The sequence below is a fragment of the Equus asinus genome, chromosome X, assembly GCF_041296235.1.
Source record: "Equus asinus isolate D_3611 breed Donkey chromosome X, EquAss-T2T_v2, whole genome shotgun sequence".
NCBI lineage: Eukaryota > Metazoa > Chordata > Mammalia > Perissodactyla > Equidae > Equus > Equus asinus.
Genome location: NC_091820.1, coordinates 11,952,331 through 12,240,688, shown reverse-complemented (window position 1 = coordinate 12,240,688; position 288,358 = coordinate 11,952,331). Strand labels below are relative to the sequence as shown.

The 288,358-nt window shown below is 40.3% G+C and overlaps 3 protein-coding genes across 17 annotated transcripts; 1 reads left to right on the top strand and 2 right to left on the bottom strand.

Moving 5' to 3' along the window:
- Positions 1 to 138,941: 138,941 nt before the first annotated feature.
- Positions 138,942 to 205,858, top strand: AP1S2 (adaptor related protein complex 1 subunit sigma 2). Of its 12 annotated transcripts, XR_011499958.1 has the most exons (7): positions 178,892 to 179,045; positions 181,207 to 181,385; positions 187,612 to 187,720; positions 188,338 to 188,475; positions 190,630 to 190,672; positions 192,581 to 192,675; positions 204,311 to 205,858. XR_011499958.1 is itself a non-coding variant. In XM_070503335.1 (6 exons), the coding sequence occupies exons 2-5, from the start codon at positions 181,207 to 181,209 to the stop codon at positions 190,663 to 190,665; spliced, it is 462 nt and encodes a 153-aa protein (XP_070359436.1). In that variant the 5' UTR covers positions 138,942 to 139,090; the 3' UTR covers positions 190,666 to 190,672; positions 200,190 to 203,458. The 12 variants fall into 12 exon arrangements, 7 of the variants coding, with proteins under 7 accessions (XP_070359436.1, XP_070359435.1, XP_070359437.1 ...); XR_011499957.1 differs by lacking the exons at positions 178,892 to 179,045; positions 190,630 to 190,672 and adding an exon at positions 138,942 to 139,090; XM_070503335.1 differs by lacking the exons at positions 178,892 to 179,045; positions 192,581 to 192,675; positions 204,311 to 205,858 and adding exons at positions 138,942 to 139,090; positions 200,190 to 203,458.
- A 1,686-nt stretch (positions 205,859 to 207,544) lies between these two features.
- ZRSR2 (zinc finger CCCH-type, RNA binding motif and serine/arginine rich 2) lies at positions 207,545 to 239,445 on the bottom strand. Of its 3 annotated transcripts, none has more exons than XM_070501824.1 (11): positions 239,270 to 239,445; positions 238,454 to 238,533; positions 236,081 to 236,159; positions 230,853 to 230,961; positions 230,561 to 230,647; positions 227,729 to 227,767; positions 226,997 to 227,115; positions 215,355 to 215,568; positions 211,472 to 211,527; positions 210,604 to 210,713; positions 207,545 to 208,517 (listed from the first exon to the last, which is right to left on the bottom strand). In XM_070501824.1, exons 1-11 carry the CDS (start codon positions 239,428 to 239,430, stop codon positions 208,021 to 208,023), a joined length of 1,551 nt encoding a protein of 516 aa, XP_070357925.1. In that variant the 5' UTR covers positions 239,431 to 239,445; the 3' UTR covers positions 207,545 to 208,020. The 3 variants fall into 3 exon arrangements, with proteins under 3 accessions (XP_070357925.1, XP_014713139.1, XP_070357924.1); XM_014857653.3 differs by having other exon boundaries at positions 238,935 to 239,403; XM_070501823.1 differs by lacking the exon at positions 227,729 to 227,767 and having other exon boundaries at positions 238,935 to 239,338.
- A 3,894-nt stretch (positions 239,446 to 243,339) lies between these two features.
- On the bottom strand, positions 243,340 to 282,091 carry LOC106841575 (carbonic anhydrase 5B, mitochondrial). 2 transcript variants are annotated; one of them, XM_070501825.1, is made up of 8 exons: positions 281,910 to 282,091; positions 271,580 to 271,774; positions 260,221 to 260,418; positions 253,305 to 253,423; positions 252,147 to 252,242; positions 250,218 to 250,280; positions 249,050 to 249,205; positions 243,340 to 245,876 (listed from the first exon to the last, which is right to left on the bottom strand). In XM_070501825.1, the coding sequence occupies exons 2-8, from the start codon at positions 271,719 to 271,721 to the stop codon at positions 245,697 to 245,699; spliced, it is 954 nt and encodes a 317-aa protein (XP_070357926.1). In that variant the 5' UTR covers positions 271,722 to 271,774; positions 281,910 to 282,091; the 3' UTR covers positions 243,340 to 245,696. The 2 variants fall into 2 exon arrangements, with proteins under 2 accessions (XP_070357926.1, XP_070357927.1); XM_070501826.1 differs by having other exon boundaries at positions 281,935 to 282,045.
- Positions 282,092 to 288,358: the final 6,267 nt, after the last annotated feature.

Below are 288,358 nucleotides of genomic sequence, written 5' to 3'. Positions count from 1 at the left end.
AGCAAGTGTTGAAAGTTGCTGTTTAAGAATAGTCACTAGAGCATCATTTATAATAAAAAATGGGTAAAAACTGAAATGTCCATCAATAGGCAGGCACCTGCTAATTATAAGGTACTCATAATCTAAAAGTACACTCCGCTTGAATGCAAAAGCAGAATTTAGGGGATAAAGAAGCAATCTGACCAGTCCAGATTCCCATATTTTAGTGATGGTATCATTCTCTACGGCAGCAGTTAGCAAACTTTTTCTGTAAAAGGATAGAAAATACATATTTTAGGCTTTGAAGGCATATGGTCTCTATCACAGAAACTACTCAACTCTGCCATTGTAGTGTGAAAGCAGGCACAGATAATAAATAAATAAACAGGTATAGCCGTGTTCCAATAAAATGTTATTTACAAACACAGGCAGCTGTGGCCCTCAGCTGCAGTTCGTCTAGCTCTGCCCTATAGAATAAGGAGATCTTTATAAGTCCTGGTTCTGCAATCAGTTAGTCTTGGGCAACTTATTTTTTCTATCCTATTTCACCTCATTGTAACAACTAAATAGCATATGTGAATACAAATGAACTACTAAATGATGTAAAAATATAGCCTGCTTTTACCATTTCCAAGTGTTTCTACTGTTGTTACATTTATTTCACACCAGCCTTGTGACCTGCCTCTGAAGGTAAGTATTTGATATGCTTTTATCTGTCTGAGAAGCCTGTTAAACATTCATAAACCATTCTACACAACGCTGGTCTTTGTTCACAGTCTTGTAACCATGAGTTTTATCAAAGTCTATTTAAAAGTCCTCCTCTTTGGATCATTCCCGGATTATTCCCATTTTTATAATTTGTAGGGCTGTGCAGTCACACAGATCCCTATGCCTAGAAGGACTCCATGCTTGGTGTTGAGGAGGAAAAATCATTTCCCCTCTACCCTTCTAGGTTCGTGGTTGAGACCTCCCTGTAATAAGACAGATTAACAGGAGAAAAACAAACAGAAGTTTAATAACATGTACACCTCCTGTACACATGGGAGAGACCCAGCAACTCCCTGAAATGGCCCAAGACACCACCTTAAATACCATCTCCAGCTAATGAGAAAAGAAGATGTTGGGGGGGCGGGGGCAGTTATGGGAGGTGACCAGGAAAAGCATAGTAAACAAGGGTAAGGTTGTTATGCAGATTTAAGTCCTGCCTTCTCCATTGATAAGAGTTTCTAGAGATTTGGTCATCCTTCTATTCTTGGTACAGAGGGAGACACCGTTACAAATGGAGATTCCCCTTATAAATGTAAATGTCTCTTACAAAAGGGCAACTTCTACTCAGTTTCCGAGTAACTGTTTCCTGTGTCTGCTGTTTATTGAAAATAACCAGCTGAAGATAATCCTTATGCCAAAGAGGCATGTTTTGGGGTGGCAAGTACTGCTCTCCTTCATTGGTTTAATGTTCTGCTGTTGTTGTCCTGAAATTCTTAATAATTTTTTAATAAGGGCCCCTGCATTTTCACAAATCATGTAGCTAGTCCTGCTCTTATACACCAGGAAGAAAAATTAACTTTCCAGTTCACATTTACAAACAGCTTCAAGCCACACAAAATGTTTGACAGCAAGAAAACTTAAACGACATTTATTCCTAGGTATAGCCCCACAGAAATGTTTACGATATCTTTCATCTCTTGAGTCTAGTCTGCCTGAAGATTAAAAGGAAGAAAGCTCTTGACATTATGTTAGGTTTATGGACCCCCTCAAATTGGCAGAAATAAAATAGCAGAGTTACAGAGATGAGCAACTGTAAATATTAGGGGTATTTTTGTCCTCTTACTGGAAATATAAAAATACTTGATCCATAAAGGTAATCTTAATAGATATTTTTCAGTGTTATGATAGTATTGAGAATTTAAAACCAAGTCATAATTATCTACCACTTGCATATGGAGGGGAGCAGAATTTGCCACTGCAAAATGTGTCTCTTTGGCTCGAGGATTATTTTGGGCTAATTATTTTTAAGAAACAAAAGACTCAGGAAGAAACTTTGACCTTTCCCCTAACCGCCTAAGAGAATTAAGATAGAAGGCCTGTTCTGGGAAGGAGCTATGATCATAGATAACTCTAGTATAATATGAACTAGGTATGGTAGACAGGGAGGAACCTAGCAAGGCCCGTTTGATCAAAGTCCTCTCTGTGTCCCATTGTGTCTAGATGACCCAACAAACATCTAGTTACCAAACATTAATTCTTTTCATCTTCCTATAAATTGCCACCTTTCCCTTTGAAGGCCCAGGCTCCTGCCCCGTTCTCCTTAGTCCAGAATGACATATATACCTCATTTTGCCTGACAGTCTTTGGAATTTTTCATGCTTATGTGAATTCCCCATGCATACCTATTAAATTTGATTTTCTCCTGTTAACCTGCTTTCTGTCATTTTAATTATTCAACCAGCCATAAGAACCAAGAGGGGAAGGGGGGAATTTTCCCCACTCCTTCACATAGTTATAAATAACAATTATTTTGTGGCCAAAATGCAAATGCATACTTTCAGAGTACTACATTAAACACTTACAAGAAATTCACCCTGCTATTTACACAGAAGGCAAGAGTGTGCTGGTACGAATGCTTCAGTACTCTACTGATAGTGTCTGGCACACAGAAGAGGATCGGTTGACTGTGTTTGCCCAGAAAGCAAGTGCAAACAATGATTGGTTCTATCTTAGAAGAAGAGAGGAAGCTGCTGGTGGGACACAGGCATTGCCTAAGAGCCACAGCAAGGGCTCAGTGGCTTCCCCTTGATTTCCAAATCACACTGACCAGTTTCCAGCACTCTACAATTAGGTATTCAAAATTAAACAGACAACTGCATGTTTTTTATTTTTTTTAAGGGGGGGCTACTCTTTGTTTTATTTACAATGGGGATACAACATTCTTCTTTTGAAGAAAGCATATTTAGATACAATGAACAATCCACTTTTTGTAAGTAAGTAGTTTACAAGTCAAGGCAAGACAAAACAATATGACTTCAAGACTGTCTTACTCAATAACAAAAGCTATTTCAAGTTAAGTTTCCACAGTCAGTAGGCCAATATTCACTAGTAATGTAGCCCTAGAAATGTTACCCCAAGATTCACCCCTGTCTATTGATGTCCCAAAGAAAAGAATACTCTAACCTAATTACAGGTACTGTACATACACATATACATACGTATAAATGCACACATATATGCACATATATACACACATTCATAGAATACACACACACACACACAAAGTAGCTGTGAATATTTTAATTTTTCCTGACTATGTTATGTAAAAACCATTGCTCAGTCATGGCTCTTTCTTTACAATTTATAATATTCCCACTGCTTGCCATGTGTATATTCCAAGTAGCATTTCTAAAGTTTATATGGGTGTTTCCCTTCTTCCTATTCCAGAATTTTCACCATTTACCTTAAAAATGTTAACTCTTCGGGGCTGGCCCCGTGGCCGAGTGGTTAAGTTCGTGTGCTCCGCTGCAGGCGGCCCAGTGTTTCGTTGGTTCGAATCCTGGGCGCGGACATGGCACTGCTCATCAGACCACGCTGAGGCAGCGTCCCACATGCCACAACTAGAAGGACCCACAACGAAGAATACACAACTATGTACCGGGGGGGCTTTGGGGAGAAAAAGGAAAAAATAAAATCTTTAAAAAAAAAAAAAAAAATGTTAACTCTTCCTGAATTCACAAATAACGTCCATTTAACTGATAAAAAGCCTTTAGCTGACACAGGTAGTCTAGAAATTCCTTTTGTACAGCTTTGGATATGGAGGAAGGACTCCCAGCAAATGGATTCAAATCAGTTTTGAATACTTAAAATTTTAGAAAATATTGGAGCATTTAGGTCTTAAGATGGATTCATCTCATCATTTATTTTAGAAATCCAAGTTTCTATGTATCTCATGACTTCCTATGCTAATGACAGGACTTTTATCTTTCAGGAAAAAAGCTGGTAAAAATGAATCACTTTCATCTTGAGTCTTTGTGGGGAGTCCCTACTTTCTGAAAAGTCACTTTTATCTGGCATTTTCTCACCTAAACTTTCCATTAACATCTACAGTGCATCATGCTCATTATAATATGTAGCTTCTGAGTCTTCAAAAAAAATTTATTTTGTGTTAGTGTTTAGTATTTTATTAGGTTCTAGGTTTTGAAAATTACTACTCCATGTATGCTATACCAGAATTCTTGATAATGTAGCACACATTTGCTAATCATGCCAGATAATGCAGTGTTCCATTCCAGTTAAAAATTACACAAGACAGGGCCAGCCCCAGTGGCCTAGTGGTTAAGTTTGGCGTGCTCTGCTTCAGTGGCCTGGGTTCAGTTCCTGGGCGCAGACCTATACCACTTGTCTGTTAGTAGCCATGATGCAGTGGCAGCTCACATATGGAAAAAAAGAGGAAATTGGCAACAGATGTTAGCTCAGGGTGAATCTTCCTCAGCAAAAAAAAAAAAGAAAACAAAAAGAAATTGCGCAAGACAAATACTCATTTTCATCATTTATGATCAACGGTAAGTTACATAAGCTACATTTTTTTTTGCCTCTGGCTCAAAATTAATTTTAGTGGATGGGAAGCTGATCCATTTCTTTAAATATACCTATATATAGTACAGAATCTATATGAAGAAAACTTTAAAACTCTACTACAGAGCACACACACACACAAAAGAGAGAATTAAAATCAACTTTCAAATATCTCTATTTTTTCAATAGAGTCAATATCTTAAAAATATCAATTCTCTCTACTTCTATCAGAAATGAAAGCATGCCAAAATGACTATAATGAAAAGAGTTTGATTCTGGCATTTAATAGAAAGATCAATGTAAGAAAATAGAATATAGACAGAGAGTAAAACAATTCAAGGATTTAGTAAATCATAGGAGTAACAGTTTATATCAGTGGAGAATATGGATTATTCAATAAATTATATTAGAACAACAAAATATCTGTCTGGGGAAAAAATTAAATGAATGCATTTCTCAGTCCTTACAACAAAAATAAATTCAAGATATATTAAAGATTTAAATTTAATAAAAATTAAACCAAATATACAAGAAAGCTCGAAGTAGTCATTTTAAAAAGCATAATCTTGAGCCCTCAGATGAGGGAAACAACAGAAAGAGTAAACAAATGGGACTTCATCAGACTAAAGAGCTTCTTCAAGGCAAGGGAAAACAGGATTGAAACAAAAAAACAGCCCACTAATTGGGAAAAAATATTTACAAGTTATTTATCTGACAAAGGGTTAATCTCCATAATATATAAAGAACTCACACAGCTCAACAACAAAAAATAAAACAACCCAATCACAAAATGGGCAGGGGACATGAACAGACATTTCTCCAAAGAAGATATATGGATGGCCAATAGACACATGAAAAGATGCTCATCATCACTAATCATCAGGGAAAAGCAAATCAAAACTACACTAAGATATCACCTTACACCTGTTAGAATGGCAAAAATATCCAAAACCAAGAGCGACAAGTGTTGGAGAGGCTGTGGTGAAAAAGGAACCCTCATACACTGTTGGTGGGAATGCAAACTGGTGCAGCCACTATGGAAAACAGTATGGAGATTTCTCAAAAAGTTAAAAATAGAAATACCTTATGACCCAGCCATCCCACTACTGGGTATCTATCCTAAGAACCTGAAATCAGCAATTCCAAAAGTCCCATGCACCCCTATGTTCATCGCAGCATTATTCACAATAGCCAAGTCATGGAACCAACCTAAGTGCCCAGCAACTGATGACTGGATTAAGAAGATATGGTACATATATACAATGGAATACTACTCAGCCATAACAAATGACAAAGTCGTCCCCTTCACAACAACATGGATAGACCTTGAGGGTATTATGTTGAGTGAAATAAGCCAGACAGAGAAAGATGAACTCTGTATGACTCCACTCATAGGTGGTAGTTAACAAATGGACAAAGAGAACTGATAGGTGGTTACCAGGGGGAAGGGGGTTGGGGTGGGGGGAGGGCACTAGGGGTGAAGTGGTGCACCTACAACATGACTAATAATGATGTACAACTGTAATTTCACAAGGTTGTTAACTATCATAATCTTAATTTAAAAAACAAGTATAATCTTGAGTACAAATGGCTTTTCTAATTAAGATGCAAAACCCAGCTGTCATAAAACAGTGGCTCTCAACCTTGGCTACACATTAGAATCATGTGAGGAACTTGTGAAAAGTTTCACTCCTTCAACTCCACTCGGAACAAAATGAATCAGAACCTCAAGTCTCTATTTTCGTTTCGGTTTTTGTTTGGTTGATTGATTGATTGATTTTTTTCTTTATTTTGATTGATTTTTTTCTCTCTTGGTGATTTTGATACAAGGTTAATCTTGAGAACAACTGCCATAAAAATAAAACCTTCAGATTATCTCTTATATCACGCTGGAAATTATCTCAGATATTCTTTGCCAAGAGTGGCCCAACTGCCATTTTTACTGTGCAGCTGCCACACTGCACTCTCCTCTCATAGAGGCTTGCTGCCTTCTTGGCCTTCACTCAGAAATGAAAGGACAGATCCTTTCCACTCCCAGAATGTTGACAAACTTTTAAGGGTCCATTAGTAGGGATGCTGGCAAGAAACAGAAGACATGCTCAAATTGTGTAATTTGAGAAGAGTTTGATAAAGAGATTGTATACAGATGGAACGATTCATATCTTAATTGTGGTGGAAATTACATGAATCTACACATACGATAAAACTTTATACGACTATAAAAAAAAATGAGTGAGGGGCCAGCCCCGTAGCTGAATGGTTATGTTCACACACTCTGCTGTGGTGGCCCAGGGTTTCGCCAGTTTGGCTCCTGGGCACGGACGTGGCACTGCTCGTCAGGCCACGTTGAGGCGGCGTCCCACATGCCACAACTAGAAGGACCTGCAACTAAGATATACAACTGTGTACTGGGGGGATTTGGGGAGATAAAGCAGAAAAAAAAAAAGAGATTGGCCACAGTTGTTAGCTCAGGTGCCAATCTTTAAAAAAATAAAGAAATGAGTGGATGTGAAAACTGACGAAATCTGAGTAAGGTCTATAAAAGTCTAGTCAATAGTATTGCACCAATGTAAATTTCCTTATTTTGATACTCTTACACATATAAGATGTTATCATTGAGTGAAATTGGGCAAGGGTACACAGAACCTTTTTGTACTATTTTTGCAAGCTTTTGTAAGTCTATAATTATTTCAAAATAAAAAGTTAAAAAAAGAGACAGATTGGATATACCAAGATGTGAGTGTAGAGGAAGAAAATCACACAACGGATGTTGTAGCAACCCAGAACTCAACAACTGGGCCCAGTTTCCCACTCTTAGGCCTGAAATAACAAGAAGAGTTATAAGAAGAGAGAGACAGAGAAAGCACTCACAAACACAAGCTGTATGGAAAGGACTATCCGACAGGTGCTTTGACCTTGAGACAAGGGATGCCAAGTGGGCCAAGACGTGGAGTTCATTAAAACTGGGACCTGGCTCATTGTCTGAGATTGAGCAAAATTAGTTTGGGGGCCTGAGAGAAACTGTAAAGTTTGGAACAACCACTGGAAGGGAATTTAGGAGGCAAGGAAAGATTTTATAGGGAGCCAACCTGAGATAAGTAAATAATTATCAAACACATTTGTTATCACATTTTAAGCAATGTTAAATAAATTCCAGCAGCATTATATAATTGTATTAGCTGGGAATCTTCAGAGAAACAGAACCAATAGGGGGTATATATACTTATATTTATATATGTATTTATTATAAAGAACTGGATCATGTGATTATGGAGGTTGAGAAGTTCTAAGATCTGTAGCCAGCAAACTGGAGACCCAGGAGAGCCAATGTGTAGTTCTAGTCTGAGTCCAAAGGCCTGAGAACCAGGAGAGCTGACGGTGTAAGTTCCAGTCTGAAAGCTGGCAGACTCAAGACTCAAAAAAGCTGATGTTTCAAGTATGAAGTCTGGAAAAGACCTCCCAGCTCAAAAGAGTTGGTCAGGACGACTTTCCTCTTGTGGGAGAGTCAGCTTCTTCATTCTATTCAGACTCAACTGATTGGATGAGGCCCACCCACATTAGGGAATGCAATCTGCTTTGGTTGGTCTGCCAATGCAACTGTTAACCTCATCCAGACACACCTAGAATAATGTTTGACCAAATATCTGGGCACCCTGTGGCCCAAAGTGACCCATATAATTATCTATCACAGTTATGGACATACAAGTTTTTCTTACCCAGGAGTAACTCATCAGAATAGATAGCTGAATGCCCTGTATTTTGTTTCACTCATAGGGAGATATTAGGGATAATAAAATCCTTGGGTATTGTTACTGGAAGAGTCAGATGATATTTTAGATAAAATATTGTTTTATTTCACACATGCTGGCCATGCTTTCCATAAGAGCTGAAAATTAATTGACTTCAAATATATTTTGCCTTGAGTAATAACTTGGAAATGTGTTCACTGGCCTAAGAAGCTCATCTATGCTTTGGGTTGGCCCCAGTAGGACTGACCTCGCATGTGCACATTACGTTCTATCAGTGATCAACCTGATATAAACCACACAGGGCTCTTAATCCAAGAAGTGGTGACTCAGAGCGATAACACTCTGGACACTTACATTGCCTATGCCTTTGTAAACCAAATGTTACTTAATTTTTTTATAAGAGTGGGTAGCTGACCTTGAATCCCATTGTGCCTGCCACAAACTACAGCCAAGATATAACTTTTGATGCTACCGTCACTTTCCCATTCAAGAGCCTATTGGTTTCCTCCTGGGTTGTCCATTGGCAGGGAACCCAGGCTGAGACCACGCACTTAAGATATTGCTCTTTGGTATAAAAAAAAGCCAGGTGTCTACTGTATGCATGGAAAATATCTCTTTTCATGCATTTGTTCATTTAGTCAATCTATACTTATTGAGCACCAACTAGGTGCCTGGAACCATGGCATGCTGTTATCTGATGTAAGAGCACTTCTAGGCAGAGGGAGCAAGTACTGGGAAGCCAGACCATGTAGGACCCCCTTGCAGCCCATAAGTATTCAGAGTGAGATAAGAAATCATATTCAATTATCTTTTTACCAAAAAAAAAAGTTTTTCATTTTAAAAGCAAAACATAAAAAGATTAAATTATTTTTAAGATAATAGATATTTAGAGAAAGTTATACATGAACTGAAGAAACTTACAATGGTCTCCATCTGTGTCCAACACATCCTAAGGTGACTCCCAATGAGTCACACCCTTTTATAACCCACCCCCAACCCATGGAGCATGAGTGGGAAATGTCACTTGCTTCTTACCCACTGAATATGGCAAATGTGCTTGGATGTCACTTTCATGACTTCTCTATGTTACATAAGATTTTATCTTAGCAGACTGGAGAGAGAGAGACACTCCTGCCGGCCTTGAAAAAGCAGTCATGTTATGAACTACCTATGGAGAGGCCCGTGTGGCAGGGAACTGTGGGAGGCCTGTAGAAACTGAAGGCAGTCTCCAGCAGCTGGCAGCCAGTAAGAAGCTGAGGACCTCAGCCCTACAACCACAAAGACCTGAATTCTGCCAACAATACATGAGTTTGGAATAGGGCGCCAAACTCCCGATGAGACTGCAGTGCCAGCTGACGCCTTGATTGCAGCTTAGTGAGACTGAGCAGAGGACCCAGCTAGGTAGGACTTGGACTATTGACCCATGGAAACTGCGAGATGATAAATGCAGGTGGTTTTAAGTCAGTATGTTTGTGGTATTTTGTTATGCAGCAATAGAAAACTAATATACATTATCACATTGGTTTTCTCCTCAAGCTTAAATACGACCTTTTTTTTTTCCTTTTTTTGACTTTCCCGGAGCCAGTTCTCTTTTGGGGCTTATGAGCTCAGGAACACTGGGCAGTTCAGCATCGAAAACCAAGTTTCCTGGTGAATATTTCTACTGCCTCAAAATAGTGTCATCAGGGACATTGATGAGGGGCGTGCGAGGCACAGCATCTAGGTTTCAGCATTCTTCTATGAGAAAGATCTTTTCTTTCCTAACTTCATGCTCTCTGTTTTTATGGCTCTCTTGGTTTTCTTAGAGGAACTAATGTTTGAAATCACCTATGTTGATGCTAAGTAAATAGGCCTGGACTGGAGTTTATCTAATACATCGTTTGACACAGAACAGGCACATAATAGCCCCAGTGTGAAGCACAGAATTTTCTAAGAGGTAAAAAAACCCAAAACACTGAGACAAATCCGATTGCCCATAAATCATGTGCTGCGGTGACAATCCAGTCAAAGGGAGATATGGTGGAGGATCAAGACTGTAATAATAGGAGGGGGGAGGAGGGGTTGTAGTGGACACTGCCCTGCCCAGATCCTTGGTATTGGCTGGGGCATCAGTCCTCTAGTTGTTGTGATTGTCAGCTGCTAATAGGTCACAGCTGCCCTCTTCTGGAATTGGTTTTGGTCAAGAGGAAACTGACTTACCCAGGAGGTTTTACACACACACACACACACAAACATACACAGATACACACACACAAAGGAGAGGCAGTTCACGGCTAATGACTGTCTGTTGACTGACAAAGACATTAAAAAAAGCCAGCTCCCTTGCTTCCATATGGGAGCACACTGTGATGCTATTCACGTTCCAGAGCTCTCCATCGGATCAGGCGGAGGCTGGTCTTCAGCTGAGATCACACTTAGCTTTTTCCTGCCTTCCTCATTCACCCTCAGGAAATCTCTTGCACAAGAATCACCATCTCAAGTTCCGTTTCCCAGGAACATAATCTGTGACAGGGGAGCTTCTTGGATGTTGGCAACGTTCCTTTTTTTTTCTCATTTAACAGCTTTATTGAGATATAATTCACATACCATACAAGTCTCATATGTGAAGTGTATAATTCAGTATTTTTATCATATTCATAGGGTTGTGCAACCATCACCACAATTTCACTTTAAACATTTTCTTCCCCCCTAAAAAAAAACCTCATACCAATTAGCTGTCATTCCTCATTCCCCAACACCCTGCGCCACTCAGCTCTAAGCAACCACTAATCTACTTTTTATCTCTATGGATTTGTCTGTTCTGGACATTACACATAAATGGAATCATACAATATGTGATCTTTTGTGATTAGCTTCTTCCACTTAGCATAATATTGTCAAGGTTGATCCACGTTGTAGCATGTATCAGCACGTCATTTCTTTTTGGTGTTCAGTAAGATTCTATTCTATGCATATACCATATTTTATTTATCCATTCATCAGATAATAGACATTTGGGTTGTTTCCACTTTTTGCTTATTATGAATAATACTGCTATGAATATTCATGTACAAGTTTCTTTGTGTGGACATAAGTTCTTGTTTCTCTTGCATAGATACTTAGGAGTGGAATTGCTAAGTCATATGGTAACTTACGTTAAATTTTTTGAGGAATTCAAACTTTTTTCCAAAGTGGCTGCACCATTTTACATTCCCACCTGCAATATATGAGGGTTCAAATTTCTCCATGTCCTCACCAACATTTGCTATTGTCCACTTTTTAAATTATAGCCATCCTAGTGGGAGTGAAGTAGTAACTCACTGTGGTTTGATCTGCATTCCCTAATGACTAATGATGTTGAGCATCTTTTATGTGCTTATTAGCCATTTGCGTATCTTCTTTGGAGAAATGTCTTCTCAAGTCCTTGTCATATTTTAATTATTCTCTCTTTTTATTATTTAGTTGTAAGTGTCCTTTATATATTCTAGATATAAATTCCTTATCAGATAAATGATTTGTAAATATTTTTTACCATTCTATGGGTTGTCTTTTTTTGGGGTCGGGGGAGGAAGATTGGCCCTGAGCTAACATCCATTGCCAATCTTCCTCTTTTTGCTTGAGGAAGATTGTCCCTGAGCCACTCTTCCTCTGTTTTATATGTGGGACGCTGCCGAAGCATGGCCTGATGAGCAGTGTGTAGGTCCGTGTCCAGATCCAAACCTGCGACCCCAGGCTGCTGAAGCAGAGTGTGCAAACTTAACCACTATGCCACCGGGCCAGCCCCAAGAAGTTATCTTTTTTTCTTGATGATATTGTTTAATGTTCCATTTCTTGACCCAGGTGTAGTTACATGGGTGTATTCACTTTGTGACAATTTATAAAACTGTGCACTTTTGTTTTCATTATAATTTAATAACAAAGGGTTTTTATTCTCTTATTATCAACGTAAGATTGTAATCCATTTCTACTCTGGTTCCTGATGGGGTTCAGAACATACTACCACAAATTATGGCACCTTGGCATACTGCATATTTTAAGCTGAAGGAATTGAGAACAGGCATGTGCAGGAAGAACTTTCTGGCCTTCCCCTGGAGCAAGTCATAAGACTCTCAGGTGAGAGGTACCCTCCCTATAACCAAAAGAAAGGAGCATCCTTATCTTTGAAGACAAAGAGACACAGAGAGGAATCTGAACAAAGAGGCCTTGCTAAGTTTCCCCCAGTTTACTACCCTTAGCTCATACTCTGTCCTATCATATCTTCCCATGACTTTCTACTCTTCATCAAAGCTAGCATAAAAACACTCAGGTTTGGGACCAGCCTGGTGGCATAGTGGTTAAGTTTGCGTGCTCTGGGGTTTGCAGGTTCAGATCCCAGGTGTGGACCTAGCACTGCTCATCAGGCCATGCTGTGTTGGCATCCTACATAAAATAGAGGAAGATTGGCACAGATGTTAGCTCAGCGACAATCCTCCTCAAGCGAAAAGAGGAAGATTAGGGGCCAGCCCCGTGGCAGAGTGGTTAAGTTCATGCACTCCACTTTGGCAGCCCAGGGTTTCACCAGTTCAGATCCTGGGCGCAGATGTGGCACCACTCATCAAGCCATGTTGAGGTGGCATCCCACATAGCACAACCAGAAGGACCTACAACTAGAATATACAGCTATATACTTGGGAGTGGGGGCCTGCTTCAGGGAGAAGAAAAAGGAAAAAAAAATGAGAAGATTGGCAACAGATGTTAGCTCAGGGCCAATCTTCCTCACACACACAAAAAAACCACTCAGGTTTAACCATTTCTTTAAGTCTTAATTTCCTTATGGAGGCTCCTGTGTCACATAAAACTTATATTAAATAAATGTGCACGCTTTTCTCCTGTTAATCTGTCTTTGTCAGCCTGATTTTCAGACCCAGCTAGGGACCCTAAGAAGATCGAGGAAAACTTTTTTCTCCCCTACATTCCCTTAACTCACGTCAAAAATGATGAGGATTATTTTAGGCTGGTTACTTTTAAAACTGCAGATGAGAAGGGGGGCTGGTTACCTTTAATAAAAGCAACTCTGAGGAGCAGGGTTTGCTTGCCCTTTGTTGGGAAACATTTACATTTGTAAGGGAAACCTCCATCTGTAAAGATGCCTCCTCTCTGTGCCAGGAAGAAGGGGGTTGACCTTATCTCTAGAAACTCTTAATCAATGCCAAAGGCAAGAACTTAAGTTGTTTACTGTCTGGCAACCTCATGTAACTGATCCCACCCAACATCCTCCTTTGTCTTTAGCTGAAGATAATATTTAAGCGGTGGCTTCTGCCATTTACTTAATCCGGTTCTATTCTTATCTAAAAGTTATAGGACCACCCAATAAGGAGACCCTACAAGCACTGATACCATTTTAACAACTTTTTTACATATTCTTTCCTTTGTCTTATAAAGAGATAACTCACATACCTATGCCTTAAATTTAGCCTTACTCTCCACCCAACTTTGCAGCAGCAGCAGCTCCCCATGCCAGCAGCAGCTCTGACTGCCCCTGGGTCCTGTCCCCACGCAGAAGCAGCTCTGACTGCCCATGGGTCCTGTCCTCATGCTATTCCACACTATTCTCTAAATAAAAGAGCACTACTGCCAGATCTTGAGAGTCCAAGAAATCTTTCTTTCGACTCCTCGGCTCACTGACCCCACATCAAAAAAGATCAGGCAAACATCATGGAAGATTCTCATAGATCACTTCATGTATATCCTTCATTCTAGAGGCAAAGAAATCTTAGAGTAACTGAGTGGTGGTTTTATTACCATCACCACATCCTATATTTCAACCTTGCCTGATTTATACCAAGTCACCCCAATATATTACCAAAATCCATTCCAATATCGCTCTTCCTTGTCAACGTACGTGAGTGACCAAATTCCATAAATTAAATGATTTGCAACCTCATTTTGCAGGGCAGGAGGCAACTTTCTCAGAGACCTTATATTCTCTGTGGCCTTTTATATTATCCAGGCTTTTCTCCTCCTCTGATTTATTTGTTCAAAAGCTACCTACTTAGTTTCTATATGTGCCAAGCAGTACGCAAATCACAAGATATTCAGTGATGAGCAAAACAGACATAGCTTCCAGTGTGATGATATTAAACGACAAATTGCACATTGAGAGTATTATTTGAAAGTGTGGTAAGGGTTAGGAAGAAAGTGTACAGGATACTTTGAGAAACAAGGACTCCGAAGTTAGATTTGGGAGTCAGGAAAAGCCTCTCTAAAAAAACAGCATTTAACCCTTGCCCAGGAAGAGTTAGAGATAGCCCAGCAGAGTTGAGGATTTTCCAGAATGAAAAAAGAGCCTGTAAGAAGGCCTTGAGGCAAGAAGAACCTACAGCCTCAGATGAACTGAAGGATTAGTCTGTCTAGAATTGCATTGTTCAATATGATAGCCACTAGTCATGTGTGACTATAGGACACTCAAAATGTGGATACAAGAAAAATTTGAAAGAATGCCTTATTGATATTGACAAATTTTGAGTTGCTTTTTTATTTACACAATACTCCTTTGAATTAAATGCTAATATTCTGAGTTGATACAAGAGTTAGTGAATTTACTTGACGGGAACAGATGTAGTTTTGAGACTGATGTACTTTTGCTCAAAAGTCAAATCAATTCTTCTAAAACAAATAAACCAGTTTTGTCAATGTGGATGTTGATACTAAAGAGAAATTAATTTTTTGTTACTTGATTCAATTACTGGAAATTTTCAAGTATTCTTGGAACAACTTGGATACGTGAATCTCCTTTTTCAACAGTAAGTTTTATGAACTCTAAAGACTGAAGGGATTAACAGCCCACCAAAGTGGTATGAAAGTTACTTTAAACTGAAAACATCTGAGCAATCAGCAGCCACAGAAAGAAATATTGCTTAAACTTAAGCAGAGCCTCCAAAAAATACAGCTGCCATTGACCTCTCCTACTCTGAGGGAGTGTCTTGACTGGTAAAAGACTGACCCTTAGCACCAGGAAGTGCAAATTCAGCTGTCCATTAGCATCAAAAATCCTAATAGACCCTTCTATACTCTCCCACTGAAGCCCTAAACAACCACCCTCTTTTGTTACGTTGATACACAAACATCTACCTCTAGGTATTCAGTGAATTAGTCATTACTGAGTGCTCAACTCCCACTAAACTTTGTCTTTTCTCCTGTTAATCCATTTATTGTCAGTTAATTCATAGGCCCCAAGCACTGGACCCAAGTTGGAGGAAGAAAAAGCATTTCCTCCCAATGATGAGGATTTTTAGGCTGCTTAATTTTAAAATGGCTTATGATGAGGATTTTTAGGCTGGTTAGTTTTAAAACTACAGATGAGATTCAGGCTCCAAGGAGAGAAATTTGTTTTGCCCCTTTGTTGGGAAACATTTACATTTCTAAGGGAAACCTCTATCTGTGAAGATGCCTCCCTCTCTGTGCCAGGAAGAGGGGGGGATGGTCTTATCTCTAGAAGCTCTTAATGGGGAAGGCAAGAACTTAAGTTGGTTGCTGTCTGGCAATCTCATGTAACTGGTTTAGGGTGGTGGCGTCTAACCTTTCTAACCTTTACTTAATCCGATTTGATTCTTGTCTAAAAGTCATGGGATCACCCAATGACCAGACCCCACCTGCACTGATACCATGTTAACTTTTTTTCATGTTCTTTCCTTTGTCTTGTAAAGAGATGAATCATATACCTATGCCTTAAATTTAGCCCTAACCCTCAACTCGGGGCAGCAGCAGGAGCTCTGACTGCCCGTGGGTCCTGTCCCCACGCAGCAGCTCTGCCTGCCCATGGGTCCTGTCCCCATGCCAGCGGGGGCAGCAGCAGCGGCTCTGCCTGCCCATGGGCTCTGTCCCCATGCCAGCGGGGGCAGCAGAAGCGGCGGCAGCAGAAGCTCTGACTGCCCATGGGTCCTGTCCTCATGCTATTCTATACTATTCTCTAAATAAAAGAGCACTACTGCCAGATCTTAAGAGTCTAAAGAAATCTTTCTTTCGACTCCTCGGCTCACCGACCCCGCATCACCAACAGTTTTGGCAACTGAGGATGGGATAATTGGGAGACTACAGCGGAGATCCCATGACCAACCCAGTAAAGGTAAACTTTCTTTACCAGTAAGACTCCCTCCCAGATCTCTGCTCAGGATCCAGTCAAGTGAGGGCAAGCAAGAGCCTCTCCTTGTCTTTTTTAGAAGAGATTTTCCAAAATTTAGATTTACAAGAGAAAACTGAGGTTAGAACTAGTTTTTTGGACGCTGTGACTCTTGTTATAGATAGCTATTGTATCCTCTTTTCAGTAAGATCTGTCTGGCTGCAGTTTGGAGAATGGCCTGGATGAAAGCAAAGATGGGAGAACAGTGAGCATGCTCTTTCTACAACTCAGGGCATGTGCGGATGCTCCACATCTCTGAGACAGAAAATCTCCTTAGGGCCTTGGGTTTTCAAGAAAGACCATGCCCATCACAGCCATCAGAGTTTGCCGCCGTGAAGAGCACCCTAATTCACCACCGAGGTCTCTGAATCCTCAAACACTTCAGTGATGCCCACTTGTGTGCACTTGTTATCAGAGTGCACCTCATTGATCTAGTCCAGTTGTATTCAAAATTTGTTTAGTACTAGGCCTCAACAAAACAGAATGGCTCTGGTTGGAGTTGGGGTAGGGATTCAGAGCCCCAACCACTCACCCCACCCTTTCTAGTAGAAGCCTTTGGGAAGTTCTTCAGAGCCCAGTTTGAAAACCACTACAATATAGTGAATATTTTACAACTACCATGGCTACGATCTGTAGCAGTGGCCTGTACAAAATGACTGTGGATGGGGGCCGGCCCTGTCGCATAGTGGTTAATTTTGGCATGCTCCACCTTGGCAGCCTGGGTTTGTGGGTTCAGATCCCAGGTGTGGACCTACACCATTCATCAGCCATGCTGTGGTGGCAACCCACATAGAAAACAGAGGAAGATTGGCACAGATGTTAGCTCAGGGCAAATCTTCCCAGCAAAAAACCCCACAAAAACAAAAGCAAAATGAGTGTGGATGACCACAAATAGGCAAAAGACATCGTCTAAAATATTTAGAGGAAAGGTGCAGGTGAGGAGTAGGGTCAGTTCAGTAGGAATATCAAGGATGTTCCTTGACCCCAGCTCTCCCTCCATCTGAGCTTGGCTCCAGATCTTTAAGAGCTTTCCTACTAAACCTATTTAGAACAGCAAAATTACGAACATCCAAAATATCTAACAACAGGGATTAAAAAAATGTTCACTATAGATATGCATATTAACTATATATTACTTTTAAAATTTACAATAGAAAGTTAAGTGAAAAGGGCAGGTACACAAATTTTATGTGCATTCTGAAGGACTGGGTAAAATATGTGTGTATAAATCTGAACAGAGACAAAAACAAAATTCACAAAGGTGAACCAGATTGTTTTGTACTATGGTGATTTACGAGGAGTTATTTTTTATTTTTAATAACATTTCCCTTAATATTATGTTATCTTTTAATCAAAAAAGCCTCAAAAATTCTTTTTTGGAAGATAAATTGTAAAAATAAAAAGATAAAATGCAAAAGAAAGTATGTTATAAGAGCAAAAAGCTTTTCTGAAGTGTCAAGGAGAGGAAAAGGTTCTTTCCCTCATGGTACCATCAGCATCACTAAGATGGAAAATCAAAAGTTGTTTCCAGGAACAACTGTTGGAGCCATGGTGATCCGAGCCAGAAATTTCATAAGTGCTTTCTCAAGCCATTATACAGAGGAGTTATGAGTATAAAAGACAACTTTGCAAGTGATGTGTTCTGCATGTTTCAGAATACCCATAAAGTTAGTTCCCTAAATCACTACAGTTTGTAGAAGACTTCGCCATACTCAAACATTCGTGTTATTTTCTAACACAGATTTTTTTTTAAGCTTCATTTTGAAATAGTCTCAACTGGCTTATTGAGTCTCCTGAGTGTCTCCTTTTAAGATTCTATATATTACTTGCTGGGAATCTAGCCAAGGTTGAAGAAATTTTTTATTTTTATTTTTGTTTTTTGCTAATAATCAATATCCTTAAACTTGAGAGGAAGCCTTAGGAAAGTGGGTGGCCCATCAGGTTCCCAAAGATAATAATACTCACAGCCACCAGATGGGCATTGTTCTGCTTAATTTAGGAAGAGATAGGAGAAAGCCTGGCGGGGAGTGGGGGGGGGGGGAGTGAATTGAAAGATCAAAAGAATGAATATGACAATCTCAAATTATTAACACCCTCCATTTTGAAAGTAAAAAGGCCATTTTTTTTAAACCAATGGATCAGTGGATTAACATCCGAACTAATTTGAGAGAAAAAAGGAACTTTTGCAAACCACTCCTCTTCTACACAGTTCTGTAGCTGAGAAGGTTTTCAAAGCCAGAGTCCCCAAAGCAAGAACTAAGGAGCCAGGGATGATGAACATATAAGAAATAGCTCCCATCAGGCAAAGGAGAAGAGTCTGGAAGTCCAGAAAAAGGAGTAGAATGCCACAGTTGGGTCTTCCTGTTTGTATGGGTGGAATAGCGACATTTGATGGATAAATAGAAAACCATAAGGGGACTTTGGAAGTCTAGGTAGATATTTGCTCATTCTGGTTGGCTTCACAAGATGACACAGAACTTAACACATCGACAGTATCAACAACATCAATAGACTTTTATTAATGAATCATTCTAGGAATAAGTCCCCCCCGCCACCACCCTTTATTTCCTAGACACCATGATGAGATAATTTCATGAATTCATGAGTAGCTATGTAGTGGTGGCTAAACGAGGCTCTTGACTGGTGGCTCATAAAAGTATATTTGCTTCTGTCTCAGTTGTCTCAAGATGATGTAGGCATTCACACTGGCTATTAGTCAAGACTCTTTTTGTTGCAAAAAACTAAAATCCAAGTCAAACTCTCATAAACAAAGAAAGGGATTTATTAACTCATCTAGGTAAGAAGGTTCTTAGGATAGCTCACAGAACTGAATGAGGATATACAAAAGCCCACACCAAGGTGGGTTGTCCAAGCCAGGGGATATAAAGCAAGGGTTGAGAGTTACAGAGTCAAAGAACCAAGGATGATGAAATGAGAAGGAATGTGTCCCAATAGGCAAATGAGAAGACTCTGGAAGAAGTCCAAACTGAAAAGCTAGAACCAGGAACTCTGGCTTTCTATCTATCCCTCATCTCTGCTGATCTCTGCTTCTACTTGTGTGTTGGCCTCATTCTCTCCTACTAGAAGCAATCTTGCTATACATGGTAAATTAAATACTTTTCAACAGTTCCTGGCATACATCCTAACACGAAATCCAAGAGGAAGAGTTATCCCCCATGCACATACACTTTGAACCTAGAAAATTCTACAGAAAACTCTAATTGGCCTAGCTGAGGTCACATGCTTATCTCCTGGACCAATCACTTTGGCCACTGTGTCAAATGCTTATTCTTGTGGCAAGGGAGGACAAGGTACTGTGATAGAAAATCCTACCAGAATGCATGGAGTGGGGGTGAGGGCAGAAATTCTGCAAGGGGAAGAGAATGTTGAACCAGAAAAGGAATATGAAAGGATCATGGGCCGATGAGAATAATAGCTACCTGAGTCCTTATACATCTTTCATCCTCCTTATTATCAAAGAATGATTGTTCTTGAAGGCAAGTCACATTCAACTATTGTCAACAGTGGTGCAAAACCATTTACCTAATGATGTCATTTATTTACAAACACAGCCAAACTCTAATTTTTTAAAGAGGAAAACTGAAGGTATTAGTTAAAATGTAATACGGCTTAGTATTTTCACATAGTCATCAGAACTGCAGTGGTGGTGCAGAAGAATTGAACCACAATATTTCAAAGTTGATTGAGACCTCTCTTCCAACCCCTCATGTTACAGGAGAGGAAGCTGGGGTTCTGGGGAGTTCTGTGTCCAGACAACTCCCAAGGCTTGCAAGGAAAGAGGCCAGGATCAGAACACAGATCTTCTGTCATTCAGCCCACTATTTCCATTGGAGAGAGCAGTATCTAAATACAAATAACAACACATTTTCCACTTTTAAAATGGAAGAATGTAGAATGTTACTTTTTTCCATAAAGAATGTTTGTTTATTCGTGGAAAATTTTATTTTCTACCCAATGTAACTTCTTCAGTATGACACTGATTGCATATTCAATCAAAGTATGCTAGTGGAGCTCCTTTCAATCACCAAAACGTACCTCATTAAAAATAAGAGAACTGAACTAAAAAATATTACTATAAGAAGACCATAAAAAAAGTTTTGAAAGAAAGAAGATGTGATAGATAGAAGTTTACATGATTTTCAATTAGCTTAAAGTACACAATTTCCAAAAAACAGTTTTATTTATATTTAAACTTTCTCATGATTTTTTAATAAGGCAAATACGTAATAAATTTAAATCATACAACCAAGTGTACACATTGACTAAAGAAAGTCTAACAAAATATTGCTCTTCTGTGACCAAGAAGAATAGAATATAGAAGGCAAAATATTTGTTTTCCTGAAACTTGAGTAAGAGTCACCTTAGGTCTATTTATTTAATGTAACTTTTTAGATAAGGCTATTTTTTTAAAAAAGATTTTTAATATTTCAGGCACTATTTCTGACATAGTGAAATTAGTTTGAAGTTAATAATGGTCCAATTTATTCTTGCATCAATCAAAAGGCCTCCGTAATTCAATTCAATAAATATTTTTTTGAATTTCCTCTATGTGTGAGGTCTTTTAAGGGATAAAAAGATAAAGCCCCCACTCATGCATCCAATCAACATATATTAAGCGTCATCTCTGTGCCAGGCACTGAGATAGGAATAGAGGATGAAAAAATGCGTATGTGTAATCTACTATTGGGGAGGAAAAATTATTTTTCCTACTACCCTTCTAGGTTCTCCAGCTGGGACCCTGTAAATGGGCCTGACAAAAGAAAGATTAACAAGAGAAAAGCATACAAATTTATTTAATAGAAGTTTTATATGACATGAGAACTTTCATAAGGAAATGAAGACCCAAAGAAACAGTTAAATCTGAGTATTTTTATACTAGGTTTGATGAACAGTGGGAAAGATGTGACAGGACAAAAGGGCAGGAGCTAAGGGGAGTAAACTGGGGGAAACTCAGCAGGGCCTCTTCCTTCAGATTCCTCTCAGCATCCCTCCATCTATGGAGAGGAGGATGATCCTTTCCTAGGGTATGGAGAGGGCACCTCTCACATGAGGGTCTTATGATGTGCCTCAGAGTAGAAGGTGGAGGTCAGAGGGTCCTCCTTGTACCTACCATTTCTCAAATTCCTTCAGCTTAAAATATTCAGTATGCCAAGGTGCCATAGTTTGTGGTAGCATGTTCTGAATTCCATCATTTACTTTCAAGGAACCTCTAAGTCAAGTCCAAGGGGGCAGACAAGGGAACAGAAACTCAGTGAAACGCCCTTAAGAGAACAGAGAGGCAGAGAAGAAAGACCCTAACTCTACCTCATTGTGTCAGGGGAAGCCTCCCAAGGTTTGAGACCAGCTGAGTCCCAAACAGGGATTCCTGAAGCAGACATCATGGCATTCCACCCACATCTGTTGGTCATCAACCTATGCAGATGGTCTCTTTGTGCACGTACCTGGACTTTCTGCTTCAAGGCCTTCTCTCTCCATAAGAACAAGCTTGGCCCTCACACCAGATAGGTAGGTGATTACAAGGGAGTTACAGCTGTGAGAAGCAGCCCTCAACCAGTGGAGAACGGGAGCTGGTGGATAAATATCCCAACTTCTTCACCCTTGGATGGGATAATGCTTTGGAAGCCTCCTGAGGGATAGAGCCCAGTGGTCCACGGGATTAGCATGCTCATTAATACATCTCATATTAGCTCCTTCCTTTCCTATCTCACTTCCCTATGCCCCTACCAATGCTTCACAGGATTCTCCCAAATAAACCACTTGTACTCAAATCCTTGCCTCATGGCCTCCTTCCGGGGAGCCCAACCTAAGAAAACATACAAAGCGACTGGAAAATCTATTCATGGGCTAAATAAATGGTAGTGATTTTAAGCCACTAAGTTTTGGGGTGTATCATCATGCAATAAAATTTAACTGATACAAGCCAAAAAATAAAAAGAACTGAGAAGGAACGATGCTTGAGGTAGGAGGAAAATCAATACAGCAGTGTTTCTCAAACTTTGCCTTGGATCAGAATCACCTAGAAAGCTTGTTAAAACACAGATTGCTGGGCCCAGCACCCAGAGTTTCGATTCGGTCCATCTAGGTTAAGGTTCAAGAATTTTCATTTCTAACAACGTCCCAAATGATGTGGTTGCTGCTGGTCCAGGGACTACACTTTGAGAATCACTGCAGTCAGTTCATAGAAGTCAAAAGAGAAAGTGTTTCCAGAATACAGCAGTTTTCAATTCTTTAAAATGCTACTGAGAGACCTAGCGAAACGAAGACCAAACAATAATGATCGGATTTCATAAATTATGACCAATAGTGACTCTGACAATAGCAGTTTCAGTGAGGTGGTGGGTCTGGAAGTCAGTTTGGAGTGAGCTGAGGAGAGAATGGGAGGTGAGGAAGTGAAAACAGCACATAGAGACAGCTCTTACAACAAAAATGCTGGGAATGAGGAGTAAAGGGAGACATAGGGTCAAGAAGGTTTTAATTGGGGGGAAATTGAGGATACCAGAGTGCGTTTCTAAGCTTATAGTAGAAATCCAGTGGAGAAGAAAAAAGTGATGTAGGAAAGAGAAAGGATAATGGCAGAAGCAGGGTCCTTGGGGTTGGAGCCAGAGCACCTTTGATAGAAGAAGGCATATAACTTCCACTATAGCAGGGTGAAAGATGGCAAATATGGAAAAGATGGTTTCCTGTCTAGTGACTTCAGTTTTCTCAGTTAAGTATGAGATGTCATCAGCTGAGGGTGAGGGATGGGAAAGGGGGACAGGAGCATTAGGGGAAAAGATAGGAGACTGTAATCTCTTGAATGGGAAACAGACCTACTTTCTCCTTGAGGTGAAAGTGTCCATCAAATGAATGTCACTTAGGGATGAAGATATAGGACACTGACTTGGGACATTTATTGCATGCAAACAATTTGCACACCTTGTGCCCGGACAAAAATGGAATTGAGAACACATGTTAGTGGATCAGAACGCAATAATTTTCCAGTTTTGTTTTGCTTTGAAAAGATTCTGGATGTTTTCTAGGAATGCATGAGAAGTATTACAATGAAGCATGGCTGGGCATTATTTATAACAATATGGGATGATTTCTGGAATATACAAAGGTGAAATTGCAGTCTACTGTGTCCCGTGACTGCACCAGCACTGCAGTTGCAACTGCACTACGAATTTTCATTTTAGAAAGAACAGGCTTTCAGTGTGGGCTTTAATAGAATTCTAAAATCTAAGTCTTAGTAATCTGTGAAATATGAGTATTATGAAGATGGTCTTATAAAAATTACCCATCCAAAACTGTTTGCATGAGAGCTGCTTAAACGTAATGACTGGTATATTTTTCACTGGTTGATTTTTATATTTGCTTTACTTTTATTTTATTACTTGGAGAATATTGTGTTTTCTGGTTGTCCCTGATTGACTTTTTTAGTTTGCTGAAGATTTTAAGAGTGCTAGGTGAGATATTGCATATTTTTTAAAAAGCTACTGATGAGACTAAAGTCAATTTAGAAATTAATAAATGTATACTCAGACTCATGAAAAAGTTCTTCTTGTCACTAGTCTGATCTAAGTGATTTGACTATTTCTAAGGATGAGTAGGACAGAGGTCAGTCCTTTTGCACTGGAGACCTCCTATGAAGCCAACATTTTTTTTTACGCCCCATTCCATTGGTTAGGGCCTTTACATCTTGCCTTCCAAAAGCAATCCAGAGCTTCTTTGAAGTGAGGTGGTACCAAGTCCTGTATGTGGTACAAGAGATGGGATTTGTGGAAAGAGAGAAACCAGATGAGCTGGAAGGCCCCTTGTTACAATAACCACAGTTTCCAAATAGGGTTTCTAAGGAAGTATAGGAGAGCACTATAGAACTGGTCATTTGAGATAGAAAAAATAAAAATGAGAGGTAGGCATGCTCTCACAACTTCCCCTTTGGAGCACTTATCCCAATTATAATCAATTAAGCAATTGTGCAGTTATTTGTTTAATGTGTGTCATGCCCCTCTGACCGAAAGGTCTATGATGGCAGGATGACGTGTTTTGCTCACCACTGTATTCCCCAGGACCTAGGACAGTGCCTGGCATATAGTAGATATGCAATAAACTTAAAAGGATCAGCAGTGAAGCTATTCTGATATAAAAAGGTACAGAAGATGGCCACGCAGACCACCAAATGAGAAACAAACAGTGGTGCTTGGAAGGAGAAGGCTGGAAATGCACTAATTGTCTTGAGCCATTAAAACTCAAATATCTAGAGCAGGATTTTCACAATGCCCAAAACTCATATTTTCCCCAACTATCATAATTGTCATTGTCTATTTATTTATGGGGATATCTTCTGTGGTCCAGGATGATTTGGCCTTTGGGTACCTTGGTGCTCCTCTTTGGAGGAAGGCCCATGTTCCCCTTTTTCAGAATGCCATGCTATGGAGTGAGAAGTTACAGAAAGGGTTTAAATGGGAGAATGGCCTGATGAGATTTGGGTTGTTAAGAAATCACCCTGGGTAACACATGGAGTATGGAGGAGGGACTTGGAACCAGAATTCTCACTCTCCTTTCCACCCAGTCTCTGTTTTCCTAGTTCTAAGCTTTTGCTCATCTTATCCCCTATACCTAAAATGCCTGTATTTGTTAGTAAATAGGTTTGGTTGTATGTAGTGGGTTACACAAGGAGTTTCCTTCTTTCTCATGAACTAGTCCAGAGGTAGGAGGTCCAGGGATAGTGGCAGAGCTCCTCTGTGAGGGCATTCAACAACCAGATCCCTTCCAGCTATCTGCTCCGACACCCTGTGTTGTCCTTATCTTAATGGTCTAAGATGATTTGACACCACGATCACATTCTAGTCAATAAGATGGAGGAAGGTGGGTCGGGGAGTGGATAAGGACATACTTCTTTCCTTTTATGGATGGGTTTCTGTCTTTCTGGCCATCTCATTAGCCAAAACTTAATCACATGACCACATCTAGCAACCACGGAGGCTGGGAGAAATGTAGTCTTCATTCTGAGAGGCCATGTGATTGGCTAAATGGGACGGGTAGCTTCTATTCCTTTGACAGGGGAGACTGAATATTGAGTGACAAGGAGCCGGCTCTGCCACACTATCTTCTTTTCCCTCCAAAACTATCAAAATCCTTTCTACCTCCAGAGTCTGGTCTAACTCAAATTTCACACCTCCATGAAGCAACGGGAGTAGGGGTGGGGAGTGGGGGATGGAGAAGGCAGGGACTAGACAGCCAGGGAATAATGAGCTTGTTTTCACTGAAACTGACTTTAAGGCATTGGAAGGCATGAGTCAGAGATCTAAAGTCAGGATTCTGAGGACAGTAAAACAAAAATCAAACAGCGAATTTTGAACTCCTTTAAACATAACGCGTAATCTTAAGGGGTTTTTTTTGTTTTTTTGCTGAGGGAGATTCCCCCTGAGCTAACATCTGTGCCAGTCTTCCTCTATTTTTTAGTATGTGAGCTGCCAGCACAGCATGGCCACTAAAGGAGCAGTGTAGGTCTGCACCTGGGAACTGAACCCGGCCTGCCGAAGCAGAGTGTGCTGAACTTAACAACTAGGCCACTGGGGCTGGCCCTTAAGTTTTTTGAGAAGCCTGTCCCCACTTCTACTGATGAGTGACAGCACTAAGGTGTGGCTTTGCCTAAGACATTCTCTAAAAGTGCCCTCAAGCTCCAAAAGCCCATGAGCCCTAGTTTATGAAATAGGGAAACCTCGAAGAACTCTGATCTGACACAGGTCAAAGCGTGTTGGTCACGACGAAAAAAAAAAAAGGCCCAAGTTTTAAGAAAAGATGCATTTTAAACAAGGAATTTTTACAGAGAACCCATCTCCACCAACCCTAGATGTCACTTGTTCCATCCTCTCACTAGGAGTCCTTCAACTTTCTCCCACTTGTGGTTTTCCTTTTGTTCCTAAGATTGGAAACCAGCTGTTACCTCCTGTTCGGCCTCTGGTTCCCATGTTCCATTTCCCAGTCCTCTAGGGGAAGCCAGGCAGCTGCCTAGATATTCGTAAATTCTAGGTGGACACACAGGCAAACCTCATGGTAACCCTCAGATCAATTGCTTTTTGTATATTTTAGGACTGATTTGAAACACCACTAAATACCCTTATAGCTAATCAACACTATAAAAAATCTTCATTAGTCACTACGATCAAATAACATTTAGTGAATTAGTTACTTAGAGAGGGTTTAAAAAAATTAAAATGTTCCCTATGTTTCTTCCAAGTCAGACAGAAATTGATAATGCAGTATTCTCACAAAACTCATATTATTTTAAATAAACAATCATTTTTTTAAATAATGACTTGTTTAGGATAGTTATAGGGAAGAATAAGGCCAAGCGAAGGGAGACAGACCCTGGGAGCTGCAAGAAGGTGGTCCCATTGGATCCACGAAGAGGAATGGCAGAGAGAAAGGGCTTGGGAGTAAAAAATATCCCAGTTTGTTTCTAAGCAATCAGAGGTTGTGATAGCAGATTTTAATATAAGGCTAGGATGATACTACATTGCCTCCTCTGAGCCTATACCCAAACATATGCAAATGCTGACCCTTTATATCTAGGCTTGTAGTCCTGTCTCTAGAATCTCGATGTCAGCCTTGCCTGACTAAGAGGAGATGTTGACTAAAACTGTGGACATAGGGGCAGAGGGAGGGTTGAGTGGGGCTGTGGGCCAAGTATTCCATAACTAAAACCAAAGAAGAATGAGATGATTCAAGTAGGACCAAGTGAAATATAAGTAAGTGTCAGAGCTCATGAAATAAGCAATCTGAAAAAATTCAAAATAAAGAAAAACAGAAACTTCCTATTGTTAAATAGCTGTATCTCAGAAATATACTGGTTGCTGATCTGGGCAACGAGAATGATTATCTTTGTTTAAGGACAATGGGGGCTGAGTTTTGGACAGTGACTACAGGCTAATTTATAAGAGAAGACATCTCAGAAGAACAGACAGTTTACATGGTACATTTATCTCCCTCTTTTAGAATTGAAGAGAATTTACTTATACAAATTTGTATATGTTGGTGGAGGTTCTGGGGCTGGTTGAGTTGTTTACTAGAATGGCCAGTTTGGAGTGGAGGAGTGGGTAGCATATGTAAGGCAGAGCCAAGGACTGGATAATCGAAAGAGTAAATATCACAGCTGCCTAACTTGCCAAGTGCAATTTATAAAGCAGGCAGGTGGCTAGAGTCTTCTCTCAGCCACCACGCCCTACAAGAGGGGGTCCAAGTTGTGCTTATTCGCCTCAGTGGTTCTGGCCCTCTAGGTTCATGGACTTCATCCCCCTTTATGTGTCTTGATTTCTCTTAGCCCCCTGGACCAGCTGATTCCTCCCCACTTAGGATTAGGATCCCATGAGTCCTATTAGCAAAGTCCTGGTCAATGTACTAAAACTATGGACAACTGTGTTTTTCACTTGCATTTTTAGCGACTCAGCTCACTGAAAAATATCCTTTTGGTGCTATGTGAAAAGTAAACATTACAAGAGAGTGAACTTCTTTGTGCTGTTCCTTATCTCTCAACCCAAACTCCCTCCATTAGTTCCCCTTAATCCTAGAGAAATAAGAATTGAATACTATACTTTAATTCCGTGCAATACGAATTGTATTAATTTGGGAGCGGGGCAGCTCCCTAAAGGCCACGAGTAAGGACATAGGGGCTTACATAAGGACATGACATTTAAATTTTAGTGTCACATAACATTCAGTGCAGTCTAGAATGATAACCCAAATGTCATAGAGACAAGATTCATAGTTTCTTCAAGCGAGAAAGAACCCTGAAAATTTTTCAAATCAACCTCAACAACACCACTGTCATTTTACAATGTGTTACTTACTTGAATCATTAGACTTTCATTCATTATAAGAAGCATTATGAAGAGGTAAACTTTTCTAAGCTGTTACACAATTAATAAACTTCACAATAAGAATACAGTAATATTAGAAATTCATGAGAAGAAAAAATACCATAAAGGACTGTTCAGTATCACAAGATGTGCTGAGTGACAAGGAAGAGAATTACTAATAAGACTACATTATGCTCACTTTAGCAAAAAAAAAAAAACCCTCATAGTTTAAACTTCCTTCTTCCTTTCATCTGTGAGGAAAGAAAATTTAATATACTCGGGTACCTTTTGTCCCGTGTGTGTGCTGAAGATTACAAACTTAACGCTGAAGGTATTCTATAGAGGAAAAGTTTACATATGCAATTTTAAAGTAATTCAGTAGATTATTTCCATATAGAATAACTAGAAGTAGAAGAGAAAGTGGAATTTCAATAAAGTAGGACTGATCAGATTTGACCTTTTTTTGGAGGGGAAGTGAAATTGAACACGTAACCTCGGCAGGCCTGGAGCTATGGGCATCTTAAAAGGCAATGTGTGTATGTGTTGAGAAAAATTTTAAACTATTAAGTCACTACTTTAAAACAATTCCCAAGAGCTGCTTTCTCATGCTGAGCTTCAAATACTACTTTAAATAGACACAAAAAGAACACAGTGCTTTTGTGAAAAGCAAGGTGATTTATGCTCAAATTGTAAAAGAAATCCGAGAAGGGAGGTGTACTGCCTATTCTGGCATACATGGACACTGTGACCCCAGCATGAGCCTCTGAGTGTCTCTCTGGGTCTCCATTCCTTCATCATGATAGAAGGAGGTTAAATTAAATTAAACTAAATTAAATTAAAAGAAAAGTCTGGGGACCAATTTTTTCTTTAGACACTTTTATTTCATAAAATAAAAGCCAAGTGGCTTGAGGAAATTATGTTTATTGAAGAATTTATGTACAATATTATTTAAATTCTTTAATAAATAGTTTTCATTTAAGTCAGTTGGCTCAGTGACACATATGGGCTGTGTGTATGTGTGTGTGTGTGTTTGTGTGTGTCAATAGCCACTTCATATATCCAGTTGCTCAGATCTGAGCCTTGGGGTCATTCAAGACTGGCCCCTCTGCTTTCCTCATCCCCGCAGTCAATTCTTCAATGAGTCACAGCAGCTCTGCCTTCAAAGCAGCTCCCATGTCCGACCACTTCTCACTGCTGCCACTGCCAACATCATTGTCCAAGACCATCAACTCTCCCTTGACTGCCAGAGCCTCCTAACCGGTTTTCCACTTTCCCTTCCTACAGCCCCCTGGTCTGTTCTCCACAGAGCAATCTTAGAGAACTTTGTTAAACCAAATCAAACCGTGTCACTCTGCTGCTCATAACCCTCCAATGGCTTTCCCTGTCAAACTCAGAACAAAATCCAAACTCCTTCCAGAGGCTGAGTGGTTTTACATAATTTGGACCATGCCTTTCTCTCTGACTCTCTCATTCTGCTCTGGACACTCCACACTCACACCTGTCTTCATCCTGGTCTCTGCAAGTGCCAAGCATCATGCCTTCAGAGACGCTGTCCCTGACCACTTTGCCAAAAACAGCCACCAGGTACCCACTCAGGGTCCACCTCTTCCTGCCTTTTTTTTTTCATAACATTTATCACTACCTCACCTTCTATTCATTATTATAATTACATATAAAATATGTTATAAATTATATATAATATATATTTATAATTATTTTTCTTCTCATGAATTTATAATATTACTATATTCTTAATTATAAACTTTATTAATTGTGTGATAGCTTAGAAAAGTCTACCTATTTACAATGTTTTTGAACATGAATAAAAGTTTAACGGTTCCAATAAGAGTTTAAAGTAGATGATAGGTCTCAGTTTTCTCTTACCTTCAAAATGTCAGTGGTGAGGTTGGTTTAAAAGTCTTCATTGTCTGTCCTCACTAGAATGCAAGTTCTATGAGGGCACAGACTTTGCTGTGTTCATTCCTATATCCCCAGCTCATACAACAGTGTCTGGCACGAAGAGAATGCTTCATGAGCATTAGCAGAATTAATTAATGAATTAACAGGTGAATGTGTATATACTTACATATACACTGACCCTGGGGCAGCTGGAAAATCTGGGTTCACTACCTCTGGCCACATCCATTTCCCATGTTACATACAAACGCTACCCTTTCCTAGTTTTACATGATGTGAAAATGGACTCCCCCCAAGTAAAGAAACCATTAAAACACAGTGGCAAGGGCCCTGTCATGAGAAGTGCATACTGGGATCCATGGGAACATCAATGGCAGATATATAACCCAGACTTGGACTGGTATGGAAAGAAGAAGAGATGGGGTTAGGGAATCTTCTGAGAGGAGGTGGTACCTCAGCAAGCCAGGTGAGGCAAAGCAGAAAGCAAATTCTAGCATATATGAGAGAGAGAAAGCAGACAAGTTGACGACCAAGTTGTTCAGCTGGGTGGTGATGTCTCCCCCAAAACCAAGAGTACATGAAGAGAAACAGGTTTGAAGGGAAAGATGAGGAGTTCAGTTTTGATCATCGTTCTTGCCTTTGCACAATGTACCAGTTCAATGGCATAATTGATCAGTGCTCTAGCCAGCAACAAATCTGGAGAATAAAACCCAACAAAAATATTTCTTAGTTTCTCATGTGGTAGGCCCATGAGTCATCCATCCTGTAACCTCTGTGGCTTGGCACAATGCCTGCCACATAATAACTGTTTAATTTCTTTAATTGAATTACATTGACTCCTCTGATATATCCATTTTCATAGCCATTTTGGTAAAGTTTTAATTAATTCCAGGTTGACAACTCGGTATCTCTTTTCCCTCCCTCTCTTTAGAGGCCTCTAATAACATTCTGAGCTTCTCTTCTCAAGTTTCTACACATTCTTCTACACATTTTTACCTCCATGTCAACAAGCACCTTCCTTGCATAGCATATGCTTCATAAATACATATTTTTCTAAGAATATTTATTCTCTTCTGATTCAAACATGTGCTAAGTACAAAGATCTGGCTATAGAATAGGAATCAGTAAACGTTTTTCTGTAAAGGGCCATACAGTCTCTGTCAGAACTACACAACTCTGTCATTGCAGCACAAAAGCAGCCACAGAAAACACAGAAACATATAAAAATATATGGCTGTGTTCCAATAAAACTTTATTTACAAAAACAAGCAGCAGGCTATATTTGACCCTCAGGCCATAGTTTGCCAACCTCTGCTATAGAGTCATGTAAATACAAATATATACTACATACAAATAAACACATGTAAATAATATATAGATATGCACAAGTCATAAAACTAATCTTCAGAAATTTTGAGGAAGAAAAATGATCAAGATCATGTTCTTACAAGATTGACTGAAATAAAACCTTTTCCAAACTACATTACATTCATTTCTCTTTTATATTTAACAACATCAGATTCAAAGCACACTCCAGGAGAAAAGATCAGGGCATCATTTCTGACTCCTCACTGTCGGCATTTCTGATGTTATTGACAAGTGTTCTCCTTTCAAAAAACTACAGCCCCAATAATTCCTTTCATCTCCATTTTCATGGAGAAAGTTAATACCCAATTAAAATGCCAACTCAATTAAAGATGAACATCTCAAGTCAGTATTGACACCATTGAAAAAAATAGGTAAACTCTCAGATTTGAATGATTTTTATAGTTTTTAAAGAAACCAAAATCTAATGTTATTTGTGATGTTGCCCACCAACCAGGGAGACAGGACTGGGTTGCTTGGATCTGTCTCTCTCTGTGCTAAAAAAAGGAGCTTAATGATCTGGTCAGGAGCCACTGAAACTTAGTATTGATTTTCCGTGCTCAATTTCTCTCCTAAGTCTTGGTCTTTCGCTTGAAGGTAATTTCATTACCATCAGGAAGCTTGGGCAACCCGGAATGAACAGCAGGAAGCTAAGTTTTGTAAAAGGATTCCACGTCCTACTTCCATTTGCTGGCTTAGACAGGCTGGTTTCCTCAGTTAGAACATGGTGCTTCATCCTCCTCTGGAGCAATATTGTTTTGACCATACACAGTGCTTTGAAGAATTGAAAATTACCTCTAATAGCAAAAAATTAAATGAATATCTATGGGCAAATTGATGAAATTTCAGATCTTGCTTTCCAGTTTTTTAACAGCCTTCTCTCTATTTAAGTATTTTATTTGTTGATAACAGAGACTCTTCCCAACTATTGGAAGAAACTAATTGGTTCAATGACAATTCAATCTCCTTGTTTTTGTGTGGTAGCAACTCTTGAGCAACCACACTATTGATCACATTTCTCCTATAAGAAGATTGGAAATTGGAGGGATGGGCCCAGTAAGAGAGTGGGTTTTAGGAAAGAGACAGCAAATATCAGAACAGGAAACTTGAGTTGCCCAATTCCTTCTGGATTTTCAATGTGACTTTATTAATTTTGTTGGTAGTAGTAGATATGAATTCCTAGGTTATTAGACAAACCCGTATTCAAATTAGAATGCAGAAAAAAATTTAAAAGATTATTATGAGTGATGATTTATCAAATATACTCCTGATTTTTAAAAAAAATATGCAGTGTTAGTGAACATTAACCAAGTACTCTCATACGCTGCTGGGAGTGAATATGGATACAATTTTTTCAAGGGGTAGTTGGGCAATATGAGTCAGGAGCCTTAAAATTATTCAGGTCTTTTGATGTAGTAATTAGTCCCACTTCTAGGAATTTATACTAAACAAAGTAATCAGAGATAAATAAAAAGATTTCTGTAAAAATACGGTCTTCAAAGGGAAAAAATGAAAATGCCCAACCAAGGCAAATTGTTAGATAACTTAAGGTAAATTCATATGGAATATTCATTCATTATTCTTTCAACAAATATTTATTAAGCACCTGTTATGTGCCAAGGACTTTTCAGATACTGGGGAAAACAAAAGTGAGCAAGATAAAAAGGATCCCTGCCCTCACGGAAAAATGAGAAAAATAACAAAAGACAAGTAAATAAGTAAATGAATAATGATAATTTCACAAGGTGGTAAGTGCTAAGAAGAAAAGAAAAAACCAAAACATGATGTGCTGGAGGCATTAGAAAGCAAAGAAATATCTTTTCATAATATGTTTAGTAGTAAAAGTTAGAATACAACACATCAAGATCCCAATTATATAAAATCATACATTTAAAATATCCTTGACAAAAATGTTTTAAACGTAAATAAAAATTATCCCTGGGTTGTGGGATTATGGATATCGTCTTAGGCAGGATAGGTTAGGTCCTACTGCAGCAACAGATAACTTTACTGTTTCACGGGCTTTAAACAGCAAAAGTTTATTCTTGGTCGTGCAGGTTCTGTTGGTGGTTGTGGGTGACTCTCTTGGATGGCCATCCTCCATCTGAAGGCTCAGTGTTGCATGGCAATATCACTGAGGCAAGGGTAGAGAGAGGTGGGGATTCCGACACTGGCAATTAAATGCTCTTACCTACCAGTGACACATGAACTTCTACTCACATTTCATTGGCCAGTGCAAGTCACACGACTGCCTAACTTCAAGGGGGTGGGGAAATACTATCCGTCCATCCATGTGCCTGGAAGGAGAGGAGAAGTAGTGACTGGCACACAGAGTAACATGGACCATGAGTATTTTTTACTTTCTTTTTATACTTTTTAATATTTTGCATATTGTCTTTAGTGAATATGTATATGTTTATAACTAAGAAAGAAAAAGGTTTTCTTTGAAAGTAGATTATTCTGTGACTAGGTAATTCCTTGTGCGACACTGTCCTCAAACCTTGAAACCCAACTCACACCTCTAAGCAAGAAGGGGTAACCTGGGGCTTTCTGATCAATTCCATCAAGTTCTCAGAGGTGATAAGGAATTAAGCATTTACTGGGTGCCCCTTTCCTTGAAAAGCTTAGATATGCCTACAGTTATTAAATATAATATGGTTGTAATGACACGATTGGAAAAGGTCACAATGTGATAATTTCTAAATGTGGAGCCCTGTTCTCTGTAGGTGAGCCTTTCTGTGTCAGTCTTGACTATGCAATTAAACATTCTGGCAGAAGGGGAGAAACTAAAACACCTCTGGCCTATAGTCAGCCAGTTCTAGATGAAAAGGAAGTGAGGGCAGAACCTCTTCCCAGCATGCAGCACAGTTCTGTGTACTTGTTCACGGCAGGGGCTTAATCCCTTTTGGTTAAACTGAGTTGAGAAAATTAAAGCATCACAAGGAACAGACACTGGGCAAGAAACTGTTTGCTTGTTTTACAGCAGTGGTTCTCAACTGTGGTTTTGCTGCCAGGGGACAACTGACAAAATCTGGAGACATTTTTGGTTGTCACAACTTGTAGAGGGCAGGGGCCAGGGAGGATGCAGCTGACATCTAGTGGGTAGAGGCCAGGGATGCTGCTGAACATCTTACAATGCATAGGACAGTACCCCCTGCGACACACACACACACACACACACACACACAGAGCAAAGACTCATTCTGCCCCAAATGCTAACAGTGATGACATTAAGAAAGTCTGCTTTAGGTCAGGTCCACAGCTGTTGGCTGAGAGCATCTCAGAGATCCAAGATCACCCCAGAAACTAAAGTTTTCTGCTCACTTATCCATCAACCAACACAGAATCCACTCAGCCTCCCGGATTCTCACTATATTCCCACTAACTTTCTGCAATGGGGTGGGGTGGCTTTGCCTCCCCCTCTTCCCTTAGCATTAAGGAATCTATACACGTTGATGTCATAATATCCGTCTACATGGAAGCCTGGTGTTGACGTGCAGCATTAGTCATTAAATCTCATAGAAGCTCATCAGCGCCTCCAGCCAAACCTTCCTCTTTGTTCTGGTTTAAATAAAGCCTTTCTTCAAGAGCTCTCCTAAAAGCAATCCAATGAGATGCTACAAAGTATGACAAATCTAATTACTTTCCACATTCTTGCCTATTATTTGGAAAAACCAATCCCCCCTAAGCCACTGAGGTTATTCAGAAAACATGCCAAGGTGACCACATTAAAGGAGGCGGAATCTTAATGAAGGTCCTGACACCCACGAAGTACTAATGAGAGGGCAGGGTTGGCCTCTGAGACAAGAGTCTCAAGCGTGCCCAGAATATTAACAGCCATTCTTTATCCTGAGGCAAATGGCTCTCTCACAACAACAGAGATGATCCACTAATGCCTGATTCAGATGCTCTGTCACAGAATGAATCAGCAGGGCCCTTAATAAGCACCAGAGTAGTATACAACATGAACAGTACTAGTTTTCAACGTGGACTCTGTCTTTATGGAGGCAGTTTTCTTCTGGCTCAGAAGCTGATATGTGGTCCACCGTGCTGATGTTTTCTACCTCTCAGCAAGCAAAGTTCATTAACCTGGGTGGGCAAGGAGCATCAGGGATACTATGGAAGCCACAGAGGAGGGACAGAGGAGGGAGTCTTGATGGATGGTGCTTCTCCCTGTGCGGTCCAATTCTCTTACCCAAGACATGAATGGTAATGCTGAAGACAAGTGCATTCATTTTTCTATGGTGCATAACAAATTACCACTAACTTAGCGGCTTAGAACAACATACATTTATTATCCCACAGTTTTCATGGGTCCTTAGCTGGGTCCTCTGCAATCAAGGTGTTGGTGGGGACAGTGGTCTCATATGAGACTCAAGGACTTCTTCCATGCTCTTTCACGTTGTTGACAGAATTCAGGTCCTTGTGCTCAGAGGACCGAGCCTCTCAACTCCTGGAGGCCACTCCTTTCCATAAGTTGTTCCCAATATGGCTGCTTGCTTCCTCAAGGCCAGCAGGAGAGAGTCTCTCCTGCTTCAAGTCTCTTCTTTCATGGAAGGTCTGGACCCTCTTCATAGGGCTCCGCTGGTTAGGTCAAGCCCACTCTGGATGATCTCCCTTTTGATTAACTCAAAGACAACTGCTTAGGGACCTTCATTACATCTGCAAAATCCCTTCGCCTTTGCCATATTCGATTGGTTAGAAGCAAGTCACAGGTTCTACCCATACTCAAGGGGAGAGGATTACATCAAGGTGTGGATTCCAGGGGGTGGGAATCATGGGAAGCGTCTTAGAGTTCTGCCTCCCACAACAAGCTTCGGAATGTTGAAGCTGACAGCACTGACTGAGAAAGAGAGTGAATATGTTGGATGTCACAGTTCATATCCTATCCAATAGGATGAGCAATGGAATAATAAGTCAAAAGTAGTGAAAAGAGGGCCAGCCTGGTGGCGTGGTGGTTAGGTTTGCACACTTCACTTCAGCAGCCTGGGGTTCACAGGTTCAGATCCCAGGTGTGGACCTACATGTTGCTCATCAAGCCACACTGTGGCAGCATCCCACATACAAAAACTAGAGGAAGATTGGCACAGATGTTAGCTCAGGGTCAATCTTCCTCAAGCAAAGAGAGGAATATTGACAACAGATGTTAGTTCAGGGCCAAGCTTTCTCAAGAAAAAAAAAAAAAAGTAGCAAAAAGAGGGGCCAGCCCCATGGCCTAGTGGTTAAGTTCAGCATGCTCCACTTTAGTGGCCTGGGTACAGTTCCTGGGGGTGGACCTATACCACTTGTGGGCAGTCGTGCTGTGGCAGTGACCCCCATACAAAACAGAGGAAGATTGGCACAGATGTTGGCTCAGGGTGAAGCTTCCTCAAGCAAAAAGAGGAGGATTGGGAAAAGACGTTAGCTCAGGCTGAATCTTCCTCAACAACAACAACAACAAAAAAAAGTAGCAAAAAGAGACTTGAGACCCATACTTAGCTTTTAACATAGGAGAACTGCCTTAAAAGCAGTTCCTGTAAAAAGACCTGGAGGTGTTAATTGTTTATAAGCACAGTAAGTAATGTTTGTATAATGTGATTGTTTAAAAAGCTCAAAATGCAATTTATAGAGTAATAATAAATATACAGTGTCCATATCAATAAAGAAAATATAAACAGTGGTCTTGGTACCACATGTGCCAAAACACATTTGGAAAATTTTTGACATTTTAAGCTGAACATTGCTGAAATAAAACTTTGAAATCAAATCACATGAAAAATGCTTGAAGGAACTATGGATGTTTATAAAAGAAACTGAAGAGGAAACAAGGTTACAGCCATGTAAGAGTTGAGGAAACAGAAACAAGACTCATGGATGAGCATTACAAGGAAACATATTTCCCTTCAGTATAAGAAATACAGTTCTAATATTTAGAGTTGTACACAAAGGAAGTTACTCACAGGGAAGGGAACTCATATTCAAGGTATTCCCATTCGTGGGTGCTCTTGATTCCTCCCCCACCTCCATTAATTATGTCATTTTCACCTTTATCTTTACCCAACCTCATCTTCCCATTGGTGATCATGCATAGGTTTCTTCCATAACATACACAAAGCAAACTTCCTCAGCCTCGCATTCCTCAAGCTACTGCCTCTTTCTCCCACCTTCTTTGAAGCCTGACTTTCTGAGAGAGTGGTATGCACTTGTGATCTGCCCTCCATAGCCTTCACTCCTCTGTCAGTCCACCTAGTCTGGCTTCTGCCCCCACCAAGCCACCCAAACTGATCTTTGCAATGTCACTGTGGATAAATGCTCTCTGCAATTTCTCTTGCATGGCACTCGACCACATCCTCCTTTTTGAAATCACCTCTTTCCTTGGTTTCTCTGACATGACACTCTCTTGCCACCTCTCTGACATTTCTAGCCACTTTTCTAAGCCTCCTTTGTGGTCTCTCTCATATCTCATGCACACCGATGCTCATGGATGCTCCACCAGGCTCTGTCTTGAGGCTACTCCATCCTCATTCTATACGGTATCTTTTGCTGTTCTAGTGACTCCTACTGTTCCGCCATTTATACATTGTGAGACTGTATTGTCAGTGTAGCTCTCTTCTGAAACCCACGCCCTTATCTCCAAAGACCAAGTGAAGGGCTTCACTGGGAAACCTCGGAGTCACCTGAAACTCAGTGTAGCCAAACTTGAACTCAGAATCTCCCACCTCAGCCCACCCCAAACCCTCCTCCTTCAGGTTCCCCACTTCAAAGGATGGTTGGCAGGATGTCATCCTGGTCCCCATCCTCATCCTTACCAGTTCTCCTTATTCCATTGGTCTGCAAGTCCTGAAGGCCCTCTCCAGACTCATCTAATTTTCTCCATTCCCATTGACACTATCTTGATTCAAACCATCAACTTCTGCTTGGATTAGTGCAATAGATTTGATTCTAAATTTGATTTGGTATCCAGCTCTATTATACCACTAGTGGGTCCCTGGGGCAGCAGTCATCCCTCCAAATTCATTCATTTTCTCCCACTTCATGGGCACATGGTCACTCTAAATAGAGTCAGAGACTCTGGATCTCTAAATGGCCATGAGGAAGGCCACTGTCTAATCGCCTGATTGGACCATAATGTGAGCGAGAAATAAGCATTTTATTGTTTACAGTCCCTTGGATTTGGGAATTGTTTGTTACAGGAGTCAGCCTGCATTATTAACACAACTATCCACTTCGGAACTATTAGGTGAAAGAGAAATACACTCCTGTAGTCTTTAAGTCAGTGTATTTGAGCTCTCTTTGTTACATAAGCTTAGCTTTACACTAATATACCTCTGGGACAGGATCGGATCCTCTATGTACCCATCCCGTCTCAGCACTTACTGCACTGAAATTCTTTTGTCTATACTCCCTCATTAGCTAGTAGATAGCAAGGGCTATGCCTCTACACAATTGTATCCACAATATCCAGCATCCCAATCCCCAGCATCAGTATCATCATTAACTTCACTAATATTTATGGAATGATTATCATGGACCACGGACTGTTCTAGTAGCACATATATGTTTCTTCGTGTATTCCTCAAAACAACCTGGTGAGAATAGGTACTTTTATTTCCCCCATTTTATAGAGGTGGAAACTGGGAAACTGAGGCCCAGAGAGACTAAGAACTCTCCCCATGTTTACACACCTAGTAAGTGAAAAACCAAGATACGGACCTACAAGCTTCACCAGTTCACTACATGTTTTAGGGGGATCTTAAATCTTTCTTGAATTAACAAACTAAATTGATTAAGCAAATTCTAGTTGATTGGCTGCAGAAGGTATTTTTGCCGTGGGTAACAGATTGGACTACAGAAGTATTTCTCAATTGTCTTTGGTGAAGGCCTTTTTAAAATTTCCTATCAACTGTGGTTTGATATTTTTGTATAATACAATATCACGTACTTGGCTTTCACAGCAATATCAAATACAATAAAAGTTTCTAAACACTTACTTTCCATTTCTGCACTTGGTTGTCACGATCCAGTAAGAGATTATGGACTGGCACCAGTCTGTGAACCACACTTTGCATTCCGTTGCACTACAGGACCCTCAGGGGTCCCTTCCATCTCTAAGATTATGTATTCTATAGCATCATAAACAAGACCCAAAGGGGAAAAGTCTTCTTTGGGAGTTTACAATGGTAAACTCTCGAGCCAGTGGGAATTATCTACTCTAAACCTATCAACCAGCAGAGTGGTATGTGCTAAGTGCTGTGATGAGCAAACCACACACACATCCAAAAAGATGCAGAGCACGTGTTCCTCAGTCTTACAGAGCATAAATCTAGCATGGTGCATTTGACTAATACCCCCAAAATGTAAAAGAGAGAAGAGTGTGGTCCGAATATGTCCTATAAGAATATACAGACAGAAGACCTCATTCAGGTGCAATTATTAGGGGATATTTCAAATTGGAATGTTATTCAACAGTTTTTTAAAAATTGAAACTTGCTCATACATGCTGAAATTGAAATATGTTCAAGAGATTTAAGTGAAAAAAAGCAGCTAAACGATAGCTAACCTGTGTAAATCGCTATTGCCAATTATATATTCAATGAGGAATTTGTATTTGGAACACACAAAGAAGTGTTACAATTCGTTTATGAAAAGATAAATAACCCAATTTAAAAACTGGCAAAGGATCTAAATAGACATTTCTCCAAAGAAGATAAAAAAATGGCCTATAAGCACATGAAAATATGCTCAACATTGTTAGTCATTAGGGAAATGCAAATCCAAATTACAATGAGATTCCACTTCACACCCTTTAGGGTGGATATAATCAAAAAGACAGACGATAACGAGGGGAGAAATTGGAACTCTCATATGTTGCTGGCAGGAATGTAAAATGGTACAGCCCCTTTAGAAAACAGTTTGGCAGTTCCTCAAAATGTTAAACACAGAGTTACCACATGACTCAGCAATTCTACTCCTAGATATACACACAAGAGAAATTAAAACATACATCCACACAAATGTTCATAGCAGCATTATTCATAATTGCCCAAAAGTAGAAACAACCCTAATGTCCATCAATGGACAAACAAAATGTGGTTTATCCATATGATGGAACATTATTCAACAATAAAAAGAAATGAAGTACCGATACATGCTACAACATGGATGAATCTTGCAAACATTATGCTAAATGAAAGAAGCCACTGACAAAGGATTGCATATTGTATGATCCCATTTATATGAAATGTCCAGAATAGGCAAATCTATAGACACAGAAAATAGATTAGTGGTTGCCAGGGGCTGAGAGGAAGAAGGGAATAGGCAGTGACTGCTAATGGGTGCAGGGTTTCTTTTTGGGGTGATGAAGATGTTCTAAAATTAGATTTTGGTGGTGGTTGCACCTCTGTGAGTATATTAAAAACCATTGAATTGTATATATTAAATGGGATAAGCAAGAGGGATTATTAACCTGTTAAAATAGTTTCTATGTTTTTATGCAACTCTAAACTTAAAGCCATGGCCCATTGTTCACTAACTCTACCAGCATTACAAAAAGTAAAGGATTAAGAGCGACAGCAAGTTTATCTGCATAGGCACAGCTTAGTGAAATGCCCCAGGTGAAGAATTAGTACAACAGGTTGATGCAAGACAGTGTTTGATTAAAACAACAACTTGCCCTTTAAAATACAAGTTCCTCTCCTGCCTCTGAGAATTAACAGCTATTCAGCTATTTGCATTTCTGAAACTGAAGTGTTTTGGAAGTTCCTAAGTGTGAGATATATAAAATATCTCTGGAAAATCCATTGGAAAAGAGCCGTTCCCTAAAGTCTTATACCCAGAGTTCACTCCAAGTAGGCAAGAGGTTGAACAGGCAAGATGACCATCCCTTGAATGCATGACTTATCCACTCCAGGTCTCTGTACGCCCTGGAAACCAGGACATGGTCTTCAATTTCCAGTTTGAAATAATTGCAAATTTAGAGAAAATTTACAAAAATAGTAAAAATATCTTCCATGTACCCATTATCAATATCCATATTCACTAATTTTAATAATTCGTCACATTTGCTTTATCATATTCTCTCTCTCTCTCTACACGCACACGCACACACACACACACACACACTTTTCTTCCTGAACCTTTTGCAGACAGCATGCACACTTACCCCTTAATCCTTCAGTGTGGATTTCCTATATATCCTAACATATTCCCTACTTATCCCAACATATAATCTTACATAATCACAATACAGTTGTTGAAATTGGAAAATTTAGCATTGATGCAGTATTTTCATCCAATCTACAGTCCATGTTCCAATTTTATGATTGTTCCAACAATGTACTTTATACCAATTTTTTCCTAGTACAGGATCCAGTCCAGGATCACACGTTGCATTTAGCAGTCATGTATATTTAGTATTCTTCAATATGGAACAGTTCCGAAGGCTTTTATTTTTATTTTTTGTCTTTCATCATTATTTTCATTTCTTTCATTGTTTTTAAAGAGTATGGGCCAGTTATTTTATAGAATGTCCCTTGAGATGGGTTTGTCTAATGTTTTCTCATGATTCGATTCAGGTAATGCACATCTGGCTCGAATATTACACAAGTGATGTTGTGTCTTTCTCAGGGTCTCATTTTGAGAGGCACATAATGTCCATTTGGCCTTATTGGTGATGTTGATTTCCGTCATTTGGTTAAAGTCTGGTTCCTTCACTGTATAGATTTTCCTTTTGTAACCTATAAGAAGTAATTAATGAGGAGATACTTTGAGACTATGTAAATATCCTGTTCCTCATTAAGCTCCCTTCCTCCTTGATTTAGCAGGAGACTTTAAAATAAGCCTCACAATTAAAAATAATAGTCTCAAAGCACTTGACATTACCGAAATTGTCTTCTTGCTACATGTTTATGTTGAGGTTGTCTTAGATTATAGACCCAGGTAGGCAGGAACTGGCCTATGAAGCTTACTTGGTACAGAATGCAGTCGTGATATGTGTTCATAAAGAGTGGAAAAAAATTCTTAGCAGCAGTGAAAGATGAACTTAGATTGGATATTTCAAACATGATACATCCATTCTATGGAATGCTATGCAACAGCTTTAAAAATGGAAATAGTTTCATATATACTGAATGAAATATCTCAAAGAAACCTTTAAGTGAAAAGAGCAGGATATATAAAAGTATGCACAGTATAATCCCATCTACGTTTTTTAAAACTATATTTGTACTTTTACATATTAATGTATGCAAATTTATAGAACTAGCCTGGAAGAATACATGCCAAACTATTGACAGTAATTACCTCTCTGGAGGCAAATGGAAAATTGGAGAGGCGGTGGTGCCTGGTCTGCGAGGAATAAGACATTCACGTTTTAGTCTAGACACCTCTGTTTTTAGAACAGGAATGTATTTATGTTTTACTAAAATATATATGTTTTTAAAACATATATTTGCTAAAAAATGCTACATTAGCATTATTTCCAAGATTTCCTTTTTCGACAGTCTGATTACTAGTCATGTGAATAAAAGGCCTTGCAGATAAATGAAATCTCCTATGTCTCCATCTCACTAATATATACATGATACACATATGTTATATGTATATTGGGATGTGTATATTTATGTATACGTGATATGTATGTTGTGCTCTTAAAAAATTAAAAACTGAAAGGTCCTTTTCTACCATTCCTCAAAATTCCCAACTTTTGCACTTGGTGGTTATTTAACCTGTAGAGATTTGAGTTAATCATATTGAACTTGTCAATACTCTAGCAAACCAATAATGTAATTAGCTTCCAAGGACATTTACTGAACAGACCTCAGACTTCAGCTCGGGAAAGTAGAGATGTGAGACAGTGAAAAGTGAACACAGTCTCTCTAGGTCTTTTTTATTGTGATTTATATGGAGAGTGTCACATAGCACTTTACTTAGATGCTATTTTTCAACTTGTTATTTATGGAAATTTAAAAAATATACGAAAGTAGACTGTACTTCAATGTATCCATCACCCAGTTTTAATAATTATCAAATCACAGTTAATTTTGTTTCATCTCCCCATCACCACCATCACCACCACTGTTGGGGGACAATTCTCCATGGGTCTCTTGTGTTTCTGCACATCTTGTGAGCAGAGGCACTAACTGCCTTGTTATAGACGATCTTTTCAAGGATGTCTGTATACCAAACACTCCTGGATGATAAATATAGTATCTCTCTTCAGAGTAGGAGCAGACTTGTTTACTGACGTGTATAACAAAGATAATGCCTCCTTCCAGGGCCAGGTCAGGCAGGTTTGCTTATTGCGCATTATAAAAGTTTCAGGTTCCCTAAGCTCAGGGGTCCACAGCTGTGATGCAAACCCACTATTTGCATAACATCCACCTGGGCCACTTCACATTGCTCCATGAGACTTGGAAAGCAAGAGAGATCTGATGTGAGTATGAACTCATGCTGTTTGCTGTTTGGTGAATAATAAAGCCCTTTTTCTCTGACCCAAGGGTTTCACGTCTTCTGCCAATGTCCATGAAATTTTGGCAGACTAACGTGTGAGCTTGAGAGGAGGGTAAAATCTACCTTCAAAGTTCCTGATGCCCACTTCCTCTCTCTCATATTATTTTAAACAAATCCCAGACATTACATTATTTCACCCATAAATATTTTGGTAGGTAGAAACTATTTTGAATATTCTTTGAAACCATTATAATCAAAGATGATGGAACTTAATTCCACACAAGTATTTATGTACATATACCAACACCCCAGGGATCAACTTTGATAACTACAGGACCATGATCCCTTCCTCCAAAGAAACTCTTGGGATTAAATATATTTCAAAACCCAGACTCTTCATATTTTAAAAAAGTCATAGAGAACATAAACTATATATTAAATAACATATGCATGGGGCCTGGGGCAGCACGCAGTAAGCAAACATTGATATTTTTGCCATGAAGCATGAATATTCACACAAAGTAGGATAAAGAGAGACTATAAATAACCTCTCTTAAGTTCAGCTCAAGTTTTGTCACCAAATAAGTTACAAAAAATCTTTAGCTTGTCAGAGTTTGAGGATTTTCAGAAATGCATATAAGGAACTATGGACCTGAACCTCTTTAATCAAGTTCAAGATTTAGGCCCTCAGCATCCTTATAAGGAGAACCATTTAAAAAAAAACTTTTCACAGACCTTTTATTAACAAGTTTGGCCTCTTTCAAAAATAGACAGGGCCAGGAAGAGCCAAGATGGCGCCGTGAGTAGTCCTCTTTGTCTCTCGCCCTTCGAGTCTACAATTATTTGGACACTTATCGCTTGACAAAGGATATCCAGACAGCATCTCAGGACGTCTGAGACACCCACGCGACTATACATCGGAAGGCGGATGGACTTTCCTCCGGGAGGATGTGAAAATAGGTGAAAACTCTCCGACCCCGACGGGCAGCCTAGTACCCACAAGCGGCTTTCTTCCAACGGACGCCCCCAGAGGATCCACACACATCTAGGGCAGGAGCGAGAACACAACAGAGGAGCGACGGTGGAAACAGGTGACCAGAACCCTACCTAAACCCCCTGCAATTACTCCTAAACGCAGAGGGAAACTTTGGAGTTGCACACCTGAGCCCGCGGGGAGAGTCTCTCCCCGCCATTGGCGGGGAGACCCAGCCTGGTGCTCGGGGCGCCCGGAGGGTCCCAGAGAGAGACACGGAGGGCACGGAGATCTCCCAGCTGCCGTTGCCCGCCCCGTGGGACTAGGGATTGCCGGAGATCTCGGAGAGGACCGGGGCCGGGGGAATTTTCAAAGGCCGGTTCTGCGACCCGGAGGGGAAGCGCCGGAGCTCCGCCCGGGCAGCAGACAAAACTCTCTGTCTGCCGTTAGCAGAGGGGCCACGCTGAGCATTCACGGCTCCGGGAGAGGCCCGGAGAGAATCCCAGAGGGCGGGGCGACCCCCAGCTGCCGTTGCCCGCCCCGTGGGGCTAGGGATTGCCAGAGATCTCGGAGAGGACAGGGGCTGGGGGAACTTTCAAAGGCCGGTCCTGCGACCCGGAGGGGAAGCGCCGGAGCTCCGCCAGGCAGCAGACAAAACTCTCTGTCTGCCATTAGCAGAGGGGCCACACCCAGCATTCAGGGCTCCCGGCAGAGACCCGGAGAGAAGCCCTGAGGGAGGGGCGACCCCCAGCTGCCGTTGCCCGCCCCGTGGGACTAGGGATTGCCAGAGATCTCGGAGAGGACCGGGGCTGGGGGAACTTTCAAAGGCCGGTTTTGCGACCCGGAGGGGAAGCGCCAGACCTCCGCAGGGGCAGCAGACAAAACTGTCTGCCGTTAGCAGAGGGGCCACGCTGAGCATTCACGGCTCTGGGAGAGGCCCGGAGAGAATCCCAGAGGGCGGGGCGACCCCCAGCTGCCGTTGCCCGCCCCGTGGGGCTAGGGATTGCCAGAGATCTCGGAGAGGACCGGGGTGGGGGGAACTTTCAAAGGCCGGTTCTGCGACCCGGAGGGGAAGTGCCGGAGCTCCGCCCGGGCAGCAGACAAAACTCTCTGTCTGCCGTTAGCAGAGGGGCCACGCTGAGCATTCACGGCTCCGGGAGAGGCCCGGAGAGAATCCCAGAGGGCGGGGCGACCCCCAGCTGCCGTTGCCCACCCCGTGAGGCTAGGGATTGCCGGAGATCTCAGAGAGGACTGGGGCTGGAGAGAGTTCCAGAGACCCAGCTTAGTAGCCTAGGGGGAAACCCTACAGGCTCACAGCAGCCTTAGGGAAAGCCTCTGCACAGCACCAGTAGAAGGCACCCAGCCGCCAGCCACAAGGCTGGAAGACCCCAGGGCAAAAGCAGCATAGCTAGGTGTACTAACCACAGACTGTAGAAGATGCCAATAGCTCTCCTGCGACCCATAGAGGACAAGTGAGATTTGGTGGGTGCCAACAGCAACGGAGCGACAAATATAAGTGATCCCACCCCTGGCCGCTGGAAAAGCCCATAACACCGTTGCAGACCCCAAGGAGAGAGCACATCTAGGTGGGCTGCAACAGTAGGCACCTGCAGCCTGAAGCCCCCCTGTGACGGCCCCCACGGCAGAGGAGGGAATCCAAAGGGCCACTGTGGCTACGAAGAGGGGCCCAGGCCCAGTTAGCAACTACGGACAGGGTTCCTGGTTGGTGAAATATAAACAGCTGCTCCTCCCACCGCAGCAGCTGAAACAAGTGAAAGGAGCAACTAAACTCTATCTCCATGCGGAGGCACAAATCAACAACATCAAGCAATATGAAAAAATACATTAAATCTCCAGAACAGAAAGAAAGCAACAAATACACAGAAAACAATCCCAAAGAAAATGAGATATATAACCTAAATGACGATGACTTCAAAACAGCCATCATTAAGATTCTCAATGAGTTAAGAGAGAATTCTGACTGACAACTCAACGAGTTCAGGAGCTATGTCACAAAAGAGTTTGATACGATAAAGAAGAACCAAACAGAAATATTGGAAATGAAGAACACAATAGAGGAGATTAAGAAAAATCTAGGTGCTCTGAACAGTAGGGCCAATAATATGGAGGAAAGAATTAGCAATTTGGAAGATGGCAATATAGAATTGTTGCAGGCAGAGGAGGAGAGAGAAGCAAGACTTAAAAGAAATGAAGAAACTCTCCGAGAATTATCAGACACAATTAGGAGATGTAACGTAAGGATTATAGGTATACCAGAGGGAGAAGAGAAGGAGAAAGGGGCAGAAAACCTATTCAAAGAAATAATGGCTGAGAACTTCCCAAATCTGGTGAGGGAGATGGATCTTCAGGTGACAGAAGCCAATAGATCTCCAAACTTTATCAATGCAAGAAGACCAACTCCACGGCATATAGTAGTGAAGCTAGCAAAAGTCAACGACAAGGAGAAAATATTAAGGACAGCCAGGCAAAAGAAACTAACCTACAAAGGAACCCCCATCAGGCTATCAGCAGATTTCTCAGCAGAAACTTTACAGGCTAGAAGAGAGTGGAATGATATATTCAAAAATCTGAAGGACAAAAATCTACAGCCGAGAATTCTCTACCCAGCGAAAATATCCTTCAAATACGATGGAGAAATAAAAACTTTCCCAGATAAACAAAAATTAAGGGAGTTCATTGCCACAAAACCTCCTCTTCAGGAAATCCTCAGGAAAACCCTCATTCCTGAAAAATCCAAAAAAGGAAAGGGGCTACAAAACCAAGAGCAGAGGAGATAAGTAGAAGGACAACAACAGAGAGTAGCAGCTCTACATCAGAACAGATTAAACCATGGGACGAGAAACAAAGGAAACTGAAGAAAACCGGAAAACAAGACACAAAATGGGAGTGGTAGCCCCCCACGTCTCAATAATCACTCTAAATGTAAATGGATTGAACTCCCCAATCAAAAGACACAGAGTGGCAGGATGGATCAAAGAACAAGATCCAACAATATGCTGCCTCCAGGAAACACACCTCAGCCCCAAAGACAAACACAGACTCAGAGTGAAGGGATGGAGAACAATACTCCAAGCTAATAATGAACAAAAGAAAGCAGGTGTCGCGATACTAATATCAGACAAGGTAGATTTCAAAGCAAAACAGATAAAGAAAGATAAAGAGGGACAGTATATAATGATAAAAGGGACTCTCCACCAAGAAGACATAACACTTATAAATATATACGCACCCAACACAGGAGCACCAAAATTTGTAAAGCAACTCTTAATAGAACTAAAAGAAGACATCAACAACAATACAATAATAGTAGGGGACCTCAACACACCATTAACACCAATGGACAGAACATCCAGACAGAAAATCAACAAGGAAATAATAGAATTAAATGAAAAATTAGACCAGATGGACTTAATAGATATATATAGAACACTTCATCCAAAAACAGCAGGTTACACATTCTTCTCAAGTGCACATGGAACATTCTCAAGGATTGACCATATTTTGGGAACCAAAGCAAACATCAATAAATACAAGAGAGTTGAAATAATATCAAGCATCTTTTCTGATCATAACGCTATTAAACTAGAAATCAACTACAAGAAAAAAGCAGAGAAAGGTGCAAAAATGTGGAGACTAAACAACACGCTTCTCAACAAACAATGGATCATTGAAGAAATTAAAGAAGAAATCAAATATTATCTGGAGACAAATGAAAATGAGAACACGACATACCAAATCATTTGGGATGCAGCAAAAGCAGTCCTAAGAGGGAAATTCATCGCAATACAGGCTCACCTCACTAAACAAGAAAAAGCTCACGTAAGCAACCTCAAACGACACCTAACGGAACTAGAAAAAGAAGAACAAACAAAGCCCAGAGTCAGTAGAAGGAGGGAAATAATAAAAATAAGAGCAGAAATAAACGATATTGAAACAAAAAAGACAATAGAAAGGATCAATGAAACAAAGAGTTGGTTCTTCGAAAGAATTAACAAAATTGACAAACCCCTAGCCAGACTCACCAAGAAAAGAAGAGAGAAAGCGCAAATTAATAAAATCAGGAATGACAGAGGAGAAATCACAACAGATACCAATGAAATACAAGAGATCATAAGAGAATACTATGAAAAACTATATGCCAACAAATTGAACAACTTGGAAGAAATGGACAAATTCCTAGACTCCTACAATCTCCCCAAACTGAATCAGGAAGAAATGGAGAATCTGAATAGACCAATCACAAGTAAGGAAATAGAAACGGTAATCAAAAACCTCCCCAAAAACAAGAGTCCAGGACCAGACGGCTTCTCTGGAGAATTCTACCAAACATTCAAAGAAGACTTAATACCTATTCTCCTCAAACTGTTCCAGAAAATTGAGAAAGATGGAGAACTCCCTAACACATTCTATGAAGCCAACATCACTCTGATCCCCAAACCTGACAAGGACAACACAAAGAAGGAGAACTACAGGCCGATATCACTGATGAACATAGATGCAAAAATCCTCAACAAAATTTTGGCAAACCGATTACAGCAATACATCAAAAAGATTATACACCATGATCAAGTGGGATTTATACCAGGGACACAGGGATGGTTCAACATCCGCAAGTCAATCAACGTGATACACTACATCAACAAAATGAAAAACAAAAACCACATGATCATCTCAATAGACGCAGAGAAAGCATTCGACAAGATCCAACACCCATTTATGATAAAAACCCTCAGTAAAATGGGTATAGAAGGAAAGTACCTCAACATAATAAAGGCCATATATGATAGACCCACAGCCAACATCATACTCAATGGACAAAAGCTGAAAGCCATCCCTCTGAGGACAGGAACAAGACAAGGGTGCCCACTTTCACCACTCCTATTCAACATAGTACTGGAGGTGCTGGCCAGAGCAATTCGGCAGGAAAAAAAAATAAAAGGAATCCAAATAGGTAACGAAGAAGTAAAACTCGCGTTGTTTGCAGACGACATGATCTTATACATAGAAAACCCCAAAGAATCCACAGAAAAACTATTAGAAATAATCAACAACTACAGCAAAGTAGCAGGGTATAAAATTAACGTGCATAAATCAGTAGCATTTCTATACACTAACAATAAACTAACAGAAAAAGAACTCAAGAACTCTATCCCATTCACAATCGCAACGAAAAGAATAAAATACCTTGGGATAAACTTAACCAAGGAAGTGAAGGATCTATACAATGAAAACTACAAGACTTTCTTGAAAGAAATAGGCGATGACATAAAGAGATGGAAAAACATTCCTTGCACATGGATTGGAAGAATAAACATAGTTAAAATGTCCATACTGCCTAAAGCAATATACAGATTCAATGCTATCCCAATCAGAATCCCAAGAACATTCTTCACAGAAATTGAACAAACAATCCTAAAATTCATATGGGGGAACAAAAGACCACGAATTGCTAAAGCAATCCTGAGCAAGAAAAACAAAGCCGGCAGAATCACAATCCCCGATTTCAAAACATACTACAAAGCTACAGTGATCAAAACAGCATGGTACTGGTACAAAAACAGGTCCACAGATCAATGGAACAGAATTGAAAGCCCAGAGATAAAACCACACATCTATGGACAGCTAATCTTCGACAAAGGAGCAGAGGGCCTACAATGGAGAAAAGAAAGTCTCTTCAACAAATGGTGCTGGGAAAACTGGACAGCCACATGCAAAAGATTGAAAATCGACCATTCTTTTTCACCACACACCAAAATAAACTCAAAATGGATCAAAGACCTAAAGATTAGGCCTGAGACAATAAGTCTTTTGGAAGAGAATATAGGCAGTACACTCTTTGACATCAGTTTCAAAAGAATCTTTTCGGACACTGTAACTCCTCAGTTGAGGGAAACAATAGAAAGAATAAACAAATGGGACTTCATCAGACTAAAGAGCTTCTTCAAGGCAAGGGAAAAAAGAATTGAAACAAAAAAACAGCTCACTAATTGGGAAAAAATATTTACAAGCCACTTATCCGACAAAGGGTTAATCTCCATAATATACAAAGAACTCACACTGCTTAACAACAAAAAAACAAACAACCCGATCAAAAAATGGGCAGAGGACATGAACAGACATTTCTCAAAAGAAGATATGAATATGGCCAATAGACACATGAAAAGATGTTCATCATCGCTAATCATCAGGGAAATGCAAATCAAAACTACACTAAGATATCACCTTACCCCCGTTAGATTGGCAAAAACATCCAAAACCAAGAACGACAAATGTTGGAGAGGTTGTGGAGAAAGAGGAACCCTCATACACTGTTGGTGGGAATGCAAACTGGTACAGCCACTATGGAAAACAGTATGGAGATTTCTCAAAAAGTTAAAAATAGAAATACCCTATGACCCAGCCATCCCATTACTGGGTATCTATCCTAAGAACCTGATATCAGATATCTCAAGAGTCCGTTGCACCCCTATGTTCATCGCAGCATTATTTACAATAGCCAAGACGTGGAACCAGCCTACATGCCCAGAAACTGATGATTGGATAAAGAAGATGTGGTATATATACACAATGGAATACTACTCAGCCATAAAAAAAGACGAAATTGGCCCATTCACAACAATGTGGATGGACCTCGAGGGCATTACGTTAAGCGAAATAAGTCAGTCAGAGAAAGACGAACTCTATATGACTCCACTCATAGGTGGAAATTAGTATATTGAGAAGGAGATCTGATCGGTGGTTACCAGGGAAAAGGGGGGGTGGGGGGAGGGTACGGAGGGGGAAGTGGTGTACCCACAACATGACTAACAAAAATGTACAACTGAAATTTCACAAGCTTGTAATCCATCATAACATTAATAAAAAAAAAAAAAAATAGACAGGGCCAAAATGAAGCTCTTTAATGCATTGATAAGATTTCAAGTCACATGTACTCATTTGACTATATTAGTGATGTGTGACATTTTATCATGTTTCCATTTTGTAAGCGTTAAACATTTCTAAGCTCTTCTGATCAAAGTGGAAAATGAATGATCAAGTCATTTGATGAACTCAGATACAAAAAAGGTCATGTATAAAAATTAGAAGGCAGGATGTTTAACCAAGGATGAATAAAAAAGGGGCCTGGACCAGAACAAATCATGTCCGGAAGGTTAGCGGTTATTTACAGCTGTGTTCACCCACCAAGAGGAACAAGGCTCACAGTCTGTACACAAATCATGTTCATGTAAGACAGAGAAAGAAGGATGCCCAGGAAGCCTTTTCCTTCTGTTCTCCTGCCAAGCAGAGGGATGTATAGGCTGGTAAACCCGAAGCTGACACGGATGAGTTTAGAACAGATGAGAACATGGTCCCAGAACACTTAACTGCTCTAAATAATATCTACCTCTTCAGCTTTGAAGGATTGCATCTCTGAGTAGGGGGAAGGAATGTCACATTATTTATTGAGTGTCTACTATGTATCTGACAATTTGCTAGGTGCTTCTCGTACTGTTATCCTAATAGAATTAAGGAAAGTAAAGTTCAGGGAGATTGAACAATCCGAATGAATGAATGAATGAATGAATGACTTTATGCGGAAAAGTATTTGTTACATTTGCTAGGTGCCAGATATGAATTTCAATACATATATGAATGATACAGGACTCCAACCTTCAGGAAGTTCCCAATTTAGTAGGAGAGACAGGTATATAAGCATATAATTATAGTGCAAGTTCATATGTGTGGCTGTTGTGGCTCAGAATTTAAAAATCAGACTGTCACTTAGAAAAACTGCATTGTGGGGAAAAAGAAGGAAAATTTTTTACTGATCAAAGAAAATTTTTTACCCATCCTAGTTTCTGAAAATATTGAAATTAAAGGCTTTCTTTTATATTCAAATAGAAAGTAAGATGCCTTCTGAGAACTGCCTTATGGTCAACAGGGAAGAAGGTCTTTACCCTCCAGGAGGCAAGGAAATGTTGGATCTTATGCTATAATCAGGCAAATTCAAAAATCTATAGAAAGGAGTGTTAATAGCTGTGGGAATGTAGAGAATCAGAAAGTCAATATCATGCCCTTTTTCATGAGCTCTCCTAGCTCATCTTATTTATCCACTCATTTCAAGGATTGATAGCAAGCTAATCAACCTATCGTTTGAAGAATGTTCCCCCTTATTGGAAAAGAGAAAGACCATTTGCCCAGCTCTCACCACCTGGAAGCTCTCCTAACATTGCATATTTCTCAAAGATTCCAGACAATAATTTCATTTACTGGGTCTCTTGCTAGGCTTGGCACAAAGAATGCAGGTTTTGGGTTCATATGTTGGTTCTGTCACTCTCTCCAAACTAAAGTTTCTTCCTAGCATACAGAATTTTTTTTTATACAACCTAACATTTAAAAAACCAAAAACCTAAATAGGAGACGATGACTTGACAGAGTAGAGAACTCATCAATCATTAAATAATGGCATCCCATAGTCATTATTTGAAAGAATGTGAAACTGAATGATGCTAAAAACAATTAAATTCAGAAATAAATACATGCTCCTGTCACAAGAAAGGAGGGATATTTGTGAAAATGTAATTGGGGTGACAGCAAAAGCAAAAAATAAGATAATTAAAAGGAAAACAATGCAATTATAATCTACAGTCAGGCACAGCTCCCTCCCCAAATCACTATGAATAATTTACTGCTGCTACCTTAGATTCTGGCCTTAAAATCAGGTGGAATAGGTACCAGTTTTTCTACCAGTCTGGATGCTGACCCCAAGTCTCCTCCTACACTCCCCTCTGGAGAGGAAACACATAAGTAGGCTCTGATGGGTGAGAGGAGGAAGACATCCTATCAAGGTTGGCCTGGTGGAGCCTCCTGTGGCCAGAAGCCACCCGGAATGGACCAAGTTCCTGGGGTTAGAGAAATAGCACAGAGTAGGAGAGGGACTTCAACCATGTTCCTAATGACAAAACATGCATTTCTCAGTTTCATCAAAGACCAGTCATGAAGTCAGATAAATCCAGCCCAACTAATTTCTTTTTTTTAATTGTAAATTTTTTTCTTTGTGTATTTTCTTTATTGAGTTAATGATAGGTTACAATCTTGTGAAATTTCAGTTGTACATTAATGTTTGTCATTCATGTTGTAGGTGCACCACTTCACCATTTGTGCCCACCCCCACCCCACCTTTCCCCTGGTATCCACTAAACTGTTCTTAGTCCATAATTTTAAATTCCTCATATGAGTGGAGTCATACAGAGATTATCCTTCTCTCACTGGCTTATTTCACTGAACATAATTCCCTCAAGGTCCATCCATGTTATTGCAAATGGAATGATTTTGTTCTGTTTTACAGCTGAGTAGTATTCCATCATACATATGTACCACATCTTCTTTATCCATTCGTCTGTTGATGGGCACTTAGGTTGCTTCCATGTCTTGGAGATTGTAAATAATGCTGCAATGAATATTGGGGTGCATAGGACTTTTGGGATTGCTGACTTCAAGCTCTTTGGATAAATACCCAGTAGTGGGATGGCTGGATCGTATGGTAGTTCTATTTTTAAGTTTTTGAGGAATCTCCATACTGTTTTCCGTAGTGACTGCACCAGTTTGCATTCCCACCAGCAGTGTATGAGGGTTCCTTTTTCTCCACAACCTCTCCAACATTTGTTACTATTAGTTTTAGATATTTTTGTCATTCTAATGGGTGTAAGGTGATATCTTAGTGTAGTTTTGATTTGCATTTCCCTGATGATCAGCAATGATGAGCATCTTTTCATGTGCCTATTGGCCATCCGTATATCATCTTTGGAGAAATGTCTGTTCATGTCTCCAGCACATTTTTTGATTGGGTTGTTTGATTTTTTGTTGTTGAGCTGTGTGAGTTCTTTATATATTATGGATATTAAGCCTTTGTCAGATATATGACTTGCAAATATTTTTTCCCAGTTAGTGGGTTGTTTTTTTGTTTCAATCCTGTTTTCATTTGCCTTGAAGAAGCTCTTTAGTCTGATGAAGTCCCGTTTGTTTATTCTTTCTATTGTTTCCCTTCTCTGAGAAGGCAGGGTGTCCAAAAAGATCCTTTTAATACTGATGTCAAAGAGTGTACTGCCTACATTTTCTTCTAGAAGCATTATGGTTTCAGGTCTCACCTTTAGGTCTTTGATCCATTTTGAGTTTATTTTGGTGAATGGTAAAAAAGAATGGTCAATTTTCATTCTTTTACATGTGGCTTTCCAGTTTTCCCAGCACCATTTGTTGAAAGTACTTTCTTTTCTCCATTGTAGGCCCTCAGCTCCTTTGTCAAAGATAAGCTGTCCATAGATGTGTGGTTTTATTTCTGGGCTTTCAATTCTGTTCCATTGATCTGTGCACCTGTTTTTGTACCAGTACCATGCTGTTTTGATTACTGTAGCTTTGTAGTATGTTTTGAAGTCAGGGATTGTGATGCCTCCCGTTTTGTTCTTTTTTCTCAGGATTGCTTTAGAAACTCGGGGTCTTTTGTTGCGCCATATGAATTTTAGGATTCTTTGTTCTAATTCTGTAAAGAATGTCATTGGGATTCTGACTGGGACGGTGTTGAATCTGTAGATTGCTTTAGGTAGAACGGACATTTTAACTATGTTTATTCTTCCAATCCATGTACATGGAATGTCTTTCCATCTCCTTATGTCATCATCCAATTCTCTCAGAAAGGCCTTGTAATTTTCATTATATAGGTCCTTCACTTCCTTAGTTAAATTTATCCCAAGGTATTTTATTCTTTTTGTTGCGATTGTGAATGGTACTGTGTTCTTGAGTTCTTTTTCTGTTAGTTCGTTATTGGAGTATAGAAATGCTACTGATTTATGCAAATTGATTTTGTACCCTGCAACTTTGCTGTAGTTGTTGATTACTTCTAAGAGTTTTCCAATGGATTCTTTGGGGTTTTCTATATATAAGATCATGTTGTCTGCAAACAGCGAGAGTTTCACTTCTTCCCTCCCTATTTGGATTCCTTTTATTCCTTTTTCTTGCCTGATTGCTCTGGCCAGGACCTCCAGCACTATGTTAAATAAGAGTGGTGATAGAGGGCATCCTTGTCTCGTTCCTGTTTTCAGGGGGATGGCGTTCAGTCTTCGCCCATTGAGTATGACGTTGGCTATGGGTTTGTCGTATATGGCCTTTATTATGTTGAGGTAGTTTCCTTCTATGCCCATTTTGTTCAGAGTTTTTATCATAAATGGCTGTTGGATCTTGTCAAATGCCTTCTCTGCATCTATTGAGATGATCATGTGGTTTTTATTCCTCAGTTTGTTGATGTGGTGGATCACGTTGATTGATTTGCGGATGTTGAACCATCCCTGTGTCCCTGGTAAGAATCCCACCTGATCATGATGTATGATCCTTTTGATGAATTGCTGAATTCTGGTTGCCAAAGTTTTGTTTAGAATTTTTGCATCTATGTTCATCAGTGATATTGGCCTGTAGTTCTCTTTTTTTGTGGTGTCCTTGTCAGGTTTTGGTATCAGCGTGATGTTGGCCTCATAGAATGTGTTAGGAAGTGTTCCATCTTCCCTAATTTTTCAGCCCAACTAATTTCTAAGGAGACAAGAGCAGTTTCCAAAGATTATCTTTACTAAGTCTCCTCTACTTTTCTCTGTATTTATACGATCAGCAAAATCTGGATTTCATTAATCCCAAGTAAGCAACATTTCTCCTTTACACAGGCTCTTCTTCCTCTCACCACCCTCCGCATAGAGAATTCTTCCTCATTGCTCACTTCCCTGAATAACTTTTAGTAACTATCGGTAAATCTTCATGACACCCACTCTACCACTATCCTCCAAAAACACGATTAAAGTATTTGTATTATGAAATTTTCCACAATGATTTTTGTCTCCATGCTTACTTCCTTCACTAACCTCTAAGCTCCTTTAGTTATTAATAAAGTTTTATTCCTTTCTTGGTTGCCATGAATGTATTGTGATGCTTGGCACCAAATAAGACAGTCACTTAATGCTTACAGATTGAAGAATAAAGCATTAAAGAATTTGGGCTTAAACTTTCTTGTCTTCCGTATATATCCATTCTGTTAGCAGTTCAATCATACAAGTATGTTTTATTTCTGTACCCCATGATACTGTATTATACATTTTGTAATTTTCTTAAATTCTTATTTATTATTTGTGATAGGCAGCTTCTGATATGGCTCCCAATGATTCCCAACTCCTGGCATTCATACTCTTGTGTAACTCCCTCCCCTTGAGTACAGGTTGGACCTAGTAACCAACAGAATATAGTAAAAGTGAAGAGATGTCACTTCTGAGATTAAGTTACAAAACATCGCGATTTGTGTCTAGCTAGTAGGCTCTCTCTTGTTGGCACCCTCTCCTGCCCTCTCGCTTGCTCCTTCTGATGAAACCAGCTGCCATGTTGCAAGATGCTCTATGGAGAAACCCATGTGGCAAGGAACTGAGGGAGGCCTCCTGCCAACAGCTCATGAGGATCTGGGGCCTCAGTCCAACAACTTGAGGGAAACTAAATCCTGCCAACAACCAGATGAGTGTGATCTTGGAAGTGGATTCTTCCCAGTTGGGGCCTGAGATGACTGCACCCTGTGAGAGACTCTGAAGCAGAGGATCCTACTAAGGGACACCCATATTCCTGACCTCCAGAAACTGTAAGATCATAAATGTATGTTGTTGTAAGCCACTAAGTTTCGGGTAATTTGTAACTTAGCCATACATAACTAATACATTACTTATCAATCAGCTAGGATTCAAAGATGATAAAACCTAACAATAGCAAAATGCAGAGTTTGGTTTATTATTAAGCATAATTATTGGTTTGCAATATGTATTAGCAAATTATTCTTCCAGATTCAAAACTGTGTTTTTATTCATCAAAATGGCTCATATCTCACTTTATCAAGTCAACTTTGCATGGATGTGGGCTTCTGAAAAGCACCAGTTAAAGATCCAGGACATTTGTACATATTCATTGCACAAGCATTTATACGGTACATACCATGTGCCCTGAGTTTGGAGCACAGTTTCTTCCTAGCATATATAATTTTCTTTGAGTATAGGGGCACACTGTTGAATAAGAAAGTTCTTATCCTCAGAAAGCTAATATCTAGTGGGGTGATAGATATCCAAACAGATAATTACTTGCTTTCCTTTTAAGTGATAGAAACCACAAAGGAATGTGTGCGTTGCAGGCCTATGCCCACTGAGACAAGGCAACTAATTCAAGTGGAGTGAAGAGGTCCATCAGGGCCTAGGTAGAGTCTTCAAGAATGCATGAGTGTCATAGAGATAAAGAGGAACAGGAAGAAGGTGCCAGGCCAAGAGGATGGAATAAACCAAGGGATCTATTTAAATAAATTCCCCAGAACATTACCTTTAGTCAAATGGCATTAAACATACTCCTAATAAGTCAACTATTCTTTACAAGAAATGTGTGTCCCATTCTTATCATGGAAGAAGCGAAAACAAATGGGAGTAATTCACACAACTTGATCAAGGCAATTAGAAACTGGACTTAGGATAATTTCCTTAAGTGGTTGAAGCCAGTGCCTTAGTTCATAAAACTGGACTTGTCATCTCTCCTTTATTTATGATTCTGAAATGAACTTTAAATTCCCTGAATGGGAAGATAATCAGGAACCTCACAAATTAATGGCCACACAATTTCATTCCTTAAACACTTAGGCCCTGACTTCTCTCAATTAACTTAATAATTACCACAAAGACAGCTCAAAGAACAGCATCCAAGGTGCTTTTCAAACTAAACAAACACTGGCTTAGACTAAAGATGAGTAAATAAAATAAGCTTCTAGTGCGGATGTACAAATTAATTTTTAATTGGATGTTAAAAGAGTTAATCAAGTGAGTGTATAATATATTTGAACTCTCACCTCTCAGGGTTCAATTTCCCTAGCAGAATGCCTACCTTCTTACACTTCTTGAAAAAACCTTCCCCATCCTCCAGATGAAGCACATTTAGACCAAGAGGTCCTTGCTTGATTCCCAACATGTTTTTAGTTTTACAGTAATTATATTTTATAGCCAATTAGCAATAAACAAGATACTTTCCTGTGTTTGAGTTGAACTAAGTTCATAAGCTTTGCGGGCTGAGCCACTGGAGCACAGGTAGAACCAAGTAAAATGCACAGCCCCGTATGCGATATGCCCAGTTACTGCTGTGCAACTCGGTAGTTAGACATGTCCCTTCATGGAGGACTGAAAGTGATACAGGGCCACATAAAAACCTCAGATTACAGAGAAGCTGGAGGTGGAGAGGGACAGAACCTTGTGAATCCCTCTCTCTTCTCTCTAGCCGGGAGCAAGGGGAACCTCTGGGGGATTCTGGGAATCATAAGATTGTTTATGTGCCCCAAACCCATGGCACACAAACACACATACACATGAGCACACATCTAAACTCCCAACACTCTCCAGTCCCCCAGGTCAGCCTTATATACTCTACCATAAAGAGAATAATGTGTTTTACCTCTAATCTGCTTGCTTGGAATTCTAAACTCAAAATTCCCTTGGATGAACATAATATTTACCACTTATTCTCCTCTACCAAGTACTCTACTATGTGTCTGGCACCTTTTAAATACTGTCTCCTGGGACATCTTCTTGGAGGCCTTCATCCACCATGTAATACGTCTGGCTGCCCTATAGCCACCATGTTGGAGAGACTACATAGAGACAGAGATGCCCAGGGAGCCCCATCTGTTCCAGGTCTCACCTGTTTGGATTTCCTCAGCATAGGCGTCAGACATAAAAGTGAAGGAGGCTTGAGATGGCCCCAACCCAGCCACTGTGACTGAAACCATCTCAGAGATCCCAAGAGAGACTGCCTGGCCAAGTCCAGTCAACCCCTTTATAGGTGAGCAAAATAGGTGACTGTTATTTTTTAAATCCCTGTTAGGGGGAGGTTTGATATCCAGCTATAAATAGCCAGAATAGTCCTTGAATGAGAAGAACATCTGTCCAGGTTTTCCTGTCACCGCACCCCTTTCTGGTCATCTCAAAGATATGAACTGTTCTGCAGCTACATCCCATCCTCCTCCTCCAGCACTCACTGTATATTCTGCATTTAGCTGCACGTTGAGCCTACCAAGACAACCTTGCCAGAAAGAGAACTGTTCTCGGGTTAAAGATGAGTGTAGCTGCACTCACTTGCCCAAATACGTGGGTGCCTGTGTTTATCCAATACAGCAGCACATGAGCAGTCTACTCGGCATTTCACCTTAGATTCCAGGATGTTACCCCAGACATACAACTGTTCTGAAAAACTCTTCAGTTACAGCCCTTCCAGCTCTGTGCCCTTAATGGGAACACATACTTTCAAGCCTTTTCACTTGTTTATTATGCCTACTTGAACTATTGCCAGATTAAAGTGGCAATGGAATCTGGGAACACATTCTAAAACTTACTTCACTGAAAAAATGCAGAATGTCTTATCTTTTTTTTTTTTTTTTTTTGGTGAGGAAGATTAGCCCTGAGCTAGCATCTGTTGCCAGTCATCTTTTTGCTGAGGAAGATTGGCCCTGAGCTAATATCTATGCCCATCTTCCTCTATTTGTGGGACGCCTGCCACAGCATGGCTTGATGAGTGGTGCTAGGTCCATGCCCGGAATCTGAACTTGCAAACCCCGTGGCGCCGAAGCGGAACATGTGAACTTAACCACTACACAACCAGGCTGGTTCCTGTTTTATCTTTTAAGAAAACATCTCTCCTAGCTCAAGGGGGTATATTTCTCAGCCTCAAGAAAGTGTTCATATATGCCATGAGAGTTTAAGGTTACATTGTATTCATGAAGAATTACTTTTGCTTCAAAGAAGAATTTCTGTTATAAACCAGGGAATTAAATACACAAGCACACACACACACATACAAGGATATACTTGTGGACAAAACTTAACAAAAAAAGAAAACTTGCTTTCCTAAAAGGTAAACAGAAGCTGTGCCAAATTTCCCTCCAGTAGACCACACAAAAAAATAAGACAGACATTAACCAAATTGATAAATGGTGGGGTTTCAGTGGAGAAATCAAGGCTTGATCAGTAAATTTTCCCAGCAGGATCAACCCAGTGTGACACAGCAGGAATCTTGCAAGCTCAAGGGAGTACTGCGGAGTCACGAAACTAACTGCTCTAAATGGCAGGCTGTTTTCCTGTACAGGTCTCTACGAGGAGGCGGAGGAGAATGCCATAGAAAGAAGTGCTATAGTTTAAGAGAAAAGTCTCATTTTTGTGCTGAGCTCTTTTTTATATTCCAAAGTGTGTTTGAAGTAAATTTGTCCCTCATTGGGATGCAATCTCAGCCTGTTAATGTCATGTTTATAAAGGCAATCTGGCCCATGGAGAAGAGCAGGCTTAGGAGACAGAAAGGCCTTCTACTTCCCTCCTGCTACCCACTAGCTGTGTGAACTCACATAAGTTACATAACCTCTCTGATCTTTGATTCTTTTTCAGCAAAATGGAGATTTACACAGCACGATGCACATGATTATGGTAGAGGGTAAATGAGATAACACTGTAAGTTGACAGTTCTATGCCTAGAACATGGTATGCATTAAATTAATTATATACATTAAATATTACAATTAATTAATAACATATTTCTTATTAAATTTTATTATTCTATTTTTCCATTTTGGAACATCACCTTTATATAAATAATAATCTTATGTATTATTTACAACAATTTTTTAAAACCATCTGATCAAAGAGTTAAGAGACCTGATTCTAATCCCAACCTTGCCCTTTATACAACATATGATCTGGGCAGGTTACTTTCCATTTATTTATAAGCCTCAGTTTCCTTTTGGTAAAAAATAAAGGGTTTGGATTTGCTGATATTGTCTCTCCTGAATAGACATTTTTCCAAAGAAGACATACAGATGGCCAACAGGTACGTGAAAAGATGCCCACCATCACTAATCATCAGGGAAATGCAAATCAAAACCACAATGAGATATCACCTCACACCTCTTAGGATGGCCATCATCAAAAAGACAAGAGGTAAGAAGCATTGGCAAGGATGTGGAGAAAACGGAAACCTTGTGCACTGTTGGTGGGAATGTAAATTGGTGCAGCCACCACAAAAACAGCATGGAGGTTTCTCAAAAAATTGCAAATAGAACTACCACATGATCCAGCAATTCCACTTCTGGGTATTTATCTGAAGAACATAAAAACATTAATTCAAAAAGATATATGTACCCGCATGTTCTTTGCAGCATTATTTACAATAGCCAAGACGTGGAAACAATCCAAATGTCCACTGATGGACGAATGGGTAAAGAAAATGTGATATATATACACAATGGAATATTATTCAGCTATAAAAAGAAGGAAATCTTGCTATTTGCAACAACATGGATGGACCTTGAGGGCATTATGCTAAGTGAAATAAGTCAGACAGAGAAAGATACATATCATATGATTTCACTTACTTGTGGAATCTTTAAAAAACACCTTGAGCTCATTGATTCAGAGAACAGATTGGTGGTTGCCAGAGGCAGAGGGTAGGAAATGGGCGAAATGCGTGAAGGGGGTCAAAAGGTACAAATTTCCAGTTATAAAATAAATAAGTCATGGGGATATAATAAACAGCAAGGTCACTATAGTTAATAATACTGTATCGTCTGTTTGAAAGTTGCTAAAAGAGTAAATCTTAAAAGTTCTCATCACAAGAAAAAAATTTTTTGTAACTATGTGTGGTGATGGCTAACTAAACTTATTGTGGTGATCATTTTGCAATATGTACAAATACTGAATCATTACATTGTACACCTGAAGCTAATATAATGTTATACGTCAATTGTACCTCAATTAAAAAAAAAGGTCATCTTGAATAAAGCATTAATTAGTGCTTGTGGCTAAGGCCAACGGTCTAGAGACCAGTGGTGTGCTGGTAAATGTTTAACAACTGGCTCTCTGGGTTAAAAAAAAAAAGCCTGATTTATACTGTTTGCCGATTTCCATGGTGTAAATATTCCCACCATGGCCAATTTCAAGCTATCAATGGGACATAACTAGGTGGAGTTGGAAAGAGATATACACAATTGGCTCTCAAGGAGCTGACTCCAGCATATCACTGTGCCAAACCCATTGGATCTCAACGCTCACCCCCCAGCTCACATTAAGTTCCTGAGCAGTAAGAACACCATGAAGAAAAACAGCTCCAGCTCTCGGGATACTTTTTATTTTCAGGTTCAATTTAAGGCAGAGACATAAATAAGCCCTTGTCTACCACAAAAAAAATACCACTAAATTCACTGCCAGGGTGCAAAAAAATTTTGGAAAAAAGAAAAAAGGTTTCGGAGACCATGAAATACTAAAATACAAACTTAATCTGTTTTTCTTACACTCCATTCTAATTTTTTACTACTTTAAAACATTCCCTAATCTCAGACTGTAAAAACAACAAATGACTCCTAAAGTTTCTAAGTCAGAAAATTAGTAAAGCAAATTTCATCTTTTCTTCAATTGCTTAATGCCTGTAAGGATGACATTTGTCAAATCAACTCTTTCTCTCATCTGAAAAGTCAACCATCGATTTAATAATGGATGGACTCTGAATACAGTGTTCCCATAGATGCTGAAATTTAGAGTACCCCAGGATGCAGAGCAGAGCCACAAATGAGAACCAAGCACAAGCATGTTTTAGCACCTGATACATCATCTGTCGATTGCCAAAGCGCTACAGCCCTGCAATCCACTCTAGGAGAGGCCCTCAGGACATGCAGCTTATTTTCTCACAGATCTGACATCATTGATCATCGGACTTCTCAGCCCTCGGAGATTTAAAGTTGAAGAAACTTCCAAGAACCCAGTGTATTATTAAGAGCCATGACAGTTGACATCTGACAGCCCAGCATGCTGCTTTGTACAACGGCTCCTAATATTCACCCAAAGATTTAGAAAGGAAGATCCTACTGACTTGCACCCTGGCAAAGTATTTAAGCTTCCTAAATTATCACCCTGAGTCATCAAGGAAAGACCATTTTGATCTCATTATCTTCTGTGTGATGTAAGGAAAATATATGATACATTTTAGAAACAATCCCATCAAAAAGTTTTTAAAAGTGCAATCTTCAATACCTAGCAAATTTACCCATATGAAATAATTTATTCCTTAGAAATGTGATAATGCTGTAGTTCCACACTTTAAGGCACTAACATACAGAATGCCTACTGAGTATAAGGCATTTGGGAGATAAAGACTCATAAAACAATATAGGAGATATTGTTGTTCTGCCCAGATCCCTTTACTCAGTCCATATATCCATTCCCCAGATGCTGTGAGTATTGGCTGTTAATGGCTTGCAGCTACCTCCTTCTCTAGAAAATTGTCATTTTCTGAGTGGGAGCTGTGTCACAGGGGAGGTCATTCCCTGCAAAAGCCAGTTTATTTCCATTAACTTAGTGACGAGGATGTACAAAAGTCCTCCCATCCCCACACTTGTCTACAGGTGGAACCAGCTTTGTGTGCAATTTATGCTTTAGAGTGCTCCACAGGAGCGGGTTGAGGTAGTCTCCAGCGGAGATCACATCTTTGCTTGACTCCTTCCCTTGTCCTGTCCTGCTCCCCTCAATCCCCTTCTCCTGAGAACACTTCCTCAGTAAGGTATTTGCAAAAGAATCCATATCTTTGAAGTACATCTTTGGGTACTTCTTTAAAGTACCCAACCTGAAACAGACTTACACTCTTTTTTCAAGAATATAAGCCATATGTGTGAAAGTCAACTCAACTATTAATTGAACACTGACCGCATGCAGAGGATTAAAAATGAAAGGGGATTCAGAAGATGTGTCCTTTCACAGCTAAGACAGAATAATAGGTACCAGATTTATTTTCTTGCCAGATATACCAAAAAATGGACAAAGATGTATGGAAAATGGTTTTCATGACATTAACATCAGGTAACAAAAGACAATGATCTCTGGGAGACAGAAAACAAATGAAATGAGCCCCATCATTGCCCCAGCTTACTGTATGGAGAAAGGAACCCAGGATAGTCCTGGCTGACTCCTGAGTTGAGATATAGAGGTGGGAGGCCAGGGAAGACAAGGCAGCAAGAGTTAGCAGGGCAGAATACCAAAGAAGAGAAGGGTACAGGGAAAGAGAACTCTGGAGATCTACAGAGGGTCCCCCTTGAGTATTCAACTGAGTACAGGTCAGCACATGCACATGAGGAAAGGAACACCAGAGAAGTTTAAGGGGAGAAATCACTGGAGATCACACAGGGCCAAGAATAGTGCCCATCCCTAGCAGGCTGAGTGAAAAACTTATAATTCACAGAGCACTGGGTAGAATACTAACAAAAGTTTTGCCTCAGTAGTGGGGGAAAAAATAGCACTACACTACACAATGCTCTGATCTCACCTAACAACACTTAAAAGCAAGACCTAAAAGTATTTAAGTGTTTGTAAGTTACTTAACTGTACCCCAGAATGAAGCTCAAGAATATTTATAGGAATCCAAAAATATACAGCACCCTACAAGGTAAAATTCACAAGGTTTGTCATCCAGTAAAAAAGTACCAAGCATGCAAGGAAACAGGAAAATGACCCAAAATTAGAAAAAATTCAGTCAATTAAAACTGACTCAGAAATGACACAAATGCAAGGATTAAAAAATTGTAACTCTATTTCATATGTTCAAAATATAGAGGAAAGATTGAAAATGTTAAATAGAGACATGGAAGATTTTAAAAAGACCCAGTCCAGTTTAAACTTCTAAAGATTAAAATTACACTGTCTGAGATGAAAAATACACCCAGAATTAATGGCAGGTTAGATACTGCAAAAGAAAATATTAGTAAACTTGAAGACTTAGCAATAGAAATGATCTAAAATGAAACACCAAGAGTTGGGGTGGGGGAGAACAGAGCATCAGTGGTCTGTGAAACAACTTGAAGTGGATAAATATATATGTAATTGTCATCTCCAAAAGATAAGGGAATGGAGAGGATAGAAAAAATATTTGAAGAAATAATGGACAAAAATTTTCAAATTTGATGAAGCCTACAGGTTCAAGAAGCTGAACAAACCCCAAAGGCAAGAAACATGGAGAAAATCACAGTAAGACACATCATAGTCAAATTGTTTAAAACCAGTGATAAAGAGAAAACATTAAAAGCAGCCAGAGGAAAAAATACATATTAAGTACAGGGGCACAAAGACAACGATGACAAAAGATTTCTCATCATAAACAATGTAAGCGGAGGACCATGGAACAACATCTCTAAAGTACTGAAAGAAAAAACTGTCCACCTAGAACCATATCCAGCAAAAATATCTTTCAAAGTGGAGGCAAAATAAAGCCTTTTTCAGGCATATGAAAGATAAAAGAATTCATTACAAGCAGGCCTATATACAAGAAATATTAAAGAAGGAAAATTATAATAGATAAAAATCTTGATCTACACCAAAGAACAGCACTAGAAATGTTAACTATATGGGTAAATTTAAAGAAATTTTCTCATTACGTAAGTCTCTTTAAAAGATAATCAGCCACTTAAAGCAAAAATAATAAAAATGTACTTTGGGGTTTACAGCATATATAGAAGTAAAATACATCAAAACAATAGCACAAGAGCCAGGAAGGGAGAGATGGTATACTGTGGTAAGGTCTTTATACTATATAGGAAGTAGTATAATATTACTTGAAGGTAGACTGTGGTAAGTTAAAGATATATACTATAAATTGTAAAGTCATCACTATAACAACACACAAAGTTAAAGGTAGAAAGCTACAAAGGAGATAAAATAGGAATCATAAAAATTACTCCAAAAGATGGGAGAAAAAGAGGAAAAAGGAGCAAAGATGGTAAAAATAGAAATATGGTGGATATAAGCTCAACCACATCTATAATCACATATGTGACAGAAAGACTCTAAGATGGCCTCTATTTATCCCTGTCTCTTTGCATTCATGCTCTTGTGTAATCCCCTCCTCTGGAGTGTAGGTGGGACCTGTGACTTGCTTCTAACCAGTAAAACATGGGATGTTCACCATCATGATTGTTACACAAGATTGCAACTTCCATCCTGCAAGCAGACTCTCTCTATTGACTGTTGCCCTTGCTGGCTTTGATGAAGCAAGTGCCATAGGAAGAAGTCCACATGGCAAGGAACTGAAGGCGGCCTTCATTCTGAAAGCATGCAAGGAACTGAATCCTGCCAATAGCCACATTAGCTTAGAAATAGATTCTTCCTCAGTTGAGCCTCAGATGAGACTCCAGTCCTGCCTGACACTTTGACTGCAATCTTGTGAGATATCCTGAAGCAGAGGACTCTGCTAGGCTATGCCTGAATCCGTGACCCACAGAAACAGTGAGATAATAAACGTGTGTTGTTTCAAGCTGCTAAGTTTGTGGCATATTATTCTGCAGCAATAAATAAGTAATAAAACACTAAATGTAAATGGTTTAGACATCCAATTAAAATGGAGACTGTCAGATTGGAGTTTTTAAAAAGACCCAACTATATGCCACTTTTAAGAAATGTACTTTAAATATAAAGACACAAGTAGGTTAAAAATTAAAAGATGAGAAAAGATATACCATGATATTCTAATCTTTAAAAAAGCAGGAGTTGCTGTATTAATATAAGACAAAGTAGATTTCAGAATAAACAATATTAATAAGAGTAAAGAGGGTCATTTCATAAAGAGTCCAATTCAACAAGAGGACATGACCATCCTAAATTTGTTTGCATCTAATTACAGAATTATTTACACAAATTAAAAACTGAGAAATTGACAAATCTATAATTATACTCAGAGATTTCCCTAACCTTTTCTCAATAAGTGAAAGAACAAATAGAAAACAAATAAGGATAGAGAAGACCTTCACACCACTATCAACCAAATGCCTAATTAACACTTATACAACACGTCAAAAAGTTGCAAAATACACACTCTTTTCAAGTGTACAGAGAACATTTACCAAAATAGAGCATATTCTGGCCCACAAAACAAATCTTTTGTCTCTTTTTCCCTGTGGTATTCTGAAATTATATGTGCTAAAACCTCGATCTCTATCCTTAACCTCACAGAAAATGCCAATGGGATTTCATGGGGAGGAGGATGAGCGGGGCAAATCTCTAATGCAAAGTGTGCCAAATGCTTGCTTTGGGGAAGGAAGACTTCAGAGGCAGAAAAGATGAGACAGCCCACTCTCTCCAGAGCTGCAAGAGTCAGCTGAGTTAGAGGCTTCAAACGTGGTGTGTTCTAAACGGAACTCCATGGGTTTAGACTAATGTATGCTCATAACAGATTACATCTTTTGCCATTAAAAAGGTTGAAGCCCAGTTACTTTTGGCTCAAAGACATTATGTATACTATAAAAGTTTGTTTATATAAAATGGCATTTATATCATCAGTAATACTACAAGAATAGTAAACAAAAACTTCAAAGAAACCCAGTATCTCACTGGAGGAGATGTTTTTACCAATACCTTTCATGGTGACATTACCTGTGTCGGGGGGGGGAAAGACTTGGCCTGCAAGAGAATTGAAGATGATGCTGTATAACTTTACTTGCTCACCCCATGTGAAATCCTTCAATAGTCCGATGCAACACTGCTACATGTTGAGTCAATGATTAGCTGTAAAACCAAAGCAATTAATGGGGAAAGAATTCACAAAGAGTTGCACTGAGAGTAAACAAATGAGAAGCTCCATAAAAAGAAAAAAACAATGTTTCTGTGTTGGTTGCTATAGAAAATCCTCAGGTATGTGCAAAGCATAATTGATTGGGTGACCGTTCCTGGAACAGGTTATGATGATCCTAAAAAGTTTCAGGTTATTCAAATTCACTTTAGTGCTCGGTAGCATTGGGCAATTTTGCAAAGGAAAGAGAAAGATCTGGGTAATTATAGCAAGGATTATTTTTTAAAGAGATAAATCTCTTGTAAATTGGTACAACCATTCTGGAGGACAATATCTATCGAAATGTAAAATGTATGTACCTTTTGGCCCCAAAATACTCACTGCTCCAATATGCCCACAAAATTGACTCCTCAGATATCCCCACAAAAGATATGTCTCATTTAGAACACTTTTCTAGCAAGTAACAGAAAATCAATGCAATCAGGTTTAAACAATAAAGGGGGGTTGTTGGCTCACAGTCTTGGAAAATTCAGTCATAAGATAGTTCACATTTTGGGCTGTTTGGGGGGAGGTGAAGGAAACACCAATACAGGGGAGGAAAAGTGAGACAGGAACAAGAAGGAAGACAATTAGGGTGCAGTATCAAGCTCATTTCCACTGTGGACAATTAGAGCTTAATTCCACTAGGGAAATCCTAGGAGTCAGTGTAAAACATATGCCTCAGAGGCAATGCACTGGGGGGGAGGGGGGAAAAGCAGTATTTATACCATAAGTCACTGGTTGAGAGCTGCCCTTGAGAGGCATTCATTCCATCCTGCTGAGTGGGTGGTAAAGGGTACTCCAGCAGTAAGAGAAGCCCCTCAGGCAAAGAATTCAGTACTAACAGAAGTCAGGCCACTATGCACTGAAGTGGTAAAGACAAGCGGATATGGGTAGGGCACCGATAGCACTTGCCTTAGGTGGACTTCAGGGTTGGGTGATCCAGCAGCTTAATAATGTCATCACCCCTCTATTCGGATTTCCAGGGTTAATTTTGCCCAACCAATGTTTTCCATAGTGGTCACTAAATGATTATCAGTCCCAAATGGGACTACAGATATTACAGGATATAGAAAGCACTTCAGTGTAAATGTTCCAAGGAACAATGCTTATATTTAGCCTAATTGGACTGAATTAAGGCATAGGCACACCTCTGATTTTGCTATATGGCTTAAATCAATCAGAATCTACTCCCAGAGATACAGATGGGCTGTCTTCCCCAGATAGGAAAGCTAGGTACTGTTGAGAAGGGAGAGGCTGGGAGTGGATGCTGGGTAGTTTAACCACAAATGTATAGTGATATGTGTGTAAAGATGTTAATTGCAACCTTCTTTGCAATAGCAAAAACTGAGGAACATTTGAAGCATGTATCCATAGGGGACTTATATTTAAACAAATTATGGTGCATTCTTACTATGGATCCTTTACAGTAGTAGATCTGTATGTTCTGTTATAGAGGGGTTTCCAAGGCATATCACAAAACAAAAAAGGCATATGCAAATCAGAGCGCAAAGAAAATCACTTTTGCAAATTAAAAAGCAGGAAGATGCATACAAAATTTGTTATGTTAAAGCATAATTAGCCAAAGACCACCAAGGATAACCCTGTAGCATGACAAGGTCAGATTTATTGTCTCAATGCCGTGAGAACCGTGGAACACTGCTCAACAAGAGGGAAGGGGGAAACCCCTTTTATAAGGTTTGAGTTCTTGCTAAAAGATTCAGAGGAAGGTTTAAGGAGTGGTGGTCAGTTCTGGGTTGATTGCTTTTCCAAGGCTGTGTTAGGAGAAGAGGCGGTTGAACTAGGGATTGAGTGCTGTCTTCAGCTAAGGGAACTTTAGCAAGATTGGATCTCTTGATAATAGACGAGTGTGGTGAAGTGGGACCACGGAGAGTGTCATCAGTCAGAAAGCAGGAAGCACTCAAGGAGAAGGCCATTATGACATTTTACAGCTGCTGCACGATCCTGGGAGAAAGAATGCTTCTGTTAACTTTGCGTCTGATTTTACCTGTGTCTAACCACGAAGCTTTCATGATGGAAGGGCTCCTTTTGTGCTTTTTCAGTCTGAGCTGACTTTCACCCCTTCCATCTCAGATAGGTTTTTACTCTTTCTTAAGGAATACTAAGAAACTGTTATCAGTGGTCACCTTTGGAAAAATGGATTGAGTTGGAAAGGTGAGTAGGGAAAGATATCTGCTCTACTCATTTGTATCTTTCTGTTTTACTTAAATTTTCTAAACATGTACATATGTTACTTTTAGTACATTTTAAATGTTAACATGGATTCTCTGAGCAGTGAGAATGACTTTTTTGTTTGGTTGTTTTTTTTATTTGTTTGTAAATTTTCAAGAATTAACGTTATTTTAAAATAATAATAGACACTCCGTGCCTTCCAAAAAGTCAACAATCTGACTGTTGCCACAGTCTAAACCGGGAACCCAGAATGAGTCTTGCCAACCCATCCTCCTCGCCTTCTAATATGCTGCTGCTTCCTGTCTCTCTTGGGTCATTCATTCTATGCCCAATCCTTGTTCCACCAGTTCTGCCCGAACAAAGGGTAGCAAATTTGGAGTCATACCAGTTGGCGAGTGTGCCTATTACCTCACAGGGTGCGCAGGTGCTGCATTGAGACTAGAGAGTACGGTTCTAGGCGGAAAGCTCAGCAATAAGATCTTGCCTCTCTTGTTGCCCTAACTCAGCCTTCCCCAAAGACCACACACCTATCAGTGCCAACAAATTAGGTGTTACTGTTACATCTTCTTCCTGCTAGAGACAAACACTCATGTAATATTTCAATGGAAATGCAGTTGAGGAACAGGTATGCTCATTTTATAATACACTGTGAGTTTACTAATAGGATAGATAACTCAGGGGAGAAACAAAAAGACATAAACATGCTTCCTCTTTATGGCCTGAAAGTTCAATAAAGTGCCTTCCCAAATGCCTCCCCTACGTGCTTCACTCATTAGCAAAGGGATATTTCATTTTAGAAGGTTGGCCAAGAATGTTATAAATTGGGAGAGCTGCCACAGAAGCATGCTGCTTGTAGGGATGAAGAACCAATGGCATAACCAAATAGAATAACTCCCTTTTTAACCCATTATAATAAAACCAACAACAAATACGGGGAGCCTTCTGTGGGAACACGCAATGAGTGGTTTTATGACATTCCCACTAGGCCGTTATTTTTAAAGGGACTGATTCAGAAAATTTGCTAGTGATACACAAGGAGTATGATCTACTCCAAAATTGCATGAGCTTTTCTAAGGCCCAGTTCAACCACTGTTTACAAACAAACAGAAAACTCTACTGTAATATGGAGTCTCTGAAATAAAATTTCAACTATTTTGTAAACAGTTGAGAAATAATGACAGGTTATTTTTCTGTCTTTGCTGTTAACAAGGGCCCAAATTATCAGCACCTCTTACAGTCCCTGACCTTTCAGGATAGTGTAATGAGGTTCTAAAGACAGTAAAGAGTACACACATTGTCATTCTGCCAACTCATAGCTACAAGCTTGTTAATTGAAGAATCTCTGTAGAATTAATGCAAAAGAGTCCAAGCCATTAAAAGGAAACAAACTTTTATTTTCCAATGTACCATTTTCAACAAACACATCAAATATTTCGAAAGATACTCTGAACAACTGAAAATCATTTCCATGGAAATGGTTCCTGTAACTGGAATCTGTTTTTTCTTTGGTTAATAGGGACATTATCCCAATGAAACATTTTAACGGGGCTCAAATAAGTACAAGGAACATAAATGTATTGTTGCATGATCATTTTTCAATCATGTATCGGTAAGTTATTAACAGAAAGACTGTTAGCGGTTTCCTGGTAAGGAAGAGGGTGTGAGGTGGGGATGGTATTTGCCTGGGAAAGGGCATGAAGGAAATTCCTGGAGTGATGACAATGTTCCATATCTTGATGGGGGATTGCATTCATCAAAATTCAGTGGATGTACACTTGAGATTTGTGCATTTCATTGTATGTAAATTTTACATCAAAAGAAAAACTAGACAAATGCTGAACTCTAATTGGTAACATGAATGCTGAAGTGTATGGAGGGAGTATATAGATGTCTTTAATACTTTGGAATGCAACAAAGAGTAAGATAAGTTGAAGTAACTCATAAAACAAGTACAGTAAAATATAAATGGTAGGATTTAAGTGATGGTATACAAATATTCACCATAAAATTCTTTCAATGTTGCAGTATGTTCGACATTTTTCACAATAAAACAATTTTAACAACTAAAACTATGTACATACCAATGCTGATATCCTTTCAAGATAATTAAGGGTTTTTTTTTCCAAAAAGTACATACTTGTATATTGATCTGGACCTCAATATAAACTAATTAGGCAGGTCTGATTCATCAGGCACTCATTCATTCTTTCAAACATTCAACAGATATTTATTGAGCATCTACTACGTGCCAGGCACTTGAAAGAAAGTGAAAATGCAGAACGGTCCATTCCATAAATAATTATCTACTTTGGGGAAATGAGGTATGACAAGAATGCCCTTCATTCACAGCTATTCTTTTACGTTCTATTTTGCCCATTAAAGAAGCTACTTTCGACATGCAAAATCAATACTGTTAAATAGGAAATAATTGCACAAATGCTGCTGTCAATTTTAAATTGTTCCTTGAATATATTTTCAACCTTGGAAGCAGAAAAATTGAGACTTTAGGCAAGAGAAGGCCTCACTAACATAACGTGATTTTTTAAACGCCGGTATTACGCTGACAGATCGAGAGAGCTCTAAATGTCATTTCCTCACAAGAAGCTATTATGCACAGTGCTTGAACAGGGCTGGAGGACCTAGCAACAGAAGGGAGAAAAGGTTTCCAAGGCAAGAAGGCTGCTTGTTCCAGAGCTAAACTTTAAATTGCCACGCCTCAAGGTCTTGACCAGGAAAATGAATAGCCAGCCAATGCCTCAGCCTAATAACAGGTCTTGTTTCCCTGAATGACACTGGATTTATTAGACTCCTATTTTCAAATACATGATTTTCCAGTGTAATTCAAGTTACATCTTGAGGCGGAGCACAAACACTGTGGAATGTTTTTGTATGTAAATATCTTCTGGTCTATGAATCCATTGCCTCAGACACAAAAGCAAAGTTTTAGGCTGGGAATGGAAGATAATCCCAGTTATATACTGCTCTAATTCACATTACAGCGCTAAGTGTGACTCAGTAATTCTGACGTCAGGAAACATGGCTGAAGAGCGAGGCAGAGGCGGAGAATTTGCCAACCCGAGAATTTGAAGCCCTGCCCGATGCTCACTCTCAAGCGGCACTGGGGGCTTTGAAATGTCCTTAGCCTTCATGACTCAGGGTCCCCTTCGTTATCCTTGGGGATTATCCTACTCCCTGTGCTGTCCAAATTAGCCATCAAAGTTTCTATTTGAAAGCCTGGCTAAAACATCTCCTTCTCCTTCAAGGGCCTGGAGGAGGAGTGTTTTGAATTTTATCTTCTTCATCTTTCCTTTAATCTCCTCTCTCTTCCCCAAGTATCAGGGTAGCTTTGAAGGGGGAAAAAAGTCACAAAAAGGGCTATTTTTTAGATAGAAATGGAACTGGGGAGAGACGCTTGTCAGCCTTTGCTTCAGAGGTGAAGCAGGGGTGGGGGCAGTAACATTTGTGGCTTCTCTAAATCCGATCTTTGAGTATTTTCATCACGTAGGCAGTAAAGCCACCTCCTAGTCCTGTCTCTGAGGCTTCTGTGAAAAACTGCGCAGTGTCTACGTATGAGTCCGGGAATCAGCTTCTCTCTCTTTCAATTCACCAAAGTGCCTTCCAACAGACAAAGGGAATGATAATTAAAGTACACAACAGACAATTCTTGTGCCATGATAAAATACAAAACACGCACAAATACGGCCACTCTTCCTATGTTTGTCCTGAGGGCTTCACCACATCACTGGCTGTATCATGTGAGTAAGATCGTAAATAGGGGGTTGTTACTCTATGAGACAAAAGCAAAAATTAGGCTCTGAAATTAAAATTTCCTTTTATTTTAATCTGGTTCTTAAATATCTATCTGGCCTGCTAGCTCCGAGTCTTGAGACGTGGTGTCTCAAGTCACAGGACAACAGGACATAGGACAAAGTCAAGGACAAAAGCCCTTCATTCCTACCAATCCTCACCCTGAAATTCACATCTTAAACATGACCCAGGCAACGGGTCCTTATTTTATCCACTGCTCTCATTTCTCCAGATGGCTCTCTGGAAATTCTCTTAACAGGAAGAAAGGGTCTCTCCTACTCAGTCTTGCCTCAAAGCATTTGTGGACTAAATTCATTAGCTTTCCCCTAGATCTTAATACAGCTATTGAGCCAATCCAAATCTCTTTATATTTCCACTAGTCTTTGCTTACTCCACTGTGTTTCTCCAATTTTTACGTATAATGTCATTTGTATTCTTTCTGTAGCACCCTAAAGCCATACTAAGGACTTACTTTGGAAATCTATAGGTTTTTCTGAGCCACTGCTTAGTGAAACACACAATCAAATTCTTCCCTTGCTATTGGTTGAAGATCCAAGAGATAACATTTGTTTTTATAAACAATTCTTTCCTCTCATAATTGCTGCTGTAATAAGGATTGTTCTTGGTCTCAAGTGACCAAAACCCAGTTCAAATTTACTGAAGCACAAGAAGAGGGAATTTGGGGGCTTATTTCATGACAAATCTGAGAGTCATCTGGCAGGAGCCCAGAAAATAGTCTCTTTCCATTTCCTGGCCCTTTCTTCTTCTGTAGTTTTATATTCTGACAGTCCTCCCCAAGTGGTGACAAAGATGACCGCCAACACCTCTGAGATAAAATCCTACCTATCCTGGTTAGCCCTACCATCAGCGAGAGAGATGCATTTCCATTAGCCCAGCCTAAGTCCCAGGGAAAGTGATGGAGATCATCAGGCAAGAGTTGGCTGTGGTCTCCATGCCCTGGACAATAGCCCTTCCCTCTGGATTTCCTCACTGGGTCCCAGCAGAGCAGCTGAGCTTTGGGTCAGAGGGAGGAGAACACTGCAGCTAGAAGGATAGCTAGTTCAAAGACATCAGCTCTGATTTCCTGTGGGACACCCTTTATCCCACCAGCCTGCTTTTAGGAAGATACAAGAAGATCCTGCCGTTCCGGCAACTGGTAGGTTCCAACTCAGGAGCCTAGGGATGAACTGGCACACTGGTGAGAACTGGGGGATGCCTGAGACACAAAACTTGCAAACAACTATAACCTTCTGAAAACAATGCCTGCTCCTTTGTCCTCTAACGCAGAGCAGTGGATAGCCATGAAGATTTCAGACAAAACAAAAATGGTCACATGCAGGCCTCTAGGGACCTGCAGTTCTCCCAGAGTAAGAGACAAGGGACAAGATTATCTGGAGTGAGGTTTGGTAGTGGCGGCAGCTGTTTATTTACTTCAAATCTCTTTAAAGATTATATTAAATAGACTCTAGCAACTTTCGCTTTGTGTGATTTTCGTTTAAACATAGGCTGATGGTGGTTTTAAAATAATTATCCCTGAAGTTTTATTAAAATAATGCAGCTATAAGAGCATTCTTTCCAAGACCTCAATTTGAAATGAAATGCAGACTTTCTAGATTTCAACGCATCATAAGCCACCAATTTCATAAAATTGCATCCACTTTTCAAAGCTGATATTGCCCCATGGAAGCAGCCCTTTGGCAAGGGATGAGGTATTTCATTCTCTAATGTCTCCATTTAGCCAATTATAGGCAGGTTTTCATATGTCATTCCCTTAAAAATATTATAAAAGCACTCTCTACTATGGTTCTAGTATGGATGGAAAATGTTAAGGACATTAATTTCATTGAACTACAGGAAAATTTCAGACTAGAAAGTGACGAGCAAAAAAATGAAACATTTTCCTTGCGCATAATGTGACCTCAATCACACTTCAGCTAAAATTTTGACGAAAAAGATAACCTCTGTCTTTAGGAAAAGCTACATAGAAAATGAAGATAATTATGGTGGGGTGGAAGACGGTTTTCACTTCAAATGAGACACACATATACTTATCAAGTTATACATATATTGAGATATTCATGCCAGAGTGGCCATTAAATCCTCAATATTTCTACACAATAAGAGTGGACAGACCTCTAAATTTCACCAGTTTTCATAACTTACAAGAGCTACAGGTTTAATAAACCTAGAAAAGGTAGGAATTAAGGAAAAGTCAAAATGCTGATTTAAATAACCATTACATATCTTACATGTCATTATGTAAGATAGAGAAAATGAAAATAGAGATAGAATTTTAAATTCTTTTATTTCCTAAAATATTGCCTCTATCTATTCTAAACACGAGTTTGATATCTATATCTGAGAATGTGATCGCCAGTCTCCAAAATGATCCCCTAGTAATCCGGCTCCAGGTTCATGCCCTTGCATAGTCCCCTCCCACACTGAATAAGGCTGACTTGTACAATCAACAAGATACTACAGAAATGATGGAGTATGACATTGAAAGTTGAGATGAATAAGTTCTGGAGATCTAATGTCAAGACCTTGTGGCGTCTGTCTTGCTCTCTCGGATCACTCATTCTGGGGGAAGCCAGTTGCCATGTCATCATGACACTCAAGCAGCAATTGGAGAGGCCCATATGGCAAGGAACTGAGGCCTCCTGCCAATAGCCAGGTGAGTGAGCCATCTTGGAAGTGAATCCTCCAGTCACAGTCAAGCCCTCAGTTGACACTTTGACTGAAACCTTGTGAGAGACTCTGAGCCAGAACTACACAGCTAAGATGCTCTCAAATTCTCAACCCACAGTAACTATGAGATAATAAACGTTTGTTGTTTTAAGCTACTAAGTTTTGGAGTAATTTGTTTTGCATAATAGGAAACTAATACAGAGGATTTCAGTATAGTTTAGGTCTATAAATATCATGGACATCTTTTGTTAAAATTAATTGATGAATTGTTAACTTAATGGATGATGTTCTTTCTGTCCAAGGATCTTTGATGGTTGTCATGTAGGGCTCTGGCTTGTGAACGTCCTTTTAATAATAATCACAAACTCAGAAAAAATTAAGATTATTTGATAATTCTTCACAGGACATTCAAATTATTTTATTACTATCAATACACATTAGTGGGAGATTTTCCATACAGCTGGGCTAAGCATTCCTAGTCCTAGAGGATAAAACTGAAGAGGTTTATTTTCTATTTATACAAGAAATACTTTTCTCTGAAAATTGTCTGGAAGAGATTTAGGGTATTTGGTGGTGGTGGCAGCAGCATTGTCATTAAAGATCTAGTATTTGGAACTGCCCCAAATTTTTCATTTTCTCTGATTATCGTGAATTCAAAGAGACTCAGTAAAACAGTTAAATCCAAGCAGAGACTTTCAAACCCCTAATATAAGCATGGCTCTGTGGCAAATAAAAAAGATAAAATATAAAACAGTCTCAATGAATAGGTGGAACACAGGGGACTTTTAGGAAAGTGAAACTATTCTGTATGATTGTATGATGCTGGAATGGTGGATACTTGTCATTATACCTTTGTTAAAACTCCATATAGACACATCCCCAATGTTCCATGATAGGGATATAATATTTTTTTTCTGCTTTACCTCCCCAAACGCCCCCTGTACATAGTTGTATACCTTAGTTGCAGGTCCTGCTAGTTGCGGGATGTGGGACGCCGCCTCACCATGGCCTGACGAGCAGTGCCATGTCCGCGCCCAGGATCCGAACCCTGGGCCGCTGCAGCGGAGCGCGCGAACTTAACCACTCGGCCACAGAGCCGACCCCGATAGGGATATAATATTTAATTTCACTTTATTTTGAACCCAACCCCTCCCAAAAAAATAGTCATTACTACTCTTAGTATTGTGGGAGGTTTTTGGTTTTTTTTTTTAAAGATTTTATTTTTTTCCTTTTTCTCCCCAAAGCCCCCTGGTACATAGTTGTATTATATTCTTTGTTGTGGGTCCTTCTAGTCGTGGCATGTGGGACACTGCCTCAGCGTGGTTTGATGAGCAATGCCATGTCCAAGCCCAGGATTCGAACCAACGAAACACTGGGCCGCCTGCAGCAGAGCACACGAACTTAACCACTCGGCCACGGGGCCAGCCCCTTGTGGGAGGTTTTTTAAACAGCCACTGGATATTTAAAATTACCAACATGTTCACCAATTTCTTTGCTCAACATGACTTTTCAGATACTGATCCTTCTTTCTAGGTTTGATTTCCTTCTTACAGAAGTACATCCTTTAATACTAAGGATTTGTGAATGGTCAACTCTCCCAGATTTTATTGGGAAAATCTTTATTTCACCTTTAGTCTCAATAGACAGTAGTGTGATTTTTTTTCTAAATGTTCCTGCTAGTCATTTGATTGTTTTTCCTTAGTCTACATTATTTGACACTTAATTCTCCCTCATTCTTTTAATTTTCTCCTTCCAAAACTCACATTAGCATATGTCGAGCATTCTTATTCTATCTTTCATGTCCCTTTAACCTCTATTTCACAACTTCTCTTTTTATATATGTGAGCTGAATTCTGGGTAAATATTTAAATCTATATTCCAATTCTCTAACTATTTCTTTAGTTATGTCTTATCAGTGGCTCAACTTGGCTCAGCTATGAATAGCATTTAATAGTCAAATTATTGAGCTAACTAAAATTATAATGAAACTATACTGGAAAAATGGGTGTATAGGAAACGTTCATGTATGTGGTTGGGGTGAAGAGATCTGAAAGAGCTAAGTCCTGATCTGGGATAGTGGAAAGTAATTAGACAATTCCTCCAAATTAAAAAACATTAAAAGAAACAAATAAGCATGTTATTTAAAGCCATAGAGATCAAAACAATTAAAAATGAAGAAGTTGAAAATGTGGCTTCTAAAGAAGGAAAAGGGATGAAGCGGGGGTTGGGGAAAGGCGCTGGGAACTGTCCACAACAATCTTAATAAGTCTTGGATCTAATAAGTCTTGAGAAGTATTTGACTCTTTAAATTACACACAGGAATAACTGATAAAAAAGAAAAATTAAATTTAAAAAAAGGTAGCTGAGTGGAAATGAAAAACTGTTGAGAAGAATTGTGCAGATTTAAAAATCAAATAAAGGGAATGAATAGGAGGAGCACAGAGGACCCTCTGGGGCAGTGAAATGACTCTGTATGATACTGTAACGGTAAATACGTGTCATTACACATTGTCCAAACCCATAGAATGTACAACACCAAGAACGACCCCTAATGTAAACTATGGACTTTGGGTGATTATGATGTGTCAATGGACATTCACCAATTGTAACAAATGTACCACTCTGGTGGGGGATGTTGATAATGGGGGAGGCTGTGCATGGTGATGGGAGGGTGGAGAGCAGTGGGTAGATGGGAAATCTCCGTACCTTTTGCTCAAATTTGCTGTGAACCTAAAATTGCTCTAAAAAATAAAGTCTATTTTTAAAAACCCCAAATAAGAATTAGCATGCTGCCCCTATTGTGATTTGAAAGTATAATAGCAAGGTAAAATGACATCTTCCTAGGTACTTGCAGTCAATTCTGAATTTTTGCTAACTATGAATCTTTTACCATTAATTTTCCATGTTGAAATTTGTAAAAAGAAGGCGGTGACCTACATTTGTTTCTATATCCCACGCTACAATTTATGAACTTTGCACAATATTGAAGTACCAGTGGGAAAACCCACATTAATAAAATGGCTTGATATTTGTTTGTTTGTTTGTTTTGAGGAAGATTAGCCCTGAGCTAACATCTGTGCCCATCTTCCTCTACTTTATATGTGGGATGCCTGCCACAGCATGGCTTGATAAGCAGTGCCGTGTCCACACCTGGGATCCAAACCTGAGAACCCCGGGCCACCGAAGCAGAACATGTGAACTTAACAACTGTGCCACTGGGCCAGCCCTTGCTTGATATTTTTAACTGCTGTAATTTGAAAAAAAAAAATTTGTTAACATTTTTCTTCCTTTAGAAGAATAACATGTTTTTCAAATTACAGCGGTAAATAATTAACTTTACTGGTAACTCAACAAATTTGGAGACACTTGTCCACCATTAAACTGTTCTCTCTACTTGCCTGGTTAAGAAGACAACTTTTTGCCCAAAGAGGAAGAAGTGGCCCATGGAGAAACAAAAAGATGGTGAACTCTAATAAAGCACCTGTTATGGTTTTTCTAGTGACTCACTAGAAGTTTGCTCATGGAAAACCGGTTCAGTTATAAGATGAATAAGCTCTGGAGATCTGATGTCCAACATGGTGACTATAGTTAACAATACTGTATTATATACTTGAAATTTTAAGAGAGTAGATCTTAAATGTTCTCACCATAAAAACGTAACCATGTGAATAGCCAAGACATGAAAGCAACCTAAGTGCCCACCGACTGATGATTGGATAAAGAAGATATGGTATATATATACAATGGAATACTACTCAGCCATAAAAAAGGATAAAATCATCCCCACAACAATGTGGATGGACCTTGAGGGTATTATGTTAAGTGAAATAAGCCAGATAGAGAAAGACAACCTCTGTATGACTCCACTCATATGTGGAAGTTAAACCTGTGGACAAAGAGAACAGATTAGTGGTTACCAGGGGAAAGGGGGTGTGGGAGGTGGGTACAAAGGGTGAAGGGGTGCACCTACAATATGACTGACAAATAATAATGTACAACTGAGATTTCACAAGGTTGTAAACTATCATAACCTCAATAAAAAATAAAATAGAAAAAAAATAGTAACCACGTGAGGTGATGGATGTGTTAACTAACCTCATTTCATAACATATACATATATCAAATCATCACATTGTACACCTTAAACTTACACAATATTATTTTTCAATTATATCTCAATAAAGCTGGAAAAAAAATACAACGCAAATTTGACCCAAAGACAGGAAAGAAAATTCTGCTTCCTGGGGGAAAAAAAAGTGAAAGGATTCAAACCAGCACTGTTCAAAAAGAATATAATGAGGGCCATATGTGTAATTTTAAGTTTTCTAGTAGCCACATTAAAAAGTAAAAAGAACCAGGTGAAATTCGATTTAATTCAATATACCCTAAATATTATCATTCCAATGTAAAAAATATTAATGAGAGATTTTACGTTCTTTTTTGTACTAATTCTTCAAAACCTGGTGTATATTTTATACTTACAGCACATCTCAATTTGCACCAGCCACATTTCAAGTGCTCAGTAGCCACATGTGCCTAGTGTCTCCTGTATTCAATAGCACAGGTATAAACTGTCACCTTTTATGTCCAAGCAAGACTCAAAATTGCTGAAAGAGAATTTACTACAAAAAACGTCAGGAAAGCAGGTAAGACTGATCAGAGTGCCCAAGTTAGCATCTCAGACAAGAAAGCATCCTTTTCTCTCTTTGTCCAAATGTCCCCTTGACCAGGATTGACCTAGGGAGGGGTCAGCAAACTTCAGGAAAGGGCCAGATAGTAAATATTTTAGGCTTTGCAGGCCACATGGTCTCTGTTGCAACTACTCCACTCTGCTGTCGCAGTATAAAAGCAGCCAGAGACAGCATGTTAAACAAATGGGCGGGGTTATATTCCAATAAAATTGTACTTATGGGCAATTAAATTTGAATTTCATATACTTTTCACGTCACAAAATTATTTTTTCAAACATTTAAAAATGTAAAAACCATTCTTAGCTCACGAGCCCTACCAAAACACGTGGTGGGCCAGATGTGGCCCATCGGCTGTAGTTTGCTAACCCCCGACCTAGAGGACAGGGATTAAGAAAAGGAGTGCTAAGAGGTGGTTTTAATTACACACATCTGTTGAAAATTAAAAACTAAAATTTCAGGGGCCAGCCCGGTGTTGTAGCGGTTAAGTTTGCATGCTCTGCTTTGGCAGCCCAGGGTTTGCAGGCTCAGATCCCGGGTGTGGACCTATACACTGCTCATCAAGCCATACTGTGGTGGCAGTGTCCCACATACAAAAAGAGGAAGATGGGCACAGATGTTAGCTCAGGGACAATCTTCCTCACCAAAAAAATAAATAAATAAAAATAAAAAATAAAATAAAAGGTTGACTGAGCATTGTATTTAAAAAAGAAAAACTAGGGGCCAGTCCCGTGGCCGAGTGGTTAAGTTCGCATGCTCCACTTTGGCGGCCCAAGGTTTTGCTGGTTCGAATCCTGGGCGCGGACATGGCACCGCTCATCAGGCCATGCTGAGGCAGCATCCCACATGCCACAACTAAAAGGACCCACAACTGAAAATACACAACTATGTACCGGGGGCTTTGGGGAGAAAAAGGAAAAATAAAATCTTTAAAAAAAAAAAAAAAAGGACAAACTCCTAAAAAAAAAAAGAAAAACTAGAATTTTGGAAGCTAGAGAAATGGAATATGAAAAGAACACAGGACTTCGTGTCCAGCCATCTCTGTTTTGATCCTAGTGTTGATATGCATAAGGTCTTTTTACCCCAGTCATATCATTGATCTTCTCTGGTCCTCGGCTTTGTTCTGCCAGCTAGATGATTACCGTGGCAACCTCAATGAGGCCAACAATAGCTTATGTACTTTCGCTGCATTAAATCAAAATTGGTAATATTTTGAACAGAGTCTGGGTAAATTTACCATTTAAAATACAAGAGGAATAGCTTTGTTGAGAAATAAAAAGGATTGCAGAGACTTATAAATAGCTTTAACACTGCTATACTAATTTCGAAACAATTCTTACTATAAATAAGTCAATTATCACTATTATCTATGCATTACAATAAAAGGAAATTGTATGTGACAGCCCTGGAGCCTAATTTTAATTATTATTTATATTTTAAAGAAATAATAGCTGCATATCTTGAAATATTCAAGTTTTCACTCTCCACTACAATTAGCCCAAATATGTGTAGTTGTGCAGTATTTCACATTGTTTTTTATTTTGCCTTATTTTACATTATTTCATAAATCGTCCATTAAATCACAAGAAGGCAAACTCAGTCAAACCTTTAACCTAATGTAAAATAACTACTTGGACAATAAAGCCTGAGTTTTCCTTAATGAATTAGATTTCAGAATTAAAGTACAAATGGAAAGACAATTTGTTGATCCTATTTCCCTATTAAAAATTAACATGGGGGCCGACCTGGAGGCACAGTGGTTAAGTTTGCATGTTCTGCTTCGGCAGCCTGGGGTTCACTGGTTTGGATCCTGGGTGTGGACCTACACACTGCTTGTCAAGCCATGCTGTGGCAGGTGTCCCACATATAAAGTAGAGGAAGATGGGCACGGATGTTAGCTCAGGGCCAGTCTTCCTCAGCAAAAAGAGGAGGATTGGCAGCAGATGTTAGCTCAGGGCTAATCTTCCTCAAAAGAAAAGAATTAAGATGATGACTTTTTCCATAACGGCCTACACCAAGAATTTGAACCAAAAAAGTAGAAAGCAACAGAATTAGCTACAAGTTGCAAGTCGAAGGAGATAACATGGATTGGCCTCCTCCAAACTACTCCCACCTCATCCCTCTTCCCTTGACTTTCTCTATCATGAAGACCAAAAAGCTAAAGTTGATTTAACTCCTAATTTTGTTACAGTTGGCCACATGACACGGTTCTGGCCATGAGATACAGGCAGAAACCCCTGAGCAGAGTTACTTTACCTGAATAAAAATAGAAGCCCTTTGTCCCTCCCTCTTCTCCCTGCCTGGAATAGAGAAGTAATGCCTGGAGGTATAGCAGCCATCTTGCCACTCTGGTGACAGAAGCCACTTGCTAAAAGTGGCAGAATAGGTAGCTAGAAAGAGCTTGGGTCCCTAGATATCATCCTTGAGCCCTGGATAACAACGTGAACTGCCTTCCTTGGTATTTCTTATTTTGTGAGAAGAATAAAATTGTTTCTTACTTACACAGCCACTATTTGCTAAGTCTTCTGCGTTTTTTTGGTTTTTGTTTTTGCAGCTAATTGTACTTGCGACCGATAAACAAATAAAGCAGAATTTACTTGCCATCTGTTACACACCAGTGGTTCTTGAACTAGAGCATGGATCAGAATCACTCTGGAAGACATTAAAATTCAGATTGCTGGGCTCCAGCCCCAAAGTTTCTGATTCAGTAGGTCTTGGGCAGTGAATAAGAAATTGCATTTCTAACAAGTGCCCAGGTGAGGCAGCTGCTGCTGCATCAGAGGCCACACTTTAAGAACCAGTGAATTATACAACAGCCTTTCGGAAAATAACACCACATTACATAGCATAGCGTAGCACAGCACAGCATAGCACAGCACTGCATTACATAACTTAATGTAATATAACATAAAATCCTACTTTGCACGTTCTTATTTCCCCACTACTTTGCTTTTTAAAAAATAAATTTCAGCCCAAGTTCTGATCTCCAGACCAAATACTCCACAGTAATCTTCACTGCAAGTGTAAAATCAGTCACAAAAAGATCAGCAGATGTTACAGCTCTGCTCCTGCCTGAAGCTAGAAGACAAGGAAAGAGCTGTCTAGCACTTGCCAGGCTAGACTATTTGCCATGCCATTTCCTGGCACAGAATTACGCTGCTTGCTGACAACTATTCTACTCTCTGTCCTTCTGTAAATTGTAAATGGCAGTTTGGAAGATGTTGACTAAAAATTCTGAAACAGAAACCTTTACAAAGAGAGGCAAGGATAAAATCATGGTCAATTTAGAGTGGGTGCTGATAAGCATCCTCAAATTAGTACGCTGTGAAAGAAATGGAATTTCCTGTCCCATCCTCTTCCCCACCTGACTCCTACCACCTAGAGTCCCAAAGCATGTGATCCACTCAAAAATCCAAATTTCACTGGAAGAAGCTAGAAAGCCTAGTGCTTAGAAGCCTTTCGCTGCCTGCTGGAATAACACACAGTTGAATTTGATACTTAGGGTGGAGAGAAAAGCTTCTACCACACCCACACACTGTCCTACACCCACAGCCTGCCCCGAACCCCAATAATGACATGCTTCAAAAGCCCACCAAAAAGAGCCATCCTTTGAGAAAAGCAATTCAGCCATTTTCCAGGTCTAATATTTGGTCTGCTTTGGCTCCCCTCCCAGGAACTGGTCAAAATAATCCTTCCGCCCTAGGAGCCACATGTTTTAAGCCATGCTTTGTTAACCTCCTAGGGGAGCTGGATCAGTCGAATTCACCCATCACTCATCCACTTCCCATTTCCAGGATCTCAGGGAGTGGGATGAAATAGCTAGCTCAAGGTAATAATCAAGCCTGGCCAGCCTTCACAGACATACAGAATTCGAGGACCAGACCAAAGCTCATTAGTCCTCCTAGGAATGACATCTAAGACCTTGACCTTCTACCACTGCCGAGCCTGTGGAGCTAACAACCCATGGGTCCCTAGAATAGACTTTCATGATTGCCTATATTCCTTCAAACATTTGCAGACCTTAGCACCAAGGGATTTCTGGTTTTAAACTGTCTCCAGTACCTACTTTAGCCTTCCGGCAAGTTTTGATTCTTTTCCGTTTCCCATGAAAAGCCTGAGAATAAGAAACAGATTAGAGAGCCATCTGTCACTGTTCCTTCTTCTTGATCTAAGTTAGCTTTTCAACTGCAGCCAAAGCTCCTAAGTTTCCCTTTAAACCAACCCCAGCTGCAGACGTTTGAGGGTATACTCTATACAAGGTACTGTGCTGAAGGCACAAATTATAAGAAGTCAAGCATTAAACAAGAGGCACAAAGCATCAGTGCCGAGTGACTACAGAGGAGGAAGTTATCTTCAAAAGCTGGGCAAGATAGAGAGGGCCTCGCAGAGGATATGACCTTGTAGGAAAGACAGAACATAACTACAAAGAGAAACTTCTGAGAGAGAGGGTTCCCGGGAAGGGGACTATGAGAAGCCAAGGCAGCAGTGAAGTTTGGTGGAAACAACATGGTTTTGGGGTCAGATGGATCTGGGTTTGAAGCCATTGTCCAGATATGTGAGTTGAATGAGTCACTTCAATGCTCTAGATGCCTCAATTTCCTTATGTGTGAAGTAGGGGTAATAACACTTCTCTTGAAGGATTGTCCTAAAACTATCATTTTTAAAAAGGGTGTAAAATTTCAACAAATTTCAACATAGAGTTCATTCAATAGAGCTATGGCTGTTAAAAGCCCAGATAGGGGTCTAAATATGAGGTATAACGAGAACAACTAGTAGGACTTCTTTGGTTGAGGAGAAAGCTTTCCAAAAAGGACCGAGGGAGACATTAAAAGGACAAATCGAATCAGTAAATTAAACCCAGATTTCAGCAGGCCTTGAACGGTAGGCTGAGGAGTTTGAACTTGATTCTAGAGACAATATGAATATGAAATCTATCAAAGATTGTTTTAGGAAGGGAAGTGACGTGCTATATAATAGCCAAGTATTGACTGGAGCTGAAGGGATTAGATGTTATTCTCAGGTGGGTTAATTGCGTATTCATGCCATAACTAGTGTTCCACTCCAGTTGAGTATCTGGGTCACTGCACCTGTACTAGTCAGGATACTAGTAACAAATTAACTCCCAATCTCAGTGGCTTAACTCAACAAAGATATTTTTTCTCAAACTTCATATCTAGCACCAGTTTATGGGGCTCTGCTCCATATAGTAACTCAGGGATCCAAGTGGATGGAGGTTCCACCATTTTGTGATGCCATGATCTCAACACAAGATTTCTAGTGTCCCTGCAACAGAGCAGAAAGTGGAGAAATGACACAGAGACCCTTATGGTGAGGCCTGGAAGTGGCATACTTCACTGCTGCCCACATCCTATTGGTCATAACTCAATCTCAACCTAACTGCAAAGGTGGCTGGGAAATGTAGGGGAACACATACAATGTTAGGCAAGCAGCTTCGCTGCCACCAGGGAGCCACCCCTTCCCTTTATGCCCTTCCTTTATGCAGCTGCAGCCCCACCACCTGAGGGCTTCTCAGAGGCTGTAGCACATGACACTTTCCTCTAAGTTCTCTTTAAGTCACAAAGTCTAGCTCCATTCCACAGTGTGGTTCAATGAAGACAGAATGTCTCCCTTGTCCACTGAGCTACTGAGGATACAAAACAGGCAGATCCAGAAAACTTGGGGATAGTTGGAGAACATATTTCGGATGTGTCTGCTCTTCAGAGCTTGCAAAGTGTATATAATAGCTGAGTACACTGGAAGGCCAATGATGTAGTTTTAAAGCAAATTCATAGTGAGGATTCTAATGCCTTTAATGAAGTGATAGAGTACAGATGTTCAGTGTGTTGAGAATATGAAGAAATGATATATCTACAATGGAACAACACCCAAAGGTAGGTAGCTAAACATGAATCATTCCAACTAATCCATAAATAAAAGTATTGAGGTAATCTACCACAAGCACCTACTCTGTGCCAGCATGGTACTGTCTTTGGGGACCCTGCAGAGAAAAAGATATACAAGGTCCCTGTTCTCCTGGGTTTGGTGTATGCTTTTCAGTATAAAATGGAAACTTTTTCTGATGGGATTATGCATTTTCTTTTATTGTTCATTTAAGATAGGGAACTTCTTGATTGCCCAGGGGGACAAATTGCCCCTATAAAGAGCCAATTAGTAAATGTTTTTGGCTTTGAAAGCTATACTACCTCTATTGCAACTATTCAACTCTACTGTTTGTAGAGCAACCTCGGACCATACATAAATAAATGGCCATGACTGTGTTCTAATAAAACTTTATTTACAAAAACAGGTATTAGTTCTCATTTGGCTTGCAGACCACAAATTGCCAACCCCTGGCCTAGGAGATAGTAGATGCTCAAATAAATACTGGTTGAATGGATGAATTTTTAAAGCCTGGAATTTGAAGAAAAAATTATACATAAATACTTGTATGAACTTTCATTCTCTCAAATGCCCATCTGTTCCTTTTCACACAGGTTTGGAGAAGCCCAAATGGACCTTCAGGTCAGCCCCACAGGACCTTGCAGACATCAAGGGTCTAGGCATAAAGGGATGAGGCCATGTGACCCATAATTTAAGGCTGGATTAGCAAAAGCAGTAAAAAAGTTCCAAATGGACAGATCAGAATTTGTGGGAGATCAGGAATTCAGGTTATGAACTCAGGAACAAAGAGATAGGGCTGCAATTTTCGCAACCGATTCTATGTACTGTGTTTCATCAACTCTAAGATGTCATTTATGGGGGGGAAATGCTGCCAACTTAATAATGAAACACCCTAACCCGTAAGATGCATCCCAATTTCAGAGGTGTTAACATGTGGGGGCAAAAAAGAATGCCAGAGAACTGGTGAAATATCATAAATTTTTTCATTCATTTGTCCAGAAAACAAACCAAAGTACCATTTATAGAGTGTCTATAAGTTCTAAGCACTTTCTACAGATATTTCTGCGCAATCCTCACATCCATCTAAAGTGGGCTCATTCTCCTCTTTGCTCTCTACACCCCTGCCTCCCTAAACCACTCTTGGCTTCTTAGGCCACTCTCTTTCTACCTCACATGCCTTGCAAATACTACTGCCTCTCCCTGGCCCCTCAGCCCTTTCACATGGTTCATCCCTACATAGCCTTCAGACATCAACCCTCTTGTTTCTATCCCAAGAAAACATTTTCTAAACAAGATGCTCATGCTACTATAGTTCAGCAAATCTAAGATGTCATTAACTCTAAGACACACAACTATTTCATATACTACTAAGAAAGAAAAACATGCTGACAATTAAATCATGACCCACTATCAGGCATAATACACATCTCAATTTCACAGATGTTAAAAGTTGGGGGGGGGTGTGTGTATGCTTTGGAACTGATGAAATCTCTAGTTTAATATAAGTCAGTGATTCTCAGAAAGACTTGATACCTGATCTGAAAGGTGAGGTTGTCTTCCACACTGTTTGTCTTTCAGTGTATGTGGGATGAGATGGAGAAAACTTTATTCATGAGAATTCCTAGGGAAGCTGCAAATGGTAGGAAGACCCAGAAATCCTGCTCCTTGTTAGAGAATTTGGAAGGGGGACAAACATGAGGGGAGAGTCAGAGAGAGAGAGAGAGAAGAAGTGAGCTAACAGCTGCTGAGATAATGGAAAGTTGTTCAGGAGACAGTTTGAAGTTCTCTGTGAAAGCCCCAAAGCTGGATTAAATCTCCAAGCTAACTAGCCTACGTAGATGTTGTTTTGTAAAACACTGGCAGAGGACCCTTGAACTCTGGTAAGCTCAGGGCAGAATCAAGATGACCAATGTGAATTCAGCAATGGAGATGGACAAGACCCTGTGGAAGTCCAGCCTGGAACTGAGAACACAGTGGGCAGAGCCCTATATTTGCTCAAGCTGTGCAACTGGGGAGTCTTGCCACATTAATCTCCCAGAGCAAGAGGTGGGCTCCAGGTGATCTGGGATATGTAGGTTCACCTGCTACCTGCCTGAGGAGCAGGAGAGCTGCCACCAAGCAGAATGCAGCATTAGAATTGTTCTGGAGATCAAGAATCTAGAACCCAGAAAAGCTAAAGGAATTTGACCCAGGGAAAGCCAGTTAAGGATACACAGCTGGTGTAATATTTGCCGGAAATATCGAGGCTGTGTGCTATGGACTGAATGTGCTTGTCCCCACCCCCCAAATTCATATATTGAAGTCCTAATCCCCAGTGTGATGATATTTGGAGGTGGGGCCTTTGAGAGGAAATTATGTTTAGGTGAGGTCATGAGGGTAGAGCCCCCATGATGAAATTGATGCCTTTATAAAGAGATTAAGAGACCAGAGCTCGCTGGCTCTCCACCATGTGAGCACACAACAAGAAGGCGGCTGTCTGAAAACCAGGAAGAGAGCCCTCACCAAGAACTTCACCATCCTGACATGCCTATCTCAGACTTCTAGCCTCCAGAACTGTGAGAAATAAATGCTTGTTGTCTAAGCCACCGAGTCTATGATATTCTGTTATAGCAGTCCAAACTGACAATGACACTGTAATTTGCAATCAGAACAAAACGTCTTCATGAGTCCCAGACAGTTCTGGAAGGATTCGTCAAGCTATCCTGTGCAGGTATGCACACCTGGGCTAAGGTGGCAGAATAAACGTGCTTTCCAGCCAGTCTCAAATTAATCTCCTAGTGACTTTAAGTAGAAATGAAAGCACAGAGAGTCTTCCTAACAGGGCCTGGGAAATTAACCCCAGCCAGGAGGGAGACACAGAACACTTTAAGAAGTAGAAGATGTGGGCTGACTCTGGTCTGCTTATACTCCCCCTAAGTGTGGGTTGCAAGGGCTCAGCGGCATGGGCTGGCAGCCCCTTAGAGACAAAATCCTATAGCACTGAGGGCTCTAGACCAATGTAGGGGTTTAGGTGCAGAAGGGCAAGCTAAGAGCAGGCAGGTAAGGTACCTGCATGAAGCAGGCCAGGTGGGGGCCATGGGAACCCCACCTGAAGAGGATCCAGAATCAGCAGTTGCTGGTTATTGCCACGTGAGGACGTAAGCATGCACTGCCAGATGTTCCAATGAAGGAGATAAACAAAATTCTGATGTCCACGGTAATTTTCTCAATCTTTAAATATTGGCAGCTAATTTAATTTTTTTCGTAATACTCTGAAACTTGTCTGAAGAACTGCTATATCCATTAGGCTTCCTGTTTACCATCTCTAGGTAGGGCCTTTCAGGGATGTCTAGCTATCTGCTTCCCCCCCCAACCTTACAGGAATCCTCTAGAATCACTCTAGATTAAAGGCCACAGAAGAGAAGTGCCACTAAATGTACAGCGTGGTGCCCTTCAGCCACTTCACGCTGCTCCATTATTCAAGACACCACCATTACTTGGCATTTTTCTTCCCAGGAGATCTGTAACATGGAGAGATCTATAGTCTGGTTTTCATATACCAGCCCATAAACCGCTCTCAAAACCTCTGACTGGTGAAGTAGAGGTGGCGTAATTAGTGAAGAAGAGTTCCGTCTCTGAAGTCAGAATGCAAGGGTTTGAATCCCAGGTCCATACTACATCGGCATATGAACTTGGGCAAGTTACTTAAACTCTCAAAATCTCAGTTTCCTCATCTGTAAAATGGGCTTGATAACAGCTCCTGAGCTCATTGGCTTGTTTTGAGAGAGAATACATGCATAGCACATAGAAGGGTGCCTTGCCCATAGTAACTGCTAAATAAATATTAGCTGTTCTTATTAATTCAGTTGAACCATAACTAAATGGGCCATACTGCTTGTAAAATTTCTTTTAAGCAAAGTCAACTCAAAACATTGACAGATGGAAAAGAGAATGACAGTCCTTCAGCATGATTAGGTAGAGAAATGCTAGAAGGAGGCGAATTTCTGCAGTGTGAGAACTGACTGTGATTACCTATGTGATAAGATGCTGTCAGGAGCTCTGAAAGAGCTCTCTATCCCATACTTACACTTCATATTTCCTGATGCATAAAATCCCATTTGCATAGGACAAAGCCTTCCATTCCTGTCTTCAGGGATTTGGGGAGGAGCAAGGCAGTTACTTTGATCCCCACTGAGTATAACCAAAGAAAAGGAGAACTAGGAGGCAAACCCCAGAGGACGAATCTCAGCTCCTTCTCAGATCTAAGGACAAGAAAGGATTTCCTTGTTTTGGACAATAAATAGATTGTCTCTTTGGGGCTGAGATGAGAACAAAGATACATGCCTGGGTGTTAAGGCTGGGACACAGAGGTCCTTATTCTCACTGTGCATCAGAACCACCAAGCAAGATTCTGAATGATGCTTATCATTCAGATAGGGACCCAGTCTCAGAGACTCTGAGGCAATTGGTGGGGGCACAACCACTGTGGAGAACTGTTTGGCAGTTTCTGATAGAGTAAGCATACATCCACCCTATGATCCAGAAAGTCCACTCCTCAGTATACACTTAACTGAAATGAGTGCTCATGACCACTGGAAGACGTGCACAAGAATGTTCATAGCAGCTTCATTCACGTAATACCAAAATTGTAAACAACCTAAATGTCCACGTACATTAGAATGGACAAATAAAATGTAGTAGATTCATGCTGTGGAATACTACACAGCAATGGAAAAGAGCAAACCTCTGATACATACAACAGCATGGGTGAATTTCGCTCATAACGTTGAGTGAAACAAGCCAGATCCAAGAGTACCTACCATATGATTCTATTTATATGAAGTTCAAAAACAGGCAGGACTCATCTATGGTGACAGAGGACAGAAGAGTGGTAGTCTTTGGAGGAAGGTGCTGAATGGGAGGCGTTCTTCTGAGGTGCTAGGAATGGTCTATATCTTGACCTGGGTAATAGTAACACAAGTGGATGCATATGTAAAAATTCATTATATTGTACATTTAAGATTTTTGTTCTGTGTGTACTTGTTTATTCATTTTAAATCTCAATTACAAATAATCTTTAAAAGTCCCCCAAGTGATTCTTATATGTGCAGAATGGAAAGCCACTGCCATCAGGCTACCACGTCTGCCAGAGTATGGCTCTCCCATCTACACCCAGCTTTGTCCTTAGGTAACAGATTTCACCATGTCATTCCTTGCTCTGATAAAACCGCCCACAACACTTCTGAGAGGCCAATAGAGAAAGCACTAAGTGCATCATTTAAAATTCCTAGCAAGGCTATTATCTTCATTAATTCAGCTTTTCTGCACTCTGCAATTGCTAATGGGAGCTGAGAATTCTCTTGTCAGTCCTTAAATTGTGCAGGTGAGGCCCATATGTCCGGGAAGAAATCTATGGCATAAATAGCTGACCTCTTAAGATTACCCTGGTTTAAAACTTTCTCATCTTCATTGCAAGTCCAGGCAAGGAATTATGGAGTATCAGAACCACGTAGGAGCCTGAGAAATAATCCACTCTGATGCCCAGACAGGTGATGTGATTTGTCCTGTGTCACCCAAAAAATCAGTAATCTCCTGACACTTTCACTACATTGATGCCCACGAAATTTGCCATTAACATGCATTTCTTTCTTTCTTTTTTTTTTTTGAGGAAGATTAGCCCTGAGCTAACTACTGCGAATCCTCCTCTTTTTGCTGAGGAAGACTGGCCCTGAGCTAACATCCATGCCCGTCTTCCTCTACTTTATACGTGGGATGCCTACCACAGCATGGCTTAGCCATGTGGTGCCATGTCCGCACCCGGGATCCGAACCGGCGAACCTTGGGCCGTCGAGAAGCGGAACGTGCGAACTTAACCGCTGTGCCACCAGGCCAGCCCCTTAACATGCATTTCTGAACAAAGAAACACTGTCCCCACAGCCACCTGGCGAAACGCTGGCAGAGATAGCAGAGGCCTTGGGAAGTTTGGTTTTTGTCAACTGAACGTTTTTCCAGCCAGGCATTAGCTGAAAATGCACCTTTTATCTTTAGTGTTACACTCTGTCTGTTGACATGGCACCAATAATCTCAGGGCCCTCATGCACATCTGATCACCCATCTGAGGGTGCCGGATTATCTCAAACTACCTCAATCTGAAAAGTGAAGAGAGTGAAAGAAGCATGGAAGTGTTACAGCACAAAAGACACTAATCAGATGCAGGCTTCTAATCCATGTTTGCCTTCCAGCTGATCTTAAGCAAATCACTAAAACTCCAAGAGCCTCAGTTTCCTAATCTACAAAATGAGAAAATGAGCTGCTGTTCAAATATTTCACTGACTATTTCTAAGTATCAAATGAGACAAGGTTTATGAAACTACCACAAGCCTCTACCCAAACACACAACGTTTCCTCCCTTTTTTTTTGTACTACTAAAAGTGCCTGTGAAGTCAAAAGAGGAGAACAAAGCTGGAAATGTGTTGATGGATGGTTTCTCCGCTAAAATATTTTCCAGCAAAAGACAACTTGTTAACAAGCTACTCTGTATACTACAACATATATTTCACAATTTATCTACCTCCTGCTGGATGTCAAAATAATTGGCCTATAATATTTCTAAAATATAGTCAGCCATCTCTGGATTTATTATGTGCATACACATTTGCATAATGATGACTGGATTTACACATTATGCATCTTTCCAGACTTTAGGCTTCCATTACTCTTTCTTTTAAAATCACAAGTCTTGCTATAAAATGCAAGAATCTCTAAGCATGGTTACCATTTTCTTCAGCATAAAAATAAGTGATAGAAGCAGTGCTCCACTCTAGCCTGGAGATGAGAGATTAGTAACCATTGATAACAAACTTGGAATTTCTCCTCCATTGGTCAGAGGAGAGATGGTTCCAGATTTGCTGCCCAACTCTGTCATGGCAGCAACCCAACCTCAGTAAGTCAGCAGAATACTTGAGGCAGAAGCATTGCTGCCACCACCATTTCATCTGCTATCGGGAAAAGATTTTACCTACCCCAATCTAAGGTGAGTGGAAATAGAGAGGAAGTGGCCCCGTAGATACCAATGGCTGGCACTGCTGATTGGCTATCCCAAAGTCATTCCCAGCCCCATCCTCCCTTGCTGCCACACACTACAGAGAATGGAAAGTCAAATGCTCTCCCTTGCAGCTTTGGGTTGCTGTATGACCCAGTTCTGGCCCATAAGATACAACTGAATTTTTTAGCATTTTGTGTCCATAGGATGTATCTTACAAGGAATATACAGTCAAATTAGTGCAGTTTAGGGGTCGGCCTGGTGGCATAGTGATTAAGTTCACAGGCTCTGCTTCAGTGACCCGGGTTTTGCAGGTTGGGATCCCAGGCATGGACCTACTTACTGCTCACCAAGCCATGCTGTGGCGGCATCCCACACACAAAATAGAGGAAGATTGGCACAGATGTTAGCTCAGCGACAATCTTCCTCAAGCAAAAAACAAAACAAAACAAAACAAAAATTTACTGTGGTTTAAAGTCATTTGAAATATTTCTTCTCTCTGTACTTTTGCCACAAACTTACTATACCTATAGCTTTAGATTTATTTTATTTTGTTTTTTATTTTTAGGAAAGCTTTTTCAATTTAATTTTGTTTAGAGTTATATAAAATACATACATGATTTATATACATATAAAATATTTACACGATTCCAAAGTCAAATCTACAAAACATGATATATCAGAAAGCCCAATTTCTATCCCTATCTCCTTTACCAGGTTTCTTCCTTCTTCCTACGTGTAGCCCTTTTTAAAGTTTTTGGCTTATTTTTCCAGTTTGGGGTGTTTTTTTTAACATTTTATTTCTAAATAATTTTAGATTTACAGAAAGTTGCAAAGATAACACAGAGAGTTCTCATATACCTTTCATCCAGCTTTCTTTGCCTAATGTCACATCTTATTTAACCATGGTACTATTTGTCAAAACTAAGAAATTAACATTGGTATAATACTATTAACTAAACTACAGATTTCTTTCAGATTTTATTATTTTGTTGTTGTCCCACTAAGGTCCTTTTTCTGGGCCAGGATCCCATCCAGGATCCTGCATTACATTTAGTTGTCATGAATCCTTAGTCTTCTCCAGTCTGAGATGGTTTATCAATCTTTGTCTTTCATGATTTTGACATCTTTGAAAAGCACTGGCCAATTACATTATATAATTTCCTTAATTTGAGTTTGAATGATGGTTCTTCATGGTTAAATTCAGGTTATGCATTTTTGGCAAGAAAACCACAGAAGTGATGTTGTGCCCTTCCCAGTGCATCATATCAGGAGACACATGATGTCAATTAACCACATTACCAACAAGGTTAACTTGGTTAAGGTGGTGTCTGCCAGGATTCTCCACTGTAAAGTTACTATTTTTCCCTTTGAATTACTAAATATTTGGGGACAGATACATTTAAGCTATGCAAATATCACATTTCTGCTTAAAATTTTATCCATTAATTTTAACATCCATTAATGATTCTTGCTTAAAAAAATTATTACTGTAGCTTTTGCTAAATAGTGTCTTTCTATTTCCATCATTCTTTCTATATTTCTTATTGAAATTCTATCAAAAAATGTTTTCTTTCTCCTTCATTTATTGTTTTATTCAATTATTTATTTATACCAGTATGGATTCAAGGATATGTATCTTATTCTACAGATTATAATCCGTTACTAGCATTATTTGTTTCCTTGCTCATATTTTCCCAAATTTGGCCATTGAGAGCTCCTTCAAGTTGACTTCTGTGTCCTTTCAACACATCCCCATGATTTTTTAGCATTTTTATTTCTGACACTACAAGATGTTTCAGGCTTTTCCTGTATTTTCCCTGCCCCGGTCCTGGAATCAGTTATTTCTCTAAGGAGTCCTGATTCCTTTTATTGGAGAATGGTATTTTAAAACCAAGATTTGGGCACTATGTATGCTCCTTGCTACTGGGGTGTCATTGAACTTCATCAAAATTAAATTTTTTTTGCTCTGCAAAAGGTGCTGTTAAGAAAATGAAAAGACAAGCCACAGATTGGGAGAAAATATTTCTAAAACACGTATCTGATAAAGGACTTGTTCCCAGAGTATAAAAAACACCTCTTAAAACTCAATAGTAAGAAAACAAACAGCCCAATTAAAAATGGGCCAAGAATTTGAACTGACACTTCCCTGAAGAAGATACATGGGTGGCAAATAAACATATGAAAAGATGCTCAACATTGTTAGTTCTTTGAATATGCAAATTAAGCCACAGTGAGATACTATTATACACCTACTGAATGGCCAAAATTGAAAAACAAAAACTGACAGTACCAAGCACTGGCAGGGAAGCCCAGCAACTAGAACTCTCATACTCTGCTGGAGGGGATACAAAATGGCATGGAAGACAGTTTGGCAGTTTCTTATAAAGTCAGACATACACTTAACACCACTCAGCAACCCCACTTCTAGGAATTTACTTAAAAGCAATACAAACTTATGTTCACACAAAAAACTTACATGAATGTTTATGTTGGCCTTATTCATAATCACCAAAAGCTGGAAAGATCTCAAATATCCTCCATTGGAGAATATATATAAACAAGCTGGTGCAGTCATACAGTGAAATCTACTTAGCAATAAAATGGAACAAACTACTGACACATGCAACAACATGGATGAATATCAAATGTACTATGCCAGATGAAAGAAGCCAGACCCAAAAGACTACATCCTGTATGAGTCCATTTACACGACATTCTGGAAAAAGCAAAACTATAGAGACAGAAACCAGCTCAGTGTTTACCAGAGGCTGGGGTTAGAGGACAGAATAATTACAAAAGGGCACCAGGAAAATTTTTGGGTTGATGGAAATGTTCTATATCTTCCTTGTCATGGTAATTACATAACTGTTAGACGTAACATGTCATGGTGGTTATACGCATTTGTCAAATTTCATAGACCTACACACAAAAAAGAATAAATTTTCCTACATATAATGTATTCCTCAGTAAAAAAGAAAAAAAAAAGATCAGGGAGGAAGACAGATAAGAAATTCAAATTACATCTCTGAAACTCCAGATTTTCTGTCTTGTCAATTGCTGCCCACAACACTTAACAGAGTGCCGTTTAAATTTTCTATAACTTTTGTGTTTCTGTGATCGTAGACCCAGAAATAGCCACGAAACATCATGTGGATAAAGTACTTGTACATTTGGAACAGGGTTTTAGAAGAAAAGATGAGAAAAGCAGCTATTCTACGCTGATAAAAGGTGTAAGAAGTAAACCATGTTAAGAGGCTTAAAGGCCTGAGCTCTGGAAATCTTAATTTAAGAGACACAGGTGGGCCAATTACTCCCTTTGAATAAAAGGCAGAAAATCTTCCCCAGCTTTGTTCAAGCCAGCAAGTCATTTGGAGTGAATCTGTTCAGAACAATTCCTCAAGGCAACAGGCATCGCTCATTACTGTGGCAGGGAAGAGGTGCCGGCCCACCCTGAAGAAGAGCTTTCTCCTCCCTCCCCCTCTAAACCTGAAGTCAAGTCTGTTTGCACCCAATGTCCTTCTCCCCTCTCCCAATCACACCCACATCTCCTTCTTCATCCCTTCCAGCCCTTCTGTACTAGTTAGGCCAGGCGTCTGCAAACTGCGGCCCACAGGCCAAATCCAGCCTGCTGCATATTTCTGTACAACCTGTGAGTGAAGAGTGGGTTTTTATACACTTTTTAATGGTTGAAAAAGAATCAAAAGAAGAATAATATTTCATGAAATGTGAAAATTATATGAAATATGAATTTCAGTGTGCATAAATAAAGTTTTATTGGAACACAACCATGCCCATTTGTTTCTAGATGGTCCATGACTGCTTTAGCTCTACAACATCAGAGTTGAGAAGCTGCAAAAAAGACCATGTGACTCGTAGCACCTAAAATATTCACTATCCGGCCCTTTACAGAAAGTTTGCCAATCCCTAATTTAGGTGTTTTCATGCTATTGCCTCTATGTTGATGTTTAGACTATATATTTATAAAAAGGCAAGGCCCCGCAGCATCCTTTATACACTAGATCATGTCTCTTATGATGTCATAACAAATTGTGCTCTTGTGTAATTCTTTTTGCTGCTGCTAAGCAGAATAAAGACATAGCATTCCAGGAGGAAAAGAAATAATTTGAGGAAAACAGTGCATTCCTTGTTTCTAAAACTATCTACTTAAGTATTCTATAGTTAAGAGTATTTGTAGAGTCCAAAACAATAACTATTCACTAAGTATTACTTCACAATATCCAGTCACTCAACTCAAAGAACATTGTACCAATCCATCAACTCTACAAGTTACATTGTCTTTCGAATATAAGTATAAGCGTAATAATTATATTCAGAATTGTGATGGCAAGTTATACTGATTCTGGGCATTTATCTACTCACCTGTTCATATTCTAGTAGTGCTCATATTTTCTTTTTTTTTTAAAGATTGGCACCTGAACTAACAACCATTGCCAATCTTTTTTTTTTTTTTATTGCTTTTTCTCCCCAAATCCCCCCAGTACGTAGTTGTATATTTTAGTTGTGGGTCCTCCTAGTTGTGGCATGTGGGACGCCACCTCAGCATGGCCTGATGAGCGGTGCCATGTCCGTGCCCAGGATCCGAACCAGTGAAACCCTGGGCTGCCAAAGCAGAGCGCGTGAACTTAACCCCTCGGCCACCAGCAGGCACTTCATATTTTCTTTTGACATTAATCAGATTACGAGGCTAAGTGATATAGCAAAAAGTGCTGAACCCAGAATAGGATTTAGAGTTCAAAAATTTGCATTTAAATTTTGGTTCTACCACTTACATTGGATGAATTTCCTAACATCTTGTAGCCCTGAGGTCCTTATCTGTAAAATGGGAATAAAAATTACACCTCACAGGACTTCTGTGAAGTAGTAATAATTATGTGAAAGCATCATGGTTGTGTTATGATAATGACGACCCTATAGTTCATTCTATCTTGTAGTCCCCTTCCCTAATGTTCCTTCAAGCTCACTAAAATTACCTCTCTGCTATTGAGAAAGCCAATGTGCTAAGTAAGAGGTTTTCTTAACCAGTGTGGCCAGCAAATCATTAAAAAATCAGTTATTTAAACTTTTTGATTAATTGTTCCTATAAACTCACTTGATTAATGTTTGGCCATTAAGCGGACAAAGACTAAACAGTTTAATATTGCTTTTATTCTGTGCTTAGGAAAATAGTCTCATTATCAATTAGCAGGATCAAAGATATCTCATTAATAGGAGATGATGATAATTAATTATGAGCTACACTGCTGTAAGAAGGAAATATTTACTTCCCTTCCAGTCCCATTATCCTTCATAAGCATTGGGGGTGCAGCATTAAGTATAGGAATGACGATCAGATCTTATGAGTTCTGAAGTAATTCAAAATATGATTGATCGTTTCCATGGAAAACATACTTATTAAGGGCCAGAAAGGGAGAAAAACAATTGGTTCTAGATGCCATTATGAATAATATCAACTCCTGTGTATGAGTGCCAATTTGATTGATGTTGAAAAATGAATGTTGTAACATTTTTTTATTCAGAAAATTTACCTCTCTACATAAAGGACTCTTCAAAGGGTTTTTGTTGGTTCCTGAGTATTGCTGAGACCTATTGCTGGAGAACCAATACAAGCAACTTCGGTCTGCCGCAGACGCAGATCAGAGGCTGTAGAAGAAACAGGAACTACCTGAGCCTATGCTTCCTTTTGAAGACTAAGCGTCTTGGGCAGAACGGCTAAGCTGAGAATGGCAGGCAGGGGCAGGGCAAGTCGGGAGGCCAGTCATATTCAGTCAGTCAAATGATGACCGACTTCACTGTCACCTTTGGCCAATCCATTTCCAAACTAAATATCTGTGCTGAATTCATTGATCCATTCAGTAACCATTCCCTGGATGACTGCTGTGTACCAGGCCATGTGCTAGGCACTGGGGATTTAATAGCACCGAACTGGGGGTCAGAGGCCTGAGTTCTAGTCCTAAATCTGACACTAACCAGTTGTGTGACAATGGCAAGTGTTGCTCTATAAGCCAGGTTTTGAGTTCACAACTATCGCCTCTCCGTTCTAATGCAATTCTGTGAGTGTGCCTCTTGAGTGTTCTTGGCCCAAATCAGGAAGATCTGTTTCTTTCTCTTTTATTCTATTGAAGATTATGTGGAATAAGAATCTGATATACTCACAAAGTGTTGGCCACCTGCTTGTGAGGTTTCTTTGCTTTAATTGTTTCCTATGACTCAGCAGTAAAGACCCCACACCGAACAAGGGTATGCTCCCTTGGATGAGCCTTGGCTTCAGACAAAAAGATCTGTTTTACTCTTTAATATTTGAGATGATTAAGAACAATGACCTCTGTAAAAGAAAAAAAACAACCTCTGATATCCAAACTAATCTGATGTTCACAACTAAACTTTAATATTTTTATAAGCTCATCTGACATTCACAGCCAGGCCATTTTTGTTCTCCTGTTGGACATAAACAAACTCACAGAACACCAGCCTCGAACAAGGTTACTCTGAGATCACGATAAAATGAAACAAGACCACTTCATAATTTGGTTTAAGCACAAACAAAAACACGGTCACTGTGCCACCCACAAAATGCCCAATCATAGAATTGTCCTCGCTTTCTGACAGCATCCAGTCTAGACGAAACTCCTGCTTCCTGAGACTCTCCCCTAACTCAGCCAACTGAAGCCCAAATCCTATAATATGTTCTTTCCAACACACTCTCACTGAGAGTACCCCATGGTTCCCTACAATGAGTAATAAACCCAACTTATTTAACCAAGTATGCTTCCAGTGGTCTTTGGCTAAAGGGCACTGACACCTTCAAATACATCTTTTCCTCTCTCATCTGGGACACCAAGAGCCAGGCTGATGTAAATACTACAGAAGTACAAGCATACAAAAATTCTCACCATATACAGCAACCTATAAAGACTTGGCAGAGTAAGTCTGCATTCCAGTTCCTATCCCTTTTGTATCTTTTATTTAATTATCTCTTGGAAATGGACTCTCCCAAGCCTGATCTATGAAAAGAGGAAATTGGACTAGAATGGAATTCCCCAAACTGTGTTTCTTGGAAAACTGGCGTCCTTCAAATACTGATAGGTGTTTCCAGAAATGATTCTCTGGGAAAATGAGTTTGGGAAACTCTACAATCTAGATTAAATGCCCTCTTATAGCTCTAGCCCCAGTTCTCCAAGCTAATTTAAGAGTCATTTAAACTCTCTATTTAAATCTCACTTCCTTTATCTGCAAAATGATGCTCACAATATGCCCTGCCCATTCCCCAGTGTTGGGGAGCAAAGGAAAAATGTGACAGAAAAGTATTTCACCAACAGGAGAGCACTCTGTTCAGGCAAGACACAGAGGCAGCGCTGAATCCTTTAAAGAGGTCCTTAAGGCCAAAAGCCTAGTCCAGAAATCAGGCCAAGAGGATGCAGGTGTGAACCAGAGCTAGCACAGTGAGGAAGGGGAGGCTGGGTATTTCAGGGCTATGCTGGGTGACCAACCACCTGAAAACTTGCATAAAACAACCATTTATTATGTTCACAGATTCTGTAGGTCAGAAATTTGAACAGGGCATTATGGTGATGGCTTGTCTCTGCTCTAAAATGTCTGGGACCTCGGCTGGGAGGTTTCAAAGTCTGGGAGTGACTCACTGACTAGGGGCTACATTTATCTTGAAGGCTTCCTCACCCAAAATCTGGTGGTTGAGGCTGGCTGTTAGCTGAAACACTTACACATGGCCTCTCCATGTGATCTCCCCATATGGACAAGTTTGAGCTTCTTCACAGCTTGGTGGCTGGGCTCTAAGAGAGCAAGAAGGAAGTGCATGGCATGTTTATGACTTATCCCAGAAGTCACTTAGTGTCACTTCTGCCCTACTTTAATGGTCAAGGCAGTCACAAAGGTTCACCCAGTTCAAGGGGAGGGACACAGACCCTACCATCCAATGGGAGGAGTGTCAAGGTCACACTGTAAGAAGAGTGTATCTGATGGAACACATTGTTATGGCTATCTCTGGAAAATACAGCCTCCTACTCTGGGGCAGATGCAAAGTCAATGGAGATTCCTGGAGCCTGGGTGGAGAAAGAAGAAGAAGAAGAAATCAAAGATTCTCCCAGATTTCAAGGTGGAAAAAAGAATACAAAAGGGAAGGCTAGTTTGGGGGAAAAGATTATTTCAAAAGATGTTCCCAGTAGCTCTGCCCTTTGAGTCTGGAGAAGATCCGAGCATGTTTATTGGCAGAGATAATGGAGCCAAGAGGAAGAGTAAAGATAGAAAATGAAGGAGGGAAAATTAATAGGGTAAGATTCTGGAGGTGACAGATGTGACCAAATACTCAGGTGGAGATTTAATTTCACAAGGAGAAACTCTATTTCTGTGTAACAAGAGGAAATAAAAGGAGAGGATGGGAGAAATAGAGCAGAATTCTGAGACAGACAAGACATTTTGAAGTGGAGAGAAAGAAAAATGGCAGATCTCAAACTGAATGGCCAATCTTCTCAGGGAAGCAAGAGGTAAGAAAACATTGAAATTAGGATGGGATGTCTTAAGGTCCATAAGGAATAGAAATGACTAGGTAACAAATTGAATGGGACATCTAAGATATGACTCAAATATTTCCTTTTTTTTTTTAAAGATCCTTTTTTTTTTAAAGATTTTATTTTTCCTTTTTTTTTTTTCTCCCAAAGACCCCCGGTACATAGTTGTGTATTTTTAGTTGTAGGTCCTTCTAGTTGTGGCATGTGGGATGCCACCTCAGCATGGCTCGATGAGCGGTGCCATGTCCGTGCCCGGGATTCGAACTGATGAAACGATGGGCCGCCTGCAGTGGAGCGCACGAACTTAACCACTCGGCCATGGGGCCGGCCCCCGAATATTTCTTATTTTTGAAAGAAGTTGAAAGATTGGTAAAATGATGATTGTTGTTGATGCTGGGTGATGGATATATGGGAATTTATTATACTGTTCTTGCTAATTATGTGTATGAAATTTTCATAATAAAATGTTCTAAAATTTTTAAAAGCTATTGAATGATATACTTATCTGTTTTTTAAAAGAAACTAATAGCATTGCATTTTTATTTGAGGGTTGTCAATAAAAATGCTTCCCTTAGGTCAATGGCTCTCAATGGAGAAAGGATTTTCTATTTGTCTCATACATATTACTGTCCTAAATAAAAATTCAATCAATTCAAAGGTACCCATAAAATCCTGTCTAAAGCTTTTTAAAATGCCTGTCACATACCTTAATCAAGTTCTGAAATAGTTTTTCTTATTTCCCCCAACAGCACATTATTGCTTTTTGTTGAAGTAAAAAAAAAAAAAATGTGTTTTTATTTCATTTTTTAATTATTATTTCTTAAGACAAGTTATTTACAGGTTAGATTCTCTTCTGTCCTCTCTACAGCGACACCAAGGTGAAGAATATCATAGGGTTTCCAATCTTGTTAGATTTCTTCCTGGCATTGGGAAAACACTGAGCTGGCAAAATAAATAGCTCAAATCTCAGAAACATATTAGAGTGATATGGAATCCTGTAGGCTTCATAGTCCTAATCATCAACTCATTTATATTCTTCTTGGGGATTGAAGGAAACATATTAAGAAAGGATATTCTTGCCCTATACAAAATTGTCACAGTCTGCTAGCAAGAAAGATTGAAAACCAAAGAAATCCATGAAGCAGCCACTTGATTTCCTGAAGCATGTAAGCGATACTCAGAATTCATCAAGTTCATGGTTCCACATCTTGGATTGTGAAGAGTGACTAGGCAATGTGCATGATTTTGACCTTTAATCAAGGTCTCTTTTTCTGCATTATAGTATTAGGAATAATGAATTGTCATAAACAGCATGTGGCTCAAGCCAATATTCTGAAAAAACAGCTGGTAGGTTTTAGAAATTAGATGGCAAGTCACTCAAAAGCTTCAGATGATTTTTTGAGACACTGCAATATCTTAGAAGTAGAGTAGCCTAATTCCAGCTTTAGCTCTTACCAAACCAACTACATGATGGCCAGGCTCCTGTCCAGAGAAGGAGCACTAGAATGAAGAACATAAGTAAGATAGTGGATGAAAAATCTGAACAGGCTAGAGAGAGGGAGAGAAGACCAGGGAGGTTAATGAAAGGGAAGACTCAAAAGCATGAAGGCAAGGTCTGAAGGGTGGCAGAGACTAGGCACCCCTTGCTGAGGGGTTGAATTATTTCCTTCATACCAGGACAGCAATGCGAAGACAGAAAACAGAAAATTCAGTCAGACATATTTTACTGGGCAAACTAATGCCTAGCTAACTTCACTCTCAATGACTTTTGACAGTAATTTGAAGAATGCAAAGGAAAAATTACTGATATCAAATGACAGCACCCTCTGACACCATTCCTCCCTTGACTGACATTAATCATGAGTTACTGTCCATAAAGGAATTTTTATGTAATGGAGAAAGAAAGCATATGCCACTTCATCTTAGCATCTTACTAAACAGTAGTACTGGGATTCATTTGCATGGACTACAGACTATGTCTGGAGCCCTGAACTTGACTTTGATGTTGAAAAGATTGTAAAGAAGTATAATAGATGACAAATTAGGGAAGAGAGAGAGATTGAGAGAGAGTGGAGTGGAACTGATGGTGATTTTTTTCTCTAAGTCCCCTTGCTTCCTTAATGGCTATAAATTATCAGCCGAAAATACACAGACACTCTTAGTGGCCAGAGAAGAGTCATCTCATCCTTTCCTTTGTGGCTTTAATGAGTTCCCAAAAGATCTAGTCACAGGGTCAGTGTTGGATGGACCTAGCGGAGATGCCACTCATGGTTCTGCCCTTGTCAAATCATTCCAGGAGAAAGCCTTATTCACGTATAGGCACAGCTATACCACACAGCCTCTGTACTCTCTGGAACTCTGTGACACAGACCCCATGGCCCCAGTAATGGAGGCAGGGGCCTACCATGGTCCAGCTTCAATCCCTGACAGAGACTAACTCTAGTGTTAGAAGAGAGAGGAGTAGGTGCAGACATTATCAACTCAGCAAAATTGACTCCAGGCATTGAACATGAAGCAAATGTTGAAAGGCAAACATAACTTTTGTGTCCAGGCCTCCCCAACTGAGTAAGCTGAATAACGCCCCTCCCCAAAGAGGTCCATGACTGAGAACACGTGAATACCTTACCTTACACAGCGAAAGAGATTTTGTAGATGTTATTACATCAGGATGGGAAGATAATCCTGGATTACCTCGGTGTGCCCAATGTATTCACAAGGGACACAAGAGGAGTCGGAATCAGAGAGAAGGAGATGCCATAGCAGAAGCAGAGGAACAGAGAATGGGATTGAAAGATGCCACACTGCTGACTTTGAAGATAGAGGAAGGAGCCATGAGCCAATGAAAGCAGGTGGTCTCCAGAAGCTGGAAAAGGCAAGGAAACAGATTCTGCCCTAGAACCTCCAGAAAGAACAGTCCTGCAAACCCATTTTGGACTTCTGACCTCCAGAACTGTAAGATAATAAATTTGTGTTGCCACTTGTGCCACCAAGTTTGCGGTAATTTGTTTCAGCAGCAATTGAAAACTAATATGCAACAGCCTATGCAGACGAGATATCAATTTACTCCCAGTCTCTAAATTACAACAACTTAAGTCTCATCTCACTTGTCAGTAAAAGCCCAGGCTTCGTTCGACTCCTCTCCACAAATTAAAGGGAAGTCTTACTACCAGGAGTTTGCCTTGGTTGTTTCCTGCTGACTTAGTCTCCTCCTGGTTCGAAGCCATTCCTGCCCTCCACCCTTGGGGACACTGATGACCCTGCTGCTGGTCACTGTCCATTCCCTGGAGGCACTTACCTTGCATTCCTGCATCACTCCCTTGTATTGCTTTACCCAAAGCATGGTCCCGGTCACCTTCCTTAATTTCCAAAGTGAAATGCAAGGCTGCAGCTTGTAGTAATAAAAAAATGATAATAAGTAATGATAAAACTAAGGTTGAGGAAGTTACAACACAGAAGTAACTGTCTTAGGTTGGGTCCCTAGAAGCAGAGCCTGAGATGAGAATTCTTGGGCATGAGATTTCTTGGGGGAGACAGAAGAGGAATGAGGGAAGCAGGACGGGGCAGGGAGAGGAGTGAAGTGACCATGGGGTCTCACTGGGAATTCAGCTTCAACCTGACCCCACAGGGAATTCTGGAGTACAAATTGTACCAGAGGATAGCACCACCCCAAAGGCAAAGGGGCCAGCCTTTTGTACCCCTGTGTCAGTCATTGGCCATAGCCACTAGGGGGCTAGGGTAACATAACCTCCCAGATGAGGAGACTCCCATTCTGCTGAGGGCAATTCTCCAGAGAAAGAGGCAGCTATGAACTGTGAACAGGCAACATTCACAGCAGCTCAGGGATGGGGTCACGGGCCCTTAGACAGGATCTGGGTGGGCACCAACAGCACCCATTACAATGACCAAAACAGAGCTCACCACTAGTCCCTGCAGAGTCCCTCTGCCAATGTCCCTGGCCTCACTACTGTTTGAAAGAGTTAACCTTATTCTTCATTTTCCACCTCCTTTCCACTCCACCGACAAAAACATCCTTGAGCTGTCTCTCCTTAGAGTCAGAGGTCCCAGAGACATTTCTTTCTCCCTTAAAGACATCACCCAAGCTTGTTTCAGTTCCAAGATTTTCCAAGATAGTTGACAGCCCTCATTTCTAACCTTGGTCCTAGGACTCCAAGAAGACATTGGAACACAAAAGCCCAGCATTGGTACATTTGTGGAAGTCTGACTAACATAATATTGTGTAACATGCATGTATGGCACCAACAGTTCAATCTATGTTGAGCCAAGGTGATTAGCTGGGTTCATTTCCCTTTCACAGCTTTTCACTCCTCCCTGGGGAAGTGAAGATGAATTTTCCTCTTTATCCTGCCATCCACAAACACCTCTATGAGAACAAGCAATGCCATGCAGGCACTGAAATCTATAAACCTCTTCTTAGAGAAGAACATATCTCCAGAAGTGTTATTCATACTGCAGGTGGCAACCCATTAGTGATCTTGAGAAAAAGTTAATGAAAAAGGGGAGACTAGAAAAGATCAAAATTCATTTCAAATAATAAATGTACATAATGTTTCAGGAGCAAGTCTCTGTTTCAGTTACATCTATTCATATATGTCTATTCAAAGATTTGTATGTTCAGGGTTGTGATGTATTTCTTACTATGAGCAGGAGTCAAAAAAAGTTGGGGAAAAAACTCACCAATTGAAACACTTTTCACTGCACAGGTAACCTCTCATTTTCATCCAGAACAGCTTGGTTTCTTGATGTTACCGGAAATTTAGAAATCACCATTTACGGCTGTGGGTATTTGCTTCATTTCCGTGAAAGATAAAGATCTATTTGGCTATTTGTTTTCCCCAAAACAACAGAACTCTCAACTCCATTCTACAGCCCAAAGGTGAATTGAACTCTACTTCTCTACAAAGCCTGCTTAAAGCTTTGAAATTATAACTTTATGGGCTGAAGTGGGTAGAATTATGTCCCTAAAAAGACGTGCTCAAGCCCTAACTCCCAGTAGCTGTAAATACGACCTTATTTGGAAAGAGGGTCTTTGTAGATGTGATCAAGTTAAAATGACGTCATGCTGGATTAGGGTGGGCCCTAGCACAGTGGCCAGTATCTTTGTGAGAAGAGGGAAATCTGGACACAGAGACACAGAGAGAACACCACGTGATGACAGAGGCAGATATTGGAGTGATGTGTCTACAAACCAAGGAACGCCAAGGATTGCCAGCAGCCACCAGAAGCTAGGAAGTGGCAGAGAAAGATTCTTCCCTAGAGCCTTGAGAGAAAGCATGGCCCTGCTGCCACCTTGATTTTGGATTTCTAGCCTCCAGAAATGTGAGAGAATAAATTTCTAGTGTCTTACGTCACCCAGTTTGGGGTCATTTGTTATGGCAGCCCTAGGCAGCGAATACATGGATTTTTCTACTTCTACTCTCACCACTGAATTTTCAAAGATCTTAGGAAATACTTACATGTACCTGCTTGAATATTCATAAAACATCTCTGAAAAGATAAGCAAGAAACTGACAACGCTGGTTGCCTTTGCAAAAGGGAACTAGTACCTGCAGGATGAGGGAGGGGGACTTTTTACTGTAATATCTTTTTGAACTACGTGATGTATTATCTATTTTAAAAACCAAATAAAAACTTAGAAAATTTATGGCTCAAACTTGACCTACCTCGCAACCTTGCCCTTCTCCCCAGAGATCGCTGCTGATGGAAGCCCATCCCACTTTTTTAAACAAAGGGGTAAAGACCTAAGAAGATGGATCTCCCTCTTTCATGAGAACTCATGGTTCACAGCCATGTCCCTTTTGCATCAAAAATCTGGGAAGGTTAAGTGTATAGTCTTACCCAGAAATATCCTTAGTCATCTGCCTCTCTCTTTGAAGCTATTTGCTTGAGGATAAAAAGGTAAAATGCTGGCAGCTGAAATAATGTTCCCAACCATGATATTCCTTAATTACCGACTTTAATGAAGAGCCATTGTCACATTTTCTCATTAAAAGACATATTTTATGAGCAGATAATTCACAGAAATTATTTAAGAAGAACAAACTCATCAGACAGTTTGAGAAGGAATCCAACAAGATATGCATAGTTAATTACATAATTTGAAGTGTTGGACAAAATGGGCCCAAGGATCTTTCAACATCAAAGCCCCCAGTGGAGAGGGACGCAGTGGAACTCGGGCCCTTCAGCAAAACGCTCCTATGAGGCAACTCTACACAATACTGGTGATCGATGCACACTTGATTAATTGCATCAAATTAGAAACATAAAACGAAGATCTAGAAGAGACTTTGGAATTCTCAGACATGTTTCCCCTGTAATGCTCTAAAAATGAGCACCAGGTTGTCTGGATTGGAATACTGGCTTAACTTGAGCCAGGCTTTTTCTATGCCTCAATTTCCTCATCCGAAAAATAGAGTAATTATAATATCTCCCTCTTAGAGTTGCTGAGGAGGTTAACGGAGGTGACGTATATGTAGCAGATGCAATTGGCATCCTGCCTAGATCCCATTTACCAAGCCAGAGCACCCATCCCCCAGCTGAGGAGAATGTTGGCTACCCCAGCTGCCCACCTTCTCTGCAGAATTGCCCTGGACTGATCGTAGCCATCTCCTCCTGGACGTTACCCTACCCCAAGGCCCACAGCCAATGACTGACAGATATGGGGGTGCAAAAGAGGCCCCTCCTTGCAGGGCAAGGATAACTCCAACGTGTGCCTTGTATTTCAGAGCCTGTCTTTAAGGAAGCTAGACCACTTCCCTGCTCAGCTTTGCCCACACCTTTCCTTGTCTGCTTCCCTCCCTGCCTCCGGGGTTCTACTTGAAAAGCACTCCCGGATACATCCCAGACTCCTGACTTCCTGCCTCAGGCTCCCTGCCTCAGGCTCCGCTTCTGAGGAACCCAACCTAAGAGAGGAGGTAAAGAGCTTCAAAGTTCAGTGTATAAACACTCAATCCATTTTCACTGTTATTACCTAATCATTCAAATTTAGGGCAAGCACAAAATCAAAGGACCTTTGACGTACTTTAATCCAAGCCAAAGACTTACAGAGGAAAGTGACGGTTCAAAATCTGAAAAGAAAGAAAATCACTTGGGTGAGTCTATTCCCAAAGTAACACTGAGGGGATAAACCAGGAGTCAGAAAGAGCTAAACCAGCCTAACTTCGATTTTTTTAAAAGAATAGAGATTCTGTTGTATAAGACCTAAAATTAGTATGTGCTGCCTTGACATCTAGTAAAATCGGGAGGGTCCCAATGGCCTAACTCAAGTTCCTCTCCCCACTCTGCTATGGAGGATGAGGTCCTCCAGCCAAACAACTCTCCTCATCACAGGGACTAAGCACAGTTCCTGCCTATCCCTGAGTCGCAGGCTTCAGTTCCCCGCCAGGCTTCAGAACTATTCAAACGAGCCAATCACATCCTCCCGCAGGAACCAGGGGTCACCTACCCTCTGGATCCCACAAAGCCTGGCTCTCACAGCCCCTGGTTGTTCACTCTGTTCCTGAATGCAACCCCCATGGGGCCCCACATGGCATGTGGTATCGTCCTCCCCCATTCTGTGAGTGTATGTGACTAATACACTGTTGTCCATCTCATCTGTCCAGTGTCAGGTGTCGTGTGTTCAGCCACCCCCATAACCCTAGGGTGGCAATCCCTCCATCACCAGCAGGGTGAAAAGAAGGCAATTAAAACAGACACTTATTACAAGGGCTTGTAAGAATTCTTACAGGTTTTAACTTCTCCATTGCCTTGTGAAGCTTGTCTATTTTCATATTTGAAATTGAGAAAAGCCAAGTGTGTGTGTCTATATCGAAGAAACAATATTAGGTTAGAAGAAGTTGGAAGACTGTCTTTCTCTGCAGCAAACACAGGAAAGAGGCTCTGTATATTTATCAGACGTCGGGGTGGATAAGGCAGGGCTCAGCTCAGGCCAGAGGGAGAGAGGAAGAAATAAACAACTTGTTGCTAGGACAAAGCTGTGGTCCAGGTAGAAACATCACTGCCTCCTATTTGATCAGGGTGCTTCATTGGAACAAAAACTGAAAAATTGGTGGGATCAGACCAGTGCTCAAAGGTGAAGGAAGTATAGGTCCCTGGGCAGAAATGAAAAATAAATGAGGAGTAGGTGAAACACCTGTTATTCATCCAGAAATCCAAACATTGTGATTCTTATTCATGCAGAATTTGAGGGATGAGATTTGGTTTTTTCTCACCAGTTTTAGCTAAGGTCATCAAAACTTTTGGCTGTCTTTTAAGCATGCAATATTTTGACCTTGTTACTCATCATAGTTATGAGATCACTGGGGACAAGTCGAAGGAGGTGCCCATTTTGAGAGTCTTACAGGAGAAACTTTTCTGATAATCCCCAAATCAAATCCCTCCTGGACTTTCAATTCAATTCAACTTATGAATTATGCGCTGAGCACTCATATTATATGATATCTAATGTGCAGTGTTCCTCTACGCATGCGCCTATGATATATGAGAGAGTCTGCTCGTTTAAGCTCACAGGTGCTTCTTATGTCTCCCGAAATTTGAGAAGAAATACTTGAAAAGATACAAGGGAGAAAAAGATTCAGGCGAAGCACTGACATTAAAATATAAGAACGTTCTTTAAACAAAAAATGGAGCAGAGGGAGTAGCTGTAAAAAAAATAAGTAAATAAAATAAAATACAAGATCACGTAGATTGAGTCACACTATTAACGCACCAACAGGAAAGACAGAAGCAGTTGAAAAAAGGATGTAGGTGATTGTTCAGCCTCCGAAAGGTAGAGCGGTTAACCTACGCTTTGAGGATGAATAGGATTTAAACAGACATAGAAAGTACTCTGCATATCCACACAGTGATGGAAAATGAGCATCCAATTCAGCACATATTCATTAATTACTAAAAAAAACCAACAAATATCACATCAAGTACACAGTGGTTGCCATTTTAATTTGGCTAACTCCCATTTTTGGTTACAAATGACAAAAAGTTCGATTTAAACTCATTCAAATCATAAAAACCACAACGAAGTGGTCCCATATTATTTCTTTATTCAGGTGAGACTTGACCCTGTGGCTCATGCAGTGCCACAAAGGACCTGGTTTCTCACTAGTTTCTTCTAGTGAAGAAGCCTTCCACGATGTTGGTGCCATCCTCAGGGCTTTTACACTGATCCTTTGGCTTGCCCCTCATTGTAGTAAAAGGACAGCTCAGCTGCAAACCTCACATCCTCACATCAACTTGCCAGGAAGAGAGATGGTCTCTTCCTATATCCTCTGCCTATCGTTCAGCCCTACCTTCAATCGTGTTCTCACATGCTCTCTGCACTCCAGCTCCACTGGCCTATTTCAAGCTCATTGAATATGTTAGTCTTCTTCTATCACAGCACATGGGTTTCCATGGTGCATTCTTCCTCCTCTTCACCCGGTTAACACACTCTCAAACTTCAGCTCCTGGTTTAAACTTCACAACCTAAAGTAAGACCTCCTTGCCATCCCTACCTACCAGATAAGGTCAGCCCCTGTTATATGCTGTCAATACAGAGTGTAGTTCTCCTTCGTGGTAATATATTAACATAACCATTTGACTAGTGTTTACCTCTTCCACAAGAATGGAAACCATGTCTGATTTTTTTCACCACTGTATCCTCAGCATCAAGCAAGTGTCTGGACAGTGGGCACTCAATAAATATTTGTTGGTTCGATAGGTAGGTGGATGGATGGATGAATGAATGGATGGATGGACAGATGGATGAACTTGGCTTCTAAACCTGGCCATGTAACTAATTAACTACGTAATCTTCGGTTTTTTTGAGGTTCAGTTCTCTCAGCTGTGAAATGAAAAGGTTGGACTAGTTGACCTTTAAGATCTTTTCTGAATTTAAAGTGCTGAATTCATAAAGTGTTACTAGCAAGAGAATTTCTTTAACTGCAGGTATTGTGGAACAAACTAAAAAGTGATGTTTTCAGTTACTCCGCTATCTTTTTGCAAATGTTATTTTTAATCTAATTCTGACTTTGTGTGGTCTAACACAGTAGTTAGCAATCTGGAGAAACTGGTAACCTACAACTGTTGCCAAGCAGCTGGAATTGCCAAATAGCTAATACAAGTTGGAAAAATATATGCTGACAGTCTAGGCAGATGTTAAATGAAATGTTCTTGAGAACATTTTACACATGTTCCTTTCCCCACCCCACTCTACCCCCAAAGTTGGCAATATTCAAAGTAAAGTGTTGATTTGATTTGATCCACTGCTAAAATGAAATTTGCATCTTGGAGTGATGTTTAGTACAGAGCATTAATATCATATTGAAATAGTCTTATTTTGAATTTATAAAATAGACTTGCTGTATCTAAATTCATAGAAATTTTATTCAATCCTAAGTATATTTTCATTCAGGGTCCAATTCATAACCATCTATTTTTGTATTTAAGAAGAAAATACAATTCATCTTTTCACTTGACATGCCTATGAAGCAGAAGATAAAATTTCTTACCTGCTCTCCCATTCAACATCTGGATCTGAACTATAATCTGCCTATAAATAAGAAATGAGAATTTTGATCAGGCAGCTTTGCAATCTGTTCAAAGTAGTCTGGGAATACTTGATTGCATAACAAATCTCCAAGTAAATTAAGTAGTGTTAAGATAGTTTAACTACCATAAAACATCTAATTATATTCTATATCCCCTTATAAATGTATACTTTCTAATGAAGTGATGCAGCCAGAGTATTGATCAAGAGAAAGCACTATATGGAAATTTCCTTGTAAAAAGAAACTCCTCTTGTTGAGGAGACCAAGGCCCCATTGTTCCTTCTGTTTCCTCTTCTATGTGGCTGGGGTAGGAACTGACTAAGTAACTGTTCCCCAAACCTATTTCCATTTCCTCCTTGGCTCTCAGGTAGACTACATTTCCCAGCCTCCTATGTGACAGACTTCTGGCCAATGGCATGTAGGCAGGAAGTCACATACCCATGCCTGGCCTATAAAATGCTCCCATGGAATCCTCTATCCTCTTTCCTCCCACATGTGGAAGATGGCAGAGCTAGGACAGCCTTGTCTCCTGAACGTCGTGTAGGGCAGAGCCTCTTTCACTTTCTCATATTTCCAACCAAATTATGAGCTAGCAGGAAAAGGACTACATTATCTCATTCCTCATTCTTCATAGTATCTCAGGCGTCTGAGCTCAGCACGCTACCAAACACCTCCATTAAAAATTAGTCATAGGTGATTATTTCTTTTTTTATTTTTATTTTTTGCAGGGGAAGATTCTCCCTAAGCTAACATCTGTTGCCAATCTTCCTCCTTTTTTCTTCCTTTTTACCCCCAAAGCCCCAGCAGCTGGGGCCTCAGTCAATTACGCTCCCTGCAGTTCTTCAAAGCACATTCCCACAGCCTCTACAGAGCATTTTTTTAAAGGTGACATGAGTTTAACCATCTTGTCTACATATCATTTTGGTTTAATAGATTTTAGCCACTATGAAAACATAAAGGGTCAAAACCAGAACAAACCAGTCTCAGTGATGAGTCTTGTCATAAATTTTGTTCTTATCAGTCACCATCAGTCAATCGCATAATGATCCCCCATTGAATAGAGACTCCTTAACCAGTTAGGATTTACATTCAGCTGCTAGTGATGGAGACTGGAGATAAAAATAGTTTAACCGGGGCTGGCTCCGTGGCAGAGTGATTAAGTTCGAGCGCTCTGCTGCAGCGGCCCAGGGTTCGGATCCTGGGCGCGGACATGGCACCGCTCGTCAGGCCACGTTGAGGCGGCATCCCACATCCCACAACTAGAGGGACCTGCAACTAAGATATACAACTATGTACGGGGGGGGGGTTGGGGAGATAAAGCAGAAAAAAAAGAATAATTTAACCAAGACAGAGATTTATTTCCCTCTCATATAAAAGAATTCTGTAGCTAAGCAGTGCAGATAGTAATGATAGCTCCATGGTGTCATCCTGGATCCAACCACCTACTATATTTCTGTTCCTTCATTCTTAGTGCATGACTACCATCCTCAAGGTCATCTCAAGTTCTATAATGGATGCTGGGGATCCAGCCATCATATCTGTATTCAAGTCAGGATGAAGGAGAAGTGGAAAACGTAAAGGATATATGCTAGCTATGCACCCATTTGAAAAAAAAAAAACAAAAAACTTTTGCTGGGAAGTCCCACTGTATGCAGACGATTTCAGCACACAACTCATTGGCAACACTTTGCTACACAGTAGGCTGGGATATGTATTCTTTTAGCTGTGCAGAAAAATGCCCCAACTGTTTTCATAGAGGAAGGGGATGAATACTGAGCGGGTATTCTTTGTCACTTTGTCAATCTAGTCATTTCCTGGGTTTGGTTCTGAAAAGAAAAGTTTTCATTGAAAAAGACTGATGAGATTTTTCCTGTGCTACCAGATGAATGGATTATATTTATGAGAGCCATGGATCCAATTCAACTGCCTTCCATAAATCTGCACATATTGTTTATAGGTTGCCTTGTCCATATAGCTATTCACTTTGGACTTTCTTTCCTCTCTGGGCAAAAGTAAATTTTCATTGCTTTTGTTTTTTCATTGTATTAGGGGCGTTCTAGGCTATCTGCCCGGCCCACCAGCTCCCCTTTCTGAGAACTGCTCTCCCAGAGAAGAGTGGTCCCTGAGTCATATTTATAAACTGCCTAAGGTATCCCGCAGCCCTTAAATATTGAGCCAGGGATAGAAACTAACTCAAGCTGAGCAGACTCATTTCTCTCTTCTGAGAATTGGGATCTGGGATCAAAATCACAAATCAGTCTCCACTGGTCATTTGAACAAAGGAGATGTAAATTCAGAAATGACAGGAACAGCCATCTCCTGCCTTGTTTATGGGGCAGCCAAGAGAGCCAGTTTGCGAACAGAAGAGAGGGGAGCAGAGACGGTGTAGCCCTTATTTTGCTGTAGTTATGTGGATCAATGCTTTCCACAGATATTTTCACAAATGTTACATCCAAGTAGATGAACTGGAATGACTACAAATAGCTGGTGTAGCTAGCGTCAGGTGCTTTCCAAACTACCTTTATTATTATGACTAACCAATACAATCCCAAACCTTTCCCTCTGTGGTCCTTCTGTGTGGTACATTGGAACGACCATGAAATTTGCTGACTTTTTTATGTGTCCCCTCGTCTCCATCCTCATCCCCAGCATATATTTCTTTGAGTAGGTATCTATTACTTCCTGCCAACAGAGTCATCCTGCCTGCCATATGTTATCACAGGTATTAAGGGATAAAGGTTGTGATAAGGGGTTGACCTATTGGTTTGGCTTACTGGATTCAATTTGACAAATTGAGTTCAATTGGAGCTCTATAGTGTGCTAGGTCTGGAGACTGCACAGATGAATAAGACATGGACTCTGCCCAGGATTTTATAACTTGCTATCATAAGTGACTCTCAACCAAACTCCGGCATCGTATACACACATCAAATTGTATCTACTAAGAAGGAGTTAAGATCTCTCAGTTGGAAGATGATTCAATATCCTAGAGACAGAAGAGGGTAGATTATTCCATTGATTTCTTAGAAGAAGGAAACCCTTTCAAAAGTTTTTTTTCCTCTCTGACCTGATTTTTACCCAATCCTCTCTGTTTTTCTGCACTCAGTGTATAAATAACTCCACTGAGAAGGGGATCAAAAAGAATGACAAGCAAGGAAAACATCTCTACATAACTACTTTTAGGTGGTTTTCAAATCAAAAAGCTCAGAATTATGCCAAGTTCGAAAGTCCATAAAAATCTTAATGCAGATACAAGAAAAGAACAACACTTTTTCTTAGTCTTCCCTTTTCACTCTGATCTGCCTTGCTGTTTAAAAAAAAAAAATTGAGTTTCCTGCCTTCTGGAACTCTTTACCAGCAGGAGGTGAGAGATCATATAAATTGCTGGAAACAAATGGTAAGTTAGTCATTTCTTTTATAATGGACCATTAGATTGGTGTGTTTGCATGTATCATTAAGATTTATTGCAAATTCTCTAATGGAATGACAATACTAGAGATATAGTCTATCTAATACAATTAGAATGTAGGCTTCTGGGGTACAATTACTATACGTTTCCTTGGAGGAGAAAAAAAACGTATATCTTCTGCCATGAAAATACCAGGGAGAATAAAGAAGCTATTCTGAATGCTTTAGTACAATTTAACATTTTTCTATCATAACAAAATTCTTGAGAATTTCACATTAGCTGGTGATTTGAAGCCAGGCATCTTCCGGAGGGATTTTTTTTTTAATTCAGAACACAGGATAATCAAGATCAGGAACATTATCTTTTATTCTTTGATGGAAAAGATAAATGCTTCATGGGTACAATCACCAGTGAAGGCCAATGTTACATCTCTACAAGGAATTGTAGGAGCATTCACCTGAGCAACGTTTCTTTGTGGCAGATGAGAGCTGGAACTAGATACAAACTCCCAAGTAGGACAGAACAAGAGGCATGCCCTTGTTCAGAGACGCACATAGGTCCATCCCAACTTATAGGTTGGTTTTCAAGAGAGTTTCTGGTGCCAGATTTAATTTTCACACCTCCTTTTCCCATCAGTACTTGGAACTATTGGTCAAACACTCCCTATCCTAATGGAAGACCTCCCCAGTGAATACTGCTCCCTTCTGCTCCTTGAAATGACAGAACTTTCCCATCACTCCTTGTGTTGTTGTCAGAGCTCCCATGGCACCTGACTCACTCCAAGGAAACCATAAAACCATACGGAAATCAAATCCAACGTAATTCCCCATCTGGAAGAGTCCGGGGAATACCTCCCCACGCATGAAGTTTTATACTAATTTTTAAGTGAACCTAAGCATTTTGGAGACTTTATTTTGTATTACAACTTTAATTGAACACATTAAATCTTATGCATATATTCTATAGAAAGGTAGGAATAGTAAAAAGAGGAGAGAGAACTAGATTTAAAAACCATTGGCTTTAACATGTATTGCAACAACATGAATAATTTAAATCTGCCTCCTGCCATCAGAAAAACATTCCAGAATATTTTTCAGAGATGAATTTTGGTTATTTGAAATTTAGTGATATGATGGGTTTTAGCTGTATTCAACTGGATCATTATAAATGGAGTATGGCTAACTAAGGGGATGCCAGAACCGCAGAGGAAAGAAAATGTTCAAGAAAAATATGTGGCTTATTACACATTCTGAAGCTTTAAAAAAAAATTTAAGTTATACTTGAAATGCCTGTGGTGTACTATAATACAGATGAGGAAATAGAGTGTGAAATTAAGTAACTTGCTGAGTGGCCAACCAATTTAAGTAGATCAAATGGAATATTCACTAAACTGGTTACGTAGTGTTACTTACTCTAGAAAGAACCATCATGGAATACATATACTTTGAAAACAATCCTGAAGCATATAAAGCTATGTAGATCAACGCTTTCTGCAGATATTCTCGCAAATGTTACATCCAATGAGCTGGAAGGACCACTGATAGCTGGTAGATCTAGCATCAGGTGCTTTCCTTTTATTATTATGACCAAACTAATACAATCTCAAACCTTTCCCTCTCTGATCCTTCCATATGGCACACTGACATCAGCATGCAATTTGGTGATTTTTTTATGCCTCTCACATCCCCACCCCTAACCCCCATCTGGAGTGCATATTCCCAAGTGTTTGTTTACTTATTCACTTATGCATTTGTTTACCAATCTGTGAGCACCCTGAAGACAGAGACTGTATGCAGTTCATCTCAGCATCCTCAGCCTGAGACAATAAGTATCCAGCACATGTTCGATGACAGCATAGTTACAAATCTCAGTCACTTATTAGTGGTGGGATCTTGGGCAGTAAATGGAAATCTCTAAGGCTCAGGTCTCCTCATCTATAAAGTGGGGATTAGCAATAATACCTGCTTACCTCATAGAGTTATTTTTAGAACCAAATAAGTTCGTCAGACTATTTGGTTTTTATTACGTTGTCATCATCACTATGGCCATTATCATTCTCATTGTAAATTTTCAACCATTATCCAAGAAGAGTGATTGATTCAGTCCTCTCAAATGCATATGGCTGAATTTGAACTTGAAAGATGGAGATTTACTCCTGAGAAGAGGAAAATAATGGGCGATATGTTTTCATTGGAAAATTCGAGTTAGCAGCAAGGACACTGTAAAAATTCACATACAGATAAACAATAAGTATGGTTCAGGAATAATTACAGGATATCCATGGTTACAGAAAATCTTATTAACACCCATTGTTCTATTTATACCTTGGCAGACATGTCACCACGTTTCTATAACTAGAGGAGAAATTCATTCATTTCAATCTGATCATGTGCAACCCTCCAGTCTTCTCAGGAATAAAGGAACTGGACTCGAGTGTAATGTGAGAATATGTAATTTAATGGGTATAATGGGCTGTATGTCTGAGGAAGAGTCAACACAGCAAAGAAAGAAAGCTTATAAAGGGGAATGGGGCTTCCTAAGATCTCCAATAGGCGACTGCTTGGGGAAGTGTGACCCCGAGAAGCTGAACAACCTTAAGCTACTTCTAGTTTCTCTTGACCACTCATTCAGTTTTAGATACAAAACAAAAAGAAGATTGGGAGATTTCTGATGAAACATGGCATGAAAAATGATTTTTCAGAAAGGCCATAAGGTCAGAAAGATTGAAAGAGTAGATAACAGCAAATGAGAGATGGCCATAAAAATTTGAAAGCTGGAAAGGAGATGACTAAGTGGTAACTGACTTAGCATAAAGCTAAAACTTAACTATCTACAAGGATTCAGGGTCAGGAAGCAGTTGGAAGAAAAAGCCAATCTGAGCTGCAGAAACCCAGGAATGCTCAGAAATGGGCAGCACCAGGTAACCTGAAGGTTGTGTGGGGACTGGAATTGGCCACCCCAAGATATGTCTCTTTGGCATGAGGATTATTTGAGGCTGATTGCTTTTGATAAACTGGGACAGGGAAGGAGGCTCTGAGGAGTGGAACTTGCTTGCCCTTTGTTAGGACACATTTACATTTGTAAGGTAAATCTCTATCTGTAAAGGTGCCTCCCTCTCTGTACCAGAAAGAAGAAAGGAGATGACCTTGTCTCTAGAAACTCTTAATCAATGCCAAAGGCAAGGACTTAAATCTGCATTTTGTTTACTGTACTTGTGTGGTAATCTCCCATGATTGACTCTCCCTCCCAACGTTGGCATTTCTTTAAGGATTAAGCATCTTTCCTTAGGCTAGGAACTGATTGCTGCGTTTACCTGTGACCACCCAGCTCAAAACAATAGACTTGCCTCCTGCTGTGTCCATCAAGCCTGTGCCGACAGGGCAGTCTTGTGACTATTGTGGGAGGGACATTTCAATCATATGTGAAACACCCTGTTTGGGGGTATATAACCACTCTGTGCACCCTACTTCTTCAGTGCCCTTTCTTCCTTCGGGAAGAAAGGCCCCGGGCCATGGTCCTCATAAAGCTTTGTTTAATTTTCTCTTGCTATTCTGTCTCATGTGAATTTAATTCGTTCTCCGGCCAGACGAACCCACATTAGGTAGAGGAAAAGTCTTCCTCCCCTACAGTTGAGTGTCAGAAGTCTGAAAAATAGCCATAGCTGAGGGCAGGGTGCTATACTGAAAAGAGGAAATAATTCAGAGTTATTACATCCCAAATAGTGATAACCTCCCAACCCCTTCTCCTATTTGGCTCTGAGAACACCAGCAGTCACTCACTTACTTCCCAGACAAGAGAATGATCCCTGAGAAAGGACTCACAGATACTAACATATGAGGGTCTCCAATGAAACATCCAGGCCCCCTCTTAATCAACCTATGATAAGGTCCACCACTTGTCAAGCCCCACCAGTGTAGTTTCCACTAAACTAAGCTTTTTAGTATTTCACTCTTAAGCTACCAAGAATTTCCATTTAACAGAAGCTTCTAATATGAAAGACAAAGAACAAACATATGAAAAAAAGGAAGCCAGAGAAAACAGAAACAATACAGAGAGCAGAAGAAAACTAAACCTCACTACAAGTAATATCTTCAAATGATAAAAGAGATTGTGTCATCCTAGAAAAAATAGCATGCTGCACAAAAAGAAGCAATCCAGGAAGAAATAAAGAGCTCTTTGAAATGAAAATATAAGGAAAATAAATCAATAGAGAAGTTATATGATAAAGTTGAAGAAATTTTATAGGAAATTGAATAGACAGAAAAAAGGAAATGGAAAATACAAGAGAAAGGATCAGAAAATCAGAGGATGAATCCAGGAGGTCCAAGATTGAATCATAAGAGCTCTAGAAAGAAAGACATGAAAATGGAGAGGAAGAAACAATCAAAACAATAATTAAACTTTCCCAGAACAGAATAAGGGGCCAACCTACTGCCTAATGCCACGCCCTTGCTAAGGAATTACTGTAAAATTTCAGAACACTGGGTATAAGGGGAAGATTCTAAAATCTTCCAGAGAGAAAAAATAGCTCACAAATAAAAGCTAAAGAGAAGACAATGGAACAATGCTATCAAAATTCTAAAAGAATAATTTCAACATAGAATTCTATATACAGGGGCCGCTCCCCTGGCCGAGTGGTTAAGTTCAGGCCCTCCACTTTGGCAGCCCAGGGTTTCACTGGTTGGGATCCTGGGCGTGGACATGGCACCGCTCATCAAGCCATGCTGAGGCGGTGTCCCACATGCCACAACTAGAAGGGCCCACAACTAAAAATATGCAACTATGTACCAGGGGAGCTTTGGGGAGAAAAAGGAAAAATTAAATCTTTAAAAACAACAAACAAACAAACAAACAAAATAATTCTATACACAGCCATATTATGAATCTGTTTTGAGGGTAGTTTAAAAATATTTTCAGACATGTAATGTCCCAAAAACATGTAAGTTCTCAAAAACCTCAGGAGGCTACTGGGATGTTATAATATTGTGATTTATATTTATTTTTATTTCTTATATTGGGTTTTTGATCGGGTCCTGGCACAGAGCTCTTAAAACCCTTGGAATTTCATGTGACTAGAACGATAAAGGTGTCTTTTGTTATGTAAGTGAGGTGACTTTTGGAAAGCTGCTAAGGATTGGGGGCTGGAGATTGACTCCAGTCGCCAATAGTCAATGATTTAATCAATTGTGCCTAAATAATGAAGCTTCCATAAAAACTCAAAAGGACAAGGTTTGGAGACCTTCCGGGTTGGTGAACCCATGGAGACGTGGAGAGAGTGGGGAGTTTGGACAAAGCATAGAAGTTCCACATCCTTTCCCCATACCTTGTTCTGTGCATCTCTTCCATCTGGCTGTTCTGGAGTTACATCCAATTTACAATAAACTGGTAGTCTAGTAAGTAAAATGTTTCTCTGAGTTCTTTGAGCCACTCCAGCAAATTAATCAAACCCAAGGAGGGGGCAGTTGTAACCTCCAACCTATAGCCAGTCGATCAGAAGGACAGGTGACAACCTGTACTTGCAATCAGCCTCTGAAGTGAGGGGGAGGGGGCAGTCCTGTAGGACTGAGCCCTTAACCTGTGGAATCTGATACCATCTCCGGGTAGATAGTATCAGAATTGAGTTGAATTGTAGGACACCCAGCTGGTGTTGGGAGACTTGCTCACTGGTGTAGGGCCTCCACCCCCTACGTTGGAATTGGTATCAGAATCCTTAAATGTGCTCCCCTACAATGAGAAAGTAAACTAAGCCAGAAGACAAAGGGTCATGGAAAGGAATCAGACAGAGGAGAGAGAAGGTAACTCTCTTTCACCACGATGAAGGTGAAGGAAATCCCAGGACCACACAGCTAAGAAGTGGACCTAGAGAGCCACTGATTCAGATTGGAGAAAGAGGATGGAGGGCTCCAGTAAGGATAACTCCAAACACAAAATGAAGCTGTAGATTACCACCTGTGTTTGATGTACTCAAAGGGGATTGATGCTTCTGGCAGAGTGTTTGGGGATGAATTACGAAAAGATATAGAAAACTAGGCCAAAAATGTTGTAATTATTAGCTCCAGAGAAAAGAAAAGTTTTCCAAGAAAAGAGTTGTAATAATTGTATCCTACATAGTTCATTTGTGCATAATAATTACAAAGTCATACCATGAACATTGAATTCTGATCTAAATTTTTAAAATTTGGTATAACTGTAGTATAGGATGAGGCAGAGTAAGTATGTGCTTTGGAACTCAGTGTGAGACGGGCAGGGGAGGTGAGAGTAAGAGTTAAATCCTTGGCCTCTATAGTGAGAAATCAATAAATAATATCGATTTAGAAAAAAATTAGAAATTTCACTGCTGATTTAAAGTAAGGAGATAAATCCCAGAAGAAAATAGTTAGTAGAATCAAAAGTGGTTGACTCTTAGAAGCGGGTGGCCGGGAAGGAGGAGGGTGGAGGGGGGACATTGTTCATTTTCATTGAAAACCTTCTAGAACCACGTGAATTTGTAGAGTTCTGTGATAAAGGTTAATTTCTTTTCAAAAAAAGCATAGCTGTACATCTTCCATTCCCCCGCTGCCCCAATCTACTCTTTGCCCTTCTCCTCTGTTAAGTGTCCTGAGAAGTTGACTCATGTGGACCACACTAACAGTCTTAGTTGAATTAGCTAAACAGCAGAGATTGGAGGGAGAGAGAGGAGCTAGACGAGGGCATTATTGTCACAGTTTCCCCTGTGTATTGGCACCATGGGCTGTCTACATGCCTCCAGTGAAGGTCACAAGTCCAGTTGGGTGGTCCACAAAGCTCTCTCTCCTCTGCACTCAACCTAATGGCGGTAACAGCTCCACTGATCTATCCTCGGGTCCTGCACTCTCCCTTATGATATCCCTCCACTCTGCCCACACCTTTGGAAACAGTCTCTTCATTAGAATTCTCTTCAAACTACCTAATTTGAACGTGTCATGTATTTCCTCCCAGAACCCTGACTAATCCAGAGCTTTAGCACATCTGCATCGAGATTGACTAGGAAGTAGATGATGATAATATTTTCTCAACTAACAGCTCATGCACATCTCTCTTCAATATAAATCTCTAGAATCAGAGGTTTTTTTAAAGACTTATTTTCTTACAGTAGTTACAAGTTCACAGCAAATTTGAGAAGAAGGCTTAGAAATTTCCCATATCCCCTTGCCTTTCACACATGTACAACCTCCCCCATTATCAACACTCCCATCACAGTGGTACATTTGTTACAGTTGATGAACCTATATTGACACATCGTAATCACCTAAATCCATAGTCTACATTAGGGTTCGCTCTTGGCGTTGTACATTCTATGGGTTTGGACAAATGTATAGTGACATGCATCCATCACTACAGCATCATACAGAATAGTTTCGCTGCCCTGAAAATCCTGCGCTCTGCTTATTCACCCCTCCCCATCAACCCCTGGCAACCACTGACCTTTTTACTGTCTCCATAGTTTAGCCTTTTCAAGAAAGTCGTATAGTTAGAATTTTACAGTATATAGTTCATGGGTTTTTTTCTGCTTTTTCTCCCCAAATCCCCCCAGTACCTAGTTGTATATATTTTAGTTGTGGGTCCTTCTAGTTGTGGCAGTTCATGTTGCTTTGAGGTCTTTTTTTCTAGTTATATACTCATCATAGAAAAAATGGAAAATAAAAAAATTAATCACTGTAATTCCACAAGCCTGAATAAATAGATATTAATATTTTAGTGTGAAAACCTACAGCGGAGTAACAATTAGGCACCCCTTCAAATGGATATTCTTTAGGTGATGTTGAATGTTTCTACAGAGGGGAGGTGGTATAGGTGAATAGCAGAACATAAGGATGCTTGGTAGTCCCAGCCTCTCTTAATGTTCCCAGCAATGTGACTCCATCCCCCAAATTCTACACTTTACTCAGTTATACTTTGAGTTCACCATCTTCACCTCCAAGTGACTTTGCAGAGTATTCCTTCCCACCACGCACAGTGCTCTGTGTGAGAGAAGTTCTGTAAATACAGTTTTCTCCATCTTGGCAACAACTCCAGTGATGTTTTAGTGCTCCAATGATCTTTTACCCACCCCACTTCTTGGCCATTGGTACCCTGGGATAACGTCCATGCCTTTTTTCCTACTTTGGTACCAAACTAAGCATAGTAACAGGAGATCACATTAACATTGTTAGTAGCAATGAAGCTAAACTAAAACACGATCTGCAATTTTCCAGTTATCCTATAAAAATGTCAGCTTATCTTGTTTTACAGTCGCCTCTACTAAAGTTTCCTTGTGAAGTGTTCACAAAGAGATATTAATTTTGATCCACAGCTAGTGTAAGGGAAAAAAATCAAATAAGTGTTACACATAAATACTTTAACTTGGAAGGATGGAACAGACTATAGATTAACGAACCTCATCCACAGAACACATCCGCACATATCCCTGTGAGGGGGAAGAAAACTTGTGTAATCAGAGAGTCAAACTCTCACTGCTGTTATTGCTAAAAGCACAGGAGCAATGGTGACATCTTGTGTCAGGTTAAAAAGTAACAGGATCTTAATTTCTTGTGGTGTCTACTGGGAGAACTTCGGATGAGCCCTAGCTAACATTCATCTTTATCTGCTCCCGTTAGCTGCTGGTCAAATTATAAAACAGGGGCATTGGTTTCTCAGGTGCAGAGATTACATCTTCAGGAACGATGGGGAAAACTCTACTTGGCATTTGACTCATCCAACTGCCATGTCAAGAAGAGGGCAACCAGGAGTCCCAGTCTAGTTCTTCAACGCAGTCTTTCCACCTTGCCAGGACATCCTGCATAAAACACATAGGCTCTGGGCCCATCCACCATCCATCTGAAGCAGCCAGGGGGCAGCTGTGGAGCTCTGTAGTAACTGCACTTAGTTATCCAACTGCTTCTGGCATTTTCCTGATCTTATTCCTTTGGCAGGCCTTTGAAGGTCACGTGACATGACTGGAACCTCTGGAACCACTACTGGAAGCAGATGCCTGGGAAGCCAAATCTCTTATTTCATGTGCTCTTATGAGAACAGTGGTTCTTAACCCTGGCCACACAAAATCACCTGGGGAACTTGTAAAAATATCAATACCTGGATCCATCCCAGACGAATTACATCAGAATTTCTGGGAGTTGAAGGCAGACATTTTTCAAAAGCCTCTCCAGGTGATTCTAGAATGCAGCTTTCACCTGGCTCTGTTGCCCTGGGAACTCAGCCACCATGCTGTGAGGAAGCCCAGGTCACATGGAGAGACTATGTGCACCCTTGTATTTAAAGATATAGGCCTTAGTGCAAATCTCTGATTATTTTTTCTCGAAAACAAACAACAACAAAAAAACTTATTAGAATTATTGAGCCAGAGAGCATCCTTTTAAAAAATAAATATTGATTAAAAGTTAATTTCTAAATTTTAATAATTAAAATTATTTAATTATTTATTTAAAACATTTGTTGCCAAATAACTTTCCAGGAAGGTAAGTCTTTCCTCAAAATAGTTCTCTATTCTTGCCATCTTACATCCCTCTCCTTCCATTCTTCCTTAAACTCACTTCAATTAGGCCTTTGACGCCATCACTCCGCTGAAGGTGCTCTCCACAGTTCACAGTTTACCGATGATCTTCACATCACTGAATCCATGGCTGAGTCTGCTCTTCTTCTGACCTAGCAGCAGTATTTTGCACAGTCCATAATCCTTTCTCCTCAATGCATACTTCACTGGGTTTCCAGGACTCCACCCTCTCTTGGTTTTCGCATCTCACTGGTCAGACCTTCTCAGTCTCCTTTGCTGGGTTCTTCTTCTTTTCCTATAATGCTCCAGTGCTCAATCCTGGCTCTCTTTTCTTCTCTGTCATTCCCTGTATGATCTCAACCTGTCTCAAGGCTTTAAATTTTACAAAATGCCCTTAACTCGCCCCCAATTATATCTCCAGCCCATACTTCTCTCAGAACTCCAGGCACCTACATCTGACTATACTGTGTACTCAACAATTCCATGTGACAGACATCTCAAACAACATTTCTAAATCTTTTCCCCAAAAACCTTCTCTACCAGCAGCCTTCTCCATCTCAGGTAATGGCAACACCCGCCTTTCAATTGCTCAGGCAAAAAATCTTGACACTTTCTTTAGTCCCCTCATTTTCTGTCACCCCACATCCAATTCATCAAGAAATCCTGATGGTTTTACCTTCAAAATATATCCACAATCTGCTCTCTTCTTACCACCTCACTGGTACCACCCTGCTCCAAGCACCTGGCGTTTTGCCTGGGTAACTATAATACCCTCCAACAGGTCTTCCTGCCTAAACTTGTCCCTGCCACATATGCATTCTAGGAGCCAGAGGGATGGAACGTTCTACAACATGTCAGATAATGTTGCTTTCTCTGTTCAAAATTCTCTAACGGCTCCCCTTTTCCTCCCACACACAGTGTCCCTTTTCCTGCTGCACATTTTTCTTTTTCTATTGCTAGTATCACTTTCTAACATATTATATGGTTTGCTTATTTATTGTGTCTTCTGCTTATTGTCTCTTTCTCCCCACTAGAATATAAGCTTCATGAAGGCAGGGATCTCTGTCCATTTTCTTCACTCGTGTATCCCAAGCACCTAGAAGAATGCCTGGAACACTGAAGGCACTCACTGCATGTCTGTTGAATAAGTGAATGAATGAATGAAGGCTATTACTCTTTACCTTGAGACCTCTGTGATCTATATGGCAGGATATCTTAACTCCCTTTACCTACCCCGTAGAAAGATGGCACGTAGACAAGGCTTACCTGCCTAGCCCTCCACTTCTTCGTGCAGGGTATATCATCATCTAGTTTCTCTTCAGGTTGCTCAGGTACCCTCCACTCAGGACTCCTTTCTCTCACAGAGGTCCAGACTCCAAGATTAGCCTGTTTTCCTCTCTTGCTCCCATTCTGTCAGTCTCCTTCCTTCCACCTTTGATACATATCAGCAAGCTGTCAGCAGGAAAGATTCCAGTTAAACTAATTCCAGTTAAACTAATTCATGAAGGTGCTTGTGCTGTCTTGTTCTCCTCTCCAAGTCCCCTCCCTGAGCCTCAAGGCTGAGGATGAGCTTTAGGATTAGCTAAATTCATTTTATCCATTAATTCTTTAGCATGATAATATGTTACTCCCAAGAATATTTACATTTCAAAGATAAATGGTCCAAAAGGGCTATGTTTACTTGTTGACAAACACATAACATCCCAAGCCTCCATTATTCAAGATTCGGAAAAAAAAAAAATAGGATTTTAGCAATAAGAAAAGACAAAAAGAGGTAGTCGCCCTTTCATTTATTCGTTCATTTGTCAAATATTTATTGAGAAACTATTATGTGCAGTCACTGTGCTAGGCACTGAGGATAGAGTGGAGAACAAGACAGAGCAGGTCACACTCCCAATGGAGCTCCACTCCAATATCTGGACTTAAATGCTTTATGTGAGGGCCTTAACATTAATTAACTAATTAAAATTGATTTGCATTAATTAACTTAAGTTTTTCTCCAAAGGAAAAAGCATGATCTCCTTAATTATCAGTCAAGGAGAGTAGATTTTGCTACCCCAAAATATGTCTCTTTGGCATGAGCATTATTTTGAGCTAAAAGCAATCAAAACCCTGCAGATTCAGGAAAAGCTCTTTACCTCCCCTTCAAATGCCTACATTCACATTGGAAAGGGGGCCTGCCACAGAAGAGACCTATTACCAGAGATGCCTTTTTGCCTAAGAAGCTTATCTGCACAACACGACAGCCTTTGTTTTCCAAACATCTCCTCGCCTCCCTTCCCTTTGTATATATGTGAATGGCCCTTCTCCCCTTGGGATCCTCAGACCTCTACCCTTCTCCTTAGCTCAGGATGGTTTATAAGCCTCAATTACCTGGCTCTCTTTGGGTCTCATATTTTTATGGAGCTCCCGTACACATAAAATTTGTTTGTTTTTCTCCTGTTAATCTATTTTACGTCAATTTGCTTATTAGACCAGCCGAAGAACCTAGAAGGGAAGAAGGGACATTTTTTCCACCCCTGCATTAGACACTGCAATCAGTTTTTGTTTCTTTGCCAGTCAAACAAGGTACAAAGAAATGTTATGCTATTAATGAAACGACTGTTAAAATAACCCACAAGATAGGTTTGGAAAGAAAAAGCTGAAATCCTAAGCAAAGCCAAAACACTATAGTACCATCATCAAGCCAACAAAGGATCTCACTATTCCTCTGTTCTGAGGCAGAACCATCCACAGAGGGACAGAAATTGCACCAGCCAAAACTGACTTCTTTCTATTCCCCCTGTGTCGTGGATTAGGGTGAGATCATTAAGTCCCATTGGTCAGGCTGTGAGCCTCCTCTTCCTTATTTTATAATGTGATGACTGGGCCTTTCACACCACTTACGTGACATAATCAGTGAGCCATCTTGTGAGGAAGACATTGCTATCTCCATCTTGTAGATGAGGAAATGAGGATTGGGAGAATGACGTAATGCGTACAAGACTACCCCCGCCACAAGTGCTGATGCCAGTATTTTAAAACCCAAATCTTTCTGCCTCTTGAGCTTATATTATTTTCACTGTGACACACTGCCTCCTGGATCATAAGTTTTGTGAGATCAAAATAAATATCTTCCGAGTTCTGGTGTCAGAATGGAAGGGGCTTGCCTTTGTTCAGACAAGAAGAACTAAAGAGGACCTTATTGGCTCTTGAAGTTAATAGCAGTGGAAATAGCAGAAGTGACAACAGAGCATGGGCAAATCATTTATTTTTTTCCTGCATCTAAGTTCCTTTAGGTGATAAATGGGATTACTGAAATAGAAAAAGCTCAAAGGGACACTAGACAAATCAATCCAGGGTTTATGACAATTTGACAAAGGAACACTAAAAATTCTTATTAGTATATTTCTCATCTGTGTTAACAAGACTATTATAAAAACACCTGGAAACAATAAACAATCAAAATTTTCATAGACAGGACTATGAATAAATGAATTGTGGTATGTTCACCAAACAGAATATAAGAACAGTAGTAAAAAGGAATGGACTTCAGCTACAGACAACAACATGGATAAATTGATGAATGTTAGAAACTTGAGTGAAAAAACACTCCATACATTATGATGCCATTTTTATAAAGCTCAAAAACAAGCAAAACTAAACAAACTGTTTAGGAATGCATCTACATATGTTACAGTGTTTTGTTTTTAATCAAAGAGAATGCAAAATTTAGAAGAGCAGTTTTCTTGATGAGAAAAGTAGAAATCATGGAGGAGAGCCCAGATATTAATGTTCCAGCCCCTGTGTGTTTATATTTTTACATTCTTCACAGCCTACACATATATTATATATTTGTCATTTTACATACATAAAATATTACGTAATAAAAATTTAAGATAAAAATATTTTTTCTGTCAAAATATTGTGGGGTAAATTCTTAAAAGATCTTAAGACCAATCTATTTTCCTTGAAAAGTTAAGAATTTGTTAGGAATTAGGAAAGAAAGACCAAGCAAAGTCTGAATTCCTGTGCAAAGGATTCACAATGCATCTCTCCAACTAGCCTTTAGAGCAGCTCTTATCAGCTGATACAGTAGTTTCCTGAAACCCAGGATCATCCTTCTAACCCAACACCAAACAACTCAGAATTACTGAACTGGCTCGTGTTAGCCAGCCAGCTCCCTTCCACCAGATAAGACCATTTGACATATTATGTAACCACCATGGGAGTTTATCTTTTGATTCACCACAACAAATCTGGAGCCTGGAACACTGGACAGGCATTTTTCAAAGACTGGGAAAAGAATGACCATTATCAGCAACTTCCCGTCATTCTTTGTGTCCTTGATGCTATAAGGAGAGAGTTCATGAAAGAGCTCAGAAGTGTTGGAAAAGTTTTTTGGGGGCATGGATTTATAATTGGGATTTTTCTTTCTGAATATTATTCCCTGCACTTTTATGTTCTGGTTTGCTTTTAAGAAGATATGAAACATTCTGACATGTTTCTGACTTGGTTTTTAATCCCTCTTATCCTCATTCCAGTCTCATAGTGAGAGAAAGTGGAGAGAAGAGAGGGGGAGTAGGGAGGGAGAAAGGGTGAGTTGAGAGGGGAGGGGGAATGTGAAGTGGGGAGAGGAAGGGGAAAGTTAAGAAGGGAAGGAGGAGGAGCATGTGGATGGGGAGAGGAAGTGGGCGGGAGAGAAGAGAAGAGGGGAGGAGAAAGTCACACAGTTACTTCCACATGCTGTACTAGATCATTTCCATATAGGTCATCTCATTTACTCCTCCCAACAACCTTGTGAGGTAAATGAGTAAATCAGACTCAGTAAAGATAGAAGCCTTAAAGTGACAAAGCCAACAAGTGATTGGATTTAACTTCAGATCTTTCTGTCTCTGAAACCAAACTCCTTCTAAGTGCCCACCTCTGGGAACTGGAATTCCAGAACAAGGTAATGCACCAAGGAGCAGGGGCCTGGAGCACGGCAACAAGGTGGGAACCCCAAACACGTGGACATCAAAAAGTTTCATCTCACTAAAAAGAAGAGCATTTGATTGTTCTTGACTAGTCTTGCCAGGAATTTCATGCTAGACTAAAGTGAAGAAAGAAACCAATTTTGCTCTGAGCTCAGATGTTTAAAAGGGTAAGCAATGACCACACAACCTCTCCCAACTCACTGCAACTCCAGGAAGGGTTTCAGGCATGAAGAAGAAAGTGAAGGTAGCACAGACCTTGGGATCAAAGCTTTTGGTTCTTTCTTATGCTCCCCACCCGAGTGCCTCAGTCATAGGCTGAGAGATCCCCATGGGGTTTATGGAGGGATCTGGGAGAAAGAAATGGGAGGTGGCTGATCAACGGTCACTAGTGTCCAGGTCTTAAGTCAAAGGAGAAAACGGAGTTCTTGACCTTTATACATGATCCATCTCAGGTTCTCAGTGCAGGCAAGCAGTTAGAGATGCAGAATATGCCAGGAATAGGCGTGTGCTTTTACCATCCAGGGTCCTGCCAGGAAACAGATGGCACATTCCCATGGGGTAAGTGACAAGTGTTTAATGGAGAACTCTCTATAACAGCAAGGGCAAAGTTAAGGGAAGCCAACAAGGAATGGTGCAGTACCCTGGAGTGAGCAGCTCCCTGAGAACTAAGCTCTGGGAGAGGGCTGCCCAGGCAACACAGCCATCATCAATACAGGGATGCAGCTAATGACAATCCACAAGGAGGCAGGGTGGGAGTCAGAATAGATCACTCACCTTTCTCCACTACCCTCCTCCACCATCCTGCTTGTGCTTCTCATTGCCAGAGAGTAAATGAGCCCACTGGCGTAGGCCACACAGAGCAAGGCAAAGAAGTATGGGGAGTAAACCCAGAGGGGTAAACAGAGAGTAGCCAACGCAATCTTCACAAAGTATGAGTACATGCAAAGATTTAGCTACAAGAATATTCATCACAGCATTGTTTGCAAAAGCAAAAATATAGAAATGACCTAAATGTTAGATAGGGAAAAAAGTGTTATACCCACGTAAGGGCAGAAATGATCTTACCTATTTTTGTATATAAACTGCAGCAATTGGAATAATGCCTTGCATAGAAAATACTCCTTAAACATTAAAAATGCTAGTGTGGGAGTGTATTTATGGACGTGGAAAGATGTTCATGATTCAGTTTTAAAAAACAGGTTACAGAATAATGTGGTAATGATCCCATTTTGTTTGATAGCTAGCTACACAGTTAGCTACAGGATGCAGGTTTGGAAAAACATACAAGGAGATGGTTAGAGTGATTAATGAAGCTCTGAAGGAGACTGTTTTGTTTTATTTGTTTTGTTTTTGCCCTTCATTTTCTGATTTTCCTGTAATGAATACAAATTGCTTTTGTAATAAGAAAATACATATTTTTTCCATTTTATTTATAAAACAGTATTCATTTTTCTGGTGTTTTCCTCTCCTTTTCCTGTGTCATCTCTTGCTCCATAACCTTGAGAGTGGCAGCAGATGGCTGGGCAGGCATGTGGATCGAGGGGAAGGGAGGGAATCCCACCATATGGGAGTCATGACTCACAGCTTTCACAGCTTGTGGAGCACAGAGGACCAAAATACAGAAGAGTGGCAAGGGCCTAGAAAAACCTCATGTTCCCAAGACTTAAATCCTAGGAAGCTGAGAATTATAGTACATGCTGAAGATGACTAAAAAGTATTTTTAAGCTACATTGGAAGGAAGATAAGCTAGCAGGGAAGAGCGTCACTGCTATGGAAAGATGTCACATTACGAGATAGCAGGGAGGAGAAGCAGTCAATTCCAATCTTACCTTAATGTCAACCATAAATAAGTCTTTCTTCTCCTTTTCTCTTTCTTGGCCATCACCATCACCACCACCAGCACCATCACCATCATCACTTTCACCATCATCATCACGTCATCATCACCATCACGATCATCACCGTCACCATCATCATCACCACCATGATTGCTGTCACCTCCTCCAAAATCACTCGCATTATAATCATCTCCATTTCAGATAGCAAACTTCCCAAGAGCAGTAAATATGCCTCATCCTTATATATACACTGGAACATTTAGCACATGGTCCTACATAGGATAAACACAAACTGAATTGACAAGGATGAAGGCACTCTTATCAAATGAGCAGATAACATGATGCTGGTAGGAAGAGTCAATGGACTGCACGAGGAGTTTATAAGCTTTTTTGAGCCAGTATCCCAAAGGGCAGGAACTTTTTAATCATGTACCCCCCCCCAAGAATATTTATATGTATTTGTTTGTAAATTTTATACATGTCCTTCTACTACAGTATAATGTCATATATATTATAAAATACACATAAAGTTAAAATTTTAGTGAAAAAGGGAATATTTATTTTCCACATCCCAATGGATCATTTTGAGGTTTACACACCCTGCATGGGAAACCACTGTCCTAGATGACAGAATCAGAAACAGAAGTTTTTGAAACAAATCTATAAAGGGGCCTGTAACCAACAACAGGAGATTCAATACAGATGGTCAAACGTTGCACTTAAATTCCCAAACTGAGCCCAAGTTGAGGAACTGAATATGCAAGTACACTCTTGTAATACCAACACACCACCACCAGATGCCTTCCAGCTCTAGTAATTGAATATGGGTGGACTCAGCAATAAGCAGCGTTTAGAGAAAAGCCAACCTTGACAATTATTCAAATGTACCAGATGGTGCCCTGTTCTTGCTACTATCACTATTTAACATTACTATATTAAATTAGTATGTTTTCTTTCTAGGGATTTCTTGAAACAAAATAAGGTTTCAGAGGGCAGAAGCAATATGTGCCTGCTTCCATCACTTTGGAAACTACTGTAATACCAAGGCAACCAGAAATTCTCAATTACCCAAGAGAGCCCTGGTTTTCATCCCTTTGGGCCCAGCATCCCAGCTGTTTCTTGCTGGCTATTAACTGCAGCAGAAGGGGAAGAAGGAGGGGACATCTTTGCTAGTTCACCAGTGTGCTTTCCTTGCACAACTCCACCCAAATCTGGACGTTCATGTCATAATTTCAGATCAAGTTAGGGAACTTCTGCAGAAACTGCCACTCCTAAAGAGTGGGGTTGGGGCAATCTGAGTGTATCCTGGGTAGAATAACCTTTGGGCCACAATAGCTTTATGGAAGGTTACAGTATGACAGAGAAGAGAGAAGAAAGACTTTCGAGTCAGATAGACCTGGGATGGAATCCTCTGAAGGGGTTCAGAATGAGCCTCCCCAGAATGTGTCACTTTGGCATGTGGATTACTCTGAGTTGACGTCAGTTAAGGCCCAGCAGACTCAAGGAAAACTTTTACCTCTCCTTTAGCTACCTAAAAGAATTTAGGTAGGGGGCCTGGCCCAGAGAGAGAGCTATTACCAGAGATAACCTTACGTGATTGACCTATCTGTATGGCAGGACAAACATCTAATTACCAAACATCTGCTCTTCTTATCATCCTGTGATTTACCCTCCTCCCCTTTGAAGCCCCAGGCCCTACCCCATTCTTTAGCTCAGGATGGCATATAAGCCTCAACTGCCCAACTTGCCCTTGAGTCTCATATTCTTATGAGCCTCTCATACATATGTAATTAAATTTGTTTCTCTCCTGTTAATCTGTCTTATATCAATTTGATTATTAGACCAGCCAAAGAATCTAGAAGGGTAGAAGAAAAATGTTTCCTCCCCCATGCCTTCATCTGCTGCCCACTGCCTCTAGGACATCAGGCAAGCTACTGAACTTCTCTGTCACAAAAGGCAGTTAGTAAAATGCCGCAATATTTTTTAGGCTTATTGTGAGCTCTAGAAATAATATTTATAGAACACCAGGCACCGGATCCAGGCTTGCCATTCACTCAGTCATGCCTGTGGATGCGAATTCTTGATGCGCTTGTTACAAATACAGACATTTCTCCCCCAGAGATTCAGATGTCATAAGCCCAGGGTGAATAAACGCTAAACCAGGGTGAATATTCCATAATTCCCTGCCTCTGGGGAATTTGTAGTTTTTAAAAGTCCCCCTCTTCCCTCAGGTGACAAGCTTAGGAATCTGTACCAACCGTTATTGGCCATTATTGTGCTCATTGTTACTGCTCTTTTGTTCTTTCCTGCCCACCCCTGCAGCACTACTCCAGGGTACCCCAGTTATGGAGTCTGCTACTTTTTTCCACCAAAGGCCCTGCATTTTCTACTCCATTTCCCTCCTCCCACCCTCGCTCCTCAGTCAATCTGCTCTCTGCCATCTGTCGAGTTAGAAAGGCCCGAGTGGATGGATTCACGTGAAGGCTCTGAACTGGAAATGACTTACTGAGTTACGCAGGCCAGGGATATTTCATTCTAAGTGGCATAAACTAGAGAAATTCATCCTAAATAATAGCAGTCCTGGCCTAGTGGGAGATGTTTTGAGAAGAGGGATCTCTGATTCCTGCCTTAGCCTACTTGCTGATTCATCTGCATGTGTGTAGGAATCACTGGAGAGCTTGTTAAAATGCAGATTCTACTATTATATACTGGATCAAGGGAAGGCCCCCAAATTGCATTTCTAACAAGCTCCTGAGTAATCCAATGCTGGTGGTCCAAGGACGTTTTGAAGTGGCAAGTGATGGATAATGCTGAAGAAAAGAGAGCTGATGCGGGGTCGGTGAGCCGAGGAGTCGAAAGAAAGATTTCTTAGACTCTCAAGATCTGGCAGTAGTACTCTTTTATTTAGAGAATAGTGTGGAATAGCATGGGGACAGGACCCATGGGCAGTCAGAGCTCCTGCTGCCCCCAGTTGAGGGTTAGAGCTAAATTTAAGGCATAGGTATGTGAGTTATCTCTTTACAAGACAAAGAATATGTAAAAAAGTTAAAATGGTAGATAAGAATCAAACCGGATTGAGTAAATGGCAGAAGTCACTGCTTGAATTTTATCCTCGGCTAAAGACAAAGGAGGATTTGTTGGGGGGGAGGGTCAGTTACATGAGGTTGCCAGACAGTAACCAACTTAAGTTCTTGCCTCTGGCATTGACCAAGAGCCTCTAGAGATAAGACCATCCCCCCCTCTTCCTGGCACAGAGAGGGAGGCATCTTCACAGATAGAGGTTTCCCTTAGAAATGTAAATGTTTCCCAACAAAGGGGCAAACAAATTCCACTCCTTGGAGCCTGAATCTCATCTGTAGTTTTAAAACTAACCAGCCTAAAAATCCTCATCATAAGCCATTTTAAAATTAAGCAGCCTAAAAGTCCTCATCAAGAGCTACATCCCAAATGCTTGGAAACTTACCAACACCGAGAGCCTAATGTGAACATGCATGTCTAGAGTCTCCTAACTTAGCAGAGCACTAAGAGATAGGCCTGTTGCCAGCACACGCACGCACACAACCCATAAACACCAAATCAGAACTTTTCAATAACCTCATAACTTAAAAATCATTGCTTTCCACAAGGGAACATTTCCACAGGGAGATGACAACTAAGAGCTCCAAAATTTATTGTAAAAGCATTTTACGCAGTTATTTTTAAGTGACACCTCAACAATTACAAAAGGTAAGTAGAGGTAAATGTGTTTGTTCTACACATGACAGACAATACAAGAACACTAAGCACTCCTGGAACAATGAGATTTCCATTAGCCCGTGTGGCACGGTCAGCTCCACAAATGTAAAAGATTTTGAAAACATTCAACTGGCTATTGCTGTTAATGTTCTGTAGGAAGTTAAAGCACAACGTGAAACAATAAAATACTGAATGTGAGAGCTGGGAACACTGAGCACAGTCCTGGTGTTCTGGAATTGGAGCAGTAACCTATTTGTAAACCTGGAAGGTCTCTACAAAGCAGCCTGGCTCGTCTAAGAGGTCACCCGGTGCACACTCCTCACCGCAACCGTCTTTAGGCAGACCTTGGGTGTGCGAGTGTGAAGCTTCCAGGGACACTGATTCCCAGGGTCACAAACACATCACTTGACCCTTCAGCTCCACGCATCATCTAGGAAGCCAGCTTTGGCACTTTCGCAGATCCAAGGCCTCTTCCTAGAGCAGCTGGAACTTCCTGGAACAACATGGCAGTGTTTGTTTACAATTCATTTAAAACTGCCACCACTCTCGAGAGGACCCTGGCTATGCCCCTGATCTGGAGTCCACATGGCCCCTTACCCAGAAAGCTTTCCTCCTCTCCCTGGAAACCTAGCTTTTTAGCCTCCAGCTGCTGAGCTACCAGGCTGGAAAAACAGCGTCAAGCGATGTCAGCCAGAAATTTTCACTGTGTCTGCAGTTCTGCCTGTGCCTGTGGGAAGACAATATTATACTCAACCTTATACAAGGCTAGCCTTCTTCATATGCTCCAACTCATTAGATTTTAACCTCTAGTGACTTTCTGAACCAGAAAAGACAAAGGAGGAGTAGCCTGTTCGCTGTCTAGGTTGGGACACAATGGGACAATTGTGTAGTTTATCTCTGGGATTAAATGCATCACTCAGATTTATTTTTCTTTTGTGTTTTAATTTTTGATTGACCTAAAACACGCATCCAGGAAAGTGCACAAATTATATATGAATAGCTCAGCAAATATTCACAAACTGATCACAACCTCGGAATCAGCACCCAAACAGGAAATGGAGCACAACAGAAGCCTCCTTGGTGCCCCCTTTCAGTCCATACATCCCCTCCTCCCCCAGAATGACTATCCTGACTGTTAATACTCCGTAGATTAGTTTGGCATCTTTTCAAACTTTGAATAAAATTCTAAAACTGACTTATTTTTGAGACATGAAATTAAAAGGTAATAATATTAGTACCACATTTTATTAAGTTGTGTTTTTTCCTAATAATTTGAGAGCCCTAATATTAAAGTGCATCTTTGAGTCTAGTCCAATTGCTATGGACTGGAGTGTGTTCCCCTAAAATTCAAAGGTTGAAGCCCAAACCCCCAAAGTGACTGTATTTGGAGATGGGGCTTTTTGGAGGAAATGAAGGTTAAATGAGGTCATAAGGGTGGAGCTCCAATCCGATAGGACTGTGGCCCTATAGAAGAGGAAGATCTCAATTCTCTCCCTCTCTCTCTCTCTCTTTCTGCTCTGTGAGGACACAGCAAGGGCTACCATCTGCAAGCCAGGAAGACAGCGCTCACCAGGATCCAAATCAGCCAGCACCTTGATCTTGGACTTCCTAGCCTCCAGAACGGTGAGAAATAAATTCTGCTGTTTAAGCTTCCCAGTCTGTAGTGTTTTGTTATAGCAGCCCACGCTGGCTAATATATCAATTTTCTTAAAAATGTATTTCACTTGTTTGACTAATAAGTTTATTACTGAAGATCAGCCTCTAAACTTCAAAATAATGCATTGTTTTTTCACTATTAGGAGAAGCTGGCACACAAAATTAGTTTAATACTGTCCAGTAAGCAAAGTAGGTTTAGTAGATAAACAATGAGACCTGTGTGCTAAGTGCTGAGATGCAAAGACAAAAAGGCCAGATCTTGCACTTCTATGAAATTCACACTTTACTTGGGAGGTTTCAATTATCCCAAGTCAATGGCAGATATTAATGGTGTCCCTAATGTAGGTTTAGGTGCCCTGACTTTGAAGTCACACAATAAAACCCTGTCCTTGCCACTGTCTTTGAAATCGGGGGCGGGGGGGGGGGGGCAGTTGCAGCGCCTCATACTAAAAGTAGACATCCAACACATGTTGTTGATTAAAGAGGCGGCTGGAGGATTTTGAAGTGTAGCTGGAGCAAGAGAGGTGCCGAGAGGTGGCTCTCTTTAATTAACACTCTAGTGGGAAGAATCGGGCTCCCAATGGAATCACCCAGAGTACCCAAAGGGAGCTCAGTGATTCTATTTGCAAGCCAGTGTGATGAGAAGTGTTTCCACTGAGTCATATTTTCAAAAGCCATCGTTTTCCCCTCCTGTAAACAAATGCCAATTAATGTGTAGGATGTGACTTTCTTAGAGTCGAATAAAAACAACACAGCAACCGGGTGGTATGCAATTTGCCACTTGTGCTTTTAATTTACAGACCTATTGCATGCCACTTGTGTTGGTCAAAGAAACAAGAAATAATTATAAAGGTAGGATAATAGGGAGAATAAGATGTTTGCCATAGCTGGGTCCTCCTCACAGCTCAAAAGGCACTGTTTGTTATACTGTATCCAAATATAAAACAAATGATGTGTCTCCAACAGAAACTATTTAGACTGAAAACCAGCCAAATGAAAGCACCTGCCACTAGATTAAAAAGTCATTCTCTCAGCCAACTCAGATTAAAAAAGAAACATTTTATGAACATATTTCTTCCACTCAAGCAGATTTTTATTATTCTATGTTTCAGCTGCACATAAAAATAAAAACGGCATCTCCAGGCATGACCATTTGCCAGAAATTTAATTTCAGATAAATAGATGGTGCGAAACTAAAAGTATTAGTAGAGTATCATCTGTAAAATTCAAATCATTTTAGTATATGTTGTCTTAGTCTTTTTTTCTTAAACAAAGAGGTTTCTTTTTCTAAATCTATGACACCAAAATATAGCTAATATTTCTTGTCAAGGATGCTGAACAAGGGGCAGTTGGCATTTCTCTTACATCCCATATCTCTAGGGGCTCTTGACAAGAAATAAACTGAAAATATACTTTTCCTTCTTTACTCCAGGACCCTGAGATAAATCTGAATACAAATTTTAAAGGCTACAAATTGAAATGAGAATTCTTTTTACTGGTGGATTTACTTGCTGTTCAAGGCTTGGGCACATTTTGTGCACCTGGGGCTCCAAGGTCTATGTGGCCAACTTCAGTGAAATGCAAGGAAGTAGATAAAAGAGAAAAAGACTGCGACAACGAATAGCTGAAAGACAAGTTTCCCAAGTTCCATCAGGAATTAAAACAACCCCCCCAACGGCTCCTGAAAGTTCTAGCCCAGGGCCAGTAACCACAGCAACTCTGGGGACCACCGAAAGCTCTAACTGATTCGAAGCATGGATTGGATGAGAGTGCATTTTCATTTTGTGTAGTCTTACCATACAGTATACGTCAGGTCAAACCACGTGAAATTGCCAATATTCAACCAGTTTTGGCCATCATATATTTCAACCTAATATCAAGACTGCTTCCCAAGGCCACCTCATTTCGAACCCTGCCCCTAGGACAAATCAAGAACATTATTCAATAAACATAATTAAAAGTGCAAATCTGATATGAAAAGTCTATTATAATACATGCTAAAGCATGTAAAAAATTGAGTCTACTGTGGCTGCCACCAGCATCCACAATTCTGAGTTAACTAGTCCAGATAAATAAACTGCCTTGGCATTATTTTTCTGAGAAATAGAAGAAGGCCAAGCCCTATTTGGAAATATATCAGTAGCCTTAAACGGATTAAAAATATATAATTTCCCTGGATTTATACTATCTTAGAGGAGTGATTCTTTAAGACAAGGTTTCTCAACCTTGGTACTATTGGCATTTTGGACCAGATAATCCTTTGTCCTGTGCATTGTAGGATGCTTAACAGCATCCCTGGACTCTATCCGCTCGATGCCAATAGCAAGCCCGCCTCCAGAAAGACAACCAAAAATGTCTACACATATTGCCAAATGTCGGGGGTAGGGGGCAAAATTGTCCCCAGTATTTTCTCCAAGGTTTTTGGTTAGGGTTGCCAGATTTAGCAAATTAAAAATAGAGGATGCCCATTTAAATGTGAATTTCAGACAAACAACAAAATAATTTTTTAGTATAAACACGTCCCAAATATTGCACAGTGTTTAATCTGTCAACCTTATTTCCAGTGAAGTACTAACATCATAAATAAATAAATTCCTATTTCATGACAGGGGATTAAATAGTTAGAACGACAAAGATAACCGAGCTCACAGTCAGCAGCTTATAGTGAAAACAGTACATACTTTGGAGCCAGGCAGCTCAGAGTTGGAACCTGACAATGTCATTTTTGAAGGTGTGACCTTGGGCAAGTTAACTTCTCTGAGCCTCCACATCCCCTTTTATTAAAAAAAAAAAGTCACGGGTGGCAGAGAGGATTATAATTCTGTTACTGAGTAGTTATGTGAGTCGTATGATAAAGCGAGGTAGCTCTTTAAAGATGAAGTGAATAATACATAAGGTTTCGAGCACTCAGCACTCTCTGGATGTGCTGCACCGATGACCCAGGAGTCTAAGAGCACCAGGACAGGATGTTCGGTTGGCGCTGCCACTACCCCAGATATAATCTAATAGGTCCCAGGCAGCACCTGCCGCTGGCAGGAGGGGAAGCCGAGAAGACTGACGTTGCCTGTCCACTCGTATCTGCTTGTCACGTCTGACCAATAATAGCTGAACAACCACTCAGGGCCCCGTGAGTAGGAATGGGAGTATATACTTGTCAGAGAGGCGTGCAAAGACTGAGAAAAAGAGAATTGCAACCTGACATTCGTAGGGCTATGGTGTTCAACTCCTACAATGCTCTTCTCAAAGAGTTTTTCACTCAAATTTTCCACCTTGCAATTGGTCTGACAATGTGGAAAATATATTTTTAAGCCTTTTTTTTTTTTTAAAAAAAAAAAGGTACTTCCCTATATGTCTATTTCTTCATCTGCAAAAGGAAGGGGCCTGGCAAATGAACTCTAACATTCTTTCCAGGTTTGAAAAATCATGGGATTCCTCCCTTCAAGGGCCCCACTGAAGTCTCAGCTCCTCCTGAAGGGTTCTGCTCTGGAAATCCTGCCAGCATGAATCTCTCCCTTAGCTTCTATTATCTCTACTGTCCATTAAAACAAAACAATCTATTATACAGAATAATAAAACAAGTATACAGAATAATAAAGGTATACAAAATAATAAAATAAATATCCATGTATCCACCACTCAGTTTAAGAAATAATGTGTTCCCAATGTTTTCAAGGTCCCAATCGCATCTCTTTCACCCCCAGCATAACCACTATCTTGAATTTTGTTAATTATTCTCTTTTTATTACTTCCTTGCTTTTCTTAATAGTTTTACAACATATATATATATATATATATATCCCTAAAGAATATTTGTTTAGAGTTGTTTGCTTTTGAATGTTATAACGTTCTGTGTGTGTGTGTTTCATGCTCTACAGTCCATATTCTGTGACTTTTTACTCATTAGTATATCTGTGAGACTCTGCCATACAGATGGGTGAAATTCTAGTTCAATCATGGTCACTGCTCTACAGTATTCCATTATGTGAACATATTACCATTGATTTATTCATTATTTTGTCAATGGATTACTGGGTTCTTTCCAGTTTACTGCTATTTTGAATAATGCTGTGGTGGACATTTTCTATGTCTCCTGGTACACACAGAGTAGAGTTTCTTCAGAGTATAGCAGTAAGGCCACAGGGTATGTGCATCTTCATTTTTCTAGATGATGGCAAATTGTTTTCCAAAGGAGTTTACCAATTCACATCCTCACCAGCGGAATATCAGTTCTCCTCGTGCACACGGGATATTGTGAGAGTAAATAAAAGTTATTTTCTCTGTTGAGAAAGGGCAAAAGACCATTCGCTCCCCGACCCGTTTTCTTAGAGTATTGCCTAAGACAGTGCCACAGTGAACCTGAGTCCTTACTCTAATCTTTGGAATAGAGACAAATCTCTCTAGGGGTTTAGCCCAGTCCCCAGTTTTTGCAGTGTAGTTATCTTCAAGGTCGAGGGCCAAATAGCCTCGAGACACGTAAATGTGTACCTCCAGAATGAGCAAAGGGGTCTCTTGAGAGGTGTGTAGCAGACTTTCAGAAGGCCCCGTCCTTTGTCTCTCTGGGAGATAAGAGAAGTCATTGTTCTTTCTTCTGTTTTGCTCTATAAATTAGACGAGATTTTGTCCAAATTTCGTAGTCTCTTGCATGGACTATGCCATGTGTTTTCTCTCTTCTACATTGGTATGGATGGGGTCTTGCTGGCAGGATTGTTTTGTTTCTCCAACCTATTATTCTTCCATCCATTTTAAAAATAATTTTCTTTATTTTGGAATAAATTTAGATTTGCAGAAAAATTATAAAGATGGTATAGAGAGTTCCCATGCATCCCTTATTTTCACCCACTGGAAATTTTTATTTAGTTTAATATTTGTGTCTTCTATTGTTTGTGTATATATTGTGTATATTATATTTATACTATATTCTATTACATATATTTGCTAATGTATATTTTTGTCTCTGTAAGAGTCTGGGGAAGGTGTTGCTCCAGGTTTCAGTACTTACTACACGGCTTTAGCTATGTGAACGAAGAAAGGCCCTAGCTGAATTTGGAGGCAGAGGTAGGAGAGGGCCAAAGTGCTCCCCTAAGAAAATGGAAGGAATTTGTGTTGGGCTCCTGAGAGCAACAAAGCAGAGAAGGAGAAGAAGAGAGGGAGAGCTAAACAAGGACACAAGCTGATGCGGAGTTGTAGAGGGGCCCAAGGAATTGTTTTAAGAACCTGGATATCTGATGTTAATTTTACGTTTTGTCCATTATAAACCAGGGGTGCACAAAATATGCATTTTAGCCATATGCCTAATGGCCCAAGCCAAGGCCAGAACCAAATATTCTATCCTAGAATGAATTTCTATACCTAAAATTTTATTTTAAAATAATACAATTTTATTATTAAAAGTTAGAGTAGTGACTTTTTAAAGTGTGACATTTTACTGCAGCTACAGAAACATCTGGGCTCAGGCAGCTGCCGGATTGCTCTTTCAACCATCGCACCACACATTTACAGTTTTGTACCAAATGGACATCCACTTTCAAGTGAAGTCGGAGCAGGCACACAATGTCTTTGGCCAGTACTGCCAGCATGGTGTTCTGCTCCTGGAGATGTTGCCATCGATTTATTAAGCTTCCCTCCTAATAGTAAGTGACCAAGGTCAAAACTTTTTTTTCAATTATTTTATTGAGGTCATAATGGTTTATAATGTTGTACAATTTCAGGTGTACATTATTATTTATCAGTTTCTGTATAGACTGCATCATGCTCGCCACCAATAGTCTAATTTTTTTTTTTCCCCGAGGAAGATTAGCCCTGAGCTAACTACTGCCAGTCCTCCTCTTTTTGCTGAGGAAGCCTGGCCCTGAGCTAACATCGTGCCCATCTTCCTCTACTTTATATGTGGGATGGCTACCACAGCATGGCGTGCCAAGCAGTGCCATGTCCGCACCTGGGATCTGAACCGGTGAACCCCGGGCCGCCGAGAAGCGGAAAGTGCAAACTTAACTGCTGCGCCACTGGGCTGGCCCCCAATAGTCTAATTTTTATCTGTCACCATATATATGTGCCCTCTACCCCTTTTGCCCACCCCCAACCCCTTCCCCTCTGGTAACCACTAATCTGTTCTCTTTATCCATGTGTTTATTTTCCACATATAAGTGAAATCATGCAGTGTTTGTCTTTCTCTATCTGGCTTACTTCACTTAACATAATACCCTCAAGGTCCATCCATGTTGTTGCAAATGGGACGATTTTGTCTTTTTATGGCTGAGTAATATTCCACTGTGTATATATATATATATATATATATATATATATATACACCACATCTTCTTTATCCATTCATCAGTCGATGGGTACTTGGGTTGCTTCCACATCTTGGCTATTGTGAATAATGCTGCAGTGAACATAGGGGTGTATAAGTCTCTTTGAATTGTTGATTTCATGTTCTTTGGATAAATACCCAGTAGTTGGGATAGCTGGATCGTATGATATTTCTATTTTTAATTTTTTGAGCAATCTCCATACTGTTTTCCACAGTGGCTGCACCAGTTTGCATTCCCACCAGCAGTGTGTGAGGGTTCCCTTTTCTCCACAACCTCTCCAATATTTGTTATGTTTTGTCTTTGACCAAGGTCAAAATTTACTTCCTAGAGTTAAAGGTTAGGTGGACGGTGACAGTGCAATTTCACTGATGCAGGCTCACCAACTGAGTTTTGAGCACAGCTTAAAGAAGACAATTTCTGAATATTTTCAGGAGCAGCCTTAAGATTGTTTTTCTTGCTCTGGCCTATTTCTAATATGTGTGCAGCACTTACAATGCTTCACATGATCACAGGAGATAAATTTGTCCTCAAACCTTGGATCTGGAAATGTGGCATTGGAGCAAGTAATTGGCTTTCAAGATGACAAAACTATCTCTGAATTTCCACCTGCATCTCAGCTTTCATTGCATTCACACCAATTTCAGCATCTTCACTGGAAAAAAATGATAGAGGTATCCTTCTAGCAGGTCATAGAGAAAATACTTGCAGCTTCAAGGCACATCAGTCTGGTTAACCGCTCCAGCAGCTTCCAGCAAATAAACTACCGTCACTGCAAGTAACCATTGGTTGTTAATAAGCCCTGCTATGTTGGTATCGTTATCTGCAAAGTACAGAATTAAGGTTCCTTTGTCCAAGTAACATTAAAAAAATATATATTATTGCTGCCTTTACGTCTTGCTTGATCTGCAGTTTGCACAGCACCATCGATAGCACCTTGCACCCTGTTAGGGAAGGAGTTCTTGTTTATTAAGAGTGGCAATGAGTTAAATTAGTGCTTTCTCAACTCTAGTGATCCCCAGGGATTCTGATTTGATAGTGTGGGGTAGGACCCAAGAATTTACATTTCTATCGAGCTCCCAGGAGATGCAGCTGCCTGTGAAGGGCCCACACTTGGAACAGCTGTGAGTTAAACAATAACCTCATCCCCATCCACTCTCTTCAATTGTGGGTCTGCTTTTCTTATTTTGCCAGTTTTTAAGCTTCATTTCAAGGAAACCCTTTAGCCCTCTGGTCTTTTTTTTTCCAAACAGCTTTATTGAGATATAATTCACACACCATACAATTTATCCATTTAAAGTATACAATCCAATGGTTTTTAGTATATCCACAAAGTTGTGCAACCATCACCAATATTTTAGAATATTTGCATCACCTCAAAAAGAAACTCCATATTGTTTAGCTATCACCCCCACCTCCAGCTCCTCTAGGCCCCCAGCCCCTGGCAACACTAATCTACCTCTGTCTCTATTAATTGCCTATCCTGGACATTTTATAGAAATAGAACCATACAGTAATACTACTCAGCCATAAGAAATGATGAAATCCGGCCATTTGTAACAACATGGATGGACCTTGAGGGGATTATGCTAAGTGAAATAAGTCAGAGGGAGAAAGTCAAATACCATATGATCTCACTCATAAGTAGAAGAGAAAAACAATGACAAACAAACACATAGAGACAGAGATTGGAGTGGTGGTTACCAGAAGGGAAGGGGGGAGGGAGGAGGGTGAAAGGAGTGATTAGGCACACGTGTGTGGTGATGGATGGTAATTAGTCTGTGGGTGGCGAACATGATGCAATCTACACAGAAACTGAAATATATTACAATGTACATTTGAAATTTATATAATGCTATAAACCAATGTTATCACAATAAAAAAAAACGAAATAGAACCATACAGTCACCTTCTGTTCTTAAGTGTTTTCTTGAAGGGACAGGACACAGCGATATTTGTCATGACTGAACATTGTTAGAAAAGCAACTCTGTTGGACACCGTTCTTTAAGAAATGAGGCTCTTGGGATGACGTCTCTTCCTGAACAGGGTCAGTGGCTTAGTAGTGAAGGTTATTTGGATTTTGAAGGTTTACTATTTACTGTTGCAGTGGGATCTACTTATTTTACGTGGCCACTACCCCACCTTCTGAGAACGACCCATAGTTTCTCTCGGAGGACTTGTCTTCACTGCTCCAGCTCCCATCACCACCCCTCCAATCCATGTTATGGACTGAAGGTTTGCGTCCCCCCCAAATTCATATGTTGAAATCCTAGCCCCCAGTGTGACGGTATTAAGAGGTGGGCCTTTTGGAGGGAATTAAGTCATGAGAGCCCTCATGAATGGGATTAGCGCTTTTAGAAGAAATCTGAATGAGCTTGCTTTCTCACTCTGCTCTCTGCTGTGTGAGGACACAGCAAGAAGGTGGCCATCTAGAAACCAGGAAGAGGGCCCTCACCAGAGCCCAACCATGCTGGCAGCCTAATTTTGTACTTCCCAGCCTCCAGAACTGTGAGAAATAAATTGTTGCTTAAGCCACCCAGTCTATGATATTCTGTTATAGCTGCCCGAGCTCACTACAACAACCCAATTCATAGGAGAGTGACTATGACCCATGCTCGTTCTGTCAGAGGAACTTCCCTGGACACTTTCAAATCAGCCCTAAGGGAAGGGAACTGTTTCTTCTCAGGTATCTGTGCTGGGAGGATGTGAGCCCTTGAGCTGCCATCAACCAGGCTTTCAACATCCTAGCTGAAACCTGCTGAGAGAAGCAAAGACAGGGAGAGAGGCAGGGGCTTGAGGAGAGGGAGATCCCCATCGTGTCCCTGGGGTCCCGAGGGCCACCCTGCTTCTTGCTTCCCCAAGACTTGGTCTGTTGGTTCTGGCCTCTATTCTAGAAGTACAGAATGGACTTCAGGCAGGCCTGAAGGCTCAGACTCAGAAACTTGTGGTAAATTAACCTTTAACGTCACCAGTCAGATGGCAAATGAGGAATGCGCAAGGGGTGTTTTGTGTCCGTTTCTTATGTCTAGTGAGCAGGCAAGCAGGTCACCAGGCTCTCCAGTATGACCGAAAGGGGCTAAGAGAGTAAAAAGACTCCAAGACAAGAGAGGGTAAGAGCTTCTCCTACCCAGTAAAATTCTCTCTCTGTGTCCACCGTCCTTAAAGGGATCTCGGAGGAATCAAGGATGCAGGCTGCATGGTCTCCTGCTTTGTGAGGCTGTCGGGTGCACTATGTTTCTGTATCTTTTTTTTTTTTAAAGATTGGCACCTGAGCTAACATCTGTTGCCAATCTTCTTTTCTTCTTTTTTTTCTTCTTCTCCCCAAAGCTCCCCAGTACATAGCTGTATGTTCCAGTTGTAGGTCCTTCTGCTTGTGCTATGTGAGATGCCACCTCAGCATGGCCTGATAAGTGGTGCCATGTCCACACCCAGGATCCGAACTGGCGAAACCCTGGGCCACTGAAGCAGAGTGCACAAACTTAACCACTTGTATCTTTTGACATTAGAGAAAATATTGAAAATATTCCTTTAACTGTGTCTTTGGGCATCCTTCCACCAATCACATCACCGTCCTACTGAGACAAACCGTGCAATGGATTATCCCAAGATCCTTCCAATAAATCCCTTTTTATCTAACATCCTTTTTGTTTGCTTTGTCATGTTTCCAAAACTGATCAAGTTGTATCAATTAATACAACTACTGATGCTAAGAAATCTAGTCCTCATCCTGCTTATCTAAAGATAATGTACTCACTATACTTTTGTGCAAAATATGACTATATATAACTGTTGAGCAGAAGATCATGTACTAGCTATCAATCCCAGGGGAGGACTCCAAACACTTCTGCCCATTGCATGTTTGTATCAGAGTTGTCAAGGAAAACACAACACAGTCAAGCACTGGATGGAACAACGCTTTACTCACATAGAGAAGAGACAAAGCAAGATCAGCTTCAATAGTGTGTGTTGGTCCCCCATGGCCAGCAGGTCCTCGGGGCAGTCAACACAGGGCAACTGGCCTATGAACACCCCTCTCGTGCCACAGGAGAAGGACCCTGATCCCTCCCCATGGAGTCTAAAATACTGAAAGCTGTGGGTGTGACTGCGGGCCTTTGACATACATGCTTAAGTGTTGAGGAGCACTCGTTGAGCTTGAAACAGGGAAAGATACTCCCACACAAGGTAATAAGCTCAGCACAGGCTGTGCGGGCTCTTTATCTCTTGGTGAGGAAGTGTTCCAGGCCCAACACCCATTCTTAGGTAGCTGAGCAGGGGTCAAAAGACTGCACATGAGACTGCCTTGCCCAAAAATAACCATATCCACTTGGAAACTTTGGCTTGCAAGGTACAGAGAACCCAATTCAAACAGAATTGGCTCACATAACTGATAAAGTCTAGTCATAAGGGCCCCAGCTCCATTTTTTTGTGACTCTTTCCCCTGCCTTCCTATGGAATACCGTCACCATTTTAAGACTGGCATTCTTGGGGCCCACCAGGGGCCAAGTGGTTAAGTTCGCACGCTCCGCTTTGGTGGCCCAGAGTTTCGCCGGTTTGGATCCTGGGCGTGGACATGGCACTGCTCATCAGGCCACGCTGAGGCGGCGTGCAACATGCCACAACTAGAAGGACCCACAACTAAAAAAAATATATACAACTATACACTGGGGGGATTTGGGGAGAAAAAAATCAGGGAAAAAAAAAAAGAAAGTTGGCAACAGTTGTCAGCTCAGATGCCAATCTTAAAAAAAAAAAAGACTGGCATTGTTTATGGAAGCAAAATGGGTGCAGACTTTGTCTCTCCTGAAATTAGACTCTTCTAATTGAACAAACTCAGCATTCCTGAAACAAAGGGGAAGCGATTAAGGCTGCCACTTGTTGGGACAGGCAATCTCAAAGTCACCGCATTGACCCAGAGTGTTTGGACTCAGTTTAGATAATAGTTGAACTTCAGTTATGCACCAGGTATTGTTGATGAACCAACACAGCCCTGCCCAAAAGAAACTCAAGGTCTCCTAGTCAATACATACATAGTTACTTTGACTATAATATGAAATGTTAATGTAAAGGTAACCCAAGAAATCCAGAGGAGGGTACTTAGCCTAACCTAGAGTGTCGTAAAGAGTCCCTGGTAAATATTTTCCCTGCGGTTGAAGGTATATCCACTTGGGACTTCAACTGCATACAGACACTCTGTGAGGGTAAGGCCTGACCCCAGAGTCTCCACTTATCCCTGGCAGGCACTTGCTCTCATGCCATCCTGAATCTGTTCCAGAAGAAGCCTTTGCATAACTGTATTTCAGCCAGTTAGTGGTTTTCTTGTTTCCATTTTGAGCCAGTTGTTCGGTCTCCTGTTATATTCTCTTTCATTAGCTTCTGACAGTGTAACAATCCTATCCTGCCCTCCTGCATTTGTTCTTACAACTCTCCACCCTCTTCACCTACATGTGAAAACTGAATTTTCATTCTCCAACGTATGGAGACATAGTAGCACTTTCTTCTCAGAGCAAGTCAGATGGCACTTGGGAGGGGAGAATTGACATTTATTAAGCACCAACTATGTGCCAGGCATGAGAGTAGATTTCTTCTTTTGCATCCATTTAATTCTCAAAGAAGGCCGTGAAATAGACATAGTATCCTTGATTTATAAGTGAGGAAACTGAGCCTCAGAGAAGGTGTGTTACCTACAGAAAGTTATACAGCGGCTTAGCAGAGTCTAAGCCCAAGGCAAGAAATCTATGCCCAAGGCCATCTGATTTCAAAGATTTTCCAAAGCTACATTCTCTTCATTACCCAGTGATTTCAATTTTGGCTGCAACAAAAATCATCCGGAGAGTTAAAACATACACACACACACATACACACACACACACACACACACACACACACACGAAGACCTTGGCCCCACTCCAAGAGATCCTTATTTTCAACGGGTAGCGCCAAGGCATCAGTATTTTCCTTCAAAGCTCCTTGGAAGATTCTAATGAGAACCCAGGGTTAGAACAAATTGTACTAGAATGTACTGCCTCCCAAACCACATCAATAAATTTCATGAAACATAGCAGAGGCTGGACAGCACCTGTCTCGACATCTAAAAATAGCTAATAGTGGCACCAATACACCGTATTAAAGGAACTCAGGGTAATTTCACCTAGGATGCTTCACTCATGCAAAGTGTTTATGATAGGCCTGGGACCAAGACAGCACAAATCACATTCCAGAAGCTTGCTCTTGACTTTGCTTCTGAGCCTACATAGAATGCTTGACTTCTCAGCACACGCTACACATGTCCTGCCCCACATGCCCTTGGCCCAGCCCGGGTTCACTGCAGCTCCTGGGGAAGACAGTCTTGTACATGCTGACAGCTCCTCATCTCAAGCAACTACCCATGCCTCTCTGCAACTCTGCCCAAGGACTTTCTCTAGCACCTTTGGAGCTGGCTCAGCCTGGGCACAGGGTGCCTAGGAAGTGCCAGGGACTTATTATCTCCAAGGGCAACACTTAACCAATGAGGAACAGAAGCCTGTGGCTAAATACCTCAGTTTCCCCATCCTTAGTGGGACAATTCAGAGGCTGCTTCCCCGAGCTTCATTTGCACATGGTTATAATTACTCATAACTCGCCTGTTTTGGTGACTTCCTCCCTCACCAATGGTCCCGACTCCTGTGCTTCCTGGAATCACCTCCCCCAATCCTCTGCACCCAAATCCTCGTCTCAGGGTCTGCTTTGGGGGAACCAAACTAGAACAGCCTCCAGGTGTCTCCTTTTAGCCTCAGCTATAAATCAGCATTAAGCCAACAACGATAGTAATTTATACACGAATACTACTTTACAGCTTACAGAGAGCTTTCACAAATACTATCATTTGATCATTAAAGGAGAAGAACATTTCCTAACACTATCGCAAGAGGGTTTCGGGATGGATGCAATGGGCTTTAATTTCTTGAGAGAAAAGTATCCATTATCATAATAAAGACAGGCACGGATTAATTTTTCCCTGTATGCACGTATTCTGCTGATTCTATTTGACTCCATTAGTGGGTTCTTCACAAGAAAAATGATCTATTCAAGCAAATATTAGAAATAATTCTATTGTTTTCTACAGGGGAAGTTCAAGTGATTAGTGCAACAACGTCAGTGGGGTTTTTAAAAAACTTTTATCATGAATAGTCATTCATGCTTCATTATGTAAAATTATATGTTAAAAATACGTGTTGTGGAAACAGTTTTCACTGAGATAAAAACAATTTAACATGGGTCACAGACTGGGGAGAACAGAGAAATTCAACATTTTTTTTCTATCCTCCTATAATTTAAATAAAAACGAGATAAAAAGGGAGAGATCATTGGGGTTGCACCATAAAAAGTAATATATCTTTGCCGTTTCTTTGCAACATACAAAAGATTCAGCTGGGTATTACAGCTTATAGCAGTCTTAGCTATTGAAAACTTTAAACAAAATTGACTGGCTCAAGGAAAAGATATTATTATTTTGAGAATAAGAATGAGCAAAAAATGCACATCTCTCTCTGAGTCTAAATCCCTAATGAAATGGATAATCCCGCAGTAGAAGAACTCGATAGAAGCTATCATTGTTCCATCTGTGCTGAGTCAGGGCCGGCTACCTTGCACTCTTCTTCCCAGAAAGTAGGGCTCCTTGGTCGCATTGTAATCTTTCCTCTATAGTTTGGACCTTTTTACTACTGGTTGGATTTCTATTGTTTGTATCTTAAGGTATTCTAAAGCATTTCCTTAAAAACAAGATTAGAAGTTTTTTAAGTTCATATAGGAGGGTAGCACATTAACCATGTCGTTAAAGTTCTTTTAGTTTTATATTTACTTTTCAGGAAAATCTAGATGATTTCTTAAAATGTCTAAGCTATAATATCTACAAATGAAGCCTTTAATTTCCAGTTTTTTCTCTTAATCCGTTGGCCCCTGATCTTAATTAAAACATGCAATTTCATTCATCTTTTGAGGTCAGAATTTGGTCCAAGTGGTCATGACAAAGTAGGGTGCAAAATAGGTGTTTCCTCACTGAGGGTGATCATGTAAAGGGGCAAATTGCTTCTCAGGAAAAATATAAAAACAAAACAGGAAAAAGTGCTGATCCTAATTGCAGGACTGTGGGAGGGGGCGGGCCAGATATGGAAGCAACATCTGTCTAGGTTCATTGAACAGAAGAGCATGCCAAATGAAGAGAGAGGAGTTTGGGGACACTTCTCTTAGAGGGGAAGGAAGCAGGTGGGTAGAAAAAAGACACTAGGAATCAGTGGAGCCCCCAGAGAAAAGCTGGATTTTCTAGTGATGCTATATTTGACCTCCTCAGTACAGTCATAGTTTCTAAAATACATAAATGATTCCTATTTTAGCCATCAATTCCCACCTACACATTCTGGGTAAGGATGGGGAGACCAGAGAGTTGGGCTTGGTCTGTAGTCTAACATTTTTTTTTTTTTTTGAATTTTTTTTTTTTTTATTAATGTTATCATAGATTACAACCTTGTGAGATTTCAGTTGTACATTTTTGTTAGTCATGTTGTGGGTACACCACTTCCCCCTCTGTGCCCTCCCCCCACCCCCCCTTTTCCCTGGTAACCACCGATCAGATCTCCTTATCAATATACTAATTTCCACCTATGAGTGGAGTCATATAGAGTTCGTCTTTCTCTGACTGGCTTATTTCGCTTAACATAATACCCTCGAGGTCCATCCACGTTGTTGTGAATGGGCCAATTTTGTCTTTTTTATGGCTGAGTAGTATTCCATTGTGTATATATACCACATCTTCTTTATCCAATCATCAGTTTCTGGGCATGTAGGCTGGTTCCACGTCTTGGCTATTGTAAATAATGCTGCAATGAACATAGGGGTGCAACGGACTCTTGAGATTTCTGATATCAGGTTCTTAGGATAGATACCCAGTAATGGGATGGCTGGGTCATAGGGTATTTCTATTTTTAACTTTTTGAGAAATCTCCATACTGTTTTCCATAGTGGCTGTACCAGTTTGCATTCCCACCAACAGTGTATGAGGGTTCCTTTTTCTCCACAACCTCTCCAACATTTGTCACTCTTGGTTTTGGATGTTTTTGCCAATCTAACGGGTGTAAGGTGATATTGTAGTCTAACATTTTTATTCTTGATAATAATTACAGGGAGATGTTCACATATTAATTAAAACAGTAGTAGTGTTCGAGATCCTGATGCTAGTTGTTACTGCAGGCTTAAGGATACATTACAATAGTGTAAAATGTAAAAAATGTATATTTTGACCTGTTTTCCTTTGCTATTAATATGACATCACCTTTGGGAGGCGGGAAGATGTAATGCTCTTTTCAACACTTTTCTTTGGGACTTTTCATCTTTACCATTGGTTTTTGGATTGTGGATGGAAATCAATTTCTCGGGAAAATTTGAAATGCATTCACATCTTCTTTGAAGCAGATTTTTATCTAAAAGAGGTGATTATTTGTTATCAGCATTCCCAAAACGCCTGTTTATTGGGATTATTGCCCTCATCTGTGCTTATTTGTATAACTTATCAAATACCAACATCCTGGTCTGCAAGCAACTTCAAGAGGAAAAAAACGAGTTTGAAATGGATAGGACTGAGATTAACAAAGAGGGCAATTCTGATGTTCACTGTCTGAGGACTGTTTGAGACTCAGCTTAGTTGTTTTAGAATCATACAATAGCCCCATACTGACTTAAATTTTATGTGTATTGCTCATGAAGATGTCATCTTATCCAGATACAGCACTTAAATTCTCCGCTGGGTTTTGGAACAATTCCTGTTCTCCTCTTTGCTAGGATAGACACATCTTTTTGATATATGAATTTGAACTTCTGAAATTTTAAGTCATCAGTTAACGAGTTCAAACACTACCACATAACACATAACACTTGTTTGTATTTTCAAACACCAAATACTACTTTAAAATCCTGCCTGCTGTAACATTCAGATGAGTTTTCTTTCAACACTTGGAAATTATAATATCCTTGGATGTTTTATTTATCGCCTTCCTTTCTCCTACGGTAGCTGTTTGAATGTTGAGGGAATAGCACAAGCCAAAAGACTTAAGCTTAAGTCATGTGAATGTTATAAATGGTGGTGATTAGAACTGGACAGGGGAGCACAGATATTCCTAAGTCACTTTATGCAGATTTTTTTTCTGGGTCTGTCTAAGAGTTAGGTCCTTTGATATCAGCTAAAACTGTCAAAATTGTCAGTTGTGAAAATTCAAACCTTAGGACACATTCTTTACCTGAAAATCTGTAAGTATTATGCTAACTGTCCAGGTCCCCAGGAGAAAATCTGGTGAACAATATTTTGCAAGAGCAGGTTCAAATTTTCTAATACATGTTTCCCAGTTGGAAACAAATCACTTTTATTACCTTTTTCTTATTTTTCATTTGTAATTTGTGGACTCATAAATATTATACATAGTTAAAAATTGAATGGAATTCTATGATTTACTTTTTCATACATTTTTTAGAAAGTAATTGGCTTGTTCTTTGGTGCTCTTATGATATTGAAGATGAAAAATATTATATAAGCATTGTGATGGATTTTGAGGTTTTAAAAAATTTATGGTAGGTAGGGGCTGGCCCCATGGCCAAGTGGTTAAGTTTGTGCACTCCACTTTGGCTGCCCAGGGTTCTCTGGTTTGGATCCTGGGTGCAGACCTACACACCACTCGTCAAGCCATGCTGTGGCAGCATCCCACATAGAAGAACTAGAATGACTTACAACTAGGATGTACAACTATGTACTGGGGCTTTGGGGAGAAAAAAAAAAGAGGAGAATTGGCAACAGATGTTAGCTCAGGGCCAATCTTCCTCACCAAAAAGCATACCTTAAAAAAACTTATGGTAGGGCAGTTGACTCTGGAATAATACGATTTCTGATTTTGTGTCTAAATTGTATTTTTTCTACTCCCACCCCCACCCTCATATACATCCTCCATTCATTAATTGCATTATGTATGGCACCTGGAGGGGAATGTTCTTCGTGAAAGCTGCTCCTAAGAGTGTGGGAGAGATGTCAGTACATCAAGCAAAATGTTTGATAACCAGTGGTTTTTGAGTTTGCCGATTTAGAAGGAGACATATTGTTGCAATTTTAACATTAATTTGTTATGGGATGTTGGAAATAAACCCAGGCACTTTGAGCGCTCTCTTTGATAGGCTACTTGGGTAGCCCCTTGGTTCTTGTTAAGAGCACTAGTAGCTATTTTCAGGTTGATTTTTCTTAAGCACGTATTTATTCTTTCTGGGTTTTGTTACTCTTTGAGGCAAAAACTAAGTCCTTAAAATTAATCTTGGATTAATATATATATTGATGTGTTAACTGGCCTAGAAAATCTCTGAGTTTTTTTCACAGACTCACCCACTCTGAACTTATGATGTTAGAGTATTTAGACACATTTGCAAAAAAAAAGAAATAAAGAAAGTAAAAGAAAAAAATAACCAATAAATATCATCTGGTTATGTTTTACTCATCTTTCTGGCTTGCTTCAATCTTTCAAAATCCTGATTCTGAATTTGGTATCCCTTCCACTTGGGTATCATCTGAAAACCTGGTCAGTTTGCCTTCTCAAGAGAGAGAGACCATTTGCTGGAGGGGCCTGTGCCTCCTCTCAGGGAGCCTAGCAACAGGCGGTCTCACAGGAAAGACTTCAAGGTGTTCAGCTGAGAAGGGTGGCTGCTGTGTGCAAATTCCAAGTGCCTCACATCCAAGATTAGGATAATCCTCACCTCAGCAAGGTCATTCCACTGACCAGTAATCCAAGTCTTCCTAATTCCTGATGAGGCACTCCCGATCGGGTACCTCCTGCCCCTCTCAATTTCTCTACAAGTACAGAGGAGCAGAGTCCTTCTCCTGGAGCCAACCCTTGGTGCTTCCAACTGTGCCCTGACATTGTATGTCATAAATTTCATTGGCCCTCCTCTATATGTCCTCAATAAACCTGTTTTACCCCTGCATTATGTACTGTGCATAGCATTGGTCCCTGCCCTGGGATTTAACAGCTGGCACTCAACATGGGGCAAACACTACTTGACCCCATGCTATGGTCCTTTGGAAAGACAGAAGGGTTTACCTGGGGGTGGGATACATCTTCCCTGGAGTTGTTGGCAGGTCACCTGGCTGAGTTGGAATGGCCAGTGACTAGGTGGTCACAACGCTTATGCCCAAAGACTGCAGAAGCAATGCAGCAGGGTATCTTCAAGGAAAGGAAACTGTGGGATGATAAAGCTGCCCATAAGTCATCCCCTGGTATCTTCTTAGCAACTTGGAGATCCTCCCAAGCCCTAAAGATGACAACGAAGGTGTGGTAGGCAGAATAATGGGACCCTGAAGATGCCTGTCCTAATCCCCAGAACCTGTAAACATATTACCTTACATGGCAAAGGGGAATTAAGGTTGCTAATCAGCTGACTTTATGATAGGGACATTATCCTGGATTATTGTGTGAGCCTGATAGAATCACAAAGGGTCTTAAAAGTGGAAGAAGGAGGCAGAAGAGTCAGAGTCAGGTTGCGTTGGCAAACCACATAGTTGAGGGAGGAGTGTGTGCAGAGGCTAATACCTCCTGCTCTGCTTGGTCATCACCCAAGGCCAAATCAAGCAGCTTCTGCAAGGCCTGGGAAGCAGCCAAGTGGCTCCTGATCACCTCTGGAGATATCATCTCGGGACTCCTTACCCACGTGTGCACTGAGAGCTCCACAGAGCTGCAGGATTGGCTCTGTATTATTTTTTGGAGTCTGCTTATTAACACAGTGCTTTCTCGGACCTCTCACTAACTGTAGAAACCCTACTTAAGGCCCAGTTAATTTCTGCTCCTGAAAAGAAGCTTGTGTTTAATGAGTCCTTGGAGGAAGGTCTGCAAGGTCTGAAGACCTGAAGGCTGAATGGGTGCTAGGATGTGAACTCCCCTGGTGGGCTCCCAACATGAGGCTAGTCCTCTTACCAGGAGGCCCTTTTCCTCCTGCAGACTGCCTGAGATCTTCCAGTTCCCACTGTTACTGACAGATAGGGTGCTCCCTGACCCTTCCAACGGAGTAACAGTGGGATAGGGTCTCTAAAACTATAACTCTTAGACGAAAACCTAGGAGTAAATCACGACTTTGAATTTGGCAATGTGTTCTTAGACATGACATTAAAAGCACAAGCAAAATAAGAAAAAATAGATATATTCAACTTCATCAAAATCAAAAACTTTTGTGAATTAAAAGACACTATCAAGAAAGTAAAAAAACAACCTACAGAATAGGAAAAAATATTTTAAATCGTATATCTGATAAGGGTCTAATATTTAGACTATATAAAGAACTCTTACAATTCAACAACAAAAAGACAAATAACCCAATTTAAAAATGTGCAAAGCACTTGAATAGACCTTTCCCCAAAGAAGATGCGGAAATGGCCAACAAGCACATGAAAAGATGCTTATCATTAGTCATTAGGAAAATGCAAATCAAAACCACAATGAGATACCATTTCACACCCACCAGGATGGCTATATATATAAAAAAAAAAGCAAAAGCTAGAAAATAACAAGTGTGGGTGAAGATGTGGAGCAATTGGAATCCTCATACATTGCTGATGGGAATATAATGTGGTATAGCTGCTGTGAAAAACAGTGTGGCAGTTCCTCAAAAGGTCAAACATAGAATTACCATATGGTCCAGCAATTCCACTCCTAGGTATATACCCAAAAGAATTAAAAAGAGATGTTCAAACAAAAACTTGTTCCATCAACTGACGAATGGATAAACAAAATGTCATATATCCATATAATGGAATATTAATCAGCTATAAAAAAAATGAAGTGCTGATACATGCTACAATGTGGATGAACTTTGAAAACATTACGCTAAGTGAAAGAAGACAGACAGAAAAGACCACATATTATGTGATTCCATTTATATGAAATAGCAAGAGTAAGCAAATCCACAGATATAGAAAGCAGTTTAGTGATTGCCAGGGACTGGGGGAAGGAGAGAATGGGGAGTGATTACTTAATGAGCACAGAGTTTCCTGTGGGGGTGATGAAAAAGTTCTGGAACTAGATAGTGGTGACGGTTGCACAACATTGTGAATGTACTTAATACCACTGAATTGTATACTTTAAAATGGTTAAAATGGTAAATTTTATGTTATGTGTATTTTACCACAATAAAAAAAAGAACAAATAAAAAAACCATAGCCATCTAACAGGGTGATATTCAGAGCGTGTCTGCCTGTCCTGTCCATGACGATACCAAGACCTTGCCAAATACCTTGCAGAAATCTCGGTACACTATTTGTACCGCACTGCTTTGATCAACCACCTTAACATCATTAGTGAAGGTACAAAGGAAATCTGATGACTTATTGGACGTTCTGTGTGACCCCACCATCCTAGCTCCTACAGTTCACTAATTTCCTGTGTGGGTGCTTACAAATCATTCTTTCCATATTGTCATCAATTAACTGAGAGTAACATCAAGCATCCTAGACTGTTATTTTTGCTATTGTCTCATGTTTCAGAATTAGGACCCCCCCACACACACACCCCGATATCCTTCCATTCCTCTGGCTTTTTTCTCTTGCTTTCCAACCATAGAAATTCAGGGTCTCATTTGTAAGTTTTCTATGAGGTTTACCATATTCACCTTGGCCTCAACCCCAGGACTTATAGCCATCTTTTGTCTGTGTTTTTTTCTTCTTCTGTTTTTTTTTCCTTCTTCTTTTTTAAATCTCACCTCTCACCACTCTCCTCTTCACCCACTCCACTCCAGCCACACTAGTTTCCTTCCAATTCCTTACATCAAATATGCCATACTTACTCACACCAAGCTCTAAGATTTGGCACTCTCTGTTCTCTCTGCCTGGAAAGCTTATCCCCTAGATTCTTCTACTGGTTCCTTCTCTCACTTTCTTTAGATCTGTGCTCAAATGTCACTTTGCTGGGCAGGCCTTCCCAGACCACTCTATCTGAAACAGCAACCCCCGCAGCCCCTCTCTGGCATTTCTCTCTCTTGCTGTTTATGACCTCCTGACCTATTTGTTTATCTGCTTATTGTTTATCTCCCGCTGTCACTCCCTTCTCCTCACCTCTTGCACTTCTCACTACCTGACATATTTATGTGTTTATTTTTAGACTGTCTGGCTCCCCTGGGATATCATGGGGGCTCAGTATTATTTATGTAATAAATCAAAGTTGGCCTTCAACTCTCCCCTGACCCATTCAGTCAATCAACCAAGAATTATTGAGTAATCTTTATACGTCAGGCATTGTGTTAAGTCTCTGAGACACAGAAAATGAAAATACATGGTCCCTGCTTGTAAGGAGCCTCTGGACTAGTAGGAGTAGACAGACAACAATAAATCATAGGAGGGGCCATGATCTCGGGAATGTCAAGGAGGTGGAAAGGGCTGAGGTTTTCTAAAGGTTGAGGAAGGTTTCCACAGGTATGTTCAAAGTCACTGAGGTGGGAGAGAACATAGCTCATTCAACAAACTTTATATTCTAAGGCTGGAGCCCCAGATGCAGAGGAGAGGAGGGTAGCACTTACCATCACCTAATTAATTTGTTTACGGTTTATCTATTCACCACTCTCTTTCCCCTTTTTTCTTGGGCTCATCACCTCCTGAGCAAGCCCCCAGAGCCTGACTCTGAAGGGCAACCAAGCAAAGTTTGACACCTGCAGGTGATGAAGCATGTGGTCAAGAAGACAGAAAGAGGGAAGTGAGGCAGGGAGCCCAGCAGCTATGATGTTTGTACAAAGCCATCATTATGCCTGCTTGCAGATGGCCACAGTACTTAAGAAAGCTGCCAAGTCAGATTAAAATCAATCAAGAATGTAGAATATGGGTCTTAGGTTCAACAGACAGAACTACTGGCGAGGGAGTCGTTGCTATACAAAAGCCTCCCTGTTTCAGCGTAGGTTGGAGCAGGGCAGTGTTCAGAGAAAAGCTGGTTAACCAACCCAGCATGTAATTGAGTCTGTTCTTTTCTCTGTCCTACTAATGATTCATTAAGCAGAGTGTACCGCTCACTGTGATCCAGACTCATGACTTCAAATCAAACAGAGGAGGCCAATTTCTGTAAAGTACAGGATGGAAACAATCAGTGCCCTGGGCTTGGTTAGGGCAGACTACAGAGGCAGGGACTCTGCAATTGCTTTTCTCTGGGCGAGGCATTTTGGGAAAGCTACAGCTTCAGACCTAGACACAGAACGGGTAGTAGAAAAAGTCTAGGCTAATGATAAACACATGCCTTGGGCTTGGTTACCACCATGCCAACTTTTTTGAATAAACCTACAAATAATTATGAAGTTAGGATATTTTGGTATAGTTAAATGATTAGATTAAGGAAAGAAACGGACAACTGGCAATAAATATTTTAAATAGAAATACTATAGTGTTAAGAAATTAAATTTGATCTGTTACTTTAAGGAAAATTGAAAATTGTTGGAAAGTTAGTGTGTGGGGAATTAATAATAATATTCATGTGCCATTGTATATCTACTATGTACTAAGTATTATTATAGGTCCTCAGCACACTTTATTTTATTTCATCTTCAAAATAACTTTCTGAAATATGTATTATTAACCTCATTTAACAGATGAGGAAACTGAGGTTCTGAAAGATAAAGCAAGCTGACTAAGTTACACAAAAAAGCCAAGATTTAAAGCCTGGCTCTGCCTAACTTGAAGGGCATACTGTTTTTTTTTTTTTTTTAAATATTTATTTTTTCCTTTTTCTCCCCAAAGCCCCCCGGTACATAGTTGTGTATTCTTCGTTGTGGGTTCTTCTAGTTGTGGCATGTGGGACGCTGCCTCAGCGTGGTCTGATGAGCAGTGCCATGTCCGCGCCCAGGATTCGAACCAAGGAAACACTGGGCCGCCTGCAGCGGAGCGCGCGAACTTAACCGCTCGGCCACGGGGCCAGCCCCGAAGGGCATACTGTTTTGTATGGTGCCCTGAAAAGCTCTTCCAGGCTTTTGTGGCAAACATCAAGTATCTTCCCAAAGAGAATCCTGTCGAAGAAAGAATAAGATGAGAATGAGGAAAGTATTTTTACTCAATGTGAATTTCCAACAATGGAAATCACAGTAAGGAGGTACAGTTTCTTTAGTAGTTGTAAAAACACATGATTCTCCACTCTTAAATTAGGAGATATCCACAAGCAATAAGAAAGCAGTTGAAGGAAAGACTTATTTAAGAGGAAAGAAATCACCTCAATTCAAGGTTAAATCATGAATATAAATGAGATATAAAATAAGCATCTTCATGAGAAACACAGAGAAGCTTCAAGAAAAGAGGCCTTTTGTTGAGGGTTTGTGCGTTAGCCATTATAGGGGAGATCCAAAGGAAATTCTAGATGCTGGTCTTCTATCTCATCTGTGCCTAACTATTCTAGACCTCTGACAGGTGCTCATGAAACATTTCGTTTCTGTTTCAGGTAGAAAGAACATGAAAACACATACACACACACAAATCCCAAAATAGCAGAAGATCGGAAGTGGGCTTTGCGGGATTCCCAAATTGAAAGGAATCTTAAGGTTGTAAGTGTCCGCCCCTTTCTGTAGCAGAGGAGTCCCCTCTGCCATGTCATCTGTTTGAACATCTCCAACCACTGAGAGCTTACCCACTTCGATTCCAGACTCTTAATTATTAGTAGTACTTGTTTATATTTTATCTGAAATCTACCACCCTGTAACTTTCATCCATTGGTCTTATTTTCCTCTTGGAACTAAACAGAATTCTGTCTTATATCCCATCTTTTTCAATGCTGTAAGAGTCATCCTTTTTCCCCTAAATATTTTATTCTCTGAGCTAACCATCCTCACTCATTTTGGCTGTTGCTCATATGTCATGATTTATAGCACTATATGATATGACTCCTATGAAGGAGTTCAAGTTGGTCTACGTCCCTCAAGAAATATGTTTCCCAGAATTGAACATAATAAATCAAAGTATAGTAAGATTGATTATCAAAAGCATAGAACAGTCAGAACACTATATTTCTGCTTAAACAGCCCAAGATTCCTTTGTTGTTGTTTCCTTTTCTTTTGTAGCCTCATCACACTCTTGGTTCTTACTGGCCTCAGGCCACTAAAATCCCCAAGTCTTCTTTTCCACATGCTGCTATTTAACAAGTTTTCCCAATATCCTTATATACCCTTATATCCTTCTCCCTATATCCTACCTATATCCTTAACTTAGGTTCCAAGGACAGCACACTAAAACTTTAAGTTTCATTTTAATAGAGATGGCCATTTTCGCATTTATTTACGCATTTATCCTGCATTATTCCAAAAGATACTAGCTGAGACATCATCCCTGGGCCAATGCCAATTTGGAACCTGCTTTGTCATTTGATTTATTCATACTCCCTCCCAGCCTCTTGTTCTCCGTACACTGATAACCAGGTCCACTCAGCCCATATCCAGGGTACTTAAAAAGGACCATGCTAGGAAAACAGCCCTGTTCAACATACACCTTTGACAAAATTTGCCAGAGTTGACAAAAATAGATCCATTGCTCAGCATTCTTAGGAAGGAGTGGTTATGCTGCTCAATTATCTTATCAACCACCCAGTTTCTCCATCTTTTCTGCAAGGATGCCATGAAAGTCTTTGAAAAATGCTTTGCAGAAATACAGAAACCTCTATGTCCACAGGATTCCTTTGATCTGCTAGTCTAATAAAGAAATCACAAAAGAAACCAAGGCCTGTCTGTCAGGCTGTCTTGTCTTAGTAAATTCATGCTGGTTTCCTTAAGGATCACCTTTTCTCTCTCTGGGAGTTCACAGACCACCCATTTGATATTTTTATTTTATTTTTTTTATTGAAGTAACATTGATTTATAACATTGCATAAATTTCAGGTGTACATCATATTTTGCCTTCCGTATAGACTGCATTGTGCTCCCCACCAATAGTCTAGTTGCCATCCATCACTGTACACATGTGCCCCTTTACCCCTTTTGCCCTCCCCCCACCTCCTTCCCCTCTGATAACCACCAATCTGTTCTCTGCATCGATGTGTTTGTTTATCTCCCACATGAGTGAAATCATACTGTATTTGTCTTTCTCTGTCTGACTTATTTCACTTAGCATAATACCCTCAAGGTCCATCAACGTTGTCCCAAATGGCATGATTTTGTCTTTTTTATGGCTGAGTAATATTCCAGTGTGTGTGTGTGTGTGTGTGTGTGTACACCACATCTTCTTTATCCATTCATCTGTTAATGGGCTATTGTTTCCAAGTCTTGGCTATTGTAAATCATGCTGCAGTGAACATACGGTTGTGTATATCTTTTTGAATTAGTGTTTTCATGTTCTTTGGATACATACCCAGAAGTGGAATAGCTGGATCATATGGTAGTTGCATTTTTAATTTTTTGAGGAATCTCCATACTGTTTTCCATAGCGGCTGCACCAATTTACATTCCCACCAGCAGTGTACAAGGTTCAATTTGATAGTCTTAATGCAGAATTAATACTGAAACCCCTGTTAACATTTGTATCACCTACTTCTCCCCATTTTTGAAAACCAAGGCATTTGCCCATCTCCTGTCTTCAGGAAGCACTTCTATTTCCCAGAGATTGCAGATGATATTTTAAGGATCTCTTTTGAAAATTGTTTTTATATTCTCAGATATGATTTGTCCAAACCTGAAGACTTGCATTCTTTTAGTCTGCATCCTTGGAATGGCAGTGATGGTGGTAGGGAAAGAGAACAATTTCCCTGAAGAATGAGGGTACTGTTTTTAGAAGGAGTGAGGGATACTGGGCAAACAAAAGAGATTCCACCGCAGCGATGAACCTTCAATTCAAATACCCTTCAGCAAGTCTCAGTTCTCTCTAGCTAGTCTTTCTTGCACTAGTGTTACAGGTCTGTGCTGTTCTTGTGGTTTGAGTGATTGATTGCTCTCTCCCTCCTCCCAGGTTTTTATGTGTCTCTTACAATCTGAGCTCCTCGGAGAGCCTTAGTCCCTCTCACCAGAACCTCTAGTCTCTTGGATTACTTCCTTCACTATTATTAATAAGGGGCTCTGGTCCCTTCATACAGACAAAAGTCCCTTAGCTTATTTGTAATTGACATTTCCTGGAGGCAGATGTATTTATTTGGTTTTATTGCTTTTAGTAGGCCCCGATCCCATTTTCACAGTTTCTGTTACTAACGTGGTTGAAAATTAGCCAAAGACCAGAGAAGATGAAGCCATCAGGGGCTTCCAAGGTCAATAGGCTACGAAATAAATTATTCCATTATCAGGATGAAACCTGAATTCTCACATTAACCTTCCTAATTGCTTGCTTACCTTGTTTTTATACTTTCTAAGTGAACAGGAACAAAGCCACTTGCTGCTGTTCTCATTAACACTAATGATCAATAAGTCGAAAAAATTTTTTGCTGATTCTTATATTTTGGTTCAACATTATATATGCTTAATTTAGAGCTTATTAGAGCATTGCCAGTTTTGCTCATTATCTCCTCTGCAAGATGAAGGTGTTTCCTAGGCAAGTAGTTCACATGAAGCAACAATGACTGACTCAGTTTTTGTAATTAAGCAAGGCTTTCAGTTATATTTACTGCTGGGGGCGGGGAGGGAAGAAGCAAGTATTAGCATTTAATATTGACTTATTTTAGATACTCTCAAGAGAAAGAGGTGCTTATAACAACTTTAGGGCTGAATTTAATGACCAGAGCTGTCTTGGAGTCCAAGGGAAGTGTTTGCACACTTATATCCTTCCCTAAGCTCTTCTGAGGTTCTTTCCACCATTAAAATCATGTTTTGAAATGAAATCCCCATACATGCTAAAACATGGATGAACCTTGAAAACACTATGCTAAGAGAAGGAAGTCAGACACAAGGGACCACATACTGCATGCTTCCATTTATGTGGAACGGCCAGAATGGCAAATCTATAGACAGAAAGCAGATTAGTGGTTGGCAGGGGCTTGGGGGAATAGGGAGATTGGGGGTGATGGCTAAGGGGTGTAGGGTTTCTTTCTTGAGTGATGAAAATGTTTGTGTTATATTTGAGTGATGAAATTGATTGTGGTGATGGTTGCACAACTCTGTAAATATACTAAAGGCTATTGAATTGTACACTACAAATGGATGAATTGTGTGGCGCGTGAATTGTAACTCAACAAAGCTACCATTTTTAAAAAATGACACGCTACTCCTCCTGTTGCCATTATATACCACTCCCTGTCTTTCTTTAGAGTCTTTAGCAACTGGATCACTGTCACCTTTTCCACCAGGTCTTGCTACCATCCTGAATGACTTTGACATCCACATAGATGACCCACTACTCAATACCCAATGGAGTCTTTTCCTTGATCTTCTCTACTCCAGTGACCTTCACCTCCTTTCCACTCGGCTACCCACTCCGCCCTTATTTGTTGCATACCCTACCCTATCTCCCCACCTCTTCCATCTCTGAAATAATGCATTCACATGTGTCTCTCAGAACACAGCCTCCAGTACTTCCAGTTGTCTCACTTAGTTGCTCTAATTACAACCTGGCCTTAATAGGCATAGGGTCTTTCTCTTCCTTGACCCCACTACTTTGTCTCTTTCTGCTCTATCAGCATCCACAACCTCCCTCCCTGCCCTGAAACTCCCTGCTTTCATTGTCACTGCTTTCCTTGTCTGGCTTGAATTCCATGCCTCATCGCTTCAGTCTCTAGTCCTTCTATCTCAACCATCTGACAAATCTCAACTGTCCATCAATGCAACTAATTAGAGAATGACTCAGCCACAGATCTCATCTCCACTGTGCACTCAGTGCCCTCAGTTATCCTTCCATATTGCTCCAGAAGCTCCTCTCCGGTTCTCCAAGTTCTCTAGTAGAAACCTGCTTCACACATCTCAACCAATCTCTACCTCCTTCTTAAGCCCAGCAGATAATCTTACCTCCTCCTCTATGTCAGAGAGGAAGAAGCTCTTTCCATACCATCAACTATGTGCTTACTTCCATCCTTTCTTCCTCCCCTACCATTCACTTATCTGAGAAAAATGGAAGAAATGCCCCTTCTCTCATTTAGTCTCTCTACCTGTGTCCTGGTTTGCATCACCTCCTCACTACTCAGTGTACTTGTAGTATTGAGTGTTTACTCCTTTCCCCCATATCTTCAACCTCTCCCTCTCTACTGACTCCTACCCATCAATACGTCTCTCCCTCCTTAAACCAGAACAGCACCTCTAACTTGACGCCACGGCCCCTCTCCAGCTACCTCTGTATTTTTTTCCTCCTCTTTAAATGCAAACCTCCTAAAACAGCTGTCTCCACTTCTCCCTTTCCATTTTTTCCTCCAGGTGCTACAATGAGCATTTCTACGTGACACTTCACTCAAATGGCTTTTTTTTTTTTTTTTGAGGGAGATTAGCCCTGAGTTAATGTGCTGCCAATCCTCCTCTTTTTGCTGAGGAAGACTGGCCCTGAGCTAACATCCATGCCCATCTTCCTCTATTTTATATGTGGGACGCCTGTCACAGAATGGCCTGCCAAGCGGTGCCATGTCTGCACCCAGGATCTGAACCAGCAAACCCTGGGCCGACGAAGCAGAACGTGAGCACTTAACCACTGCACCACAGGGCCGGCCCCTCAAATGGCTTTTTTGAATCCAGTGAGCCCTTTCTGTTCCTATTTGAATTCTCAGCAATATTTGGCATATTTGACAACCTTCTCCTTCTTATCAGGATTTCTTCCTTTAGCTTCAAGACTCTACATACTTCTGGATCTTCTCCCATGCTTTTGACCACTACTTCTCAGTATTCTTTTGAGGCTTTTCCCCTGGCCCCCCCAAAAAAAATTAGTACTCCTGAATTGTGTCCTGGGTATTTGTATAAGTGATCTATTAATGTGTAACAAGTTAACACAAACTTAGCAGTTTAAAACAACATCCATCTATTTTCTCTCAGCTTCTGTGGGTCAGGAGTCCAGGCACGGCTTAACTAGATCCTCTGCTCAGGTCTCACGAGGCTAAAGTCAAGGTGTTGTCTGGGGCTGTGTTCTCATCTGGAGTTGAGTCCTTTTCCCAGCTCATGCAGGTTGTTGGCAGAATTCAGTTCCTTGTAGTTGTAGGACTGAGGTCCCTGTTTTTTTGTTGGCCATCAGCTGGGTTCATTCTCACCTCCTAGAGGCTACTCTCAGGTCCTTCCACATAGTCCCCTCCTTCTTAGCAGTGAAGAAATCCCCTCTTATCAAATTCCTCTTATGCTTCAAATCTCTCTGATTTCCTCTACTAGCCAGAGAAAACTCTCTTCTTTTAAAGAGTCTCATATGATTAAGTTAGGCCCTCTTTTATAATCTGTCTATTTTAAGGTCAACTGATTAGTAACCTTAATTACATCCGCAAATTCCCTTTGGCCAGGTAACATAACATAATCATGGGAGTAACACCAGGTGGGGAACATCATGGGAATCATCTTCTAATTCTGTCTTTCACAGTACTTTTTAAAAAAATGATTATTGTTATATACATTCTTCTGAAGTGATCTCATCTTCCTACTCAGCTTCATTTACCAGCTCTATGCTGATGACTCACAAATCTCTAGCTACAGCCCCAACCTCACTCCTGAGCCTTCAGACATGTATCAACAACCCCCACTACCCATTTGGAGGCCCCACATATATCTGATTTTGGAGATTGAAAGAGGAGTTCAGCAGCAGTCTGCCTTCTTCCTGGGTTCCCTCTCTCAGGAATCATCCCCCAATGTCATCCTTGACTTTACACCCACTCCCTTTGCCCTCACATCAAAGTAACCCACATCAATCAATCCTACCTCTTAAACTCTCTCTAATCTATCTCCTTCTCTTTATTCCTTGTTCAGGCTACCTTCACCTCTCATGCGAATTATTCAATAGCTTCCCAGTTGGTCCCTTGGCCACAAGTCTTGACCTCTGCAGTGGACATTATGGATCTGCTTGCTCAATATCTATTCTAATCTTTAGCTGGGCTTCTGGCTGTGATGTAGATTCCAACAACCAGCTGCACCCATGCAAGATTTGGAAGAGGGAAGTGATATATCATGAAGAGGGGGCCTCGCTTCTGCTGGCAAGCATGGTTATGGAAGCATTTGGCTTTCAGTGGCAATTGTAGAGGGAGTCCAGTGACCAGTCCCTAGCCACGTGAGTGAAAAAAGGCAGAATCCAAGCACCCATTTTGCTGGCAACAGCTTTCTGATTTCTCAATCACAGCAGAGGAGGAATAGTCCTGAAGCCAGCAGTTATGGAGAGAGCTTCTTCTTCTTCTTCTTTTTTTTTTTTTTTTTTTGGCTTAAACAACAAATATTTATTTCTCACAGTTCTGGAGGCTAAGTCCAAGATCAAGGTGCCAGCAGATTTGATTCCTTGTGAGCACCCTGGAGAGAGCTTCTTAATATTCCAGCTCACTGATCATAGCAGACACAGCAGCTCCCTGGCGGTCAAGGTCTACAGTGTTATTCTGGAAGGTTTTCCTGGAAACAGCCTAGATTTTGCTCTTCCAGCTCTTCCAATCATTTTTAGACTGCTTCTGTTTCTATCAGTTAGAATGGCTTATTTTATCTGCAACTAAACTCTGACTACAATATATCTTGCAATTAACCACATTTCATCCAGAGTGATCTTTCTGAAACTCTGAAACTCAAATCTTATAACGGGACTGCCTTTGCTCAAAATCTTTCAATGTTCCTTGATATCCTTATATAAAGCCCAAATGTTTTAATCTTGTCTGAAAGGTCCTGCATGATCTGATCTTCCTGTCCTCTGCAGACTTGTCTTTACCTAGTTACTCTCTGGCCACGCTGACCTTCCATTCAGGTCCCTAAGACAGTCATGCACTCATCTCTTCATCTTTGCATATGCTATTCTCTCTGTGTGGAACACTCCTGCCCTGTCTTCTCTTGACTAACTCTCATTTTTTCTCACTCTTGGCCTAAAGGCTGTGTCCTCCAGGAAACCTTCCCTGACCCTACCACCCATCACTGCAGTCCACCAAAACTCTGCATTAGGCCCGCTCCCATATACTCCCACAGCAGCCTGGTCTTCCCCCTTTGAAACACTTACTCTACTGCAGTGGGGCTGCCAAATTCCATATGAACCTGGTGGAAGTTTCCACGTCTAAATTGTTCTCTAGTTCATCCCCAGTATCCAGTGAGTGTGTGGCCCTGACTTAGGTGTACAAATTGAATGAAGTAATAAAGAAATTGAAGCATTTTAAGCAGAGGGTCTAATCTCTATTGGACTTATGTTTTAGAAAATATACTCAGGCGGCCATGTGGAGACAAACTGTAATGGGATCAGGAGGAGGGAAGGGGCTGAGATAGAAGGTCCAGTTTTTTGGTCTGACCTAGTGCAGTATTAGTAGGGAGAGAAAGGAGGAGAATACTTTATATGCTTTGGTAGGGGGAGGTGAGGCAGGAAAAACTGATAACACTCAAGAAGTAACGAGATAGGAGCTTATTAAATCTTCTTTTAGCATTCCAATTCAATTTAATTAACATTTTTTGAGTGTCTATTCTATGCAAAGCATTGTATTAGTTCTGTGATATAAAGATTAGTAAGATACTATCCCAGTCCTGGAGATTACAAGGGTTTCAGTTGGCTAGTGGAGACACAAATACTTCTTTTTTCTTTGGTGAGGAAGATTGGCCCTGAGCTAACATCTGTTGCCAATTTTCCAATTTTCCTCTTTTTGCTTGAGAAAGATTGTCCCTGAGCTAACATCTGTGCTAATTTTTCTCTATATTTGTATGTGGGATGCCTCCACAGCATGGCTTGATGATTGGTGTGTAGGTCTGTGCCTGGATCCAAACCCACAAACCCCAGGCCTCGGAATCAGAGCACACAAACTTAACCACTAGGCCAGCCCTGAGACATGAATACTTTTAATACCAGGCAGAGAGATCACAGGAGGAAAAACTGAGTTTATGATTTTGTTTTTGTTTTTTTGGCTGAGGAAGATTGGCCCTGAGCTAACATGTGCTGCCAATCTTCCTCTTTTTGTATGTGAGCTGCCACCACAGCATGGCCACTGACAGCTGAGTGGTGTCAGTCCATGCCCAGGAACTGAACCCAGGCCACCAAAGCAGAGTATGCTGAACTTAACCACTAAACCTCAGAGGCTAGCCCAAGTTTATGTTTTGAGGGGCTGTGTGTGTGGTTTTTCAGTTTATGTGTTTGTTTGTTTTTGCCTAACAATAATGGGCTAGTAGTTTATGGGCAACAGACAGTATACTGTGGTGGAAAAACATTGCCTGGAGATAGAACATAGGGGCCCTAGATCCTCATCTGCCACTAGGTAGTATGATCTTGAACAATTTGTTTAACTTCTCTGGGGCTTAATTTACTCATTTCTAACATTAAGTTTTTGAGTAAAATAACCTTTAAAATTCTATTATTTTATATATTTGTTGTAGTTAAGATGTGTGTGGTATTTCTAAATATTTTTCAGATCATTCAATTAAAATGTCCATGTATTCTAAATAGTGCTTTTGGATAAGTGTTTTAACTTTGTCCTATAGTATTTAGAAGAGAAAAACACAATCTGGTCACAAATAAACTATAAACTTGGGTTTCTTGATTCTAAGAGATTAATGATAATATTATCCATTTTTGACAATTAGGGACAGTTTACTGGAAAGTGCCCCCTCCCGCCCACCCATTTCCTCAGCTTTTTCAGCCTTACGATTTTTTAAATTTTGCCTTATCTATTGCCTGGAACAAATGCTAGACTTTGCCAGGAATGTAAAGAAAAACCTCAAATCAGTCTTTTTTTGCCCCTTTGATAGAGAAGTTGTTTTAAATTCTGGGCTCAGATTGTACGAGAATTCTCTTTAAATTTCAGTGGAAAGGAGACACATAAAGGAACACAAAAAGCAGGTTAAGAATCGAGAAAAAAAGCCATCCACTTGAAAGTTCACCTGCTCTCCCCATCACTATGGTTCTTTCTCCTTGTAACTAAGTGTGCAAGAATGGCCAGTAATACCAGCAGTTGTAACAGATGAACCTGGAAAAATCAGTGGCTTAATACAAAGTTACTTCTCATTCACTTCAAGTACAACTGGGGGGCCCGGCCCAGTGGCGCATTGGTTAAGTTTGCACGTTCCGCTTTGGTGGCCCAGGGTTCACTAGTTCGGATCCTGGGCGTGGACCTACGCACGGCTTGTCAAGCCATACTGTGGTAGGCGTCCTACATATAAAGTAGAGGAAGATGGGCATGGATGTTAGCTCAGGGCCAGTCTTCCTCAGCAAAAAGAGGAGGATTGGCAGCACATTAACTCAGGGCTAATCTTCCACAAAAAAAAAAGCCATTTGAGTGAAGTGTCACGTAGAAATGCTCATTACAGCACATGGAGGAAAAAATGGAAAGGGAGAAGTGGAGACAGCTGTTTTAGGAGGTTTGTATTTAAAGAGGAGGAAAAAAATACAGAGGTAGCTGGAGAGGGACCGTGGCGTCAAGTTAGAGGTGCTGTTCTGGTTTAAGGAGGGAGAGACATATTGATGGGTAGAGAGGGAGAGGTTGAAGATGTGGGGGAAAGGAGTAAACACTCAATACAGCAGATGTTAGCTCAGGGCTAATCTTCCTCAAAAAAAAAAAAAAAAAGAAGCAGAAAGTACAATTGGTGGTAGGGATGATGATGGTGGTAGTGGTCTGTGTGTCTGCTCCAAGCAGGCATTCGGGAACCCAGGCTGACAGACTCAGCCATCTTCAAAGCCTAACTTCCAAGGTGACCCTGGGTGTCAATGTCCAGGGGGCAAAAGCAGAGTTGAGGAGGGAGGGAGGGAAGAGGCTTTCCTATGGAAGATTTTTCTGGGCCCTGCCTGATATCACTTCCATCCACGTTTCCTCAGCCCGATCTCAGCCCCGTGGGCACGCATACCTAACTGCAGGGTGGCTGAGGAACAGGGTCTAGCTGTGTGCCAAGGATGACAAAGGGCAGATTTTGATTATTGCAGAGTGGTTTCTGCTTATCCAGGGACATTGATTCTGTCTGACTGCTCCCTCTCAACTCTCTCCTTTCTACCTCATGTCTGTAATTACTAACAAAATATTTCAGAGGTGATTCCTACTTGGCATGAGTAGTTGGAAAATATTTTTAGAGTAGTGATATTCATCAAGTAAGCATCTGATTTTTATGGTGGAAGCTTCAAGTTTCTCTACGCGCTCTAATTTGTAACAGACTATTAGTTTGCACATTTGTACATTAGTTTGCACAGGGCACACAACAATCATACGCCACTCTGGGTTCTGCATATAGATTTAGCTTCATGTTCAATATAACTGGGAATATTACTCTCCTAATGTTATCAGACTTAATGAGGTCAGCAATAAAAAATATTCAGATCTCAAGTTTGCTTTAGATCATTTGGGAAAATTATATCACAAGTGCTGGCTTTGAGAACTTTCCAGTTCCATATTATAGCTTTTCTTTTGACACAGAGCGGTGGTTCTCAAAGTGTGGTCCCCAGAGCAGCAGCATCAGCAGTGCCTGGGAATTTGTTAGAAATGCAATTATCAGGCCTCACTCAGACCTTCTGAAATTCTGGGGACGGGGCCCAGCAATGTGTATTTTCACAAGTCCTCTAGAGAATATCCTAGAACCACTGGTCTAGTTGAGTTAAATTACTGCTGAAACATTTCATTTCAAGGACCAGGTCAAAAGAATATTATTCGAAGTTGTTTTGTTGAAAACATATCGAATCTGTCTCCTACATGGCTGTGAATTAAGAGTGCTGTAGAAAATTCATAGAATGAAAAGACTGCTAAAAATCCTGAGAGATCATTAGGGGAAATAGTTTCCAAAGGTGTCAGTCATGGAAATCCAAGGTTCTATGAAGCATCTCTAGGGGTTTCCTAAGAGAATGTGTATCCACACATTTGACTGGTGACTGCTCCTCTGACTATCCAGGGTGTGTCTCCAAAAGACAAGAGTTCTGTGTCCGGAGAAATGGTTTTGGAGCTTCAGGACAGAGTCAGCATCTTACTCCTCTTTGTCTCCCCATTACCTTCCAGAGTGCCCAGCTGAGAGCAGATACAAAATAAATACTTATGTTAAATGAATGAATGGATAGAATAGTCATCTCACGGATTCAGGTTCTAAATAACTTCCACTAATATTCTGGGGTCACTTTGAAAAAAAATCCCATTTACGTTGTTTATTCTAGGTATCATTAAAGAATATGGACTGCCTTATTATGTGGCCAGTCTTTTCAGCAGTTAAGGATTTTATCTAATATTAAGAATGCCTCCAACTCCTTTAAGAGAGAGAAAAACTTATATGAAGATAGTACATATTCTGTTTCTTGAAATACCTATACAAGATCTCAGTTACTGCATGGTAACCTTTTCAGTGACTAACTCAGGGTTTCTCAACCTTGGCACTACTGACATCTTGGGCTGGATAATTGTTTGTGATGGGAGCTGTCCCGTACATTGCAGCAGCATCACCATCCTGCCCTCCAAAATGTCTCCAGACACTGCCATGTGTGCCCTGGGGGAGGGATAAAATTGCCCAGTTTGAGAAACACTGCTCTAACCTAACATTAAAAGGAGAGAATCATTTTCCTGCATTTTATTCAAAGTCATGGAAACAGGCTTCAAGAAAGAGCATATGTTCCACATTTCTCTTTAGATCATTGTTGAGGACTTTGGCAGTAACAGCCCTATCTATTTGAAACGATTTTGTTTACAAATTCTCATTATTTTAGGCCAGTTTTCGCCCTGGAACAACTTTATCTTTGGAGATGCAAATGCGCAAACTCTAAGCATCTCTTTTTACACTGATTACCATCTTCTATACTGATTCAGCACTGAATTCGATTACAAGGCATTTTTATTTAATAATTTCTAAATAATACATAGACTGGCTAAAGGAACACTGTGCAAGTCCATAATACAGTGTTAGCACTAACAGAAGAGTTTTTATCTACGTCATTACAATATTTTTAAAAATTATCTAAGCAAAACCTGCACTAAAATAAAATATAATAATAACCTGTATCACATCCTACCTCAAGATTCTGTCCCTGGAAAGAAAGTCATCATTGCTTCTGGAATTTATTTCCTGGTATCTAAAGATTGATTTATGTTTGATATTATCTATTTTCTTACTTTTAGTGTGTGAGGATTTAGCATTATTTCAAGATCCCCTCACTTCTGCTCCTCCATATTCTCAATATAAACATATTACAATTTTTCCTTAAATCGTGTTTAATGATGAGCTGGCAGTGTCCCCTGACATCCTTGTTGACGTCCCCATGCTAGTGTCCCCTCTCTTATTGTCCATGTGGATATATACTTTAAACATTCCTCTTTTTTTTCCATTTAATGGCATTCTAAGAGGGAGAGGAGATAAAAGCATACAGCTATCACCCATTTAACAGGAAACTAAAGCTATTGTTGAAAACTTTTAAAAGATTACATAAAAGTCTCAAGGTCTTATTGTTAAGAGGCAGAATCCCTATTTCACCCTCACCTCTTGCATTCAGCATAAATGAAAGCAGGCACTTTTTTTTTTAAGAAACAAGTGATGTTAACTAGACTTATTGTGGTGATCACTTTGCAATATATACAAATATCCGATCATTATATAGTACACCTAGAACTAATATAATGCTATATGTCAATTATATGTCAATAAAAAAAAAATAAATGAAAGGCAGGTTACCAGAAATACTCAATTCTTCCCCTTCTGCACACTTGGGCCACAGTTATCTTTCCTACTTAAGGATAAATCTGTTCTTTTCTCTTTTGACTTTGCCGAATTTTCCTTTATCTACCTGAGCCATTGAAACCTGGGAAACATCAGGTCTTGCAACATGAAACTACATGTTCTTGTTCCACGAGAAATGGTTTTGTAATAAATGTCTCCTGTACCAAAAAAAAAGTATAAAATCTGATTTTTAGTTTTTCAGAAAAAATAATTTTTGTACCATCATTAACAACCAAGAAATCAGGACCACCAAGATAACAAAAGCAGAGGATTAAAAAAGATACCCTATTAACATTACAGATGAAAAAGATACTAGGTGAGAAGAAACATGTATATAACAAAGCCCACAATTTGGAAATTGTGGGAATCAAAGTCAAGCAGTTAATTACTAACAAAGACAGTAAAAGTGTCTCTTTTGTCTTTCACGGTGAATGCACAATTAGCACTTAATACTAAGACTGGGGAATAAACCATCTATAATCTACTGAAAAAGACCATCTGCTTCTATAAATTTTGTTCTTATACACTTGCCAAAAGAAGAGAGCATACTAACAAAATAATGGGCCCTGCACTGTTAATTGCTAGGTTGTTTGCAGTTGTGCTGTTGCTATTAGAATTTAATAAGCCATTCCTTCTGCTAAATTAATAAGCAGGCAAGATTATGTAATAGCTGCTTTCAGCCGCTAATTATTTTTCCCATAATTCCTTTCCCTCTCTACCCCTAACCCCCACCTTTTCTTGGCTAGGAACACCAGAGACTGCCAATATGTCATCAGCAAGTCTCCTATCCTCATCTTCAGAACCACAGACCAACATTAGGAACATAACCAATGAGTTTAAACTTGAAGGTCGTTATCTCAGGAAGCTTGAGGATATATGTATTTTGTACAGAATAAGAGAAAAGCAGCATTTGGTTCTAGAGGGCGAGTTTTCATTGCACAGTATTAGATCTTTGAACTGGCTAAAGGCATCTGTTTTGTGTAATAAGGGAGAAAGGGGACATGAACATGTACCTTTGGGGTATGATCGGTCAGGCAGCAGAGAGAAATTTGAACAGGGGACCTAAAGACCTACAGAGAGTCAGCTCTGTGCTTTGTGCCAACCATTTCTTTAATATTCCAGTATACATTAATCATACATTAGTAGGAGATTTTTCAACCAGCAAAGTAGTGCTTAAAAGGAGAGGTATTATACAATTTTGTCAAATAAGGGCATTAAAAAATGCCCCGAAATCCCTATTATATACTCTCTTAGTTTTATAGACATTTTAACACACACAAAAAGAACATACTCTCTAATAAAGAATTCGTTTAAAATAAATAAATTTAGCTTCATGAAAAACTTAGCATTTCTTTTTCACTTTGGGCCATGAAAAAAATTCTGGCAACTACGTTTGGGAACCTCTGCAAAAAGGGCATAGCTCAACAAAAACAATTTTCCAGATTCCTTTGTAAGAACCTAGGTGACTCGGGTAATGAATAGCACTCGACATGAGAAACCCGTGGCTGTTCAAGCAAGGTCACTTAATCCCGTGGGGCTCCCCTTTCCTCATCTGTAAAAGATGAGTCTTACTAGATGATTCATCCATTCTCTCATTCAAAAAAATATGGACATACATTATGTACCGGGCACAATGCTCAGCACTACGGCTCTTAACAAACCTATCATTTTATAGTCCTTATCAGTCAACTCACATTTATTGTTAGATGCCAGGCAGTGAACTAGGATGCGATGCAAAATGAATAAAATTCAAGATGTGCTAAATAGAGGCTAACGGGCAAGTGGGGATGCAAAATAAATAAGATTCAAGATGTGCTATATACAGGCTAACGGACAAGTGGGTGAAAGAGGGATTCGTTCCTACAGGGTTTGAGGATGAGGCTTCATAGGAGATGTGACATTTGAGAGGAAGGGCATGTCAGGCAGAGCAAGTCGTCAAGGCTAAACTGGAACCCAGGCAGCTTGGGAGCGGGAGCCGGGGAGGCGGCGGCTCCGCGTGAAGGAAGCGGAATATGGAAGATGAGGTGCTGTCTGGGTTTCTCAGCAGAGAACGGACAGTAACTCATCAGGTCCGCAGCACTGAGGATGGGAGAGGCTAGCGCAAAAAGAAACACTCGCACAGCTTGGGGCGAAATGTGTCTAGGGCTGTAGCAGTGCAATGGGAAGGAGGGGCCGGATTCCGGACAGTTTTGAAGCAGAATAATTGCAAACGACCCTCTGAACACCTGCACGAGCTCCACGAAAAGAGGTGACTTGTTTTCCCCAAGTTGCAGCACCCCCTCTCTCCCCTCACGATCATCACCGGCCGTCACACCTCCCCGTCCCACCCTCTTAGGGCACGGAAAGTAATCGGAGCTCGAACTTGGCTCTTCGCGGTGCAGACCCTCCCTGCCCCGCACAGCGGGGTCGACAAAGGGCACCGCGGAACCCTGTCCTCGCGCACTGAATAGGGGGAACAGACAACCGCGCGAGTCCCGAACGCACACGTAGGAGCGCGCAGGCGCGCCAGCCCCGGCAGAAGCCGCTTCCGGGTCACGTGGCCTGGCTTCCGGTTCGCACCACCCCTCTCGGTAGAGACGCAGCCAATGAGCTTCCTTTGACTGTGCGGTCGCCTGCGCCGCCTCCGGTGCCGTTGGCGACGGCCGAGCTGCTTCCCGCGCGTCGCCCAGCCCGCCCCTCCGCTCGCCGCAGCCGCGGCTCCTCCCTCGTCCGGCCCCCGGGGCGGGGTCTGTCGGCTCGCCCTCCCCTCCGCGCCTAAGCCTTCCCTCCGCCGACCGAGTCCCCTCCCCGCAGCAACACGGCTTCCCTTCCTCAGCTCAGCGACAGGGGCTTCCCCTCAGCCGCCGCCGCCGCCGCCGCCGCCGCCGCCGCCGGCCGAGCCCCGCCGCGCCCGCGGCCCGCGGCCGCCGTAAGTCCCGGGGGACGAGCCGGGGCGCCGAGGACGGGGATGGGGGCGGGAGGGTTGGGCGCGCCCCCCGCCGCCCCGCGCGCGCCCCGACGACCCCACCCCGCTCTTGCCCCGCCACCGGGGCGCTGCGCCCGGCAACTCACTTCTCTCTGCGTTTGCTGCCCTCTTCCCACGCCGCGCCGCGCCCCGGGATGCGGGGGCCAGTCCCGGACGCCGCGGCGGCCCCGCGGCACCTGTGGTTCGGAAATCGCCTCAAGTTTTGCGGGGCATTTTTGGGAGGGGCCCGCGGCTGGGGGCGGCGGCGGCCGAGGACCCTTGGCGCCCCCTGCGCGGCGGCGGATGCTATTGTCTGCCCCGCTCCTTGCCTGTCACCTCGCCCGGGCTCGGTCAGTGATGGAGTGCGGCCCCGTGGGGCGGCGGGGAGGCAGCGGAGACGGCCGGACCGAGGAACGCTGGCCCCGAGCCCGCCCCACGGCCGAACCCATTGTTTTTAATAGCAATCTCGAGGAATTGAGGTGCCCTGTGATTTGCGGCACAGTCAAAGCATTGGTTGTTAATAAGAGGGAATACTTGTGCCTTGCAACCGGGTGTTGTCCCATGTTAGCACGTAATTTATTTCAAAGAGACTGAATTATTTATTTGTTCCATCAAGTGGTAGAGAGGGAATACAAGACCCTGCTACCGACAGCGTTGAGCCCATACTCCTTTCGAAAGCAAACCTCCCACCTCTCCTGGTCCCCGAGATCCTGGAATACGGGTCTGTTATTTTCCAAGTTCTGGTAACGGGTTTGCATTAAACGTTGTCCAGTTGATGCTTTACTTCCTGTCCCCTTCGAATGCCGCTTCTTAACAGGACTTGTATGGGAGGCACTTTGATGTCACGAGTATCGTTCGTTTATTTTGTGCCAGTGAAGCGTTTTAAGTGAGTTGTAATAAGCCAGTTTTAACTTTGATAAAGTTAAATTGCCGCATCATGTATTTCTAAATATCTTGATGATGCCTGTCTGGATTAGTACAAAAAGCAACAATAATTTCTTAGCGAAATTCAGGGCCCATTCTATTCTAAATTGGTTGTGTAAATTCCCCCACCCCATGTTTAAATTCAAGATGGTGTGGTGAATATTAAGAATCAGGCTGGAATCTTCCTTGCAGTAACACTGTTAAAGGAGCTTACAATAGTTAAAAAAATACTTGTCTGAATTCTGCCTTTAAATTACCTTTGTAGAAACGATGCTTATCTGTTTGCAATTGAGAAGACAAGTTGAATTTACAAGAAGCTTTCCTTAAAAATTAAATATGTAGACTAATAACAGATTTGCAGATTCCAGATAAATATATACAAAATAGTTTAAGTGTAATGTACACTAGAATTCAGCATCCACTCCATCTGTCGGTGCTGTTTGTTGTTGTTTTAAATGAAGTATTTCGCGTAATGTCTCTGCATGTGTTTAACTCTTGGTTTTTTAGAGGTTTCTGTTCTCTTTCATAATACTACATTAACTCATTTATTGTGTGCGTATTTATGTTGGAATTTTTAAAAAGTGAGATGAGATACTTAAAAGCCAAGCTTTCATTAAGAAAAATGCATTTATGGGATTTTTTTTTTTTGGCTATTATCTTAGATCTTTTGTTTTGCTTAAAATATGTAAGCATAAACTGAAGAGAGCATTCTGTAAGTGATAGCCGTCTGTCTACAAGCAGTTCAAACTGGAACTAGAACAGCCTCAGGGGGAAGAATAGTAGGTCTCCTGCTTCTTTTAAATCTACCTAAACCAGTTGATGTCAGCAATTCTCTTGATGCATATAGAGAGTGTGGAATGTATCGCATAGGCAGACAATAGTTTCTTAAATTGCAAGAGTTATCTTTCTTTTTCCTCAAAATTTCCACTCCAGCTTATTACCTGTTTTTCTTTTTTTCCACACACTGCTTTCCAAACTTATGAGGAACAGGGTGGAGCAGAGAGATTGCATCTGGTGGGAAGATCTTTCTACAAGAATTTCCTGCTATTTTAACTGGCATAGAAATATTGATGGCTACTAATCGTTTGTCCCCCATTTGTCGCCCTGCCCCCCAAAGTTTCTCTATGAAACATGTCATCTTAATCTTAACTTTATTGAATCAAAGTATTGCATGTAATCTTGGTTCTGTTTATCTTAACAGATGCAGTTTATGTTGCTTTTTAGTCGTCAGGGAAAGCTTCGACTGCAGAAATGGTATGTCCCACTGTCAGACAAAGAGAAGAAAAAGATCACAAGAGAACTTGTTCAAACCGTCTTAGCACGGAAACCTAAAATGTGCAGCTTTCTTGAGTGGCGAGATCTGAAGATTGTTTACAAAAGGTATAATTTTTATTTATCAGAAGGGTGAAATAGAATCAAATGTTCAGTTATTTATAATGTGGAAATTGCAGACTTTTGAGAGCTGACATTTATAAATAATAAAGATTTAGATGAAAAAGGTTTAAATTAAAGCTTTATTTTTTCAAAAACTGCGGTTCTGATTGATTACCCAGGCTAAAATGATAATGTCAGGGAAGTCATTTTAAAACTAATTATATAATTAAAGGCATAAATGATTATTCATGCTTAATCATCTTTTCAGAAAAATTCAATGAATTAATTTCTTTGCAGGGGAAAATAGGGTCAATATTTTAAATTGTGTGAGTAACTCTCAGAATTTAGACAAGGATTTCCCCCCCACTTCTCCCCGAAAATCAATAAAGTAATGACTGATAATTGACATGCCTTTTATCTGACTTAGAGTCTTACTCACTTATAAACACCTTGGATACATAGACCATTTCAGCCATATATATATATATATGTTTAAAAACTTTGTGTTTTTACAGGATCTCTTCATCAGTAGTCTTTATTAATTTGAAGTACGCTTGTTGCTGTGGTGGAGGTGTGATTAGATCTGATAGATAATTTTGCCAAGAGTAGATTTTTAAATTTTTGATGTTGCAAAATGACTCATAGATTGGCTTTGAACACTAAACTTTCTTTTTAAAATGCTATACATCTTTATTAACATCTGAAACTCTTTTAATACCTTAAAATAAATTTCTCAGTATTGTTCTAATCAGGTTAAAAGAAATATAACTACTTTGTTTTTCTCCATTTCTATTCCCTTATGAATAATTTACTGTATTTAAGAGAGTTTCTGCATATAAAAAAATTCTCTTCTATGGGGGATGTGCAGGGAACTAACAGTGCAGGCTGCAAAGAGGGTTGAAGAGAAGTCCGGGTTTTGTCTCAGCTTTCCTTTATTCCACTCCAAGTGTGGATAGGTTTGTTGTTGTTGGGGAAATGGCAGAGGAAGTAATGGAGATTATAAGGACAGCGAGAATTTTTTAAAAACCATAGACTCCTCTTTACAATAGAATGAATTTCGTCATCTTTGGGTGATTTTGTATCCAGTGTTTAGTTTGGTACTTGTTGAGAAAAGTCATAGCATTTTAGAGATGAGAGATATCTTAGAATAATCTACTCGAGTGATTTTTTAAAAAAGCTTTTTCCCCCAGGGATAGAAGCTTAAAAGAAACCAGTGGAAGTGGAGGTGCTCTTGTAAAATCAGGGCTGGGATCCTGTACCCTTGCTTACTTGGCCTCTACTCTCTGCAGAGGAGACGGTTCCTGAGATTGAAAACTGCTAGTGTTGATCATGTTCAGTTTTGTAAAAACTAGAATTGGGGAGAAGTGACTTGTCCAAGGTCATATACCAGTTAGTGACATAGGGGCTAGAACTCAAATCTTTTTTTTTTTTCCTTTTTTAAGATTTTATTTTTTTCCTTTTTCTCCCCAAAGCCCCCCGGTACATAGTTGTATATTCTTTGTTGTGGATCCTTCTAGTTGTGGCATGTGGGATGCTGCCTCAGCGTGGTTTGATGAGCAGTGCCATGTCCGCGCCCAGGATTCGAACCAACGAAACACTGGGCCGCCTGCAGCGGAGCGCGGGAACTTAACCACTGGGCCACGGGGCCAGCCCCAGAACTCAAATCTTAAGTTTGAGGCAAAGATTTGAAACAGAGATGAAAAAAGCAGATTTGCATTTCTTAAAAGATCATGTAATTGGAGAATGGATGGGGGGAGGGCTGAGACTGGCACCTGAGGGATCTGTTAGGAGATTGCTTTATAATGGGGTCCTAAAGGAAGACCCCTGCTGTGGGCTCAGTAGGTGGAAAGGAGAGCTGTTGCTGAGGCAAGTTAGTTCTAAGACTTACTCCCTGCTAGAAGAGGGGAGGGCACTGAAAGGAGTGATTCTACATTGCTGGGTCAGCTGACAGGGTAAAGGGTGAGCTAATAGACAGGTTGACTTTGAGGTGCCTAGTTTTCTCGGAGTGGGCGTAGGCATGGAAAATTAGACATAAAGTGTTAGATCACCAACATTCAAGCAGCAGGCAGTGGGGGAGGCGGAAGTGTAGGGTCAGTAACATTGGGGAAGAGGAGAGAGTTTCGAAAATAAGGTTACCAGTGCCAGATGTTGCATAAAGTTCCATTAAAGTGAAGAAGGAATCAGATTTTACAGTAAGCGTTTCATAAAATGCCCTTTGTCAGAACATTTTCAGTGGAATAGTAGAGACAGAACTCTCAAAGAAATGGGGCAAAGTGTGAAGCGGTGGAGAGATTTAAACAGCAAATGTAGGCTATTTGGGGAGTTTTGCTATGAAGGACTGAAGAGGTGGTAACCACCCATAGACATAGGAGTGGGGACAGAGTTAAAAAAAAAAGGTGTGAGAGACTTAAGCTTATTTCTAGATAGGAGAAGGAGTCCCCCGTGTGGAGGAGGAAAATACCAGCAAAAGAATCAGTCCCGTGAATTGAGACTCCTGCAGCTGAAGGAAAAGGCCTGTTAAAGGGAAGAAAAGAAAGCCCTAGTTTGGTGGTCCTGCATGCAGCATTCAGCCCACCCATGTTGGGCCACCGCTTTTTCTTTTAAAGGCTGTAAAGGGTAATCTGACCTGACTCGTAACTTGCATCAAGCTCCTGTAAATAAAAGGTGCACTTCAAAAAAGACAGCTTTATTGAGAGAAAATTCACATACAAAAGTTAGAATTTATAATCAGTTTTCCTATGCATCTCCCCATTTCATACTTCATCTGTTGTACTTAAGGATGTATATTTTGTTGATATAGACAGGTGATCTATTTCTCTAGTCTAGCTGAAAGGGAAGACCTTCTAAGCAAAGAATTGCTGCTTAGCTCCTGAGAAATTCTGAACTAGCGCTTTTGCTGTTCACACCAGCAAGTGATGTTTGTCTTCTTTCCTCAAGTTTTCTCATCTACATTCTCCATCCTGAGCATTTCAAATAATGAGAGGTGGGAGTAGGGAGTAAGGATAATACAGATGAAAAAACAGACTGAAAATCTGGGACTTGAGTTCTGTTCTGTGCCATTAGCTAGTTTTGTGAGTTTGAACAAGTCATTTTGCCTTTGTTTCCTCATCTCTATAATAAATGCTCTTGAAGATCTCTTGAAGACAAAACTATGCTTTTTTGATTCCTGTTTCGTGCAGCATGTTATGGAAGAGGCACTGGATTAAAGTTTTAAAATTAATTTAAAAACACATACATCTCCAAATACTAGCTTGAGAATTTGTCGAAGAGTGCTGTATTGATTTTCTTTACTAACAAAGGAATTTGTAATAACATACCAGTGGGGATTGAGAACAGATTCGTTCCATTCACCCACAGTCAGCTGATATTTAGCTGACTTCGGGGAAGTCATGTGTTCTGAATGTAAGAATAGGCACTTTCAGATGTTCTCTGAGTGCCAGTAATTAGAGTAAGCCTTAATCCACTCTGCTAAAAATAACCAAACATACCTTTCTTCTTACTAGTCTATTATTAATTTTACTTCAGATTTAGACTTACAAATATGCACTAAGAGAACAAAATGAACTCATTATTGAATTTTAAAAACCATTTGGTTCTAAAAATAGGGAGTACACTTCAGGTTCTCTTGGTAATCTTTTACTAAATCACTATGACAATTTTTTGTCTCTCCCTCTTTAAGAACTTTGAAGCTCTTAAAATATTGCTTTGAATATGTTTTAATTTTTGCCAGGTGCAGGATTACTTTATTTAATACAGTTCCTGGCTCTAGTTTTTAATATAAAGCTTGGGCTTTGGAGTCAAATTGCTGTTCCTGGGGAGGTTACTCAATTAAGCTTGGGTCTCCTATAGATGTAAGTAATAACCCTGTCTCTCTGGAAGGGTTGTTGTGAGGGTTAAAATGGTAAAATATGCAAAGCCTTAGCTAACGTTTAATGCCTCACTCAGAGTGAGGGCTCAGTGAATGTTACCCGTTATTATGCTTGGTTCTTTGTTCCCAAAGCTTCCTGGAAAGAGGTGCCTTCTTATAATCCTGACAACTAGGTGTTCACCTGCAGGAAGAATTCATTTAATTTGATGCCTCTTTTTCCATTCTGAGTGGAAGCAAACATTTAGATAGTGTTGCAGGGTTTTTTTTTTTTTGATATTACTGGTTGGTGCTTAGATAACATCAGTCCTGGTGATATTTAAATTAATATTTATGAATGATTCATATAAATTAGGACCTTTGACTAGTGTTTAAGTGCTGTTTATTTGTAAGTAAAGAGGCAGTGCTTGTGGACGAGGAGCTAGGATGGCGCAGGCATTAGATTGCTTAACAGTAGCATTGAAATCAAGAGTGAAAGGAGTTTTACCCGAAACTGTTATTAGTAAATTCTTTCTAGTGGAATTATTTAGCACTCTATTCATGTCAGCTAGTCATGTCTGGATTTTATCTACCATTTTTAATGTCAGTCCCTTTACTCTTTAGTTTTCTTAATTTAGGAAATCTTATGTGTTATTTGTGTCATTTTCCCCAAATTGAAAATTCTGTTTGGTGAGCATGGGTTAGGGAGGATGGAGAGTTGAAATATCCCATTGCCTTTTAAACAGATAAACAGAAACATAGGGTCGTGCTGGGATAGAGAGGAAGCACTTTTGTTAAAGCTGGAAGTGGTGCCCTGTTAAGTGCTTCATGATAATGAATGAATGCGTTCAAACGCCTCCTCTCAAAGACTGCAGGAGACCCACCATTTTAAATAACTTGCTGAATGTGGAGAAGTCAGGTAGCATGGACATGGCAAAAGTCAGGCTGTGTACGACAAGGAAGTCGGTGTGGTAGATGGAAAAAGGCCTGGAGTTAAAATCCGAAAATCAGATTTCTTGTCCTAGTACAACCACTTGGCAGACCCTGTACTCGTGGGCCTTGGTTTTTTTTTCTTTCATAATCAAGGATGATGGTGCCTGCTGTTGGAAAGATCAAATAAGATGAAATTTTTTTATAATATTGAAATTAATAGAGTGTTATGTAAGTACTAGTTATTCGCATACTGAAGAGCAGGAATTCATTGAATTCCGGAACTCAGACTGTGTGTGTGCTTGTGTATTATTTTACGTTAATACTATGAGCAGTAATTGCCCGTTGTGTTTTCTAAAAATCACTTAAATGCTCTTCAGTGAAAATTACAATCTCAACTGAGACTTGTTTAGAATGTCTTGGGTTTTTATTTTGTTTCTTTTCGAAAGCCTTAAATACACTTTAACCTATTTGAAAATGCTCTTTTAATCCTCCTCAAAGGACTTGGTCATTGTTTGCTTTGCCTTAGGGTGTATATTAATAAGTTTTGGCTTCTTTGGGTCAAGTATAACCTGGGCCCATGTGCTGGAATCCTAATTTGGAGGAGCATATGAGTTTTCCAGCCTTATTCCTTCTTCAAGGATAAATAACCTAAGCTTCAATTCAGTAGTGTAGAACTTGGAAAATTTGAGGACAGTTTCAGTTTCCCCTGTTCTCTTTCTCTACATTCTGTAATAATTTGGAACAATTGTTCTTTTCTAGGGGGTTATTCCACAATCCTAGAAATCTCCTTTTTAAAAACAATTCTATGCTGTTAGAAGTCAACATGGTAGTTACCCTTAGAGGTGGGAGGTTGTGACCTAGAGAGGCTGGGAGAGGGGCTTCAGGGGTTCAGTAATAATTCTCTTTCTTGATCTGGGCACTGGTACATGGGTGGGTTCACTTTGAAAACTAATTGAGTTATATATTTATGACTTGTGTTCTTCTCTGTGTGTATATTACACTTCACTAAAACGTTCCAGAACGTCAGCTTCACATTGACAAGATCTTCAATAAGTCTGTCAAATAGAGAGTTTGCTTTCATCTTGTTTACTTGTAGTGTGAATTAGTCATGCAGTGCATTTTGTTTTAATTAAGTAAACTTGAGAACAACCTGGGTCAGCCATGTTTTAGAATATTCATAGAAAGAAGCCTGAAAGGAAGAAGAGCAAAATAAGTTACTCTTTCTAGATTTAGTGTGATTGAGTGATTATTTTGTTTTCTTTTTTACTTGCCTGTACTTTTCAGAATTTCTCTTATATGCATTTGTTACTTTTGTAGTCTAGGAGAAAATATGTATTGTTGTAAAAGAGGAAATAAACTATATAAGCTTGGGATCTTTTGCAATAGGATGTGAAAATATATTTAGAAAACATGATTATAGGGAAAAATTTTTTCTGCATTTGTTTTTTGTTACAGATATGCTAGTCTGTATTTTTGCTGTGCTATTGAGGATCAGGACAATGAACTAATTACCCTGGAAATAATTCATCGTTATGTGGAATTACTTGACAAGTATTTTGGCAGTGTGAGTAGTATTTTGTTTTAGGAAATTGAATGCCATTGTATTTTTTTCTTTAATCTTTTCTGTAACAAGTTTATTATTTGATTGTCTTGAGGATTCTGACTATTTAAAAGTAACTGTGGGAAATGGAAGGAATGACTATTTCTTGTCAGTGTGCCTAGTCAGTTAACTGCCAGAATTGCTTGATCCCACAGACCTACTCATTTAATTATGGTGGTGAGAATGAGGTTTAAAATAGTGAAATAGAAAGGAATCCAACTGCAAAGATTAATATTCTGGAAGTGCTTAGTGTAGAATTTAGGTTTGGTTAGCAGTTATAATCACATTACCCAGGAAAAATATATATTTAAAAAGATGAGTTTTCATGAGTAGAAAATTTTGAAGTTGCTCCTGTTGGGAGCTTGCAGAGTCAGATCTTACTTAGCTTATAGGCATTATGTTTTCAAGTACTTGAGATGGGAAAATTAAGCTGACTAAATCAATGATGCTTAGTTAGCAAGATTGCCATTTTTAGAAAGAATTAAGAATGATTCACTCTGATCAGATTTTATTCACTATGTAATAGTGGATAAGTATCTTTTGCTTTCTTCAGTTTTAACATTATGTTTTTTGCTTTTCAGGTGTGTGAACTTGATATCATCTTTAATTTTGAGAAGGCTTATTTTATTTTGGATGAGTTTCTTTTGGGAGGGGAGGTTCAGGAAACATCCAAGAAAAATGTCCTTAAAGCAATTGAGCAAGCTGATCTACTGCAGGAGGTAAGCTTCTCAGAGTTCTCTTGACTAGACACTAGCATGTTTTGCTCTTGCTAGGAAAGTCTCAGTCATTTTCCCTCATTCTTACAGTTTCAGAAATACTCTGAAGCATGCTTGGCATGGAGTGTCCCTGTGCAGTGTATTGATTGGAATATGTGTCAGTCACATCAACTCAGTTGTCTATAGATGGGTCGTTTACTTTGGGGATAGTCTGTTGTATTGATGGCCCCTTTTTGGACCCCAAAACACTAGAGTCTAAACCTTTAGAGGACAGACTACTTTAAGAAGGGAAAAGATTCATTAAAAGTAATAGTAATTTGAGAACTCTCCATCCATTGTTCTGAATTACTTAAGATAACCCCTTTTCTCTTTAATGTGGATAATCGGGAGTTGACTGTGAGATTATGGCATTTTCATTCCAAATTGGTCCATATTTTCACCTTGTGTCCATTAAGTGCAAATGTAGCCAAGAAAATGATAGTGTTATAATTACACTTTCTGTAGAACCCTCTGGTTTGTGTTAGCAAAACTAACTAAAAAAGAATTTGTACTTCTCTGCTCTTCTTGAATAACAAACCATGTTGTCAAATGACCGCATTCTTGTCTTGCCTGGATATCACCACAACCATTAATAAACCCCCTTTCTTTTCTAATTTCCTCAGTTGTCCTGGGTTAATCGTATATTTAATGCTTCTGTACCTTCGATTTCTGAAGTTTAAAGTTTCATAAATAAGGCTGCCTTTTCCTAAAAACTTGATACCTTAGTTTAGGTACCAAGTTGAATTATGCTTTGGCCATAATTGTGGTTTTAATCAAATAGAAAGTTTATAGCATGAGGAGAAGGGGCTAATCAATATAAAAAATGTAGTGTGTTTTCATTAAGGTAATTGTCTTTTTTTTAATTATTAAAGGAGGCTTTAAATCCAATTTTTTAGCATTTCTGTTATAGCAGAAATGAGAACTAAGGGAAGAAGAGTAAATCTCTTTTTCTCCATTATAACTTTGTAACCATTGGCCTCTATAGGGAGGGGGGAGCTCTCGGTAATCCATCTGCATCAGTCACTGACTGAGTCAGTTGTGGGGATTGCTCGAAGTTGGGATGGCATCATCTGGAACATACATAGATTAAATATGAGACGATGCATTGTACATTTAATGATCTTGAGTTACCAAAACAGTGGTTAAGGTGCCTACAGAAGTGTAGTGTTTTGTTGGCAGCCCTGGTGTTCAGTAGTGAAATGAGTACAGCCCCTTTTCTGTATGTGTATAGTTTGCCACGGTTGTTTATTAATTGATTGCAAATATGTCATTGAGGAGTTTTTTTTTAACATCAGATGTGCTGACTACAAGCTCATCTATTGTTGTAAAATTGGTTTTAAAGTTAGCACTAACTTATTTTGCTGTTCACTGATCAGACTTTTCTAAAAATTTGGTTAAAACCAGGATCAGGAATTGGGAATTTTTCATATTTGTCTCTTCCCTTAATCACTTTTATATTTCATTATTATGGAACTATATATTCTGTTCTATCACTTCCTGGTATCTCCTCCAAGTTCTTCATTCATGTCTTGATTAATTACATTTGCCTTAAAACATTTCTAAAGTTGCTGAAGTTCAGCTTTTCATTTTAACATGTTTTTTCTAGAGAGTACTGTTTAGGGCACTGATAGCTCCTTGTTTCTCGATTGTTTTTTGAACTCTACTGGGAAATTGCTATAGACTTTACAATATGACCATTATGCTGTTTACTTATAGCATGTAATGAGTATTTAATGTTTAATGTACTAAAGGATAAAAAAAGTTATTACGGGTCCGTGTTTATTTATGTGCATATCTCCCCTGTTAAAGCATTAAGTAGTGTCTCCCTTTATGAAATAGTATTTTTATATCTTTAATTGGGGACAGTAGAATGGAGAGAGAAGCATAGGATGTCTATGGTCCCCTGTAAAGTTCTCCTTACCCTGTCTCAGCCTAGTTTAAAAAAAAAAAAGTTGACTACTGTTATAATTCCTGTCTTTAGAAGAGAGCTTTCGCCCTATTTCTCTTCTGTGACTACCTTTACATCGTTTTGTACATAAACCAAAGACGTAGTAGTACATTAAGACATTTTCTACTCAGTGGACTAAGTGAACCATTTTTCTTAATTTATCCATTCAGGTCTTGAGGAGGCAGAAGGTGGCTGGTCCATTCTGAATTTAGAGTGAGTTATAATACATTACAGGTTAAGGTCTTTAGGAAGCCAAGCTAAAGTCTGTATGGGGCACTAAGGCTTCAGGTTATTCTGTTCAGGTTAACGTGTTATTCGGGTTATTCACCAACATACTATCACAAGAAATCTGGGGATGACAAGATGCTTGTTTCCTAAAATAGATTCATTTATACGTTGATACATGATACATATTTACATTTCCTGGAGAGTATTTGAATGTTATGTTCATAAAATAAATGGTGGAATAGGATGAGAAAAAGCATTCTACAAACTGCTAAAAAAGTTTTTGTCTGGGCACCATGACAACAAAAAGGAACCATGATGATAGCTAATGCTTATTGAGCAGTTAGATGTGAGATATCCTATGGTAACCCTCAGGACGCCCTGAGAAAATGGCATGAGAACCTTTCTAACAAGTGAAGTAGAGGCTTAGTGAGGTTCCAGTGACTGGTCCTAGGTAGCAGCTGGCAAAACCAGGATTCCAAATCCAGATCTGCTAGACTCCAGGGCAGTGGGAAATTTTAACCACTGTGCTCCTCCCCACCCCGACATTCGTGTACTGGCTTGGTATGTATATTTTAAATTTTAAACATTCTGTTTTAGATACCAACTTCTTTGTTTCTCAGTAATACAGTAAAGAAATTCATAATTCTCCTGGAGGTTTTTCTGTATTGAGCAGAGTAGAATTTCCTAACACTGATGCCATCTTTTACTTTTTAGACTAGACATTTTCATTGTTCAAATTATCAATAGTTGGAACTTTTAAAATGGTTATATAGGTATAAATGATATTTCTCAAATAATTTCTTATTGGATTTATCAAAACATGGAGATCTATAGTAGCATTTTTTGGTCTTATAATTTAGGGTATAGTATTCACTTAGTCTATGTCATGAAATGATTTTGCTTCCAAAATTGTAAGTATAGCTGTAAAGACATTTATCTAAATGGAGCCTTAAATTTGTAAAAGTCCTAATTGATTGGCTTTAATCTAGTTTTTCGTGTATTGTGATTTTTCTATCTGGTGTCAGTTCTTCTGCTTGAGTCGATTAATTCTAAACACCAATGACTTTGAATTTATAATGAAAATATCTGTTGGCTGAAAGATAGTGCAGACCACAAAATAATTTTATTTTAGTCCCTTTTTTTGTGTGAAATTACATTTCTATCTTTATGAATGTTTATTTTCTTCAGAAAAATTTCTTTAAAATTTCCCTTTTACCCAATTTGTATAAACATCATGTAGTTTGTTTAGGTAGTCCTTCATTTTACAGGCAAATAAGGCAGACAGTCAGTGGATAAAGTAGATTTTCTATTAGCGTATTATAGTCAGTAATGAGAATATAGCATAAATGTGTGTTCAAATAATAACGGCTAAAATATCAGACATTGTGATTACATAATAAAGATACCTTTTTTATGTTAATCACTTGGTAAAAAAAGGATTCAGTTTTGACTTTTCTAGACTGAACTCTATGTTTATTCCTTTTGGTATTCTGTTGTATGAATACAGAATTTAGGTTATGGTATTCACTTAGTCTGTGTCATAATTTGGGGGTAAAGCCCAGAGAAATTGGTCCATTATCCAATTTTTAATGTTTGACTATTGGAATTTAAAACATCTTTTCTTAACATGCCACTGGTACTTAACTTGATTCTTAAATTATTAAGGTGCAACTTGCTGCGATTACTGAATTGAATTCTTTGCAATACTTGGAACATTTCCCCCAACCCCCACCAATTAAATACCTATTTTAAGCTAGAGTTTTTTGGGGGGAAGGCTGCAGGGCAGTGGTATAGTTGGATTTATTTTATAAACATAATGACAGGAAATATAGAGTGCATTTTCTCTGCAAAGTCAGGCACTTACCAGTTTTTCTCTGCTCCTTAATTTTATAGAGCCAGAATGAAGAATGGGGAGGTTTGTCTGAGGATATCTTATGATAAAGAGCAGTCTAAGGCTTTAGTCCCTTTGACCCCCAACTTATTTATTGGTAACTACTAAATTTACCATTTTTTGTGGCATGGATAAAATGGGGTGTTATGCAAAGACTGTTGCACGTGAGATGATTTCAAGTCCTTGCTTGATCCGTGCAGATCAACTGGTTAAATACTGGGCTTTGGGCTTTAACCCTCAGCGGTAGATGCATGATGACACGTGTTGATCAGCGCTTTGAGATGTGTCAACCTTTCTTTTTTATACTAACAGCATCATTTTGATATTTGTGGGGGTTTTCCTTTTGAGCTTTGTTTGCTGTTGGTATTGTTTCTCACTAAAGTAATCTGAGAAATAAAAAATAAGTGAGGTACCAAAAGCAAGCATTACACTCATGAATTTGCTTCTACTTTGAGCTGATCCACTTTGTGAATAGATTTCCTGGATTTGCAGTTGTTACTCTGCCTCGTCTAGAAACTGGTGCTCTATGGAGAATTAGTGCTGCTGAAATTGATTTGTTTTAGTGCTGGGACTGCATGATATATCTTAGTACTCTGCAACATTTTGTGGAAATAAAATTAATAAATCTGTTGGACGGCATAAAAATGGAAAGGTAAGAATCTTAGGAGAAAAAATGACTTCTTTAAAAAATAATCGTTTGTAAAAAAATTATTTTAAGTAAATAAGTACTTAAAGTATTTAATAACATTATGCCTTTTAATGTAAAATTTTGGGGTTTTTTAAAATTAAAATCTTGCTAATTAAGAATATTTTGGAATACTAGTCAAACTCAAGAATATCTTACATTGTTTTAAAACAGTTAGATGCTTTCAAATATATACAATAATACCATTTAACAGCAAAAAGCGTTTTGATATAAATCCTCTTAGGATTTGCTTTAATAAGACAAACTCCTGTAATTCCTTTGTAATTACCATTGTTTATGTTAAAACCGTTAAGCCTAAATCTTTTTCTTTTAAATTGGGTTAAAAGTTAACAAAGTTGTGGTCTTTTATGTCAGCATATTTTTATTTTTTATAGGTAGACTTGATTGGGGTGTGCTAGACCAAATTCTGGATAAGTGACGTTTGGTTTATTAATACTTGAAGTGGAAAATACAGAAGGGTAGATACAGAAAAAACAGAAGGCAGAACAAATCTTGCCTTTCGCTTTACTTTTAATAAGAAACAATTTGGCCAATGTCCTTTGTCACTGGTTTTCAGGTTGTAATCATTTTGCTGTATGTTTATGTGTTTTTTTGAGCTCTTTTTATTTGTTTGCTTTTCAGAATTTTGAGGATTTTCCCCCTTGCTGTTTCATTTTAACTCATTTTGAGCCAACTCTTGCTACTCTGGGCTATTTGTAATAATGAGAAGTTGGAATAACTTGAAATATTCAGTAACTGTAAATCTGATTTCCAGAAGTATTTGTCAAGAACCCACAGCAATAAATACATTTTTATATCACAACAGTTACATACACATGAACCAAAATAATTTTGTTCAGTGGTACTCACTCTTATTTCTTGTTTTGCAATCTCACATTTTCTGTGCTATTCTTTTCTTCAATATTGATCCTGATCTACTGAATTGATTGCGTGAACCCTAGGATTGGGACCTGCACAGGGATCTACGAAGAGCATATTCCTAGCTGTTGGTGGTGATTTTTTTCTTTTAAAAGTACTTTCAGAAAAATTTCAAGGTTTGAGTTCTTTTTTCCTCCACTGACACATTCTTTTTTATTTTCTTTTATTGTTTCTTCTGTTGCCTTTTTTTAAAAAATAAAAATCCCATTATAGAAAAATTAACAAATATAGGCAAGCAAACTAGAACATAATCTTACCCACCAACCAGAGGCAAGTAGATTAACTCAGTGGTTCTCAGCTGGGGTGGGGGATGAGGCAGTTGTACCTCCTCAGGCGACATTGGGCAATGTCTGGGCACAGTTTTAATTGTCACAACTGGCAGTGGGGTGCTACTGGCATCTGGTAGGTAAAGACCAAGGATGCTGCTAAACATCCAACAGTGCCCAGGACAGCCCTCCCAGAACAAGGAATTATCCAGCCTCAAGTGTCAATAATGCCAGGTACAGAAACCCTGGTTTAATTTAACACCATGGAATATGTAAAGATTCCATTTATAAATTCCATTTACATTTATAGACTGCTACATCTTTTCAACTTAGTGTATTGTCCAGAGTATAAATGACTGGCTGAAAATGAATCAAAAGTAGGAGGGGGAAAAAACCTAAAAGTTGTGAAAGAAGGACAAATATGCTTAAGAACACATAAATGCCTATAAAAATCACCTCTCTGATTCACCAAAATTACCTTTACTTGATAACCAGTGCCTGGGGAGATAATCTATGGTTGACTTTAGCACCTAACCCACAGCAAAGCTTGTGGGATGTCACTAGATAATTTATTTTCTTCAACAACAACCAAATCTGTTAATGTCTATTAAGGTAATTGAGTTTTTACCTGGAAACAGAATTGAGTATACCATGCAGGCAGTTAGAACGCTTTTGAACTCTCTGCTGATTTCCCCATCTGCCTTAGGGATTTGATGATTCCTTACAGGAGGAGTAGTTTAAATCACCAGAATTTACAATATATAGACTTGTATTATACATATAGGCTTTATTTTTGTTCTTTTGTACCCTGTTAGCCTTAAATAATCTACATAGCAAAGATATTTAGAGTTTGAATATTTGGAATTCAAATATTTGGAATTCAGTGATTCCAAGAAATCTTTTATATTTGGAAAACCCTGATTAAGTTTAGGGCATTTCAGGTTATGATCCAAATGGAAGACCAAGGCAAATACAATACAGTTACCCTAAAATATGCTTAAAACTATTTCTTTACAGTCTAAAGTTATATTTGCTAAGTTATTCTGATATCTTTTACTTAAAAAATACAATTAACTTCCACAGAAAGTAATTTGTCCTTAGTGTTTTATCACTAATGGGTTGTAAAGCAGGGTTTATAAGATGTAGTTATCCGCATCATTATTTTTAAGACAAGTTTATAAGACAAATGTAATAGAAATAGATCAACAGCACAATAGAAAAAGACAGCAGCACATATGAATAAGTATTTCACAGATGAAAGAAAAAAGGGGTTTTACTAAGGGAATGTAAATTAAAATATCAATTAGATCTTTTGGTTTGTTTCTTGAATTGGCAAAGATGAGAGACCCTCTTGTTTGCTGCTTGTGAGCACTTGAACTTGTATTCCATTTTGGAGGATTAGTTTGGCAATATCTATTAGCCATTAAATGTGTACACCTTTTGACTCATCAGTGACACTTTGACCCACCAGAAATACACAAACGCCCCAAGACACACATGGTGCTCAGTATAATCTTAAGCCATTGGAAACTTACCCAACGTCCATCAATGAGAAATAGGTTAAGAAAATTACAGTACAGCCATACATGAAGCTGTTACCTGGCTGTGAAAGAGCTGAGATCAATTTCTATATGATACGGAAAGATACTCAAGGATATCAAGTGAGAAAAGATCTAGGAGCAGGATATTATTACCTCTGAAAATGTTTGAGGTCCGCCCTCCTTTCTAGAAGTGTAAAACAAACATTATTATAAGTATATTTAAGTGTATTAAGTATAACAATTTTTTAAATTTATAAATTTTTTTAAAATGACAAAATGCTGCTGTGTGAATGGAAGAGTATACATTGTGTTGCTCCATTAGGTGAAACGAGTAGAATTTGCTAGAAAAGTTTCAGCATGTAAAGTGAAGCACTTATGTGCTCTCGGCCATTTTAGACACTAACCATCTGGAGCAACCATGTTGTTCTTGCCACTCATTGCTAACTTAGTATAAAAAAATCACTCAGCTTTCCTAGTGCCTCACAATTGCTTGTGAAACAAGACTGACACCATGAGCCCTGTCATCTAAAAGGTACTTTATAAATAGCTTTCAGTTCTTCTCTCTTTATTCATTGCTAAAAATAGATCTTAGTGAGTTTGGATACTCTCCAGCCCTTTGGTCTTTAGCACAAGGCAAGTGGTTCCAGAGTTGAGAGTAAGGACTTTGCCACAGAATTCAGTGGGGGGCAATAAAAAGGACCATTGTATTCTAGAGCACTAAGGACAAAGGATACCACTTTATAGTGTGGGGAACAAGTGAAGCACCTTTACAAGAAAAACTAGAGTACAGCAGTAACTTCAAATTATACTTACTTATATTCACTTTTCATTAAATGTAAATTATTTCCTCTTTGACCACATTGTGTACTAGAAAGAGAAAATCAGGAGACTAAGTTTTTAATTTTGGATGCAATACCACTAGTTTACTTAAGCCTCCAGATAATTGCTAGCTTACCAGTTTTCATTATAGTTTCCCAGATCGTTTTACTTTTGAGTCATCAGTGTAGTGTGGTGAATATCTGGGAATTTTTAAGGTAATGGGGTTTGTCTTTTCTTAGGGACGTAGGTGGTTCTGAGAACAGGTGTAATTTAATTCCTCTTTGCTGTGTTTCGTTGTTATCCTGCACTTCCCACCACATCTCGTCCTTTTTGTAGGGGATTGAGAAAAAGATTATTCTTAGTATGGAGGAAAGTTGAGCACACATGTATACTAAGGAAAAGGAGCTAATGCAGAGAGCAGTGAAAACCAGGAATATAGAATCAAAGGAAAAGTATATTGCGAGGTGAATGGGAATGGAATCAAGAGCATTGCTCTTGGGCAAGATGAGTCTTCCTCCTCCTTCGTCACGAGGAGCTAAGGGGGTAAAGCTGTAGATTTTTGTTCTCCTGAGTTGGATGAATGACATTGAGAAAGTTGTCGTTTTCTTGGCTTTGAGAAACATCATCTAGAGGAGAGCTGCTGGGGATTGAGGAGAAAGAGAAGAGGTAGAAAACTTGAGGAAAATGTTGAGGGTTTGGTATAGACTTAATGGGGAGCAAATCAGTGATGAGCAAAAGGATTGCCCAGGACTGAAGGCCCGTTTCAGATTAGAAAGAATACATGTCTAATCTTTATTCCAAAAATAGGTCTCCACTGAATCTGTACTAAGGGCAGCTTGTGGTTTGTATTTGTAGAATACAGCTGGATTAAAAATGTTTTTCTGTTTTCACTCTGGCCTTTATTCTCACAGAATCTAAATCACTGATGTTTTGGTGTGTTAAGAAACTCCGTCTGCTGGCTAGTCTAATTCTGCACAGGGCCCCTTGTGTGTTAGGACAGACTTGACTCACCTTCCCTGAATCTCGATTAATATAATTATTCCATGACTCATAAGATGTCCTGTGGTGATATGAGGGCCCAGAATAGTGGAGTTATATATAATGCACTATAATATTTCCTTTGTATGTAAGGGAAAAAATAACTTGGTTAATTATGGGCATATCATTTAGCTAAAAATCAACCTTAAATGTTAAGTGGTCGTTAAGGCATTTATTTACAGCACATATTTTTCAAACCCTAGCAGTCTAAACTAGGAAACTAAAACATGTTATAGCAACTTAAAAGTGGTAAAAGAATACATTTATTTTTGTGCATTTTAGCATTTCTTTTCTTCTTGAAGGATGTTTTTCCAGTAAAGAGAGTTTTCTCCCTATGAAGAATCTTCTTCACAATTGATAGACGCTAATTTCTTGTTTAAGTACAGTAATATGGATCATTGGCTGTAAAGAATGGTTTGGCTTATCATCAACCCTTCCCTTTCCTAAAGGTAGTCAGAGGTCTGCCAGAAATGCCTGGGTGGCCACATTTGAGAATTGTTCCTATAGAAGTGTTGGTTCTCTTTCATGCTAAGTCTCCTGGGGGGACAAACGCTCTGGACTCAACCCTACTTGGGAAACTACCTTTCTCTTTTCTTTTAATGGGCATAAGCTCTCCATGGTTGGTTTTTTACATGGTGTGATATAAAATTAAGAGAAAACAAAAAGATTAAAAGATATAAAGGCTTAAAGAACTGGTGTTATTTAGGTGAAAGGTTGACAGACTTAAACTTTTCTTGTTCTCTCTCCAGAAAACAGAGAATATGTATCATAGCAGGAGTTTCATTGGATGTAAAAAAAGCATACTGGAGTACTGACATGCATCAGAATGTAGTAGGATATATGAATTCAGTTTGTAATAGAATGTCAAGTTTGTTATTTATATTTTAACATCTGAAAAGTCTAATTACATTAAATCCCAAGGGATATTCTCAATTATTTCATTTAATTGTTATTTTCATAAAGAATTTTGCTCTGATAATGCTCCATCATTGGGGCTCATAATTTATTTTTTTACACAGAGAATATTGAAATAGGTTCAGAGATTCATTAACAGAAAGTATTATTAAATATTGTGAATCACCAATGCCATTGATACAGAAATAGAATTCCTCTAGGAAAATGAGGAATTTCTATATGAAAATGACGCATTTGGGGGTTTAATTTATTATTAATATTATTACCGTAACATGTTGCTTCATTCCGCTATAACCTATTCTGAGTGGGGAAAAAGGGCATCTTTCCCTTTAAATGTTTAGGAATTATCTGAGGATTAAAATTTAACTGGCTTTTCTCCTCAGATTTTGTATTTACTGGTTATTATATAAGGGATCTGTTACATATTTTATTGGAACAGTTTATATGACTTTGTAGCCTAACATTTCAAAGTGCCAAAATGAATAATTATTAAAATTGAAGAAATTTTAAAAGCACTCAAATAAGCAGTTTTAAACTTTTTGAGTCACAAGCCTTTTGGCGGGGGTTTTATTCCCTTCAAGAGTCTGAAGCGCCATGGGCCCTCTTCTCAGGAAGATCGGGACACAATTTTGCCTCTGGTTCCAGGGGGTTCTTGGAGTCCCTAGAAATCCGTCTCTGGACACACTGGGTCCGTTTCAAACCTCCCCTCAGGTTATCTCAGTGATGTGAGAAGCATCTTTTCAGATCCCTTTGCAGGCGTAGGCATTTAACAAATCTGTTTGGAGAGTTCTTTAAAGTCTGTCTTGAGCATTGTTTAAAAAGAAATATCCTTAGTCTCAAAGGCATAGTCTTTGAGTTTTCTTTAGTCTTTTTTTTTTTTTTTAAGCTAAGTGGACTGTGAAAAACTCCATTGCTGCTTTTAAAATACCAAATGGGTGACTACTTTTCAGCTTTTTCTTGGGAAAAATTTTCCTCTAGGATCTGTAAGAGAGTTTATGGTCACCTTAGGATGCAGTGATTTTCATTAAGGGATTCGATTCCTTTACTTCGTGTAATACAATCCTGATGAACACTGGCGGGAGGGAGTATTCTCATTGAATTTTCAGTTAACTCAGTATTGACCAGATGACTTACACTGAAAATCTTTTCAGTGCGTGATTAGTAAATACAGTGCTGTAGGATTTTGTAGGACATAGGTCCTCATTTGATTACCATTATATACAGTAAAGTTATAAGAGATGAATCTCAACTCCTGGGCATTGTTTAGAAGCTAAATATTCAGCCAGAAACCAAAGAACAAAAACGAAAATTTAAGTTTTCTTTACTGTGCACTAAACATTCTAAAAATCTGGTTGTGTCTGTGTCACTTTGTATACTGTGTGTAAGAATATATGCATTTCTTTTGTAGCCACGTCATGAATATTTTAATGTCCCTGTGTACTAAATGACTACTCATCGTGTATGCAGAATTTCACAGAGGAAATAGAGAGCTGATATACTTATGAAAGAAAATATCCTCAGCTTGGTGACTGGTTATCTTATATAATAATAGAATATTTCAGAACCAATACCTTTACAATTGTAATGTTTTTCCTGTTCTTATTCCTCTTTTCTGTTTTATTTTCATTCTGTGTGATGTTGATATAGCTTATTCCTGCTTGCAACTGTTTTAATTTCTTCTTGAAAAAATATGACCTATGAGTGTTTTGAGTAATATTTCTTCTTAAACACATACATGTCATCATCTATGAACCATCTGTGATTAATCTTGTAAGAGGAAAACCTAGCAATTGTTAAAATGTTTACCAAAGAAAATATAGCTGAAATGCTAGCTCGAAGTAAGCAGTGCCATAATATATAGTGTGGTTTGGTCTTCAAATGTTGGGAAAAAACCCAAACTATATTTATTTAGTGTGATTATATTATAGTCTATATGACCTAATATGTTCTAATGTATCACATAAGTTTATTTGGCAATAATACAAGAAAGTAAAATCTGCACTATTATATAATATTTAAGGTAAAACATTCACAGTTTGAAGAAATTCGTAATGCCACATTTATTGAATCACATTTGTGCTATATAGTATTGAACATTCCCCTTTAAGAACGATTAGAAAGCTATGTCAGAAGTCTCTTCGATATCTATTGTTCAATAGTAAGTAACTCTTTCAAAGTATTGATACTGAGTTTATTTATATAGTTAAAATCTTAATATTCAGTTTAAATACCAATACTTTACTAGTTATGATTTTATGTTAAGTCTTCATTAAATACTTAATGATTTGTTAGCTATGGTTTTATATTTCTGACTATTAAAACCTTTAATATTGATCATTATTGTGTATACTTTTAATAAAACATGCAACATATTTTATAAAAGGAAAAGTACCAAGTAATTCATTGTTTATATCTAGAGAGTTTAAAGCCTGAGTTAAGTAGGCTATCATTAAACAATGAATTCAGAAGACAGTCAAACTGGTTTACCAGTGAAGGAAGACCATGGAAATGTGTATTAGGCAGCTGTGCAGATCAGTTACTTGCATTCTGACCATTCTCACTGTACGACATGACATGTGAAGCACCTGGCTGGGCTATCAAATGAGAAATTTAGCATTATACATCGAAAGGACTGGGGAACATTGGTCTTTCATTTCCATTTTTTTCCCTCCATCCCTCCCCTCGCCCTGCAGTATGTTATTCATCTGATTTTAATGGTGCATAAATATGCACTGTCTCATGCCTGTTTGCTTTGGATGCCTGTGCTGAGCTGTAACAAGATGTTGCTTCTTTTGTTATCTGTATAACAGCTGCTTGCTTTAAATTAGTAGATTCTGAAATAGCTTTCCTTGCATGTCTAAAATAAAAGTATTGCATGTACTTTGTCTCATGTGAATGACTGTTTCTTCTCCATCGCTTTTGATAATGTATTTTATATTTTAGTTTTTTTAATCGTGGTAAAAACACGTAGCGGAGTTTACCAGCTTAACCATTTTGAAGTGTGCAGTTCGGTAGCGCTGAGTGTGTTCACGCTGTTGCGCAGCAGACCTCCAGAAGTTGTTCATCTTGCAAAACTGAAACTCTGTGCCCATCCAACAAGTGATCCCCGTTCCCCTTCCCCTCAGCCCTTGGTCACCACCATTCTGCTTCCTGTTTCTGTGAGTTTGACTGCTTTAGACAATAGGTTTTCTAGGGAATTTGAGCTAGAATTTCAGTGTGAACATGTCAAAATTACGTTTTATATTATAAACACAATTTGTAAAAAAAACTAATGTACTATTTGTACAAGTCTCAAAGGAATAAAATGTGAAATGATTCTTTGAAACTAGGCTTTTTAGAAAGTACAAATATTTTAAATAATGCACATTTGATAAACAACATGGTTCTCTTCAAGAAATGCTATATAAGACTGCAAGCAGTGAGCACATACAGGAGATCTGACCAGCTCCAGGGGATAGGATGGGGAGCATTTTTACAGGCATAAGCTAATAAAGAACGTTAACTGCATAGGGTTCAATGTAGACATCCTTTAATAAATACATTAAAGGTTGTAGGATGTTTTTAAAAATTAACGTCAAATGAAAATGATTATTTTTAAATTGTTTCCTTTAGTATCTATGTGATTCAGATGTCAGTCTTTCAGTATGTTTAATCCTTAAAGCTAAACATTATAAACGGAAGAGATTGTCTTACATCACCCCTGGGAGTGCTGCATCATTTCCATTAGACTTTCTTTAAAAACTATATCATGAAAACTCTAAGATATGCAAATAGAGTATAAGGAACCCTCATGTACACATCACTCAGCTTCAACAACCATCAACTCAGTACTCTGAACACTAACTCGTTTCATCAACCATCCCCCTCCCATTTTTGCCTCAGTATTTTGGAGCAGGCCCTAGACATCCTATCATTTCATCTTTAACACTTCAGTAATTCCTAATATCTTATTCCTGATTCAGTTTTTCCTAATTGTCTGAAAAATGCATTTTTATAATTGGTTCGTTAGAATCAGTTTCCAAACAAAGCTCACAGTGTATCTGGTTGACGTCTCTTAAGTCTCTTAATCTTTAACAACAACTCTGCGTTTTTCCCCCCTTGCATTTTTTTTTAACTGAGTCACCTATGCTGTGGAATTTCCTCTGTTCTGTATTTGGCTGATTCTAATCTTCTGATGTTGAACTTGTTTTCAGATCCTACAAGTATATTTAGATCTGTAGCCTGGTTAGGTTGAGGTTCAATTTTGGGGGGCAAGAATACTTCATAAAAAAATAGCCTTTTTTCACCAAAGCTGATTTTTTACCCATTTTTCGTTAATACACAAACATACTAAAAGGCCATCATATGAAGTTTATATGGAGACACGGTTTATAGTACTTCATTTAGTACTCAAACTAAATACCTTCATTTAGATTTCAGTTGTGTAGCGACAGCAGCTAACATTCCCTGAGCATTCTCTGTAAGTCAGGCACCAAGCCTTGTCCCTCTTAATCTCTACACAGGAAGGTAAGTACTATGAGTCTGGTTTTCCGAATAAGGAAACAGACCGGAGAGTTTAAGTAATTAAGATTATTCCATGTAATGCTTTACATATAATGAAATCTAATGTGTGGATTTATGGTTTAATATAATCTTTCTTTTCCTTGTTTTGTGCTGTACCACAATTAGGATGCAAAAGTAAGTTAATTTATTATTAGATACTAAAAATTACATTGTTTCCCTCCAGTAAAATATAGTATTCCTTTTAACTACAAAATTGTTGCTAGTAATACCTGAAACTTGACCTGCTTGGTCCTTTTTTGTTTTGTGACGTGCAAAATCAGCCACTTTGGAAAATTTTCAAATGTTTTTCTAGATATGCCTGCTTTGTCTTCCTTTGACATTTAAAAATGAGTATCGGTTGTTACATAGGACAAAAATGCCTTGTGTCGCAGAGGTTCTTCCTGTATGTTGCCTCCACTGGAGCCATTGTTTGCCCTGGGGAGGTCTGGGAAGTTGAGTTTCTGAAGCCTTGCTGCTGGGGACAGTTAAGTCTTAAGTCAAAAACTGAGTAAAAACTCAGGAAGACATTTCTATAAATACATGTGAGCAAAAAAAAGAAAAAGCATGGAAAACAAAATTATGTGAAGAATCGGAGAAAACTCAGGAGATTTTGCCTGCTTTTTATTTAGGGGAGCTTTTGAATTTTACCACTAAGGTAACTTACCTTTCCTGTAGATAATTCGGTAGCAGTGGTTTCCTAAGTTGCCAGTGGGTTTGACTGCTTTTTGTGTTTGAGCAACGGTGCCCAGCACGTTGGTAGGTAATCAATAGATATTTAATGCATGCTGAAAATATCCTTCTGTGGTCTCCAATTTTGGGTGCAAAACCCCAAGTAACCACCGGCTCTCGATAGTAGAGTGTGCCCATACACTCAGCTGCTTGCTGTCTTCTCTGAAACGTGCACGCCCCTCCGCCCCTCCGTGTCGATTTCACGTTCTCAAGCCTCCCGGGATCTGCTTACCAGAGTCTCACGTTTTCCCTCCACAGGAAGCTGAAACCCCACGTAGTGTTCTTGAAGAAATTGGACTGACATAACTCTCCTCCCTTGTTGATGACTTCTTGTGGCATTTCACACACTGTAGATGGTCACTGCCTTCATGTCCATGTTAGCTAATGGTGTAAGATGACGTCTTGTCAGTATTACTGTTTTGCTAAGCTGCTTCATTCAGGCCTACACAAATTTTTTTTTTAAGGGAACTTTGGTTAATCAAGTGGTAACTTAAGGGACTTAAATATGAATTAGAATAATGCAGAGAAAGAAAGGTACCTTTTCTGAATATTTACAAGTTTATAGGTCTGTTTCTCTTAATCTGATTATGTATCTATGAAAATGACACAATCAGGCAATATACATTTATTAATTACTGTCTTTGGCAAAGTAAACTTAAATTATAATGTGAAACCTAATTTTATGAAACCAAAGACTAGTGCAGCATTTCAGTATATATGAGAATAAAGGGAATTGACATGTCACCTATCAAATGAATGAAAATTTAACTGTTGAAACTTGAAAAAAAAAATTTTTCTACCAAAGATCCTTATTGGAAACTACATACCTTAAAACAAAGGGAATATATAAACGACTAAATTGGAACAATGCTGCTTTACACTAAATATTTTCTTAAGCGTTCCAAACGTGGGACGAGGAACAGACCAACTGTTTCGTAGTAGTGAGCACATTATTTTTAAGGCCAAGGAACATTTGACTCCTGAGATAAATTATTTGTGGTCATAATCATTTAGTCACTTAGTTGCATTGTTTCTGATACCCCAAATGAAATGGAAATGTTGGCTTATGTGGAATTCTTCACAACAGTATCTTACAGAAAATGTGTTACTCTCTACACGAAGTGTTGCGTAAGTCATTAAAGCACGAATATTCCTTCTGGGGTGCTTGTTACAGATCCATTTATTTTGCTCTGCTGTTGATTCTCTCCACTTGTAAGTGCTGCAAACTTTAGGGCAGCTTCCTTCCCTTCCATGGCACTGCTTAGTTATCAGAAGTCTTAGAGAAAGACACTACCTTTCACAGGAAAGCGAGAGTTGAATGAAGTAAAGTGGCGTTAGTGGGCCCTAGATTTTTGGAAGCTCTACAGTTGTTTCAGTGTCACTTTTGTACATACTTCTAGGTATGTAAACATGTCTTCACAGCTTACACTTTCATTTGTATCTGCTGGGCTGGACTAAGTGTTGTTGTGATTGTGACCAACATTCAGGTCACGTGAGCACTGTCTTATCATATCGCCAATTAGTTGTAATAAATGTTCAACGTACACCACTGTAGTGTGTTTTTATCTATCTCTTTCCAAAAGTTTGTCAAACTGGAGAGCTGCTGGAGGAATTTTTTTTTCAGTAAAATGTTGAAAGTTCATCTCCATTTGAATGTGGTTGTTAAAAGCACACACACAAGATAAATGGCGGAAGATTTAAGGAGTCTTCATGTACTTCAAGCTCATTAAAAAGTAATGTGGATTCCATGCTGAGAGCTTATCTACACATTTATTTTCAATCAATAAATGCCGCTTTTAAAACCTTGATGCAGTTGACTTTTCTACTCTTTCTGGATGAGCAACTCAGATTACTCCAGGTAACCAAAGGTATTCCAAATTAACTGAACCCCCCCCCTCCCCGGCCCCCCCCCCCCCCCCCCCCCCCCCCCCCGGAACCGGAGGTGCTAACGCACGCGCGGAAGTGGACTGAGATTTGCAAACTACTGCCTAAGCAGCAAATCAAAGCTTTGGGTATCATGATAGTTAAAGGACCTTCTATTAACTACAGATGGGAAATGTTTCATACTTAAAGGAGGCTATTGAAGAACGGGGAAACAACTACCACAAATTAAGTTGTTAGTCTGCTAAAAAAAAAGAAAAAAGGTAGATACTTGTCATCTTAGCCTCCAACACCCACCTATTTATTCACTGAAAACAGGCCTATGGGCCTCTGCTGGCAATGTAGAGTTGGAATTTTGGAATCATAAAGAGTAATCAGGTTATAAGTTTAAAAAACATTAAGAAACTTAAGTTCAAGATGGTCATTTATCAGGATAATGAACAGTCAGTGGTTTAAAAACTGCTCCTTCCTTCATAGCTCACTGCTCATTGACGCTTGAGGAAAAGTCACCGACATCTCAATTACTTTGAGCACAAGCTGCTGTTTCTTATTCTTTCCTCTATGATCTAGTAAGACCATTCAGCTTTGAATACCACATTTAATTGTGTATATCTTGGCTGTATTTAGGAAAGTACTGAAAAATAATGAATTTAGTTAGTGAATGCAGTAGTTACAGAAAATTTTTAATCATTTGTAGGGTAAAGCAAGTATTTAAAGTCTAGAACAAATCCATTCTTAAAGTAAAATGTATTCTGGACCACATCCTTTCTTTTATAGAACACATATTAAAGAACTCATTTTCAACAGATAGCACTCAGAAATCCCAATTGTGAAGAAATTTCAGTATTTTGTGCATCCTTACGTCCTTGCTTCCAAATCTCAAGTTGCCAAATGCCGCCTGCTCTGAAATGCAGGATCCCTAGTATGTCCATGGAAAGGAGGTGACTCAGAAAAAAAAAATTAAGGAAACACGAGAGCATCTTTTCCAGGATCTGAAATCTAAGAATGATATTTTGCCTTAAGCTTTTTTACAGAAGGTTCTCTGACCACTCTTTACCAGAATTGCTTTAACACTAGGCATAGTCAGTAGCGGTGTCCCTAATTTTCCTGAAAATGACAAAAACAAGACTTACTTCTATATAAAGAACTCTCCAACACTATAAAAAAGGTGAACACTAATGGAGAGCCTCCAGCTGAGGGACTGCAAATACGGGGTTGAAGGGACGGGGAGAAACTGACTCTACCCTTTAGTACTTTAAAACTGAGAAAGCGCATTTTAAAGTTAAAAAGCTATTCAGCTATCGCATGTAGAAAAATCCAAAAGATTATTAATAAAGGGCAAGCAACCAAATTTAATGGCCATTGAATGCAGAAAAAAGTGTTTGGCTTAGCCAAAACGTACAGAAAGAAAGAAACACGTAACAGTTAGTAAATTGGCAAAGATTAAAGTAACTTGGTGTTGTGGGGACAGCAAAATTTATTGTTGACAAATTTTTTGTAGTCTTTCTGGAGGGCAATTTGGAAGTACTTCAGCTTTCATAGCTCTTGATGTAATTTATCCTAAGGAAATGATCGGAAATGTGAAAGTATTTAAGGAAATTCACCACAGGATTGTTTTTATAGCACAGAATTCTTTAATAGTGCAAAATTAAAATTAACTTAAAAATCCACTAATAGGAATATGGTTGAATAAATTGAGATCCACACTATGCAGTGAGTAAAAATAACATTAAGAATAGGGCTTGATGAAATATGACAATGTTTTATGTGAAAAAAAGCATATTCAACTGTAGCCCTATGTGATCTTAGTGTAAAAAACTATGTGTATGCACCCCTAAGAAGAGAAAAAAAGACTAAAGTGATGCCCCAGTGTTAACTGGTTATCTTTTAGGGTTAGGATTACAAGTAATTTTCCTGTTGTTTATACATTTTGATGATCAGAGAATAAAGGATTTTTAAATAGGGTTCCAGGCAGGCTACAAAGGGTTCTGCCAGCCTTGCTAACCCATGTGAGCTCAGAGCCCTCTATCCAAGTAAGTAGCAGCCATAACAAATAGGATATACGATCATTTAAGAACAAAATAGCTTTATTTGGATTTGGGACTGTGAATGGTTCTGTCTCTGCTGCCTGACCTTTGCCCACCCCGACTCCTGGACCTCGAGGAGCTCTGACTCCGGCTCCGGCGGCTCTGGCTGCGGCGGCTCTGGCTGCGGCTGCTCCGGCCCCGGCTGCGGTCCCTTTTTCTTCCTCTACTTCGTGAACTGTGCCTTTCCCGACTTTTGGATGTGTGTTTGTGCGATTTCTTCCCCCTGTGACTACTTCTCCTTTTTCTCTCGGCTTGCCCATTTCTTTTGTAGGAGTGGGCTGGACTGGGGCTTCTTCTCCTCCGTGGCCTGCCGTAGTATTTGTCATGGTGGCCCATCCTCTCTCTCCTCTCCAAGTTCTTACCAAAGGAGGAGCCAGTCCGATCTGGAGACAGGTAGATGTCTCTATTGGCTTCCCAAAACTCATTGTTGGGATTTCTGAACACATGGAGAAAGTTGCAGTGTTTTCCTCTTGGACATTGTTGTATTTCAAATAAACCTGCAATGGCAGAGTCAGGACACAGCGTTTACTGCCGGCACTTTATCCTTTTCAGAAGGTATATCTCTGATGTTCAAATGTGATAGAACTATTTTCTCTTGCGTATTACTTAATTTACATAAACTGATGTCATAGTTTTGGTTTCCAGAATTTCAAAAACATTCAATGCTCTAACAAATGGCACAGTGGAGAGTAACAAAACAGAAGCTTGAATTAACGAGACTCTCCCGTTCCCCTACTCCATTATGGTATGGAGTGCAACCAAACAAAATGGTGGCCATGTTATTTTTTCTAGGGATTCCATCCCACTGGTGGACAACGTAGAGCCCTAATTAACACTGAAGAACCAACCCTCGGAGTCCCTGTGGCAGTGTGCTTTGAGGGCACAGTGTTGGCAGGACAGATCCCTAGCCAAAGGAGAGAGCCTATTATAAGTGAAGGATGGGGGTCAGCCCAGTGGCACAGAGGTTAAGTGCACACGTTCCGCTTCGGCGGCCCGGGTTTTGCCGGTTCGGGTCCCGGGTGCAGACATGGCACCACTTGGCAGGCCATGCTTTGGCAGGTGTCCTACATATAAAGTAGAGGAAGATGGGCACGGATGTTAGCTCAGGGCAGTCTTCCTCAGCAAAAAAGAAGAGGATTGGCCACAGACGTTAGCTCAGGACTAATCTTCCTCAAAAAAAATAAAAAATAAGTGAAGGATTCTGTACTTTCTTTACACTTTAAGATGATAAACATTGGCCTAATGCTTTAAATTTACCAAGTCCTTTTAATATGGAAGATTCTTGTCAACAGTGAAATCTAGTTGAACTTAGAGATCCTTTTCTAGTTTTCAAGTTTTTTTTTAAGCAGTAAATTCCCCAACTATGTGAAACAGTTAAAAGTGAAATACCTCCATACTACACACTATATACAAAAAGTAAGTCAAAATGGATCAGAGTCCGAAATGTAAGACATAAACTGTAAAACTCTTTGAAGAAAACATACAAATCTTCATCTTCATGACACTGAGCTAGGCAATGGATTCTTAGATATGACACCAAAAGCATAAGCAAAAAAAGAAAAAAGTAAATTGGACTTCATCAAAATTAAAAACTTCTCTGCTTCAAAGGACACCATCAAAGTGAAAACACAACCCACAGAATGGAAGAAAATATTTGCAAATCATGTCTGTAATATGGGACTTGTCTGTAGAATAAATCAAGAACTCTTATAACCAAATACAAAAACATATAACCTAATTAAAAACAGGCAAAGCATAGGAATAGACATCTCTCCAAAGACGATACACAAATGGCCAATAATAAGGACACGAAAAACTGCTCAACATCATTAGTTACTAGGGAAAATAACAAAGCTATTATTTAAAAAAACAAGTGAAATAGTCTCCTGCTTTGGGGCAGTCAAAGTCACACTCAAGAAGCACCTCCCTGAAATCACGGGACTCCAGGAGCGGACAAAAGTGACTGCCTTTATGGAGAAAACGGATCCATCTCTTTCAGCTCCCAAGCCTTTAAACTTAAGGCGTAAAGCAAGGAATTCTAAAATCCTTTTTTTTCCTCTTCAATAAATGGTTTTTAAGTGACAGCATCCATTAAGACCAGGTTGCCAAAGATTCAGACTTTATAAATTATAGATTTTTAAATAGGAGGTTTCAAGCAGGAGCGTGCAAAGCAAAGGGGAAGAGAAGTGCCCCCTGAGGGGTGGGGGGAGCTCCATCTCTTTGCTTCCAGGTACTTGCACAATAAACACTTCAGCTAAGCCCATCTGATAGAAATCAGAAGAGAATGAGCCCTTCAGAACTGCTGGCTACTCAGAGGACTGACTCATTTCCTGATTCGGCCACTGTCCGATGAGTCAGGCCAACTGAATGCGCCCTCACCAGATCCTCCAGCTAAAGTCAGTCTCGACCGCCCCAAAGCACATCTTTCAAGTTAGGGCAGGAAATGTTATATGCAATGTTTTAGATGGCAGAGATGAAAGATTCAGTAGGGATAAAAGTGGGGCAAAAACAGCTCCAGTGAGGGGAACCAATGAATAGAAAACACCTCCGAAATGGGAAAAAAGTCATCATGCTGTATTTTACCACAAATTGCCATTTTCCATTGGGTCACTGGGCAGAATTCGCACTGAAGCTGGCGTCCTGCATACCACCGTCCGTTAAACAGAGAGAGGGCTGTCTGGCATTCTTCTTCCCTTTAAACCACAAATTAAAGGATGCACTTTACCTTTGTAATATGCAGATCAGTCCTGGTGTTCCTTGACCCTTTATCAGTTCACTGTAGGACCAAGCCCACTGCCTCTGCCCTCCCTAGGCATCCTCACTAGAGCATTCAAGCTCCTGAGGCTCACAGCTTATTCAGGAGCCCGTTTCACTAACCCTCTGAGAGGTGCTGATGCATGCAAGTTGGCTTGAGTCAAAGCTTCTTAAACCAAAAGACCGGACCATTAAAAACGCAGAAGTGTTTCCCAGTGTCAGAGCCTGTTCTTTCTCAGCTAAGCGACTGTTCTTACAATGGTGACTTGAACCCATTAGCCATGGCGCAGCCCGAGCAAACAGCAAGATGAGCAGAAATGATACATTAACTGCTTTCTTAGTGGACCAAATGCACGCTGACATTACTTGGGGCTTCAAGTTCTGGCTCTTTTGATTTATACTTTTCTATTCTCTTTTCTGTTATCCCTTTTCAGTTTGTATTTTAATTATTAAAATTATATCAGTAAAAATATAACTATTGCAAAAGATTCAAAACTATGGAAGTATACAAAGAATGAAATACAAATGTACTATTTTCAAATCTCTTCCATATTTCTATATCAGGTCTTAAAATTTACATTTTTAAAATACCATGCATATGAAAGCTATATATTTAGTGGGAAAACCCCAGAGGTCAACACAATTATAACACTATACAGTGACAAAACATACAGATGTTTATGTTCAGAATACTTACGATTGATATTGAACATACACATTGCCCCTCAGATGAGGTTCCAAGTTGCAGCTGACCTAAGGAGCAATGAAGAAGTCTATCATTAAAACAAAACTAAGGAAGAGAAGCCCTCCAGTCACCAAATGCACTCTGCCCAGGCCAACATTACCAAAAGTAGTCATCAAATCGAAGATTCCAGAATCGAGACACCACCCCACTCTCCCGTCTATCTGAGGCATACTTCAGCACGCAGCAGGCGCTGCAGGCCCCAATTATCTGATCCCTGGGGATCCAGGGGTTTTTTTCATAGATATGAAATGTCTCACACATGCATGAAAATACAGAGAATAGAAATCAGCCCACATATACACCACTCAGATTCAACACTAATATTTTCCATGTTTGACTGAGAATGTTTAAACACGTAAAATGTTAAAGACCCAGTTGAAGCCCTTCCATCCAGTTCCTCTCCCTCCTCCACCACATAGATGAGCACTCTTCTGAGGCTGGGCGTCTCCTTCACACTCCAAACACAACATCCACACACACGCACACACATACACCTATCTACAGAGATACAACTATCCATAGCCATCGTATACACACAGACAGGCATATACACATATATCATATGCATGCCATGAAATATATACATAGATTATGTATAGACATACATATAAATGTATGTCTATTATATATATATATGAGTATACACATATTTAGGTATACATATGCAAAGAAAAATATATATAAACAATGTATAGTATTGCTTTGTACATTGTAAAATTTTATATAAATCGTATTTATTCCACATTCTTGTTTCAAGATGTAATCATGTAAATTTAATGACTCTTTTTTTTTGGTGAGGAAGATGTGCCCTGAGCTAACATCTGTGCCAATCCTCCTCTATTTTGTATGTGCGGTGTGTAGGTCTGCGCCCAGGATCCAAATCTGCAAACCCTGGGCCGCAAGAAGCAGAGCACACAAACTTAACCCCATGCCACCAGGCTGGCCCCTTTAATGACTCATTTTAACTACCGTATACTGGATATGTCAAATTATCAAATTTATTTATCCACTCCTCTAATACTACATATCCAACTGCTTACAATTTCTCATCCACAAACTGTGCTGCAGAGCACTCCTGGCCGCGTCTGCGCAGGCGGGCGGATCTCTCAAGTGTGCATAACCAGAAGGAGCGCGCTGATCCGTAGGCTGCGTGTACCTTCAACTTCACCAGATCCTGACAAACTGCTCTCTGAAGTGGTTTTACTAATTTACACCTATCTTCACCCACTCTGGGTATTAATAGAATTTATAATTTCTTACCTGAAAGGTGTGAATAATATCATTTTAATATGCACTCTTCCTATTTACTAGTTAGTTCGGTTGAACATTTCATCATTTGCTTTCAAAAGTGACAAATCTGATTTGGTTTTATGTAATGGTATAAAAAGGTCCTCAAACATTCATACTAATGTTTAGCTTTTAATTTTCAAAATGAATATAATTTTACAAATCTGTTCCAGAATATTTTTATTAGAACATCCCAAAAAAGGTGGGATCTGCAGTGACCGACAGTTTGCAACACCATCCTTAGAAGGAAGACTAACCGGCCCCCGGAGGCCATGTCAGCTGCACCAGGGACCTTAGAGATCACTTAAGACAGTGGTTCCCAGGGACCCGTTATGAATTTTCCATGATGAATTTGATGTTTTGGAAATTTTCCTACTAAAAATTTACTAAACAGCTTTCCATTTATAACTGCCAATGTGATTAGCATGAGCTTGGCTGACAGAATTCTAAAGAAAAGAAAACATACACCGTGGTAGCGGGTGCAGCCTGATGCAGTAACACTGTGATTCCCACTAACGACTCTAAAGTTCTGAAAGCAGCTCCACCACTAACTTCACGGAAGCAGTATAATGTGGGCGCCCCGCGAGAGAAGCCACTGATGCAGTCCAATCCCGACTCTCGGGATGAGGCAAAGGCACGAAGAGGGAACGTGACATGTTCGAGTGTGCGGAGCTAGGCAAACCACGCTGGCTCCTCAGTGGCACTGCTTCTAACTTTTTTTATTATTTTTTTTAAGATTATTGGCACCTGAGCTAACATCTGTTGCCAATCTTTTTTTTTTCTTCTTCTCCCCAAAGCCCCACCAAGGACAGAGTTGTATATTCTAGTTGTAGGTCCCTCTGGTTGTGTTATGTGGGACACCACCTCAGCATGGCCTGATGAGCGGTGCCATGTCCGAGCCCAGGATCCGAACCAGTGAAACCCCAGGCCACCGAAGCAGAGCATGCGAACTTAACCACTTGGCCACAGGGCCGGCAGCCCCAGTTCTTCTAACTTCTAATGTGGGACTGTGTTGTGTGTGGCCAGGCGCTTCCACCTCAGTGTTTATTGGTTGTGCTGAGAAGTAGTGCAAAGCCAGGAAGGTGCACGCAACAGAAACAAAAGGTAAAGGGGAAAGAGAAATTTTAAAAGAATTTTAAAAATCTTGGAATCAGCAGAAAGAAATATACCCTTGAATTTCACGAGTGCTGCTGGTTAGCAGTGGCTCTGTTCCTGGGCTGTTCCAAATTTCCGCTGTCATTTCCAACTAGCAGAAACAAACCTCAGCTTTATTCCAATCTTTTTCCAAATCATGGGACATCTTCCCCACCCTAACAAGAAAATCATTCAGGTTCGGATCTGATCAAATCACAAAGTAAGAGGCTTCACTATGTTAGGAGTCCAACTACTAGGTCCGGGAGCAGTGGCTATTACGTCTGACTTTACTCTTGCCTGAAGGAATGCTTTGAAATAATTCTGTGTAATCTGAATGCCTCTTTTGCACCCCATATGCTGCATCACCTGGTGGTCTAGTAGATAAGATTCGGTGTGCTCACTGCTACGATTGGGGTTCATTTCCCAGTCAGGGAACCACACCACCCGTCTGTCGGTTGTCATCCTGTGGTGGCTGCATGTTGCTGTGATGCTGAAAGCTATGCCATCAGTATTTCAAATACCAGCAGGGTCAACCATGGGGGACAAGTTTCAGCAGAGCTTCCAGACTAAGACAGACTAGGAAGTAGGACCTGGCCAACCACTTCTGGAAAAACTGGCCATGAAAAACCTGTGAATAGCAGCAGGGCATTGTCTGATAGAGCGCTGGAAGGTGAGAGGATGGCGCAAAGAAACCAGGCAGGGTTCTGCTCTGCTGTGCACGGGGTCGCTATGAGTCAGAATCCACTCCAGGGCACTAACAACAATGCTGCATCAAACGATGACTTTGAGAACACTATGTTCAGCATTGAAAGTATCCAACGAATAAAAACAAGGTGAAAAAAACGAAGCCAGATTTATGTTCTTGGGTAGCTCCAGCAGAAAGAACATGCACCTTGGGTGGAAGTTGTAAGCAGGTACCATCAACACAATGCAACAACAAACTCGGTAAGTGGAGTAAGTGCAGTGGTGTCACACTGTGTACACTGCAGCTTTAAATGAGGCCAGCTACAAAGGAAGGGAGGGAGCACATTCTCCATGATATGCAGCCTCTAAGTGAATGCTGGGACTGCTATCTGCTGAGGACCTTATGCAGAGAATTCATCGCCTGGAAGAGCTGGACCATAAAGGTACTGAATAGATGAAAGATCCTTTCCAGTGTAGACCCTGGCACCCAGGAACTCATGCTAGTACATGTTTATGATTTCATGAACTACTTCTACCGCATCAGCATGGAGGGGGCTGGAAAGGGAGAGAGAAGGAAGTAACATTTACTGAGTGCCTGGCTGCCAGGTACTGTCCCATCACCCATGTCCCCACCCAGGCAGAGAGCCTGTGCCCTATCCCTCTCACCCCATCAGGTACTTCAGTGGGAAGTGAACCGATACCCTCCTTCATATGCATTGCGCATGCCCACCTTGAACTGGATCACTTTCCCCACGTTCTTGAACTCGGGGAGCACATCGTCATAGAAGTCCAGGAACTGCTGGTAGGTTTCCTCTTCACTGTACTCCAGGCTTGCGTCAGGGTCATAGTCGTCCCTTCTGCACTGCTCCATTCCAAATGTTGTAAACATGCTTCTAATAAGAAGGGTGGGACTTGATGCCGGGAAATTGTGTTTACGTGAACACCTGCATATGACAGAAAAACCTAAATTCGGAAGTCCAATAGGTAGAAAATTACACATAAAAAGCTTGCTTTAAACTTTGAGGTAAAGACTCAGGTAACTTGGCTGTTTCGATTTAATTGTAAGATAATAAACCCCATTCAGACATCAAATTTTAACACTTAAGAAAACTGTTCTAAGACTGACCAATATATTGGCTCTCATTAAAATGTAAAGTTGGGAATTATTTCCAAGTTCATATGCCATTCAACTGCCTTTTAATGAAGTTCAAGAGCTTTATACATTGGAAGCACAGGGAAGAAGGTCCAGTGGCATGACAGATTGTGGTGACAGGCAGATACCATATGTGGGACTCAGGAGGAAGGCGAGAACAATATGATCCAGGTTCTATACAATCTTCAACTAACCCAATGCTTAAGACAGTAGGGTAATCTAAGAGTTTTGAGCTAAAGGAACACATTTCTTGGTTTTCATGGCATTTTTATATTTTTTCCTCTGATCCTTGCAACCTGGTAGGACAGTCGGGGCCAGTATTTTCCCCACTTTGCAAAGAAGGAAACTGAGGCTTAGAGAAGCCCACTTACCCAAGTCACATGGCTGGCCAGAGAGGAGCCAAGTGAGCCCAGTTAACCTACACACTACTGCCTGTTCATTACAGCCGTGCATCGCTTAACAACAGGGACATGTTCTGAGAAATGTGTTGTTAGGTGATCTGGATGTTGTGCGAATATCAGAGTATGCTTACACAAACCTAGATGGCATCGCCTACCACACGCCTAGGCTGTATGGTACTAATCTTACGGGACCACTGTCGTATATGTGGTCTGTCGTTGACCAAAACATTGTTATGGGGCACATAGCTGTATGTGATACGATTAAATTTTTATTTAATAAAGGAGGCTAACCATTATGAAGAACAATTTCCTTTTCATAGGACCAGATTGTACCTAAGTAATTTTTTTTTTTAAAGATTTTATTTTTTTCCTTTTTCTCCCCAAAGCCCCCCAGTACATAGTTGTATATTCTTCGTTGTGGGTCCTTCTAGTTGTGGCACGTGGGACGCTGCTTCAGCGTGGTTTGATAAGCAGTGCCATGTCCGCGCCCAGGATTCGAACCAACGAAACACTGGGCTGCCTGCAGCGGAGCATGCACACTTAACCACTCGGCCACGGGGGCGGCCCCAATACCTAAGTAATTTTTTAAAAATCTTTTGTATGAGTTTACTCTTATTTACTTCCTTCTCCAAAATAAAATGATGGGAAAAAATGTAGCTGAAGGTTCCAAATCATCAAAATTTTCCTGATTAGGTTTCCAGTTAAAAAATTGGTTAAAACAAATTTTTTTAGGAAAAAAATCCCCAAAACTTAGGAAAAAAGTTGAAGAACATGGCAAGTGTTAGAAAAAACAATGGCTCTGATTGCAGTATTAATCACAATAGCCAAGACGTGGAAGCAACCCAAGTCTCCATTGACCGATGATTGGATAAAGAAGATGTGGTATATATTAAATGGAATACTACTCAGCCATAAGAAAGATAAAATTGTCTCATTTGCAACAAGGTGGATGGACCTTGAGGGTATTATGTTAAGGGAAATAAGCCAGACAGAGAAAGACAAACACCACATGATTTCACTCGTATGTGGAGGATAAACTAACACATGGACAAAGAGAACAGATTAGTGGTTACCAGAGGGGAAGGGGGTTGTGGGCTGGGCATAAGGGGTAAAGGGGCACATTTATTATTTTTTTTGCTTTAAAAAACTTTATTTTGGGGGCCAGCCCGGTAGCACAGTGGTTAAGTGTGCATGTTTGGCTTCAGCGGCCCAGGATTCACCAGTTTGGATCCCAGGTGGGAACACGGCACCACTTGGCAGGCCATGCTGTGGTAGGCATCCCACATATAAAGTAGAGGAAGATGGGCACGGATGTTAGCTCAGGGCCAGTCTTCCTCAGCAAAAAGAGGAGGATTGGCAGCAGTTAGCTCAGGGCTAATCTTCCTCAAAGAAAAAAAAACGAACTTTATTTTTTATTGTGATAACATTGGTTTAGAACATTATATAAATTTCAGGCGTACATCATATTTTGATTTCTGTGTAGATTACATCATGTTCACCACCCAAAGACTAATTACAATCCATCACCACACACATGTGCCTAATTACCCCTTTCACCCTCCTTCCTTTCCCCTTCCCCTCTGGTAACCACCACTCCAATCTCTGTCTCTATGTGATTGTTGTTGTTTTTATCTTCTACTTATGAGTGAGATCATACAGTATTTGACTTTCTCCCTCTGACTTATTTTGCTTAGCATAATACCCTCAAGGTCCATCCATGTTGTCAGAAATGGCCGGATTTCAGCATTTCTTATGGCCGAGTAGTATTCCATTGTGTATACATACATCTTCTTTATCCATTTGTCAAAGGGGCACATTTATATGGTGACTGACAAATAATAATGTACAACTAAAATTTCACAATGTTATAAACCATTATGACCTCAATAAAATAAAAATATAAAAAAAAGAGAACCCCTGGGAACTCTCCAGAAGAGTCGACTGTGAAGATCCCAGAGTGTTGGGGGTGATTCTTCGCCGAGTGCAGGTGTTGCCGCTGATGTTTAGCGCTTCCTGCTCAGCGCCAAAGTTGCCACACTACCTGACAGGAACATGTGGTACCTCTCAGAAATGGTTCTGAGAGGAGGTGATGTCAGTGAAATGGTGGAGTGAGCTGACCCGGGACTCTCTCCCCTCCAAACTATAATCAAAACAGAACAACTGAGGGGCTGGCCCCGTGGTCGAGTGGTTAAGTTCGCGCGCTCCGCTGCAGGCGGCCCAGTGTTTCGTCGGTTCGAATCCTGGGCGCGGACATGGCCCTGCTCGTCAGACCACGCTGAGGCAGCGTCCCACATGCCACAACTAGAAGGAGCCACAACTAAGAATATACAACTATGTACTGGGGGGCTTTGGGGAGAAAAAGAAAAAAAAAAAAATAAAATCTTTAAAAAAAAAAAAAAAAAAAAAAAAAAACAGAACAACTGAATTTCAACTAATACAGAGATCGTTAGAGACCCACAGTAGCCAAACGACGACAGAGGGCAGAAGCTGAAGCCCCCCTCGGAGGAGCTGGAACAGGGTAAGAGAGAACTTCGCTCCCTCCCCTGGAGACTGGGATCGCTGCTGTGGGTGAGGGAAGGAGTGGGGGAGGGGCTGCATGTCTGGGGATCGTCCAGGACTCCCACTGCCCGTGCAGCGGAAACTCGCTAATGGGGGAAAGCTTTTGCTGCGGGGACCCCATCAAGCCAGGGCCCCAGGAAACCAGAGAGCGAGAGCTGATCGGAATCCAGGTCAGTGCGTGAGAGAAAGTGCCCCTCCTCCCCCAACCCGCAGTGCACGCCGCCATTGCGGCTGAAGGTGGATGGCTCAGAACGCACGGCTCTTGACCCCCATCTAGTAGTGACAGGCTATAACTGCAACCGAATACTACCATCATGCGCAAAAACCACTCCTCTACCATCCAGCAATTTATAAAAGCTCCAGACCTGAAGGAAAACAATAAAAATACAGAATTAAGTCCTGAGGATGTGGAAATAGGTAAACTAAGTGAAAATGAGTTCAGAGTAGCTATCATCAAAACCTTAATGAGGTAAACGGAAATATAGAGAAACAAGTCAACAAGTTCTAGAGTTACTTCACAAAAGAGATTGAAACTATAAAGAAGAATCAATCAGAAATACTAGAGGTGAAAAATACAATGGATCAGATAAAACAGAATACAGATTCCCTGAATGCACGTATAGACACCATAGAGGAGCAAATTAGCATAATCGAAGATAGACAGGCTGAATGGCTCCAGATAGAGGAAGAAAGAGAACTAAGAATTAAAAAGAATGAGGAAAATCTCAGAGAAATAGTGGATTCAATGAGGAGAATCAATTTAAGAATCATCGAAATTCCTGAGGGTGTGGAAAAGGAAAATGGAACAGAAGGAGTCCTCAAAGAAATAATTGAAGAAAAGTTCCCAATCTAGGGATTGAGGGAGAAATGTGTGCGGAGGAAGCTTTCAGATCTCCTAGATTTGTCAATGTAAAAAGACCTACTGCAAGGCATATAGTAGTAAAAATGGCAAAAATGAATGACAAAGAAAGAATACTCAGGGCAGCAAGGCAGAAGAAACTAACTTACAAAGGAACCCCTATCAGACTTTCAGCAGATTTCTCTACAGAAACCTTACAAGCCAGCAGAAAATGGAATGACATATTGAAAACTTTAAAGGATAAAAATGTACAGCCAAGAATACTCTCTCCAGCAAAAATATCCTTCAGATATGAGGGAGAAATTAAATCTTTTCCAGACAAACAAAAGCTAAGGGACTTTGTATCCACTACAAGAAATCCTCAAGAAGGCTCTCATACCTGAAAAAAGAAAAAAAGGGAGAAAGGGGTCACAAATCACAGAGTAGGGAGACAGATAAATAGGATCAGAATAGGATAGCAAATATTCAACTATAGCATTAGGATAAAGGGAAGGAAACCACCAAAGCAAAGATGATCTTATCACTCTAACCACAAACTCACAACACGAGTTGGCATAAGAGATGAAAATAATAATTTAGGAGGGCAAGAGGAAAGGGACTAAATCAGTCTAGGCCAAGTAAGTAAGAGACCACCAGAAAATGGACTATATTATACACAAGATTCTGAATACAAACTTCAGGGTAGCCACTAAACTAAAAAACAGAACAGAGACACAAAACATAAATAAGGAAAAATCTAAGAAACCCAGCATAAGAAATTGCAGAAGTCAATGGGTAGGCTAAAACACACAGGACGAGAAAAAAAGGTAATGCAGGAAAACCAGATAACAAGTGACAGAATGACAGCATTAAGCCCTCATGCATCAATAATCACCCTCAATGTAAATGGATTGAACTCTCCAATAAAAAGACACAGAGTGGCAAAATGGATTAAAGAACAAGATCTAACAATTTGTTCCTCCAGGAAACACACTTCAGCTCCAAGGACAAACACAGGCACAGAGTGAAGGGGTGGAAGACAATGCTCCAAGCTAATAGCAAACAAAAGAAAGCAGGTGTCGCAATACTTATATCAGACAAAACAGATTTCAAAATAAGGCAGGTAAAGAGAGACACAGAGGGACATTATATAATGATCAAAGGGACACTTCAAGAAGAAATAACACTTATGAATATCTATGCACCCAACACAGGAGCACCAAAGTTCATAAAGCAACTATTAACAAACCTAAAAGAAGATATTAAAAATAACACAATAATAGTAGGGGACCAACATCACGCTGATACCAAAGCCTGACAAAGACAGCACGAAAAAAGAGAACTACAGGCCAATATCGCTGATGAACATAGATGCAAAAATTCTCAACAACCCAAATTCAGCAATTCATCAAAAGGATCATACATCATGATCAAGTGGGATTCATAGCAGGGACACAGGGATGGTTCAACATCTGCAAATCAATCAACCTGATACACCACATCAACAAACTGAGGAATAAAAACCACGTGATCATCTCAATAGATGCAGAGAAAGCATGTGACAAGATCCAACAGCCATTTATGATAAGAACTCTTAACAAAATGGGGATAGAAGGGAACTACCTCAACATAATAAAGGCCATATATGACAAACCCACAGCCAACATCATACTCAATGGGCAAAAACTGAGCACCATCCCCCTGAAATCAGGAACGAGACAAGGATGCTCTCTATCACCACTCTTATTTAACATAGTGTTGGAAGTCCTGGCCAGAGCAATCAGGCAAGAAAAAGGAATAAAAGGAATCCAAATAGGGAGGGAAGAAGTGAAACTCTCGCTGTTTGCAGATGACATGATCTTATATATAGAAAACCCCAAAGAATCCATTGGAAAACTGTTAGAAGTAATCAACAACTACAGCAAAGTCGCAGGGTATAAAATCAATTTGCATAAATCAGTAGCATTTCTATATTCTAATAACGAACTAACAGAAAAAGAACTCAAGAACACAATACCATTCACAATCGCTACAATAAGAATAAAATACCTTGGGGTGAATTTAACTAAGGAAGTGAAAGACCTATACAATGAAAATTACAAGGCCTTTCTGAAAGAAATGGATGACAACATAAAGAGATGGAAAGACATTCCAGGTACATGGACTGGAAGAATAAACATAGTTAAAATGTCCATTCTACCTAAACCAATCTACAGATTCAAAGCTATCCCAATCAGAATCCCAATGACATTCTTTACAGAATTAGAACAAAGAATCTTAAAATTCATATGGGGCAACAAAAGACCCTGAATTGCTAAAGCAATCCTGAGAAAAAAGAACAAAACAGGAGGCATCACAATCCCTGACTTCAAAACATACTAGAAAGCTACAGTAATGAAAACAGCATGGTACTGGTAAAAAACAGGTGTACAGATCAAGGGAACAGAATTGAAAGCCCAGAAATAAAACCACACATCTATGGACAGCTTATCTTCGACAAAGGAGCTGAGGGCCTACAATGGAGAAAAGAAAGTCTTTCCAACAAATGGTGCTGCAAAAACTGGAAAGCCACATGTAAAAGAATGAAAATTGACCATTCTTTCTCACCATCCACCAAAATAAACTCAAAATGGATCAAAGACCTAAAGGTGAGACCTGAAACCATAATGCTTCTAGAAGAAAATGTAGGCAGTACACTCTTTGACATCAGTATTAAAAGGATCTTTTCAGACACCATGTCTTCCCAGAGAAGGGAAACAATAGAAAGAATAAACAAATGGGACTTCATCAGACTAAAGAGCTTCTTCAAGGCAAATGAAAACAGGATTGAAACAAAAAAACAACCCAGTAACTGGGAAAAAATATTTGCGAGTCATATGTCTGACAAAGGCTTAATATCCATAATATATAAAGAACTCACACAGCTCAACAACAAAAAATCAAACAACCCAATCAAAAAATGTGCTGGAGACATGAACAGACATTTCTCCAAAGAAGATATACGGATGGCCAATAGGCACATGAAAAGATGTTCATCATCGCTGATCATCAGAGAAATGCAAATCAAAACTACACTAAGATATCACCTTACACCCATTAGAATGACAAAAATATCTAAAACTAATAGTAACAAATGTTGGAGAGGTTGTGGAGAAAAAGGAACCCTCATACACTGCTGGTGGGAATGCAAACTGGTGCAGCCACTATGGAAAACAGTATGGAGATTCCTCAAAAAATTAAAAATAGAACTACCATATGACCCAGCTATCCCACTACTGGGTATCTATCCAAAGAACTTGAAGTCAGCAATTCCAAAAGTCCTATGCACCCCTATGTTCACTGCAGCATTATTTCCAATAGGCAAGACATGGAAGCAACCTAAGTGCCCATCAACAGATGATTGGATAAAGAAGATGTGGTATACATATACAATGGAATACTACTCAGTCATAAAAAAGAACAAAATCGTCCCATTTGCAACAACATGGATGGACCTTGAGGGAATTATGTTAAGTGAAATAAGCCAGATAGAGAAGGACAATCTCTGTATGACTTCACTCATATGAGGAATTTAAAAATGTAGACAAAGAGAACAGATTAGTGGCTACAAGGGGAAAGGTGGGGTGGGGGGTGGGCACAAAGGGTGAAGGGGTGCACTTACAACACAACTGACAAACAATAATGTACAAGTGAAATTTCACAAGATTGTAACTTACCATTATCTCAATAAAAAAATTTTAAAAAATATATAAAAGAAAACAATGGCCTTGAAATGACTAGATGTTTAACTCATACTCACCTTCCAGGTCTGTGATATACATGTGTGCACCTAGTGAGATAACGCATAGAGACTGCCCTGCACGCACCATGCCCAGCTCAGATATGTGCAATCAGTGTTCATTAATGTGAAATTTTCTATTTTCCAAAGGACCTTCCTAGATTATTCAAAGACCTTGTAATGAGATCCATCTTGCCAAGTATAGCTACCAACAGAACAAAGAGTGAAGATTCAACCTGGCTGGCAGTGTTAGCAGTGAATCAGAATTTTACAAGTATGAAGCACATAACAGAATTAAACAAGGAACCAATTTAACAAGGTTAAAATTCTGCTCACAGGATTATTATATGTGAATGAACTTGGCTCTAGTTCCCAGGGTGTCAAATGAGCATTTGTGAGTTTTGGTACCGAGCCAAAGTTCCCACTGGGCCTAGAGATAGTCCATACAATCTGAGTATATTCAAGACCAGCCCTACATCTCCTACTGAAAAGTCAGCTAAGACAAGGGATATTTGGAGAGGCCGTCTAAAGCTGTAGTACTACGCCCATGTGATTCTCAGAATCACTTGGGAAGAACTGAGATTTCTCAGGTCCTGCCCCAGACCATCTGTTCAAAGAGTGGGGAATCCTTATTTTCAAAGTAACTCCCTACCTGGTCCTGAAGGTCAGCCATGTTTGGGAACCCCTGGTTTAGGCCGTGCTATTTACCCATTACTCAGATACTTGAATCAAGTAAGACGGCTGCAAAATCGCATACTTGGACATTACCTTAGCCCAAGGATGGCCAATAAACGGTGTGGGTGACCAAATGCCCCCTCAGGTAGAGCTAATTGACTCTGCCTCTTTTTCTTTTCTCAAGGGAGCACTCCAGGTACCCACAACCTTTGTCCTTCATAGAATCAAGCTACATGCTAGTTAGGCTGCAATCATTTATTGACAGTCTCTTTAAGAGACATTCTCATGAAAATTATGTATGCAACTGTTAATAAAACATCTATCAAAGTTATTGTCCCCCTTCCTACTCAATGTCTTTATACAGCATTCCTTGGGAGAAACATTTAGAATCTGATGCCTGGAAAATCTGTCTTTCCAGAGATATCACTCATTCTTCCTTTTTTGGTAAGAATTACACAGCTCATTATCTACCTGGGATGTATAAAAATCCAGGGCCAAATGTATTGCACATTCATAGTAACTCATTCTCTCCTCCTTTCTTTGCTTTTGATTTCTTTTATTAAACTTAGTGCAGAGGACTGTGAGCCTTCTTTAAATCACTTCTGGAAATAAGTGAGGTATAAATAACTACTCTCACAAATAAGTCTTACTTGTCATCAGTGATTGTGTTCTTTTAGGAGAAAAAAAGTAGAACTCCCCTCAAAGCTATGACTCCAAGAAATATCAATTCCAGAAAGGTTCTAGAATTGAATTCTGTACTAATCACAAAAACAAAACAACCAAAGAAATGCTTATATTATGGAAGTGTTTGATGACGTGACAAATCTTAACAGAAAAGAACAGATGTATGATGTGGCGAAAGTCACTGTGGCTCTCTGTAAAAGGGGAACAGTATCTTTGTTTGAAGGGATGGTGCTGGATTTTGTAACTGAATTTTATTTCACAACTCATCACTTGAATGGTGGAAACACCCAAATCGCTCTCACCCTTTTTTTCGATGGTTGTGGTGAAATTTCGTATGCCTATGAAAATATTAAGAAATGTTCACAAACGAATCTGACCACTGTCAATATTTCCTCGAAACGACTCTCAGGGTGGGTTTTGAGAGCCTGACAGCCCACTCCCCTTTCCATGAGTAAGTACCCACAACTGATTTCCTGAAACTATTTAGGACATCTCCCCTTCTCTCACTTATGACCAACAGAAGGAGAATCCAGAATCAGATGACCCCTAGTTTTAAAATTCAAGGAAATGTTAGGGATATGTCATAAATGAGGAATCCTACAGCTAGAAAACCTTAAATGCAATTTGGTTCAACCACCCATGCAAATGCGAACTCATACTGAGTCTCAGTTGTCTTTCAAAGGTAATTCACTGTACATTTTTTCTTTGGTGGGGGCTGTTTTACATCAATCAATTATTACTATTTCCTGATCAAATTAAACATACATTTTGGAAACACTTCTAAAGGTACAAAGGGGAATAAAATCTCTTTCCTTCTCTTAGTTCCCAGTTCCTCAAGAGAAGGCTTTCCCTATTGACCAGATCCTGTAAATCCTTTCACAGATATTCTGGGCATATATAATCCCAGCTATAAAATATAAGAGGAGTTACATATCCTACATTAGTGGCTCTCAATGCTAGGGCACATTAGAAACACCTGAGGACATTTCAAAACTAAGGCTGCCCAAGTCTCAGAGTTTGATTTACTCAATTTGAGGTAGGACAAAATTTTTTTTAAGCTTTCTAGATGATTCTTAACGTGCATCCAGGGTTTTGAGAACCACTCTTCTTAAAAAATGTAAAATGGTGTGAGAGCTTAAATTAAAAAAGAGAAAGAGAAGGTTCATTTTCTCAAAGAAGGAAATGAAACTCGTGGCATGGATAATTTTATAATAAAAATAAACATGAGTGACAACATACAGTTTCTCATTAAATACATATGAATTTGCCTACTCATATCCCTTTCTAGAATTAATAGGATACTAAGAAATGATTATTTTCTTCTGCAGAATGCACAGTAATAATTAGACTTTGTCTTGCATGGATTCATTCACCGTTATGAATTATTTACCTACTCTGAGTTGTTCATTCATAAACAAGCCAAATTATAAAAATCACCATTGCCTGGCATATAGTAGGTATCTAAATATTTGCTAAATGAATGAAGACATCAACACTTAGTTTTCCACATAAATGTCTTCTTTTAAAAACATTAATCCAAAAGAGGCAGGGGACAAGAGTGTCTCAGAGGATAAGGGCAACAATACCAAATGAGAAGAGCAGCAAGCACTCGGACCGTGCTGGCCACGCGCCCAGCACTGTTTGACATGCTTTCCCTGCAGTCACTCACGTCAGCCTCACAACCCCCTTAAAGCGGGATACTATTTTTCATCCCCATTTTACAGACGAGGGCACTAAGGCACAGAGAGCATAAGTAACTTTCCCAAAGTGACAGCCACTGCTGGCAGGTTTTGACCCCGGGGTCTGTTCCTGTGTGGGAGCAGAATGACCGAGAAAGGTGAATTAGAATACTTTCCCTCTGCTCACTCGGATCCTGTCTTTCACAGATATCCCTTTGGGCGTGCCAATTTTTTAAAGCCTCTTTTATGTACAGTGCCATTCAACAAATAAAGCCAGGCTGCTCCAGTCTCTCGAGATAGATTATTTCCCCATCCAAGTTGTCCCATGTGGACTAATGCAAGCACAGGAAGAAAACCAAAAGCAAAAGGTCTCCGTAAAGCAGTGGAAGGAGTAGAAAGGGGGCCTGCAGAGAACCAGGGGAAGCCCCCCATGGGAACAGGAATGGGGAGACAGGAAGGTCAGCCGGGGAACCGGAGGACCAGCAAGAATGCAGCAGCCACCTGATCATGAACATCTCAAGCCCATGCCATTCCCCAAAACAGAACTCAAAAGCCTCGACATTTTGAATCACTGAATTCTGACATGATGAAGCAAAATTAGTTACCTGTCTCCAAATCTGCAAGCTCCTGTTTTACTGTAGAATGGACAATTAGCACGATCTTTCTCCATTATTCTTAAGTCCGTGGGGGGTTCTGGGTTTTGCCATGTGGTACTATTTTCCAACTGTTGAAAATAACCATGACTTTATTGGTAGTATAAAATTCCACAAAGAATTAAAGGTTTAAAATGTACATCAAATATTTTGTTCGAAAACAAAAACGGATTCATTTATGAATACACGCATTTAAGTTGTAACACGCCGTCAAGACCTTACACACAGTCATCATGGGACAGGAGCAGCAGGGCTCGCTTGCTCCAGTCATTGCCCATCCTCAGTCCTGACTACGGCTACCAGGAGCAGTCACCAAGGTTTCTCTTCTGTCCATCCATTTTGAAAGGGGTTGAAGGACTTGTTAGGGAACCACCACTAAGAACAATCTAAGTTACTCTGAAGCAAGTTAAGCCATGCATTTTGGGGCAAGGTGTGTGATGCTGCTTACACACACTTTAAGAACTATCAGCGAGGACAGGCCACAGGGCTGATTCAATACCATTTGCTTTTGTTCATCAATAAACTGTTGTTGCTGCTGCTGCTGTATAAATCACAGAGCCACAAACGTGATTCCCATATTCAGACCATCCAAATAGCTTACCACAAAATTAACATTACCGGAAGTACTGTTTTTAAAGAAATGTTCGTTGGCCTCAAGCTCTTAATGAAAGGTTTTGAAAATACCTCATTTTCAGCCTGCTGCAGCATCTTCTGCACAGCTTCCTACAAACGGTGCAAACACAGGACTAATGACAATCTGCAGTCAGGTAAGTCACATCGGGTTTCTCTGGTTATCTCATGTGGAACAACTTTAAAAACTCATGCATACAAAGGGCTTCAGGTGCTAATTTGCTTTCCACAGCACAGACCTTCTGAAAAGCTTCAAAGGATATAGAGCTGAGAATCTTTATTCAAATAGGACATTTAATAGCTCACAGCACAAAACACAGTCTTATAATAGTTTCAGTAACAGTAACATTTAGTATATTTGAACATATATTCCACATTCTAGTTTCTAAGATGAGGTATTAGTGGATACTATAAAACACAATGCTAGCTGAAACGTCATAAACATTTAATGGATGCTAAATTATGACATGCACAGTAGTAATTAGGACTGGTGAAAAAGCTCACACTTTTCAATAAGGCAAAGGAAGCCCTGCAACATGTCAGTGAATTTTGACCTCCTTGGCATTTGAACAAGTTTAAATTACGTTCGACAGACTTCTCTGCCCTAGCTCCTTAAAAGCGTTACATAAAAGACACATATGTCTAGCTGCTTACTTGACAACTCTACCTGGTCACGTAAGGGTCCCTGGTAACTTAAAGTGCTCAAAACGGAACTCTTGTTCTTCCCTTCCCCCTACCCACATAAACGCCCCATCTCAGGAAACGGTGCTGCCATCTGCCCACTTGTTCAAACTAAAAACCTAAAAGTATGACATGAATTCCCTCTCTTTCTTTCCCTTCCCCATCTACTCAGTCTACCAGCTAGAGACCCGATGACTCTGCCTCAACACACCCCAAATCCGTGAACTTATCTGTATTAAGCACTGCCCTCAGCCAAACCACCATCATGTCCTATCTAGAACAGCAGCCTTCTAACCGGTCACCGTATTTCCACTCTTGCCTTCTGGGTCACAGCTCCCCACCTTCCCTTCTTTATACAAAAGTCAGAATCATCTTTTAAAGGTAAACATATAAATTAGATGAAGTCACTCTCTGCTTAAAAATCCTTCAATGGTTTCCCATTACACTTAATGTAAAATCCAAACTCCTCCTTTCAATCCAGGAGGCCTTGCGTGATCTGACCCTGCGTACCCTCCTGACCTCCTCCCCTGCCCCTGATGCTTTCCTCCTTTGGTCTCTGGGATTAAGGTACTCTGACCTTCCTTCAACTCCATGCTCAGGCCTCTTCTCCCTCTACCTGGACCCCTTCTCCCTGAGATTTCTGCACTCAGGTGTCAGCTCGCACTTTGGCTCCTTGGAGAAGTCTTCCTTGACCAGGCAATCTAAAGAAGTACTTCCTACCCCAAGCAATCTATTACATGACTCTCAGCTTTACTTCTTTATAGCACTTAAAATGATCTTTTTTGCTTACGTATCACCTGGCTCCCCTGTCTAAAAAACTAACTCAATGAGAGAAGGGACTGTCTTTTTCACTGCTCCGTCTCCATCTACAAGAGAAGTGCCTAGCCCACAGCAGAAACAGATTGCATATCCTTTTATATCTGCTTAGAATCTACTTCGTTTTACCCTACTTCTCCTTAATGTCTCACCAGACTTCCTTTGAAACAAAGCCTTAACTTTTTAAAAAGAAGTCTTAGCTTTTATCTGATATCAGAAAGACCTAAATTGAAGAACATTCTACGGTTAAAATAGGAATTGATTACTCTATAAAAAAATGATATGCTCTAAACAATTTTCCTGCCCCCTAAAAACCTAGCATGGTCTTCCCTCATCTGTAAAGCAGCGCACAAATAAGGGTGTCTAAAATTTGAGCTGGAATTAACTGATGGCCTGAGACACAAAAAACAAAGGTCGTGGAGGCTGCTCCTACCCCACTACGACTAGGATGTAAACAAAGGCATTTTCCCCAAGATAAGGTGATAAACCACCCAATTTTACACTATTCAAATTTAGCAATATTACAGAAAAGATACATCCTGATGAATCAGTCAAGGAAAGACGAGCTGTGTTTTCTTTGAAATAGAGACACTATTAAGGAACAGAAGCAAAATATACCAAGTCAATCTTTAGAAGATCCCAGGAGATAGAGAAGTTATAGACATATGCCTTATAAACTTTAATGAGCAACTATGTGTTAGCTATGATTGCCTTTATAGCCCAAGTTGGAAAGTCAAGATTTAATAACAAAATATTTCCGAATTCCTCAACATTTGAGTTCCTGATTTCTTTCAATCAATTAATTCCTGTGGACATGTCATAAGCAGTTAAGTCTTTTGTAAACTAAATAAATGTGGAAACTATACAAAATATTATTCTCTAAATAAGTCACCCCATATACAACAGAACCTCAGAAAAACACCATTTGCTCCAGAGTGGTACACAGCGTAAAGCAGGGGCCAGCTGCCTGTTTTTGTAAATAAAACAATAAAGTTTTATTGGAACAGAGCCACAACCATTCATTTATAATTATCGATGGCTGCTTTCACGGCACACTGGCAGAATTAAATGTTTGCATACAGACATAAAGCCTAAAACATTTACCCTCTGGCCGTTTACAGAAAAAGTTTGCCAATCCATGGTATAAAGGATAAGTCGGGTAAAGATGAAGAAAAATCTTAATTTAAGGTATCTGTCACTGCACAGACTCAAAGAAGACCAGCATATGGAAACTCTAGTGTATATCTATACTAAAAACACGACTCTTTCTCAACAAAACCACGAAACCCAAATCCTGATATGCCTAGAGCTTATTCTTCAACTCCCTCACACGCCACATGTGCTCACTAAGGATCTGCAGGGTGCTTATCCTCCCGGGACAGGAATCACCTCTCTCTCTCTCTTCTCCTGCAGCTTCTGCTCCTCCTCTTCTCTCTCTTTCCTCTGCTGCTCTTCCCATTCTTCCTTTAACTTTCTCTTTACGGGGGGAAAAAAAGAAGGTAATTTTTTTTTCAGATGCACTTTTTAAAAACATTTAACATATGAGGCAAATAAATGAAAAACTTTAACCTTATTGGTAAAATGGACAATACCCGTTTTTTTAAGTTCAAGATATGTAACTCTTAATGAGAGTTGTTTTAGTTAACTAGTTAGTTGTCTGGTTATCTGATTAATACCATACCTCTTGCTCTTCCTGCCGTTTTCTAGCTGCCTCTTCCTTTTCCTTCTTCATTCTGAATTCTTCTTGTGCCTTCTGCTCCCGCAGTAACCACTCCTCATGTAATTTTTGTCTATCAATGTAATGATGTAATCAAATAAAAGAAATGGGCATTAATCTACAAACACACACACACTCATATGATAGCAAAATGACATATTGGGAATGATTAAACTGTCATGAAAGATATTTTGTAGAAATCATTTAAGTAGGAGTAAGAGGACCAGAAGATATGAGTAGCATTTTAGAAAAGCACTACATTTCAACAGCTATCTTCCTAGAGGGTAACGGCTTAACAATCACTACTTCTCCATTTCAGTCCATGACATCTTTCACATAAAAGAATTCCCTTTAGGTTGACCACAGTAGTGTTTAGGTGCCAATAAAGTGAGTAACAAGTTTCAAAGCAACATCTAGCTTTTCACATTCAGAAACTAATACCCTTCCTCTTCCATGCATTTTAAAAGTGGCAATTGCAGGATCGCAGCACTATGAAAACCTGGCATCTTCTGCCATAAACCTGTAGACTGCTACTCTATTCACTTAAAAGACACCTGTGGTTTGTCCCAAGCACCTAAACCGCCAAAAGAAAGGAAACAAAACTACATCATGATCATGTCTTTAAAATAAAGAAAGCTAAAGGTTTTATGGAAAGATGACAAGGAGTTATAAAAATAAATTAGCAAGTCTCTAGTTTAAAATGATCAATTATAAAGAGTGATGTTATCTTAAAATGATGTGTCTCAGATATCCAATATTATAAGTTTCTAACTTTAAAGATGGGTTATATTTCAAAAGTTTATTAGTCAACAGGGTGTTTAGAACCTAGACTGCATTTTCTCACTGAATTTGTAAAAGGGAAATGAAATACCGTCGGCCCTCCGTATCCTTGGGTTCCGCATCCACAGATTCAACCAAGAGCAGATGGAAAAGCCTACGATGGCTGCATCTGTACTGAACACGTACAGAGTTTTTTTCCTTGTCATTTTTCCCTAAACAATACAGTACAACAACTATTTACATAGCACTTACATTGTATTAGGTATTATAAGTAACCTAGAGATGATTTAAAGTACACGGGAGGATGTGCATAGGTTATATGCAAGTACGACACCATTTTATATAAGGGACTTGAGCATCCTTGGATTTTGGTATCCATGGGGGTCCTGAAACCAATCCTCTGCACATACTGAGGGATGACTGTATAAGAAATTGTTCTATATTACTTCAGCAACATTAGGAGTTAAATAAGGTTTTATATCTAGACTGGGTTTTATATCCCAACCACAATTACAAACACTCTATGGGAAAATATATTCCATTTCCAACTGTAGAGTCTAAGAATACATCTTTTAGCCATAGCAGAGACTGGCACACTGCATATGTCCATGTTCCTGTGCGTGTTACAGGGTATATGTTCCAGTGTGCAGAACTCTGATTTATGAATCTTCTGAGGAACATATTAATTGTAAATAAGCGGAACCAAAGTGTATATAAATTTAAGACCACAAAGTAAAATGTTATGAAGTTGAAAATTTAATAACTTGAATATACTATTGAGAACTGTAGAGCTCTGGGCACATAACTCCGTCAAACTCCTGCACTAGGAGACGTTAGCAAAGTCTCGCACGGCTTCCGGCAGTCTAAGGCTGTGTCCCTAGGATGACCCCAGCCCTCCCACTCCCCACATTAAACTGCCTGCCTGAGAAAGCTCTACGCTGCCAGGAAAATGGACTATTTGCTCTAGCCAACACCTGTCGAGGGGCCTCTGCCCTCCCTTTCTTAGAGCATCTACTAGAAAGGGCTCATAATTGTGAATATGAGTCTCTCGCAACTCAGAAGTGTCTCTCTCAAGGACCTGAGAACCATTCCTTGGAAATGTACTCATTAAGGACAAGGCCTCTGTCTCCGAGTCTCTGCGGGAGGACAGAATCCTAATTCCCCTAACTGCCAGCTAACAAACACTGTTGGCCTAGTCACATTTACATGGACCGACCCTTTGCACTTTGTCACTTCTGTGACACTCCTGAGCCCCCGCACTCCTCCCTCCTTCTCGCTTTAAAAGGCCCAAATTGCCTCTGTACAAATTGGAATGGAGCTCAGCTCTTTCCCCTACTGTTAGCAGTTACAGAATAAAATCTGCTCTCATCACTTTAACTAATGTCCAGCTGTGTTTACCTCTGACGCCATACATCTGCTTTAAAGTAGTACCTAAAACCATACAGTATTTTCACATAATTTTCCTGCTTTTCAACAATAAAGTATTATGCAACTCATATAGGAATAAACAAAGATCAAAGGAACACAAAGATACGTGAATGTGATTTAAAAGAAGCTTCTCAAATAAATGGGAAAACAAAAAAAGAATCACTGTCCTATTTCAGGCTATCATCTTCATCATAAGAGAAATCTATAATAAGAATATGCAGAGTTATGACAGCCCCTCCTATCTGCTAACACTGTGTTAAGCACTATACACTCACCACCACATTATTTTCCTCAGTTATAGGAGGTAGGTACTATGATTGATTTTATCCCCATATTTAAGGAAAGGAGATCGAAGCTTAGAGCAATTAAGCAACTTGAACACAGCTACTAAGTAGCAGGGCCAGGACTGGAACGCAGATCTGGCTGAATCCAACTCCATGTTCTCAATCACTACTACATTTGTGGAGGGGGAGGGGCGGAGTGCATTTTGATAATTCCCCTTATTTATGTGCTTAGATAGATAAATTAATTACAAGAAAAGAAGCAACATTTCTAGTGAACACACTAAATAGCTAGAGAATGTCTATAAAGTTTTTTCTCCTTTTAAAAAGTTTTTATTTTTTGAGGCCGGCCCCGGGGCTGAGTGGTTGAGTTCTCGCGCTCTGCTGCGGTGGCCCAGGGTCTTGTCAGTTCGAATCCTGGGCGCGGACATGGCACCGCTCATCAGGCCATGCTGGGGCGGCATCCTACATGCCACAACTAGAAGGACCCACAACTAGAAATACGCAACTATATACCAGGGGACTTTGGGAGAAAAAGGAAAAAGTAAAATCTTTAAAAAGCTTTTATTTTTTATTGTGGCAAAATATACATACCATAAAACTTACCATTTTAACCATTTTTAAGCATGCAGTTGAGTAGCATTAAGCACATCCACATTACTGTGTGCCACTTAAAAAAAAAAAAACAAACCAAAAAACTATCCCATGAAAAATACTAAGAGAAAAACAGCAGAATATTTCTGTCATCTTGGGATGGGGGAGGCCTTTTAAGTCAGACACCAGAGGACAGCCCAGTGACACAGCGGTTAAGTTCACACATTCCGCTTGGCAGCCCGGGATTCGCCGGTTCAGATCCTGGGTACAGACATGGTACTGCTTGGCAAGCCATGCTGTGGCGGGCATCCCACACATAAAGTAGAGGAAGATGGGCATGGATGTTAGCTCAGGGACAGTCTTCCTCAGCAAAAAGAGGAGGATTGGCAGCAGATGTTAGCTCAGGGCTAATCTTCCTCAAACAATAAAAAAATTTAAAAATTTAAAAAGTCAGGCACCAAGGTCACATATCATGATGAAAGCTGACGATGTCAAAATCAAATTATGGTAAGTAATGCCATAAGCCAAGTTAGGACTGATGACAAATGAGAAAAACATACATCATCCACATGACAGATAAAGGATTAATATCCTTAATCAAGTAATAACATTGTTTACAACAAACTTAAAAAAATGTCTCCCAAAAGAGAAAGCTGCAAGAGTTAAGCAATCTACAAATAGGTAATAATATATATTAAAAAGGTATTCAACCTTACTAATTAAGAAATGTACATGTGAGGGGCCGGCCTTGTGGCGCAGCGGTTAAGTGCACATGTTCTACTTCAGTGGCCCGGGATTCGCTGGTTCGGATCCCAGGTGTGGACATGGCACTGCTTGGCACGCCATGCTGTGGTAGGCGTCCCACATATAAAGTAGAGGAAGATGGGCACGGATGTTAGCTCAGGGCCAGTCTTACTCAGCAAAAAGAGGAGGACTGGCGCAGTTAGCTCAGAGCTAGTCTTCCTCAAAAAAAAAAAAAAAAAAGAAATGTACATTTGAAACAATGAAATGTAATTTTTCACTATAGGAATTTAAAAAATTGCTAATGCCTAGTGTGAGTGAAGGTATTGGGATATGGGTGCCTTGATCCACTGTTGGAGGGGCTGCAAACTGAGATGCCTTCTACCTGCCCATCTACATTTTACGTGTACTTATCCTTTGATCCCAACAATTTCATTTCTAGGCATTTTCCAAAGGAAGTAACAGGACAGTTACCAAGGATATACAGTCATGCGCCGCATAATAGTGTTGCAGTCAACGATGGGCAGCATATACCATAGTGGTCCCATAAGATTAGTACCATATAGCCTAGGTGTGCAGTAGGCTATACCATCTAGGTTTGTGTAAGTACACTCTATGATGTTCACACAACCACGAAATTGCCTAAAAATGCATTTCTCAGAACGTATCCCTATCATTAAGCAATGTATGACTGTATAATCAGGGATGCTCATTGCAACTTTTTGTATAATAGTAAAAAAACCTAAATGTAAATTAATAATAAACTAATAGCAATTAATAGTAAGTAGTAAATAATAGTATGTAATAAGTGAATATTATTTAATAGTAAATAACCTGAATGTCCACCAGTAGAGAACTATAAATTATGAATAAAGAATAAATTATGCTACATCCATACAATGGATACTATGTTGCCATGGAAATGGCTGAATTAGATCTCTGCATCAACACTGAAATAAATGTCCTCTATATTTAGCAAAAAAAGCAATTTATAGAAAAATATGTATGAATATTATTCATGTGCAGTACATCTACATTTTCTTTCTTATGTTCTTAACAGTGGCTATTTTTGGGTGTGTTAAGTTTACTGAAGCCCTTTTGCTTTTTACACTTCTTAATTATTTGGATTTTTTTTTTCAAAAACATTTACAAATTAGCAAAAACAGTGAAAAATACTTCCATTAAAAAGAAAAATGACAACATCTAGTTTTAGCCCGTCAGCTGGAGATTTAAATCATTTATCCAGGGTATTTTATAAGACCTATTTCGTACGAGGTTTTATAAAGAAGACCTGTGCTACTTAGTAAAGACTTAGAACACTCAAATAAAACAACTGGGTTCACAAGAAGGCTTTCAATTAGTGCTGACCTCTCCATCTCCGACTGCTTCTCCTCTTCCAGCTGTTCACGAAAAGCATCCTCTGCCTCCTCCTCCTCCTGTGCGAGTCCTGAGGGAATTTAAATGTTTTATTATATTAGCTGAGTAGTGCAAAACCTTGGTCAATAATCAGGAAAAAAACCAGATACAATCTTAAATCTTGACAATTATAGTATAAACCTGTTTTTAAAACTTTCTAATAATAAGGGCTCCAACCACCCAAATTTGGTACAATATGAGCAGCAAAAAGAACAATAATGGTAGTAGATAAGACATTAAATTTAAAAAATTAATTGATGGTTCCATTTTTTCAAATTTCTGTACTTTGGAACATTTTCAAAATAAAACATGGGAAAATAATTTACTATAATAACAACTCATATCTTCTCCTATTCAGAATTTAAATTTGAAAAAAAAAGGAGGAACACTGAAGTGATCTTAAGGAAATGTAACAGATCTCAGGCTTGAAGGAAAAAGATTTTGTGTCTATCACATATATTGAGTACAGGTCTAACCAATACCAGTCCTAGATAAGTACAATAATTTGCTTTTCTCAAGCAAGTAAACTTTATTATTTCAGCACCTGAAATTAAAATAGGCAAAAAAAAAAAAAAATTAGGGTAAGTTATAACTCACATAGAATAATATCTAATTATTCAGATAATTAAATCATCTAATGTTTGTAAAGAGCCTTCCAGAGAACCTGGCACAGACTGACTGACTTACAGAGGGATGCCCATAGACTAGACACTGCCTGGACACAGCTGTTACTCAAAAACATTTGTTGCCTGACTGACTCAACCGCTCATCCTCCCTCAAACCAAGCTGACATGCTCTATGGCAGTGATCACTAACAGTTCTGGGCGTACCGTTTTCTCTACATGTACAATCAAATACATGCAAGGATACATATTAAGTACAACATATCTAATTGTATTAAACATGTAACTATATACGGCATCATGCTAGTTTTGCAACTTGCTTTTTTTTTCCCTTTTATCCCTGATGCTTTATCCTGCCTCTAGTGGACCAGTTTTGAGCGAATAAAAAAGAGATGCTAACACAGGTTGCAGGTAAAACACAATGCTCTTTCCATCCTAAATATTCCAAGTATTGCTACTAAAATAATTACTTGGCAACTCCAATGGTAAATAAAACCTCTATGGCTATGTTTCTCAAGGCCCGAGGATCCTGGTTACTTGAGGCCATGGTCTATGGACTTCAAGAATTGCCTAGAATAATTTAATAAGCATATTCTGAGTAATCTGGATGGCAACCATTATTACCCAGTACTCCTGTGTGATTTCAGTGCTTCCATCTGCATTTACAACTACTATACAATTTTATAACTAAGTTAGTACTTCTTTCATTCTATTAAACAAGCAGGTTTAATATAAATGTTAGATTCTGCTATATGAAGGCCAATGACACCACGGCCAATACAGATGAAGATTCCACAGTATTTTAACAGAAAAAATCAGTAGTAAATAACCACAGGGCAATAGTAGTAATGGCATTTCCAAACTCCAATCAGCACAACATTCATGCTGTGAGCATCTGTTTCCCATCATCCCTAACATTACATTAATAGAGATTTGAATTTTACTGGATGTGTAATTTTACTTGGTTTTGCTATTTGTAAATACATTGTTTTATAGTTAAATGACAGTTTCCTAACTAGTTTTAGGCTCATATACATATATTTTCTTAATATATTTTTTTTCCTTTTTCTCCTCAAAGTCCCCAGGTACATAGTTGTGTATTTTTAGTTATGGGTCCTTCTAGTTGTGGCACGTGGGACGCCGCCTCAGCGTGGCCTGATGAGCGGTGCCATGTCCGCGCCCAGGATCCGAACCCGCGAAACCCTGGGCTGCCTAAGCGGAGCACACGAACTTAACCACTCGGCCACAGGGCCGGCCCCGGCTTATATATATTTAAATGACATATTAATAATTTGAGCCAACAATATATTTATCTATTGTTACTCAAGTTCGAGAAAAACTTGCAAAATGTCTGAAACCCTCGACTCTTGCTGGTTTTACAAAGAAAAATATTCACCGAATACTTACTATGGGGCAAGGGCTGTGCTAGCTGCTGTAATTCAGGATGCCTGCACCGATAATATTAGATACTTTATAAATACTTATCATCAGTGGGTGATGATTCACCATGACTTTTTTCCCCTTCTTTAGTACGGTAACACTGTTTCTGACGTGGGTCTAAAACAACCTTACTTGAGAGGCAGTAGCTACAACAATTCTTTATGAGATATAGTACTTGGCTTCCTTCTGACACTGGGCCCTCAAGTTAGGACGGGAGTGGGGAAAGCAATTTCATACACAGAAAACACGATGAGTCCGTTACCTGAGTCTCTTAATCGAGCGAGTTCCTGCCGACGTTTCTTTCGTTTCTCCTTCTTGAGGGCGGCCCTGTACTTCCTGTGGCTGGAAAAACGAGACACACACGCTCCAGCGTCAGTGGTCGCACCTGCAGCGCTGCCTGAGCTCCCCTCTCCTCCGCGCCCAGTGACAGGAAATCGCTCGGGTGCTCAGCAGTGAAATCTTGCTTCCCGTGTTTTAACTACAGAACGTGCATTTACCACCACCTCGCCCTTCCACACCCAGACAGACGGCAAGTCTTCTGCATCTCGCCACCTGTTTCCCTCCTCGCCTCCATGGACGGCTGTGAGAGTCCGGGGCGCAGTCCTGGAAGGGCTCGAGCCGCCGCGGCAGCTGGCTTGCTTGGCCCAGCTCCTCTTTCCTTTCCGCCTGCACATCCTCCATGCCCAGCCTTGGCCCTCTCCGTTCCCTCTTCTCGCCAGGTCATCTCCCCCAACTCAGCTTACCTCAGTTTCCCCGGAAACATCATCTCCTCAGGCGCCGCCATCTTGCCGGCGCAGCCACGCCCCCAAGAGCCAGCCGGAAGAGGCAGACTTAAGGCAGCGCGCGGTGGCGCGCAGGCGTCGGTGCCGCGCAGCCTGTCGCCCGGGCGGGGAGCGTGCCTCGCCCATGGCGGACCAACGACGGAAGACGGGAGACTCCTGTAGGTGGCTAGTCTTCCAAAGCCCTGCGCAAATAAATGCCTCCTTCCCGAAAACTCCTCTGGGGCTCCTACCCCGCTCTGGAAGTAATCCTTCCCTCTAGCGTTTCCCCAGAGCTGTATCACTACCTCTCCCCATACCATAGTGCGGTGATTTGTGGCCAGGAGGTTAAAGTCACACTTCTCCCTCTTTTCTCTTCATCCGCCCACGAAGCCTTATCCCACAGGCAGCCGCTCGCCTGGCATCGCAGTCCGACTTCTCCAGGTTCCGCCTCAAAGCTCCTGACTCCGCCCCCTCCCATTCACACCTGCCGGCTCTGTAGGCAAAGCTAACTCCTGGGGTTGGCAAAGGTGCAACCTCTGCTCCCAAGGAATTTACAATCTAGAGGCCGAGGGCCATTACATAGATATAATATGGTACAGGCAACTAAGTTTACTTAACACAGTCCACCTGGGGATTCAGGAAGAGCTTTCTGATGCCTGAGTTGAGTTTTGAAGGCAGACGGCCTTTACCCAGGTGGAGAAGGGTGAGAATTGAGTTGCAGGTAAATCGGCATAAGCAAAGGCACGGAGAGGTGAAACAATGTGGAATCTGCCAGAACGACGAGAATTTGGGCCATCGAATTTAAAGGGCAATTCGAGAGTATCAAGGAATACAGAGGTAGAGGTGGGCTGGGAATAGGAGGGCCTAGTATGCCATGCTAAGAAGCTTTCATTACGTTCTGTAGGCAACAGGGAACCGTTGCAAGTTTTTAAATTGAGGCTTGTTGTGGAAATATTTGTGTTTTAGGTAAATTACTCTGGTTTGCAATATAAAAGATAAAGCTGGAATATTGAGACCTAGGTGAGAGGTGACATGGGATTAAACTGAGGCAATAAGAGTAGATATTGAGAAGGCAAAATCAGCCATGCTAATAATTAGACTGTGATGTACGCGTACAAGGCCAGGGACAAGACCAAGAAAAAAGGTTTCTGCCAAGGACACGTTGTATCTGCAAAATGATTAACCCCAGTGTTTTGAGTGATTGGATAACTTCCCTGCCCTAGCTTTGTTCCTCTCTCCTCCAAATCAAAATTAGTGAGATACCCAATTACTAAAGTCACCCTGCTTCCCCTAGTCCCTCCGTGGAATCATTCAGAAGCCCAAACTCGCATAAAGCCCTGCCCTACTCCCTCTTATAAAAACACTCGCAGTAACACACCTCCAAGTTGACCTGGTCCAGCTCAGTGCCTCGGTAATTAGGAACACAGACTTTGGAGGTGGATGGACTGGAAACTCAAGCCTTGACTCTTTGATCTTGAGTAAATTCCTCAGTGTCTAATCCTCAGTTTTCTCATCTGCGAAAATCAAGATAGTAATAATAGTTCCCAAATGCATGCTATATGTTGGCATAGTGCCTGGCAATCGTCAGTATCCCCAAAACGTTAGCTGTTATAACATCATCATCATCATATGTGTGAAAACTTCCAGACCCCCTTAAGTGGAGGTTTAGGTACTTGTCCTGCATGTGCTCCCAGCACAAGTATTTCACCTTTTATAACACCTATCACACTATATTGTACTTTGTTGCCTACACATGTCTGCTTCTTGCACTAAATCTTAAAACTCCTTTGGGGCCGGCCCAGTGGCATAGTGGGTAAGTTCACATGCTCAGCTTCTGCAGCCTGGGGTTTGTGGGTTTGGATCCTGGGCACAGACCTACACACTGCTCATCAAGCCACGCTGTGGTGGCATCCCACACACGAAATAGAGGAAGACTGGCACAGATGTTAGCTCAGTGACAATCTTCCTCAAGCAAAAAGAGGAAGATTGGCAACTGATGTTAGCTCAGGGCCAATTTTCCTCACCCCCCAAAAAAATCCCCTCCTTGATGGTGGAGACTTGGCAGTTATAGCCCCTAACTAGAGAATGCCCTACATGGCACAAAATGTGGCTGTGCAAATCACCAATTTTGCTGGTTTCCATGACCAGGACTTATACTGAGAATTGCTGCTATTCTGAAAGCGTCAGTGCTTGGGTTGCTGCACATTTCTTACGAATTAGACCTGACTTTCATGCCAGATCAATAGTAAGAATTTCTTCTAGGAAGATACTCCTAATTTAAAAAGAGTACAGATTTAGATTTTATTTTATCATCATTTAGAAATGAATGTAAATCTCCTTTTATAGGAGTTAGACATTTATCTTCCACAATTTACCACTGAATTCATTTTCATGAGCAAGCTTCAGTTGCTCAAGTTAATTTCATTAAAGTTACTCTAAAAGCCAATTCCATTTCCAAACTATAGTTATCATCATTTGAGTTTGATAAGTCATAAGATAAAAATAAGGTATGTAAAAATTTACTACAAAGATACATTCTGCTGATATTCTGATAAATAGAACAAAGTTATCTTTATTCTGCAACATAACATATATTTTCTATTTTTCTTGGTGCCTAAAATACAACATCTACTTATTCTTAATTATGTATACTTCAGTTCATCCCGCCCTCATGGGAAAATGCCTAAATTTTTATTTTTCATTGTCAGAAGAAAATAGCTGATTATCTTTAAAAAGTTAAAGAAAATATTTTACTCACATAAATAATGTAATAGGTAATGCTATTACTAAAGATGTCTTAGTTATTATAAAATGGCCAAAGAATAATGCATAAATGTATTTTTCTCTTATTGCAAGCATAAAGGGAGAGCAAGGAAAAAAAGTCTACTCTCTGAATGCCAGGTTGGGACTCTTTCAATTAATTTGTTTTTTTCTTGCTCTAGTAGGACAGTGGTACTAGGATTCATTAAATAGTCAAGGCAGAAATTCTCAGGAAAGAACATTTCATTTTTTGCCTACCATTAATTTCAGTATTAGTCACTAGATTTACTCAAGGACATCAAGTGAGGTCTCAAGTCCTCTCCAACCCTCATTGCTATGCCAAGGGCTTTATATATTTTCCACATTACAGTTATAACTTAAAATAGCAAGATAAAATACGAATGCATATTAATATGAAAAATGCATACAAATCTACATTTGTACAACTGATTAAGTTTTCTTTGGAGGAAAGAATTATCCACTGATAATTCTTATAACTTGATTCTTTTGTCTAGTGATAAGCTCAAAGCAACACAACTGCTGGTGGTTTGAGAAGGAATGGTGGCAGGGTGAAAATCCCCACCCAGAACCCAAACCAAAGTACCATTTCTAAAGAGTGGTTGAATTCAAAAAGCAGGAATCAAAATATGCATAGGGACAAGTGTCGTAGTCCTGCCATTACAATATACCATAGACTGAGTGGCTTATAAACAACAGCAATTTATTTCTCACGGTTCTAGAGGCTGAGAAGTCCAAGATCAAGATGCTGGCTGATTCGATGTCTGATGAGTCCCTCCTTACTGGTTCAGAGATGGCTGTCTTCTTTCTGTGACCTCATATGGAGGAAGGGGTGAGAGAGCTCTCTGGGGTCTCTTTTAAAGGGCACTAACCCCATAATGAGGGCTCCACCCTCATGACCTAATCACCTCCCAAAGGCCCCACCTCCTAATACCATCACATTGGGGATTAGGTTTCAACATATGAATTTTGGAGGGACCATTCAACATGAATGCATTACTATTTATATGTTAAGTAGCCAGTATTGTTTATATGTACTAATTATATGGTAAAATTAGAGCCAATTTGCTTAAATGAACTATATCCATTTTTGATCAATAAAATTTTACATGAAAGAACTTAACCAAGAAAGCTGGATTAAAAAGACAATAAAATGTTAAGCAGAATAAACATCAAGTAAATAATATTGATTCTCCTAGTGACACAGAAAAATACCTCAAGTGATTACAATACCATAGTTTTGCTAATATCGCGCCAAAAGAATGTGTCTCCCCGTGAGCAAGGGAAAGACATCTTCCTAAACTTTTTTGAGGTGGATGCCTGGTTTTAGAATAGCCAACTTTACCCTGAGTCATGTAGCCCTGGGAAAGGAGAAAGAGGCTGGCAGCTTGCCCTGTTGGTGATGTCAGCAGATTGTACACTGGTTTGACAGAAAGAGGAGAGCTAAGGAGGGGCGGGTGGCTCTTTCCATTCCTGCTTCTCTAATAAGTAAATCCCTTATGAGTTTTCTAGTCACTTTCTCATCTACGTGGTAAAGGATGTCTCACTAATTTTACAGAATCTTACACACTCAAAAAAACTACTAGGAAGAAAAGTCATTCAACAAATATTAATATTGTGAAGAAGGGGCTTTATTATATTATTTAATGAAGATGAGCAGCAATTTCAATACAAAATTCTTTCTCAAGCCCTTTGACAGACCTCAAGCCTATTTTTTCCCTTCATGTTTAGGAAGGTACAAGTAAAACACTTCCGGAAGCATAACAGACAAGTTTCCTGCTAGGGTATATCAGTAACCAGGACATCTAAAGCACCCCTTTGGGGACCAAATGACTAAGACACAGAAGAAACCACACCCCCAAGGCAGTTTCCATAACCTCTGCAAAGAAGGTGACCAAGAATTTATCATGCAAATCAGGCCACGGCGGAGCGTGAAAGAGGGTGCTGTTAATACTTACACCAGAACACCAGGTGTTAGTAAAGCAGGGGTGGCAAACCGCAACACCCTACCCAGAGCTCCTTTGTTTCTCTAAGGTATAAGGGCAAGTCGGGCATTCCATACACTGGTTCTCACCCCAATTTGGAAGACTCGCTGCAATAGAATTTTGCACTAAGCGTTTGCAAGATGCCTAGGAGGGAAGCTTGTATGCCCTGGAAAATGCCTATCTTGTGTGTTTATCCCCCCACCTTTTTTTTTTGAGGAAGATTAGCCCTGAGCTAACATCTGCTGCCAATCCTCCTCTTTTTGCTGTGGAAGGCTGGCCCTGAGCTAACATCTGTGCCCATCTTCCTCTACTTCATATGTGGGATGCTTGCCACAGCATGGCTTGCCAAGCAGTGCCATATCCGCACCTGGGATCTGAACCAACAAACCCCGGGCCGCCGAAGCAGAACGTGCGCACTTAACCGCTGTGCCACCAGTCTGGCCCCTGTTTACCCCTTTAAAGATAACCATGGTTTGAAACCAATCAATTCTTCTAAGTTAACGTAAACTTTTTCCCCCCACATTTATCTTTTTAAGAATTTTATTTATTCCCTAGGGCATACATGCTTCCCTTTCCCAGAAAAGGCCTGCAATCTAGAAGCAAATGCCTTCACCCCCTCTTTTTTTGGAGCAGAGATAATCTCCCAAACTTACACATACAACTCCAACCCTACCTTTTTTTCTACCGTATTATTTATTTTTAATTATAAAATATGCATAACATAAAATTTCCTCTTAACCTTTTTCAGTGGACAGTTCAGTAGTCTTAAATATGTTCATTCAGCCCTACCTTGCAGGCCAGATGACTAACATGTTAATGAAAGAAACACTACTAGTTATTAACGCAATATTGAGTCTGAACACAGGCTTATAGGCAATTAGAGACATTCCAAGATATTTATAAGCAAGGGTAACAGAGGCATGGATCCCTCAGAATATGTAGAATTATCTAGATTTTAGCTAATCTGATAAGTTTCTCTCTCTATTACTGTAGCAAGCATCTTCTAAAGCACTGTATAAATTGGGAGATTTATGTTGATCACCTGCCTCGCGTAGAATCTCAACTAATGAAATAAAGTTCAGACAGGTTTAAAGAAAAGCCAAGTGAGTTCTGTCATTGTGGAAAAAATATTATCATCATAGTCTATAAAAGTGTATAAACAATGCAAAATAATCCTATAAACTATAGACTATTATATTGCTAGTCTTTTGAAAAATATTTATGTAAATAAATCATGAAAGAATTTTAAGTGCTAGGCACTTCAAGCATTTTCTTTAACATGTTCTGCATATGCTTTCTGTATGATCCAGACTTTAAGTAAAATCTCTGATCTTCAGAAATGCAGAAGGATTTCTAGATATTAGTAAGTACTTGCTTTCTTAGGATTAAAAAATATTTTCATATATCATAAATTGATAGTAAGTAAGCAAGCATATCTTGTACTAGTAATGACAACTAAAGATCAGGGCCAACATATTCAATGCCAAGGCCTTATAAAAGAATACACATTCATGTTTTGAAATAAAATATACCTAAAACCACGGCCAATGTTTGGTCAGGAAGTACCAGTTTGGGCCCTGAGGCTGTTTCTGAAAGGCCTGCATTCTGGATGGTCAATGTCTGTGCCTTACCAGTTGTTAACTATTTTGGTTATCATCCCTATTTATAACTTTGTAGAACCACTAATTGATAAACATAAAAAGACAGCCCAAAAATGTCAGACATAAAAAGACATTACAATTACCAACAGGTTGCTAGAAGAGAAACTTACATCTCTTGCTGGCACTTCAGTGACAAACGTTATTATCAATAAAAGTAAGAATTTGTTTACCAAAGAGCTTTCCTCCAAGACTGAAGGAACACTGCCATACCAAAAATGCACATCTATAATTATTGTTAAATGCAAGTGTTCAGAATAGTCTAGTTAATTTTTTAAAAGCTAGTATGTTTTAAAGCAAAATACTGCCAAAATACAATCGTCTTAAGGAGTCGCTTGGCTGGTCGATGGCTTGGGTTTTGCTTGTATATTCAGCACATAATCATGACGGAAGGATGAGCGAACAGTGCGATTCATCAGGGGCTGAAGGGGGCGGAAGTTGTCCACCATTCTTTTCTCTTTCTCCCCCTCGGAAGTGAAAAGCAGGGTCCGAAATTGCTCAAGCTAGAAATAGAAGCAGGAAGCAAAAATAATTTCAATAGAAAAACAGCTTTACTTCATGAATAAATTACTCTCACCTTTACAACTCTGAAACATTCGTCTAAAATTGGATACAGAAGGAGAACTTATTTCTGGGTAGGAATGCCTGCCCCGCTGGACAGGAAATAAAATGTCGTTGTGGGAGGAGGAGCGTAGCAGGAAGTGGCAAAACCAGCAGGGCACTTGAGATGCAAAGACTGGGGGTCAAAGACCCTGTCTTCACATATTAGCCAGTTGCCAAGGACGAGTTACTTCATCTTTGATTCTCAGGAACCTCATCTTTAAATGGGCAAAATAGCCAGCCTACAGAATAATAAAGGCAAGGCTTGATGCATATAGTAACAGTGCAAAAAATGTTTTGTTTTTTAAAATTTAACTGAATCTTTAACATAAACAATGTATTTTTGATTGATCACTGCACCTGAGCACTGTGACAAAGCAATGCTGCCCGTGGATGTCTTAACTGGCCGTGGGATACCCCCGACTGGCATTGTCCAATAGAACTTCCTATGATGATGGAAATGTCCTCTGCACAGTTCATTACGGTAGCCACAAGCCACATATGGCTAAGTGCTTGAAATGTGGCCAGTGCAACTAAGGAACTGAATTTTTAATTTAATTTGCATTTGAATGTATCTATATTTAAATTTAAATGGCCATGTGTAGCTAGTGGCTAACATATTGGACAGTGCAGCTCAATACAAAAGGAGCAACCCCAGATCAAGGGCTTGTTCTCTAAAGTGGCAATAACATCAATCAATAGCCCCTTGGCTTTCTGAGCAACCATGTTATGGAACACTTGACTCCAAGCCAGCTGGAAAATCTGTTCACAACATTTCTCCTCACTCAGTGAGGTGCACTGTAGCTTAGAGAGGACAGTCTGGGGCACACTAGGCAAGCATGTGAAGGTTTGTTTGGATCAAAGACTTCAGGCCAAGTAGAACTGTAGAGGTGGGACTGTGACCTGGGGCAAGCACCAAACATAGTGACCATGTTTGCAAATTACATATCCTCATTCATTAGGATTGTGTCCATGTAGTTAAGATTTATTTTTAAGCTTTTAAGTTAATTGCAAAAGATTAGAAATAGTCCAAGTACCAATAATAATTTACATTAGAGCTATAAAATTGACTAATACATAGCCATTAAAAAATGATATCAAAGATAATGTTTATTACCTATAAAATGTTCCACACATCACTGAGTGAAAAAAAGCAGCTGGAGCTAGCCCTGATGGCCTAGTGGTTAAAGTTCAGTGCAATCACCACTTCAGCAGCCTGGGTTCAGTTCCCAGTTGCGGAACCACACCACTCATCTGTCAGTAGCCATGCTGTGGCAGCAGCTCACATGGAAGAACTAGAAGGACTTACAACTAGCATGTACAACCATGTACTGGGGCTTTGGGGAGGGAAAAAAAGCAGCTAAATGGTACATACAGAATGATTCCACTTTGTTAAAAAATTATATATATTTATGTAGTCATGCATCACTTAACAATGGGGATATATTCTGAGAAATGCATTGTTAGGCAATCTTGTGTGAACACCACAGAGCGTACTTACACAAACCTAGACAGTATAGCCTACTACACACCCAGGGTTTATGGTACTAATCTTATGGGACCGCTGTCATATATGTGGTCCATTGTTGACCAAAAGGTCATTATGTGGTGGATGACTGTATTTATTGGGACCACATCAAATTTATGGAGAATAAACAATTCATGGAGAATAACAACTTAAGGAGATGACATCAAAGGTGTCTATATGATGTCTTCCTATTCAGTTACATGGTATGAATTTTATTAATTAAATTCTTCTTTTGTGTCTTTCAGGAATGTTAAGTTTTCTTGTTAACCTTATTCTAAGGTATTTTATATTTTTGCTTCCATTATAAATAATGTTCATTCTTCCATTATATCCTCATATCATTATATCTTTTAACTGATTGTGATTTATACATGTCAAATGTATTGATTCCTATAAATTAATATTGTACTCCACTAATTACTGAATTATCTTATATTTGCAGTAGTTTTTTATTGTTTCTCTAATTTATTTTTTCTTTTCTGGTTTACTTGTATTGACTACTTCCAGAATATAATCTACTATAAAATTTAATATGGTCATAATCCTTTCTATATTAAGCATACTATTTACTTTAGAACTGAGATCAATCTCTTCTATCAAGTTAGGGAAGTCTCCATACATTTATTTTACTGAAAATGTTTAAAAACTAAATGGTGAATTTTGCTAATGCATTTTAAGAATCTATGGAAATGATTATGATTTTTCTGTTTAGATTCACTTATACAATGAATTATATTAATATCATTCTTAATAATGAATCATCCTTGTATTACCGGAATAAATGCTACTTGGACAAAGCATATACTTCTTCTAACGTACTGCTGGATTCTGTTTCTACTATATTATTTGAGCTTTTGAAAAATATATTCTTCAGAGACATCAGTCTGTAGTTTTCTTTTTTTTTGGTCCAATCTTTGATGAGTGTTGGTATTAGTTATCCTGGCTTCATAAAAAAGATTTTGGAAGCTTCTGTTCTTGTGAAAATGCTCTGTAATTAATAAAAATCCCTTAAAGCAATCATAAGCAAGTATTATTGTAGTTTAGTTATATCATGAATTAAACAAGATTTTCACCACTTAAACTTAGTTTCTAAGGAAAAAATAAATTCCAAGTTCAAAACAACTGACTTAAAATTTCTAGACAGACATTGTTGGATTCTGTCTTCATCCTGAGAAGTCCAGAGCAAAATTACCTTAAGTATTTTAAAGGATTTTGAGCACATCCATTTCTAGCCTTCAATTTTCCCTTTAAAAAAGTCTTGTTTATATAGAGATTCATATTTATATATAAAATACACAATGCATAAAACATATGTCATTGTCAAATACGGAAGTAAAAAGCTTCTGTTTCCTAAGCTTTAATTCTTCTCTCTAGTTTATGTGAAGCATTTCCTAATTCTTATCCAAATTAAGACAAGATATTAGCACATGTTAATAAAAATGTATAAGCACTACAAGATGTTAAAAACTGACGCCAAAGTTTGAGCTCAACCTTGTTTTAAAGGGGCAGACTAGAATTTCCTTATATAGAAACATGGAAAGACCGTACCTGATCATGATCAACCTCTACAGGCTGCTTCTTAATGATCCAGGTGACAGATTCAGAGAGTGGTGGAGTAGTCAGGGACCCCGAGTAGGTCCAGTAATCTGGGCAGGTGGGCATCAGGCAGGAAGGATCAAATGACCCAAATTCCACAAGGGTGTCCTGGCCAAGAGAAGGGGGTCATCATTTCATGGTAAAAACCACTCAGGAATGGGATGATGAGGCGATGATTCTAGGGGTTCCTGGGGACCAGCAGTGGTCCAGAGGAGCTCCAGGTGCCTCTGGGCACCTTAGGACAGAATTATGCCCATGCTTTGTTCTTGCAATTAACTGTGTATTTTGGATAGTCCTCAGTGGGAACACAGCAGACACCATTTGCTCCCTCCATTCTAGTGACTTTACAGCAGGTGGTCTCCTCTGAACTCCTTGGGAGGCATTAGGTGGTAGTTGGTGCATAAACAAGGAGGCTTCTCTTTTTCAAGAGACTAATAGAATTCTCCTTTCTAAAATGCAATATAAATCAGGAGGAGCCAGGATCCTGGACTAAAAGTGGGCGGGGGGTGGGAAGGGAAGAAAGGAAAAAGAGGGAGATGGAGAGGGAGAGAGACAGAGGTGGGAGTGGGGGGAGGGAGAAGAAAGAATATATGGACTTCCATGGAGCAGTCCCTTTGGGATTCTGAACACTGAACAATTAATCTTGAGGGTTGAACAAAGTTATTCAACCTGAAGGATATGGGTAATTGTTCGTTAAAACTGGACAAACCAAATTTCTGTAAAACTTTTCTCTTCTCCCAGCATGTGGGAGGGTAGTTAAGTGTCAAGAAAGACACTCTGACGGTTTCCACAAAGATTTAGAAAGAGCAGGTGTCAGCAGCAGAGGAGGGGACAGCATTATGTTCCTGAGTCCCCAAGAGCTTGGTGGCATGGCAGCAAAACCAGAGTGGTCAGTGCCCACCAATCAAATTCCTTTTGTCCCCTGCAAAGTGTCCCAGGTCCAGGGCTCTCTCAACATAAGCATTATAAATGGCAAGTTGTCTTCTAGGTAAGTTTCAAAGAGAACCTGAATTACACTGAAGTTAATTACATTTGCCAATTCGAAGTGCCTTGTTAGTGGCTCCACTCTGAGATTGAAACATAAAACATATTTCAAGTGATAGAGGAAAAAAATTATTACCTTATGCTTAATTGATGGCAAAGTATCCACTAACTTCTGTAGCTCTTTATGTTGTTTGCCTAGCTAAAGAAGAAGCAATGAGAAAATATTTAAAACAATTGACATCTCACTGAAGAAACTGTAACAGAATGCAAACTAAAATTAGCCACCTGGGATTACATAAAAACAAACAAACCACACTACTTCAACTACACTTAAACTGGTAATTTAGGACGTTATAAACATCACTGAATCAAATTAGACACAGAACAAATGAGCAGGCTGTTTGCTGACAGGGTCAGAGTGCCTGCAGGGAAAGGTGCCCCTGTTCCTTTTAAATATCAGTTCTTAAACTGAAATTTACAATAATTAAAATTAAAAATGGCTCCACATACTGGTACAAAAACAGGTCCACAGATCAATGGAACAGAATTGAAAGCCCAGAGATAAAACCACACATCTATGGACAGCTAATCTTCGACAAAGGAGCAGAGGGCCTACAATGGAGAAAAGAAAGTCTCTTCAACAAATGGTGCTGGGAAAACTGGACAGCCACATGCAAAAGATTGAAAATTGACCATTCTTTTTCACCACACACCAAAATAAACTCAAAATGGATCAAAGACCTAAAGATTAGGCCTGAAACAATAAGTCTTTTGGAAGAGAATATAGGCAGTACACTCTTTGACATCAGTTTCAAAAGAATCTTTTCGGACACTATAACTCCTCAGTTGAGGGAAACAATAGAAAGAATAAACAAATGGGACTTCGTCAGACTAAAGAGCTTCTTCAAGGCAAGGGAAAACAGGATTGAAACAAAAAAACAGCTCACTAATTGGGAAAAAATATTTACAAGCCACTTATCCGACAAAGGGTTAATCTCCATAATATACAAAGAACTCACACTGCTTAACAACAAAAAAACAAACAACCCGATCAAAAAATGGGCAGAGGACATGAACAGACATTTCTCAAAAGAAGATATGAATATGGCCAATAGACACATGAAAAGATGTTCATCATCGCTAATCATCAGGGAAATGCAAATCAAAACTACACTAAGATATCACCTTACACCCGTTAGATTGGCAAAAACATCCAAAACCAAGAGCGACAAATGTTGGAGAGGTTGTGGAGAAAAAGGAACCCTCATACACTGTTGGTGGGAATGCAAACTGGTACAGCCACTATGGAAAACAGTATGGAGATTTCTCAAAAAGTTAAAAATAGAAATACCCTATGACCCAGCCATCCCATTACTGGGTATCTATCCTAAGAACCTGATATCAGAAATCTCAAGAGTCCATTGCACCCCTATGTTCATCGCAGCATTATTTACAATAGCCAAGACGTGGAACCAGCCTACATGCCCAGAAACTGATGATTGGATAAAGAAGATGTGGTATATATACACAATGGAATACTACTGAGCCATAAAAAAAGACAAAATTGGCCCATTCACAACAACGTGGATGGACCTCGAGGGTATTATGTTAAGCAAAATAAGCCAGTCAGAGAAAGACGAACTCTATATGACTCCACTCATAGGTGGAAGTTAGTATATTGATAAGGAGATCAGATCGGTGGTTACCAGGGAAAAGGGGGGTTGGGGGAGGGCACAAAGGGGGAAGTGGTGTACCCACAACATGACTAACAAAAATGTACAACTGAAATCTCACAAGGTTGTAATCTATCATAACATTAATAAAAAAAAAAAAATGGCTCCACAGTCAAAGTAGCCACATTTCAAGTGCTCAATGGCCACATGTGGCTTGTGGCTACTCTACTGGACTGTGCATTTTTATACCATTTGAAATATACTGATAACAATCTTGTATTTTAACCATTGTTTATTTTTACCCCAATATTCTTAGAACTTAATATTGCAATGTTGTGCCTTGTCATCATAGAAAACAACACATCATTTAAAGTAGGTAAGATTTTTTTTACCTTTAAAAATACCCCTATCACAGCCAAACCATTTTCTTCCAGTGCCGCATCCTCAAAGTTTTCAAATTTGACTGCATTCCAATGCACCAAGTGCAGCTGAAACACCATTACAAGAGGGTATGACACATGATCATGGAGGATCGCTCCAAAACAGACAGACAGCCTTATCCAACACATGATATTTTAACATGTTTCCTCATCCAAAATAAAGCCATTGAAAAAAGCATATGACAATCTGGTGCAAAATGAAATAGAAATAAATAACAGGAAGAAATGTATGCAGGAACAGCAATGAATGTTACTTTGAAATAGAGGGATTTACTTGGGGAGAAAAATAAAAAACAAACTTAGATAGCAAAGTGAGTAACATTTCAGTGAGGGAAGCAACATTTGTCCATTCTCATCCTGATTTGCATGAAACACTCATATTCAAAACCCATCTGCATCTAAAGCAAAGATGTTTATGTTGAGAGAAATAGATTCTCCCTATGGGAATTAGACAGGCGTTGAAGACAAATTTCTTTGAGGGATAACTACTTAAAATGTGTTTCTTTTTAAGGTAACATTTAAAACTAAATTAGGGGAAAAGTTGTAAGACAAAATTCTATTTCCTTATGTGCCTCCTATATTTCCCTACAAATCATTCCTCATCCGTCATTCACGAATGCATCATCGCCCCGCCTCCCGAGTGAGGCCCTCAAGGTCATGGTTAACTTCTCCCTCTCCTCTCCTGAAGAGGACCTTGCCTCCAAGTCCTGCTGCTTTTATTTCAGAAATACTTGCTAAATCTTGCTCTTTTTCTCTATTTCAATTGCTACCGCTTTTATTTAGGCTCCCAGCATCTCTCATCTGGATTACTTTGACCTGATGGCCCTGTACTTTTGCCTGGGTTATTACTTTAGGCTATAATTTGAGCCTATCTTAGAATTCTGGAAGAATTCAGTTGCAGGATCTTAAGATTCATTTCTGCAATATTATTTGAGATGAGGGAAGTTATTTTTGCATGTATAAACTGGGAATAATCAATTATGCCCCTGAGAGGACTATTTAGCATTTATAGGAATCACATGATTCTTCCTGATAATTTCTTAGAACTAGAAACTCAGAACTATCCCCCCTTCTCCACAGCTGTCACTGTTCCTGAGCTTCTCAACGTACCTCTGCGGGGTAACATTTGCTGTCCACGGTATGCTCGGAGCCCCAGGCATCGATGGCCCCCCAGTGAAAATGGAACTGCTTCAGTCGGTAGTTGTCTTCCAGGGGTCCTCCCTCGATCACTGAAATGGCACATCCAACAATTCAGGGGACAGCTATTCACGCCGTGGAGGAATGCAGGGGAAAGGCCGACTCTGTGGGTTGACCCTTCTATACGACCTGTCCTAAATGGAGCACACTGTATCATATACATGTGTTTAGAAACTTGATTTCCACGCAGTTAATACATGTATAAGGGCAAGACCTGCACTCTGAATGACATCGAAATTTAACTACACTCCAAGCTACATACAACTGGTAAAGGCCAATTCTTGACTTACTGTTATATTCTATATTTACTGTGCCTCGTTATTTTTATACGCAATAAAATGCAAATTTCTCTCAGCATATTTATCCAACTCTCTCATAAAACTGAAATATGGGGACCACAGATATTCTCTTTCTGTTTTACGTACTGACACTTTGCTTTTCAATTTTTGAAGATACAAGTGTTTCTTTCCCTTTCATTGAAATGGAATAGGAAATTTCCAAGTCAAAAATTATCACCCATTTCCCTTTGGACCCAATGAACAATGTGAGTCATCAGCCACACACTTTACCACTGGCCTCACCATGTTGGATAATAAATACCTTTTGTTTAGCCTAGAGTTTTCTGGAACTAGTGACATCAATACATTATAGGCAAAATATTCAGATACAACACGTTTTTAAAGTCACATTTCCTCAAGGCTTTGGGTGGTGCAGATTTTTTTGCTTGAATTTGCTAAAGCATATTAGTTCCTCATTCTTCCATCTCATCAGACCCTGGTGATGTCTGTCCACGGTTAAACCAATACAACACCACAAAAACCATCCATCTCATCGATCTTAATGATCTTTAGAATTTATTGCATCATTAGTTGAATTTTATGTAAGCAAATGATTGAGTACAGCAACCCCAAGGACCAAACACACTGGTTACGTCATGCAGTGGTCTGCTATGTATCTTAATGGCTTTCAAAAATATTTTACATAACTTCCTCTTTTAAGAAAAGAAGGAGTTTCGTAAGAGGTGAGTGAAGACACCAATGGCCACTTTCCTTTGAGGGGCAGGAGAGGTGCAGAGAATAGTATCATGTGATTCACTAAATTAACAGGAGGACAGTACTCCAGTGGACTGAAATAAAAATATCTTCCAAAAAATTCTTATTTTTCTATGCCAGCTCCATATTGTGAGCATGACTTTGGCAAATGATCTAATCTGTTGAATGAAATTGAAGGTCTGGTCCCACATGACCAGGGAAGAGGAAAGGGCCAGCTTTTCTCTCCTATCCACAGAAAAACACTGCAACATTTCCTGGACACATACTGTGCGTCTTCTCCAAAGATGATCAAGGCAGAGAGATGTCACTGATGGGTGGCTGCAAGGGAGTGGCAGCACTGGTCTTCAGGTGTGTTTGGATCACCCACACTGTACACTAAACACATTTTTAATTCATTGCCAACATTTAAAGCTAGACAACTTCACATAGAAATCCACATTTCCAACTTGACTTGAGAAGGAGATGCCCTGCCCATGTTGGGCACACGCTCCCGCTGGGTAACAAGAGGCTAGATGGGAGAAATGGCGACCCCCATTTGGATGGTCCCACCAGTTCTTCACAGTTGCCACCACTGCTATTTCTCTCAGACTCTCCCAGCCTCGCTCATTTTCATGACTTCTCTGGCACTGGAGGTGCATCTGCATTTCTGATCCCTGGGAGAGAAGTTAGATGCCCAGGCATCTGACTTGGGCACTTGCTAGCTAGAAAAGTCATTAAGTTGCTACCATGTGCCAAGCACTACACCTATATAAACTGTACATAGGAAAGAGGTGAGACAGGGCAGCATTCTCCTGTATAATGTGGTTAAGAGCATGCACTTTGCAGGAAAAGGGCCTCAATTTGAATTAATTGGTTTTGTGTCATTAGCCACATGTGCTGGCAGTTTCTAAGATGACTCCCAATGATCCCCGTCTCCTGGTATTCACACCCTTATATAATTCGCTTCCCTGAGTGTGAGCTGGACCTTGTGACTTGCTTCTAAGGGTAAAAGTGATAGGATGTCACTTTTGAGATTAGCTTACAAAAAGACACTGGTTTCCATTTTGTTTGCCCTCTCTGACTCTTCTCGCTTGCCTGCTCTGATGAAGCCAGCAGCCATATTGTGAGCTGCCCTCTGGAGAGGCCCATGCAGCAAGGAAATGAGGGTGGCCTCTGGCCAACAGCCAGCAAGGAATGCAGGTCCTGAGGGGAAGTGAATGCTGCCAACAGCCACTTGAGTGAGTTTGGAAGAGGATCCTTTGCCAGAGGAACCTAGAAATGAGACCCCAACCACAGCTGACACTTTGGTCACAGCCCCATGAGAGACCCAGAGCAAGAGTACCCAGCTAAGCTGCACTCAGATTCCCCATCTCTGATCATGGTCTGCAGAACTCTCCGTTAACTGGCTCTTGCCTTCCTCAGGACTTCCTTGTCTGCCACTTCCTTCTGGCACTTTACACACAGTGATACCTAATACAGCATCACACTGCTTCACACTCCACCTCCACGTGGAGCACCCTGGTGTCACCTCAGCCAGGAAGCCTTCTCCCACCAGACCTCAGGTGCACACTTCCCTCACAGCACTTAGCACTCTGCACTCACATCTTCTCTTCAAAGGTCTGTCCCCTCACGACACTGTAAGTTCCTTAAAGGCAAGACCATCGTTTCTTCCTCTTTCTATTCTGAGGACCTGGCACAGTGCCTGGCACTTAGGAGATCCTCAACGAAACCAGGAACTAAAGAAATAGACTGTAAAGTGTCTGTTGGGTTTTTTAATTGAAACCTCACTGATAGCCTCAGCAAGAGCGAGGAAGAGGGTGGGGTCAGGTGGGGCAGACGGGTGGACAAGAGGGGGAAGTACAGCCAGCAAGAAACAGGTGGGGAAGAGAGACAGAAAACAGTGAATTAGAAAGCAGAGCAGTAATAAGATGTCAAGTAAATATATAACTTATTTATTTAAGGTTGTTGATATTTTGGTCTTTCTGTGCTCTAAGATGAAAAAGAATTAAACTTGTAAAAAGTTAGATAACAAATATAAAACACCTAGCAGAGTCAGACTTAGAGTAAGCAATCTATGGAATATTCGCTCCTTTCTTTTGCTTTTAATGTGGAGCTAGCAGAGAGAGGGATGATGAAGGGCAAGGTAATACACAGGACCCACACGAGTAAAAGGAAATGGGCATGAAACTTCGGGGGGTGATGGCAACATTCTAAAATTGGATTGTAGTGATGGTTGCACCACTCTGTAAATTTACTAAAAGTCATTACATTGTTTTTTCAAAAAAAGTAAATGTAGGACCAAAAATAGGGAAGGAGAACTTAAAATGTTTGTGCAAGCATTCTTACTAGGTTCATTGGTGATGCCCCATCAAAGTGTAAAGTAAAGCGAAGCAAGATGGGGCAGGAAGCATCCTTAGGAGAACAATGGGACTCATCTCTCCCTCTCTTTAATGCCTGGTGCCATCGCCAATAAGAGTCATTTCAGAAGAGGTGATAATTTACAGGGATCATCCATGGGACTCAGCCCAGGCATAATTCAGTGCCCTACCCCACAATATTTTGCATCGCTCATATGTATTCATTAAAATCCACAACTGTGTCCCATTCAGGGGAGCCAAAGAACAAAATGATGCCCAGCAGAAGGCAGTGGTATAAGATGCTGACATAATTTCTCTATTATCCTTTTAATTTCTGTAAGGTTGGTTGTGATGTCCTTTCTTTCATTCCTAATTTTAGTAATTTGAGTCTTCTCTTTCTTTTTCTTGGTCCACCTAGGTAAAGGTTTGTCAATTTTGCTGATCCTTCCAAAGAACCAACTTGTGATTTCACTGCTTTCTGCTCTCGTCTTTATTACGTCCTTCTTCGTGTTTGCTTTGTGCTTAGTTTGCTCCTCTTTCTAATTTCTGAAGGTAGAATACTAGGCTATTGATTTGAGAAATTTCTTCCCCAGTATAGGCATTTTCATGTGTAAGTTCCCTCTAAGCGCTCCTTTAGCTCATGCCATAAGGTTTGGTATGTTTTGTTCTGTCACATACCTGCCCCAGCTCCTTTAACTGCACACTTTACCTCCAGTTCTTTGTAAAGCACGCTGCAGTACCATTTCCTTGGGTTTTTTTGAAATTTATAGACACTGATATTTATTAGATCCTTTATTTTCTAGAATTAGAATTGTTTTCTGTCTTTCTTCATTTCTAGGATGTCTTTGCCTTCTTTTACATTTCCTTTACTTTTTAGGTTCATTCACTCTTTCTTCCTCTTTGAATACTAATGGTTATTTTGCAACAGCATGGAGAAATAGCGGTGAATAAGCAGGAAATAGGAGGCAAGCACTGAAATGCGGAAAAAGAGAGAGAGGGAGAGAAAGTTAGGTACTTACTAAAGATTAATAGTATCTTGAAGAAAATAATTATTAAAGCATAATGAAAAGAGGTTATCTATTTTGGTCCTTTCTTGACAGAACAAGTGGAAAATTAGCAACCTCTCTATAATTTTTCCTGTATATTTTGTAAAAAGAGTGTGAGACTGACTCACCTAGGGAGCGTAAAATCAAGGAATGATGTGTTTGGAGGTATCTAAAGAGCTATTATGACAAAAATGTTGGTCATTTGTTTTCCATCTGAGATTGCCCATTTAAATAGGTCTATTTTTCAAAAGAAAAAAATAAAACAAAAAGCTATTTGCCTTCAATGATCTTAAGATTAACTCACTTGGTTAAGAAACTCATTAAACAACTTCCTGAGATTTCCAACTCAATGAAGCAATAATATATTGGCAACAGACAGTCCTTAGACTGTCAAGGTCATTAGAAGGCTGACCAACATTTAGGATCCTCAGAAGAAAAGAAAGAAGGTTGCCAGGAACCTAGACAGGACTGAGACTAATTAATTGAGAAGACTGCTATGCATCTAGCATGAATGGACGAGAGTTGGTGTTCTATAGATTGGGTCTGCCCATTAGTCAAGTTCTGGCAGGAATAATGGTAGTAAAGGAGACAAACAGAGCTTACCATAGTGCAAGATGGCCATCAGGAACACAGGAATTTAGCTTGCTTTTAAAGATTTCTGGAATCCTTATATACAATGCAATATTATAGGCTTCTAGTTAAGATGGGGGCATACTCTCGGGTTTTGGAAAAATTAAGAAAGACACCAGTAAATCTGGGAGAAAAAGGAATAATTTCTTCTTAGTTTGAGAAATGCAAATAAGATGTAAGGGTTTAGGGTTGTGTCATACCATGGAGGAGAAAGAGGAAAATGAGGGACACAGAGACACCTAAGCCCTTAAGGAGAGACTCAAGCACTTCCTGGATCACAGCAGAGAAGTATGTCAGAGGGAAGAGGACCAGAGAGATTGATCCCATTGGAGAAGCAGTCTGTTTGCAGTTGGACCAGAGGACTATGTCTCTTCAGAGCATCACCAGGAAAATACAAAGGAAACCAAGATACAGTTGAGAATCCTGGAGCCAGGATACACATAGGGGTGAACACTTCTGTTTATGCTTTAAGTTATACTTTTTACTTCATTCATTAACACTTTCACAGACTTATTTCCTACCATTCCTAAGAGGAAACTAATTTCCTTTAGATCAGGGTCTCTCAATCTCAGCTCTTTTGACATTTCAGGCGGTATAAGTTTTCGTGAATGTTGTCCTATGTATTGCAGGATCTTCAGCAGCATTTCTGGCCTGTACTCACGAGATGGCAGCTGCACCACCACCCCCCAGTTGTGACAACCAAAAATGCCTCCAGATGTTGCCAAGTGTCCCCCACCCCTGGGGGGAAGAGGTAGCAAAATTGCCACTGGTTGATAACCATTTGTTAAGATACACTATTTCAAATAATAATTATTCAGACTAATTAGGACTTCTTTTTTTTACTGAGGAAGATTTGCCCTGAGGTAACATCTGCTGCCAATCTTCCTCTTTTTGTATGTGAGCTGCCACCACAGCATGGCCACTAACAGACGAGTGGTGTCAGTCCATGCCTGAGAGCTGGACCTGGGCTGCCAAAGCAGAGTGTGCTGAACTTAACCACTTAGGCCACTGGGGCCGGTCCTAATCAGGACTATTCGATACCATCAAATTCAGTTTGGGAAAAAAAAAAGAAACCTGCATAGAATTAATCACATTCTGTTTTCCATAGATACTAAAAGTTTCAGGTAAACTTTGAAATTGTTCAGATCAGTTTATATCTGGGTAGGTTGAAAAAAAGAGATGATTCAAAAGCAATATAATAGTTGAATTTAAAAATCTCTTTTAAATTGTGTTTCTTTTAAAGTAGATAACACTGTTTAATTAACAAAATTGACAGAACACGAGTTTCCATTTTTCTAATATATGACTAGTCTAACTAGTTAAGACTGTAACCTCATGCACACATGAATATTCTTTTTGCCCCATTTCAAAGATATTGCAATCTGATCAGCTAAATCTGATTATTTAGTATAAAAGTGTCTTGTAAAGTCAGCAAGCAGAGAAAACTAGTACATATTCAATAGCTACATACAAAATAAATTTCAGACAAAGCTTTAATTTCACACCCTATCTTCTATATCAATTATAGAATTTATACATAAAGATATACATATTTATTGATAGGAAATACTACCTATACTAATAGAAGAAAATGTGCATTAAAAACTAGAAGGAACTTTTTTCATATACTGGCAAAGTAAGTCCAATGAGTGCCATGCCACTGCTAACAGGAGATTCATGCTCGCATGGAGGCAGTGTGATATGGCCTCTGCTGACAAGAAACTGTCCCTTTAACTCCAGACAAGAACACCAGTCTGGCTCTCACCTGATTTATCTGTAGAGTCTTCAAATTCCACGAGGAAAGAGTACCCGTTATTCCAGATGTGGAGGCAGGTGGCCGGGTCATAAGAGATGGTGAGCGGTTTTAAGCCAGGATCATACACGCTGTCCCTCCACCGGATGTTGATGGGCGACTGGCGCTCGCCTGCCGGGACCAGGTCCACGCTCTCCCAGAGTGGGTGCACTAGGAGAAAGCACATCCGGGCTATCACCAAGATGTCCACTATCTGGGATCACACACCAGGCAATTCCAGTTGCGGAGAGCCTGTCGAGGCCGATGGAATTGAAGTCTTAGGAATTAGTTGCTCAGGGGCATAAATGACTGACCAAGGCAGAAGACAAAGCGGTCAGAGAGCAGCTTGTAGAGAAGCGGCCTTCTGCTGTCTCATCAAGCTAAAGCATCTCAGGTGACCTTCTAATTTCACCTAAACCGAGTGACACCCAGTCCTGCGATAACAGCAAAATGCGTGGAGACGAGCGCCATGTGGAATAGGCTATTCTCAAACGAGTTCCTTCTCTTTATTGATAATTTTCGGAGCCCAACCTGCCAAGCCAGCTTTAAATACAAATACAAATTAATGACATTTTCAGTACTGAACTTATTTTCAACAAAGGAAATGAGGGAAGAGGAGGAAGAATTTTTGGACAGAACGTTCAACCAAGCATGGTAAGGTTTTAATTGGTTGGCTAGTAGAAATAAAGGCTTGCGTAGCATGCATCCTGTAATCTAGCTTGCTGTTTTGAAATTTCTGGAATCCTAGACACAATGTAATATTATAGGCTTCTGGTTGAGATGGGGACACACTCTAGGGTTTTGAAAGAATTAAGAAAGATACCGATGAATCTGGGAAGGAAAGGAGTAATTTCTTCTTAATTTGAGAAGTCTAAGTAAGATGTTCAGGGTTTTGGGGCCATGTCATACCATGGAGGAGAAAGAGGAAAATAGGGGACAAAGAGACCCCTAACCCTTAAGGAGAGACTCAGACCCTTCCTGAATCACAGCAGTGAAGTATGTCAGAGGGAAGAGACACAGGGACATTGATCCCATAGGAGGGATTATACGGTCCCATAGAAGTGCGTCTGCTGAGTTTACCTCCCATGTAAGCGAACTGTGAGCACAAGGCAGCCATCCTGCAAAACCTGGGCAGAGAATCAGCATTGCTAAGGTCCCTGGAGTTCTGTTTGTCACGTGCACAGCTATGGACATTATATATGAAGGTGTACATGCACAACTTGTCCCACATGGCACCCACAGTGATGACATCACTGATGATGATTTTTCTACCCAAGAGTCAAGCACCAGGTCTTTGTGGCAAGTCCTGATAAATCTCAGCGGACTTCCTGTAACACAGATAGAGCTGTTGAGACATCCATGCATGATGGACAGAACCCACGTGTATAATTTGGGTGGTACAGTTCTCTGCCCTTTAGAAACACCACGGATGGGAACCAAGACCAACAGGAGAACCAGAGGAAATATGAATGGAGATAAATCATGACCAACGACCCTCTGTACCTCACCCCACTACTAAGAATGAGTCAAAGGATTTGAGAAAGTGACAGGACAGCTGCTACCCAGTCAAAACCCCTGTGTATGCCAGGGTCACTGGCACTCCACTTTCCACTAAAAAAGCCAGAAACCTGCCTCTCGTTTACTCTTATAGAGGAGACATCTCTTCCTGAGGTAGTTGCCCAAAGCTGGAAGTTCAAGTTCAAGATCTTAACCTTATTTTGTTTTGTTTTTTTGGGAAAAGTGCACCAGTAGTATAGATATAGAGCTCTCCAAGCAGTTTCTAGATCAGTGGTTTTCAAGGGAAGAAGTGATTTTGTGCCCCCCCAGGGGACAGTTGGCAATGTCTGGAGACTGTTGGTTGTCACAACTGGAGGAGAGTGTTACTGACATCTAGTGGGCAGAGGCCAGGCATGCAGCTAAACATCCTACAATTCACAGGACTGGCTCCCACAAGGAAGATTTATCTGGCCCCAAATGTCAATAATGCCAAAGTTGAGAAATCTTGGTCTACAGCTAAAAAGCTATAGGCAAATTCAGAGTATTCTCTTTTTTCTTTCTATTTTTTCATATAACGCAGTACTCATCTCTAGGGAGGTCCAAATCCAATGTTTTGGGTTTTCTCCCTTAGTATAAAAGAACTTGTGAAGAACAAGAACTTTTTCAGAAATCTAAAATGGAAAATGCATATGAGTCGGTACAATAAAGTCACACTATAATTGGATTAGAACGCAAATTCCTTGCAGGCAGGAGCCATATCTCCCTCCTTTTTTGTTGCCCTGTAGTGCCTTAGTCAATATAGGCCCTTTAATTTGAGTATTGATTATTCAACTGCTATTGTTGGGATGAAAAGCTGTATTTGAGTAATTGTGTGATATCTTTAAACTTCCAGAAACCCCTAGAACAGCCCTGATTCAGATTTAAAGATGCCCAGCACAAAGAGACTTTGCCCCCTCTTCCTCTCTGAGATACTCAGACCGTGGCTGAGGATTTGAGAATCACCCTTCAAAAGCAATTTACGAGGGTCTCCTGTGAAGACCAGGGGAGAGGTGGAATAATGAGCAGATGCCTGACACGATGCCCTCTTTCACCCTCCATCGTTCCCCACTTCCTTCAGGAAATGGCCAGAATCTACTCTCACACCCACACAAACACCAGCCCAAGAAAACCAGGCCTATTCCTCCAATTGCTCTTTTATGACCATAACAATCCTATCACTTGATGCCCTTCAGTTCAGAAGTTCGGCTTCCAGAAGGTTTTCTCCAGCCCTTCCCCCGCCCTTCTTTAGGAACATAGATCATTTCCCCACTAGGGGGCCCTTGGTGACTGTCCCCTTAGTGAAGCCAGCTTTTGCCAAGGGCTTGTTTTGCTAAAGATAAATTCACATTTTTGTTCTCTCCTCCCTTCCTCTTCTGCCATTTTAACCAAATGCAGATTGAAATGATTTCTTCGTAGTTGCTCATACTGTCCCTCAAAACAGGAAGATGATTAAGTGTTCTGACCACAGAGCCTTCATTTGCAGGTTCTTCTTGTTTGAGGAAAATGAAATAGAGTGATTTTATCAACCATGGTTTAAGTGAGTGATGCCATGCTGCCATTAGGAAGGTGTCAATAACAAAAGCCCTTTAGATTCCATAGTGAGGATATGCTCGGTTTTAGTTCTCATTTATTTCTACGACTAGTCCTGACTCTGATTTATCTTGTGCTTGTACTACCCCGTCTCCAGCCTGAGGCGGGTGGAGGTCTTCCTCTTTCAGCCCTAGAAATGTGGAAATTGCATTCCTGCCTTTCCTCCTCAGTTCCTGCTCCTCCTCCTCAGAAATCAATTGCCCCTCATTCAGCTCAAGGCCGGCTCCTATTATCTTTAGGTCTTGGGCTTAAGTGGCACCTCCTCAGTGAAACTTTTTTTGACTACCCCCTTATGATATGATCCCCTTTTAATTTTTAATCATAGCACTCTGAGCTTTTCCTTCAAAACATTAAACAGGTATGGTTATGATTGTACGCATATGAAGGGTAGCAGAATATGCCACGATAGGAGAAGAAAACCTTACTTGAGACCCACTGTAAGACAGATTAACAGGAGGAAAAAATTTTAATTCCCTACTTATTTATGGGAGCCCCACAAAGATATGAGACTCAAAAGGCAGCCAGGCAATTGGGGCTGATACACCTGAGCTAAGGAGAGGGACAGGAGTCTGGGGCTTGAAAGGGGAGGAAGGAATTTCACAGGAAGGTGAGAAGAGGAAATGTATCGTAAAGAGAGTTTGCTCCGCCATGCCGAAGTCTCTCAGGTGAAAAAGCCATCTCTGGTAACAGCCCTCTTCCTGGTACAGGCCCCTTTCTAATGTAAATTTCCCTTACAAAAGGGTCACTTCTACTGTTTCCAGAGCTTCTCCTGTGTCTGCAGTTTCTCAAAATAATCCTTATGCCAACGAGGTATATTTTGGGATGGTGAAGGGGGGGCAGAATATGCCACCCTCAAATACGCCTCTTTGGCATGAGGATTATTTTGAGCTGATTATTTTGGAAACACCAGACACAGGAAAAGCTCGGAAAACAAGAGTAGAAGTTAATCTTTTGTAAGAGACATTTGCATTTATGAGGGAAATCTCCATTTGTAAGGATGTCTCCCTCTCCCTACCAGGAAGAGGAGGATGACTAAATCACCAGAAACTCTTCTGTTTCAGTGGAGAAGGCAGGATTTAAATCTGCATAACAACCTTACCTTGTTTACTGAGCTTTGCCTGGTCGCCTCCCATAATTGGCCTCCCCACCACCTCCCCATATATTTCTTTCCTCTTTAGCTGAAGATGGTATTTAAGGTGGTGTTACTACCCAAGTGGGCTCGTCTGCACGCCACAATACATGCCAACAGTCAGGAGGCAAGGTGGTAGTGATGAGGATTTTAGGCTGGTTACTTTTAAAACTGCAGATGAGAAGCAGGCTCCGAGGACTGGAATTTGCTTGCTCTTTGAGAGATATTTGCATTTGTGAAGGAAGGGGGGATGACCTTATAGGGACCTGAAATTGGCCACCCCAAGATATGTCTCTTTGGGATCAGGATTATTTGAGGCTGATTGCTTTTGATAAACTGGGACAGGGAAGGAGGCTCTGAGGAATGGAACTTGCCCTTTGTTAGGACACATTTACATTTGTAAGGTAAATCTCTATCTGTAAAAGGTGCCTCCCTCTCTGTACCAGGAAGAAGAAGAGAGATGACCTTGTCTCTAGAAACTCTTAATGGGGAAGGCAAGAACTTAAGTTGGTTACTGTCTGGCAATCTCATGTAACTGATTTAGGGTGGTGGCTTCTGACCTTTACTTAATCCGATTTGATTCTTGTCTAAAAGTCATGGGATCACCCAATGACCAGACCCCACCTGCACTGATACCATTTTAACTTTTTTTCATGTTCTTTCCTTTGTCTTGTAAAGAGATGACTCACATACCCATGCCTTATAAAATTAGCCCTAACCCTCAACTCAGGGCAGCAGCAGCGGCTCCTCCTGCCCGTGGGCCCTGTCCCCACGCAGCAGCCTGACTGCCCATGGGTCCTGTCCCCATGCTATTCCACACTATTCTCTAAATAAAAGAGCACTACTGCCAGATCTTGAGAGTCCAAGAAATCTTTCTTTCGACTCCTCGGCTCACCGACCCCGCATCAGTAGGAGAGAAAGGACTTTATTACAGCTTGCTGGCAAGAGGGAAGATGGCTGACTCATGTCCAAAAGAAGCATCTCACAGAACAAAGCCTACAGGCCAGTTATATACAGGGCCAGTCTCCAGGTGGGGGAGATGGCTGGTCTCAGGGTGGGGCAGACATCTGGTCCCAGTTCCTGATAGTCCCTTGTTTTACTGGATATGCATCAGAGAATGGAGCAGCTGCCCTATACCCTGATCTTTCAGTTGTCACTGATTATGGTTATCAGCAGAGGCTCTCTGCCTGGGATTATCACATTCCTACACTCCTAAGGAACTCAAAAGAACAAAAGTTACCATCTTAAAGCAGCTGGGAGGGGCCAGAAAATCTACAGAGCTTGTCTGGGATAGTTACTCAGAGGTCATTTAAAGTCACAATATGGGTTTTTTCCTACAAAATGGCTTCCCTTATGTCAACCTTGTGTTGAGCCGATATCAGTGGTGGCTTGGACCAACTCAGGGAGTCACTCAGTTTTCCTGGGTCTCTCCCATGTGTATATGAGGTATACATGTTAACAGACTTATGTTTTTCTCTTGTTAATCTTTTATTACAGATGTCTCAGCCTAGGACTCAGAAGGATAGAGGGAAAATTATTTCTCCTCCTCTACACATCTATACTTAATTATCTGCTTCTCCACTGCTCTGCAATCCAGAACTGAGCTGGCTTGTGGACTGAATGAAGATAAAGAGCATTGATGAAAAGGTTTCGTTCTCCTTCTTGCTTTATTTCCTAGGACCTCATTGATCACCACATTATATTTTCTTTAAAAATCTTTCAGGTTTCTCTCTTCCTTGCCTTGCTCATGACCACCAACCTAGTTTAGACCTTTACACTCCAGACTTCACACGATGCCTCTCGGTTGTTTTTCCTTCTTCCTCACTTCTCTCTACTCCGTCTTCCCAAATTCTGGTCTTGATGATGAGGATCAAGGCTGCTCCTGCCCCAAGGAGAGAAGTCCAAGGTGTCCTGCCCTACATACCGATGATCTATATCATCCTCCGGGAAGCACAGGACATCCTGACCTGATCGACCTGATTTCCATCCAAAGTTATAGGACCACCCATTAACCAGACCCCACCTGCACTGATACCATTTTAACAGTTTTTTTCATGATCTTTCCTTTGTCTTGTAAAGAAATAACTCACACACCTATGCCTTATAAATTTAGCTCTAACCCTCAACACATTGCAGCTCTTCACTGCTCATGGGTTCTGTCTCCATGCTGCAGCTCTTCACTACCCATGGGTCCTGTCTCCATGCTATTCTCTGAATAAGAGAGAACTACTGGCAGACCTTGAGAGTCCAAGAAGTCTTTCGACTCCTCGACTCACCAAGCTTGCATCAGTGACATTTTCTCCAACCACTCTTATCTTTCCTTCTTCTGAACTCACACTGCAGTCACTCTCACACCATTTAGCATCCAACCATTACTCATGTCATGTGTATTTGCTTTATCTGCTCAAAGGATCTGTGTCACTCCAAGCCCTTAGGGCCTGTACTATTTCTACAGCCCCAAGGCTGAACTCAGTACCAGGCACAAAGGAAGCACTTAATGCCTGTTTTACTGAGAGAGAAAACCAAACAAGTCATACTGAAGCCAGGTACCTAAGGGTTACTGTAGATACTGAAGCAATTTGCTGTTTTCCTGTTTAACTTGAGAGGTGACTCAGGGGTCTCCAGGAGTTGTGAGCTTGTTTTCCAGAGCATTTGTGAGCTGTGTTGCAGAAGAAAGAGAATGCCTTGGGGGAGGTTGCAATCACCTGGTGGCTGGCCTCTACAGCCACTGAAGCCCAGAAGTCAGATTGCCCAGGGGCTTATCGGGAGTGACCCTTTGTTTTCCCAGAGCTCCTCCTGCCAAGCCCCATAGCTCCATAAAACCCCCCTGCTTTCTGTTCTTGGGGAGGTGGATTTGAGCGAACCCAAGCTCCCACCTACTCATTTTGGCCAATTTGAATAAGTCTTTCTCCATCTCCAAGCACTATGTCTCAGTGTTTCGTTTGCTGTGCATTGGGCACACAAACTTGAGATTAGGAGGTTCGGTATCAATACCAAGGCTCTCTCCCCTTACCTCACACCCATCTTCTCTCCGACCAGGCAAGCAGGTTTACGCCAGAACATCTCCTGCATTCACATGATCGCATCTGCCTGCTCCTTTCATTTCATAAAATCCTACCAGGCTCTCAAGGTCAGTTGACGCCCCTTCTCCAACAACCCCACATTACATTAAGCATCCCTTCATCTGCTGTTACTCCTCGGCAACCACTCTGTACCCGCACTGTCTAATGTGGTAGCCACTCACCCCATGTTGCCAGTGAAATGTGCTATAAATGTAAAACACCTAGGAACTTTGAAGACTTGGCACAAAACAAAGAATGGAAAATATTTCACATATTCATTTCATTTTAAAGTGATAATATTCTGGATATATTGGGTTAAATAAAATAGATTAGTAAAATTAATTTCACCTATAACTTTTTCACATATATTTGCTATATTAGTAGAAATAATTTCACAAATCAACTAAATTTATTTATTCTTCCTCCCCCCCAAGTTGTACTGAGGTATAATTGACATACTATTTGTTCTCTTTTAAATGTGGTTATTAGATAATATAGAATTGCCTATATGGCTCGTATTTGTGGCTCACATTACTTATCTCCTGGACATGGTTGCTCTATACCCTCATGAGCTTTTTCTCCCCTGCCTTGCCCTGTACCGTCCTTTTTCCTGAGATGCGCTGTTCTCTCATCTAACTGAAGACCATCCTGGTAGGCCTAGGGCTTAGCGCAGTGACAGGATACCCAGGGACCCTCCATATGACGTTGCTGAGGATGATCACAGAATCACAAATTGTCTTCTCAGAGCATCAGGGCTGTAAAAGGCTCCTTGATGCGGAGCCCAGATAAGCACAGCATACACATGCAGCTTCCTGGTGGTCAGTTCAGGGCTATTTGTCAGTTCCTTGTACCTGCAGATTCCCCTGAGGCCCTTAATACAATTCCAGCGGGCTCTTGATCTTCCCAATGTTTCTCAAGGTTATTTGGATGTTAATGAAAGACCCAATCTGGGGCATCCTGAGTCTAGATTATTTAGGAATGAGCAGAGTCTTTTCGTGAAGAAACAGCAAAAGAAGCCTCTCGATACTATTGTTCTTCAAAATTAACTGGAGGAATGACAGAAGAACTTTATAACACAGCTCAGTTATAATATAGATCAGCACTGTCAAATAGAACTTTCTCTGATGATGGAAAGGACTAATATGGTAAGTGCTCAGCACTTCTGGCCATAAAATTTTAATGAATTTAAATTTACAGGTAGGGGCCGGCCCTGTGGCCTAGTGGTTCAGTTGGCACACTCTGCTGCGGCAGCCCAGGGTTTTGCAGGTTCGGATCCTGGGCGTGGACCTAGCATGGCTCGTCAAGCCACGCTGAGGCGGCATCCCACATGCCACAACTAGAAGGACCCACAACTGAAATATACAACTATGTACCGGGAGGCTTTGGGGAGAAGAAGGAAAAATAAAATCTTTAAAAAAATAAATAATAAATTTACAGGTAAATACTTATTAGGGCTAGTAGTTAGCTACATTTTACACAATGCCATTCTATTCCAAGTTATCCTAAAAAGAAATGTTTCTCTTCTTTCTAAAAGTAGAGAGATCATGAATATTAAGAATTACTGGAATAATAACAAATAAATATGTACCACTTCCATTCTAGATGATATTCTTTATATTTCATTAAATTAAGAATTAACATTATTAAATTAATTTTCTTATGATCTAAATCTCATGCTTAATTTTTTAAAAAGACTTTATTTATTTATAGTACAGAGATTTCCCATATACACACTGTGCCCCCACACACATAGCCTCCCCTGTCATCAACATCCCCCATCAGAGTGGGACATTGGTTACAATTGTGGAATCTACACTGACACATCGTAATCACCTGGAGTCCATAGTTTACATGAGGATTCACTCTTGGTATTGTAATTCTATGGGTTTGGACAAACGTATAACGACATGCATCCATTGTAGGGGAGCAGAATTTATCACTCTAAAATATGTGCCTTTGGCATAAGGATTATTTTAGGCTGGTTATTTTTAAGAAACAGCAGACATAGGAGAAACTCTGAAAACCAAATAGAAGTTACCCTTTGTAAAAGACATGTGAGGGAGGCACTGAGCCTATGATGGCGATAAAGACGATGATGTTAACAATCATAGTAGCAGAAGTAGCTGCCAACACTGAGTCCTCACTGTGTGGCAGGTGCTAGCTAAGGCCTATAGACGTTATCTTTTCTCTCTCTCAATCTTGGGTCATTCTTGGTCACAAGTGTACACTGGGCCTTCTGCTGGGGTACTGAGCTTCCAGAAACAAAGAATATTGTCAGACTTCTCAGATGAGCCTCTGGGATTTAGGAACAGGATATGCTCAGTGGCCCAGGGTACAGAGACCATGATATTCTCCTCAGTGAAAACAGGGAGGGGCAGTGAAATTGCCAAAAACAAAATCAAATTATGACTGGCACTTGTTTTTCTTAGCAACTTACAAACAAGAACATCTGATGTGGAAAATTAATCAAGGGAAGCCCCCACATCCCCAAGCCACCACTGCTTTTTGTTTTTGTTAACACTAAAAGGAGCAAATTATCCAAAAGACAAGCATATTGGATTTGAGACCTTTAACTTTCAACTTCCTGTTAAAAAAAAGTAAAACTTTAGTCACTAGCTAAATATGACTATTTTTTTCCACTTTAAGCCTTAGACCGCAAAGTGCCAGCATCGAAAATGAGCCAGTCCAAGTAGGATGTGGGCCTGCTGGTAGGAAGCCACACCCAGCAACCAGAAATTTATTATGACTCTGGCCAGTTCATTTCAATGAGTCAATGTTAGAGGAAACAAAGTAAACTTACAATAAAAATATATTTATGGAGCAGCTTCAAGTCCTTGGATTTAGCTAGATTAGTATTACTAATTTACAAGCATTCCTTTCTTAACTATTTGTTTAATTATGTGCATATGGGGTCAAAAGAGAGCAAACCCAAAGAGAAAAAGTGCAGAAACCTAGACCTAGAAGGAAGCCAACATTTGAACACATTGTGTCAGTTCCCTTAAAATAATTGAAAAGATGAAAAAATTCCTCTTTACTGCTATACTTACCCATTTCATCTCTCCACAAACTCAGACTCATCTCTCCACAAATACACACATTATCTACTTATCATCTCACTGGTTCTTAACCAGGGGCAATTTTGTCCCCCAGAGCCCATTTGGTAATGTCTGCGGACATTTTGGTTATTATAGCTGTGGGGGGTACTACTGGCATCTAGTGGGTAGAGGCCAGGGATGCTGCTAAACATCCTACAGCGCACACTACAGTCCCCTGACAACACAGAATGACCCACACCCCAGTCAGCAGTGTCTCGGTGGAGAATCCTTGCACATGGACATGGACGGTAACTTGTATTTCAGGAGAGGAAGGAGATCAAGAGGTTCCAGGGAAGACCGTCTGCTGCCTCACTTGTTCTTCTGCGTTTACAGCAGAGCACACACGTGGCAAAGTGGTCAGCTAGAAGTAACTGCAATTTGTAACTAGGGATGAAATATTCCAGAGCATGAAACTATGGAGCTTGCAAACATTAATATGCAACTTCCAGAACGTTAAGATTCAAAGAAATAATTCTCAGTTTCTGGATCAACATTAGTAAGGAGACTATTGCTAACAACAAACAGTAAAGAGCAGGTCCCAAAGTATTTGAAACCGGGACATCTCCCTTGTCTTCCTTCTGCATGACATCATTCTAACATATTAAAATTGGTCAAGAAAAGATCTTTCTAAACCTTACTGTGGCAATCATTTTGCAATACGTGTGTGTTTCAAATCATCACATGGCACACCTTAGACTTACACAATGTTAAATGTCAATTACATCTCAATAAAGCTAGGAAAAAAAGAACTTTCCACATTTTAGAAGACAAATAGAGAAACAAGTAGCTATTTTCAGTTCTTATGGCATATAATCCCACTCTGGAATGCCACTGACATAGTACCCGCAAACACTTAACACACACGTGATTCTTAGGAAACAACCAGCCTTTCGCTGTCTTTAAGGCAGTGGTGTACTCACAGGCTCGGTTCCGGGTTCTGTAAGTGCAGGTGTAGAGGCTGCAGGGCCTCACTGGCATGGACCTCGGGATCTGGAATCTTCTCCACGGTGACTTGCATGGAGAGGCTTGAAGAACGGCCCTCAGACGATTCATTAACTCCATCTTTAGCTTGAAATCTTGATCAGTTCCCAAATAACTTGCAGGAATCTAATAACCTAGAGGCAGGAGGACAGAGGAGGAAAAGCTGTAAACAACAGAGATTGACAGCATGTGGAAACCTCTAAGTAGGACAACAACATTCAGATTATTAGTATACCTGGGGCTGGGGCGGGGGGGGGGGGGGGGGGGGGGGGACGGGTGGGACGGGTGGGACGGGGAGACCCAAATGAGAGTGAATAGTTTATTCAGTCTTGTTCCTCAAACTCATTGGTCACCTCACTGGCAGGATCCGGATGACTGACTCAGGCGCCTTGCCTTCCCTTTGGGGTGGCAAATAGTAGAGGTCCAGAGAAATGATTCTCTTTATCCACAAGAATGAAAAGACTGTTTACAGTTTCTTTTTTAAAAAAAAAAACAACAAGAAAACATTTACTCCCTGAAATCCAAATTAATTGTCCAGCATATTTATATGTAAGAAGTAACCAAAGATTAAAGTTCCCTCCAGGCAATCTGAATAAAAAAAATCAATCTGCATTGGGATTGCTTAAAAAAAAGCCCCAAGATACATTCTGCCAAAATAGTCATGGGCGGTTTTGAAATCTAAGCTTAAATATTTTCTGTGACTCTTTGCCAGTTTTAGGTGTAATGCTATGTCCCTGAATCCCGGGGAAAATGGAGAAGGGTAATCCTGAACTACTCTACAGGTAGATTCAATTTGAATATTAATATATGACTGCACTGATGACCCCTCTACCCCTCACGTGTTCACAGTGAAATTCTCAGAAGATGATGCTTTGTAAGGCATTCACTACAGTGTTCTGAAATCATGGTAATATTAACTTTGAATGCTTCTCCTCTCCCACCCAATATTGCTTTATCCACTTTTCCTGAAAACTCCTTTCCTTGTTATAAGTGAGCAAACAGGATCAGAAATGAAAAAACAATTTTTTTTCTTGATTATACATTCACTCCACTATAAATTTCAAAGAGTTTAGAGTGATTACTTGAGATGCATTCAGACAGCTGCTCAGGACACCATTCGAGCAACCATGAGTGCGGTTTGGCTGCATGGCCCTGTGCCCTGGCCCTGCTGATCTCTCAGCGTCACATCCACTTCACGCTCCTGCCTGCACAGCAGCCACGTGCACTTTGGATCTTCCAACTCCTGATGCTCCCTCGAGCCTCAGGGCTTGTGCAGAAGCTCCTCCTTCCCTTGACCAACCTCCATTTGTGCCTGGTTAATTCCTACCCTCTCCTCAGATGATCCACTCCAGCGTCACTTCCTCAAAGCCTACCCTGACCACATTAGGATTAGGGTTAGGGTTAGGTGAATTTGGAGTGCCAATGGGAAGGGGTATTGCATTTTTAAATAAATCGCTCACAGGAAGCTTAGTGAGGTGAAATTTGAGCTAAGGATTGAAGGACGTGCAGGAATTAGTTATGCATATGGATATCAGGAGGAAGGGTATTTCAGGCAGAGGAAATTGCCTGTGCAAAGACCCTGAGGCAGGAGCTTGTCTGGCACATGCAACAGACAGTAAAGAGGCCAATATGGCAGGAATGGAGTGAACCAGGAGGAGGGTAGTAGGAGATGAGGTTGAGAGGTAACAGATGCCAGATCAAGCAGACTTTTAGGTGACTGTAGAGGTTTTTTCTCTAACTCAGTTTCTCAACCTCGACATTGTTGACATTTTTGACCAGAAAACTCTTTGTTTTGGGGGATGTCCTGTGCATTGTAGGACGTTTAACAGCATCCCTGGTCTCTACCCACTAGATGCCGGTGACACCCTCCCTTCAACTGTGACAACCAAAATGTCTCCAGACATTGCAGATGTCCCTTGGAGAAGGAGGGGTCACCTCTGATTGCAAACCATTGCTCTAAGTGAAATGAGGACACAACGGAGTTTGTGTGCAGCAGGACAGAATCTGATTTGCAGTTTTAAAAGATCATTCAGGGCGCCCTCCTAGAAACTGACTGGGATGGGAGGCAGGAAAGAAGCAGAGAGATCATTCAGGATAGTCCTGGCGCTGGAACTAAGGATGTCACAGTGGACGTGGTGAGAAGTGATTGGGTGTTACCTATATCTTGGAGATACACCCCATAAGACGTGAAAGGAAGGAGTCAAGGATGACTGGAAGATTCTTGGGCTAAGCAACTGGAAGGATGCAGTTGCCATGAACTGAGGTGAGGATGACAGTGTGTGGAAAGGTTTTGGGCGGGAAATCAGTAGCTCAGATTTGGGCATGTGGAATTTAAAATGAAACTCCAATAATCCAAGTGAGAGACTATGAAGCACTGGACTAGACAGTGACAAAAGAGATGTACAAGGTACTTTGTATTCAAGAGATCACCATTTTGGTAAAAAACAGAGGGTTTGGCACTCAACTGGAAGACAGAAAAGGACAGGAGATGAGGAAGGCCTTGTGATTTTACAGCTGGAGTGGTGCTGGTGGTAGGATGAGGACGGATCCCTGAACAGAGAGGCAGAACCTGGTGCGAGGAGCAGGTGGGAAGGGGAAGATGGCACTCTTACTGCTAACCACCTTGGATTTGAGGCGCCAAGAGAGCAGGCGAGGGGAGAAGTCTAGGAGAGAGTCGGCAGTGCAGCTCTGGTGCTCAGGAGAGGTCATGAGGCTAGAGACAGAAGGAAAATCTCCTCTCCCCAGGAGTAACGGGCGTATAGAGGGGGGCTGACAAAAGAGAGTGATTAAGGAGGCCAAGAGATGGTGAAGGAACAGTCAAAGGCAATCAAGGACGGAACCGAGCATGGAAGGTCGGGCGAGCAGGCTTCCCGGAAAATCCAAATGAACAGAAACTCAATTTAGCTAATGCTAGGCTACAACACCTGTAACAAGGAGACAGGAACCAGCCCAATGAGACAGGGCCATCTGCAAGTCCCCTGGCCTAAAATGATAAGGCCCCTAACCAATCTGCAAGCTAGGAGAATCAGATAGAGGCCACCAAGATCCAATTCCACAGTTTTGGGACTTTCCTGGGCTTACGCATGCGCTCTAGCACCCAGGAGTCCACTGAAGGCGACCCTAGCCCCATTAGCATAGTAAAAATCACACCCAGGGCTGGAAAGCTAGCCCGCTAATGATACATGCCACAGCGCAGCCGCAAGCACAAGTCTACCTCTCACGCCATGACAAGGCCCTCCTCCCCAGCCTTGGTCTAATAAAAGCCCCACAATCCTGCTCCCTAATGAGCCAGTCACCTGCCCCTTTCCTTTCTGCACTGGCTCCCTTGTGCCTCTCCTGTGCACAAACTAATCAACTTTTACTTTTCTACTCCCATTTGTTGTCTCTCTTGATTTCCATTCTGAGGGACAACAAGGACCCAGTACACCAGTAACATTTCGGTGACCCTGAAGGGACTTTCTTGAGTCCCGGTCGAAGATTGGACAGGTTGGCACCAGACTGGCCTGGCTGCTCAGATGTGGACATAAATGGCCACAGCCTAACCTGTTTTGGACTCCAGTGTTCAGAGGGTCCAACGCTCTCCAGTCCAACCAACTTTCTTAAAGTCTCCCTCTTTTCCTTCTCTCTCTTTCAATCTTTTATCCTCTTTCGGAGTATCTTCTCTCCTCTGGTTTCAGGGGCACCATGAGCCCCTGGGTCAGTCATTAGCCTGACAATCTCGCTTTTCTGGTTTGGGAGACTCCGAGTTCCACCTGTGGGCGCTCTCCTCTTCCAGACCTGATCACCCCAGCAACCCCAAGTGAGGTGCCCTCTCCTGGCGGTCCTGGTTTCTGTTAATCTGTTTGGGCACCTGGAGTGATTCCAGCTTGGCCCCTCTGTAAGTCATTTGACTGACATCTGGGATCCTATTTTGTTTTCTGTCAAGAACCTGTTGAGCATTTTAGGGGCCTACTGAGTCAGTTATGGGAATGGGAGGCCTGTAATCTATTCTGTAAACTGTCCTGCCTGGGAACTGTTGTTTGTGTGACCCTTATCTTGATAACCTTTGGAAAAAGGCTATGAGGGTGAGGCCTCATCACCTCTTTCCCTTCTTTGTCTTTTTCATTTGTCACCTCCTCTGTTAGGACCAAGTCGAGGTTAAGTTGGGGCTGGACCCAAGCAGCAGAACTGGACCTTTTGTAAAATTGAAACTTGAAAACCTTTCGCCAAGGACCTTAACTATCAACCCCAGCACTAGGAGCCCTGGCCTCTGGTCTGCTCCAGGCCTTTGCCTCTTGCCTCCCTGGCTTGCCTGGTGCTGGCTCAGGGACTAAGCACCTGGGCTAGCAGGACTTGACTAAATCTTACAACTATACTGACACCCACAGTCGGGCTCTGCACCCTTCTCTAGGCCCACTGTCAGTCAGACTCGAGCTTTACTGCCATGGGGAACGCCCCAAGCATCTCGGGAGACTCACCCCTCAGGTGCACTTTAACTAATTGGAAACACTTTCAATTGCATGTGTTATGCCCCAGAAACTCCATCTTGGAGAAAACTTAAATGGTTTCTCTGTGCCTTTGTGATGCAGTTGGACAGGCAGTTTAACCTACAACGTCATTTAAGTTACAACCCAATTTCTGAGAAATCAAGAGCAATTGTCCTTAGAAAATCCTTGCAAGACTGGAAATGAAGCTCTAGAGGCAGTTCAGGTTCCCCCCATTTCCCTTATCTGAAAGAGCTTGCAAATCCTCTGAGGAATATCTAGCCCATCACTAATTCCTAGGACTGAAGGGAAAAAAAGGAAAAAGCAAGAAAAACGGCCATAAAAGTGCTCTTGCCAAGAATCTAGCATCCTGAGTGTCTTCTCCACAGATATTAGTATAAAGGCTTAAAACAAAATTTGGATTCCTAACTAGGGAGCTTTGTATTACTATACCTGATTCATGGCAGTAATTTTAAAATAATAGCTGTGTAGTTTCTATGTATGTGTGCCTATATGTATGTTAAATATGTGTGATATTTTACCTCCAGATGGTATAATTTTTAAAGTGCTCTATTCCATTTGCTTAAAGCAAGCACTTATATAAATTATTTGTAAATGTAACAGAAACTAACCCAAAGGTCTTTTAAGTTAACATGATATAAATTGATCTTTGGTAACTGAAAGCTTATTTAAGATGGTTGGTTTGATTAAAATGGAGACGTCCCCAGAGTTAGCAGCACTGGATATGATGCAGACGTACAGCCCGGGTTTACTAGTCAAACAAGCCCATGTTACCCCTCTTACAAATTTGTCAGCAAAATAATGGCTCAGGATGATAACTTATTTTGTCTAATGTTTCAAAGTCTTTATAGACAATCTAAGTAATTCTTGGGAACAATTAAACTAAATAGATTGAAAAAGATAAGAGTATTGAGTGAACTTTTTAACAATAGTTATGTGTTATGACTGCGTATTTAAGATAACTTCCAAAATCTCTCTGGTAACTTGAAACTTTGAAGTTTTGCTAGGTGAAATTAAACAATAAAAAACTCATTGAGGGGCCGGCCCGGTGGCACAGCGGTTAAGTGCGCACGTTCCGCTTCTTGGCGGCCCAGGGTTCACCGGTTCGGATCCCGGGTGCAGACATGGCACCGCTTGGCAAGCCATGCTGTGGTAGGCGTCCCACATAGAAAATAGAGGAAGTTGGGCATGGATGTTAGCTCAGGGCCAGGCTTCCTCAGCAAAAAAGAGGAGGACGGGCAGTAGGTAGCTCAGGGCTAATCTTCCTCAAAAAAAAAACAAACTCATTGAATATCTGGGTCATTTTTTAAATAAGATAAAATACTGAAACATTAAATTACAGAACTCTAACAGAGAAATTGATGACTTCATGAAACTGCTGACAGAAGATTAAGATCAGGAATTGATCACACAGGACAGAATGAACTGATGAGGATGATTATAATTTTTATGATTTTTCATTTGAAATATTGTCAATTTTTTTAATGTTCTGTGTTTTTCAGATTTAAGGAAATATTTTTCTCTTCTCTCATGCTAACTATGACTTACAGCAATTTGATAAATTATACCTTTGTAAGCAGAACCAAAACATTTATTTTTCTCTCCCTACCTTATCCCTCCAAAATTTGGAAACTTTTAGTGAGTGAGTATTGTTTTCACGGCAATATAGTTATTTGCATAAGTTCAATAAGATTCTGTTCTCCTTATAACAGGACACAATTGGAAACATTGGTTATATTACCAAGGCTTTGACTAGAATGTCATATTTGAGGGAAACATACAGACTTAGATATGACAAGACAGCTTTAGAGGAATAAAGGTTGACTTTCTGGAATGAAGCCACTTGGAAATATTGGCCTGGTACCTTGTTTACAGAGTTCCCAGCAACCTTACTGGGTGAGCAAAAAAAGTCACTCCTCTGGCAGGTGCAAGGAACCTCAAGGATTTGTAGGTATTGCAGGTGGAGTCTGACAAGTCCTTGGCTTTGCTTGGCCTGGACTCGAGAGGCCTTTAAAGTTCAATCTGAGATTCCTTATAAAAAGTTCCAGCAAAGCAGATTTGAAAGAACCTATATAATCAATTGCTATTCTTGCTATACTTATGTAAATAACTGGGCCAAGTTTATTGAAACTAGACTTATTTTGAAACCAATGAGTCTTAATTGGCTATCTTTGGTAAAAATGAAAGTGATTTTAGAGAGAAAAATTATGCTTCAATAGAAACTATAGTACACATTCATGGATATTAGGTTCTAGTTCTGATAATTGTCTTTGAGGTTTCTATCTGTAAACTGGACCAGATCCTGAATTCTTCTAGTCTCCTGAAATATCTGGCTACAAATCTCCAAACTAACATTTTCAGTTTTTTCCCATCACTTTCATTTGGAATCATTGAGAACTAAACCTGTTCTTTTCCTGAAGCCCTGAAAACTGAAGCTGGACAACTTGATATAAACTTAAGAGAAATTCATGTCTGTTGCTGTGTAAGTCTCTCAGAAAGATACCTGGACACCCGATAACATCATCAGAGAGATTTCAAGCTATAAAAGATGCTTCAACTCTGACGTCTAGAAATCTTTTTGGCTGACTGCTCCCTGAGCTCAGAAACTGGTTTATAATTTGCTCCCACCAGTAACCGTGTTTTTCTTTTTTTTTCACTAGAAATTACTTATGTTAATAACTCAGGGAAGGTTGAGATCAACATCTGGGAAATCTATGAACAAGTGTCCTGGCTTCACTGATATAAGCAAGGAACAGACCCCAATTGGGCATGGTCACTGATCAAGGATGCCCTGCCACTCCTCACCTGGCTCCTTCCTTTCTTGGGACCCCTGGTAATCATCATACTCCTATTAATTTTTGGTCCATGTCGTTTTAATCTTCTTGTCAAGTTTGAGTCCTCTAGGCTCCAACAATTCCATGTTAAACTGATAGTCATGCAAGGATTCCAGCCACTTCCAAGAGCTAACCTACCTGGTCCTCATTCTCATTCCTACTGGACCCTGCAACAAGCTGAAAAAGATTTTTACTTCTCCTGGATATAGGGCCCCCTTCTCAATGTCCCCTGTCAGCAGGAAGTAGCTTCAGAAGAGACCGTTGCCCATGATGCTTAAGATTAAGGAGGATAAAATCTCTCAGGGCGGAAAGAGACAGGAACCAGCCTAATGAGACAGGGCCATCTGCAAGGCCCCAGACCTAACAACCTAAGGCCTCTAACCAATCCACAACCTAGGAAGAATCAGATAAAGGCCACCAAGATCCAAATTCCACAGTTTGAGGACTTTTCCCTATTTATGCATGTGCCCTAGCACCCAGGAGTCCACTGAAGGTGACCCTAGCCCCATTAGCATAGTAAAAATCTCACCCATGGGTGGAGAGTTAGCATGCTGATGATACATGTTTCACACGTAGTAGCATGCTACATGACAGTGCTGGTGCAAGCACAGCCCCACCTCTGCATGCCATGACAAGGCACTCCTCCTCAACCTTTGCCTAATAAAAGTCCCACAACCCCACTTCCTGAAGAGAAAGTCACCTGTCCCTTTCCTTTCTGCATGGGATCCCTTTTGCCTCCCTTGTGCACAAGCTAATAAACTTTTACTCTACTCCTGTTTGTTGTCTCCCTTGATTTCCATCCTGGGGGATGACAAGAACCCAACGTGCAGGTAACAACAATACAAGATGTTGTTTATGCTAAAGCCTAAAGTCAATCCCCTCTGTTACACTGAAAGTTATAATTTATCGAGAGGTGGTTATTTAAACTTACCCACAGATCTCATAATACCCAAGCTTGTGAAACCACAAATAATGTTTGACAAATATAATACAAACATAATCAAACATAGTATATAACAATGAACTAGTAGCGTGCACTACCAGATTTCAGAGAAAATCTGTCCTTACTTCTGTCCTTAAAGAAGGGACCACAGGCTGGATGGGCCCCAGGAGAGCTAAGTGTTCTGTGCTAAGTGCCTTAGCTGTTATAAGTATTTATGTATGTCCTTGGATTTTACTAACAAGTCCCTTATCTGCTGTTTTGCAAACTTAGAAATGTGTGAAAAAAGAAAAGATTCTGAAAGCCTTTAAAGAATAACTCAAAAATCATGTATTTATTAAATGACAAGTAGTTTGAACTCTGCCTGATTAACATTTATGTGTTTGCAAAACAGACAGCAAAAAAAAAAAACACACCCCAGTACTCTGACTAAAGGTTACAATTACATTGAAACAAAAATTCCTTGATTCTCATCAAATTGACCTTCCATTTTCTCATCTCCTGATTTCCAAAGGAAGCCACCAGCCTTTTGCAATTCCCTGAAATGTAAATTCAAGGTTATGCTGCCATGTCTTGACTGAGAAAGTTGAGCTTCTTCCTCTCACCCACTTCTTCCCTGAGAGCATGATCCCAATCTGGGCTGCCAAAGGCTTCAAAATGCATTTCTAGTAACTGCTTTGTGTGTTGCAGCTAACTGGCCCAGTGCCACCAATGAGCTGAAATGCATTTTCCTCCTTCCATCAGAATTCCGCAATATTCCTCTTCACTCATTCCACTCACAGTTCACTCAGCCTTCATTGTGTTCCAACTGTGAGTGGTCACAGCTTTTTGCCTGGCTCCAGGGAGAGCAGGCCAGGTATGTACAGGCACAGGAATGGTGCCCTTTGGGTGAATTTCAGCCCTGGTACTAAGGTAAAAATTATCTGAGTAAAGGTTGAAGGCCCTGGATGGCTGAAAGGTTTTCCATTTCCAACATATCAGAGAACAGTGACCGTTGTGAGGGCTGTGCAGGGGCAGATCAGGGGTAGGGTCTGGGGCAGCTTCCCTCTCTAGAGAAATCTGGCTACTCCTTTCCATATTCCAGCAAGGCTTGTAAAGCAGAGTAGAGATGGCCAGACTGTCAGTAAAGGAAGAATGGGAAGGAGAAATCACTGTGGTTTCAGCGGCTAGCAGAGAATAAGTTCTATCCAAATTAAGATGTACACGTGAACATATATTTCTCAAACTTTCCCTGTGAAAACACAAGGGAGGGGAGGACACTTACATTAATGTTAACGAGTTGCCATCAAGCCTCAAGGCAGTGGCGTTTAACACTGAATGCCACAAAGACTCAACCATCAACAATGTTTGTACTTCAGAGAGTCTCCCCCAGTTCTGGGGCGGGGCACAAAATAAAAAGACCAGAAGGAATTGCGGAATGAGGAAGGCTCAGATTTGTCCACGTGACACAGCTGTGATGCTGATTCCCTGCCTTGGGGGAGGCTGTGACTCCATCCACAGACCCTGGCATAGTCAGAGGCAGGGTTAGAAATACAAGGCAGACCCAAGTCTAGCTTGCCGCGCCTTAGTTTCTAGAACTGCAATCTCAGATTTGTAGCCTTTAGCCCTGTCTCCAGCTATTTCACAGCAGGCTGGACTTTCTTGAGTTATTCACAGCCAACCACCCGTAACAACACTCCCTCCTAAGGAACTGCCCACACGCCCCCAGCCCCCCGCGACAAACTCCCCAGGACAGCTGTTTTCCCATCAAGTGCAAATAACCCTAAAGGAGGTGCAGCTATCTGTTTGGTGACTCCCATAGCAAAAGAGGGCTGCCAGGAGCACGGGGGCGATGACCTACTGGATTCCCTATTCCCCTGGGCGCCCCGTGGGGATCCCGGCTCGCAGGACCAACAGCTGTCCCGGCTTTGAGACCTGGCGTGGCAGGACGGCAGAGTGTGAGAAGGGTCCCAGCCCTCCCCGAGTCAGCCTCTCCGCGCTGTGGCCCCCACTCCACTCGGCCCGCCCTTACCTGAGGGCTTCCTCAGAGCACGAACCTTAAGGTTCGCTCCAGTCCCGGTACCCGCGGCTTGCCCGTTCTGCCATCATAGCCACGCCCCTGGTCACACCCCGCAGCCTGGGCCACGCCCCACCCATCTAGGCCTCTCCCATATGACAGGGCCAAGCTCCCTCCACGTCCTTACGTGCTGCCCTGGCCACGCCCCTCCCGCCACAGCCAGGCCCCTCACCCGGGCCTCGCCCCTGAGCTCTGCGTGAGCCCGCCCCTCCGCTTTGGTTACGCCCCTGCTCTCCGCTCGGGTTTGGATGTGACAAGAAATGATGAGCAAGTTAGAGAAGATGTGGCAAGGGGTTGATGGGTGGAAAAGTATTTCTTGATTTGATTAGTAGAAATATTTTTGGGTGGAAAACATAGAAGCCACTTTTATAGGACTTAGCACACTTCTTTACATAGTAACTTCTCAACAAATCTTCATTCAATAGCTACTCTTTCACTGGTATAGGATGATAACATTTCTCCTTTCCTAGCAGTAAGATTTGCTACTTTTTTCTTCAGATGCCAACAATAAAAGTTTTATGATAGCATAGTTACTTTTTCTTCTCTTCCCACCCTCCATTCCATTTCTGGCTTGAAGATAGTGGGAATATTCAAAATGTTGCGCTAGAAGGAACACAGAGAAAAGAACATGTTTCAACTGAACACTCTTATTAAGCTCACCCTGACCCTGAGAACCCTGCCTCATTTATAAAATGTTTCAACTGTCAGTCATTTTTGCCTGAAAAATAAATTCACAGAAATTGGTCCAAATACAGCCTGTATAAACTGCTGAGTTGATTTTTACATGGTTAGTTCTACCTCACCTCCTTCCACAGATGATTTGAGGCAGCTTACTAAAATACAGACATTCCTGGATTAAAGAAATAGTTGAAGTACCCAGGGAAGGGAAAGCTAAAGGAGAATAACGCACCCAACGATAAGAATAGCAGTGAAGTATGCAGGCCATCAGATCCAAAACAGTTGTTCAAGGTGGGCCAAAGATTTGCCCCTAAGCTTTTGAATGAGGAAATAGAAAATAGAAAAGAGGAAATAGCAATCATTTTAAGGTTTTTCAGTGTTCACAAGATCAAAATCAACCTTTTGTTTTTTCAGAAACAGTTTTTCTTGAATTTTAGCCCTGAGAGAAATCCTGTTTCCTCATATAGATGATGTAGTGAGCTCAGTGGGAAAGAAGTGTCATCAGGAGTTAAACACGGGGCCCTTCAAATGTGAGCTGTTGGCACAATCACAAAGCACAGTGCATTAAATCAACTCCATGAACCATCAAAATGTTTCTATTCATCCAAGTACATAGGCCCTCAATGGTCTGGCTTAATCCAGGGTCACATTTGATAATCCTTCCCCAGGATGGCAAATAGGTTTCAGTTCATATGTCAACTTTGAGCTATTTGTAGTGGCTGTCTGAATAACTATGTTGAGTTTTGCGGCTTTGTCTAGGCTCAGAAGGAAAAAGTTCTCTGATTGATTAACAACGTCTGTCATGGATGCAGGATGGGTGAGTGGCTATGTGCAAAAACCTATCTGGTATCTCTGATGTATAGAAATAGAGAGGTTGCATGCAGGGCTTTTGTGTAGTTACTCCAAATCAACAATTCTCATTATAGGGCTTTTGATAAATATCCTACAGTAGAGAGTTCAAGGTCTCTCTCTCACTCTGACCAACCCACACTGGTCCTCTCCTGTCCATTTCCATCTCAGAACATTTTCCTTTGCTGTTCTCATTGTTTGGATCACTCTTTGCCTAGGTTTACAAGGCTGGGTTTTCCTCATCATTCAGTTCTCAGCTACAATGTCATCTCTTTAGAGATATCTTTCCTCACAACCATATCTGAAGTTGTATCCAGAGCCTCTCAATCTGTCCTGGGCACAGAGATCACGTTATAGTACAGACTCTGACTCAGTGGTTCTGGGATGTGACCTGAGAGTCTGCATTCCAGCAAACTTCCAGGAGATGCAAACCTGATGTTCCATGGAAGGCACTTTGAGTAGCAGCCCCACCTCTCCATCTCTATTGCATTATCTGTTTCATTTTCCTCGTGGTGTGTCTCACGATTCGAAATTATTTCTTTATCTGTTTGTATATTGGATTGTTTGTTGGTTGGTTGTTTACTAGAATGTAAATTCCATAGGAGCAGGGACTTTGACCAGTTTGTTCAACTTTGTATTCACAGCACTGAACACAGTACCTGGCACAGCAGGAGATGCTCCGTAAATATTGCTGAATGAATGATGCTGTTCAAGATTTGTTGATTAGCTTGAACTAGAATGTAAATCTGATATGTCACTAGCACAGTGTTTAGTTAGGACGACTTTTAAAAATTTTCATAGCAAGGCTTTCTTGATGAAGGAAGCAATGAGTTGTTTTCTCTTCTGGGGCAGGGTCCTCTTCTAATCCTAGATTGGTGACAGTGTGAAAACTGGCCCCTGCTGATGGGACACATTTTGAGTAGCACTGATATAGAGGATAAAAATATACAATGTTATGTAAAGCTTATGTATTATGTTTTTATGTATTTTTATACATAAAATGTATATGTATATGTATGTATATTTTATGTATATTATGTATAATATATTTTATATATTATGTATTTATATTTTTCCATCTTCAAGAAACTCATAGGCAGATAGAAATACACACTTTGAGACACAATTACAAGATTTTTCATCACTTGCTATAATAAACAATTGTAGGAGAGAACAGAAAATTGTGGGAGAGAATGGATAATTGTAGCAGAGAATGGAAAAGTATAGGAAAGAATGGGGAATTTTGTGAATAAAGGAAAAATTGTGGAAGACAAATAATTGTGGGATAGGAAAGAATGATAAGAGAGGGAATTGTGGGAGAGAATGGAAAATTGTGAGAGAGAGGAGAAACTCTGGGGGAGAATGAAAGATTGTGGGCAAGAACAGAGAATTGTAGGAGAGACAAGAAATTTTGGGAGACAAGGTTTGATGGTTAATTTTATGTGTCAACTTGGTGGGGCCACAGTACTCAGATATTTGGTCAAACATTATTCTAGATGTTTCTATGAAGGTGGTCTTTTAGGGGGATGAGATTAACATTTAAATCAGTGGATTTTGAGTAAAGCAGATTACCCTCCATAATACAGGTAGGCACCATCCAATCAATTGAAAGCCTTAATAGAACAAAGACTAACCCTCCCTGGAAGAATTCTGCCAGCCAACTGTGTTTGGACTGAACTCAACTCTTCCCTGAGTCTCCAGCCTACCAGCCTACCCTGAAGATATTGGACTTACTGAGCCTCCGCAATCGTTTGAGCCAATTCCTTAAAATAGATCTCTCCACATATATAAATATATGATACTGAGCCTCTTAATCTCAAGTTCATGTGCCCAATGCACAGCAAGCCAAACACTGAGACGTTGGTGCTTGGAGATGGAGAAAGATTTATTTGAATTGGCCAAAACGAGTAGGTGGGAGCCTGGGTTCACTCAAATTCGCCTCCCCAAGAACAGAAAGCAGGGGGGCTTTCTGAGAGGGGGCTTTATAGAGCCAAGGGTCTTGGCAGGATGAGCCTGGGGGGAACACAAGGGTCACTCCCAATAAGCCCCTGGGCAATCTGACTTCTGGGCTTCAGCGGCTGTAGAGGGCCAGCCACCTGAGGGCCAGTCATTAGGTGATTGCAACCTCCCCAAAGACATTCTCTTTCTTCTGCAAAACGAGCTCACGAATGCTCTGGAAAACAAGCTCACAACTCCTCGAGACCCCTGAGTCACCTCTCAAGTTAAACAGGAAAACAGCAAATTGGTTCAATATATACAGTAACCCTCAGGTACCCAGCTTCATATATATATCCTGTTGGTTCTGTTTCTCTGGAGAACCCTGACTGATACACAAGGTATTGTGGGAAAGACTGAGAATTGGCCCCTTACACCTTGGTCTTGCCACCTGAGCTCAGTTCTAGTCACCCCAGCCCCCCATGCCTCTCAGACTCAGGACATTCCCTTGGCTGCCCCTATGCTCCTTCGTGGCCGTTCCCATCACTCTAGAGTCATGCCCGTCTATTCCACCTGACCAAACCATTCTCATATGAGCCGCTACTCATCCCTCCTCCCTACCATGCTCCTCCTTTTCCCAGACAATCCCTGTGCTCCACCTTGACCACTACAGCCTGGGCAAGCTCCTAACATTCCATCTAGGCCATGTCCTTTTCCCTCTTATTTCAGCAAGCTAAGGCCTCTGATCAATGTGGTGATTACACAGCTACTGCCAGAGCCACACCTCCTGTGTGCCTTAATAGACATGCCCACTACCAAGACACCACAAAGAATTATGGGAAGCACACAATTATGGGAGAGAACAGAGAACTGTGGGAGAGACAGGAAATTGTGGGAAAGGAGCACTGTGAGAGGAAATAGAAGATTTGAAATAGAGAATTATGGGAGAAAAGCAAGGATTGTGTGACAACATGGAGGAGTGTGGGATAAAACAGAATTGTAGATGAGAACAGAAATATGTGAGATGCAGGGAATTTTGGGAGAGAGGGAACTATGGGAAGGCAAAGTATTGTTGGAGAGAATGAGAATTCACCCTCTGTTGGCCCTGCCTCTTCTGCTTTGCCATCTTTGCTCCTCCATGAGCACCATGGCCCAGAAAGCTGCCAATCTACCTCTCCCACTATGACCATTCCCCCAGGCATTTTCATGGCACCTCACTCTTCATTCAGGGCCACGCTATGCTTCATCATAGCCATGCCTCTTACCTAGGAACCACAGGGAATTGCAGGAGACATAATATTATGGGAGAAAACTCTGGGAAAAATAGGTAATTGTGGGAGAAAATGGAGCATTTTTGGAGAGAACAGAAAATTCTGGGAGAAAATAGAATTGTGGGGGAAACCTAGACACAAGGATTGCAGGAGAGCACGGAGGATTGTGGGAGAGTACAGAGGATTGTGGGAGAGCCATAGCATTGTGGGAGAGCATGGGGAATTGTGGGAGAGCAGGAAGATTGTGGGAGATAACAAAGTATTATGGGAGAAAACAGAATTGTGGGAGAGACAAGGAATTGTGGGAAAAATAAGGTATTGTGGGAGAGAGAGAGAATTCATTCCCTACTCTACCCATCCTCCTCATTCAGGGCCATTCCTCACCTTTTGGCCATGCCCTAAAGTTGAGTCATGCCCTCTTTCCTATGTCATACCAATTTTGCTCCTTCATGACCACACAGTGTACCTTGCATGCCTGTCCTGTTATGGCCACACACCACAGTTATCCATGGCCACACCCTTCCACTTATCATAGCCAAGACCCTAACCTACCCACCAGGGAGAATTATGGGAAAGACATGGAATTATGGGGGGAAAGAGAATTGTGGGAGATAATGAAGGATTGTGGTAGAGCACAGAGCATTCTAGGAAAGCAGAAGGGATTGTGGGTGAAAACAGAATTATGGCAGAGCAAAGGGGACTGTGGGAAAGCATAGAGGATCGTGGGAGAAAGGTAGCATTGTGGGAGAGTACAGAGGATTGTGGGAGAGCAAGGAGGATTATTAGAGAGCACCGATGGATTGTGGGACAGCCCTGAGGATTGTGGGAGAAGGACAGCATTATGGGAAAGCATGAGGCATTATTGGAAAACAAGAGGATTGTGGGAGAGCATAGAGGACTGTGGGAGAAAACAGAACTATGAAAGAACAAGAGAATTATGGGAGAAAACAAATTTGTGGGTTAGTACAGAGAACTGTGGGAGAGACAGGAAATTTGAGAGGGAAAATGGAATTGTGGCAGAAAGAGAATTCGCTTCCTGCTGTTCTACCCTCCTTTCCCACAGGGCCTATGCCTCTCACATTCTGCCCATGCCATCACTGTCTGAGTCATATCCCTCCCTCCTAGGCCACTCTACCTCCTGCCACACAATGCCTCTCTTGCTTGGGCCAGACACAGTGGCTGTCCATGGCCACACCCCCACACTATGTCATAGCTACACCTCTTACTTACTGGCTACTAAGAATTGTTGGAGAGGGGCTGGCCCCGTGGCCAATTGGTTAAGTTTGCATGCTCTGCTGCGACAGCCCACGGTTTCACCGGTTCAGATCCTGGGCACGGATATGGCACCACTCGTCAGGCCACGTTGAGGCAGCGTCCCACATGCCACAACTAGAAGGACCTGCAACTAAGATATACAGTATGTACCAGGGAAGATTTGGGGAGATAAAGAAGAAGAAAAAAAAAAAGAATTGCTGGAGAGAACAACCAATGGGTCAGTGAAGAAATCAAAAAAGAAAAAAATACCTTGAGACACATGAAAACAGAAATATTGTCATGTGCTGCATAACAATGTTTCAGTCAATGGCAGACCACATATACAATGGTGGTCCCATGAGATTAATACCATATAGCCTAGGTGTATAGTAGGCTATTCCCTGTAGGTTTGTGTAA

Coding starts and splice junctions, on each gene's coding strand:
- AP1S2 (XM_070503336.1), top strand. CDS start 181,207: ATGCAGTTTATGTTGCTTTTTAGTCGTCAGGGAAAGCTTCGACTGCAG. Junction 187,721..188,337: donor TTGACAAGTATTTTGGCAGT/GTGAGTAGTATT, acceptor TTTGCTTTTCAG/GTGTGTGAACTTGATATCAT. Junction 188,476..188,562: donor AAGCTGATCTACTGCAGGAG/GTAAGCTTCTCA, acceptor TCATTCTTACAG/TTTCAGAAATACTCTGAAGC.
- ZRSR2 (XM_014857653.3), bottom strand. CDS start 239,272: ATGGTATGGGGAGAGGTAGTGATACAGCTCTGGGGAAACGCTAGAGGG. Junction 211,528..215,354: donor GGAAAGTGATCCAGTTCAAG/GTGGGCATGCGC, acceptor ATTGCTCCTTAG/GTCAGCTGCAACTTGGAACC. Junction 208,518..210,603: donor ATGGAAAATGGCAATTTGTG/GTAAAATACAGC, acceptor CTGCCATTGCAG/GTTTATTTGAAATACAACAA.
- LOC106841575 (XM_070501825.1), bottom strand. CDS start 271,721: ATGGAGTTAATGAATCGTCTGAGGGCCGTTCTTCAAGCCTCTCCATGC. Junction 253,424..260,220: donor AGACTCTACAGATAAATCAG/GTGAGAGCCAGA, acceptor GTGCCATTTCAG/TGATCGAGGGAGGACCCCTG. Junction 250,281..252,146: donor TGATAGGGGTATTTTTAAAG/GTAAAAAAAATC, acceptor CTTCTTCTTTAG/CTAGGCAAACAACATAAAGA.